Raw genomic sequence first — 279,962 nt, 5'->3', positions numbered from 1 at the left:
CTTGCCAACAAAGGTCTGTCTAATCAAAGCTATGGTTTTCCCAGTAGTGATGTATGGCTGTGAGAGCTGGACTATAAGGAAGGCTGAGCGCCGGAGAATTGATGTTTTCGAACTGTGGTGCTGGAGAAGACTCTTACGAGTCCCCTGGACTGCAAGGAGGTCAAATCAGTCAATCCTAAAGGAAATCAACCCTGAGTGCTCATTGGAAGGACAGATACTGAAGCTGAAGCTCAAATATTTTGGCCATCTAATGCAAAGAGAAAACTCTCTGGAAAAGACCCTGATGCTGGGAAAGACTGAAGGCAAAAGGAGAAGGGGACGACAGAGGATGAGATGGCTAGATAGCATCACCGATGCAATGAATATGAACCTGAGCACACTCCGGGAGAGAGCGGAGGACAGGAAGGCCTGGCGTGCTATGGTACATGGGGTCACCAAGAGTCGGACACGACTGAACGACTGAACAACAACAACAACAACCTCCCTTGTGGACTGTGAGAATGCTGTGGACATAATATACCTTGAGTTCAGCAAAGCTTTCGACAAAGAGCCCCATGATATCCTGATGAGCAAACTAGCTCAAAGTGGGCTAGATGAAACAACGATCCGGTGGATCCACAGTTGGCTACAGAATCGGACTCAAAGAGTGCTTCTCAATGGGACCTTCTCAAACTGGGGAGAGGTAACGAGTGGGGTACCGCAGGGCTCAGTCCTGGGCCCAGTGCTCTTCAACATTTTTATTAATGACTTGGAGGAGGAGGTGCAGGGAATGCTGATCAGATTTGCAGATGACACAGAATTGGGCGGGAAAGCTAATACCTTGGAAGACAGAAACAATATTCAAATGGATCTTGATAGACTGGAGCACTGGGCAGAAAACAACAGAATGACATTTAATAGGGATAAATGCCAAGTTCTGCACCTAGGGAAAAGAAACCAAATGCACAGTCACAACATGGGGGAGACTTGGCTCAACAATACTTCAAGCAAGAAGGATCTTGGAATTGTTGTAGATCACAAGCTGAATATGAGCCAACAATGTGATGTGGCTGCCAAAAAGGCAAATGCTATTTGGGGCTATGCATTAATGCTATGCATTAATATGCTAATGCATAGCATATTAATGCTATGCATTAAGAGAAGCATAGCTTCCAAATCACGGGAAGTACTAGTTCTCCTCTACTCAGTACTGGTTAGGCCTCATCTGGAATACCGTGTCTAGTTCTGGGTGCCACACTTTAAGAAGGATGCAGACAAACTGGAGAGGGTTCAGAGGAGGGCAACAAAGATGATCGGGGGACTGGAAACCAAGCCCTATGAGGAGAGACTGAAAGAACTGGACATGTTTAGCCTTGAGAAGAGAAGCCTGAGGGGAGATATGATAGCACTCTTCAAGTACTTGGAAGGTCGTCACATAGAGGAAGGCCAGGATCTCTTCTTGATCATCCCAGAGTACAGGACACGGAATAATGGGCTCAAGTGACAGGAAGCCAGATTCTGGCTGAACATCAGGAAAAACTTCCTGACTGTTAGAGCAATACGGCAATGGAACCAATGACCTGGGGAGGTGGTGGGCTCTCCCACACTGGAGGCGTTCAAGACGAGGCTGGACAGCCACCTTTCAGGGATGCTTTGACTTGGATTCCTGCACTGAGCAAGGGGTTGGACTCAGTGGTCTTCTAGGCCCCTTCCAACCCTACCATTCTATGATTCTATGACATGATAAGCTATAGTGGATTGTGAGCCTTGTTTCTGTCAGCATGGTTTATCATGACATCCGAACCTGGCATGGACAATTCAGCATGGTTTGTTAACCATGTACAAGCCACCCTGAGAACCCATGGTTTGTTGTTGGGCTGTTGAGGGTGGCTTGTTCTCAGGTGACATGTGACTCCAGTAGCATGGCTTGTCAGCAGCTTCTTGGCATGGGCTACAGAGCCTCCTGGCAAGAGAGATGAAAACCCTGGCTGCTCCTCACAATCTCGCTAGTCAGTGATGTCCACCCCTCCTCCCATACAGAAATGACACTTGGGAATGTCCTGAATGTGTTTGCTGCCTTTTTTCAGTGCTTCAGAAATATGCAAATATGTTTGTAAGTTTTTTCTGTTGTTTTTCCTGCCCATCCTTCACAAATGCACAGATTTGTCTGTCCATTATGTGCAGTCTGCAGTAGCACATTCACCTTGCCAATTTTCTCATAAATGTCCTTATAAATTACTTACTCCACTTAAATTACTTACTCCATTGACAGTGACCTTAAAAAGCTTAACTTGACATTTACAAGGCAACGTACTACTACACACTGTACTTAGCGGAGAGGCGAATCTGTACATTTGTGAAAGGACCAGTGGAATTAAAAAAAAATTACGAACATATTTGTGCACTTGAGAAGCACCCAAAAAGAAAAAGAAATAAACACGTGTGAACAAGTTAATTGCGCCAAAAATGGTCGAATTGGGGGAGGGGGATAAACTCCCATTTGTCAATTTAATCCTCTCACTGTAGTGATTCCTTGACCCAGAACTCCGAAAGCAATGGCTGAACAGGACAGAACTGTTGGGGTGGCCGGGTCTAATGACTCCGGAGTATGAGTGTATGTACTTACTGTGAAAATGGGTTGTTTAATTTAATTTAATTTTTCTGTTGTTTGTGAGTGAACAGCATCTGGGACCAGCGCCAGCATTTGCCTGCCCCTCACCGAGCCCACCGGCTTGATTCCTATACAGATCCTGCCCTCGCAGACATTCCCACCCTTTATGCAGGAGCCCAGAGAAAGGCTGGGGGCTCATGTCCCTGAGCTGGTGGATCTTGGCAAGACCCTCCGGGAAGCCCTATGGCTCTTGCCTCAGGTATGCCAGGTACACAGGGGGTGGGAGAGGAGAATTCCAACCAGCATAAGAGGGGAAAACACTCCTCCTCCCCCAGGCCTTTCAGGGTAGGGACCACAGTGTGCATTGCATAACACATCGACATTCACCGTGGAGCACACATGCAGGGGCCAGGGAACTGAGCCATGGCTGATACTGCTCCCCAGAAAGCGTACTTGTGCGAACATGTGCTGGTCGTGTTCATGTGTGACAGGACCACATAACCCATAACAGATGGACATAGTTGTAACTGCCCCAGGCTCACCTCTCCACTTGCCTCTACCAATCAGCTTCTGGCCATGACCCAAAGGTGAAGGTGAAGCACTCCACGTGGCCTGTTTGCGTTGCCCCAGCCCCACTCACAATGTATAGCCATGTGGGTTTGCATCGGCCCATGACCCCGTTGGCTTTGGGATCAACTTCAGGCCTGGAATCACCCACCCAGCCTCCAGTCCAGGTTGAGCCTGATGGTTCCCTCTTGGGACCAAGGGTCCTGCTTACATCCTGAGTCTCTCTGCCCCCTCTCCCGATTAGGGATACCTTGCTCATTTATCCTGGAAGACTCAAAAACTGGCAGCAAGGAGCTCTCGTTGCGCCGGAGGGCAGTCCTGAGCTCCTGGTTCTCCCGCAGCAGCTGCACCAGTTGCTTAAGCTCCTCGTTCTCTGCGACTAGTGCCTCGATCTCCTTCCGCAGTTCATGGTAGCGAGCAACAACGGCCATCCCCAGAAAGTTGTCGTGGAGGGGGGAGACTGTGCTGCCTGCGGGTGCCCCAGAGGAGTGTCATTCAGAGGGCCATGCAAGGGCTGATGCTGCCATGTGCTCCCCTCTCCTTTCCACTGCTGGGCTGGCTGGCTGGCCAGCTGGCCAGGTGAGTGGGTGGGTGGGTGCCAGTGACACAGCTGGCCATTGTGATGCAGGCTGCTTCTGGAACCTTTGGGGCTGTGTGATGTGAGGCTGGAAAGGACAAAGCCACATGGAGACTGGAGCGCAGCAAGGCTGCCCTGGAAGAGGAGCCACCGCCACCCCACCCCCAGCAACAGAGAGGGGCTGCCTTGGCAGCGGGAAATCCCGTGGGGCCTGATGGGGAGGGCACCGCTGGGGCACTATGGGCCGCTCCTGGGCCGCCCTCATTTGCAAGCCCTAAGCAGAAGGGAACGGCCACATGGCCTCGCTCGCTCTGGGGGCGTTCACAACCACTGTGGTGCGAGGAGATTCCACAGCCTCTCTGGCCCTGCCCAGTTGTGGTCATTTTGGCTGCAGTTGTTGTTGGGTTCGTGGTGTATGGCAGCACAGCTGCAGGGAAGTCATGTCCTCCCAGCAACAAAGTGCAATATTTCTTAATTGGGAAAACGTTATCCCCTCTCCCACCCATAAATACACACAGAGCTAGTGTTGCTGTTTGGAGTACTGGTTATACTGGGGCTGTGAGAGTTTCTCAGGCTTCTATTGGCTAATACCCATGTCATCAATGGGCAGTAGGCAGAGAGGATGGTGACCCTCTCCTTTTGCATTGCTCTGTTGGGCTACTCTGGAGGTGCCGGCATAAGTTGGCTGTCTCTCTTGCAGAGGCCCACTTGTCGGGCACACAGGAAAGGGTTTTCACCTGTGTTGTTCCCAAACTCTAGAATGCACTCCCTTTGGAGGTGGGACTGGTCCCCACTCTTGCCGCGTTCAGGAAGTGGGTCAAGACACATCTTTTTTACTTGTTATGGTTTTTAGTATTGTTTAACATTTTACTATGTTAAAGTTTTCATTTGACTATGGTTTTTATTTAGTTAAGTTTCAGAAAGGCAGCATATTATGTTTATATACTACTCAGATTTATACATTGCTTTCCACACAGTTATAAAAGTGGTGAACATACATTGCCATTACTCTCAAAACAACAATACAACATAGCAATAAAACTATACATTAATAAATAAAAGCTAATCGGCAGTAAAACTTCATGCTGTACTGTGCACTACAGACCACAGCTGGCTCAGCTACCCTCCAGGGAAAGCCTGTGTGAAGAGATGGGTCCCACGAAGACGACTGAATGTCAGAAATGTGGGGGCCTGTCTAAAGGCAGCTGCCGTTGTGCTCCAGAGTGTAATAGAAATACAGTAGTAATATAGTGTGTAAACAGGCGCTGTCCACTGTCCCATAACAGCTCTCCTATTCCACCTCTCCTGCTGCTGCTGCTGCTACAGCTGCCAAACCTCCTGCAGCTCTAGCCCAGACCCTGGGCTTTCTCCGGCTGCCTTTAGTTTGCACCACCCAATGCCTAAGGGTTCTCTCTTGCCAAGACAGGCCAGTTACTGCCTATCACCCAAGGCCCCGACTGGCCCTTTCTGAGCTTCAAGAAAGCTGCGTCTGATGAAGTGAGCTGTAGTCCACGAACGCTTGTGCCAGAATAAATGTGTTACGTCTTTAAGGTCCCGCCAGACTCTTCTGTGCTTTTTGCTGCAGTAGACAAACATGGCTGCCCCTCTGGAAAATCTGTGTTGCGGTGTGCCTTGTACTGTGCCGGAGGCCCCCTGCGCTGCCTGCTCTCCCTGGACACCTCATGCAGCACAGAGGCAAAGCAGCTCTCTCAGCAGGCCTGGCCCTTCATGCTCACCACTGATGGCTCACTAAGCTCGCCATCCGCTATTCCAAGCACCTGGTACACATGCACACCTCTCTCCTACTCTCGGGGCGAGATCAGAGACCAGTTGCCAAGGCTGGAGAGCAACTCTTCAACCTGAGCAGAGGGAGGCGGAACTTCTTGTGCTGGCCGGGGAGGAGGGGCTGTGAGGAGGACAACTGTTACTTACAGGGGCTGGATGCTGCTGCAGGACATGCCTCATCTCCTGGGCTGCTCTGCTTGCTTCCTGCTTCTACACTGGTCAGGACAAAGGTATTTTTTAAATTTCACCACCCCAGTCAGCTGGGGCATTCACTGAAATAATCTCATGAGGGTGGGGAAGGCTAAAATGGCAAATGCAGTATTGTTTTGTTGCAGTTTGAAATGCACATATTCCATACATTGGTCCTCTCTCTGTGCCCACTGCAAGACAAACAGCTCCTGCTCATTTAGAAATGTGAATGAGCCCGGCTAGAGAGCTGGGCCATGTTTGCTACACCCCAGCCCTCTCACCATGCTGCTCAGAAGTGATGGGAGGATGCATTCTCAGTAGGGTTGACTGAGTACTAGACTCACCTGTGTGGTGAAGATCCTAATAGACCCAAGAGTCTATTGCTTCACTTAAGGAATAGAGTTATTGGTTGACATACACAACGTGACAGAGATTTGCAAGTGAATAGAGAAATAGGGAAAAGTTTGCTTCTACGTGATGAAAAGGTCTGCAGTGAGATCAGAGATTATGATGCTGTTGCAAACAGGCTCTGCTCATCTGGCATGAATCATAGAATAGTAGGGTTGGAAGAGGCCTGCAAGGCCATCGAGTCCAACCCCCTGCTCAGTGCAGGAATCCAAGTCAGAGCATCCCTGACAGGTGGCTGTCCAGCCTCGTCTTGAACGCCTCCAGTGTGGGAGAGCCCACCACCTCCCTAGGGAATGGATTCCATTGTCCTAGTGCTCTAACAGTCAGGAAGTTGTTCCTGATGTTCAGCCGGAATCTGGCTTCCTGTCACTTGAGCCCATTATTCTGTGTCCTGCACTCTGGGATGATCGAGAAGAGAACCTGACCTTCCTCTCTGGGACAACCTTTCAGGTACTTGAAGAGTTCTATCGTATCTCCTCTCAGTCTTCTCTTCTCAAGGCTAAACATGCCCAGTTCTTTCTGTCTCTCTTCATAGGGCTTTGTTTCCAGTCCCCTGATCATCTTTGTTGCCCTCCTCTGAACACTCTCCAGTTTGTCTGCATCCTTCTTAAAGTGTGGTGCCCAGAACTGGACACAGTACTCCAGATGAGGCCTAACCAGTACTGAGTAGAGGGGAACTAGTACTTCCTGGGATTTGGAAGCTATGCTTCTATTAATGCAGCCCTAAATAGCATTTGCCTTTTTTGCAGCCATATCACATTGTTGGCTCATATTCAGCTTGTGATCAACAACAATTCCAAGATCCTTCTCGCTTGTAGTGTTGTTGAGCCACGTATCCCCCATCTTGTACCTGTGCATTTGGTTTCTTTTTCCTAGGTGCAGAACTTGGCATTTGTCCCTATTAAATGTCATTCTGTTTTTTTCTGCCTAGCACTCCAGCCTGTCAAGATCACTTTGAATTTTGTTTCTGTCTTCCAAGGTGTTAGCTATCCTGCCCAATTTTGTGTCATCTGCAAATCTGATCAGCATCCCCTGCACCTCCTCCTCCAAGTCATTAATACAAATGTTGGAGAGCACTGGGCCCAGGACTGAGCCCTGCGGTACCCCACTCATTACCTCTCCCCAGTTTGAGAAGGTCCCATTGATAAGAACTCCTTGAGTCCGATTCTATAGCCAACTGTGGATCCACCGGATCGTTGTTTCATCTAGCCCACTTTGAGCTAGTTTGCTCATCAGGATATCATGGGGCACTTTGTCGAAAGCTTTGCTGAAGTCGAGGTCTATTATGTCTACAGCATTCCCACAGTCCACAAGGGAGATGACTTGATCAAAAAATGAGATCAGATTCGTCTGGCAGAACTTGTTTTTGACAAATCCATGTTGGCTTTCAGTCATCACTGCATTGTTTTCAAGGTGCTTAAAGATGGATTGCTTTATCATCTGCTCCAGAATTTTCCCTGGGATTGATGTCAGACTGACTGGTCTGTAGTTCCCAGGTTCCTCCTTTTTACCCTTTTTGAAGATAGGGACCACATTCGCCCTCTTCCAGTCATCTGGCACTTCCTCCATCCTCCATGATTTCTCAAAGAGAATAGACAGCGGTTCTGAGAGTTCTTCTGCCAGTTCCTTTATGACTCTAGGATGCAGCTCATCTGGCCCTGGAGATTTGGACTCATTCAAAGTAATTAGGTGCTCTTTGACCATATGCCTATCGATCTCAAGCTGCAATCCTGCTCCTTCAGCCTGTACTTCGCCTTTGCCAGGGGGGTCATAGACCCTCTTTTGGGAGAAGACTGAGCCAAAGTAGGAAAGTTTTAAAAGTTTTTCTGGAATTCTCTTGCTTTCTCCATGATGCAGCGAATGTTGGCGATTTGATCTCTAGTTCCTCTGCCTCTTCTAAACCCAGCTTGTACTTCCGGTAGTTCTCGGTTCACATACTGCTGAAGCCTAGCTTGTAGGATTTTGAGCATCACCTTGCTGGCATGTGAAATGAGCGCAATTGTGCGGTAGTTTGAACACTCTTTGGCGTTGCCCTTCTTTGGAATTGGAATGTAAACTGACCTTTTCCAGTCTTGTGGCCACTGTTGAGTGTTCCAGATTTGTTGGCATATTGAATGCAGAGGTATTCCTTGATCCCAGTATATAATATCAAGCTGCAATCCTGCCCCTTCAGCCTGTACTTCACCTTTGCCAGGGATATCATAGACCCTCTTTTGGGAGAAGATTGAGCCAAAGTAGGAATTGAGCACCTCTGCCTTTTCTTTGTCATCTGTTATCGTTTTGCCATCCTTATTTAATAGCTGAAGAACCATTGCTTTCCTCTGCTTTTTACTATGCACGTAGCTGAAGAAAGCCTTTTTGTTGTTTTTAGCATCCCTTGCTAACCTCAGCTCGTTCTCAGCTTTAGCCTTCCTGACGCCATCCCTGCAATTCTGTGCTACCTGCCTGTACTCTTCCTTTGTTGCTTGACCTTCTTTCCACTTCCTATATGTGTCCTTTTTTGTTTTCAGGTCATCCCTAAGCTTTTTGTGAAGCCACATTGGCTTCTTCTGTTGTCTTCCACCTTTTCTTCTTGTTGGAATTGCTTGTGATTGTGCCTTGAGAATTTCCCTTTTTTAAAAGCTCCCACCCATCTTGGACTCCTTTTCTCGCTAGCATCGCTTGCCATGGGACCGTACTGATCGTTCTGAGTTTATTAAAATCAGCTTTCCTAAAATCCAGGGTACGCGTTTGACTACACTCGTCTTTTGCTTCCCTTAGAACCAAGAACTCAAGTACAACATGGTCGCTCTCCCCCAGAGTTCCTGTAACTGCTACTTTATCCACTAAGATGAAGAGATATGAGAAATGTCAAAACCATGAAAGAGCCGTAAGAAGTAGGGGGAATAACACATGCTGCCCTGCCCCTCGTTGATGGGTCCCATTGAGTTCCAGCCAGCAGAAACTTCATGCCAGGTGTCCTCACCCAGACTAACTCATGGGACATGGTTCTCTCTGGATACAAACTGTATATAGTAAGGACAAGGATGGGCATACTGGGGACAGTGCTGCTGTTCTGCATGTCAAAGAGGGCATACAGGCAAACAAAATGGAAATCTCCAAGAGGGGAGACTCTGCCTGGAGCAGGGGGTTGGACTCGATGGTCTTGGAGGCCCCTTCCAACCCTGCTATTCTAGGATTCTGTGATCCTTCACAGAATCCTTGTCTGTGGGAATCACAGGTCCCCAAAGTAATTTATTAACTGGAAAGATGTCATCCCATGGACCAAAATGGACAGGATGACCTTTCATTATTAGGGATGGCTAAAAATGAAATCAGAGAGGCATCCAAATGGAAAAGCATTGTAGTAACCAGTGTCTTCAATTACCCTCACATAGACTGGATAAATGTATGCTCTGGTCATGAAAAAGAGGTTCAAAGTCCTGTCTCACTAACCATTTAGAGTTTTTTTAGTGTGTCAATAAACATGTAGACGGGGGGGGGGGGATCCAGTGGACATTGTTTACTTGGACTTCCAGAAGGCTTTTGACAAAGTCCCTCACCAAAGATTCCTGAGCAAACTTAGCAGCCATGGAATAAGAGGAGAGGTCCTCTTATGGATCAGTAACTGGTTAATGGTCAGAAAGCACAGATAGGAATAAATGGTACATTTGGATCATTTTAAAAGGGTCTTGGACAAATTCATGGAGGTTAGGGCTACCAATGGCTACTAGTCCTGATAACTATTTGCTACCTCCAGTATCAGAGGCCTATGCACACTTGTTGCTGAGGAACATGGATGGGAAGGCGCTATTATACTCATGCCCTACTTGTGGGTTTCCCACATGGCTGCTATGTGAACAGAATGCTGAACTAGATAGACCTTGGTCTGATTCAGCACAACTCTTATGTTCAGTCATCTGTAGGGCACCAAGTGGGGGAAAGCTCCTCTAAGGGAAAGCCAATATTAAAAATTATTTTGGGAAAAACAGAAAAAAATATAAATTCTTGAAAACATTGGTCCACAAGATCCTATTGGTCCTGAAGACAATAAATTTTAATGAAAAATATATTACACACTTTACATTCCTATGCACTGTTTTTGGGGAGAGGCCAGCTTGAGCCCTGCCTGATCAGTATTTTTCCCATCCTGTAGATGGGTGGACTGCGGCTGATTGTCAGTGGCTGGCCTAAAGCTGCCTACTGAGTTCATAGTAGAGGCAAAATCTGAACCAGCCCCTTCCTGGGCCCCAGCTCCAACCCCTTTAGCCATTATGCTGCACTGGGGGGGGGGGGTCCTTGTCCCTAAGCTCCTGACTGTCTCTCCAGCCCAGGATTACTTCCTGTTCTGTGAGATCCTGCTGCAGCGGCCAATCAGCATGGCAGAGCTGGCGCTGTCCAATGTGCTGACGCGAGAGGAGATGGCTTACGTGCAAGACATGGCCAAGGGCCGCTTTGATCGCATCATGCGAGTGCTAAAGGACCTCCCCCATTCCATGCTGCTCGTCTTCCGCAACATCAACACCGTCCGGGGCATCAACGTGGCCTTGGGGACCCCGGTGGACCGCTACTACATCATGGCCAAAAGGTGGGCAGGGCACCCCGGAGGCTGCAGAACGAGGTCCGGGAAGGGCCTTTCCCTGACCGATGGTGGCAGCGCTGGTCCACCAAGTAGCCGCTCCTGTGGCAGTTAAAGCCTAAGCGCTGCTTGGGAGGGATGCGTGTTGTGGCGCTTTCTGTTGCATGGTGCAGCTCAGCTCGCTCACTCGAGCTACCTGTTCTCTGTAGTACCTGCTCTCTGGGTGATCTAGAGTGAAGTGTGGGAGTCCTGCTCTTTGGAGGAGACTGGAGCTGGCAACTGCCTGCTTCCCTCTAGATCTGGGCTTCTTGTGATGATTCTGATTTGTAACAGGCAGCTGGCAATAGCAAATACCATGTTGCGTGCACTCTCCAGTGGTTTGGGGTGAGGCAGCCTATAAGTTTGGAAGCACCTCCTCCTGGTTTGCAGTCATGGCTGCAGCAAGAACAACACCAAGGAGAAGAGCTTCCCCTCCACTCCCAGACTAAGCCCTGGCTGGCATGGCTCGTAGCAGAGCCCTTGCAACACCGCTTGAAATGTACTTGAGCAACATTAATTTGTGGGAGAGAGCCAGCCTTTGAGGCAGGGGCTTGGGCCATGCTTTGTTGTGCTCTGACCCCCAAAGTCTGAGGAAAAGAGTGTCCTGAGGGAAGTGTTCCTGCGGAAATGGCCTCCCACTCCTAGCACAGCTTCCTCCGCTTGGCTTCTCCTCCTCTCGCACAGAGCAGGAGAGTGGCTCGTGCCAAACCAAAAATGGCTGGTGAGCACCACTATTTGGGCTGCATATTTCTGTCCCGTCCCCACCACATTATCTGGCCAGTAGTGTGGCAAGGTGGTCACTTGGCCACAGTGACCCACCATGCCATGTGTCATGTGATGCCCCATGGCATTCCACAGTGCCTCGCAGCAGGCGGATGCCAAATTGGATGTTGCAGAGGAGTCCGGGGGGTGGTGTCGCTCTCTTCTTCACAGTTTTGGGGGCCAGCATTCCACCTCTAGTTCATTGGCTTGCCACAGCCCTAAAATGGCATCCAGCAGCAGCTACAGCCCATAGATGCCATGAAAACGTTGGGAATATTGCAGCCTCATCTGCAAGTTACAGGAAGGGGCCAGTGCTGCAGTCAGAATCATAGAATCCTAGAATAGTAGGGTTGCAAGGGGCCTCTAAGGCCATCAAGTCCAACCCCCTGCTCAGTGCAGGAATCCAAGTCACAGCATCCCCGACAGATGGCTGTCCAGCCTCCTCTTGAATGCCTCCAGTGTGGGAGAGGCCACCACCTCCCTAGGGAATTGGTTCCATTGTCGTATTGCTCTTACTTAGTTAGTTAGTTACTTAATGCATGGGAATTTAGATCACAGCTAGCCTTACAGTCTCTATAGTTTACAGTGTGGTTTCCTGTGGTTTGCTCCTCCCCCTTCCCCCAATACAGCGAATGCTTCTTTTAAACATATGTTTTGGCCTTGTCCAGTAGTTGCTTCTTTTTGTGGGGAGGTTATAACACATAAAAATTTTGTACTGGAACATCTGTAATATTCACTGATGTACATGCTCTTTTAAATTATTTACCTGCTTCATAGTGTAGCAGCCATATCAGGGGTCAGACTAAGTAGCCTCATGCAGTCTCATGCTTCATGTTCTTGCTGAGCTCTTTCTCCCTTGAATATATTGTTGTAAGCTGATGAGACACAGGAATTCCTTATCTTGTCAAAGGTCATACAATTGTATATCTTATTCTCTGCTGTTCTCTTCTGTTCTCTGCTTATGTGTGTGTCATTGGGACTAGTGTAAGGCAGAAAGGTTTAAGTAAGTGAGTTTAACTTGAAAAAGACAAATAAAGAGACAAGGCTGGTGCATGGAGCAGAAAGTTTTGTATAAAAAGTTTGAAACATGATCTGCAATACAGGCAGATCAGCAAAGAAAAAGAAAGCAAAAGAAAGAGAAAAAAAATTGTCTTCCCCTAATAAATAAAACTGTTATCAAGCACTTTGGGAAGCGAAGTTGTTTACAGGAAGCTGTGCCTGAGAACCAAACACCTCTAGCCTATGCTGAAAATGCTTGCTATTATTGTGCTGCCTCATGGGTAACATGTATGGTATAAAACCCATTTAGCCCAATAGCTCGTGGTTCAGAGAAGCTGTCTGATCCAACCATTAAGTACGCCTGTGTGCTGTAAGTTATCCAATAAAGTCTCCTTGTAAGTACCCCCCCCCCCGCTGGAATCCCAAAACACAAGTGGGGCTAGAACGCCTCACCCAGTATCAAACCCTGCTGTTAAAAGCCGTAAAGGAAGGTATGAAGAAGTCAGTTAATATGACCAAAGTGTCTAAAGTGCTGCAAGGTGCCACCGAGGCCCCAGAGCGTACTTGGAGCGTCTTTCAGATGCCTATCGCCAGTATACCCCCCTCAACCCAGAGGCCCAAGAAGATGTGGATGAAAAAAGAAAAGAAGAAGACCCGGCAGAGGCAGAAGATTCTTAAAAAAGAACCAGTGTGCCCAGTGTGAACAAAATGGACATTAGTGGCATGAATGCCCAAATAAAATAAATCAAATACAAAGGAGAAAACCAAAGGGGCCAGAATGGGCGAAGAGGGAGACAGCTTGAGAGGGGCCGTGACATTGACTTCATGATTGACACTGGAGCGGCATCAAAAGCAAGCAAACGTTAGCCTTAAACAAGAAGTCCAAACACTGAGCAAAGTTCTTCAAGCCCAGCCTCGCTTTGTCTTAGAAAATAAGCCATTCCCATCACAGAAGTTCATCCTTTCCAACCAAGAGTTAAAGTATGAGTTAAAGAGGGAAAAATAACCCTTTGACTCCCAGATGGAGAGGACTGAGAACTGTCATACTTTCCACTCCCACAGCTATGAAAGCAGCTGGAGTTAAACCCTGGATACATTGGACACGAGTCAAGAGAGCGAGAGGGGGAGAGTAGACTGTAAACAGAAATCCTGAAAATCCTTTAAAAATCATTCTGAAAAAGCAGTAAAAAGACTCAGGCTAGACCTTACTGTGGACACACCGGGAGACTGTCCCCCTGCGTACGGTCAGACCTGCAACTGGAGAATTGAAGAAGGGGACTAGACCCTACTGCAGCTTGCCAGGTGAATAGCTGCCCGGCGTACGGTCAGATCCCAAAGAAGATCAAACATGCGTGTTGTAGTGTTAGTAGTGTTGCATTGCGTTTCCTTAATAAGGTGCAAAAAGTGGGGTCTGCCCCTGGAAGGAGAAGTTTGTCCCAGTGATTTGCTGATAATTACTGGCTTCACCTGGCTAACATCACGAGAGTAAAACATTTTTGTTTGCCAAGAGGTATACCTGCAAACAGGCTTATTAGCTCTTGCCTAATACCTGTCTGTAGACATCCTGGGAAAATTCAAAAAGATACCATGTTAAGAGTTTATGGTGTAAGTTTAACTTATTCCCAAAATGCTAATTGGGGCGTGGTTGCAAAGATCCTACCCCCTACAGAGTTCACTCTACGCACCCCCATCGTTGCTGAAACAAATGCTATGTGTGCACGAATGCTTAATTGTCAAAAATTTTCCAGAAAATATAAAGCTATCCCTGGCCCCCTTCCACTGTAATAAAATTCAAAACATATCTTTTAATGATGCCCACATGCTTTTGCCTCATGGATGGGTTTAGACATGTAGTTCCCGCACTTGGTCATTCATTCCTGCCAACTTGTCTAATAACCACCCATGTTGCCTCAGCCGCCAATTGAACTGGTGCCAATTCTTCCCCTGTGGCCCGAGAAAATCCGTCGACGGCAGCCTCAAGCACTCCAACTAACTAAAAATATGGTTATCAGATATGCTATAATTGTAATGAAATTATGCATTTAAGGGGGGAATGTAGCAGCCATATCGTGGGTCAGACTAAGTAGCCTCATGCAGTCTCATGCTTCATGTTCTTGCTGAGCTCTTTCTCCCTTGAATATATTGTTGTAAGCTGACGAGACACAGGAATTCCTTATCTTGTCAAAGGTCATACAATTGTATATCTTGTTCTCTGCTGTTCTCTTCTGTTCTCTGCTTATCATGGCTACCCTATAACCCAGTTCTTGTATTATAAACAATGGTGCTAGGAGAAGAAATGTTGAGGACTGCAACCCCACGCGGGAGGGGGAGGAGGAGCCGTTTCATATGTGTCACAATGTCTATAAAAACAATGTGCTGATGTATTTCGGGGCTTCTGGCTCTTTGGAAATGATTCCAGCCTTAAGCCCGCGTGTTAAATAAAGAATCTCTTTTTCCTTCACTCCGTGGTCTCTCTGACTCTGGGTTCTGCAACATAAATGGGTTCTGCAACAATAGAAATTAACAAATGGCTGGCGTAAATGGATTCTCTGCACCTCTTTGACAGCTAAAAGACTAATATTACAACACTGGAAGGATAAACACTCACCTTCTATAATGCAATGGATTCAGGACCATACAACACTTTCAATATTTGAAAGGCTGGCATATAGAGAGCTTCGGCTATTGGGCAGTATAGAAATGAAATGAAATAAATGAAATAAAATAAAATAAAATAAATATAGACATTCAAATACTTCAAATACTCCTGTTTCCCACCTCCTAGCTGAGCAGAGCAGAGCAGAGCAGAGGAAGCTGCTCTAGCTAGTCTAGGGGCTATAGAAGCAAGCAAGCTCCCAGACAGCGAGCGATCAGAGAGAGCAAACAGGGAGAGCAAACAGGAGTTGGCAAGGCGAGTTCAAGGGGGAAGTCCCTAACTTTTTAAAAAACTTTTAAAAACTTTAAAAAAAAATCTTTTTCTTGTAACACACACTTCCATACCAGTGGGAGTCTGCTGTTAACCTCCAGTGAATAGAGGACAAATCACAGGCTATTCCAGTACAATCAGAAAGCTAGAAACATAAAGGGAATAGAGACTATGGAAGGAAAAGACTCTCCAGTGGTGGTGACCTGCAAGGTGTGTGCAGTGTTTGTTTTCTTGCCTGAGATCAACATGGCCTACACGTGCAACAAGTGCAAGTCGATTATGCTGTTGGAAGAAAAAATAGGGGGACTGGAGTGGCGAGTGTCGACCCTCCAGGGAATAAGAGAACACGAAGAGTTCTTGGACAGAACAGTGGAACTGCAGCAGCAAAATGAAGAACAGAAGCTGGAAGAGCAACAGCAAGCTGAGGCAGAAGAGGAAAATGCTGAGGTGAGGAAAAATGAAGTAGAGGATACTCCTTGGAAAAGGGTGACAGGAGCAGAAGAACTAGAAGCCACTCTACACCAGTGGAAACAGTGGAGCTATGGAACCGTTTCCAGGTAGAATCATAGAATCATAGACTAGTAAGGTTGGAAGGGGCCTATAAGACCATCGAGTCCAATCCCCTGCTCAATGCAGGATTCTAAGCCAAAGCATCCGTGACAGATGGCTGTCTAGATTCATCCTGAATCCAAGATCGTTGTTTCATCTAGCCCACTTTGAGCTAGTTTGCTCATCAGGATATCATGGGGCACTTTGTCGAAAGCTTTGCTGAAGTCGAGGTATATGATGTCTACAGCATTCCCACGGTCTACAAGGGAGGTTACTTGATCAAAAAATGAGATCAGATTCATCTGGCAGGACTTGTTTTTGACAAATCCATGTTGGCTTGGAGTAATCACGGCGTTGTTTTCAAGGTGCTTCCAGATGGATTGCTTTATCATCTGCTCCAGAATTTTCCCAGGGATTGATGTCAGACTGACTGGTCTGTAGTGCCCAGGTTCCTCCTTTTTACCCTTTTTGAAGAAAGGGACAACATGAGCCCTCCTCCAGTCATCTGGCACTTCCCCCGTCCTCCATGATTTCTCAAAGAGACCCTCTTTTGGGAGAAGACTGAGCCAAAGTAGGAATTGAGCACCTCTGCCTTTTCTTTGTCATCTGTTATCGTTTTGCCATCCTTATTTAATAGCTGAACCACCATTTCTTTCCTCTGCCTTTTACTATGCACGTAGCTGAAGAAAGCCTTTTTGTTCTTAGCATCCCTCGCTAACCTCAGCTCGTTCTCAGCTTTAGCCTTCCTGACGCCATCCCTGCAATTCTGTGCTACCTGCCTGTACTCTTCCTTTGTTGCTTGGCCTTCTTTCCACTTCTGATATGTGTCCTTTTTTGTTTTCAGCTCATCCCTAAGCTTTTTGTGAAGCCACATTGGCTTCTTCTGTTGTCTTCCACCTTTTCTTGTTGGAATTGTAATGTAAATGTTCTTTTAAATTATTTACCGGCTTCTTGGAATGTAACATGTGGTCAATGTAAACAGATTTTTTGCACCCTTTTGGTTGCTAAGACTGATAATATGATACCGGAGGGATAAAAGCTCACCACCTATCACGTAATGGACTGAAGACCTAACAACACTAGCAACATTTGAAAGAGCGGTATATAGGTTAACTTGCAGATGGACTTATATATGGATATTTGGTCTGCTTTTAACACTCAACAATGGCCGCAAGACTGGAAAAGGGTCAGTTTACATTCCAATTCCAAAGAAGGGCAACGCCAAAGAGTGTTCAAACTACCGCACAATTGCGCTCATTTCACATGCCAGCAAGGTGATGCTCAAAATCCTACAAGCTAGGCTTCAGCAGAGAATAGCAAGGAGAGACAAGAAGGCCTTCTGAAATGAACAATGCAAAGAAATTGAGGAAAACAACAGAATAGGAAAGACTAGAGATCTCTTCAAGAAAACTGGAGATCTCAAGGGAACGTTTTGTGCAAAGACGGGCATGATAAAGGACAAAGAAGGCAGGGACCTAACAGAAGCAGATGAGATAAAGAAGAGGTGGCAAGAATACACAGAAGAACTATACAGGAAAGATCTGAATGTCCCTGATAGCCATGATAGTGCGGTCACTGAAGTTGAGCCAGACATCCTAGAGAGTGAAGTCAAGTGGGCCTTAGGAAGCATTAGTAACAACAAAGCTAGCGGAGATGACAGTATTCCAGCCGAGCTATTTAAAATCCTAAAAGATGATGCTGTTAAAGTGCTGCATTCAATGTGCCAACAAATCTGGAACACTCAACAGTGGCCACAAGACTGGAAAAGGTCAGTTTACATTCCAATTCCAAAGAAGGGCAACGCCAAAGAGTGTTCAAACTACCGCACCATTGCGCTCATTTCACATGCCAGCAAGGTGATGCTCAAAATCCTACAAGCTAGGCTTCAGCAGTATGCGAACCGAGAACTACCGGAAGTACAAGCTGGGTTTCGAAGAGGCAGAGGAACTAGAGATCAAATCGCCAACATTCGCTGCATCATGGAGAAAGCAAGAGAATTCCAGAAAAACGTCTATTTCTGCTTCATTGACTACGCTAAAGCCTTTGATTGTGTGGATCACAACAAACTGTGGCAAATTCTTAAAGTGATGGGAGTACCAGACCACCTTACCTGTCTCCTGAGAAACCTGTACGAGGGTCAAGAAGCAACAGTAAGAACCAGAGATGGAACAACCGATTGGTTCAAAATTGGGAAAGGAGTACGACAAGGCTGCATATTGTCACCCTGCTTATTTAACTTATATGCAGAGTACATCATGAGAAACGCCGGGTTGGATGAATCACAGGTCGGAATTAAGATTGCCGGGAGAATTATCAATAACCTCCGATATGCAGACGATACCACCCTAATGGCAGAAAGTGAAGAGGATCTAAAGAGCCTCTTGTTGAGGGTGAAAGTGGAGAGTGCAAAAGCTGGTTTGAAACTCAACATTAAAAAAACTAAGATCATGTCATCTGGCCCCATCACTTCCTGGCATATAGAAGGGGAAGAAATGGAAGCAGTGACAAAATCTGTCTTGGGCTTGGGCTCCAAGATCACCGCAGATGGTGACTGTAGCCATGAAATTAGAAGATGCTTGCTCCTCAGGAAGAAAGCTATGGCAAACCTAGACAGCATAGTAAGAAGGAGAGACATCACCTTGCTGACAAAGGTCCATCTAATCAAAGCGATGGTTTTCCCAGTAGTGATGTATGGCTGTGAGAGCTGGACTATAAGGAAGGCTGAGCGCCGAAGAATCAATGCTTTCTAACTGTGGTGCTGGAGAAGACTCTTACGAGTCCCCTGGACTGCAAGGAGGTCAGATCAGTCAATCCTAAAGGAAATCAACCCTGAGTGCTCATTGGAAGGACAGATACTGAAGCTGAAGCTGAAATATTTTGGCCACCTAATGCGAAGAGAAAACTCCCTGGAAAAGACCCTGATGCTGGGAAAGACTGAAGGCAAAAGGAGAATAGCATCACCGATAGCATCACCGATGCAATGAATATGAACTTGAGCACGCTCTGGGAGAGAGCGCAGGACAGGAAGGCCTGGCGTGCTATGGTCCATGGGGTCACGAAGGGTCGGACATGACTGAACAACATGTGTAGCCCATTCCCCCCCCTTTTAAATTTTCTTTCTCGAATATTACAATATTTGAAACTGAGGATTTTAGAATATGTTGCTGTATTTTTATTTTGTTCTCTTTTTTTGGTTTTGTTGTGTTTTCAGTTTGTTTTGTTAAAATCCGCAATAAAAACTGGGGGGCTGCCCCCAAAGGCCCTGGGGCCTCCTGCTTTCCTCACCCCTTCCCCGTCAGGCGTGGCACCTGCAGGGCTGCTCTGGGCCTTTTCCGCGCGCAGAGAGGCGCCCGGGGGGAGGCTGGCTGCTCCTGGCGCTTCCTCCCGCGTAGGGCACCGCTCGCAAGCGCAGGAGCGCCTCAGCGCAGCCCGAGGCCGGCGAGCGAGGCAGAAGCAGTGAGGGGGAGGAATTTGGGGGAGCGGCATTTGGGGGAGGACCCTGCGGACCGCCTCTGCCAGCCCCTTCCTGCGGTGTGACTCTCTCGCTCTCCGATTCCCCTGGGAGGAAGCGACTGCTGCCTGCCACGCCCGGAAGCAGGGCGGCAAAAGGCGAGGCTCGGCCTGCAGCCCGGCCACTCGGGCAAGACGGTGTTGCGCAAAAGGCGGGTGTCGCCCCCTGGAGGCCAGTCCGGTCTGCCCCAGAGGGGAGAGTCAACTTCAGGCCAGGTCCAGCTCGATTGTATTGTTTGCCAACAGTTGGACAGAGGAGCTCACGCTCGGAAGCAGGGTCGGCCCTGGGCAACCCCCGCGCCACAGGTGCATCGCCTGGCTTGCATTCCTCAGCCAGCCTGCCTGGTTGCCATCGGTTTGCCTGGCTGCCTTATCTGAGGGTCACCGCACACTCATTCCAGGCATGCGCAGCTCTCACGATACTGCGTGCTGCTTAAGGCACATACAGTGGCATTTAGGTTACATTTTTACTACAACAGGAAGGGCACTGTGTCCCCCCCTCCTGAGAAAGCAGGTCCCGCTGCCCTCCCCCCATGAAGTGCTGGGCTGGAGTGCCAGCAGGGAGGGGGGCTTCCAGGCTCTCTTCCCCTCAGCGGCCCTCCACCCTCTGGGAGAGCAGCCCTGCGCTGCCACCCGGGAGCCGAAGTGCCTCCTGGAAACGGGCGCCTTTTGTGGGGGCATTTGTCTATAGCTCAGCCTCCCAACAGGGCTGGGCAGTGTCTTCCTTCCCTGAAGATGGGCCTCTTCCGCATTAATCCATTGGGAAACAGTGGACAATTCAAGGGCCTAGAGAATTCCAGAATTTTAGAGCAAATACAGTTCCGACAAAAAGCAAGTTGGCGAGGCAGGCTCTGAGAACCCTTCTGCCCAGTTCTCCTCAGAAAATGGCAGGCTCGCAAGCCCAGGAGTTGTTCCCGAGGAAACGAGTTTGAGAGGATTTGGAGTAACTCTAGTAAAACTTAGAACTAGAATTACAGGAACTAGTCATCATTCCCAGCCGTTTAGCGTTACTACCATCTCCACCACCCACGTCACATCACAACAACAACAAAAACTCCTGGTTGAGAAACGGATTTTTGGTGTACTGGCAGCTCCCCACTGTACTCCCCAGTGGCACGTCTAGCCTTCTCACAGAGTATGAACGTAGCGGGTAGTGATGATAAGAATTCATTGTATTTCATAGGAGTGCTGTTCCTAATTATTGCAGACATTGGTCTCGTTTCAGCGCCTAGTAAAAACATGATTTTTACCAAAGCCTTTGAGGGCTAAATGCATTCCCTAGCACATTGTTTTAACTGTTTTATTGGTTTAGATTTTAACTGGTTTTAGCTTGTTTAAAATGTTTTTAGGTGTTTAAATTATTTATTGTTTTATACTGTTTACACTGATTTTATCTGTATGCTACCCTGAGATCTTAATGATATAGGGTGGGATAGAAATGTTTTAAATAAAATAAATAAATAAATAAAATAATTATCTGTGAATGCTGACTGTAAGTGATGAGTAACAGATGCGATTAGTTCTGTTTGTTGTGAGATAACGGTGAATAATGGAATGTATGACAAATCTTGATAAAATAGGTAAGAGCAGAGACATCACACTGACAACAAAGGTCCGCATAGTTAAAGCAACGCTATTCCCCGTAGTAACCTATGGCTGCGAGAGCTGGACCATACGGAAGGCTGAGCGAAGGAAGATAGATGCTTTTGAACTGTGGTGCTGGAGGAAAATTCTGAGAGTGCCTTGGACTGCAAGAAGATCAAACCAGTCCATACTCCAGGAAATCAAGCCAGACTGCTCACTTGAGGGAATGATCTTAAAGGCAAAACCGCAGTACTTTCGCCACATCACGAGAAGACAGGACACCCTGGAGAAGATGCTGATGCTAGGGAAAGTAGAAGGCAAAAGGAAGAGGGGCTGACCAAGGGCAAGACGGAGGGATGCTATTCTGGAGGTGACGGACTCGACCTTGGGGGAGCTGGGGGTGGCGACGGCCGACAGGAAGCTCTGGCGTGGGCTGGTCCATGCAGTCACGAAGACTCGGAAGCGACTGATGAATAAACAACAAAAAACAAAAAAAATCCTTGGAAATAAGGGAGAACATTCTTGGAAATGGAGCAAGGCTGCCACAAGTGGGTAAGTCGAGTTCTGGAACCAGAGAGCTGCTTAGCGTAGCAGAGATGCTCTCTTCTGGGTGCTACTGGCGTCAGTGGCAAACCTGGCTCCATTGAGAGAAATGGGAGCAGTGGTGTGACCGGGTCTGAAGTTTAGGGTGAGTTGTAGCTCATCCACAAAAGAGCTATAAAAGCAAGAGTCTGATCTGATGGCCCAGGGAGATCCTGGGAGAACGAGAAGCCTACCAAACATCCGACCCAAGCTCTGCAAACCATGCTTGCCAGATGGGTCGCTGTAAGATCTTTATAACGCCCACTTTGTTAGTTGAGAAGAATAGAACTTTAATGGTAGCCACAGTGTGTATTATGCTTCTGACCATCTGTAGTGCATTCTATGTAGTGATGTGTTTTGCTTGTTTCATCATTTCAGAGATTTGTTATTCTACAATACTGCTTGAGCAATACACGTATATTTTGTGGTACCACTTTGTGTCATTTGGCCTGAGAGGGATTTCAGGGACCACAGCCCGTATCAGTTAATCCTTGAAGCTGAAACACTCAGCTGGCTCCATAAATCTGCTGCTGAGTGGGGTCAGTCCATGCAGCCACAGTTTTCTCTCTTGCCCAAGTGAGTCACAGACACACTTGTCCAAGTTTAGAAAGTGGGCTAGTCGGATGGAGGGGAAGAAGTTACCCATCTCAATGCTTGGCTCAAATAAAGGGGGATTTTAAAATATAATTCAAAGGGCAGCCCATATAAATTAATCCTTGAAGCCCAAAACACTTAGCTGGGCTTCATGGATCTGTTGCCGAGTGGGGTCTGTCCATAAAGCCGTTGTATTCTCTCTTGATCTGGTGAATCTCAGATTCCCCTGTTTAAGTTTGGGAAACAAGCTAGTTGGATAGAGTGGGAAGAAGTTACCTGTCTCTGCCTGACACTGCTTTCCTGCAGAGAGGACATGTGATGTGGTGGATGGCAATACACATATATTTTGCAGTTGCATTTTTACTGGAGAGAATTGGGTACACATCCCTACTTGACCATGGGGCATTCTGAGTGGTTTTGAGACTTTTTTTCTGCTAGCCTAATTAACCTCTAAATAGCAAAGGACACAAATATGTTAAATAACATAATTCTCAAAATAATGGTCTTTTGTTCTTAAGACGGACATTGCAGAGGATGCATTTGCTAGGGGTATAGCTTCCTCATGGGGAAAAGTTTCAAAAATACTGTAAAGCTAGATATTTCCCTTACAGGCTTTAGCCATATCACGAATGTTTTCTTGGATGTCTTATTTTATTCCCTTTTTGCCAGGGCTATGCTGAACTAAATTAAAAGCCTTCTGGAAACTAAGCAGGGAAAGCATTTTCCTGTGCAAGAAAGCTGTATACACCTGTATACTACCCACATAGTTGTGTATGTCTCCTCATCCATGGAGAAAACAAGAAATAACAGGGGTTTATGAAATCACTCAGATATTCAATGTGATGATTCCTGACCTCAAAATGGTAACTACTCAGCACCTTGCATGGGAGTAACTTCAGGCAATAGCTGGTCCAGTGGTACAGAAAACTGCCTCCAAGGACTATGCCTTGCTGTTGCCAAATTACAAAGGCAATTTTGCAGCATTTTCCAAGAACTAGGTTTTTGTCCCCAACACTATCAGATCTCTGCTGGATTTCAAGGCATGTCCCTGCAGAACTTGGACTTGCCGATGGAGTCCCAGAGACATGGAACCCCTAAGAATGGCAGTACCTCTTCAAGCCTAAGGTAGTTCATCACTGCATAAGAAATTAATGATGGCAGAGTTCTCATCCTGGAGCAACAGTAGTGATGCCAGGATTCAGATCTCTGTGGCAAATCCCTCAAAAGCAGTCTCCACAAAGCTTTCCAAAACAGAAGGTTCCAGTTATCTCTTTTCACCCCCAAGTGACTTTATATAAACTTGTAGAATCTATGGGGATCCTTGTTCTGCAAGAGGTGATTTTTTTTCCTACTCAGGCAATATCCTTCTTTGGTCTTGTGCAGGGAAGGACAGTGGGCTATGCAAGCCTATCTTGTCTGAGACACTACTGCTCCCCTTTTAATACAGCTGAGAGCTTTCTTTCTCTGATGCAACCATTTAAATGCTGCACTCACAACAAAATTAAATTGTAGATGGCAACATCCAGCATTAGGACATCACCCAAGTCTTTCGGTACATGAGGAGTTTGTAATGCCAGGTCAGCCAATAGGCATGATGGTCTTCTGTCAAAAGGGATTAGTCTGGATTCCACATGGTTGTTTTCAGAGGGTTTTCTGCCATTCAGCTTGAAATTTCAGAGCAAGCATGCCTGAAGAGTTAGGTGACAGAAGACGCTTGGGTTTTACTACCGGGTTGCCTGTTCCCAATCAGACTCAACATATTCATTCATTCATTCATTCATTCATAAGAAAGCTGCAGAGTGTCCTCCTTAGGCTTGATATCTACTGTTTTTGCAAAGTTCAGGGGCCAGGATGGCCTGGCATATCCAAGATAGCGTCACCTAGCTGGCTGTTAAGGCTCCCAAGTTAATGTTCTGGGCCTTTTAGGATAATAGCAAGGGACTTATGGTTCTCACCCATTTGGGCAGTGGAATTGCAAGGGCTATATTCACTATGGAGACATGAAATCTTTCATTCCTCAACAGGAAGTCTGCAAGGTCATCAACAAAGTGGTGGTACATTTTACAACCCTTCCAGGCATTCTGCAGTAATGAAATAACTGCAGCAGACTGTTTTATCCTATATGCTTTCAGTGAGCCAGGTGAGTTGAGCTTTAGCTGGCCAAATACACACACACACACACACACACACTTTGGCATCCACATATTTCCCTTGGTGCATGTACATACACACCCTACCTGCAAAGCCACCTGGTTCAGAAATTCCCACTCAGAGGGTGGTATCAATATGAGTGGTGCATGTGAGCCCAGCCCTGTCAGTCCAGGTCCATGCACGGCCATGATATATCAATTCTAGGGGCAAGCCCTGATGTGGGTGAAAATGCTGGTTTCTGGAAGGCACAGGTTGTGCCTCTTCCAGAAAAAAGTGTTTTCACGTTTGTCGGGGTTTGCCCCCGGACCGGGGCCAGCAAGGCTGGCCTTGCACACACTGCTCTTGTTAGATACTATCCAGAATCCACAGTGTGATTATCCATTCAGTTGAGATTGATGTTATGGGTAAAGTATGTATCCAAGAACTGAACCCATTCAGTCATTACTAAGTTAATAAATATAAGCTCTGCACAGATACCTCAACGTGCTGGATGTCAGCCTTGGCTGCTATCCTGCAATTCAACAGGGAGAGTTAATTTCATATATCCTCCACATAGGATGCATTTTTAATTCCACTATTCATTTGTTCTATAGGTCTGAGGAGAAGTTCTTGCCTTCCTTCTGCTTAAATCCCTCTTTCAAAGGAGAGAGAATGGCACCATGTGGATGTTTCAAGAGCCATTAGTTTCCTCAGGGTTCTAGAAAGTCTCAAACTTGTTCATATCTACTGGACAATATTCTGAGGGTTCTGGGGTTTCTATGGCTACTTGGATAAGAGACTTTAGTCTGACTTACCTACCCCAGAGTAATTTCCCACTGAAAAGCACTATAGTTAATTCCTTGAAAAGTTCTGCACCTTCCACAGAATATAGGAACTTGTATTCAGTTGAATTAGCATATAGGGCAGAAATCTGCAGACCTGCCCATACAGTAGGCATATTGCATCAATACGTTTGCCTTCTCTGATGCAGCCTTTGGTCAATGTGTCTTCTGAAAGGTTGTATCTTGCATATGAGAGAATATAATCCAACCCTGGGATGTACTGCTTTTCTACATCCCAAATGTATAGACTATCGCACCACAGAACCACTGGAGAAAGGGAAATGGGAACTTACCCTAAATTTTCATTCTCAGGGGTTCTGGGGTGGGGCAGTCTTCCCAGCCATTTAAAGAGAGAGAGAGAAAATATGAACATGACAATGAGAGGCAGGAGCATGAGTCAGGAGCCTCTGGCTTGTTCCTTTTGGATGTCTGAATCATCACTGTCCAACTTAGTGATTCTGTGTCCAGTGGGATATCCTAATGTTCCCCTTTTGTTAGTGTGTATCAATTAGTGCACTTATACTGTTGAATGGTCTTCTTGATGTTTTATATGTACTTTTCACTTGTTGGGGGTTAAGGAGTTTTCTTCCAACCTCTGGCCTTGGTCTGGGGGTGGAGGGGAAGCCTCTCCCCTTGGCGCTGTTTCTTGCTGGAGCCCTGTCTGCCCATCAGGAGGGGGTGTTTCCCAAATGTATAGAGTGCCCCACCTCAGAATCCCTGAGAATGCAAATTTTCCTTTCTGATGCCCGTTCTCCCAGTTTCAAGAGATCTTTTTGGAGCTCTTTGCAATCCCTTTTTGTTTTATCAACATCAGCAGACTTGGCCACCTCACTGCTTACTCCTATTTCTAAATAATTTATGAACAATTTGAAAAGCATTGGTCTCAATACAGATTCCTGTGGGACCCCACTGTTCAATTGCTTTCACATTCTGTGAGCATCTTATATATTTCCAAGGAAACATTTTTAATGCACATTTTAAAAACTTGTATTTGTTCTACAAACTTTTGCCTGTTTTCATAATAGGATCCCAAAGATATCAAATGTCTTCTAATAAATGTTTTGCTTGCATCCCAGATTGTTGCCCTGTTGATATTTCTCCTGTGTATGTGTATATATATATATATATATATATATATATTATATATGGAAAAATTCTTGAGTTCATCAAAACATTTGTTAATCACTTCTGGGTTTTTAAGTAAAAGCTCATTCAGTTTCCATTATGATAGTCCTTCTATTTTCTTATTATTTTCTTATTAGAGAATATTAACATGACAGGATTATAGTCAGCATGTAGTGCTGATTCAACTGATGTACAGTGAACTCTTTGAGTAAAGCCAGAACAGCCCAAATCATATCAAGCATGGTATATTTACATCCCCTCCCCACCTCTGTACACCAAAACTCCCCCTTCCCCCGGGAGATGCCAGGCAGAAAAGCCCTTTTCTTTCAGGAATTTGACACTCCCCCCCACAACCCCGGTGTGTGGCAGGCAGGCAAAAGAATGCCTTCCCTGTGGGGGTGGCCCATTTGCTATCCTGAATTGCTTCTCTGTGTGTAGCCTTCCCCAGAAAAGCACAAGTCAGGGAGTATGAGAGAAGGAGAACTCAATCCCAAGGATTGGGCAGGAACCCAAACAAATGAAAGGGAAAACAAAAGAACCCGCAGTGTCTCAGGGGCAAAAAGCATAACCATGATGACACGAGACGACGGGGCTTGTGAGGGAGGAACTCCATGCTGAAGGGGCCAGTGGGCTGCCTATTCCCTGCCATTGCCAGAGAGGGCCAAGATGTAAAGGAAGATGTTAATAATGTCTGTGTACAGGTTGAGGGCTGCAAAGATGTACTCCTCTGCACTGATGGCGAGCTGCTTGTTTCCCAGGATCATCTGGGTGTCCATGGCTAGGAACTGTAATGGAAAAGATGGGTGTGGGGAGAACATTCGTTGGCTCACAGAACCCCTCTCTGAATGGCCTGAGGTAAGGCAACATAAGAACATAAGGAGAGCTATGCTGACCCAGGCCAAGGGTCCATCTAGCCCAGCATTCTGATCTCACAGTGGCCAACCAGCTGCCCATGGAAAATCTACAAGTAGGATGTGAGTGCAACAGCACCCTCCCACCCACGTTCCCCAGCAACTGTTGTACATAGGCTTACTGCTGCTGATACTGGAGGTGGCATAGAGGCATCAGGACTAATAGCCATTGATAGCCTTCCCCTCCAGCCCCCTTTTGAAGCCATCCAAATTGGCGGCTATTACTACATCCTGTGGTAGCAAATTCCATAGCTTGACTATGTGCTGTGTGAAGAAGTACTTCCTTTTATCTGTCCTGATCTCTCACCAATCAGCTTCATGGGATGACCCCGGCCGGGGTTCCAGTATTATGAGAGAAGGAGAAAAACGTCTCCCTATCCACATTCTCCACACCATGCATCATTTTGTACACCTCCATCATGTCTCCCCTTACTTGACTTTTTTCCAAGTTAAACAGTCCCAGCTGTTGTAATCATCCCTCAGTGGGGAGTTTCTCCAGCCCTTTGATCATTTTAGTTGCCCTTTTTGGAAAGAGGAAAGAGGGCAGCTGGTGGGCCATACATGGGCAAATACAGGAGAGACAGAACAGCTCAGGGGGTTGGCCCAGAGCACCACCAAAACACTGTCCCCATCCATCCCACAAACCTCCCACAGGGGCCAACACCTTGAAATGGAAGACGTTCCACTAACGGCATCAGGCAAGGCTGTCTCTTTCCCTCTGTGTCGCTCAATCCCCATCCACCCACAACATCCTGCCCATGGGATGCTCGCTTTGCTGCTCGCACCCCAGCCCCAGCCCCCTTCAGATCCTCGACATGCCAGTCAGGAAGCACAAGAGCCAGGCAGCTCCAGTGAGGGGATGTTGGCAGAGGGCTAGTGGATGAGGCTCAGCAGTGGCTCCAACTACACTCCTACTCTGCAGGGAGGTGAGCAACAGTGCAAGCATCACCGCAACACTCACGCAGGTGAAGAGGAGGGCACCAAGGGACGCATAGATAATCTCCATCAGACGGTTCTGGATGAAGATACAAAGGATGGCAAAGATGAACAGGACCATCAGGCAGACGATCAGCACCCCCCGGCACGAGGTGAAGTCATACTTGGTCTGCAGGAGAAGAGCCCCAAGACAGAACTCAGGGAGTGCCCCAGAAGCATCCCAGCCACCTTCCCTCCCTGTTCTCTCCCCATGCCAGGGCCATTAACACCCCCCACCCTTGGTTTTCTTCCAACAGCCTGGTGGGTGACGGTGGGCAAGCTGTGAGGGATTGCACCAATTACAAACACACACACACCATCCCCAGTGGGATACCAACTGCTCGACCTGTATGTAGCACATCTGTTTGTGTTTCATGGTTGGTTTTATTGTGCGTCAAAGAGGCAGTTTGTTAAAGGACATGGAAAATATGAATGTGGGAGACAGAAGCAAAGAACCCCAAGGTACAGGATGCTGGTACACACACAGACCTAGGACTAAGTCATGGAGTCTGCTCCATTTGGACTGCCCCTCCACCCCCGGGAGATGAGAGGAGAAGCAGGGAGCCCTGCTGAACATGTATTTAATGTTTTCCCTTTTCCCTCCCCATTCTCTTTCCCTTGTGTCTCATGCCTTTTTAAGTTGTAAGCCTGCGGGAAGGGAGCCATGTTTTGGGTACAGACTGCAGTAACGCTACCAGCAATAAAGAAGCAGCGCTGTGCAGCAGGCTCCGATCCCAAAGGCCCTGCAGGCGCTGTGTCTGGCCAGTCAGGGAGAGCGACAGCCCCAAGTCCCCCACCAGGCCAGAGCTGTTGCCTGCCATGGTCTGGTGGGTGCAGGAAGTGGATCGCCCAGCCCAAGTCACGCTTCTGGGTGATCGACGTGCACTCGCATGGTGAGATCAGCTAATCGGCTTGCACCCAACGGACACAGGAAAGCAACAGAACAAGCCCCCTCCTCAAACTGTCCAGCACTTCTCAATTGGAAGAGGGACAGGCAGCACACCCACCCACCTGCATGGAGAAGAGGACGACCGTGAAGCAGACAACGGTCGTGATGCCCACAGCCATGATGACGGTGTCCGTGTTATAGAAGCTGGCAATCATGCCCACCATGTAGGAGAGGCTCAGGGTCAGGATGGACTGGGGAGGAGAAACAGCTCTAATTAATAGGAGGAACTTCAGATTGCACCGTCATGCCCCATTGGAGGGATCCTCCTCCTCCAAGGAGCTAGAACATCCAGAGACAGATGATGTCTTGGAGCTACTCTTGGGCCCTCAGAGGAGATGGCCATGGGTCCACCCCCACAGGAGGGGAGCTCTCTGCCTTTGAGGCAGAGGCTGGCTGACCACTTAGTCCCCAAGAGCGTTGCCGCCTCAAGAGGCAGACCAGTAGGGCTCCTTTAAGAAGAAGTGATCAATAACAAGATCAAGAGGAAAGGACTCCTTGAGAACAAGGCTTGTAACAAAATGTAGCTGAGCCCTGGGTAGGGCTCAGGAGGCTCTGTCAATATAAGCCTTCAGTACAAGTCTAGCCATTGCTGGAAGCAATGTTGTATTTTGGCTCTAGTCTCACCTTGGCTTCTGTTTGGACTTTCATGCTATTGACCCCTGGACTCCTGACTGCTATTTTTGGACAGTGTTTCTACTTGATTGATCTCCCAGATGTTGACCTTGGCTGTGCCTCAGACATTTCTCTCTGGAAAACCCCTACCTGCCTGGTAAAACTGTGCTTGACCATTTGCCTGCTAAGTTGACATCCCTATTGTATTCATCCCTGTATTTGCTAAGCAACAAGCTGGACCCAGTTAGAGCAGGACATGCCCTCCTTCCCACCAGGCCTCGGAGTGGGCTATGGGACACCCACCTGGCCAAGCCACAACACACCTGCCTAACTTGATGCCCTCAAGACCACCATTAGCTGTTGCCATCCCCCACCCCCTATGACAGAATACCAGGGCAATGAGGTTCCAGGGGTGCTTGCGCCGGAACTCCCCACAGCAGCTGAGCACGATGAGGGAGATGAAGAAGACAGCGTACGAGACATAGTAGGTCCAGACATGTTTCCGCACGAAGCCCTTCACACCCTTCACGAAGGTGAAGATGGCCACAAAGGCAAAAGTCACGGAGAGCTGGAGGGTCAGCACCAGGAACACCTGCAGGCACAAGGCAGTGGCTCAGCAGGCGTCATGGAGACCACAAGCCGCGCATGTGAGGCCATGGGCTGCTCTTTTCCAAGGAGGGGTCTCCCAGGAGGGGAGGAGGCATGAGTGGCAGACATCACCCAGGCAGGGCCCATAGGAGGATCTTAGAAGCGCCCAGGCAGCAAACACAGGACATGTCCTTTCAAGGAGGAGGGGCTCCCCCTGCTGCGGCTGCTGTTTTCATGCCCTTTTTGTGGGCCGGTTGGCCACTGTGAGAGACAGGATGATGCTGGACAGGTTGGCCTGATCCAGCTCCAGGTCTTCTGAGGCTAAAGAGGTTCTACGCATACACACCATCAGCTCTTTGCTTCAGCAGCTTTTCAAGCCCTCATGCGAAGTCTTCCCCAGGCATGCTGCCTCCAACAGTTGACGCTGGAGACTCCAGCGACTGAATCGGGGGCATCTGGCATGCAAAGCAGGGGCTCTACTCCGGTCTGGCTTCACCTCAGTATGGGAGGGTTGGAGTTGAACTCGGAACCTCATGGTCACAATCACCCTTACTAAAACACAGTCCCAGATCCAGCACAGCCCTTCTCACAGAGAAGAATCCCCCTCCACCCACAATCATCTCTCCTCTACACAACTCACCTTGCGGATGAAGGCCTGTCGGATTCTCTTGTCATCCCAGTCAGTGGAGGGGGAAATGGTAGTTGTTGTAGGATGGTGGTCCATCCTTGTGCTAGTTGTAGGCAAGCTATGTTTTCCCAGCAATAAACTGCAGCATCTTTTTAATTGGCAACATGTGATTCCTCCCCACAGCTAACACATTGTTGCTGTTTGGACTACTGGTTATACTGGGGCTGTGAGAGTTTCTCAGGCTTCTATTGGCTAATACCCATGTCATCAATGGGCAGTAGGCAGAGAGGATGGTGACCCTCTCCTTTTGCATTGCCCTGTTGGGCTACTCTGGAGGTGCTGGCTTAAGTTGGTTGTCTCTCTTGCAGAGGCCCACTTGTCGGGCACACAGGAAAGGGCTTTCGCCTGTGTTGTTCCCAAACTCTAGAATGCACTCCCTTTGGAGGTGGGACTGGTCCCCACTCTTGCCGCGTTCAGGAAGCAGGTCAAGACACATCTTTTTTACTTGTTATGGTTTGTATTATTATTTAACATTTTAAACATATTTTAAATATTTTACTATATTTTCATTTGACTTAAGTTTTTATTTTCTGACACTTTTGTAAATTACCTCTTTGCTTCAGCAAGGGGATATATTTATTTTTACATTTTTTTCTACATTGGTTATGACAAAGATATTTTTAAAATCTCACCACACCAATATGATTTGACTTAGAGAGACTGGCTTGATTTAGATTCCAGCACTGAGGAGGGGAGTAGACTCGATGGTCTTATAGGCCCCTTCCAACCCTTCTATTCTATGATTCTATGAATCAGGTGAGGCATGCACTGCACACTGCATTTAAGAACAGAAGAGCCCTGCTGGATCAGGCCAAGGTCTATCTAGTCCAGCATTTCGTTCCCAGAGTGGCTAAACAGTTGCCTTTGAGAAGCCCACAAGTAGGACATGAGTGCAACGGTGCCATCCAGCAACTGGTGCACATCGGCATACTGCCTCTGATACTGGAGGTGGCATAGAGGCATCAGGACTAGTAGCCATCGATAGCCTTTTCCTCCAGGAATTTGTCTAGCCCCCTTTAAAGCCATCACCCAAGTTGGTGGCCGTCATAGAATCATAGAATAGTAGGGTTGGAAGGGGCCTACAAGGCCATCAAGTCCAACTCCCTGCTCAGTGCAGGAATCCAAGTCAGAGCATCCCTGACAGATGGCTGTCCAGCCTCGTCTTGAATGCCTCCAGTGTGGGAGAGCCCACCATCTCCCTAAGGAATGGGTTCCATTGTCCTAGTGCTCTAACAGGAAGTTTCTCCTGATGTTCAGCTGGAATCTGGCTTTCTGTCACTTGAGCCCAGAGTTCCTGTAACTGCTACTTTATCCACTAAGTCATCTCTGTTGGTTAGGATCAAGTCAAGGTAGCCGATCCTCTAGTTCCTTCCTCTACTTTCTGTAGGAGGAAGTTATCCGCCACACAAGTCAGGAATTTCCTGGTGGGGCCATGTTTTGCAGAATTTGTCTCCCAACAAATATCGGGGAAATTGAAGTCCCCCATTACTACTGCATCATGCTTCCTTGAAACATTGGCTATTTGCTTTTCAAAAGTTTCATCCTCATCTTCTCCTTGATTGGGTGGCCGGGAGTAGACTCGGACCACCAGGTTCCTTTTATTCTTTGCTCCATTTTTTTGATCCAGAGGCTCTCGATGGGGCTACAAAGCTCCTCCTCCTGTATTTCTGTGCAGAGATATGCATTTTTCACATACAGTGCAACCCCACCTCCCTTTCTGTTCTTCCTGTTCTTTTTGAACAAGTTATATCCTTCAAGTGCTGTATTCCAGTCATGGGAGTCATCCCACCAAGTCTCAGTTATACCTATCAGGTCATAATTTCCCTCTTGTATTAAGAGTTCAAGTTCGTTCTGTTTGTTTACCATACTCTGGGCATTAGTATATAGTCATCAAAGACCATGTGCTTCATAGTCTGGCTTTCTTCCTACATGTGTCTGAAGACTATTATTGGGCGCTATCAGAGCTGTTCTGATAGTGATTGTTCACTATCAGAGCTGTTCAGTGCATGCGCCTACATCCATTGTTACCCCTAACATTACATCTCCATTCCCCGTAGGATTCAGTTTAAAGCCCTCCTGATGAAGTTCTTCATGCTGTGGCCAAACACATTCTTCCCATCCTTTGTGAGGTGCAACCCGTCCCTTGCCAACAGCCCATCTTCCAGGAAGTATCTTTATCATGTCTCCCCTTAATATTATAGTATAACCCTGTTCGCCTTCTGTTTACAATTTCAAGGGTTGTTTAGCACTCATATAGACTAACTACTTTAGTTGTTCAAACGTAATAAATTAACATGAGCTTTAACTTCATCAGATGCCATAAGTGGAACTGGAGGCTTTGAGAAAAGACAGTTAAACAGGTAGATCTGCAGCAAGCATTCCATCATCTTAAAGTGACAGTTACAAACCACAAAGTGCACTATAAATTGCACATAGTCCCTCCTGTGTCCCTGATGAACACAATCAAATTTCCTTTATCGTCTCTTGTCCTGCAATCTCATGTTCCAAGTGAGCCCCTGATTTCAATTCCTTTAGAAGTGTCACCCTGAGGTCCTTGATGGTATGTCCAGGGATGTTAAAGTGTTCATTGACAGGCTTATTGGTGTTCTTATGCTTCAAGTCTGATGTGTGTACATTTAATCTTTTTCTTAAAACTTGTCCTGTTTGGCCAATGTAAGTGTCTTTTGGGCATTTGATGCAGGAGATCAAATACACAACATTTGATGATGTGCAGGTATTTTTGTCCTGGATGCAGTGGATAGCCCCATTGGTTCTGCTTACATTATCACTGGTATTTATTAATGGGTAAAGTTGGCATTTAGATTTATTGCAAGGTCTAGTATCTTGCTCTGAGTACAGTGATGAGGTTTGTCCCTGACAAACAATTGCTTCAGGTTAGGCAGCTGCCTATAAACTAGCACGCAAGTGCTTCCTATTATGTCTCTGAGATGGGCTGTAGATCTCTGATAATGTGTTGCAATACCCCTAACTCATAGAATCATAGAATAGTAGGGTTGGAAGGGGCCTGTATGACCATCAAGTCCAACCCCCTGCTCAGTGCAGGAATCCAAGTCAAAGCATCCCTGACAGATGGCTGTCCAGCTTTATCTTGAATGCCTCCAGTGTGAGAGAGCCCACTACCTCCCTAGGGAATTGGTTCCATTGTCGTATTGCTCTAACGGTCAGGAAGTTTTCCCTGATGTTAAGCCGGAATCTGGCTTCCTGTAACTTGAGCCCATTATTCCATGTCCTGCATTCTGGGATGATCAAGAAGAGATCCTGGCCTTCCTTTCTGTGACAACCTTTCAAGTACTTGAAGAGCGCTTCTGAACTATAAAAACGTAAAGGTGTCCCCAACCAGTCGTGTCTGACTCTAGGGTGCGGTGCTCATCCCCGTTTCTAAGCCGAAGAGCCAGCGCTGTCCGAAGACGCTTCCGTGGTCATGTGGCCAGCATGACTGAACACCGAGGTGCACGGAACGCTGTTACCTTTCCCACCGAGGCGGTACCTATACTTGCAATTTCTTTTGCTTTCGAACTGCTAGGTTGGCAGGAGCTGGGACTGAAGACGGGAGCTCACTAAAGGTGTTCTCTTAAGGTTTTTATCTTGCTCTCCAAGTGTGATGAGCCCCAGTGCCAAAGCGTCAGCAAACAAGTGAGTTAAGCACCTGTGTGAGGTGGATCTAGATAATCTGTAGCCATCTGGTTGGCCACCATGTGAACGGAATGCCGGTCTAGATAGCCCCCCGGTCCAATCCAGCGTGACTATGTTCCTAGGTTCCTAAAAGTCTGTATTAGAAAGAAAAGCAAGTGGCTTTATCTAATACAGGTAAAGACATGGAATATAGTGTTTTTAGTGGTACTGATTAAAGTCTTCCTGCTATTGTTGGACAAAGATCAAACAGTCTTCTATTCCTCCTCTTCCTGAAACTCTTAGTAGCAATATTTAAAACTGCTGAACAATTTATCACTGTTCTTTCTGGCACAATTCAGGATAATATTCAAAAAGAATTTAAATCTATCCATGATGGTACCAACGATGTGGGGAAGTGTAGTCGTGAGGTCCTGGAAGCCAACTTTAGCTTGCTCAGCAGGAGGTTGAAATTCAGGACCACCAAGGTGGCTTTCTCGGAAATGCTACCTGTTCCACATGCAGGGCCATCTAGACAGGTGAAGCTGAGAAGTCTCAATGTGCGGATGAGATGGTGGTGCAGGAAGGAGGGTTCAGATTAGTTAGGCACTGGGGAACATTTTGGGACAAGCTGGGCCTGTACAAGGGGGGTGGGCTCCACTTAAATTAAAATGGAACCAGTCTGCTGGTGATAAACATAAAAAAGGTGGCAGGGCAGCTTTTAAACTAATCCCTGGGGGAAAGCCAAAAGGAGCTAGGAAGCACCCGGTTTAGGTTAAATCATCCCAAAGGGATGAAGATGGACTCAATGGTCTTATAGGCCCCTTCCGACCCTACTATTCTATGATTCTATGTTTCTGATTGCCAAGATGTAGAAGGGGAGGAAGTAGGCCAGGAGTACATGGTCGAACATAATAGCCAAAGAGGCCAAAGTCCCATAGCAAAAGATGCACATGCCAGAGGCATCTGCGACAGGGCACCATGTTTGTTTGTTTGTTTGTTACATATATTACATTTCCAGTCATCCGGCCACTCTGGGTGATGTACAACAGTACAAACAGTTTAAAACAGTAAAATTACACATCAAAACGTCGTATTTCTAAAAATACCCTAACCCTTACCCACCCCAAATGCCTGCCTGAACAACCAAGTTTTCAATGTATGGTGGAAGCTCATTAAAGAGGGGGCATGGCAGAGTTCCCGAGGGAGGGAGTTCCACAGAGTGGGGCCACCACAGAGAAATAGGTGTTTCTAGGTGTTTCTATGCAAATGCTAGAAGCCTCCAAGCCAAAATAGGAGAGTTGGAGTGCTTGGTTTTAAAGGAGAACCTGGATATAGTGGACATTACAGAAACCTGGTAGAGCGGAGAGAGCCAGTAGGATACGGTATGTTGCCCCGGCCGTGGGCGTTCAACTCTTAGGTTAGAAGTGCCAAGACAGTGATACATCAGACTCAAAGGTTTGCTTACAAGGAGTACTTTATTGAGTAACTTACAGCACACAGGCATACACAATGGTTGGATCAGACAGCTTCTCTGAACCCGAGCCATTGGGTCTAATGGGTCTTATACTCTACAGGTTAGCAATAAGCGTTTCAGCAGCACGCGCTCCTAGCGTTCATTCTCAGCAGAGGCCAGAAGTGTTTGGTTCTCAGGCACAGCCACCTGTAAACAGACTTTGCTTCCCAGGCACATCAGAGATACAGACTCTCCTCATTAGCAAGGAATGCACCGAGAAGGCTGTTATCAGCCTTTTGACTCATCTGCACATGCTCAGAGGCTTACTAGCATGGGAATTGCAGCAATAATGAACTTAAGCAAGCATTATGGATCTCTAGGCCCCTCTAACACTATAAATTACTTGGCTATGCTCCTGGGGCCAATACATTCGGTCATCTCTGGATATAAACTCTACAGGAAGAACAGGGAAGGGCATACTGGGGGAGGTGCTGCCCTGTACGTCAAAGAGGGCATAGGATCATTGAATAGTAGGGTTGGAAGGGGCCTACAAGACCATCGAGTCCAACCCCCTGCTCAATGCAGGGATCCAGGTCAGAGCATCCCTGACAGATGGCTGTCCAGCCTCCTCTTGAACGCCTCCAGTGTGGGAGACCCTCCACCTCCCTAGGGAATTGGTTCCATTGTCGTATTGCTCTAACAGTCAGGATGTTTTTCCTGATGTTCAGCCGGAATCTGGCTTCCTGTCACTTGAGCCCATTCTTCCGTGTCCTGCATTCTGGGATGATGGAGGAGAGATCCTGGCCTTCCTCTCTGTGACAACCTTTCAAGTACTTGAAGAGCGCTATCCTATCTCCCCTCAGTCTTCTCTTCTCTTCTCTTCTCTTCTCTTCTCTTCTCTTCTCTTCTCTTCTCTTCTCTTCTCTTCTCTTCTCTTCTCTTGGCTAAATGTGCCCAGCTCTTTCCAACTTTCTTCATAGGGCTTTGTTTCCAGTCCCTTGATCATCTTTGTTGCCCTCCTCTGACCCCTCTCCAGCTTGTCTGCATCCTTCTTAAAGTGCGGTGCCCAGAACTGGGCACAGTACTCCAGATGAGGCCTAACCAGTGCTGAGTAGAGGGGAGCTAGTACTTCCCGGGATTTGGAAGCTATGCTTCTATTAATGTAGCCCAAAATAGCATTTGCCTTTTTTGCAGCCACATCACATGGTTGGCTCATATTCATCTACAATTCCAAGATCCTTCTTGCTTGTAGTGTTGTGGAGCCACGTATCCCCCATCTTGTAATTGTGCATTTGGTTTCTTTTTCCTAGGTGCAGAACTTGGCATTTATCCCTATGAAATGTCATCCTGTTGTTTTCTGCCCAGCGCTCCAGTCTATCAAGATCACTTTGAATTTTGTTTCTGTCTTCCAAGGTATTAGCTATCTTGGCATGGTGCTGAGCAGACTACAACACCTAAAAGAGACAGACTCTTCCACAGAATGCTATGGGTGACAATACCAAGCTCCAAAACTAATTTAGTGCTAGGAGCATGCTATCGTCCCCCAGATCAGAATGCTCAGAGTGACCTTGAGATGGAAAACAGGATCAGGAGGCCTACAAATGAGGAAGTGTTGTAATAATGGTTGACTTCAGTTACCTCCACATTGACTAGATAAATGCATTTTCCAGTCACGACAAAGAGGTTAAATCTCTTGATGCCCTAAGTGACTGTACTCTAGAACAGTTGGTCATGGAACCAACCAGAAGGGAGGCAACCCTGGATTTAATCCTAAGTGGTATCGCCCAGGACCTAGCATAGGATGTAAATGTTGTTGGACCAATTGGAAACAGTGACCACAGTGCTATCAGCTTTTATATATGTGTGTGGAAAATTGCCCAGGAAGTCCAACACAGTCACATTTGACTTCAAAAGAGGAAACTTCTCTAAAATGAGGGAACTGGTGAAAAGGAACTTGAAAGGGGGTGTCAAGAGGGTTAAATCCCTTCAAAATGCTTGGAGGTTACTCAAAACCACAATAATAGCTCAGCTAAAATGTATATCACAGGTTAAGAAAGGTAGCAGGAAGTCCAAGAGGTCACCGGCATGGTTAACAAGCAGTGTTAAGGGAGCTATTAGAGAAAAGAAGGCTTCATTCAGAAAATAGAAGTCTTGCCCAAGTGAGGAAAATGGAAGCTTGCACAAAGGCGATGCAAGCAGACAATGAGATGCAAAAAAGCATTTTGAAGAGCATATCGCTCACAACATCAAGGCCAACAATAAAGAATACTTTAAATATATCAGAAGCAGGAAGCCAGCTAGGGAGGCAGTTGGACTGTTGGATGACAATGGAGTTAAAGGAGTACTAAAGGAGGACAAGGAGATTGCAGAGAAGTTGAATGAATTCTTTTCATCCGTTGTCACTGCAGAAAATATAGGTCATATGCCTGTGTCTGAACGGATGTTTTCAGGAAGGGAGTTTGAAGAACTGAGGCAAATAGTGGTGACAAAAGATGAAGTTCTCAACCTCATCAACAAATTGAAGGGAAATAAATTATCAGGCCCAGATGGTATCCATCCTAGAGTTCTTAAAGAACTCAAATATGAAATTGCTGATCTTCTAAACAAAATATGCAACTTGTCCCTAAGATCAGCCTCTGTACCAGAGGACTGGAAGATGGCCAATGGAACACCAATTTTTAAGCAGGGATCCAGGGGGGATCTGGGAAATTACAGGCTGATTAGCTTAACGTCTGTTCTGGGTAAATTGTTTGAAAGCATTATTAAAGATAAAATTAGTAAGCATATAGAAGGACAAGCCCTGCTGAAAAGGAATCAACCTTTCGCAAAGTAAGTCCTGTCTCACGAACCTTTTAGAGTTCTTTGAGAGTGTCAGTAAACATGTAGACAGGGGTGATCCGGTAGACATTGTTTACTTGGACTTCCAAAAAGCTTTTGACAAAATCCCTCACCAAAGACTTCTGAGCAAACTTAGCAGTCATGGAGTAAGAGAAGAGGTTCCACAAGGGAACGTGCTCCTCCTAGCACGCCGGCAGGTGCCAGTGATAAGCCATACAAGCAAGTGTCCAGGCAGGCCACAAGAAGGAATGTAGTTAGCCCAGAAGAGTACAAATGTAGCACCTTTGATCTAGGACAGGCCTCTTCAGTCAGAGAAAATGAGTGAATGTGGCAAACAGCAACTTGTAAATCAAATGTCTTATGGAAATGGATAGCTGAGGTGCCAGAAGTAAGAGTAACTTCAGAGAACTCTCAAAGTGATGAAGCAGATGTGGTTTGGAGGAGGAGGCTGACAAAGAGAACATGCTGGAACGTGAGGAATTTATTTATTTATTTATTTATTTATTTCATTTCTATACCGCCCAATAGCCGAAGCTCTCTGGGCGGTTCACAAAAATTAAATCCAAGCAACACACAATAAAACAATTTAAAATATACAGAACATTAAAACCACAATATACCAATACAACCACAATAAAACCTAGCAGCAGTGCAGGAGTTTAAAATACAGATTTAAAACAGCAAAGATAAAAATGTAGAAAGCTAAAATGCTAAAATGCCTGGGAAAATAAAAAGGTCTTCACCTGGCGCCGAAAGGAATACAATGTAGGTGCCAGGCGAACCTCACTAGGGAGCTCATTCCAGAGCCGGGGTGCTACAACAGAAAAAGCCCCCCTCCTAGTAGCCACCCACCTCACTTCCTTTGGCAGGGGCTCACGGAGAAGGGCCGCTGATGATGATCTTAAGGTCCGGGCAGGCACATATGGGAGGAGGCGATCCTTCAGGTAACCTGGCCCCAAGCCGTTAAGGGCTTTGAATGTTAACACCAGCACTTTGAATCGGGCCCGGAAGTGGACTGGCAGCCAGTGCAGCTGGAAAAGTACTGGCGTAATATGAGCTCGCAGGCCAGTCCCTGTTAACAATCTTGCTGCCCTATTTTGGACCAGCTGAAGTTTCCGGACCGTTTTCAAAGGCAGCCCCACGTATAACGCATTGCAGTAATCCAGACGAGAAGTTATCAGAGCATGGATAACTGTAGCTAGGCTATCTCTGTCCAGATAAGGGCGTAGTTGGTATACCAGCCTAAGCTGATAAAAAGTGCTCCGTGCCACTGAGTTCACCTGTGCCTCAAGTGACAGTTCTGGATCCAAGAGCACCCCCAAACTACGAACGTGGTCCTTTAGGGGGAGTGCAACCCCCTCCAGAACAGGTTGAATATCACCTAGCCGGGCAGATGAACCACCCACTAACAGTACCTCCGTCTTGTCTGGATTGAGTTTCAGTTTATTAGCCCTCATCCAGTCCATTACCGTGCCCAGGCACTGATTCAGAACAGTCACTGCCTCACCTGGTTTTGATGTAAAAGAGAGGTAGAGCTGGGTGTCATCTGCATATTGATGGCACCTCAGCCCACACCTCCGGATAACCTCCCCCAGCGGTTTCATGTAGATGTTAAACAGCATGGGGGATAAAATAGAGCCCTGTGGAACCCCATGGCACAATTGCTATGGCACAGAGCAGTAATCCCCCAGCACCACCTTCTGGAATCGGCCATCCAAGTAGGAGCGGAACCACTGTAGTGCAGTGCCTCCTACTCCCAACCCAACTTGATGGATGTGGTTCCTGGAAGAATAATGCAGAGCATGCTCAGTTGCCCCCAAAGGAAGCAGCAGCAATAAAGCCTGCCCACTTTACACATATAAACCTCTTTGAAGATGTTTGAACTGCCACTGATTCCTCCAAGGAATGCTAGGAATTGTAGTTTTGTTGTCAGAAATACTTGGCTCTTTTAGAGAAGTATAACACCCAGGCACAGCTTTGACCTTCACTCACCTTTTAAACGTGGATGCTCCCAAGCATGCTGTGTTTGCTTTCACCAGGCCCTTAAGCAGCTTCCAATGCCTGTCAACAAACCTGCCCCTTTGGTAGTGGAGTGTGTGCATACCAGTCTGCACACAGCCAATGAAGTACGGTGCTAGCAAGGTCTTGCCTGGGAGCTTTAGCAACAAGCCAGACCAAGTATTCTAGAGGTTTCTCACACTCATCCTGTAAGAACGGGGTAAAGCTTGTGAAGTCTGCAGGCATCTTTGTACCCCTTGCAACATTCCTGCAGGGGTTTGCTGGCCATGCATTAACCATCATCTCTGGAAAGAACCCTTCCTCCCCTCCCAGCCTATTAGCCACAGAGAAAGATAAAATGGAGGACAGGATATTTGGTACATTCTCACTTTTATTAGGATACTCTATTTATACAGCTTAGTGCGGAGGCTGGCCTGGGGGTGCAGTAGTGGCTGCTCAGCATGCAGTAGTGCAGGGCACCCCTAAAGCCAGCCACATGGGCGAGGGGGGGGGGGGAAGGATGGGTGCAGTGCCCCTGGAGGACATCACAGGACAGCGAACTTCACATCTCACTATAAAAGGCCTCAGCAGAGCAAAGTGCTGGAGGCCCACAGCAAGGAAGGCTCCACCTCACATGCCCCATGCAAGCCTGCAAAACGTGGCTGAGTCACCCCTTGCCCACTACTAAGAGGAGAGGAGCTGTCCCTAGTGTTCTAGACGGCGCTCATAAAATGGAGGTGGGTGTACAACACAGCCTTCACAATGGCTGGAACATAAAGTCCAGGAAGGTGGAAGGCAAGGTTGGGTGGGGAGGGAGACAGCAACCGCCTAGTATTTGGGGTGGGGGGACAGAGAGGCAAGAAGGAGTGTGTGGGGAAGTTCATTCCACCCAGCAGGGGGAAAAAAGTCTGCATGTGACCAGTGCCCCAGAACAAATTTGGCACCCATGTGCATGGGGGGTGAGGAGGGAAGAGGAATAGTGCTGTGTGGCTGGTATGCCAGGAATAAGGACATTACTCAACATTACAGATCAAAATACAAAAGAGAGAGGGACAGACTCAAGCATGGTGTATTTACATCCCCTCCCCACCTCTGTACACCAAACCCCCCCCCCCTTCCCCTGGGAGATGCCAGGCAGAAAAGCCCTTTTCTTTCAGGAATTTGACACTCCCCCCCACAACCCCGGTGTGTGGCAGGCAGGCAAAAGAATGCCTTCCCTGTGGGGGTGGCCCATTTGCTATCCTGAATTGCTTCTCTGTGTGTAGCCTTCCCCAGAAAAGCACAAGTCAGGGAGTATGAGAGAAGGAGAACTCAATCCCAAGGATTGGGCAGGAACCCAAACAAATGAAAGGGAAAACAAAAGAACCCGGGGTGTCTCAGGAGCAAAAAGGGGAGCATAACCATGATGACACGAGACGACGGGGCTTGTGAGGGAGGAACTCCATGCTGAAGGGGCCAGTGGGCTGCCTAATCCTTGGCACGGCCAATGATAGCCAAGATGTAAAGGAAGATGTTAATAATGTCTGTGTACAGGTTGAGGGCTGCAAAGATGTACTCCTCTGCACTGATGGCGAGCTGCTTGTTTCCCAGGATCATCTGGGTGTCCACAGCCAGGAACTGTAAAGGAAATGAGTGCGGGGGTCATTAGTTGGCTCACAGAACCCCTCCCTGAATAGCCTGAGAATGTCCCTGAGAGAAGGTAGCAACAGGGAAGAGGCCAGCTGGTGGGCCATACATGGGCAAATACAGGAGAGACAGAACAGCTCAGGGGGTTGGCTCAGAGCACCACCAAAACACTGTCCCCATCCATCCCGCAAACCTCCCACAGGGGCCAACACCTTGAAATGGAAGACGTTCCACTAACGGCATCAGGCAAGGCTGTCTCTTTCCCTCTGTGTCGCTCAATCCCCATCCACCCACAACATCCTGCCCATGGGATGCTCGCTTTGCTGCTCGCACCCCAGCCCCAGCCACCTTCAGATCCTCGACATGCCAGTCAGGAAGCACAAGAGCCAGGCAGCTCCAGTGAGGGGATGTTGGCAGAGGGCTAGTGGATGAGGCTCAGCAGTGGCTCCAACTACACTCCTACTCTGCAGGGAGGTGAGCAACAGTGCAAGCATCACCGCAACACTCACGCAGGTGAAGAGGAGGGCGCCAAGGGACGCATAGACGATTTCCAGGATACGGTTCCGGATGAAGATACAAAGGATGGCAAAGATGAACAGGACCATCAGGCAGACGATCAGCACCCCCCGGCACGAGGTGAAGTCATACTTGGTCTGCAGGAGAAGAGCCCCAAGACAGAACTCAGGGAGTGCCCCAGAAGCATCCCAGCCACCTTCCCTCCCTGTTCTCCCCCCAGGCCAGGGCCATTAACACCCCCACCCTTGGTTTTCTTCCAACAGCCTGGTGGGTGACGGTGGGCAAGCTGTGAGGGATTGCACCAATTACAAACACACACACACCATCCCCAGTGGGATACCAACTGCTCGACCTGTATGTAGCACATCTGTTTGTGCTTCATGGTTGGTTTTATTGTGCATCAAAGAGGCAGTTTGTTAAAGGACATGGAAAACATGAATGTGGGAGACTGAAGCAAAGAACCCCAAGGTACAGGATGCTGGTACACACACAGACCTAGGACTAAGTCATGGAGTCTGCTCCATTTGGACTGCCCCTCCACCCCCGGGAGATGAGAGGAGAAGCAGGGAGCCCTGCTGAACATGTATTTAATGTTTTCCCTTTTCCCTCCCCATTCTCTTTCCCTTGTGTCTCATGCCTTTTTAAGTTGTAAGCCTGCGGGAAGGGAGCCATGTTTTGGGTACAGACTGCAGTAACGCTACTAGCAATAAAGAAGCAGCGCTGTGCAGCAGGCTCCGATCCCAAAGGCCCTGCAGGCGCTGCGTCTGGCCAGTCAGGGAGAGCGACAGCCCCAAGTCCCCCACCAGGCCAGAGCTGCTGCCTGCCATGGTCTGGTGGGTGCAGGAAGTGGATCGCCCAGCCCAAGTCACGCTTCTGGGTGATCGACGTGCACTCGCATGGTGAGATCAGCTAATCGGCTTGCACCCAACGGACACAGGAAAGCAACAGAACAAGCCCCCTCCTCAAACTGTCCAGCACTTCTCAATTGGAAGAGGGACAGGCAGCACACCCACCCACCTGCATGGAGAAGAGGACGACCGTGAAGCAGACAACGGTCGTGATGCCCACAGCCATGATGACGGCGTCCGTGTCATAGAAGCTGGCAATCATGCCCACCATGTAGGAGAGGCTCAGGGTCAGGATGGACTGGGGAGGAGAAACAGCTGCAATTTATAGGGGAACTTCAGATTGTGCCCTCTACCCTACCAGGCCTCAGAATGACCCACAGGACACCCACCTTTATCATAGGTCATGGCCTCTCCTGGCCAAGCCATGACACACCTTCCCAGCTTGATGCCCTCAAGACCATCATTAGCCATTCCCCATCCTCCCCCCGCCAATGCCATGTCAGGACCTGGCCCCTACCAGGGCAATGAGGTTCCAGGGGTGCTTGCGCCGGAACTCCCCACAGCAGCTGAGCACGATGAGGGAGATGAAGAAGACAGCGTACGAGACATAGTAGGTCCAGACATGTTTCCGCACGAAGCCCTTCACACCCTTCACGAAGGTGAAGATGGCCACAAAGGCAAAAGTCACGGAGAGCTGGAGGGTCAGCACCAGGAACACCTGCAGGCACAAGGCAGTGGCTCAGCAGGCGTCATGGAGACCACAAGCCGCGCATGTGAGGCCATGGGCTGCTCTTTTCCAAGGAGGGGTCTCCCAGGAGGGGAGGAGGCATGAGTGGCAGACATCACCCAGGCAGGGCCCATAGGAGGATCTTAGAAGCGCCCAGGCAGCAAACACAGGACATGTCCTTTCAAGGAGGAGGGGCTCCCCCTGCTGCGGCTGCTGTTTTCATGCCCTTTTTGTGGGCCGGTTGGCCACTGTGAGAGACAGGATGATGCTGGACAGGTTGGCCTGATCCAGCTCCAGGTCTTCTGAGGCTAAAGAGGTTCTACGCATACACACCATCAGCTCTTTGCTTCAGCAGCTTTTCAAGCCCTCATGCGAAGTCTTCCCCAGGCATGCTGCCTCCAACAGTTGACGCTGGAGACTCCAGCGACTGAATCGGGGGCATCTGGCATGCAAAGCAGGGGCTCTACCGTTGTCCAGTACCAAAGGCAGAGGGCATGGCTCAGCATGGGGAAGGGTGGGATTTTATTGATTGATTGATTACATTTCTATACCGCCCCATAGCCAAAGCTCTCTGGGTGGTTGACAGAAGTGAAAACACGAAATACAATATAAAAAGATTGAAAGCCATTTACAACAAAGCTCACAAAAGCACACAGACACACACACATTTGACCTCGCAGCCCCATGGTCACAATACCATTACAAAATCACTGCCCTGCCCCCAATCATCTCTCTTTGGAGACACTCTGCACAGCGCACCTTGCGGATGAAGGCCTGCCGGATTTTCTTGTCATCCCAGTCAGTGGGGGAGAAATCTGGGTTGTCGTAGTAGGAGGGTGGCCCATCCTCGTGGTAGTTGCTGTGCAGTGGTGCTGGGGACAAGCAGGAGCAGCATACAAGGTCAAAGCAAAGCTCCCTCCACACTTGCCCAGCACGTTGTCCCTACAGATGCCAGAAGAAGCAGATGCCATTGACGGCCTCCTATGTCCACCCCACCCAGGCTCCTGCCTCCCTCAGTCCAGCCCCGGTGGTGGCAATGATCTGGGGTGCTCATGAATTCTACAGGCTATAGAGCCTGGTCTCCATGTCACATGGACAGGGTGTCTGGTTCCAACCTGGGGTTGGAATGCAGCTAGAGAAGAGAGGAAACTGGGGGGGGGGGGCAATGCCTCATGGGAAGGCTGTGCCTGCAAGCCACTCACCTGACACACCTTGGGGCAGACCTGTTCCCTACAGAAGTGGCTGGAAGATTGAGAGCACTAACTGGAGCACAACTCAGGCCACCATTAAGGAACCCCAGAGACTCACAGGCACAGCAGCCCTACAGCCAACCTAGAGAGCTGTGCAAAGGACATGGATCCAGCCCCCACCCCCAGGAGGCAGGCTACTTACAGCCTTGGTCCACAGGAACTCCAGGGTGTGGCTGGGCATAGGGGTCCTGTGGGTGTGGCCCTTGCAGGTATGGTGCCGGAGGGTATGGTGCCGGAGGATAGGGTCCTTGCGGGTAGGGCCCCTGCGGGTAGGGCCCCTGCGGGTAGGCTGCTGAAGCTGGATATGGGCCCTGGGAGTAGGGCCCCTGAGGCTGGCCAGGCTGGCCGTAGACCACAGGCTGAAACTGCGGCTGTGGATAGGGGGCCACTGGGTAGGGAGGCTGGGCGTAGCCGGGCGGGGCGGGAGGTTGCTGGCCCGGAAATGGATCGCCTGACACGAGGAAGCTCTTCTCATGCAGCATGGCTGTGGGGCTCACACGTTTGCCACCACCTCAGAGCTGTGGAAAGACCATGAGAGAGGAGGAGGTTAGAAGCTGCCTCATGAGTGCTGCAGAAATGCGCCCTCCCCAGCAGCCACCCCTGCCCACAGGTGCAAGGAATGATTTGCGTAGTCTCAGGAGGATACACATACACTGTTGCCAAAGGGAATTATGCTTGTGCTATCAAAAACGCCTTGGTGGGATGCCTTGCATGCTTGCTCACTCATTCACTTGGGCCCACTGGAACCAAAGCTGGGTGTTGTTTTGCCACTCCTCACCAATTCCAGTTCTTTACAGTCTCACATGCTGCAAACCAAATTATAAACGCTCACTTACATACAGTCTCACAATTTATTCTGCTTAAGGGGGTCAATTTTTTAAATAATTTGGTGGGATTTCTTTGTAAGGACTGGGGTGCAGGACAGCCAGAATAGGTGGATTGTAAGGATCTTGGGGAATCAAAACCATGACTGAAGAACAAGGATCTGTGAAGGCCCTGAAGACCCCACCCCTAACGGCAAAATCCCACTCAGAACTTTGACATTTTACCAGGCACCTTCTATTATTATTATTATTATTCATTTCTATACCGTCCCACAGCCAAAGCTCTCTGGTGGTTCACAACAATTCACAAGATAAAATATAGCATAGAAATTTAAATATACAAAATTTAAAAATAATTTAAACAGCAAACAATTTCAATAAGATACTGCACCTCATAAAGACAACTGACATAAATATCCCATCATATGCCATTGAGGCTGCTGTAAACGCGGAAAGGCTCCACAACTGGGGGACTACAGGTTTTTTCTTTAATGTAAAGGCAGTCTAGTAGCAGACCTGTGTAATTGAGCTTAACCAGCAGTTTTATGGTTAAGCAAGCAGGCCTTTTACACCAGGCCTTAACTGGTATTGCATATGCCTGGTTATCTCCCCCTTTTCTCATATACAGTGGTGTCTTATCTCTTCCATAAGCTGGGAGGCTTCCTCTCCCCCACTCTGTCTCTGGAAGGGCAACTAGTTTCCCAGGCCGGGAAGCCCCCCCCCCCCGATGTGTGCGCGCTGAGGGAGACTGGTGTCACCTGTCAGTTCATGAGCTGGGAGCACCTAGCAGGAAAGCTTGTAAGATCCAACCCACAGGCTTAGTGCTTTGGTCTTGCTTCAAGGGGCAATGTGCGCTCGACCAGCTTGGAGAAACTTGTGGCCCGAGGACATTGTGGCCTTAATGGCCTGAGGAACAGTTGGGGGTCCCAGAGTACAAACAGTGTGGCAGAGAATGACTTTGTCAGCTGAAGAGAGGTGCAAACTTTTAGGATCCCATAAATCAAGACACCAGCTTCTGAGCCTCCCTTGGAGGTGGCACTTGGAGGAAGGCTTCAGATCTACCCAGTTTTAGCTTCTTCATAGCGACAAGTGCCAGAAATACCCTTCAGCAGCCAAGAAGTGGAGGATCCCACCACATTCCACCCTGGCATCAAATCCACACTTGTGCAATTCTCCCAAAGACATGCAGACATTGTAGGAGCAGGGGATGCTTCCCTTGTATCGGCTTACTGGCTTCTGGTCCATTTCTGGGCTCAATTCATAATGCTCCTTATTATAACTTTTAAGATCATCCTCAGCAGTCCTTCTCTCTCTGAGCTCCTGCCAAAGGAAGTGACGAAGGTGGCTACCAGGAAGAGGGCCTTTTCTGCTGTGGCACCCTGGCTGTGGAATGAGCTCCCTAGAGAGATTCGCCTGGCACCTACATTGTATTCCTTCTGGCTCCTGGTGAAGACCTTTTTATTCTCCCAGGCATTTTAGCTTCCTAGTCTTTTAGCTTTGATGTTTTAAATCTGTATTTTAAATCTCTGCATTGCTGCTAGGTTTTATTCAGATTTTATTCTGGTTGTATTGTTATATTGTGGTTTTAATGCTTTTATATTTTATATTGCTTTATCCTGCGCTTTTTGGGTTTAATTTTTGTGAACTACCCAGAGAGCTTTGGCTATTGGGCGGTATAGAAATGAAATAAATAAATAAATAGTGACCTCTTCACTGCTTCAACACCTAACTTGATTATCCCCTTTATGAACTTTGGTTTGAGTTTCTGAGAACAACACAATTTACCTGCACCTTGCACAAAATTAATGGGCCAAACTGTCTGAGATTTGGCAGGTGAGATGCCCTCCAGGGGGGCTGAGAGAGGCCCAGATTTGAAGCACTTCTGTGGAAACAAGTGAAAAGTTATAGCTCTTTGCTTTGAGAGCTCTTGTGGAAAAAAAACAAATTTTACCCGTGCCTAGCACAAAAAAATAGTGCTAGGCGCAGGTAAACTCCAACTCATTATACAAGGGAAAATGGAAGGAAAAACATCAATAGGAAGAAGACGAACATCATGGTTAAAGAATCTGAGGGAATGGTTCAGCTGTACTTCTATACAACTATTCAGAGCAGGAGCATCTAAAACAAAAATAGCTGTTATGATAGCTAACCTCTGATAGGAAGGAGATGGCACCTTAAGAAGAAGCACAAAAAACACTGGGCCAAACTGCCTGACCTTTCACAGGTGGGATGCCCTTCGGGTGCTGAGAGGGGCCTGGATTTCAAGCACTTCTGTGGAAACAGTGAAAAGTTATAGCTCTTTGCTTTGAGATTTTTTGTGGAAAACATCAAATTTTAACTCCGCCTAGCGCAAAGACCACTGGGCCAAACTGCCGAAAATTTGGCAGGTGGAGTGAGAGAGTTCTCCAAATGTCATATATGTATCATAAAAACTGAAAAGGTTATGGCCGTTTATGTTTTCCCATGCAAGTCAGTGGGAAAATGCCCCAAACAAGTGATTCGGATATCCGAATCTCACTTCGGATTCAGATCTGAGTCGAAGTGGATGGGGTCCGAATTAGAGCAGGGCCGCTTCAGAAGATATGAAGCGGTATCTGAAGCAGAGTTGGGGGTCCGTGCATAGCCTAGTTTAGGGCTTTAACGGTTGCAACCAGCATTTTTAATTGAAGCCAGACACAAATGGGAAACCAGTGAGGCTGTTGCCATAAAGGAGTCACCTACTTCCCATACCCGACAACAGCCAGCAGGCTGGCTGCACCGTTCTGGACCAGCTGACATGTCCAGACACTTTTCAAGGGCAGGCCTGCAGTAATGCAGCTGAGATGGAACTGAAGCGTGCAACACTATGGGCTTTAGACATCTTGCTACCATCTCAGTTGCAGTTATGGGGGAAGACCTGAGTCAGCTTTTCCATTGCTGTGCCCATGGAACTCCCTATCATAAGGGAGATCTGCTTGACCCACTCCCCAAGGACAATCTGCCACCAGTTAATGACCTTTTTATTCAGGCAGGCCTGTTTCCATTTGAAACAGAAAGGAGTGGTCTTAAATGCCCTTCCCCAAAGCAGGCTGGCATAAGGGGAAAGGCTTGGCAATTTGGGGAACATGCTTGAAGTTACAACTGCTAACAATCTGTAGGCAGGCATCGAAAATTTATTTATTTATTTATTCATTCATTTCATTTCTATACCGCCCAATAGCCGAAGCTCTCTGGGCGGTTCACAGAAATTAAAATGAAGGAGCACACAATAAAACGATATAAAATATATATAAAACATTAAAACCACAGTATAACAATAGAACCAGAATAAAACCAGAATAAAACCTAGCAGCAGTGCAGGGATTTAAAATACAGATTTAAAACAGCAAAGCTAAAAGTCTAGAAAGCTAAAATGCTAAAATGCCTGGGAAAATAAAAAGGTCTTCACCTGGTGCCGAAAAGAATACAATGTAGGTGCCAGGCGAACCTCACTAGGGAGCTCATTCCACAGCCGGGGTGCCACAGCAGAAAAAGCCCTCCTCTTAGTAGCCACCCGCCTCACTTCCTTTGGCAGGGGCTCATGGAGAAGGGCCGCCGAGGATGATTTTAGGGACCGGGCAGGCACATATGCGAGGAGGCGATCCTTCAGATAACCTGGCCCCAAGCTGTTAAGGGCTTTGAATGTTAATACCAGCACTTTGAATTGGGCCCAGAAATGGACTGGCAGCCAGCACAACTGAAAAAGTACTGGCGTAATATGAGCTCGCTGGCCAGTCCCTGTTAACAATCTTGCTGCCCTATTTTGGACCAGCTGAAGTTTCCGGACCGTTTTCAAAGGCGGCCCCATGTATAACGCATTGCAGTAATCCAGACGAGAAGTTATCAGAGCATGGATGACTGTAGTAAGGCTCTCTCTGTCCAGATAAGGGCGTAGTTGGTATACCAGCCCAAGCTGATAAAAAGTGCTCTGTGCCACTGAGTTCACCTGTGCCTCAAGTGACTGTTCTGGATCCAAGAGCACCCTCAAACTATGAATGTGGTCCTTTGGGGGAGTGCAACCCCCTCCAGAACACGTTGAGAACTTCATCCTTTGTTACCACTATTTGCTTCATTTCTTCAAACTCCCTTCCTGAAAACATCAGTTCAGACACAGGTATCTGACCTATATTTTCTACAGTTAAGACGGATGAAAAGAATTAATTCAACTTCTCTGCAATCTCCTTGTCCTCCTTTAGTACTCCTTTAACTCCATTGTTATCCAACGGTCCAACTGCCTCCCTAGCTGGTTTCCTGCTTCTGATATATTTAAAGTATTCTTTATTGTTGGCCTTGATATTGTTTGCAATATGCTCTTCAAAATGCATTTTTGCATATCTCTAATTGTCTGCTTGCATCTCCTTTGTGCAAGCTTGTGCTCCCTTTTTCTCCATTCCCTGTAATGCAGACTCATAAAAATTTCTGGTCTGATTTGTGTAACCAACAAAGCCACCTAGTATGCATATAAGACAACCAGAAAAAATTGGGTAGACATTACCATAGTCTGGAACAGGTTTTCTAGACTCCATATTTCAAAATGGCTGCTGCCAAATTTTAACTGCACCTATGTCGGCTCCTGGAACACTTGCAGATGTCATTCTAGTGTCTAAATATATGTTTTGGGGGGTCAAGGAATTCAGTTATAAGGTAAATAGGTTTCATTTGTTTATTAAATAAAAATCGTAAATATTAACATAATTTTGCAAAACATTATTACACTGAAATACTAAAGTATACAACAGGAAGAATTTTGTCAGTATTACTCGAACAAAGGCATACATTTGGTATATGTAAACACTCATCATAACTTTTTACAAAAAAATATTATCAGGGTGGAGTGAATGTGAGTGTGACAGTGGTTGCTGCTTTTTATCTCTTCAACTACATTCCTTTACATTGCTCCACATTTACAGTACTCTGTGCAAGCCACATAGTTTAAATGACATCTGCATCTACTAGTAACACAAGCTGTGCATGCGCACTCTACAAGTACTTCAGAAGGCATCATGTTGAGACAGAGTTCAGGCTTTAGAATATCACTTAATGTTTTGTACCATCCAAATGTTTTGTTGGTTGTAGAGCTTCATAAATGAAGTATCCACCGGAAGGAGTTAAGCATGCCCAAAGAATGAAAAAGCATCTTCTCAGATGTCCATTTCTAATTGAGAAAGATGAAAGCAGAAGTTCTGATATGTGTCGGTGTGTCTGCACTGAATATCAAAGGTCATCAAATGTCTTACACTTTGTTGATGGATGTAAATCCTTAACAAGATATTCCTCCTCTCTGTCGAGTGTTTTCTTTTGCAAAACCAAGCAGAAACTTTTCTGGTAGTGCTTTCAAGGCCGATGGCTTTGTTCCTACCTTACTTGTGACATCACAGGCTGTAATGATATGTGCCTTAATTCGAATACTGCGTAGCTCTAAAATGTTTTGCAAGTTTGTGAAGAGGTCCGTAGCACACTTTGTCTCTCGCTCCTACATTTATCCACATTTCTTCCCAATTGTTTGTGAATAGTTCAAATATATATTGAAGGAGGAGTGCAACTACATTAGTGTCATTTGATGATACTGTGAGGCATCTAATTCCTGACTGAACAGTGTGGATCGGATGGATTATCATTCTAGCATCTGCTTCTTCAACAGAGATCTGAAGCTCAGAGCAGGTTTCAACCTCCTGCTTTCTAACTCTAAGTGCATCTCTGTTATGATCTCCTATCATGATTCCACTTAACACCATAATCATTGTTGTCACTTTTGGATTGTCAATGAAACTACTGGCAGCCAATTGGAGCATCTTTTTGGTTTTGTTGGAAGACCAGAACCTGTCCATCTGAATGGGAATAGGAGTATCACACTCTTATCTTCATCAGTTCAATTGGATCAGCAGTCTTTCATCATTCTCTTTCTCTCTCTTTAAGGGACTGCAAAATGTAGCTATCAAACATGAAGTGTGCTCTATCTACTGTTTGGTACTGCATTCCACTTGCCCAAAGTTTGTCAAAAGCATTTTTAAATACTTTCATATCTCTTGTTCTCAGTTGGTGAATTTGTGACATAAAATCTGCAATAAAAACAGTTTCCAGGAAGCCACGTTGTTGAAAGCAGTAAGCTAACAGCTCCAGTTGCTTCTCAAGCTCAGCCAACAGAAGATACTTTACTGGTTTAGTGGGAAAGCCATTGCCATCAAACAGCATATTTGTTGGCAATAGATCGTACTTTAAAATATCCTTCATACTCCTTTCTTTAGCTATATGTATGCTTCTTTCAGCAACAGCGATTTTGGATTTTGGGGGGGGTAACCTAGTGTAGACTTTGATTTTGGAATAGGCACTGTTCTTTTCCTCTCCATTGTTGGTAGCTTCACCTTTATAATGACATCCGAAAGTTTTTGAGTTTTCTTCACAAATCGTTCATTTCTAAATGTTAAGTAGCCTTCTTCACCATGTTCTTTTACTTTCATGAGACGGAGAGCAATCTCTCTAGGTACGCATTGTTAGGTGATGAAATTATGCAGTTGTGTCTGACTGGACATTTCATATGGATTGCCTGTGCTGATCATGAATTCACAGAGCATGGTAAAAGATAACATATTGGAAGATAAATTCCCAGACAATTCATGATGAACAGTTGCCTCCCTGTAGCTGGTACTGTTAGCACCAATTATTTCTCTGAAAGAATTGCTTATTGCCATTCAGTGATGTACATTTGTTGTCTTGCCTATCCAGTTATTCCTTTTGAGCTCTCTGTATAGTTTGTTCAAGTTTCATGTCAGGTGACACAGCTCTGCATAGCCGATTGCTTCATCTTATATATTCTTCAAGAATACAGAATCATAGATCATAGAATAGTAGGGTTGGAAGGGACCTATAAAACCACTGAGTCCAACTCCCTGCTCAATGCAGGAATCCGAGTCAAAGCATCCCTGACAGATGGCTGTCCAGCCTCGTCTTGAATGCCTCCAGTGTGGGAGAGCCCACCACCTCCCTAGGGAATTGGTTCCATTGTCATATTGCTCTGACAGTCAGGACTTTTTTCCTGATGTTCAGCTGGAATCTGGCTTCCTGTCACTTGAGCCCATTATTCCATGTCCTGCATTCTGGGATGATCGAGAAGAGATCCTGGCCTTGCTCTCTGTGACAACCTTTCAAGTACTTGAAGAGCGCTATCCTATCTCCCCTCAGTCTTCTCTTCACAGGGCTAAACATGCCCAGTTCTTTCAGTCTCTCTTCATAGGGCTTTGTTTCCAGTTCCCCGATCATCTTTGTTGCCCTCCTCTGAACCCTCTCCGGTTTGTCTGCATCCTTCTTAAAGTGCAGTGCCCAGAAGTGGACACAGTACTCCAGATGAGGCCTAACCAGTGCTGAGTAGAGGGGAACTAATATTTCCTGGGATTTGGAAGCTATGCTTCTGTTAATGTAGCCCAAAAGAGCATTTGCCTTTTTTGCAGCCACATCACATGGTTGGCTCGTATTCAGCTTGTGATCGACAATTCCAAGATCCTTCTCGCTTGTAGCGTTATTGAGCCAAGTATCCCTCATCTTGTAACTGTGCATTTGGTTTCTTTTTCCTAGGTGCAGAACTTGGCATTTATCCCTATGAAATTTCATTCTGTTGTTTTCTGCCCAGCACTCTAGTCTATCAAGATCATGTTGAATTTTGTTTCTGTCTTCCAAGGTATTAGCTTTCCCGCCCAATTTTGTGTCATCTGCAAATCTGATCAGCATTCCCCGCACCCCTCCTCCAGGTCATTAATACAAATGTTGAAGAGCACTGGGCCCAGGACTGAGCCCTGTGGGGACCCCACTCGTTACCTCTCCCAAGTCTGAGAAGATCCCATTGATAAGCAGTCTTTGAGTCCGATCCTGTAGGCAACTGTGGATCCACCTGAGAGTTGCTTCATCTAGCCCACTTTGAGCTAGTTTGCTCATCAGGATATCATGGGGCACTTTGTCGAAAGCTTTGCTGAAGTCAAGGTATATGATGTCCACAGCATTCCCACGGTCCACAAGGGAGGTGACTTGATCCAAAAATGAGATCAGATTCATCAGGCAGGATTTGTTCCTCACAAATCCATGTTGGCTTCGAGTCATCACTGCATTGTTTTCAAGGTGCTTACAGATGGATTGCTTTATCATCTCCTCCAGAATTTTCCTAGAGATTGATGTCAGATTAACTGGTCTGTAGTTCCCAGGTTCCCCCTTTTTGACGATAGGGACAACATTAGCCCTCCTCGACTCATCTGGCACTTCACCCGTCCTCCATGATTGCTCAAAGATAATCCACAGTGGTTCTGAGAGTTCTTCTGCCACTTCCTTTATTACTCTAGGATGCAGTTCATCTGGCCCTGGAGATTTGAACTCATTCAAAGTAATTAGGTGTTCCTTGACCATACACCTATCAATCTCAAGCTGTAATCCAGCCCCTGCAGCCTGTACTTCACCTTTGCCAGGGGGCTCATACCCCCTCTTTCTGGAGAAGGCTGAGCCAAAGTAGGAATTGAGCACTTCTGCCTTTTCCTTGTCATCTGTTATCATTTTGCCATCCTTATTTAATAGCTGAACCACCATTTCCTTCCTCTGTCTTTTGCTATGCACATATCTGAAGAAAGCCTTTTTGTTGTTTTTAGCATCCCTTGCTAACATCAGCTCGTTCTCAGCTTTAGCCTTTCTGACGCCATCCCTGCAATTCTGTGCTACCTGCCTGTACTCTTCCTTTGTTGCTTGGCCTTCCTTCCACTTCCTATATGTGTCCTTTTGTGTTTTCGGGTCATCTCTAAGCTTTTTGTGAAGCCACATTGGCTTCTTCTGTTGTCTTCCACCTTTTTTTCTTGTTGGAATTGTTTGTAATTGTGCCTTGAGAATTTCCATTTTTAAAAACTCCCACCCATCTTGGATTCCTTTTCTCGTTAGAGTCGCTTGCCATGGGACCTTACTGATCATTGTTCTGAGTTTATTAAAATTGGCTTTCCTAAAATCCAGGGTACGCGTTTGACTACACTCAGCCTTTGCTTCCTTTAGAACCAAGAACTCAAGTATAACATGGTCACTTTCCCCCAGAGTTCCTGTAACTGCTACTTTATCCACTAAGTCATCTCTGTTGGTTAGGATCAAGTCAAGGATAGCCCGATCCTCTTGTCCCTTCCTCTACTTTCTGTAGGAGGAAGTTATCAGCAACACAAGTCAGGAATCTCTTGGAGGGGCCATGTTTTGCAGAATTTGTCTCCCAACAAATATTGGGGAAATTGAAGTCCCCCATTACTACTACATCATGCTTCCTTGAAACACTGGCTATTTGCTTTTCAAAAGTTTCATCATCGTCTTCTCCTTGACGAGGATCCCTTAAGGGATCTGTAATAATGGCTCCCATTCATTACTGATTCTGAAGTCTTTATACCAAACACTTTGCACTCAACCAGCACATCCGCGCACCACTGCCACGGAGACACTTTCTAATAATATGCATGACAATTTTTGCACAACAGAAGTTTCCAAGCATTGGAATGATGTCAAGAAAATCTAATGAGTTACTCATTACGATATCAGCAGTGATATGGAACACACCCTCATCTGAGAATATTGTCTAAGCTGGCTGTTTTAGTTGTGAACGAACATACTGTAAGTTTCTCAAAGCTAAGAAAATTGTTGCATGATTTGTAACTGGTTTTGAAATGAATGGAAGGGATCCCACTTGCATGACAGGTAGTGTTGCCTTTGATACCAAAGAACAACATCCAGCCCATGTTGGAACAACTTCATTATTTATTTCTTCAGAAATTCCATGTTTAACCAAGCTGATTGCAAACTCAATTTCAGCATGTTGCTCTACTATGTGGTTCAGGGAAATCAGGTTGCCCTCAACAATGAAATTATCTGATAGATGGCTTACAAAGTAGGCCCTTGCAGTTTATAGCCCTTTGACATGGCAATTCTTTATGTAGGTAGTGACTTCATTGGTTTACAACAATTTTTATTGAATAAATAACATGAAATCTATTTTCTAACATCTATATGAATTTAAGAACCTTATCGTTGAATTCTTTGATCTCAAAAACAAATATTTAGACACCAGAACGACATCTGTAAGTGTTCCAGGAGCCGACATAGGTGCAGTTAAAATTTGGCAGCAGCCATTTTGAAAGATGGAGTCTAGAAAATCTGTTCCAGACTGTGGTAATGTCTACCCAATTTTTTCTGGTTGTCTTATATGCATACTAGGTGGTTTTGTTGGTTACACAAATCAGACCAGAAATTTTTAGAAGTCTGAATTTGGAGAAAAAGGGAGCACAAGCTTGCACAAAGGAGATGCAAGCAGACAATAAGAGATATGTAAAAAAGCATATAACTAACAACATCAAGGTCAACAATAAAGAATTGTTTAAATATATCAGAAACAGGAAACCAGCTAGGGAGGCAGTTGGACTATTGGATGACAATGGAGTTAAAGAAGCACTAAGGAAGACAAGGAGATTGCAGAGAACTTGAACGAATTCTTTGCCTCAGACTTCACTGCAGAAAATATAGGTCATATGCCTGTGTCTGAACTGGCAACCAAGACCATTTCTGTCCCATGCCCAGGCCTGAAGCCTGATTGAAATGGATCTAGATAATCGGCTTCTTCCAAGTGTGCCTTCAACTGCATCGTCACCACCCGCTCAATCACCTTGCCCCAAAATGGCAGATTCAAGATGGGGCGAAAGTTGTTCAAGACTTGGGGATCCAAGGAGGGCTTCTTTAAGAGCGGCCTTATCACTGCCTCCTTGAAGGCTGATGGCATCACTCCTTGCTCAAGGGAGGCATTCACCACCGCCCTGATCCCCTCACCCAGCCTCTCTTTGCAGCTCAGAATCAAGTAAGCAGGTGGTTGGCTTTACAGATGAAAGCACCTTGTCCACTTCATCAGAAGGAAGAAGCTGGAACCAATCCCACAAAACTGGTTTGCCACAGGCCGCCTCTTGCTCGCTAACTGTATCCATGGCGCATGGAATAACACTCCTGATCCGATCAATTTTATCTGCAAAGTGCCTTGCCAAGGCCTCACAGGAGGCCTTAGAATGCTCCAGTGGTTCCAGAGAAACTGGACCAAACAGGCTCCAGACCACTTGGAACAGCCTCCTGGGACAGCACTCTGCGGACACGATAGAGGCAGCATAATATTCCTTTTTTGCTGCCTTCGCCACCACATGATAGGCTGAAGATACAGCTCTAGCCCCTGTCTGATCGTCTTCGGAGCAAAACTTCCGCCACCGGTGTTCTAGCCGTCTCACCTCCTGTTTCAGAGCTCGTAACCACAGATTGAACCATGGTGCAGTTCAAACCCTGTTCAGGGGGAGAGGGCATTTCATCTGAAGCCACCCGATCTAATGCCCAGTGATTGTGGCATTCCAGCCACCCAACAGGGTCTCAACCTAGTGGCCATTTGCGTGCTCCAGAGAATCCCCAAGCGCGTTCAGGAATCCATTCGGATCCATAAGACGCCTGGGGCGGACCATTTTAATGGGTCCTCCACCCCTGCAGAGGGGTTGTGGAACCAATAAGTCCAACATCACCAGATAGTGATCTGACCATGACAAGGGGGTGGTGGATATACCCCCGACTTCCAGATCACTCCCCGCTTCTCCAGAAACAAACACAAGGTCTAGCGCATGACCAGCTACATGGGTGGGCCCAGTTAGAATAGGGTACAGCTCCCAGGAAGCCATGGTCTCCATGAAGTCCCGAGGTGCCCCTGTGAGGATGGCTTCTGAATATACATTGAAGTCCCCCAACGCCAATAAGTTAGGGGACTGCACACACACATCAGAGACCACCTCAGGCACCTCGGCTAGGGAGTCAGTCGTGCAGCGGGGTGGGCGGTACACGAGCAGAATCCCCAGACTGCCCTTTGGGCCCAACCTCCAGTACAGGTACTCAGCATCCTTGGTCTCCCAGAGAGGGGGTCTGGTGAAGACCAAGGACTCCTGGTAGATAACAGCCACTCCCCCGCCCCGATCCCCAGCCCTCGGCTGCTGTGCGTATGAAAATCCGGCTGGGCACATGGCCACAAGAGTTGGAGCAGCGGCCTCAGCCAGCCAGGTCTGCACCCTCATTCCGGATCATGTCATGGATGAGGGATGTTTTCTGGGTAACAGACCTGGCATTGCAGAGCAGCAAATGAAGGCCAGAAGGTGGAGTCACGCCTCCCCGAGCCATCCTTTGGCTCTGGACAGGCCCGGAACAGGGGACAGATATTACACATCTCTCCCTTGTTCCCCTTAGCTGGCATGGCCTGCCCCTAGCGCCCCGCCAGTGCCTGCCACCCAGCCTCTGTATAGTCTGGCCCCCAACACTCCCCCCACTGCCTCCGTCAGGTGGACACACGCCCCCTTGCTTCCGCCTATCAGGCAGGCTACCCACCCCTAAAGACACAACAGAATCCCCTCAAAACCACCCCCCACCAACAGTTAAACAAAAATCAACGGAAATATATCCCCTTTGCTAGACTTCTCGAGAGAGAGAAATAAAAGAGAGAAAGAGAGAGAGAGAATTACAGGTGAGAGAAAGAAAAGGAAAAATCAACCCCCTCCCAAGGTCCTCGCCCCACCACTCCTTAGCTGTCATTCGTCTTCTTGCACGGGGTGCGCACAGAGTTCTCAAGAAGGGGGTGGTGCCCTTGCCTTCGTCACTCCCCGAAGGAGTGACCCAAAGGTTTTATGCTGCACTCTGTGGTTTTAATTTTTGTGAACCACTCAGAGCTTCAGCTATTTGGCTATGAAATAAAGAAATAACCATTCCCAGCCTGGGAATTGCAGTCCAAAACCTCTGGAGGTGCCCCAGGTTGGGAAGGCTGGTCAGTATACACACACATCACTTCACATACATCTGCAGTTCCCAGCCTGACTCTCTCTGGGCTACCTTGCAAAGCAGCCTCTCTAAGCCCCCTGCTGGTAACTTTATAGCCGAGCATTTTTTTACCTGGGCCGAGGGGGGCTTTTGGTTCAGAGCCCATCCTCTGAACCATCGTGCAAAGGGCAGAAGTGCCCAGGCCTGGAGGGGCTCTTCTACCATCCCCTCTGCCCAGGTGCACAGAGCTCATGCTGTCCCCAGCCCACCCATGGCCTTGCCTAGGAAGCTGTGAGGGCTGCTGCAGCAAAGATCTCCTTCTGGCCAATGCAGAAAGCCCAGTGCAGATCAAGGCCAGGCCCTGGAGGCTTCCTTCCTTGGCCCAGCCTGCCTGCAGAAGCAGCTCTCCACTGCTGCCAGGAAACAACAAGAAGGCCAGCTTCTATTATCGCCTCTGTTGCCATAGTAACCAACGTACCACCACTATTCACCCTACGCAGGCTTCTTGGTGGCTGCAGGCCAAAGTGCTCTTGCAGACCTAAAGGAAATCTGGGAATCACCTGCCCCCCCTTCCTTCTTTGGGGCAACTCCCACAGAGAACACAGGAAGGGAAAACAAAGGAGAGGACAATGATCGTGCCAAACAGTATGTTAAAGTAATCAGCACACAAAAGCTGGAAGAAACTCTTCTCTTCTCACTCTTGGACTAGCATCATCTGATGGTGCTTCCTGGCTCCCAGTCCCATACCCAAACACAGTGGCGCAGGCGCAGCTGCCTCTCAAAACCAGCTTCAGGACACCCCAAGGCATGCACTCCTGACACCAGGATGCTCACTCCTGCAAGTTGCCCTGGCCTCCAGCCCAAAGCTGTTTTCACACAAGGCACCAACAGTCCTGGAGACCCCCAGCAATCTACTTCTGTCACTCAACTGCAAAGAAGAATCAAATTGTGCCCCACTTACCAACCTATGGGGCACTTCCCCATGCCCCTTCAGAAGGAAGAAATAATTAAGATTGGTGAGGGGTCAGTATGCTTAAGAGTGCCTTGTGCAAAATGCAGCTTTGGCCCACACAACGTTAGGACACCTAGAAGAGGACCACCTCCTGCTGCCTAGAGCCTGGGATGGCCAAAGCTTTCGGGCAGGCGGGGTGTGTTGGGTGCCTCTGCATTCCTGTGGAATGGACAACTAGGAAACAACTTAGGTGCCGTAATCTGAAAACTAAATCAGCCTTCTCCAACCTGGTGCCCTCCAGAAGTTTTGGATATCAACTCCAATTAGCCCCAGCCCACATGACTAATGGTCAGAAATGCTGGGAGTCATAGTCCAAAACATCTGGAGGGCACCAGCTTGAAGAAGACTACTGTAAGTGAAATGTCCTGCTTGCTTCCAGGAGCAGGACTTCACACAACCACCTTCCTTTTCACCACACAGGTGCACGCTGACAAGTACAGGTGAACACAGTTATTACAGAGGTTCAACAATATGTGGTGACACCCTCTGTAAAAATAATCATGACAATTCAACCACAGTGTCACCTCACCAACCACTCTGCTAAAATAGCGCACTTGTATTCTTGAAGCATCCACCCCCAACAGGACCAGTTCTCAACACCTATTTATTTGCTTTGCCACAGATGTCTGTACTTCATAACTCTTTTGCCTCCAGGTTGCAAACTGAAGAGACAGGTCACACCTCCTAAAGAGGCCTCCAGTTCCGACCCTTTTGTAAGGGTTACTTGCCTTTGATGAACACTGACCACAGTGCTATCAGATTTAATAAATATTTAAGTGGAGAATTGCCCAGGAAGCCCAACACAGTCACATTCGACTTCAGAAGAGGAAACTTCTCTAAAATGAGGGAACTGGTGAAAAGGAGCTTGAAAGGGGGTGTCAAGAGGGTTAAATCCCTTCAGAATGCTTGGAGGTTACTCAAAACCACAATAACAGAAACCCAGCTAAAATGTATACCACAGGTGAGGAAAGGAAGCACCAAGTTTAAGAGGTCACCAACATGGTTAACAAGCAGCATCAAGGAAGCTATTAAAGAAGGCTTTGTTCAGAAAATGGAGGTCTTGCCCAAGAGAGGAAAACAGAAGGGAGCACAAGCCTGAACAAAGGCAATGCAAGCAGACAGTAAGAGATACAAAGAAGAGCATATAGCGAACAGTATCAAGGCCAACAATAAAGAATCCTTTAAATATATCAGAAGCAGAAAACCAGCTAGGGAGGCAGTTGGGCCATTGGATGACAATGGAGTTAATGGAGTACTGAAAGAGGACAAGGAGACTGCAGAGCAGCTGAATGAATTATTTTCATCTGACTTCACTGCAGAAGATATAGGACAGATACCGGTGCCTGAAGTGATATTTTCCGGAAGGGAGTCTGAGGAACTGAGGCAAATAGTGGTGACAAACAATGAAGTTCTCAACCTTGTTGATGAACTGGAAGCAAATAAATCACGGGGCCCAGATGGTATCCATCCTAGAGTTCTGAAAGAACTCAAATATGAAATTGCTGATCTTCTAACCAAAATATGCAATGTGTCCTTAAGATCAGCCTCGGTACCAGGGGACTGGAAGATGGCCAACGTAACACCAATTTTTAAATAGGGATCCAGGGGGGATCCCCTGCTTGAGCCCCCGACAGCACACTAACAGGGGCTTCAGGAAAATCTTGGTTGGTAGCTTGATGACTGTTCTGAGTAAATTGGTGTAAAGCATTATTAAAGATAAAATGATCAAGCACGTAGAAGCACAGGTCTTGCTGATGGCTTCTACAAGGTAATTCCTGTCTCTCTAAACTTTTAGAGCCTTTGAGAGTCTCAACAACCATGTGGACAGGGGTGATCAAGTAGACAGTGTTTACCTGGACTTCCAAAAGGCTTTTGACCAAGTCCCTCACCAAAGACTCCTGAGCAAACTTAGCAGTCAGGGGATAAGAGGAGAGGTCTTCTTACGGATTGGTAACTAGTTAGAGAACAGAAAGCAGAGTGTAGGAATAAATGGTAAATTCTCCCAAAGGAGGGATGTAAAGAGCAGGGTCCCCCAAGGTTCTGTATTGGGACTAGAGCTTTTTGACTTGTTCATAAATAATCTGGAGTTAAGAGTGAGCAGTGAGATTAGAAAGTTTGCTGTTGATATTAAATTATTTAGGGTGATTAAAACAAAAAGGAACAGCAAAGCATTTCAAAAGAATCTCTCTAACCTGTGGAGAATGAATATCAAAATGGCAAATGTAAGCACATGTGAAATGATGCACATTCTAAAAAATCCTAACAGTGTAGGGTTTTTGTGAATCTGGCAGCTGACAGTGACTGACCAAGAAAGAGAACTTGGGGTTGTGGTAGAAGATGTTTACCAAGAGTGCAGCTGCTGTGAAAGGAACAAAGTCTATGTTGGGCATAATTAGAAAAGGAATCGAAAATAAAATGGCCAACATCATAATACCCTTATACAAATCTATGGTAAAACCACACTTGGAATACTCTTTCCCAGTGCATATCTGTACCTAGAAAATAATATTGTGGAACTGGAAAAGGTCCAAAAAATGTAATCAAAATGATCAAGGGGCTGGAGCAGCTCCCTTACAAGGAAAGGGAATGTTTGGGGCTCTTTAGATTAGAAAAAAGTAAGGAAAAGACAAGTTGGGAGTTGGGGGAACATGATAAAGATTTACAAAATTATGCATCCTGTGGAGAAAGTGGAGAGGGTTAGGGTTGTCCCTTTGTCATAATACTAGAACCCAGTGGGGTCATCCCATGAAGCTGAGAGTGTGTGCATGTGCGTGTGAAGATGCTGGACAGATAAAAGGATGAACTTCTTTGGACAGCACAATGGTAAACTAGTCTTAGATGGGATTGCACTCCCCCTGAAAGACCAAGCGCGCAGTCTGGGAGTCCTCCTGGACTCTGAGCTAGCTGGGGAAGCCCAGGTGGCTGCGGTGTCCAGGAGTGCTTTTTACCAGCTTAGGCTGGTACACCAGTGCAGCCCTATCTGGAGAGGACGGCCCTTGCTTCAGTTATCCACGCACTAGTCATGTCCAGGCTGGACTACTATAATGCGCTATACATGGGGCTGCCTTTGAAGACAGCTCAGAAACTCCAGCTTGTGCAGAATGTGGCTGCCCGAGTACTGTTGGGGGCAAGCTGATTCAATCACGTAACGCCTATACTGCACTAGTTGCGCTGGTTACCGATGCATTTCCGAGTCCAATTCAAAGTGCTGGTTTTGACCTTTAAAGCCTTAAACGGTTTGAGGCCAAGTTATTTGAAGGACCACCTTCACCCATATCAGCCTGCCCACACTTTAAGATCAGAAATCTTAAGAGGCCCTTCTCATTTGCCTACCCGTGAGAGCAGTCAGGTGGGTGATCAGATGTGAGAGGCGCTTCTCTGCCGTGGCCTCACACCTTTAGAACAAGTTGCCACTGGAGGTCCGCTGCGCTCCGTCATTGCACTTTTAAGAAGGCCTTGAAAACATATTATTTTACCTTGGCCTTCTCATGATATGACTGCTATTGTTGCTGGTACTACTGTTAACATTGTTGCTGATTGTATTGTTGGCTTTTAATGTTGCTTTTATTGTTTTTATGTTTTTATCACTTATAATTATTTTAACTGTTTTTATGTATTTCATTGCTGTAAGCCACCTTGGGAGGGCTTCTGCCCTGAAAGGTGGCCAAGAAATATTTTAAATAAATAAAAGCAGTTTTATTTATTTAAAAGCAGTTTAAAATAAATAAAACAACAGAATGAAATTCAATAGGGATAAATGCCAAGTTCTTGCACCTAGGAAAAAGAAACCAAATGCACAGTTACAAGATGGGCAATACTTGGCTCAACAATACAACAGGCGAGAAGGATCTTGGAATTGTTGTAGATTGCAAGCTAAATATGAGCCAATGATGTGATGTGGCTGCAAAAAGGGCAAATGCTATTTGGGGCTGCATTAATAGAAGTATCGCTTCCAAATCCCATGAAGTACTAGTTCCCCTCTACTCAGCACTGGTTAGGCTTCATCTGGAATACTGTGTCCAGTTCTGGGCACCACACTTTAAGAAGCATGCAGACAAGCTGGAGAGGGTTCAGAGGAGGGCAATGAAGATGGTCAGGGGGCTGGAAACAAAGTTCCATGAAGAGAGACTGAAAGAACTGGGCATCCGTCAGGGATGCTCTGACTTGGATTCCTGCATTGAGCAGGGGGTTGGACTCGATGGTCTTGTAGGCCACTTCCAACCCTACTATTCTATGATTCTACTTCCCACAGCCACCTGTGCCAATATTAATCTGTACACCAAGTCAAGATACAGCAGAGAGGAACTGCCTTGCCACACAACTCCTCTGCTCATTGCCCCAGAGGATTTGCCAAAGGCTCAGCGTATTTCAACAGCAGGACAGCAAGACCTTTCTTTTGGGGTCAGGTTGGAGATATTGAGGTTAGGCCAATGGGTTGGAAGGCATTTAAGCTGTTTAAGTAGAACCTAATGCTATTTTATTTGGGTGCTCTAATGTATCTATACATGCAGACAAATGAAGGACAGCATCTTGGCTGAGTTTCCATCCTCAGGTCCAGGATAGGCAGCAGAAATCTTTAAAATGTTTATATCCTTCCTATCAACTTTTTTAAAGGTTGAGGCAGCATAACAACCAGTATGCAAACACAATACAAGCAGAAGCAGCATTAATAAAATACAGTTAAGAATTCAGCAGCAGACAAGAAAGCAATGTAATTAAAAGCTCAAGAGAGCAACAGCCCTCCCCCCCTTACCCCCCTCCCCAGTGTCTCAAAGTCAAGATCAGCCTCCCCTGCCAACCTGGTGCTCTCCAGATGGTTTGGACTCCGGCTCCCATAAGTGCTAGCCAGCATGGCCAATGGGCAGGAATGCAGGAGCTGTAGTGCAGTACATCTGGATGGCATGAGACTAGGCACCCACCAAGGGTCCCCAAGCCACAGGGGGCTTGTCGGTCACAACCAGTGCCTTGCGTGTTGCCTGCAAACTAACTGCAAGCCAGGGAAAACTTGTGGTCATACAGGCAAGTTGTAGCCCCATCAGCTTGTTCCCGTGAATCATCTGGCCATTGTGTTCTGAAGCAGTTGCTGTCTACAAGCCGCTCTGAAGGGCCTCTGACTAGGAGGGACAGCAGCTGGCAGCGCAGCAGTCTCAGCTTCTGAAAGGTGCTTCACGCCACAGAGGCCTCTGGGGCCTCCGAACTGAGGGCTGACCCTGCCGCACCAAGCTGACTTGATCCTCCGGGGGATCAGGCCCCGCCTCCGTAGCCTGTGCATGAGGTGGGATCCCAGGGCAGCCCTTCCCCTGAGCACAAGGGCCAAGCCAGTCCCAGGCAGCAGCAGGAGCTGCAAGGGAGAAAGCTGGCTCAGACCGCAGAGCCCCCGGCCCGGCCCACCGCTCGGCCAGCCCCCTTTGCTGGTAAACCAGCAGCTGAGCGAAGCTGTGCTCACTGCCAAGGGGTGGTGGCGTGGCCCTCTAAGCTGACAGCCAGCCCCTCCCTGCCAGACACAGACACTTGCCCCCATTCAGCCCTGCCCGCCCGGAGGAGCTGACGAATGCGCTACGCCGGGTGGCAGGATGTCAACCCCTGGGCGACATGCACAGCAGCCAGGCACCCATCTCGGGGTGGGCGAGGAACACCCCCAGCCAGAACCACAGTGAGGCTGGCAGGCTTCTTCCAGCCACGGTGGGAGCAAGGGGGGAGCATTTTTTCCCATCCACTCATGGTGAGGAAGCCCTTCCTTCCTAGCGCTCAGGTTACACACGGGGACAAAGGAAAGGGGTGCCCAGACTCCAAGGAGAAAAGAAACCCACACCCAGCCTGGCCCCTGGTCCATCACCAGCCGCTGAACTCTGTGCCTCAGCTCAGCTGCTTAAACCGAACTCCCCCTCTACAAGAAGAGGTTGTTTCCCACCTCCCAGCTGAGCAGAGCAGAGCAAGCTGCTCCAGCTGGTCCAGGGACTACAGAAGCAAGCAAGCTCCCAGAGAGCGAGCGACCACAGTGAGCGAACAGGGGGAGCAAACAGGAGTTGGCCAGGGGAGGTTGGCAGGGGAGGTCAAGGGGGAGGCCCCTAACATTTTTTTTCTTTTTTTAACAAAGTTTTTTCCCCCATTTATTTGTCTTGTAACACACACTTTCACACCAGTGGGACTCTGCTTTTAACCTCTACTGAGTAGAGGAGCAGGCACAGGCTAGTCCAGAACAATCAGAAAGCTAGACACAAAATGGGAAAAGAGGCTATGGAAGGACAAGACTCTCCAGTGCTGGTGACCTGCAAGGTGTGTGCAATGTTTGTTTTCTTGCCTGAGAACAACATGGCCTACACCTGCAAAAAGTGGAAGTTGATCACGCTGCTGGAGGAAAAAGTAAGTGGACTGGAGCGGCGACTGTCGACCCTCCGGGGAATAAGAGAACCCGAAGAGTTCTTGGACAGAATGGGGGAACTACAGCAGCAAAGGGAAGACCAGAAGATTGAAGAGCAACGGCAAGATGAGGCAGAAGTGGGAAATGCTGAGGTGAGGAAAAATGGAGTAGAGGATACTCCTTGGAAAAGGGTGGCAGTTAGGAGAATCATAGAATCATAGAATAGTAGGGTTGGAAGGGGCCTACAAGGCCATCGAGTCCAACCCCCTGCTCAATGCAGGAATCCAAATCAGAGCATCCCTGACAGATGGCTGTCCAGCCTCGTCTTGAAGGCCTCCAGTGTGGGAGAGCCCACCACCTCCCCAGGTAATATGTTCCATTGTCGTATTGCTCTTACAGGAAGTTTTTCCTGATGTTCAGCCGGAATCTGGCTTCCTGTAACTTGAGCCCATGATTCCGTGTCCTGCACTCTGGGATGATCAAGAAGAGATCCTGGCCTTCTTCTCTGTGACAACCTTTCAAGTACTTGAAGAGTGCTATCATATCTCCCCTCAGTCTTCTCTTCTCAAGGCTAAACATGCCCAGTACTTTCAGTCTCTCTTCATAGGGTTTTGTTTCCAGTCCCCTGATCATCTTTGTTGCCCTCCTCTGAATCCTCTCCAGTTTGTCTGCATCCTTCTTAAAGTGTGGTGCCCAGAACTGGACACAGTACTCCAGATGAGGCCTAACCAGTGCTGAGTACAGGGGAACTAGTACTTCCCGGGATTTGGAAGCGATGCTTCTATGAATGCAGCCCAAAATAGCATTTGCTTTTGCAGCCACATCACATTGTTGGCTCATATTCAGCTTGTGATCAACAACAATTCCAAGATCCTACTCGCTTGTAGTGTGGTTGAGCCACGTATCCCCCATCTTGTAACTGTGCATTTGGTTTCTTTTTCCTAGGTGCAGAACTTGGCATTTGTCCCTATTAAATGTCATTCTGTTGTTTTCTGCCCAGTGCTCCAGTCTATCCAGATCACTTTGAATTTTGTTTCTGTCTTCCAAAGTATTAGCTATCCCTCCCAATTTTGTGTCATCTGCAAATTTGATCAGCATTCCCTGCACCTCCTCCTCCAAGTCATTAATACAAATGTTGAAGAGCACTGGGCCCAGGACTGAGCCCTGTGGTACCCCACTTATTACCTCTCCCCAGTTTGACAAGATCCCATTGATCCCATTCTGAGAAGTTTGTATTAAAAGACTCCTTGCTGCGTGGGATCGAGACCCAAGTATGTCGCAAAGACCTGTGGATTCGCCAGGTATGTTGTCTCCCGAGAGGACAGATTAGAGACGTGACTGAAAGGTTGCCTGCACTCATAAAGCCCACTGACAGATATTCCTTTCTTCTCATGCATGTGGGAACAAATGATACCGCCAAGCGGAGCTACAAAGAGATCATGTCAGACTTTGAAGCTTTGGGAAGGAAACTCAAGAACTTTGGGGCCCAGACAGTTTTCTCATCCATCCTTCCAGTAGTTAGAAGAGGGATAGAAAGGGAACGAAAAATACTGCGGGTGAATGACTGGCTACGAAGGTGGTGCTGACGAGAGAGATTTGGATTCTGGGACCACGGGCTATACTTCCTGGAAGATGGGCTGTTGGCAAGGGACGGGTTGCACCTCACAAAGGATGGGAAGAATGTGTTTGGCCACAGCATGAAGAACTTCATCAGGAGGGCTTTAAACTGAATCCTACGGGGAAGGGAGATGTAAAGTTGGGGGTAACAAGGGATGAAGGCTCATGCATCGCAATGGAGAGAACAGCTCTAAGAGCACCCAATAATAGTCTTCAGACACATATAGGAAGAAAGCCAGCCTATGAAGCACATGGTCTTCGATGTCTATATACTAATGCCCAGAGTACGGGAAACAAACAGAACGAACTTCAACTCTTAATACAAGAGGGAAATTATGACTTGATAGGTATAACTGAGACTTGGTGGGATGATTCTCATGACTGGAATACAGCACTTGAAGGATATAACTTGTTCAAAAAGAACAGGAAGAACAGAAAGGGAGGTGGGGTTGCACTGTATGTGAAAAATGCATATCTCTGCACAGAAATACAGGAGGATGAGCCTGGTAGCCCCATCGAGAGCATCTGGATCAAAATAAATGGAGCAAAGAATAAAAGGAATCTGGTGGTCGGAGTCTACTACCGGCCACCCAATCACGGAAAAGACAAGGATGAAACTTTTGAAAAGCAAATAGCCAATGTTTCAAGGAAGCATGATGCAGTAGTAATGGGGGACTTCAATTTCCCCGATATTTGTTGGGAGACAAATTCTGCAAAACATGGCCCCACCAGGAAATTCCTGACTTGTGTGGCGGATAACTTCCTCCTACAGAAAGTACAGGAAGGAACTAGAGGATCGGCTATCCTTGACTTGATCCTAACCAACGGAGATGACTTAGTGGATAAAGTAGCAGTTACAGGAACTCTGGGGGAAAGCGACCATGTTCTTGGTTCTAAGGGAAGCAAAAGCCGAGTGTAGTCAAACGCATACCCTGGATTTTAGAAAAGCCAATTTTAATAAACTCAGAACAATGATCAGTACGGTCTCATGGCAAGCGACTCTAACAAGAAAAGGAGTGCAAGATGGGTGGGAGCTTTTAAAAAAGGAAATTCTCAGGGCACAATTAAAAACAATTCCAACAAGAAGAAAAGGTGGAAGACAACAGAAGAAGCCAATGTGGCTTCACAAAAACCTTAGACATGACTTGAAAACACAAAAGGACACATATAGCAAGTGGAAAGAAGGCCAAGCAACAAAGGAAGAGTACAGGCAGATAGCACAGAATTGCAGGGATGGCGTCAGGAAGGCTAACGCTGAGAATGAGCTGAGGTTAGCGAGGGATGCTAAAAGCAACAAAAAGGCTTTCTTCAGCTACGTGCAAAGTAAAAGACAGAGGAAAGAAATTGGTTGTTCAGCTATTAAATAAGGATGGCAAAATGATAACAGATGACAAAGAAAAGGCAGAGGTGCTCAATTCCTACTTTGGCTCAGTCTTCTCCCAAAAGAAGATCTATGAGCCCCCTGGCAAAGACGAAGTAAGGGGCAGGATTACAGCTTGAGATCGATAGGCATATGGCCAAGGAACACCTAATTACTATGAATGAGTTCAAATCTCCAGGGCCAGATGAACTGCATCCTAGAGTCATAAAGGAAATGGCAGAAGGACTCTCAGAACCGCTGTCTATTCTCTTTGAGAAATCATGGAGGACGGCTGAAGTGCCATATGACTGGAGGAGAGCTAATGTGGTCCCTATCTTCAAAAAGGGTAAAAAGGAGGAACCTGGGAACTACAGACCAGTAAGTCAGACATCAATCCCTGGGAAAATTCTGGAGCAGATGATAAAGCAATCAGTCTGTAAGCACCTTGAAAACAATGCAGTGATTACTCGAAGCCAACAAGGATTTGTCAAGAACAAATCCTGCCACACAAACCTGATCTCATTTTTTTTATCCTTGTGGACTGCGGGAATGCTGTAGACATCATATACCTCGACCAGCAAAGCTTTCGACAAAGTGCCCCATGATATCCTGATGAGCAAACTAGCTCAAAGTGGGCTAGATGAAACAACGATCCGGTGGATCCACAGTTGGCTACAGAATCGGACTCAAGGAGTGCTTATCAATGGGACCTTCTCAAACTGGGGAGAGGTAACAAGCGGGGTACCGCAGGGCTCAGTCCTGGGCCCAGTGCTCTCCAACATTTGTATTAATGACTTGGAGGAGGAGGTGCAGGGGATGCCGATCACATTTGCAGATGACACAGAATTGGGCGGGAAAGCTAATACCTTGGAAGACAGAAACAATATTCAAATGGATCTTGATAGACTGGAGCACTGGGCAGAAAACAACAGAATGACATTGAATAGGGATAAATGCCAGGTTCTGCATCTGGAGCATACACGGCTCAACAACACAACAAGCGAGAAGGATCTTGGAATTGTTGTAGATCACAAACTGAATACGAGCCAACCATGTGATGTGGCTGCAAAACAGGCAAATGCTATTTGGGGCTGCATTCATAGAAGCATAGCTTCCAAATCCCGGGAAGTACTAGTTCCCCTCTACTCAGCACTGGTTAGGCCTCATCTGGAGAACTGTGTCCAGTTCTGGGCACCACATCTTAAGAAGGATGCAGACAACGTGGAGAGGGTTCAGAGGAGGGCAACAAAGATGATCAGGGGAGTGGAAACAAAGCCCTATGAAGAGAGACGGAAAGAACTGGGCATGTTTAGCCTTGAGAAGACTGAGGGGAGATAAGATAGTGCTCTTCAAGTACTTGAAAGGTTGCACAGAGAGGAAGGCCAGGATCTCTTCTCGATCATCCCAGAATGCAGGACATGGAATAATGGGCTCAAGTGACAGGAAGCCAGATTCCAGCTGAACATCAGGAAAAACGTCCTGACAGTCAGAGCAATACGACAATGGAACCAATTACCTAGGGAGGTGGTGGGCTCTCCCACACTGGAGGCGTTCAAGACGAGGCTGGACAGCCATCTGTCAGGGATGCTCTGACTTGGATTCCTGCATTGAGCTGGGGGTTGGACTCGATGGTCTTGTAGGCCACTTCCAACCCTATTCTTCTATGATTCTATGACCAACAGACAGAAAGGGCTAAATACAGACAGCCACCCCCACCCCCACACATTTGGACCTGAAATACTTGCAGCTAGGGATGGCGGAGAATTCCTCCATGGACCCCAAGGGCGGAGTCCATGGAGGAATGGAGTACTTACCTCCACCTCCCTGAGGAATCCTCTTCGGCTGAATCCTCCTCGCTGCTGGCTCCGGTGCGCCAGCGATACGGCTGCCATTGCCGTATTGCTGGCTGAGGCTGTCTCCGGATTTACGGCTGTATTCAGCTTAATCTAAGAGCTTTCCGCCCCTTCATGGATCACTGCCTTGTTGTGGCGAAGGGGCTTGCGTAACTCAGTGAAGCCATAAGCTATGCCGTGCAGGGCCACCCAAGACGGACAGGTCATGGCAGAGAGTTCTGACAAAATGTGGTCCACTGGAGAAGGAAATGGCAACCCACTCCAGTATTCTTGCCAAGAAAACCCCATGGAACATATCACAAGGCGAAAAGAGATGACGCCGGAAGATGAGCCCTTCAGGTCAGAAAGTGTCCCATATTCTACTGGGGAAGAGCAGAGGATATTTCCAAGTAGCGCCAGAAAGAGTGAAGCGGCTGGGCCAAAGCCAAAAGGACACTCAGCTGTGGATGTGTCTCGTGGTGAAAAGAAAATCCGATGCTGTAAAGAACAATATTGTTTAGGAACCTGGAATGTAAGAAAATGGATAAAAGCAGTACTGGGGTACAATCTTAAAAATGATAGAATGATCTCAGTACAAATCCAAGGCAAACCATTCAACATCACAGTAATTCAAGTCTATGCCCCAACCACTGATGCCAAAGAAGCTGAGGTTGATCGGTTCTATGAAGACTTACAACACCTTCTAGAACTAACACCAAAAAAAGATGTCCTCTTCATCATAGGGGATTGGAATGCTAAAGAAGGAAGTCAAGAAATAACCGGGATAACAGGCAAGCATGGCCATGGTGTACAAAACGAAGCAAAGGCTAATAGAGTTTTGTCAAGAGAACACACTGATCATAGCAAACACTCTTTTCCAACAGCACAGGAGGCGACTCTACACATGGACATCACCAGATGGTCACTATCGAAATCAGATTGATTATGTACTTTGCAGCCAAAGATGGAGAAGCTCTATACAGTCAGTAAAAACAAGAGCTGGAGCTGACTGTGGCTCAGATCATGAGCTGCTTCTTGCAAAATTTCAGCTTAAATTGAAGAACGTAGGGAAAACCACTAAACCATTCAGGTATGACCTAAATCATATCCCTTATGAATATACAGTGGAGGTGAGGAATAGATTTGAGGGATTAGACCTGATAGAGTGCCTGAGGAACTAGGTTGGGCCTTAGGAAGCATTACTAACAACAAAGCTAGCGGAGATGACAGTATTCCAGTTGAGCTTTTTAAAATCCTAAAAGATGATGCTGTTAAAGTGCTGCACGGAATATGCCAACAAATTTGGAACACTCAACAGTGGCCACAAGACTGGAAAAGGTCAGTTTACATTCCAGTTCCAAAGAAGGGCAATGCCAAAGAGTGTTCAAACTACCATACAATTGTGCTCATTTCACATGCCAGCAGGGTTATGCTCAAAATCCTACAAGCTGGCTTCAGCAGTATGCGAACCGAGAACTACTGGAAGTACAAGCTGGGTTTTGAAGAGGCAGAGGAACTAGAGATCAAATCACCAACATTCGCTGGATCATGGAGAAAGCAAGAGAATTCCAGAAAAACCTCTATTTCTGCTTCATTGACTATGCTAAAGCCTTTGATTGTGTGGATCAGAACAAACTGTGGCAAATTCTGAAAGAGATGGGAGTACCAGGCCACCTTACCTGTCTCCTGAGAAATCTGTACGAGGGTCAAGAAGCAACAGTAAGAACCGGACATGGAACAACCGATTGGTTCAAAATTGGGAAAGGAGTACGACAAGGCTGCATATTGTCGCCCTGCTTATTTAACTTAAACGCAGAGTACATCATGAGAAACGTCGGGTTGGATGAATCACAGGTCAGAATTAAGATTGCTGGGAGAATTATCAACAACCTCGGATACGCAGACGATACCACCCTAATGGCAGAAAGCAAGGAGGATCTAAAGAGCCTCTTGTTGAGGGTGAAAGTGGAGAGTGCAAAAGCTGGTTTGAAACTCAACATTAAAAAAATTAACATCATGGCATCCCGCCCCATCCCTTCCTGGAATATAGAAAGGGAAGAAATGGAAGCAGTGACAGTTTTTATATTCTTGGGCTCCAAGATCACCGCAGACGGTGACTGTAGCCATGAAATTAAAAGACGCTTGCTCCTTGGGAGGAAACCTATGGCAAACCTAGACAGCATAGTAAGAAGCAGAGACATCACCTTGCCGACAAAGGTCCGCATAATCAAAGCTATGGTTTTCCCAGTAGTAACGTATGGCTGTGAAGGCTGGACTATAAGGAGGCCGAGTGCCGAAGAATTGATGCTTTCGAGCTGTAGTGCTGGAGAAGACTCTTACGAGTCCCCTGGACTTCAAGGAGGTCAAATCAGTCCATCCTAAAGGAAATCAACCCTGAGTGCTCATTGGAACGACAGATACTGAAGCTGAAGCTCAAATATTTTGGCCACCTAATGCGAAGAGAAAAGTCACTGGAAAAGACCCTGATGCTGGGAAAGATTGAAGGCAAAAGGAGAAGGGGATGGCAGAGGATGAGATGGCTAGATAGCATCACCAATGCAATGAATATGAACTTGAACACACTCCGGGAGGGAGCGGAGGACAGGAAGGCCTGGCGTGCTGTGGTCCATGGGGTCACGAAGGGTTGGACATGACTTAATGACTGAACAACAACAAAGAGCTTTCCGGCCACAAATGGCATAGCGGATGCCATTTGCGTCCAGAGACAGTCAGCCTCAGCCAGCGATACGGCAATGGTGGCCATATCGCTGGCGTTCCGGAGCCAGCCAGCGGCTCTGCGGAATCGCCACAGAGCAGAGCTGGCCGGCGAGGATTCCGGGGGAGGGACGGATCGCCTCCCCCCCAGGGCGGATTCCCCGGAGGACTAGCAGGTAGGGAAGCCACCCATCCATACTTGCAGCAATATCCAGGCACAAACACCACTGCAAGATCCCTGCAACACGGGTGTGAGGACACTGCCCAGACTCTCAAGCATGTGTGAAGCAATTCTGAGGGGTTTCTATAGGAGTGCAATTCCAGGAAACAAGAGCAGGGGCCCAGCCTCAGGCATACCTTCCACGTAAGAAAATTCACAGTGAGGCAAGATACAATGAGGCATGGCAAACCCCACCTTTATCAGGAAGGGCAAACAGATAAGCTAATCAAGAATGCTGTGGGGAAGCAGATGCTCAAGGACTCAAGAGAGGAGGAGGAGGCACAGCCGCCGCCGCCGCCTCGTAAGTCCCACCAAATGGGGCCTCTCTTCTCCCAGGGGCTGTGCCAGGGGCAAAGAAATCCACTTTGCAGCTCATGGTAATGGGCACAGCCTGGCGCATTCAACCACAAGCTGTGCTGCTGGCTGGCATCTTGTAAGAAGGAAGGTAAGGAGCGGAGGTGATCTGGTGCCCAGAAGAAGCTGTACCACACTCAGATGACGTTTTGCACAGCCACCACCATCACTATGCTTTCATTCCGTACATGCAAAGGGCTTCTTTCTGTCTACACCCGGGGCCCAGTTCTCAAGGCCCTCCGGTCAGAGAGAGCAGAGCCAGCCAGACACGTGAAGCTAACACGCCTTCACCAGGAAATGAAGCTAGGCGAAGAGGGGGCAAATGAGCTGATGGTGGAGACAAGCCGAGAAGGGCTTCCCAGCCAGCTCTGGGCAAAGGCCGGCCCAAAGCAGCCTTCTGGACCAAGGCAGGGGCACCTGCCAACAAGCACTGTGCTGCCAGAGGGCTGGGCATCCGGCTCCCTTCCGCTGGAACAGGGGCTTCTGGGGCACGGTCCATGGGTCCTGCAGTGCCTCTGCATAAAAAGGCAAGGCGTCTCCTTGGGCCAGCCCTGAGGCAGGAAGGACCACCGGTGTGCATGCAACCCCCCCGCCCCCGCAGACCAGACCCACCAAAGGCGCCCTTGGTCAGCCCAGAATCCTGCTTGCTACTCTCCCCCAAATCCACCCTTGGATCTGTCCCGTGGTCCCGCAAAGAGGTCCAAGGGTCCTTCAGGCATTACGCGAGGGCTCCTGGGCCCCGCAGTCCAGTGGAGGCTGCAGTGTCACCCTCAGCACACCCGCTAGGATCAGGCCCACGGGAGCCAGACTGGAAACAAACAGGCCATTCCGGGCGACACTTCAGCAGCCCCACGGAACCACCGGCATGCCCCCTCCCCAAGCTATGCGTCGCACCCGAAGCGCCACCGCGGAGTGTGTGCGGCCGCCCTGCCCCGTCCCCCTCAAGCAGCGGGGGAGGGGAGCTTAAAAGTCAACCCCGCCCCGAGGGGCTGTCCATCCATTCTCCCCTGTGCCAGCCGGGCCTGGGGGCTGCTCAGCAGCTGGGGGAGAAGTGGCAACCTGGCCCCTTCCACGCTGGCTTGCCTTGCGGGCCAAGCGCCTGTGCTTGGGAGGAGCTGTGGCCACCGCGCACTTTGCCTCGGCAGAGTCCTCCTCCGGCACTGGCTGCCACCTCACCCTGAAGGGGCGCCAAGCCTCCCGGGCCGTGGCTGGAGCGATGTCACTGCTCGCCCTGCCCCCATACACACATCTGAGCAGGCCCCGACGTGGGCGAGTGAAGAGCCTCAGCGGCTTTGGCTCTCAGCCTTGCGCCGCCGCCACTGCCACCTCATCCCGGCCTATTTCTCCCCAGGTGCACCTGAGCCCCGCCCCGCCAGCCAGCGCAGCCAGAACGCGGGGGGGCAGGCAACCCGTGCTTGCGCTCCCGCCCAGTCAGGCAGTAGCATAGTGGCCAGTTCAGAAGCGCAGGGTCCCTTCGTGACAGTCACAGGTACGCCCCCTTCTAAGACTGTACAACCGTGTAAGATATACAGCCTTCAACTGGGATCCAAAACAGTGCAGCTGAGAGTAAGGCAGGGGTGTTTCAACTGGACGTCCGAGAAAAAATGCAGGGGTGTTAAAATCTTTTTCACCCAGTCATTCAAACACAAACATTTTAGGTTTTCAAAACATGATACTCCATGGAAGCCTCACCCTCTCAACTCAGCCCTCATGGACAGATCCTTTGTCACTTAAACAGCCCCCTTGCACACTCCCTTAGCGCCCCAACATTACCCACTAGGCTTCCCTAAGCTCCTTCATTGTATCTCCCAACTCCTGCTCCAACAGAAACGTCCACACACCCAGCTGGATTGAACTACACACACACACACACACACACACACACACATACACAGTGGTGTAGTGGTAAATTTGGACAGTCTCCAAGGGCAGTCCAACAATTTCAGGCCGCTGTGTCGATCCATATCAACAAACCAGTTCCAGGAGTTTTCATCTCCACCAGGAGCACGTCTTTGGTAAAGCGAATGGGTCTCAATTGCCCATTCCAGACCAAGTCATCCCAAAGACTTTGCATTCCAACATGGAACAATATATTGTTGCCTGGAAAACTCATTCCCCCCACAGCTACAGTGAGGATCGCAGCTAAGCTCAGAGGGAGCTGGGCATTCTGAGGGGGCTGGCAGATGACGTCAGAGTCCCTGCTCATGGAAAAGCGCCGGGGCTGCAGCCCTGCAAGCCTTGCCTCCATGACACCACTGCAGTTGGACCTTGGTCCAGCAGCTGCCCATGGCTGGGAAGCAAGCTCGCCTCGCCCCTCCCTCCAGGCTCCCGGCCAGCTGGGGTGGAGGTCTCCAGCTATGGATTCCCCACCATCCGTTCTGGTGGGGAATCTGCGGGTGGGGGGGAGGCGATCCGTTCTCTGAGGATTCCGCAGAGCCGAGGGCCGCCACTTACCTGCAACCGGAGCCCTTTGCCTCCGCGCCAATTGCCATTTAAAAAAGAAAAAGAAAAAGCGATCGGCGGATGTCCCCATAGGCTTATACACAAAACAGAGCCGTGAATCTTACGTATATGTCCTGAGGCCGGATTCTTTGGAATCCGGCCTCATTTAAATCTGCGGCGGATTTCTCCAACATCCCTATCTCCAGCAGGACCTCTGCTTCTCGCAGGGGGCTCCGCGTGGCTCGCCGGGCAGTGAAGAACAGCAGCGCTGATGGGACCCAGACCTTCCGGGTGGCCAAAAGCGTGCCGAATGGGAAGGGGCCAGGCGGCAAGCAAGTCCGCCGAAGGGGAAAGCGCACACAAGGCCTGCGGAAGGGATGCCTGAGCGCGGGTGGGGGCACGGGCACCGTGCCCTGCTCACTGAAGGGTGCCGCGCCAAGTGCAGTGCTGGAAAGAGAAGGCGAGGCAGCCCAGCATGCACCTTCCAGACCTGCCTGCCGCCCTCCAAGTGCCTGGGATCCAGCCCCACCGCACTCCAGGGAACGTGCGTCTGAGCAGACACGAATCGTATTGTGTTGGTAACCTCGGACTGCCATGGGTGCTGGTCTATTTTAAAAAGACCTGTATATTAAAGACATTCCCTCTATACGTAATACGTAAATAAGGAAAGCATGCAAAATATATACAATGAGACAAAGAGATGCAAAGCCTGTTTGTAAGAATGAAGCAGTATAAACACTATATGTAGCTGTAAATTAGCATGGTTTTAGTAGCCAGATTTGCACCACTGTTTGGGAAAAACATGAAAAAGTTTCAGTGCAGGATTTCATTTAAACCAGTGGTTTAAACTGACCTTTTTTCTTGTCAATTTAAATCACTGATTTAAAGTGCCTTGATTTAAATCAGTCTACTCTGTGGGCTCAAGTCACAGAAAGGTAGATTCTGAATGAACATTAGGAAAACCTTGATGGTAAGAGCAGTCTGACAATTGAACCAATTATTTTTCGGGGGTGAGGGAGGCTCTCCATCCTTTGAGGTCTGCAAGTAGAGGCTGGGCCGCCATCTCTTGGGGATGCGTGAGCTCTGAGTCTCCCACATCGAGCAGAGAGAAGGTGGACTGGATGGCCCCCCACTCCTCTCATGATTCCATGTCACAGCCCAGTGCCTGGGCATCTCTGCAAAGAATGGAATGTTGCCTCTCCTGGGAGTCTCCCTCATACTGTCCCCCCACCCCACCCCCACAAGCCTGACTCAGTCCCTGCTACTCCAGATAAGGATTTGCACGCAAAGACTACAGACTGGGTCCTTTACTTTGCTAACTTGTAAGCCCTACCAAAGAAGGGATACGTTTTTTCTTCTTCCCACTGCAGGATTACTGTCATGAGATCAATCAAGAGAAGTTATGACCAACAAAATTAGCCATCAACATTATGTGTTTCATGTTTTGTGTCTGTATGACTTGTATTGTAAGTCTATTATGTTATGTTGACATAGCCTTGTTTTATTTTGATATTTTCTGCCCTCAAATTAAGAAGCATTTTTGTTGTTTTACTGTTTTGCGTTCATAACGAAAGATTCACAAAGTTTTTTTTAAAGGATCCTGTTAAACAGACATATTGTTAGCATTGTCTTATATCAACGCATTCAATCAATCTAAAATTAGGTTTTGGGGTGATTTTGTGTTTTTATAATCAATAACTATGTGCACATGGATGAGGAAAGGGAAAAGTACGACGAGTCTAAATTTAAACACATTAATAGTCATTGACAAGATTCTGCTGAGTCCAGTAAAAGATCATGGGATTAACTCCTTTAAAGTGGATGAAGCAGATGCTTGGCTGACCACCTTTAAAAGAAAATTCAAGCCAGCTTTGCTGAAGTAACATGCGAGAACTGGGCAAAGCAAAGAAGTATGTTATATAAAAGATTTAAATCTGAGATGAAGAGCCCAAACCAAAATTTCAGAATGTGAGAATGTTGAATGAGCAGATCATTAGCAAAAAGCTCAGAGTGTGTGAATGTTGTCTCTGTGTGAGTGTCCGAAGTGCAAGCTAAGCATCTAGATACAGAAATACCTGCCAATCTAGCTGTTGTTAAAACCTGAAAAGGCTTAACATAATAACAAAGTATACATGAGAATATAGATACCTGGATTTTAGACTCCAGCTGAAGAATCCCATCCCAAAATTTGCAGAGAAAGCAGGCGAAAAGTTAAATGGCACCAAAAATTTAAGTGTGTATAATTAAAAAAAAAGAAAGTTTGAAGCCTGATCTCATAGAACCATAGAATAGTAGGGTTGGAAGGGGCCTCTGACCATCGAGTCCAACCCCCTGCTCAATGCAGGAATCCAAGTCAGAGCATCCCTCACAGATAGCTGTCCAGCCTCGTCTTGAACGCCTCCAGTGTGGGAGAGCCCACCACCTCCCTAGGTAATTGGTTCCACTGTCGTATTGCTCTAACAGTCAGGAAGTTTTTCCTGATGTTCATCTAGAATCTGGCTTCCTGTCACTTGAGCCCATTATTCCGTGTCCTGCATTCTGGGATGATCGAGAAGAGATCCTGGCCTTCCTCTCTGTGACAACCTAGAATCATGGAATCATAGAATAGTAGGGTTGGAAGGGGCCTATAAGACCATCGAGTCCAACCCCCTGCTCAATGAAGGAATCCAAGTCAGAGGATCCCTGACAGATGGCTCTCCAGCCTCATCTTTCAAATACTTGAAGAGCACTATCGTATCTCCCCTCATTCTCTTCTCAAGGCCAAACATTCCCAGTTCTTTCAGTGTCTCCTCATAGGGCTTTGGTTCCAGTCCCCTGATCATCTTTGTTGCCCTCCTCTGAACCCTCTCCAGTTTGTCTGCATCCTTCTTAAAGTGTGGTGCCGAGAACTGGCCACAGTACTCCAGATGAGGCCTAACCAGTGCTGAGTAGAGGGGAACTAGTACTGCACGGGATTTGGAAGCGATGCTTCTATGAATGCAGCCCAAAATAGCATTTGCCTTTTTTGCAGCCACATCACATTGTTGGCTCATATTCAGCTTGTTATCTACAATAATTCCAGGATCCTTCTCACTTGTAGTATTGTTGAGCCATGTATCGCCCATCTTGTACCTGTGCATTTGCTTTCTTTTTCCTACGTGCAGAACTGGGCATTTATCCCTTTAAATTTAGTTAAATTTCATTCTGTTGTTTTCAGCCCAGCACTCCAGCCTATCAAGATCACGTTGAATTTCGTTTCTGTCTTCCAGGGTATTTGCTATCCAGCCCAATTTTGTGTCATCTGCGAATTTCATCAGCATTCCCTGCACCTCCGCATCCAAGTCATTAATAAAAATGTTGGAGAGCACGGGGCCCAGGACTGAGCCCTGCAGTATCCACAAAGCAGGCAGAGGGGGAAGGGAGAAGCAGAAGAAAATGTGTTTAAAAAGGGGAACTCTGTGTGACGGTTCACTGAAAAAAACAGTGTATTTCCAAATTGTATAAACGATTGAAAAATATATGCCAGATCTTAAATAAATTGTTAGCGACCCTGTAAATTTTAATATTTTAAGTGAATTATAATAAGAACTGAATGCATTTTGTATGCTTTGGTCTAGTTTTCTCGTGTGTGTGTGTGCGCACGTGCACGTGTATGTGTGCTTAATCTATATTTTTCAGATGACAGAAAGATCCAGAGAGAGTGTTGATGTCTTGATTGAGAAAAGATTGGCAGAAATACTTTGTGCAAATACCAAGCATAAAAGTTAAGGACTAAGAATCTCTAACTTAAAAGAAAGAGATACAACTGTTCCAAATATCAAGAATTATATTAGTCACAAGAAAATAAAAATGGCCAGATCAAAACTTTTAAAGAGACCAACATACCAAAGAAACCAAAGACTATGTAACAGAGTCCATGGTGAAGATGTGACTCCATCAAGGTCATGTGCTAGCAACCCCTGGCCTTAGAATTGGAGCCCTCCATTTTACTGTTTGTCAGAAGATCCAGAACTGTTATTAACACATGCAATAATAATTGCTTTTTTCTTATGTATCAAATTTGTGTTACAAAAAGCAAACCTTCCACCATATATTGTAAGCTTGGCTGATAGGATGCTCATTAGTCCTTTCATGCGACTATTTTGTTTCACTTAATTAGAATGCACAGATTACAGAAACTTCAACCATCTAGAAGAGAGTAAGAAGCCCAAATGAATAGCAGATGATTGAATTCATATGTATTGCCATGTTCCTGTTGTTTCCCCTGAAGGTACATGATACTGTGATACCCTTAAGGTGAGCAAGAAGCATGCAGACAAAAACTTTTAAACACACAGCACACACAAAGTACACATATATAGACAGGAAGGCATGGCCTGCTGTGGTCCATGGGGTCACAAAGAGTCAGACACGACTTAACGACTGAACAACAACAACACATATATAACAAGAAGAATAAGATAGTTTAACAAATAAACATACATCCCCACTTTAGAAAAGGAATTGATCTAACACCAGTGACTCCACATTGCTCACCGACAAAGTGTTGCTGATAATGCTGTAAGAATAATCATTCACACACATACACACCCAGCTTATAGACTTTGTTCCTGAATACCTCTTTTCCCACATCATCAAAAAGAGGAAAAGAGACCACAAAGCAGAATCTCCTCACATTGTACAAGAACAGGCCTACAGAGAAGATAAAAGTGACTGTGTTCCTGCATGGTCACCAGAGAGATCAAATAAGAACTCGAAAAGATGGGCTACAGTTCTGACAATAAGAAGGAGAACTGATAAAAAAAGAACTTGTGGGATGGAGAGCTTGAAGAAGCTTCCATGGTGTTCATCTTTGCTGCAAATGAAAAATGGAATGTGAATCGGAGTTCCAATACAAGATCCATGTACCCAAAGGCCACAAGCAGTACTGGCCAGTTGTTTCTAAAAGGACATGATACCGCATGTGCTGAAGAATACAAGAACAGTGCACAGCAGACATTTTATTATGTTGTGGCTTTGAAACACCAGACGGTCATACCACATTGAATTTGAACCTGGCAGCAGATTTGGAATGAACTTCTCCTAGATGCAAGAAATTTATGACTGTTCCAGAAACAATCTAGAATGCTCCAGAACAAGAAGTTGATCCAGTACAAACTGAGAAAGAATGAAATTTCAAAGTTGAGCCATGTACAAAGAGATTTGGGGACTATTTTAAGGGGAGTAGGGACAAAGTTTGGGTCTTGACACCATGCAAATAGAAACAAACAAGTTAGCATACAAAAGTGAACAGTCAAAAACACTTAAACATTTAGATTCAGGAGCATTAAGAACTCAATTATTGCCAAAATAGACAGAAACATTTCATATGTAGAAATGCACCATTAGTTTATCCAATAAGACATTTCACTAAGTTTGTAGTAAAAGATTTTCAAGAAAACACAGATGTTTTAGGTTAGCTAGACATAATTTTGTCTGTGAACGCTTTGCATACATTTGGGATACATCGGGAACAAGGTAATCCATGCACCTGTGGTTCAAAAAAAGAGTATTAGTGAGATAAGATGGAGTGATACATCACCAAACCATATTTCTTGCATCATGTGGTTTTATGAGAATCAAGGGGGGACTGTAAAGATTTTCTTGGGCCTTGCAATTTACATTTGGGTACAGTATGGGGAATTTAGGGTTTAAAGGGTAAGAGATGGTACTTATGGGGAGGGAGTTAACAGGTAATGGAGAAAGTAGGGGAGCAAGATTTATTGTATTAGAAGCTTGCTAGATGCCATATCTGGGGGTGGCGACGGCTGACAGGAAGCTCTGGCATGGGCTGGTCCATGAAGGCACGAAGAGTCGGAAGCGACTGACCGGATAAACAACAACAACAAGATGCCATATATAAACTGATAAAAGATGTCTTGTCAGGTCAAAGGTTATCAACTGTCCCTTCCTTATAAGGAAACTGGGTAAAAGGTAAGGGGTCACAGAAAAGAACATGCTCTGGTTTGGGATTCCCCTGCCTGAAAATAAAGGGAAGAAAAAAGGAGCTGTTGACCACATAAAAGAAGAATGGAGTCAATACCTTACATCAAGGAGAGGTGATTTGGGGGACAAAAGCTTGGATTTTCTGGGAATAGGATGACTTATAATGTGACGTGAACCAATAGATGTAAGGATTTCAGAATATGTATTAGAAAGGTTATCAATTTGGGAGGGTATTTAAGTTGATACACAGAGGAGGTCTGGGTCTGTCTTTCTTCTTCTACCCTGAACTCGAGTCGTTTCTCCGAGCCTATCACTTAGGCCTCAGTGACTACAAGTCATGCTTGTAGAAGGAGAAAGTCCCTTTACCCTTGCTGGTAAAGTACAGGTGTGAGTGGCAGGCATACAGCTGCAGGATGTGTGAGAATGCCTTATCTTTGCTTTGTTGCTGAGTGGAAGGTTTGTGTGCTTGTTAAACTTTATCTTTCTTTCTCTTCTTTTAATAAATGAATTTAGTTTATGTCTTTGTTTTAGTCCTTATTTGTAGAATTTAAGTACATCTGAGTGAATGTGAACACTTTATCTCGGTCCCCAAAGAGACCTCACCTACAACATCAGGGCCAAGCTGAGGCTGTTTAAAGTAAGTGTGCCTAGGTATCCAATACCAGGGGCCCCGACATTTTAGCCTCCAGGTTTTCCCTTACACAATTGTGTTATTATGTTATCCTGTGTTATGCAAAACAGTTGTAGGCAATTTTAAAGGAGTACAGGAGCCAATGAGAGTACAGAAAGCAGTCGTAAGTGTGACACTACAAAAGTAAAGGGAAGATACTGGGTGGTGGGGTTGCTCCCGGCACAGAGTCATCTCTGTTAGCTGAAATCTGTATTGGTAACGTATGTACTATCCATTGTCTTGTTTTCCTGTTGTAACCTTTGTCAACAAATACCATGGTATCACTTCCTTCCAATAATTTTCTTAAATACACTTGCTTGGTGTTAACAAATGTTTAGAATATATAGTCTATGCACATCTATTTATAAAGTAACTCAAGATAAAAGTCATTGGAAAAGACCCTGATGCTGGGAAAGATTGAAGGCAAAAGGAGAAGGGGACGGCAGAGGATGAGATGGCTAGATAGCATCACCGATGCATTGAATATGAACCTGAGCACACTCCGGGAGAGAGCGCAGGACAGGAAGGCCTAGCGTGCTATGGTCCATGGGGTCATGAAGAGTCGGACAGGACTTAACAACTGAACAACAACAATTGAGTATAAATTGACTGAGTCCTTCTCAAGATCAGAAAAAACGCACCTCTGTGGAGCTAGATAGAGAAAGTAGGAGTCTGTCATGATAACAAGAGGTCTGCTTAATTAGAGTATCCATAAATTAATTTTCCTACACAGTCAGGAGACATTAAGGAACTAAGAGGATCCCCAAATCCACCCTGTCACTTAGAAAGAAAACTAGCTAAACTAACACATACGGGGCTTTGTTCATGGGTGGGCGGGCGGCGGGCAACGACATTAGTCTGGATGAGTCTCCCAGTGGATTCTCAGATTCACCATGCAAAGTGGCTGTCAGGGTGGAAACTGAGCCCAGAGAGCCTCAGGGCAGTTCAGATTCTGAGGAGGAACAGCAATCTGTGGGAGAGGGGCCAACTCATCCCTCACAGGCTCAGCACCTGGCACAGATTCCTCCTGCCAGCATTCCTGAGATAGATAGTGACCCTGGCGGTGAGGGAGTGCGGGAGGGGGGCTTCTTAAATGCTCGATGCAGACGCAAAGAGCGACGAGCGATGGAGGGCACGGAAAGGAGGCGTAGCGCCTGCTTGGTGCCCAAGCAACGGCCGCCTCCCATGGACCCAAGGGAAAGAGGGAGGATCTCTCCCTAGCCCATAAGTTCTGGGTCTTCAAGTGACTCTCTTTCAAATGGGCATCAACTGCCTACTTGAAGCTTAGGCCACTCTGCTGTTCCTTGCTTTAGTCGCTGGTCATTAGCATCTAAAAGAGTCATTAAGTTGTAAAAGGATTAAAGCTTTGAAAAGAAATCCTTTTGTCTGTGTCTTGAGTTGGCTATTGGAATCTACTGAGAGAGGCCGCCAAGGCGCTCCTGACAGTGGCATGATCCCTCCCCCACTCCTTCTGGATGGCACATTAGATGCCCATTTCCAGAAATGACACCCTGAGCTGTGCCCTCGAGATCTGTGCTGTGGGGGCTATCACTGACATGATGTCGGGGGAGAGGTAGCACCTAGCATAGCGAAGCGAGGACACGTGAATCCACCCATCTCTCATGCTATCTGCATAACCTTCATGCAGAGGGATGTATGCTTCCCTGCCCTCCTCCAGAAAGATCCTAAGTCAGTCCTGCCATGCAAGAATACCCCAGAATTCTCCTCTGCCTGCCATCCAAAGAGGAGCAGACATCCTCCTGTCTACGGCGGACAGAAGATTGCAGGCAAGGGATGCCTTCTGAAACGGCATCCCTACTTAAAAAGGTATCATTCTCTCTCCTCCTACACTTCACTTGCTTTAACTTCTCTGCAAATGGACATGAGAACAGAAGCATTATAACAAAACAACAGTTTGCCTGAATGTGGGTCATAAGAACACAAGAAGAGCCCTCAAGCTAGATCAGACCCAAGTAGGACTCTCTAGTTGAGCATCCTGTTCCTACACAGGCGCACCAGATGCCTCAGTGGGAAGCCCAGAAGCAGGACATGAGCACAATAGCGCATTTGCCACAGGAAACATCATAATTTCTTTATATCCTGCCCTCTGTTTAAACAAACACACACAAAATGGCTTCCAAGTATTAAAATCATGGAGGACGGGTGAAGTGTCCGAGGACTGGAGGAGGGCTAATGTTGTCCCCGTCTTCAAAAAGGAGGAGCCTGGGAACTACAGACCAGTCAATCTGACATCAATCCCTGGGAAAATTCTGGAGCAGATGATAAAGCAATCCATCTGGAAGCACCTTGAAAACAACGCAGTGATTACTTGAAGCCAACAAGGATTTGTCAAGAACAAATCCTGCCACACAAACCTGATCTCATTTTTTTGATCCTTGTGGACTGTGGGAAAGCTGTAGACATAATATACCTCGACCAGCAAAGCTTTCGACAAAGTGCCCCATGTTATCCTGATGAGCAAACTAGCTCAAAGTGGGCTAGATGAAACAACGATCCGGTGGATCCGGATTCAGTTGGCTACAGAATCGGACTCAAAGAGTGCTTATCAATGGGGCCTTCTCAAACTGGGGAGAGGTAACGAGTGGGGTACCGCAGGGCTCAGTCCTGGGCCCAGTGCTCTTCAACATTTGTATTAATGACTTGGAAGAGGAGGTGCAGGGAATGCTGATCACATTTGCAGATGACACCAAATTGGGCGGGATAGCTAATACTTTGGAAGACAGAGACAAAATTCAACATGATCTTGATAGGCTGGAGTGCTGGGCAGAAAACAACAGAATGACACTGAATAGGGATAAATGCCAAGTTCTGCACCTAGGAAAAAGAAACCAAATGCACAGTTACAAGATGGGGGATACGTGGCTCAACAACACTACAAGCGAGAAGGATCTTGGAAGTGTTGTCGATTACACGCTGAATATGAGCCAACCATGTGATGTGGCTGCAAAAAAGGCAAATGCTCTTTTCGGCTGCATTCATAGAAGCATAGCTTCCAAATCCCAGTCAGTCTGTTTCCCGCCTCCCAGCTGAGCAGAGCAGAGCAGAGCAAGCTGCTCCAGCTGGTCCAGGGACTACAGAAGCAGGCAAGCTCCCAGACAGTGAGCGAACAGAGCGAGCGAACAGGGGGAGCAAACAGGAGTTGGCCAGGGGAGTTGCAGTGGTTGAAGAGACAAAGGAGACAAAGGAGACAGAGGCTAAGAGGTAAGTGGGTTGCAGGAAGCCCAGGGCGCTGCCCTTTATCCTTCTGACTGGCTGTGAGCTCACCAGGAGCTTCTGAGAGCTCCAACTGAATTGGAGGGGTGTGGCCTGAGTACTCCCAGCAGCTGACTGGGCGGGAAGCTTCAGTCTGTTTCCCGCCTCCCAGCTGAGCAGAGCAGAGCAAGCTGCTCCAGCTGGTCCAGGGACTACAGAAGCAGGCAAGCTCCCAGAGAGCGAGCGAACAGAACGAGCGGACAGGGGGAGCAAACAGGAGTTGGCCAGGGGAGTTCGGCAGGGGAGGTCAAGGGGGAGGCCCCTAACATTTTTTTTTAACTAACTTTTTCCCATTTATTTGTCTTGTAACACACACTTCCACACCAGTGGGACTCTGCTTTTAACCTCTACTGAGTAGAGGAGCAGGCACAGGCTAGTCTAGAACAATCACAAAGCTAGACACAAAAAGGGAAAAGGGGCTATGGAAGGACAAGACTCTCCAGTGGTGGTGACCTGCAAGGTGTGTGCAATGTTTGTTTTCTTGCCTGAGAACAACATGGCCTACACCTGCAACAAGTGCAAGTTGATCACGCTGCTGGAGGAAAAAGTAAGTGGACTGGAGCGGCGACTGTCGACCCTCCGGGGAATAAGAGAACACGAAGAGTTCTTGGACAGAAGGGGGGAACTACAGCAGCAAAGGGCAGACCAGAAGCTTGAAGAGCAACAGCAAGATGAGGCAGAAGTGGGAAATGCTGAGGAGAAGAAAAATGGAGTAGAGGATACTCCTTGGAAAACGGTGACAGTTAGGAGAAGAAGAACTAGACGCCACTCTGCACCAGTGGAAGCGGTGGAGCTGTGGAACCGATTCCAGGTACTTGCAGATGAGACTGGAGGACAGCCTGCAGAGGAAGAATCACAGGGGAACCTGCATGAGAGTGAGCAAGAGGCTAAAGGTCAGTCAAACAGAGGCGATGAAACCCAGGCCTACAAGAAGAAGAAGAGAAGAGTGGTAGTAGTGGGAGACTCCTTGCTGCGTGGGATCGAGACCCAAGTATGTCGCGAAGACCCGTGGACTCGCCAGGTATGTTGTCTCCCGGGAGGACAGATTAGAGACGTGACTGAAAGGTTGCCTGCGCTCATAAAGCCCACTGACAGGTATCCCTTTCTTCTCATCCATGTGGGAACAAATGATACCGCCAAGCGGAGCTACGAAGAGATCACGTCAGACTTTGAAGCTTTGGGAAGGAAACTCAAGAACTTTGGGGCCCAGATAGTTTTCTCATCCATCCTTCCAGTAGTTAGAAGAGGGATAGAAAGGGAACGAAAAATACTCCGGGTGAATGACTGGCTACGAAGGTGGTGCCGACGAGAGAGATTTGGATTCTGGGACCACGGGCTATACTTCCTGGAAGATGGGCTGTTGGCTAGGGATGGGTTGCACCTCACAAAGGCTGGGAAGAATGTGTTTGGCCACAGCATGAAGAACTTCATCAGGAGGGCTTTAAACTGAATCCTACGGGGAAGGGAGATGTAATGTTGGGGGTAACAATGGACGTAGGCGCATGCACTGCAATGGAGAGAACAGCGCTGATAGCGCCCAATAATAGTCTTCAGACACATGTAGGAAGAAAGCCAGACTATGAAGCACATGGTCTTCGATGTCTATATACTAATGCCCAGAGTATGGGAAACAAACAGAACGAACTTGAACTCTTAATACAGGAGGGAAATTATGACTTGATAGGTATAACTGAGACTTGGTGGGATGAATCTCATGACTGGAATACAGCAGTTGAAGGATATAACTTGTTCAAAAAGAACAGGAGGAACAGAAAGGGAGGCGGGGTTGCACTGTATGTGAAAAATACATATCTCTGCACGGAAATACAGGAGGAGGAGCTTGGTAGCCCCATCGAGAGCATCTGGGTTGAAATAAATGGAGCAAAGAATAAAAGGAACCTGGTGGTCGGAGTCTACTACCGGCCACCCAATCAAGGAGAAGCCAAGGATGAAACTTTTGAAAAGCAAATAGCCAATGTTTTAAGGAAGCATGATGTAGTAGTAATGGGGGACTTCAATTTCCCCGATATTTGTTGGGAGACAAATTCTGCAAAACATGGCCCCTCCAGGAAATTCCTGACTTGTGTGGCGGATAACTTCCTCCTACAGAAAGTACAGGAAGGAACTAGAGGATCGGCTATCCTTGACTTGATCCTAACCAACAGAGATGACTTAGTGGATAAAGTAGCAGTTACAGGAACTCTGGGGGAAAGCGACCATGTTGTACTTGAGTTCTTGGTTCTAAGGGAAGCAAAAGCCGAGTGTACTCAAACGCGTACCCTGGATTTTAGGAAAGCTGATTTTCATAAACTCAGAACAATGATCAGTAAGGTCCCATGGCAAACAATGCTAGCGAGAAAAGGAGTCCAAGATGGGTGGGAACTTTTAAAAAAGGAAATTCTCAAGGCACAATCACAAACAATTCCAACAAGAAGAAAAGGTGGAAGACAACAGAAGAAGCCAATGTGGCTTCACAAAAAGCTTAGGGATGACCTGAAAACAAAAAAGGACACATATAAGAAGTGGAAAGAAGGCCAAGTAACAAAGGAAGAGTACAGGCAGGTAGCACAGAATTGCAGGGATGGCGTCAGGAAGGCTAAAGCTGAGAACGAGCTGAGGTTAGCGAGGGAGGCTAAAAGCAACAAAAAGGCTTTCTTCAGCTACGAGCATAGTAAAAGACAGAGGAAAGAAATGGTTGTTCAGCTATTAAATAAGGATGGCAAAATGATAACAGATGACAAAGAAAAGGCAGAGGTGCTCAATTCCTACTTTGGCTCAGTCTTCTCCCAAAAGAGGGTCTATGACCCCCCTGGCAAAGGCGAAGTACAGGCTGAAGGGGCAGGATTGCAGCTTGAGATCGACAGGCATATGGTCAAGGAACACCTCATTACTTTGAATGAGTTCAAATCTCCAGGGCCAGATGAACTGCATCCTAGAGTAATAAAGGAACTGGCAGAAGAACTCTCAGAACCGCTGTCTATTCTCTTTGAGAAATCATGGAGGACCGGGGAAGTGCCAGATGACTGGAGGAGGGCGAATGTTGTCCCTTTCTTCAAAAAGGGCCAAAAGGAGGAACCTGGGAACTACAGACCAGTCAGTCTGACATCAATCCCTGGGAAAATTCTGGAGCAGATCATAAAGCAATCCATCTGGAAGCACCTTGACAACAATGCCGTGATGACTCCAAGCCAACATGGATTTGTCAAAAACAAGTCCTGCCAGACAAATCTGATCTCATTTTTTGATCAAGTCACCTCCCTTGTAGACCGTGGGAATGCTGTAGACATCATATACCTCGACTTCAGCAAAGCTTTCGACAAAGTGCCCCATGATATCCTGATGAGCAAACTTGCTCGAAGTGGGCTAGATGAAACAACGATCATGTGGATCCACAGTTGGCTACAGAATCGGACTCAAAGAGTGCTTATCAATGGGACCTTCTCAAGCTGGGGAGAGGTAACGAGTGGGGTACCGCAGGGCTCAGTCCCAGGCCCAGTGCTCTTCAACATTTTTATTAATGACTTGGAGGAGGAGGTGCAGGGAATGCTGATCACATTTGCAGATGACACAAAATTGGGAGGGATAGCTAATACTTTGGAAGACAGAAACAAAATTCAAAGTGATCTGGATAGACTGGAGTGCTGGGCAGAAAACAACAGAATGGCATTTAATAGGGACAAATGCCAAGTTCTGCACCTAGGAAAAAGAAACCAAATGCACAGTTACAAGATGGGGGATACGTGGCTCAACCACACTACGAGCGAGAAGGATCTTGGAATTGTCGTCGATCACAAGCTGAATATGAGCCAACAATGTGATGTGGCTGCAAAAAAGGCAAATGCTATTTTGGGCTGCATTAATAGAAGCATCGCTTCCAAATCCCGGGAAGTACTAGTTCCCCTCTACTCAGCACTGGTTAGGCCTCATCTGGAGTACTGTGTCCAGTTCTGGGCACCACACTTTAAGAAGGATGCAGACAAGCTGGAGAGGGTTCAAAGGAGGGCAACAAAGATGATCAGGGGACTGGAAACAAAGCCCTATGAAGAGAGACTGAAAGAACTGGGCATGTTTAGCCTTGAGAAGAGAAGACTGAGGGGAGATATGATAGCACTCTTCAAGTACTTGAAAGGTTGTCACAGAGAAGAAGGCCAGGATCTCTTCTTGATCATCCCAGAGTGCAGGACACGGAATAATGGGCTCAAGTTACAGGAAGCCAGATTCCGGCTGAACATCAGGAAAAACTTCCTGAGTGTCAGAGCAATACGGCAATGGAACCAATTACCTGGGGAGGTGGTGGGCTCTCCCACACTGGAGGCCTTTAAGACGAGGCTGGACAGCCATTTGTCAGGGATGCTCTGACTTGGATTCCTGCATTGAGCAGGGGGTTGGACTCGATGGCCTTGTAGGCCCCTTCCAACCCTACTATTCTATGATTCTATGATCCCGGGAAGTAGTAGTTCCGCTCTACTCAGCACTGGTTAGGCCTCATCTGGAATACTGTGTCCAGTTCTGGGCACCACATTTTAAGAAGGATGCAGACAAACTGGAGACGGTTCAGAGGAGGGCAACAAAGATGATCAGGGGACTGGAAACAAAGCCCTATGAGGAGAAACTGAAAGAACTGGGTGTGTCTAGCCTTGAGAAGAGAAGACTGAGGGGAGATATGATAACGCTCTTCAAGGACTTGGAAGGTTGTCTCAGAGAGGAAGGCCAGCATCTCTTCTTGATCATCCCAGAATGCAGGACACGGAATAATGGGCTCAAGTGACAGGAAGCCAGATTCCAGCTGAACATCAGGAAAAACGTCCTGACTGTTAGAGCAATAAGACAATGGAACCAATTCCCTAGGGAGGTGGTGAGCTCTCCCACACTGGTGGCATTCAAGACGAGGCTGGACAGCCATCTGTCAGGGATGCTTTGACTTGGATTCCTGCATTGAGCAGGGGGTTGGACTTGATGGTCTTAGAGGCCCCTTGCAACTCTACTATTCTATGATTCTATGAAAATAAACAGTAGACCACAAGCAGATAATTAAAAGAGTGTGATCAACAAAACCATCCTATGGCACACTTACAGGTGAGTTCCCGCCCTTCCAAAGACAGCACTCATTTCATAAGACCACAGGTGCAAATCCTTTGTTGAATTGTTTTTAGAAGGATGCATAAGAACATCCATGCTGGATTAGACCAAGAGTCCATCTAGTCCAGCATTCTGATCACACAGTGGCCAACCAGCTGTTGACCAGGAAACCACAAGCAAGACACGAGTGCAACAGCACCCACCACCCACCCATGTTCACCAGTAATTGGTGTACACAGGCCCACTGCCACTGGTACTGGAGGGAGCACACAGCCATCAGAACCAGTAGCCACTGATAGCCTTTTCCTCCAGGATTTTGTCTAACCCCCTTTTAAAGCCATCCAAACTGGTGGCCATCATTACTTCCTGTGTAGTGAATTCCATAGTTTAACTATGCGCTGTGTGAAGAAGTACTTCCTTTTATCTTTCCTTAATGTCCCCACATTCAGCTTCATGGAATGGCCCTGGGTTCTAGAAAAATGTCTCCCTCTCCACATTCTCCACACCAGGCATAATTTTGTCTTCCCTTACCCTCTTTTTTTCCAAGCTAAACGATCCCAGCTGTTGGGGAGATGTTCCAGCCCGTTCATCATTTTAGTTGCTCTTTTCTGCACTTTTTCCAGCTCTACAAGAACTGGATGTGACCTCACCCACTGGTCCCCCCTCCTTGTTCCAGTAAGATACAGCAAGGGAAGCCCAAATTAGCCCCCCCCCCGTCGCTCTCCACCCATCCATGCCCCAGTGCCACCTTCCCACCTCCCTGGAGGAACATGCCCTATCCTGGCCACATCAGGATGCAGAGACAAGGCGTTCATCACCTCGCAAGGTGGGAGGCACCCTGCTTCTCATTTTGGGGCCAGACTAGCTTTCCATCCCTTAAGACAGTTGCAGAAACCCCTTCCTAGGAGGCTTGAGAACCTGGAACTACATATACGGATAATTAAAAGCTCTCCAAAACCCAGCTTGCCTGGCCAGTGCCTGCTGGTTCTCTTCCACCAGGCACTAATTAATTACGAGGCTGCCACTGCTGGACTTGGAGTCAACATCAGATCCCCTGCAGCTCCACTGGCCACTTAGGAGACCACGTGCTCCAACACCCGAGTGCAGCAGAGGCAGTGTGCCCGGGTTCTATTCTGGCCTGCCCCCGCTGGGAGGACTCAGCACCCCTGCCCAGCCCTTTGGGCTGCAAGGGGCAACCTCCTCATCTTTTCATAGGATGTATAATTTCTGTAGCGTTTAACATGCTTTACAGTTCTCATATTATTCTCACAGCAACCTTGTGAGGTAGGGGCAAGTTTCATCCAAGGCCAGCCAGTGAGCTGCAAGGCCAAGCAAAGGCCTGGGGACCGGGACTGGAGTCTTCCAACCCCCCCCCCCCATGTTCAAACTCCACACTTTGCCCAATACACCAGCCGGGGCTGCCATGGCGACTGCCTTCCCCCACTGCTGCCTCTCCAGGTCTCCTGCTCTCTATCCCTGCAGAGCCTCCCCCCTGCCCCCCCCCCGTGCCTGGGACTCCTTCCCGCACATCCCACCTGGTGCACCTCTCTTCCCCAACTCCCAAATCCTTTGCCCAAACCCACCTTTTTTGAAAAGGCCTTTCGGCCTGCTCCCATATTGATTATTTACCACCTTTCATCAAAGATTACCAAAGGCAGTACACAAAACTTAAAACACACACACTCCAAACAACCAGTGGATAAACGCACAACTAAGAAGCCAGAGAGTTTGAAATAATTAAGGCGGCCAACATGGCTGCCCTTGCATTATGACGACTGCCCCGAAGAGCTGCCCTGGACTCCCCCCCCGCAGTTTTCAGGGGGAGACAGGTGGCTTTTAGGGCCTTTCCTGTGGCCCCCCGACCTCTGGGACGCCTTCCCTGGGCAGGGGCCCACACAGCTCTCTGTCGGAGCTCAGCTCAACACGGCTGGCCGCGTGCACGCAAGGTCGGGGCGGCTCCTACTCATGATGTGCCTGGTGTTCGGTTCCTGTTGTGCTGCCCTCATTGCGACAGATGGTAGCCGGCAATCCCTCTTCAGGCCGCTTCGAGAGCCGCTAGCCGGGAAAAGGCCGGAGCCGCCGGCGGGCAAGAGAGGCACTCCTTTGCCCTCTCCCGCAGCGAGCCCGGCGAGCGCCTCAGCGCCCGCTCCTCCGCCCGCGGCCCCGGCGCTTCTCCTTCGTCGCCCGGCCCGGCCGCCTCCTCAGCTGCCAGCAACGAGACTGCCGGCCCCTCGGGGCAGGGAGCCACCCTCTCTGCCCCGCTCGGCCGAGCAGGGCTCGTACGCTGACAGCGCCGGAGCACCCGGGCAAGAGGAGAGGCGCTGGGGCGGGTGCGGCGCCCCCCCCCGAGAGACGCCCTCGGAGCGGGAAGCCCGCGGGCGGAGCCGGCCGGCCCGTCTCAGGGGGGCGGGGGGCGCAGCCGCCTGAGGCGTCCACCCCGTCCGACTGCCACGCAGGCCTGCGGGAGCCCCGGGGAGCCTGGCGGCGGCGGCGGGGGTCGGCTCAGCCCCGAGCTCCAAAGCCGAAGGGCCCACGGGCCTCGCGGGGCGCCCGCAGGGCCGACTAGGGCCGGGCCGGCTCGCCGGGCGGCGTCCCAACTGAGCGGGGCGCCCAGACGGCGCCCCGCGAAGCCGCCGGCCCTGCGTAGCCCGAGGGCAGTTGGCTCTGCCCGCCGCCGCCAGCAGGCTGCCGGCTGGGGAGGCAGCGCACCCGGCAGCCCCCGCCCAGCTAGCGCCGCTCTAGAGCGCGGCTGCCCGGACGCGGCCCGGCGTCGGCGCCCCCCGCCCGGCCCTTTGCGGGGCCCCGCCGCACGCGGGCATCGCCGCCCCTCGGCTCACCAGGCCGGGCTGGCGCAGCGCAGCTGATCGGTCGCCGGCCTCCGTCCTGCTCGCGAGCGCCGCGGCGATGGACGGCGGGGGCGGGCATGGGGGCGGCGTCGCCGCGGGTCCTCCGCTGGCGGGCGGGGCCCAGCCAGCCCCCGCCCCTCGCCGGCGAGCGCAGCCGCAGCGGAGCAGGCAGCGCGCGCCCGGCGCGGAAAGCGGCCCCGAGCTTGGAAGCGCTGCCGCGGCGGCGGCGGCGGGGAGGCTTGGCGAAGGTGCCCGAGATTATGGGAGGGGGCAGCTGCTCCTGCGCTCGCGCCCTCCCGCTCCTTTGCTGGCCCCGCCTCCGCCGGAGCGGATCCGAAGCGGGGCGCGCGCGCGCTGCCGAGGCACCGGAGGCGCGGGCCGCGGAGAGCCAGGCAGGGAATCGCCCTTGGGGGCCGGCGGAGGAGTCGCAGTCGCGCTCCGTCGAGGCCGTGGCCGAGCGGCCCCGCGGCCGGAGTAATGGTAAAGGGAAGACGCAACCAGGCTCACTATGAATTCTGAGTTAACTGGCACCCCCTGGTCCTTCATAGAATCATAGAATAGTAGGGTTGGAAGGGGCCTACAAGGCCATCGAGTCCAACCCCCTGCTCAGTGCAGGAATCCAAGTCAGAGCATCCCTGACAGATGGCTGTCCAGCCTCGTCCTGAAGGCCTCCAGTGTGGGAGAGCCCACCACCTCCCCAGGTAATTGGTTCCATTGCCGTATTGCTCTGACACTCAGGATGTTTTTCCTGATGTTCAGCCGGAATGTGGCTCCCTGTAACTTGAGCCCATTATTCCGTGTCCTGCACTCTGGGATGATCAAGAAGAGATCCTGGCCTTCTTCTCTGTGACAACCTTTCAAGTACTTGAAGAGTGCTATCATATCTCCCCTCAGTCTTCTCTTCTCAAGGCTAAACATGCCCAGTTCTTTCAGTCTCTCTTCATAGGGCAGTTTGTCTGCATCCTTCCTAAAGTGTGGTGCCCAGAACTGGACACAGTACTCCAGATGAGGCCTAACCAGTGCTGAGTAGAGGGGAACTAGTACTTCCCGGGATTTGGAAGCGATGCTTCTATGAATGCAGCCCAAAATAGCATTTGCCTTTTTTGCAGCCACATCACATGGTTGGCTCATATTCAGCTTGTGATCGACAACAATTCCAAGATCCTTCTTGCTTGTAGTGTGGTTGAGCCATGTATCCCCCATCTTGTAACTGTGCATTTGGTTTCTTTTTCCTAGGTGCAGAACTTGGCATTTATCCCTATTCAATGTCATTCTGTTGTTTTCTGCCCAGCGCTCCAGTCTATCCAGATCACTTTCAATTTTGTTTCTGTCTTCCAAAGTATTAGCTATCCCTCCCAATTTTGTGTCATCTGCAAATTTGATCAGCATTCCCTGCACCTCCTCCTCCACGTCATTAATACAAATGTGGAAGAGCACTGGGCCCAGGACTGAGCCCTGCGGTACCCCACTCGTTACCTCTCCCCAGCTTGAGAAGGTCCCATTGATAAGCACTCTTTGAGTCCGATTCTGTAGCCGACTGTGGATCCACCGGATCGTTGTTTCATCTAGCCCACTTCGAGCTAGTTTGCTCATCAGGATATCATGGGGCACTTTGTCGAAAGCTTTGCTGAAGTCGAGGTATATGATGTCTACAGCATTCCCACGGTCTACAAGGGAGTTTACTTGATCCAAAAATGAGATCAGATTTGTCTGGCAGGACTTGTTTTTGACAAATCCAAATTCAAGTGACAGGAAGCCAGATTCCGGCTGAACATCAGGAAAAACTTCCTGTTAGAGCAATACGACAATGGAACCGATTACCTAGGAAAGTGGTGGGCTCTCCCACACTGGAGGCCTTCAAGACGAGGCTGGACAGCCATCTGTCAGGGATGCTCTGACCTGGATTCCTGCACTGAGCAGGGGGTTGGACTCGATGGCCTTGTAGACCCCTTCCAACCCTACTATGATTCTAAGGCTTTTAACAAATTCCCTTACCAAAGACTCCTAAGCAAACTTAGCAGTCATGGAATAAGAGGAAAGGTCATGTTATGGAACAGTAACTGGTTAAAGAACAGAAAGCAGAGAGTAGGAATAAATGGCCAATTCTCCAAATGGGGGGATGTAAACAGTGGGGTCCCACAGGACTATGCATTTGGACCAACTTATTTTCAACTTACTCTTGACCTGGAATTAGGAGTGAACAGTGAAGTGGCCAAGTTTGCTGATGACACCAAATTATTTATGGTGGTTAAAACAAAAAGGGACTATGAGGAGTTCCAAAAGGATCTCTCCAAGCTGGGAGAATGGGCATCCAAATGGCAGATGTGGTTCAGTGTAAGGAAGTGTAAAGTGATGCACGTTGGGGCAAAGAATTCCAATTTTAAATATAACCTGATGGGATCTGAGTTAGCAATGACTGACCAAGAAAGAGATCTTGGGGTTATGGTGGACAGCTGAATGAAAATGTCAACCCAATGTGTGGCTGCTGTGAGAAACTGCCAAGATCATATTTCCCTTACACAAATTTATGGTCCGACCATACTTAGAATGCTGTGTACAATTCTGGTCACTGCACCTAAAAAAAGATATTATAGAGATGGATAAAGGGCAACTAAAATGATTAAGGGGCTGGAGCAACTCCCCTATGAGGGAAGTTTAGAACAGCTGGGACTGTTTAGCTTGGAGAAGAGGCAAGTAAGGGGAGACATGATAGAGATGTACAAAATTATGCATGGTGTGGAGAAAGTGGATAGGGAGACATTTTTCTCCCTCTCTCATAAGACCAGAACCCAAAAGAGTCATCGCATTAAGCTGACTGGTGGGAGATTCAGGATAAAAGGAAGGGCTTCTTCACACAGTGCATAGTCAGACTATGGAATTCACTTCCACAAGATGTAGTTATGGCCACCAATTTGGATGGCTTTAAAAGGGGATTGCAGAAATTCACGGAGGGGAAGGCTATCAATGGCTGCTAGTCCTGATGGCTCTATGCTACCTCCAGTACCAGAGGCCATGAGCCTTTGTACACCAGTTGCTGGGGAACGTGAGTGGGAGGGGGCTGTTGCACTCCTGTCCTACTTCTGGGCTTCCCATTGGGGCATTTAGTTGGCCATTGTGGGAAAAGAATGCTAGACCAGGTGGACCCTTGGTCTGACCCAGCATGGCTCTTATGTTATGACAGGCAGCATAGGACCTATTTGGTGTCTATCAAATGGTCTTTACATGTATAGTTTGATGAGAACATATATTGAGATTAAAATGAAGTTGGGATAGGCTAGATTTGTTAAGTACTTGGAATTTATTTCATGCCTGCTTCATAGCGCTTGTTCTGCCTCAGCTGGGCGTTGTGTTATATTGCCCTGTAACCTTTGCATCTAGAACCACTTTAATTTCCCCTATAGAGATCTGGCAGCAACTGATCAGCTGCTGTCACACGTTGGGTGGCTGTTCCGAGGAAGAACTCCTAATCCTGCTGGGACCAATTCTTCCTCAGAGCTGCTCTCCTGGGTTGCAGCCTAGAGGGCCTGGCCTGCCATTGGCTATCCAGAGGATTTCTCTTCTCTGGACCTGCTTCAACCTTTCATTCATTCCCCTTCTACACTTAAGCACTGATCTCCTGGGTTTATGAGTTGTTTGCTGTTCATGTTCTATTATCAATGAAGTCGAAGATCAATTTATAGGGAAGTGTGGATTGGATGCGAGTTCAGCTGCCTTGAGAAACACACAGCCCAATGGTGCTGAGGCTAGAGCAGCGCTTACTACCGATGCTTTGTTGCAAAGTTTTGAACCCATTTGCTTGCCCCACCCTACCGTTTAAATGGTCCTTATATTTATATTGAGCCTTATATGCTCCTTATATAAATATAAGGAGTTATGCTCCTTATATTTATATTGAGCCATGGGAGCCAGAACTGAAGTGGTTGGTATGTGTGCCGAACTGGGTCCAAACCTTTGTGCGCCTGAACTGGGACCAGATCAGAAGAACTTCAGTTGCAACTCAACCTGAAGTGGAACTGAGCCAAAACTCACAGCAGCGTGATTCCCTGGGACCAAAGGAAAGGGGGGCCGCCCAGCAGGCTTTCCAGAAGCAGGACACTGGGACAGACGGGCCTAACCCAGGTTCACAGCTCTTCGCTGGTTCTTCACAGTCCGCTTCCGCGGTGGGAGAAGCCTGGCCGGCCGAGCCGAGCCGAGCCGCAGCTGTTAGTCGCGGCACCGGCGGGCCGCCCGCGGGCAGCGTTCAGCCCCGATTTCTGCAAGCGCGCGGCCTGCGGAGCCCCGCCCGGGAGGCCGCTGGGCCCAGGCGCCGGGCCGGGGGCGCCTCGCCCGCCCGCCCGCAGCCACGACCCAACCGCGCTTGCCGCCGGCAGCGGGGCGTCTCTGTGTCCGGAGGGAGGACGGCGAGAGCGGCCTTCCCAACCTGGCGCCCTCCAGAAGGCCCCGCCGTTCGGGAGCAAGGAGCCCTGCCCGGAGGGAGAGCGGGCGGGCGAGCGGCCCCCCCAGGCGCGGGGCGGGCAAGAGCCCCGGGCCGCCGCCGCCCCTCCCGGCCGTGGAGGGCTTGGCCTCCCGCAAAGGCCTGTGGGCGCCGCAGTCCTCCGGCAGCAGCAGCAATGGGGGCGCCGCGGAAGGGCGCCCCCGCCGGGACGCAACGCGCGGCTCGCCGGTGCTCCCTGCGCCGCCCGCCCCGGCAGGGCGCGCCCCGCGGGCAGGCCGAGGGGCTCCGGCGGGCAGGCGGGCGCTCCAGCGCCGCCCCGCCCCGCCCCGCCCCTTCCTGCCCCCGCGGAGCCCGTTTCGCTTTCGCTCCCCGCGGAGCCCGTTTCGCTTTCGCTCCCCGCGGAGGAGCGGCGCAGGGCGGCGCGCGCCTCGCAGGATGGCGGAGGCGGCCGCGGCGGTGGAGGTGCGCGGGCTGCCCGCGGCCGTGGCGGACGAGCTGCTGGTGCTGTACTTCGAGAACCGCCGGCGCTCGGGCGGGGGGCCGGTGCAGAGCTGCCGGCGGAGGGGCAGCCGCGCCCTCCTGGCTTTCGAGAGCCCCGAAGGTGAGCGGCGGCGCGGGCGCGGGCGGGAGAGGAAGGCGGGCCCTGGGCGCAGCGGCGCCGTGCCGTGCCGTGCGGCGCGGCGCCCTCCTCGGCTGCCGGCGCTTCTGCCTGGGCTGGAGGGGCCCCCGGCGGCGGCTGGGGGGCTGCGGAGGAGCAGGTCGCGACCCGCCCTGAGGCCCGCAAGGCGCCCGAAGCGCGGGCCGAGGGCGCTGCCGGAGAGATTGGAGCGGGAGGAGGAGCGGGGCGCCCGCGCCTCGCCTGCCTTCCCTGCGGAAGATGCGGGGCGCGGACCTGTGCCTGAAGTGACGCGCTCAGGACGGCGCTCTCGGGCAAGCGGTGGTGACGAGAGTTGGGGGCCTGGGCCCGCTCGCGCGGGGGAATACGGCCCGCTTGGTGTGCGCCCTGGAGAACTCAAATGTGAAACTGCTGATCTTCTAACAAAAGCACGTAACGTGTCCCCGCGATCAGCCTCTGTACCATAGGACGGTGGGGATGGCTCGTGTGAGGGCAAAGGCATGGCTTGTGTTTTACAAAAGGATGGGGGGCAGCCGGGGCGGGGGATCTAGGCAGTCACAAGCCGGATAGCTCAACATTTGTTCCAAGCAAATTGATGGAAAGCGATACTAAAGACTGAAGCCACCAAGCCTGTAGAAGGACAAATCCTGCTGAAGGAGAATCATGTGGCTTCTGTAAAGGTAAGTTTCGTCTTACTGATCTTTCAGAGCTCTGTGAGAGTGTCACTAAACACGTGTTACAGTATACATTGTTGACTTAGGCTTTGGAAAGGATTTTTGAGAAAGCCATCACCAAAGACTCCTGAGCAAACTAGCAGTAGTGGGATAATTGGACCTTTGTGGATCTGTAACAAGTTAAAGAACAGAAAGCAGAGGGCAGCGTTAAGGCAGGTTAGGTTGAACAGTCAGAAATTTATTAAAGCACATCACGGCCATGGGAGAGACAGATGAAACTGTGTCTCTCTAAAAATAAAAGAAGGAAAGAAAACGGGATGCATTTCTACAAACTGAAAGTTGGAGAACAAAGAAAACACACTATGCACACTCAGAAACGAATTAGTACTCAGTAACAGTCTTATCAGCACAGCTGGATTATTAGTGTTCTTATCTTTAGGGATAAGCTTACTTTGGTGGATAGGAATTCCCTGCTTATGAGCAAGGTACAGTTACCTTCCCATGGTCAGACACACACAGCCTCTCTCAATCCCATCAGGCACCTTGGTTGGTTGCTTGATCCAAACTACTCAGTGGAGGGGTGTAAACTGTGGGGTCTCCCAGGGATCTGTATTAGGATTAGTGCTTCGTAATATGTTCATTAATGATCTGGAGTTGTGAGTAGGAAGTGAGGTGGCCAAGTTTGCTGATTACACCAAATTATTTAGTATGGTTAAAACACAAAGGGATCGCAGAGAGATTTATTTATTTGTTTTATTACATTTCTGTACCACCCAATAGCCAAAGCTCTCTGGTCTGTTCATAAAAATACAACATGATAAAATGTAATATATGAACATTAAGAGTTTAAAACAGCATAAAACTAGAGTAAAAATCAGCAGGGAAAGATCTAAAAACATAATACACATTTCAAAATTAAAACTGAAGAACTAAAAAGCCTGGGAAAATAAAAAAAAGTGTTCACCTTCTGCCAAAAAATACTACAATGCAGGCACCAGGCAAGCCTCTCTGGGGAGGGCATGCCACAGCTGGGGGGGGGGGGGCACCAAAAAGAACCTCTTCTACGAAGCCATTTGGCTCACCTCATTCAGTGGGGGAGATGTGGAAGAGGGCCTCCAAAGACGAATGTAGGGACCGGGCAGGTATATATGGGAGGAGATGATCCTTCTGGTAACCTGGTCGCAAGCCATTTAAAGCTTTAAAAGTTAATATCAGCGCTTTGAATTGGGCCTGGAAATGGACTGGAAGCCAGTGTAAATTGCAGAACACTGGTGTAATACTACCATATCAGCTAGTCTCCGTTAACAGTCTCGCTGCCCTGTTTGGATCAGCTGACGTTTCTGGACTTCTCAGAGGCGGCCTCACGCTAGTGCATTGCGATAAGCCAGTCGAGATTACCACAGCGTGGATAACTGTAGTCTCTCTCCAGGTAGGGTCGTAGTTGGTATATCCGCTTAAGCTGTTGAAAGGTGCTCCGCATCCCCGAGGCCACCAGTGTCAGTGCTGGATCCAAGAGCCCCCCCCCCCTTACAAACCTGATCCTTTAGGGGCAGCATAATTCCCTCCAGAACAGGTTGAACACCACCTAGGTGCAGGCTGAACCACCCACTAGCAGCACCTTCATCTTGTCTGGATTGGTCCTCAACCAATCCACCCACTGCTTCACTTGTATTAGATGAAAAGGAGAGGTAGAGCTGGGTGTCATCCACATATTGGTGGCACTGCAGTCCATATCTCTGGATGACCTCCCCTAGAGGATACATGTAGATGTTGAACAGCGTAGGGGATAGAATAGAGACCTGTGGCACCTCACGGCCAGAGCAAGAATTCCCTAGAGCTAATATTTAGCGCTTAACACTCCAAGGCTGCCCAGCCACCCTCACCCTGGAATCATGGAAAACCACGGTGGCGGCGGACGGGTGACCCACGCTTACTGCAGTGCTTAGGCGTCGTCCCAGAGCAGACTGCTCGATCGGCAGTCAGGGCCGGCCCGACCGTGAGGCAGAGTGAGGCAGTCGCCTCAGGCCGCAAATTCTGGGTGTCATAAAAGGGCAGCAGCTTATTATTTACCCCGTTACTGTATTTCTACTGCCATGGAGGGGGAGAGCTGCTTGCGGCGTTTTCTGCTGCGCATACCAAAATAGTTCAGCGAATTTGGGGCGCTGTGCACCTGGGGGTGCGGGCAGCATCTGCTGCTCTGCCTCAGGCTGCAGAATGTCTCGGGCCGGCGCTGGCGGCTCTGCAGCACCTGCGGTGGAGAACGGGCTTCCCGTCACGCGCTTCTCCCTGCCTTCAGCAGCAGGAGGGTGCTGTGGCACTCCAGCCCTGCTTGCGGGCTGCCCAGTGGCATCCGGTGGGCCCCTGTGGGAACAGAACGCTGCCCTTGGGCCTGACCCAGCTTCAGGGCTCTTCTGATCGGCTTAGCTGGAGCTGGCAGGGGTTGAACCTGGGGCCTTCTGCACGCCCAGCAGGCGCTCGGCTCCTGAGCTAGCTGAGGTCTTGCGTAACCACCCCCGCCCCAGGGAAGTGAGCAGAGACTCTTCTCAGTTAAGAACTTGGCTTAACAGAGGAACCAAGGAGTGAGAGTTAATGCACTGTAAGCCCTGTCGGAGGGTTACTTTCCAAGGGTCCAGAAATCCTGGCTGCTCACAGAATCGGAAGGGGCCACGGAGCCCGAGTCCCTGGTCAGCACAGGGCTCTTGTAATTGCAGCCTCCCTGACAGGTGGCCGTCCAGCTCTGCTTCAGCACCTCCGCGACGGAGAGCCCACCGCCTCCGGAGGCAGGCTGTTGCGCTGCTGAGCGACGTTCACTTTCAGGGTCGTTCTGCTCGTGTTTAGCCACACTGCCTGCCTGCAATTTCCACCCCTTGGTTCTAGTCCTGCCCTTGGGAGCAGCAGAGATCTACTCTGCTCCACCTCCCTTTCGGAGAGGTGAAGACTGCCAGCGCATCCCCATAGAAATCTCTTCCCCAGGCCAACCCTAGCCGGCTCTTTCAACGGTTCCGCATGGGGCCTGGTTTCCAGACCCTTCACCATCCGGGCCCCGCTCCTCTGGACAGGCTCGAGTTTGTGAATGAAATGTGGCTCCCTGCAGTTTCCGTTGGCATCGTGGAGGCCAGGGCTCCACAGCGGGTCAGACGTGGGCACAGACTTGGGCCTGGTCTCTGTGCAGAGCACTGGTGCTTTGACCCGCTCCCCTCCTCAGATTTTAAAGACCTCAAAAGCTGGCGTGCAGGACGGGGTGTCTGGACGACCCCAGAAGAGCCCTGCTGGATCAGACCCAGGGCCCATCTAGTCCAGCGTTCTGTTGACCCAGTGGCCGGCCAGCTGCCCACGGGAAACCCACGAGCAGCGGTTGAGCGCAAGAGCCCCCGCTCACGTTCCCAGCAACGGGTGCACATCGGCAGACCGCCTCCGGTACGGGGGGAGCGCAGAGCCATCCGGACTAGTAGCCATGGAGAGCTGCCTCCTCCGGGGATTTGTCTAGCCCCTTTTGGGGCCATAGAGGTTGGTCGCCATCGCTACACTGTGGCAACGCTTTCCATAGCTTGACTGCGCTGCTGAAGAACTCCCTGTTCTCTGCCCCGAATCCCACCGCTCAGTGTCCTATCGTGAGGTGGCCCGGCTTCTAGTACTTGAGAGAGGGAGAAGGAAGCCTCCCTCTCCTCGCCCTCCACGCCAGGCGTTCTGCGCACCTCCATCAAGTCTGCCCTTCCCCTCCTTTTTTCCAAGCTGAAGAACCCTGGGGGCCGGACTCCTGGTCTTATAGGCCCCTTCCAGCCCTGCTATTCCTTGGGTCTCAGAACCCCAGCCGTTGTAACCTCCTCTCATGGGGAGGAGCGCCAGCCCTGGGACCGGCCGCGGCCAGATCCCACTCAGGCTTGCCTAGAAATGAGGCCCACTGAATTCAGCGGGACGTCCCACTCCCAAGCGCGCCTGCCTGGGATTGCAGCCTGAGCTGCCTCCAGGAGCCAGACAGCCCTCAATAGGGCAGCGGTGGCCGGCCGGCAGGCCGGCAGGGAGGGCTCCTGGCAGGCGATTAGACGCCCCGCGGGAGGGGGGGGGTGTTTGCTGTGGACAGGCGGCATCGGGATTCTGACGGGGGGGCAACTCGGAGGAAGAGCGTGAGGCGGCCGGGGAGGCAGACGAGGAAGGCTCTGGGGGGGCCTGGCCCTCCCCGTCGGCAGCCGATGCTGGGGCGGGGGGCAGGGCGTGGCTGGGCGGTGCTGCGAGGCGGCTGGGCGTGCCCCCGCCGTGGCCTGCCCTGCGCCCCCGGGCGCCCCGGAGAACGCGGCCTGGTAGCGCGCATTCGAGCGAGGCTCGGCCGCTCGTCTGGCTGGCTTCCGTGCGTGGGACGTGGGAGGGCGGCCTTCGGCTCAAGGAGCGGGGCGCACTGGGCTGCCCTGGGAGGGGGGCGTGGCCGCGCCCTCCTGCCCCCTGCCGTGCTGCCCCCTGGAAGAGGGCAAAGACGCGCCGTCTGCTGCTCCGGAGGGCACGGCGACATCTACCGGGCCGGAGCTGCCGGGGGCACATCTGGGCTGAGCACGAGGCGAAAGGTCTCGGCGCTAACAGCAGTCCGACAATGGAACCAGTTATGGCGGCGGGGGGGGGGTGCTCTGCCAAGTAGCGGTCTGCTGGCCGCCCTTGGGTGGGGAGCTCTGGCTGGACTGGGCGGCCTACCAGCCTCCCCCGCAACTTTTATTGTTCCAAGTAGTTACGGCCGGGGGGGCTGCTCATCGCAGTCGTGGCCTCCCCCCGGCTCTTTTCCCCGAGCAGGCGAAGTTCAGACTTGGCTGCTCGATGGCTCCAGGTCCGGGCAGAGGCCTGTGCGTTCCCCTTCCATGCCAGAACCGCCTCCCTGCTTTTCTTGGGTCTCCGTGCTTGGCTCCCCGGTGGCCGCGCGTGTGCAGGCTGCTTGGGGGTGCCTGTCGAGCGCCAGCGGCCACATCGGGGGCCCCGGGACGTTTATGGCCTGCGTGGGCTGCCTGCGCTGCCCTCCCTTCGGGAAGGCGGCGACTCCTCGCCCTTGGCGGTTGTGTTGCCTGGGAAGCGGTTCCTGGGCCCCGCTGCGGGGGCGGGGGCTGCAGAAAACTGCCCCGCTGCCCCTTGGCACTTCTGGGGAACTGAGCATCACAGCAGCACCCTCCCACCTGTGTTCCCCAGGAATTAGTGTACATAGGCATGCTGCCTCTGATACTGACGGTAGCATAGAGCCGTCAGGACTAGTAGCTTAAAAAGGAGAGATCTCATTCTCAGTACCAAGTTTGCTGTTCAACACTGAATAGGCTATTCAGCTGACAGGTACACAGGCCTGGTGAGCTTCTAATAAGAACATTCTAAAATCAGCACATATGTGTACCTTTTTATATAGGAATTACCTTGTAGCTAATACTAGGGTTCACAGTCTTAATTATCTTGTTGATATTAAACATTCCTGAAAAATTAGAGCATACAAAAAAGGCTTAAATGTGCACCTTTCGGACTAGATACAATCAATTCTGAATTATACTTTTAAGAAGGTAACTTCTTAATCAAAATTTGCCAATTAAACCCAAGTCTATAATTTTTCTAGACGTCTGTATATCAAGTTTTTTTTTTGGTGAGTACACTTTATACAATATTTTTGCCCATTAATTGATAAGCAAAAACTCAAAAGTACGCTTTTGACTTGGAATAATACTTACACCTGTTCATAACTCAAATAATTCTTTGGCCCAAGCAGTAGGGCTTTAACTCCGCATTTTCTCTTTGGAAACCATCCGGGTCATCTTGACAATTGTTTTTTATGCCAGATACCCGGAATTCATTGTGAATCTCCTTGTGTTTCTGCATTGTCTTCCCTTTAATACAATTACTGCTTCTTTAGTTATTCACATTTTTGAACTCTTATCATTAAACATTTGGCATTTGCATTTTATAATGAGATAGTGATTTAAGAGAGGTGGGTTAGCGCTTTCTCAGTAGTCTTCCCAGCAAGTCCAATAAGGCAAAATCAGCCATTTCCTAAAAATCCAGGATGTGGCCACCCACATGGATGGCCTTAGAAGGGGTTTAGACAAATTTATGGAGGACCAGGCTTTCCATGGCTACTATTCGGGGTGGCTATATAAAGCGCTGCCTCCAGTGTTAGGTGCAGGCTGCCTCCGAGTGCCAGGGAGCATGAGCAGGAGGGCGCCTTTCTGCTCCCAGCCCTTGTGGGCTTCCCCTCTGGGGCATCTGGCTGGCCACCATGTGCACGGCATGCTGGGCTGGGAGAGCCGTCGGCCAGATAGCAGCGTGGAGGCTCTTCCATTTTCAGGCCCTTCCTTCTGTCCTCTCAGTTACCTCCTACTGTCAAGTCAGGAGGCTTTTGGGTGGGGTGGGGTGGGGTGGGGTGAGGACAAAACCAACGACACCTCTGTGGGTTCTTGGGCGCTCCTATGGCTTGTGGTGCCATCTGCCTCTTGCTGACGGCGGCCCTTCTCTGTGGGTGGAAGGTCTGGAAGGGGCTTGCTCAGGGCCATCAGGAAGGAAAGTTCCCTAAGCAAAACTGGCTTGGGAGCTGGGTGGGTTACTTGTTTTATTTATATCCTGCCTTTCAGCCACAAAATGGCTCTTAGGCAGCTAACAATAAATCCAGATGAAAAACAAAATCTTAATTCAAACACAACATAAAAACAAATTAAAATGCAACCATCAAAGTGTTAAAACAGCACCAACCAATTAAACCCCCCTTTAGTAAAACGTATTTGCCTGCTGGTGGAGGGGCCAAGCTAGTCCCCCTTGGGGAGGGAGGGGATTTCAGCGCCTGGGCTGGCCACTGAGAAGGCCCCCTCTTGCACCCCCCACCAAACATGCCTCCGATGGAGGTGGTGCCAAGAGAAGCCCCGCTGGCCCCGGACCTTAAAACCCAGGCAGGCCCTTGCAGGAGAAGGCAGCCTTTCCAGTTGATCACCTGGTGCCGAGCTGTATGGCGTTCTTTGAATTGCGTTCCTTTGCAGCATGTGCCGTGGCTTGGCTCGCTCACTAGGGCCTCATTGGGAGTTTATTTGCTTTGCAGGCGCCAGCAGTAGTATGCCCACGCCCTTCCTCTTAGGGCATACTGCTTCCAGGAGACCCTAGAGGGAGAGGGGCAGGTGAAGGAGCCTCAGAACCTGCTCTAGCTGGATACCCCCCCATGCGCCATCTTCCACCAACTGACCTGTAGGGAGGATCCTGATTATTTTAAATCTGTTTTAATTTTAATGTGTTAATATTGCTAGTTGTCATTTCATTCTTTTTCTTTTACTTGTAAGCTGCCTTGGTAGGATTTGTATCCTGAAGGGTGGCATATAAATCATTGTAATCATAAAGAATAACAAACAACCCTGTGGTCTGGCTTGCCTGTGTTGATTGAAAGAGGGCCCGCAGGCAGGGGTGGGCGGCAGCCCCGTGGGCCCCTGCACACAATCTCTCTGCACGGACATGTCCGGCTCCTGTCGCTGTCCTCAGTCGCACCAGTGTGGTGGTGTTGGGTGCCCGGTGATGGGCTGCGGGGCGCCAGAGCACTGGTGTGGGTGGGCAGTGGCCCTGGCTGGTGCTTTCGCAAGAGAAGGGCTGAGGCCTGGCGTGGCAGCCTCCCTCGCTGTGGGACCTTGGTTTATGGGTCATCCTCTGGTGTCCTTGCTCTCTCCCATCCAGACGCGCAGAGTGTCCTCTCCAGAGCTGACCATGTCCTGCAAGATGCCAAGCTGCTGGTCCAGCCCGCTGCTCCTCGGGATCATGGGAAGGTGGTCCTCCGGGGCCTGAGCCCCCAGACCAGCTTGGACCTGGTGGAGCTCTACGTGGAACATATGTTGGATTGTGAAAAGGGCGGCTTCTCCATCTACCGCAGCTGTTCCGGGGACCAGGCGCTGGTGCAGCTGCAGCAGCCACTCAGCAACGCAGGTACCTGGGAGGGCCGCCACTTCCTGGCATGTGGGCACGGCCTCCGGGCCAGGAGGGAGCGCCCTAGTTACCCGCCATGCTGGCGCAGAGCGCTTGCAGGGAGTTCTGTGTTTGCATGTGCGAATCCTCCCCAGTCCAGGGGCAGCTGCGCTGAGCTCCACGGTTGGGGCTGTGTCGGCAATGCTCCCCTCCAGACGTGTGCGCCTGACACTTCTGTTCCTCCTGTCTCCGAAGTGCTGCTGTTACCCAACCAAGGGTTCTAGGAACTCCTGTGCTCCTGGGCTGTTTTTTTCTTCTTCGGTTTTTCAGGCTATATACACGATAAGTGCATGTGTGTGTGTGTCCCCGGCATAGTCTGCCTCAAATGCTGAACGTCATGGGCCAGAGGGAAAGGGAGGGAATGTCTCACTGGGGCTTTCCTCGGAACACCTTCCACCCATCGCTCTTTGTCATTTCTGCACAATGTCGAACGTGTCGGCCAGCATGGAACTGGCTTCTCGCAAATCTCCGCTCTGCTTATACAACACTTTTCTCCTGCCCCTTCCGGATAATGAAGCTGGAGGCTGCTGAGGGAGATGCGTGTGAGCTTCCATGTGCTCTCCTGCCTCTCCTCCAGAATGCTGCAGACTCTATGCTAAATTGCATATACAGTCAGGGCCAGAAATATTGGAACAAGGATAACTGTTTTGGCAGTTGGCCTCCGTACACCACCACAATGAAGTTGAAAGGAAACACACTGGACTTCGCTCCCATCTGGGTGTGTGTCCTTTCAACTTCAATGTGGTGGTGTGCAGAGGCCAACTGCCACAACGGTTATCCTTGTTCCAATATTTCTGGCCCTGACTGTATCTCCGTTCATTAATTTAATTTCTAAATAGTTCATGTTTATATGACGATATTTGGTGGATGATTGCAGAGTTCACCCAGAACTGCCCCTTGGGGTGGGGCGCGCGCGTGTATATTGCAATGCCACAATCTAATCGGCTTTCTGTAGTGGTTTTTCCATGCACGTTTATTTTGTTGATTTTAGTTCAGTTTATCTTTAACATATTAGTCGAAGTATTTGGTGTGAGGCTGTTGGAGGTGCAAATCATGCAGGCAAGCCTTTCTCTGAGCAGCACCTCCCCGACCGGCCAGTGCCAAGTCCCTTGTGCTGTAGCTGCGGTTCACCACCAACACCCCCTTCCTCCAGGTTGGCAGTGGGGGGCGATGACAGGCCCCCCCTGCTACTCCTGAGCCTGCTGCTGACGCAGCTTCACGGGAAACCTGCTGCCAGGCCAGTCATTTTCTTGACTGCGTATTCTGTGGCTTGGCAGCACGTTGCGTGCTTGGCTTCCCACTTTCTGGATCGCCTGGACGCACTTCCCTGGGGGTGCAGTGGCCAAACCTGCTTGGATGCCTCAAGTGCCGCTTTCTGCCGGGGCAGCCCCTCCCCAGGGTTGGGCCCTGCCCAGGATGTGGTGGCAAAGACCCCGGACATCCATCACAGTGAGCCGCGGCCCAGCCCGCTTCCAGAGGCGTGGGTGGCATTCTGGTGCTGCAACTGCTGGGCAGGCCTTGGGGCATTCTCTTCAGGGCTGCAGGAGACCGCACCCGTTGCCCTAGGTGACCACCTTGCTGCCGCCCTCCTGGCAGCCACCGCTGCCGCAAGGACAGGCACGCGTGGGCCAGAGTGCTGATGCAGTGCTCAGCCTGCTTGCTCCATCTCCTGGGCAGCCTGGGAGAGGTCAGGTCGGCCGGCGAGTGATGCCCACCCCATCGCTTTGGCCCGGCTGCCTGTGTGTCCCTGAGTGCGCTCCCAGCCTGGCTTGGGCGGGGGGCCAGACCAGAGCTGTGCTCTCGGCCCTGGCGCCGTTGGCTGGCCAGGTGCTGTGCCTGTGTGTGGCCGGGGGAGGCGGGAAGGGCACGTGGGCTGTTCCAGTCGTGGGCCAAGACCCAGGGCCTTCAGCAGAGGTAGAAGTCAACTGGCAATGCTTTCGTGCATCTCAGGCCCTGGAACAGTTTCACTTGTCTCTTCTGTAACTCGCGCCCGGCTTTGGTCGCCCATTTGTCTCCCTCTGCTGTGGGCAAAGCAGCAGCGATGCTGCCGGGCTTCCCAGAGGCAGCTGGTTGGCCCGTGCTGGGAATCATGGATGCTGGAGCAAATGACCCCCTCCCCGCCCCCCAGCCTGGTCCAGCAAGGTCTCGCCTTTCCTTGTGTACTGGGGTCAGAGGCTCTCCTTCACTCAGGGAAAGGCCCCAGGTACTGCCGGTGGGGGCAGATGGGGGGGCTCCATCTTCCTTGCAGAGCTACTGGGGCCTCTTGACTCGGTTCCTCTCTGCTTGTCCTGGCAGGGTTCCGGGCCTTGGCGGAGCAGGTGCAGGGCCGGGCCCTGGAGGGGGCCAGCCTGGCACTGGACTGGGTGGAGCGGACAGATGGCCTGCTTGTCCGGAGCTGTGGTGGCAGCCAGCTGAGACAGGACCTGCTGGAGCTCTACTTTGAGAGCAAGCGGAGCGGCGGAGGGCCCGTGCGGGCAGTGAGGCTGTTCCCCAGGGCCATGTTGGCTGTGGTCTCCTTCGAAGACAGTGCAGGTATGTGCCAAAGCTTGGCTACCAGGCCCCTTGACCCATTCAGGGCAAGAGTGCCATTTGCGTGCAGGCCCTTGTTGCCATAGATCATGTCCCAGAGACTTTGGAAGTAGCTTGCAGCACAGAAACTCCCCGCGTTAAGCGGTGGGCTTCTTCGCAGCTAGAGCCCCTAGCTCAATTCTGGAAGTCCAAGCTGAAGCCAGAATCCCTTCGGCATCCTCCTTCCCATCATGAGATTGTCATACATGGACTAGCACACCAGGTTGTCATGAACAAGAGTTCATAGAGACCTCCCAAGGATTCAGGCCAGCGGTTACCCCTGCTTTACAGATGACGATCTCGGCGAGGTCTTGCCAGCTGCAGGCCTGTTAACGCCCCTCTGCTGACCTCTGCTCCCCGCCTGAGCCCGTGAACGCAGAGAGCGCTGAAGGCGGTGTCTGCTCCTCCCTGCTGCTTTGATGTCTCATCCTGGGTGCCACCCTGACCCCCTCCTCCTCTCTAAGGCCCGCAGTGTTGCCTGGGCCGGTCCCGACAGCGAGCGGGTGCTTGGCCTCCCTCGCCCCAGCTGCAGGGGGCCCCTTGCGGATATCCCTGCGAAGGCTCATGGCCCAGTTCTCCGAAAACGGGGATCCAGCTGCTTGGGGTGGTGCTTCGGTCCCGTTCCCTGCCCCCCACATAGAGCCCGTTTCCTGGGCAGCACAGACCTCTCTGGGCCAGTGTCTCTGCTGGGCATTGAGCCCTCCTGCTGCGTTGCCCCGCGCTTGGCTGAGCAGGGCTGGGCCTGCCACGTGCTGAGCACTGCCCCGCTGCGCCTGGCGTTTCCCAGCTGGTGCGGGTCTGCTGGGCCGGGGTGGCGAGGAGCCTTCTGCCCCGGTGAAGTGCCGCGTCCTGACGGGAGCGTGAAGGGCCACGATGCTGCAAGTGCTCTGTGAGTCTTCAGGGGCTCACACGCCCAGTGCCCAGCCCAATTGCTGGGTTCCGCCAAATAGAAACAGCGACTTCTGGCGGGTCGAGGCGGGATGTTGTGCCTCCCTGCACAGGGCTGGAGGTGAAGCGCAGATCCCAACCTTTCTCGGGCCCAGCTGCGTTTGCAGAGCAAACCGAGTGTTTCCCTATTGCTTTTACACATTTTCCTTAGTGCTGCTCTGAGAATTTCTCCCACATTCTCATTCAATTTCATAGGAAAGAAATTGCTTTCGAAAAGACAATTAAAGGAGAAGACATTTTGGAGAAATTCTCATGGGTGGGGTTCAGGTTCTTGTGCTCCCTTTTCTTAGAGGGTAACTGAGGACTGTGTAGGAGTGTCTTTCACTGGACAGTCATCTCTCTGTACCTGCACTAGAGATAAGATGCATCCACAATCACCCCTCAGAAATTTAACATTTGGACAACTAGAGCTGAGCCAACATTTCTCTGAAAAACATTTCTAATTTTTCTCAGAAAAGTCCTGAGATTTTTCTTTTTCTCCCCCCCTCAGAAATAAAAGGTCACTCTGCAGAATTTCCCCAAATTTCCTTCCCCATGTTTGGTGGGTTTTGCCTACCCCCCCATGCCCCGGAATGACGCTAGGGATGGGGTATTGTGAAGAACGCAAACAGGGCTACCAACACACTGGCCGCTGTTGCTGCTTGCAGTGGCCGTGCAAGAAAACAAGGCCCGCGGGGGGGGGGGGGGGAGAAGCTGTGCTATGGCCTTTGCCAGGCCATATTGTGAGAAATGGTTGCAGAGTTTCTCCTCCCACTGGAGAAATTAGGTGAAATTCTCCTCCCAATTTCCCTGCCCACAAATAGACTGAGAATGTCAAGAGGTCACTTGTGCATAGCTCTGATTTTCATAGCTCAGACCTGATTGTACCTCCCTTCTGCCACATGGGGGCAGCATTAAAAAACAATGCTGTCAACTCCGCCTGGGCGATCCGAACGTGGGGTCAGGTGGTTCCAGCATAATTAACAGAGTGTACGGGGATCTCGTGGCGGGGGGAAGTGTGGCTGCAGGAGAAGCCAGTTGGGTCTCCCCAGACAGACCTGTAGGCTGACGGTCACCCATGCGTTCTAGCTGGAGGAAGAGAGAGAGAGGGAGGTGCTTCCTGTCCCCTCCAGTGTGGGCCTTTTCTCTAGCCCTAGGGACACAAACTTCTGCTTTGAATGCATTCAGTTGAGCCAAAAGGCTATGTGCAATGCAGCAGTAGGGGGTCGCCTGAGATGCAAGCATCACCAAGGGGTCCTGAAATCAGTAATTAGGCACTGCAACAACTTTCTGCATTTTATTTCTAACAAAATTCAAACTGGTTTTGTTTTTTGCTGCAGCTGCTGCAAATTGAGCCGCTTTCTAGGTTACAAAGTCAACGTTTATCATTTAAAAATTTCTGATTACGTTTTGGATTAATAGGAATGTTAGGAAGCTCCAGCAAAGCCGTAAGCAGTTGTTATGCCTGGGGCTGTCATGAACAATGTGGAAGACCTTCCACAACAGAGAATAATGCTCAAATACAGGACCTTGTCTCCAAGAGGCCTCCGGGGGCCACGGCTCGCGTGCCCTGCAGGTCTGAAAGTGCAGACGCCTGTCTTAGCTTACACAGGATAGGAGGACCTGACACATCATCCTTGACACCAAGCGTCTGCTTTGTTACGGGGTATGCGTCGTAGTTACGTCTAACCGCTGATGAATGGGTTGACTCACAGCATCATGCTGCCTCGAAAGCTGCCACGCTTCCACTGAGTGTTGACTTTGCTGCGTAGTTCTCTTTTTTGCATACAGAGTGCTGTACTGTTCTGGTTTTATCCTGTGGGGTTAGCAGAAGCTGAAGGGGAGAGAAATGTGTCTGAGGCCTCGTGGCTGAGTAGGACATGAACCTGGGTTTTCCACATCCAGGCCCCGCACTTGATCTTCTCTGCCTCAAGATATATTCCCTGGCTGTGGCAGGAATGCTGGAGCAGGCAAAGCAGTTAGTATAGCTGCATCTTCCCGCTTGGGGTGTCCTCTTCACCCCCAAATCAGAGGGGTTGAATACTTTGCACTGGGAGAGCGATGCTTTTACTCAGGAAGCACAGCAGACCTTCTGTTGCAATGGCTCAGCCTCCCCCCGCCCCTGCCAAAGCAGCGGTCCAGGGAGGATTGCTCCCCGCAGGCCGCTCCTGGGCATTTTCCTTCTCCAGCCCCTCCTGTCGTCCTTGCTGTGCAGTCAGTTTGTCCTGTCCACCAGGGGTGACGTTTGGTTGCCAGCTGTTTGGGCAGCCAGTCTGGGATCAGGGGTGCGGGTTAGTTTATCAAGCAGCAAGACATGTCAGCTCTCTGTGGCATGTGGCTGTTTGCTGGACTCTGGAGAATTAGTCAAGGGCAAGTTCTCTCACCCTGCGTGGCTGCAGGGGCAATTGCCCCGGACCTCACACATGGGGGCAGGGGCACATCCGCACTGGCAAACAGTGCCATGTTCCGGGGTTTGACATGATTGGAACCTCTCCCTCTGGCCAGTGGAAATGTAACCCCAGGGGCAGGCGCAAATCTGAGCAAATTGGGGTTGTCCACGGAGGGCTCTCTGCTCTTAATGTTCCCTTCTTGGATCTGCAGGCTGAATCTAGATAGCTGTCAGTCTTCTGCCCGCCCCCCTCCCCAGGCCAGAGGGCTGGGCGACAGCTGTTATATTTTCCAAGAGAAGCTGATAGGCAGAGTGGGCAACAATGAGAAAATGGCGCCACTCCGAAATCGTTAGGAATATCACACAAAAAAACCCACCTTCTAATTAAAATCCATAAAATCACTAAACGGATCCCACGGTGCGTTGGTATGCTGTTCTGCCATGAATGCATGCATTTAAAACGCCCCTTGGAGATCGCTCTCGCAGTTTGCGGCCGGGCATGCCCAGGCGGGCCTCCTGCTCCGGAGGTGGAGCCCAGCTGCTCCCACGGCTGAGCAAGTGACACCCTTATTGCCCCCGGCCGCCTTTGCTGTCTGGGCCCTCGGGGAGCCTGCGAAACTTTTCACGATGGTCTCTGGCCTCAGCTGCTTCTGACGGACTCTGGTCTTGCTCATGTTCTTCTGGGCTGTCAGCTGGCTCCAGACAAGCTGGACAAACCCATCAGCACCTCTCAGAAAAACACCACTTTTCCAGCTGACTGGGAGACAGAGACCTGTCTCCCCAAAGGGACCAAGCCCCCCACATTTAATGGGATGATTGCAAAATCAGCAAAGATGTTGTTGACACGGTTGCTGTGAGACAGGAGGGGGCCTCAGGTGAGCCTTCCGCCCCTGAGCATATTGGGAGTCTTGACTATTTGGGTCTCAGCTGGTGGGGGGCAGAACTCGGGCACACAGGGCTGCTTTCGCCTTGGCTGCTCAGTCCTCCCCCAGCCCGGCCGTGGGACAGTGTCCCGCCAGCCTGGGGGTGGGGTGGGGCCTTTCAGCCCAGGTTGTGCCCAGGTCTCCTTCCATGCCTTCCGTGATTCCAGCTCCTCTCTCTGCAGTGGTGGAGCGGGTGCTGCAGAGACCCCATCGGCTCCCAGATTGTGACCTGGCTGTCTCCCCTCACTATGACTTCCTGGAGCCTGTGGAGGAAGAGGAGGAGGCAGTGGCAGGAGGAAGAGCCCCGCCAGAGGACAGTGGGAGCCTCCCGCTCTGCATTTCCCTCCCCGAAGCAACCATGCGGCAGCTGCTGCAGTCGGATCTTGTCTTGCAGGAGCTGGGGGCCTCCGTCCCAGAGTGCACGTTGCAGCTGGACGGAGCCGGCCTGAGCATCTTGGGCGGAGATCCGGCTTGCCGGCGGCAGCTGCAGGAGGGCATCAAGGTGGCCTTGCGGGGTGTGGTCCAGGAGCGCTTGCCCTTCTCCGCATGGGCCCTGGGCCTCCTGCAGCAGCAGGAAGTCCAGGGGCAGCTGGCAGAACGGCTGGCGGGGCGGGGGGTGGCTGCCTGCTACATCCCTGCTGCGGATGAGGTGCTGGTCGTGGCCCTGCAGCCTGCCGCTGCCCGCCTGGCCACGTCCCTCCTGGGCACGTTCCTGAGCCCCATCACCCTGCCTGTGTCAGAGCGGCACCTCCTGGCCCTGACCTCGCCCCGCTGGGCCCAGGTGCAGGCAGGGCTGCGGTGTTGCCTCGTGCGCCTGGCGGAGAGCGGGGAGCAGCTGGAGGGCCTGACCCTGTCGGGGCTGGAGCAGGAGAACATGGCGCAGCTGGAGACCTTCCTGCAGGACAGTGTGCCGGACGAGAGCCTGGTGGCCATGCAGGCTGCTGCCCTCCGGTACCTGCAGCTCTACCACCACGAGCTGCTGGCTGGCATTGCAGACGTCACGCTGCTGCCCCTGGAGGGGGCTGACATCACTGGCTTCCGGGTAAGGCGGCGGCAGCGGCTGGGCGCTCCCTTCCTCGGGCCCTCTGCCCCCCTCCCCTCGGAGCTATGCCCAGCGGCTGCTCTCCTTGCCCGCCTGCCTGCTCCTCCCTTCTCTGCACTCCTCTCTTTGCTTCTTCTCCCTCGGCTGTGCTTTGGGAAACCTTCGTCTGCTTATGATCTTGCGTGCCAACCCCGGAACCTCCTTACAGGGCTGAGACACAACCCTGGGGAGTTTGAAGTGTGACCCTGAGCATGGGCAGAGTGCTTTCCTTCCTCCAATTGGGTAGTTGCACCATCTGTGACCTCTCTGGCCCCCAGCCCCTCTGGGCTGGGCAATGACCTGCTGCTTGGGGTGCCCCCCCCCACGTGGCCCTGTGGAGCCTGTCCTGCTGCCTGGGCATGATTGGGGCTGGGGGACGCTTGTTTCCTGCTGGGAGGAGGCGTTGCCGCCCTGGCGTGCCATTCCATTGTGACAGACTGGCTGGGTCTAGGAGCGGCGACGTCTGCCAGTAGAGATGGCTGGGGTCAGATCCCACCTCTGTTGCTTCCCGAGTCATCGTCCTGTCAAGCAAAGCCAGGTTGGCCTGCTGACATGTGGGACACTGGCCAGGCCTTGCCGTGGAGTACAAGTGCTGACCAGCTGTGGCCTGGGGCCCCCTGACCCTCCGCCTCTCGCCCCGCCCCATGCAGCTGAGCGGCGAAGCCCGTGCCTGCCAGGTGGCGGCTGAGTTACTGGAGAGCCTGCTCAGCGCCATCCACACCCAGATAGTCCCGCTGCAGCTGCCCGGCATCCACCGCTTCCTGCTGGACGAGCGTGGCCAGGCCGTGGTCCGGGACGTGGAGAGGCGCTTCCATGGCATCATTGGGCTGGAGCGGGTCAGCTGGCATCCGCTGGAAGCCCAGGTGCGAGTCCTCCTCCCGGGGCCCCTCTGCAAGGCAGGCTGGGGGTGATGGAAGGGGGCGGGGCCTCCCTGGGGAACGTGCACGGGGGGGCTGCAAAGCCAGAGGCCATTGCAGTGGGGAGGGAGGTGGTGGTGGTTATCCTGAGGCTGAGGTCCTTAGCTGGGCAGGGCAGGGAGACGGAGCTGGTGTTTCCCCCAGCGAGGAGGCACTTCCCGTGTGTGCCTTGCTCTCTCCTGTGTGTGTGGGGGTCCGTCTCCAGTGCCCCTCTCTTTGGTCCCCAGCATGAGCTGGAAATGTCTCAGGAGCCGCTTTCTCTGAGCTGCCAACGGGATCCCCTGCCAGGATCGGAGCCACCGGGGCGCTCAGGCGGTGGGGCCAGCGAGCGGAGCGGAGCCAACATGGGTAATGTAGCACCCACCTGCCCTGCTGCCCTCCTGCAGAGGCGGGCGACAGGCTGATCTCCCTGCCCTTGGACAGGCTTTGAGGCTGCCCAGGCCAGGCCTTGAAGCCCCTGCCTCCCCCCCCGCTGCTGGCGGTTCTACGGACCTGGTGCAGCCCGCTTGGCCGAGGGTGCGGTGCTGCTGGGGATTTGGGACAGCTGCCAGAGTCGCCAGACACACCCTGTCCCCTGCCAGCCCAAGTGAGCCTGGCCTGGCTGTTTCTACAGCACCTCGGAGCAGCGCCTCTCCCTCCTCTTCCTCTGCAGAAGAGATCAAGGGCCTGCTGGCTGCCCTCCAGTCCTCCGGCGGGGGCACTGTTTCTGGAGCACAGGCGGGGGGATCGCCGGCAGTGGGGGGTGGCGAGGCGGTGGTGGCGGAGGACCTCTGCACAGCGCCTGAGCCAGTCGAGGCAGCTGCACCGCCAGCCGGCCTGGAGGGGGCAGGCGCCTTGGACCGCGTGGAGCCAATGGAGGACGGGCCCCTGTCCGGCCCTGGTGGCAGCGCGGAGGAGGAGGAGGAGGCCCAGCTGCTTCTGGCCATCCAGCAGTCCATGGACAGCGCGCGCCTGGAGGAGGAGGAGCTCCGGCGGGCCACGGAGCTCTCCCTGCGTTGCTGGCAGGAGGAGCAGCAGGCGCCCGACCCAGATGCCGCCCTCCTGTCTGCCCTGAGCGTCTCGCTGGAGGTGGCCGATGTGGCTCAGCTTGTGGTCTGCGTGCGTTTGGAGGAGGATGTGGCGCCCGTGGCCCAGGAACTGGAGATGGCGCTGAGGGCACAGCTGCGGGAAGAGACGCTGCACAACGAGGCCTTACGCTCTCTGCCCACCCTCTGCCGTGGCTACCTGGCCCATCTGGAGCGCAAACACGCAGTGCAAATCTCGCTGGCCGGAACGGTGGCCGTGGTGCGTGGCTTTGTGGACTACCCCGTGGCCGCCACCCGGGACCTTGCACTGCTGCTCACACGGTTGCTGCAGGGAGAGGCAGCGGCCACCGCCGGGAGCAATGGAGACATCTGCTGGGTCCGCTGGGAGTCGGTGGGGCGTGGCTCCCCCACCCCGTACTCAGCGCAGGCTAGCGCCCTTCTGGAGCAAGCATGGCGCCGTGGACACAAGCGCATGGACATCTTCTTTGACGGGCGGCCCTTCAGCATCGACTTCGAGCGCATGGAAGAGCATGACCTTGGCAATGCCTGCTCTCTGCCCATTGGCCGCACTGAGCCCCAGCCTGTCCCTGCCCCAGGTAGATGCCCCTGCCACGCCCCAGGTTGCTGACTTCTGCTTTGGCACGCTGGCCTCTTGGATGCAGGTGTTGGGGGTGGGCGAGTGGAGCCTGCTCCTGGTTTGGGGAGGGCTCCTGCCAGGCACGCTCCTCCTCTTCCTCATGGCAGCAGCCACCTTTGCAGGCCCTCCTGAGCTTCCAGCCCTGGCTGAGGAGGAGGTGACGCTGGTGCCTTTGACGGAGGGTTCGCAGGAGTTCCGGGAGACCGTCCGCCGCTTCTATGACACGCTGGAGGATTTCCACAACAAGATCCGCATTGTCAGGGTATGGCCAGGGTGGGGCGCTGTCTGTCTGTCCAGCCGGGGGTTTCTGCAGGGATGGCCACCCAGTCCTGACCCGGCGCGTGCCATTCTTGTCTGCTTGCGGGGTGCAGGGAGCTGAGTGTTGGGTCAGCTTCTTAGCAGGCGGAAGGCCTGGGGCCAGGGCCTGCCACAGGAGCCCTGCAGGCGGCTCCTTCCTGAGCCCACCTGACTCAGGGTTGTCTGTGCGGCGGGGTCCCAGGCAGGGTCCTCTCCCAGCCCTCCCTGGAGATGCTGGGGGCTGAACCTGGAACCCCGTGTGTGCCATGCAGGCCTGAGCCACCATCCCCACCTTGAGTTTCGGGGGGCTCTCTGGCTGGCAGCAGGGCAGGACAGGGCAGCTCAGGGGACTGGCCTGGAAGAGGCCGGCTCCCTGGGCAGGGGTTCCCTGATCAGCCCCGTCTCATGTAGGTGGAGAAGCTGCTGCACCCACTGCTTTACCAGCAGTACCGCCTGAAGAAAGGGGCCATGGAGAAGGCCTGCGGGCACCGGGAGGTGGAGCGGGTCCTGTACCATGGCACCACCGAGCAGTCCAGCCGCGAGATCTGCCAGCACGGCTTCAACCGCAGCTTCTGTGGCAGGAACGGTGAGCGGGGCCTCGGTGGTGGGCTGGGGAGGCCTTGGGGTGCGCCTTGGCGGGAGCAGCTGGGGCCATGCTTTCGGGGGGGCACCGTTCGTGTGCCTGGAGTGGCGGCCTTGCCCACGCTGCCCAGCAGGGAGCCAAAGCCCCGCACTTGGCGGTGGCCCTCAGCACCACCTCCCCCCAGGGCTCCTGCCACCCTGGCTGCACAGTGCACTGTGTTTGTGGGGGCCCGGTCTCCACGCTGGGGTGGGGATCCCCAGCACCATTTGAGCACAGCTCCTGCCTGGAAACAACCCCAGCTGCAGGCAAGCAGGGTTGGAAGGCTGGATGGGCTCCTTGACCGCCCATTTTCCTTTCCACTGCAAATATTTCCCATCCCTGCTGCTGTGAAGCTGCTCTGGAAGTGGCCAAGGGGAGCCACCAGCAGGAGACTCAAGGGTTTGCCAGGGGAGGGGTTTTTTCAGATGCTTTGTACCTCCTGAAGGTGCTCCGAGCCTCGCTGAAGAAGCCCAGCATCTGGGAAGGGAGGTGGCAGGGATGGTTGGCAGCCTTGGAGGAGAGGCGCCTTGGCCTTGGTGTGGCCAGGAGACGGGCTGCACCAACACTCCCGCTGCCGGGTGTCCACCTTCACACTGCAGGGGCCTCCTGGCCCTGCAGCCGGCGCTGACGGACGCGTCTCCTTCCCCTCCTTCTTGCCAGCCACGCGCTATGGCCATGGTGTCTACTTTGCCACCAAGGCCTACATCTCGGCGCAGGACCAGTACTCACCCTGCGGCAGTGACGGCAACAAATACATCTTCGTGACCCGGGCGCTGGTCGGGGACTACACAACAGGCACCCAGAGCATGCGAGTGCCCCCCGTGCGCAAAGGGGACACAGCACTCCGGCGGTATGATAGTGCGGTGGACAACTCCCGTGACCCCGCTGTCTTCGTCATCTTCAATGACACTCAGGCATATCCGCAGTACCTCATCACCTGCCGCTGGTCCAGGCCACGCTGAGGGGACTTGGGATGGAGGACGTGGGCTGCTCTTCCGCCCTGATCTCCCCTGCCGCGCTCCCCCAGAGCTGCTTCATTGGCCGTCTGATTCACAAGTGTCCTTTCTGCTGTGGGGTGAAAGGGAGTCTGTTGCCAGCTGGAAATGGGGGCAGGGTCTTGGCCCGACCGCCTGATCTTTGGCCCTTCTGAGTTGGGAAAACTGCGGCGAGTCCGGCACACATCTGGCTGGCCATGCAGCTGTGCAAAGGGCCTTGGTCACATGGGGATTGCAGCTGTCCCGCCTAAGGACTCTGTTGGCGGGGGGTGGGGGGGACACACCACAACAGCAGTGGGGGGCTGCTGCTGACCTCTTGGGGGGGGTTTAAAGGATGGGAAGTGCTGCATTCAATAAAAAGCCACACACAGCTTGTCTCGTGCAGTGGGTGTTTGTCCAGGGGTGGGGCAGGGGAGGCCCAAACCCTCCTTTGTTGTGTGACTCTGAAACGTCGGCAGAGTGCCAGGGCGTGGTTGGTGGAACCCAAGACGTCTGGGATCTTTGCAGAACTCCTGCCACCGCGAGCTTAACGCCCGAGTTGTGTTGGGTCTTGGTGCCTGCTCCTCGTGCTGCTCCCCAAAGCAGCGTGGCTCTTGATGACCAGCAGCGTGCAGCTCGGGCGTCTGTTTGGCTCCTTCAATGGGAATCACCTCTTCTAGCGGCGGAACCTGTCAAATTCTAGTTCTAACCTTCAGAACTGGCTGGCCTCCTCTCCCTCCCTCCCGCTGCTGAGTTGAATTGCCCATCAGGGGATCCGGTTCCCAGAACCTCGTGCTGCCTGGCCCCCTCCCCTTCTTGCAGCCATGTTCTTAGGGGATAGGAACATCGTTCGACCTGCAGCCTCCTCTTGGTCCGTCTAGCCCAGGGTTAGGCAACTGTTGGCCCTCCAGAGGTGTTGGAGTACAGCTCCCCTCACCAGGGGCGTTGCTAGGGTCTTAAAAGATCCAGGGCACAGGCTCAAATTTGCGCATATATATATATATACACACACACACACACGAGTCTAAGCGCACATCTAATATATGTGTGTGTGTATAGATTACATATATACATAAGTGTGCATTGACCCCCCCACCCCACTTCAACTCAAACCCCAATTCAGCATTTTGGAAAACATTCCACTTCTGCTGTGGCCAATTCGTAGTTGGACCATTTCAGCTCGGCGCCAAACCTGAGTCAAGATTTGGAAAAATGAGTATGCTTCCTGTTGACTAACATGGGAAATTAGAAAAAAAAACTAACTTTTTTCTCTTGGTCAGAACTGGATAATTTCAGGCTTAGTAGCCCCCTAGAAGGGGATCACATCTGCCCAATGTCAGAAAAATAGGTACAGGGTTTATATTTTCTTTTAAAGGGAACTGCCAATAACGTTTTTTTATTCCTTGGAAGAATTGGATAAAAATTTCAGGATTCATTGCGCCGTCAGAGAAGATCATGTCTGCCAAATTTCAGAATGATAGCCACAAGCGTTTTTGTGCAAGGGTGGCTTTGACATTTTGAGGTCTCCAAAAGAAGACATACTTACCTCCCTATGTTCCTTGTGGACCATTGTTCTGAAAATTACAGACAGCCTACAGTTGTCCCTAAGTAGGAAACCAGCAAAGTTTTAGAAGGATAGGTGCAGCAGTTCATGTGGAAGGATAGTTCTCCAGTTTCGGGGAGGGAGTGATTTGCTTTCCCTTCCATTCACCCCTTCCCCAATAGTTTTTGGGTAAATTTGTAAGAAAATGCACAGATCATTAGAGGTGTCCCCCGGGCAAGAAACCTGCAAAGTTTCTGAAGGATACACATGCATTCTAATTTAGAATTACTATAATTTATTTACATTTCACCAATGTTACCAGCAGGGGAACATGGGTGGGAAGGCGCTATTGCACTCATGTCAGGCTTGTGGGTTTCCAATGGGTATCTGGTTGGCCACTGTGTGAACAGAATGCCGGACTAGATAGACCTTGGTCTGATGCAGCACGGCTCTTCTTACGTTCTTAAATAGAGAGTGCCCCTGAGCATGTGCAGAATGTTTTTCTTTCACCACTGAACACTTACATTCTCCCCCTACCAATTCTATCCCCCTCCATGCAACCATCCCTCCTCCTCCTCCCATCCTCCAGCAACACTTAATAAAAATAGATGTCTTGTTTCGTGCAACTCCTCTACTTCCGCTTTGTTATGCACAAGCTCTCATTGTATCTTCCTCCCCATAACTTCCTTTGTGCCAAGACTCCGCCAGGATTCAGCTAATAAGTCATAGAATCATAGAATGGTAGGGTTGGAAGGGGCCTACTAGGCCATCGAGTCCAACCCCCTGCTCAATGCAGGAATCCAAGTCAGAGCATCCCTGAGAGGTGGCTGTCCAGCCTCGTCTTGAACGCCTCCAGTGTGGGAGAGCCCACCACCTCGCTAGGGAATCGGTTCCATTGTCGTATTGCTCTAACAGGAAATTTTTCCTGATGTTCAGCCGGAATCTGGCTTCCTGTCACTTGAGCCCATTATTCCGTGTCCTGCATTCTGGGATGATGGAGAGATGCTGGCCTTCCTCTCTGGGACAACCTTTCAAGTACTTGAAGAGTGCTATCATATCTCCCCTCAAGTCTTCTCTTCTCAAGGCTAAACAGGCCCAGTTCTTTCAGTCTCTCTTTATAGTGCTTTGTTTCCAGTCCCCTGATCATCCTTGCTGCCCTCCTCTGAACCCTCTCCAGTTTGTCTGCATCCTTCTTAAAGTGCGGTGCCCAGAACTGGACACAGATGAGGCCTAACCAGTGCTGAGTAGAGGGGAACTAGTACTTCCTGGGATTTGGAAGCCATGCTTCTATGAATGCAGCCCAAAAGAGCATTTGCCTGTCTTGCAGCCACATCACATGGTTGGCTCATATTCAGCTTGGAGATCTACAACCATTCCAAGGTCCTCGCTTGTAGTGTGGTTGAGCTACGTATCCCCCATCTTGTAACTGTGCATCTGATTTCTTTTTCCTAGGTGCAGAACTTGGCATTTATCCCTATTCAATGTCATTCTGTTGTTTTCTGTCCAGTGCTCCAGCCTATCCAGATCACTTTGAATTTTGTTTCTGTCTTCCAAAGTATTAGCTATCCCACTCAATTTTGTGTCATCTGCAAATTTGATCAGCATTCCCTGCACCTCCTCCTCTAAGTCATTAATAAAAATGTTGAAGAGCACTGGGCCCAGGACTGTTTTCAAAACTAGGGCTAAGTTATGTAGAAACTCTGAGCATGCACCAAGTGCCTTTCCCTCACCACTGAAGCTAGAGTTCACCACCCCAACCCACAAATGACAAAACATGCATAGGACTGAGCTGAAAGGGTAGTCAGTTCATTAGACAGAATTGGGTAGGCACTATATTAAGCCTGCAGTACCATGCTCACAACTCAGGACTTATTTCTGAGTAAACATGCAGAACATCACGGTGCAAACTTCCCTACAAAAGTAACTTGTGATGGAATCCTATGCACACTTTCCTGAGGGTAAGCCTCATTAAACATAATGGGACTTCTCAGTAGGCATACATAGGATTGCATAAATTAGCACTATTTATCTCCCCTCCACTTAAAAAACAAAGCAAAAACTACTATTTTCATTAAAGCTTTCTGTTCAGAGGAACATAGCTGCCTCGTACTGAGTCGGACCCTGGGCCCATCAAGCGCAGTATTGTTGACACTGACTAGCAGCAGCAGCTCTCCACAGTTTCAGGCAGGATTCTTTCCTCATCCTACCTGGGGATGCTGGGGATTGAACCTGGGACCTTCTGCCTGCCAAGCAGGGGCTCTGCCACTGAGCTACAGCCCTTCCTACTGCTGGATAATGGCAACTGACAACCAAACAGCTCCAGTTTTGTTTCTCTGCAACCACGTGAACCCACTTTTCTCAAAGGCTTGAGTGAGAAGGAGAAAAACCAGCCCTCTTGTCTGTTTGTATAAAGTCAAGTACAGTTCAGAACTTTTCTTGCCCACTTTAAGAATTCCCCAAGATATGCTCTGGGTGGAATAAAGAAGAGAAAGAAAGAAAGAACAGGATAGAGAAGGGAAGAAGAAAAGAAGAATGGCGATTGGAAATGTGTGCGGGGCTAGGGAGTAGAGACAATTCCCTAAGCCAAGTGGCTTCTTTCAGAGAGGTGGTACTTCAGAGGAATTTAGGAGGCTGTGCAGGGTTTGTAAGGATTGCATGTACTTAAACGAACTTTATGAGGTGAGGTGGCTGAGGGCTTTTTCTAGCTTTTTTAAAACTGTAGAACCTATTTAAAAGCCCCAGCAGTTTCTCCATCATGATGCCACATAGTCCTAGCCCTCCGTTTGGGATTATTTGAGCGATACAGCTATTTAGGAGAAATTAAAGTGGAGGGGGAGAAAGAAGTTTGTGGACATTGATTGGATCCTTACCTGTACTGAAGCTACTAAACTTCTGCAGAATCCAAAGGTTCCAGTTTGGGGCAGTAAAATCAGATGCTGTGAGAAATACCAGTATTTCACACGGGACTCTTTCTTCTCTTCCTTCCCCTCTTCAATATTTCATTGCAGGCAAGCTCACAACAGTGGACATGTAAGAACAGAAAAGTAGGGGAGAGAGGATTTTTGCACCTCAAAAAAACCTGTACACCAGAGATTAGGGATAGTGACCTCCTACTGGTCACCTTAAACACCTTCTGATTAGGATCTCTAATGCCCTGGGTGACTTGACAGTTTTTACTTTTTGTTTTAAGACTTTGAGAAAAGGAAAATTTATGCATGGCTAGTGCAAAAGCCACTGAACCCGTCTGAAATTTGGTAGGTTCAGTCAGCTCCATAGGGCTTACTAGGTCCCCAAATTCCATGAATTCATGTGGAAGCATAAAAAAATTATAGCTCTTTACTTTGACAGATTTTCTTGGAAAAAGCAAAGTTTATCTGCGACAAGCACAAAAGCCACTGGACCCAACTGCCTGACATTTGGCAGATTCAATCAGTTCCATGGGGGCTACCAAGCCTCCAAATTTCATGTATTCATCATACAAACTGAAAAAGTCATGGCCGTGTCTGTTTTCTAATGCAAGTCAATGGGAAAATGTTTTTAAACAGGGCAATTAGGACAGCCCCAAAGAGGCGGGGCCCGTGCGCCGCTGGGCCCCTCGCGGCGCCCCTGCCGCTCGCCACTGGCGCTGCATCTGGAGGCGCCGCCCACCGGGGCCAGGCCCCCGGCGCCTGCCGGCCGGGCCCCGCGGGAGAGGCCGGGGAGCGCGGCGCCGCCCGAGCGGGCCCCGCGGAGCGCGCAGAGGGCGGGGCGCCGCGCGACCGGGGGGCGGGGGCGCAGCTCAGGCGCGCTCCTGCCGGGCCGCGCGCCCCGCCGTCGGGAGCGCGGAGCGGGGCCGGCAGCTCGGAGCGAGAGGCGCTTCCGCGCCGGTCCCGGGCCGCGCTTCCCCGGCTGCCCGCTGCCGGGGCCGCGGGGGCCGCCAGGAAGCAGCGCCGCGGAGCGGGGCGTGCCTGGGGCAGAGGCGCGGGCCGCCCGCCGCGTGGGCCTGCGGCGCGCCGGGGGCGCGGCTCCGGGGCGGGGGCGCGGCCCGAGCGCTGGAGGCGTGCCGCGCAGAGGGGCGGGGCGGCGGCGGCGGCGTCCCCCGCCCCAGCGGGCGGCTGCTGCGGAGGCGTCTGCAGCGCGGGCCGCGCGCACGCCGTCCTCCGGGGGCGGCGCCGGGGAGGCTCCGGTGGGTTGAGCAGGCGCTGCCGAGCGGCGTCTTCTGCGCGGGCCGCCGCGCTCTGGGCGGCCCAGCCGCGTCCCCCGGGGGCGTGCGCGCCCCGCCTCGCCCCGGCCCGGCCCGGCCCGCACGGGATGGGGGGCTGCCGTGGCGCTGCCGGGCTGCGGCTCACGCCGCTTTCCCCGTCGGGAACGAGCGGCGCTGCTGCCGAGGCGGGCGTTCCTCTGGCCCGCAGGCTCAGCCTTAGCCCTCTGCGTGCGCAGCTTGGCCGCGGCGCGGGGCCGAGGGCCGTGGCGTGGCCGGGCAGCCGCCTCCCGCGGCTCTCCTGCCCTGGGCGCTGCCTGCTGGTGGCCTCTGGATCCAGCCTGGGCAGGGTTGGCTTCGGCCCTGCAGGGTGGGCTGCCCCAGAAGGCAGGCGCCAAGCCCCGGCACAGTGCAGCCCTCGCCAGACTTGTGGACAGGCTTGAGCAGAGCTCGGCCCAGACGGCCCGAGAACCAGATGCGGGGGAAGCCGGCAAGGGTTCCGGCTGTGCTGCTCTGAAACCACCACTGAAAGGGCCCTGCGTGTCTCAGAGAAGACAGCACCCAAACAGCTGCGGCTCTCGCTGTCCCAGGGGAGAGGGAGGAGGGTTTCCGATGGGAAACGGTGCTCCCTGAAATGGTCCCAGCCCAGATCAGGCCAAGGAGAGCTTCCAAAGTCGAAACCAGAACCTTGACTGGTGCCAGAAAGCAAACTGTTGACAGATGCAAAGACCATGTGATTTGCTCCTACCAATGCACTGCTGTCAAGAGATTGTGGCCTACTTTGTACCCGCTGAAGCGCCTGGGCTGCTCCTGTTCCCGCCAATCTGGGGGGCACGGCCTGGATGGCAGCGGCCAGCGGCGGCTGGCACAGCTGCAAGTGGAAAAGGCCCTCTGGGCCCCTCATGGCTGACCGTTCCGCAGCCAGGCTGCCAAGCCGCCTCTTCAGCCTCCTTGCTCCTGGGCTGAATTTTCTGCGCAGGGAAACGTCCACAGCCATTGAAGGCAACAGGGAGGTTCTTTGGGCCAAGGGCCCCCACCCCTTCCTGGCTGGAGTTGCTTTAGGCAAAAGGAGCAAAGGGTCCAACGGGGAGCAAGTTCTTCAGAGGCACAAGTGCCACCAGAGGTTCCCACCAAGGACAGAGGACTCGACCCCACCCCCACGCCGTGTCCCTACCATGTTGTCACTTTTACAGTGTATTTTCTCTGTCTTCATTAGTAGAGTGCGTGGGGATGTTATTTTTCTTTGTGTCTTGTCATGTGCCAAATGCCAGCGAGGCTTTGCACATGCCATGCAGAGACATCCACCCATTCCATACATCTTTTGCTTTTCTGTGGATTGCATTTCACGTGGCCCTTGGACGTGGTCTGCCTCCCTTGCCAGCCTGGCGCTGCCTCCACATCCTGGTCTCCTCTCAAAACCAGTGGCTGCCGCTCTTGCCAGGGAGCCAGAGACAGAAAATGTGTGCTTCCATGTTCATGCAAGTCTCCCTTTTTATGCAGCCAGGAACCTGGAGTGCCTTGCCCCTCTGAGATGAGGCACAGTAGCAGAGTCTTGGAAAACCAACCTAAAGCGGTGGTGGACCTTTGGCCTTCCAGGTGATGTTGAACTCCAGCCCCCATCAGCCACAATGGCCAGTGGTCAGGGTGATGGTAGTTGTAGTCCAGCACACAGCCCGCCTCCCTGCATCCCTGATTGGGGGCCATCCAGCCCCTGCTTAAAACCCTCCAGTGAAGGAGGTTCTTTAGAGGCAGTCTGCTGTGGGGGGAGGGCTCCCAAGCAGTGCCTCCTGCTGGTCCTGACCACCATCCCCTGCGCCCCTCCAGCACAGCTGTGACAAAAGAAGCCCCCTCCAGTGGTTTTTGGGAGAGGAGAGGCCTAGAGGCCAAAGAGCAGGGAGAGCAGAAGGGACGTTTCAGAGTGTTTCAGAGGCAGCAGCCTGCAGCCTGTGGATTGTGCCTTCGAAACAAACCTGCACATTTTATTTAAACTTGTATGAGAGGTTTGGCTATTGGGTGGTGTAGAAATGTAATAAAGCCTTTTCTACGGAGCTCCTTCAGGCTGTGGCCATGCTCTCCTCGGGCCAGAAGCAGTAAGTATTACCTTCAGCTACTTCCTGGCTCCTCCCTGGCAGCACACCCCACTCCAGCTGAATCCAGCAGTCCTTCCATTTTGTTACAGCGCGCACCTGGCAGGCGGTGGCCCAAATCTCCCAGGGAGAACGAAGGTGCCTGCGCGTCTCAAGCAGGGCCCATGAGGCCTGGGCGGGGGGCACGTGGGGGCTTCTGGCCAGGCCCAGAGGTGGCTTGGGAGGCGGCGGCTTTGTTCAGCCTTTCGTGCCAGGCCTTCTCTTCCACCGTGTCCAAGCAGTGCCCCTGGCATGAGGCAGTGCTGCTGCCACTCGTGGCCAGGGCTTGGCTGGGTGGGCGGCCCACTTCTTGGCTGGAAGGAGCCCTGCAGAGCTGCTGCCCGCCAGGCAAGGCGGCGTCCCTCAGCTGCAGCCCGTGGCAGTGACTGTCCTCCCGAGAAGCAGCCCGTGGCACCGCTGCGCCTGTCCGTGGGCTGCCACCCCACACCTGTGGCTGCTGCTTGCTCATCGCTTCTCTGGCATGAGGTGGCGTGTGGGTGATGATGCCTGCGCAGGCCTATGCCTGTGTCTACCAGCTGCTGGGGATCCTTGGCGGGAGGGTGCTGGGGCACTTGTGTCCTGCTTGTGGGTTTCCCATTGGGGCAGCTGGCTGGCCACTGTGTGCACAGGACCAGGGGCCAAGCTCTGGTCATGATGATTAATGTTCCTTCCTTGAATGGGGTGAATGCTCCTTCCTTGTTCTCCTCAACCTCTCAGCAGCTTTCGATACCGTTGACCACGGTATCCTCCTGGACCGCCTGGAGCCTGGAGGGGTTGGGCATTGGGGACACCGTATTGCGGTGGTTCCGGTCCTTCCTCTCCGGCAGGTACCAGGGGGTAGCACTGGGAGAGGAGGTTTCGGACCCGTGGCCACTTACTTGTGGGGTGCCACAGGGTTCCATCCTCTCCCCGATGCCATTTAACATCTGTGAAGCCGCTGGGGGCTATCATCAGGAGGTTTGGGGTGCAGTGTCATCAATACGCGGATGACACGCAGCTCTACCTCTCATTCAAATCTTCACCAAGGTTGGCCGTAGAATCCCTGTCCAAATGTCTGGAGACGGTGAGTGGCTGGATGGGGAGGAATAAGCTGAAGCTGAGCCCTGACAAGACCGAGGTACTTTTGGTGGGAGACAAGAGGAGGCTAGGGGATGTTGACCTGGTGTTGAATGGGGTGCGGCTACCCTTGAAAGTCCAGGTCCGCAGCCTGGGGGCCATTTTGGACTCCCAGCTGTCCATGGAGGCTCAGGTGTCAGCTGTGAGCCGGACAGCGCTGTATCAACTCCATCTGATACGGCGGCTGCGCCCCTTCCTTCCCGACCATCTGCTCCATCGGTAGTACATGCCCTGGTCTCCTCTCGTTTAGATTACTGTAATGCGCTCTACGTGGGGTTACCCTTGAAGACGGTTCGGAAACTGCAGCTGGTACAGAACGCGGCGGCTCGCCTGATTAAAGGCAGCCGCCGGCGAGATCACATCACTCCAGTGCTGAAGGAGTTGCACTGGTTACCAGTGGTTTTCCGGGCCAAATTCAAGGTGTTGGTTTGGACCTTTAAAACCCTATGTAGTTACGGCCCAGCCTATCTTAAGGAGCGCCTCCAGCAGCACCAGACAGGCCGCTTAACAAGATCAGCCTCGGATGGCCTTCTGTCTGTCCCATCAGCCAGGACAGCTAGACTGGTGGGGACGAGGGAGAGGGCCTTTTCTGTGGTGGCCCCCACTCTGTGGAACTCCCTCCCTAGGGAACTCCGTCATGCCCCCTCTTTAATGAGCTTCTGTCGTGCATTAAAAACACAGTTGTTCAGGTAGGCATTTGGAGTGGGTTAGGGTATTTTAGAAAATATTTTTATTGTAGAATTTTATTGTTTTAAACTGTTTTTATTGTATGTTGTACATCACCCAGAGTGGCTGGGTGACCAGCCAGATGGACGATTAATAAATTTAATAATAAATAAAAAATTAACGGTTACGTGGTGGGGCTGATGATGCACAGCTTTTCCTGCGTCCTCATCCCCTTCATCCAGCTGTTATCATGACCAGCGCTTGGCCCTGTTGCACACTGCTTTCCACCCCCAGCTGGCTCACCAGGAGCGCACAAGAGGCGTGGGCTGGGTGCCCCCACTGCTGCTGCTCTTGCAGTCGCCTGCGGGCCTCCGGGGCCAGGCTGCTGCTGCTGCTGGGCTTGTGTCCCCGCCTGCCCCTGCAGTGGCGCCTGAGCAAAGCAGGCCCCTTCTGCTCTGGGGCAGCCCCAGGACAGCAGAAGGGCTCCTGGGCCAGTCCGGCTTGTGTTCCTGTGGTTCTGTCCGTGTGCTGCGGGGGGGTGCAGTGGCCAGCTGGGCCAGGTTGGCTGCACTGCTGCTTCCTGGGGCAGGCTCCATTTCTGAACTGGGAGCCAGGAAGGAGCGGAGGGGCCTCATTTATTTATATTAATTGTTACATCTATATCCCGTCTTTTTCTCCAAGGTGGTGTACTTGATCCTCCTTCTAGCCATTTTATCCTCACAACAGCCCTGTGAGGTAGGTTAGGCTGAGAGCTAGCGACTGGCCCAAAGTCCCCCAGTGAGCTTCGCAGCCGGGGTGGGGACTCGAACCCGGGTCTCCTCAATCCAGCGCCGCTGCACGGTGGCGCCGCCGCACGGCAGAAGCCAAAGGGGCTCGGGGCGCAGGCGGCTTCTCGGGGGCTCGCCTAGGTCTCCCCGCTGCGCTGCCCCTCGGGCCTCTCAGCAACAAAAGTGGCGTTCGCTGCGGGGGCGGAGCGCCCCCCCCCACGCTCCCTCGGTCTCCACTGGCTGCTGTGCGGATGCCCAGCGCCGCCGGGTCCTCGGACGCCCTTGGCGCCGGGGCAGCGGGGGGCGGGGGCGCCTCCCTTCCCTTCCCTGCTGCTGCTGCTGGCAGAAAGTCCAGGCAGGGGCGGCGTCGGGGGTCCAGGCTGGCGCCGCCCCTTCGTGCCCCTCCCGCACCGCCTCTGCTGCTCCGCGCCGCCCTGGGCTCCCCAGCCAGCGCCCGTTTTCCGCCCTGGAGGAAGTTGGGCCCCGAGGCAGGATCCGACCCCCGCTTTTCTTCTTTCACATCCCCTCCCGGCCGATTCTTGCTGCAGCTCCGCCCAGTGGGCCGATGGCCTGCTCAGCCCCCACCCGGGACGCGGAGGAGATCCTTCGCGCTGGGAACTGGCCCGTGAGGGAGAAGGGGCGGGCGAGCGTTCCCCCTGGCTTGCTGGCTTTCTCCATGCAGGGAGGTTTTTCTTTCCGTGGGAGAAAGCATTCAGATCTGCAAGTGCCCGTCACTTTGGAGTGAGGCCATCCCAGAAAAGCAGGAGCCCTTGATTATGCAGCAGGTAAGCAGCAGCCCCCCAACCCTTCTTGGGGGCAGGCGAGTGTCTGGAGTTTACAGCCAGTGGGGAACTACAGCGCGGAGGAGGAGACACGCTCAACCACAGAAACCTTCCAAAGTCACCTGCTGGGCAGTAGCTTTATTAGGACCAAACAACGTGTCACCTGATTGTGAGCGAGCTTCCAAGTTCGCCCGAAGCCACAGGCTCACAGGGCTGGAGGGGCCTGCCAGACCATCGAGTCCAACGCCCTGCTCAGGGCAGGAAGCCCGATTCCCAGGCCGACTCCCGTCCAAGTGCTAACCAGGGCTGACCCTGCTTGGCTTCCGAGATCGGGCGCATCCAGCCCTTTGATCACTTAAAGGGTGTGTTCACCCTTAATATCCAGGCTTCATCAGGCTGGATGTTAAGCAAAACTGGGTGTGGGGAGAGAAAAAAGCTATCTTGATGTTGTAGCCACAGAGGCTGCATTTAGACACAGTCTTAAAATTGTCCTCTCAAAGATATTACCCAATTGTGGATTTTGACACGTTTCTTAAGGGCTAACACAGCTTCCTTTGTTCTTTTCCTGTGACATGGAGAATACCATGTCCAGCCGTTCAGCAGTGGGATCCTAAAACTGGAGGAAGATGATTTTCCACCAACTTCTGGAGGGTTGCATTCCCTTCAGTCACTAGGAAATGCTGTCCAGTTTGCCTCCTATTAATTTTTCTTACCTACTACAACAGCTTAAATTAATCTCCACCTTTGCTAATATAAAGACTGCCATGTTTCTCCTTATGTTTATTCCCTACTGAGCAAGGAACCTGTGGGATCCAGTACCTGCTGTGTCTTGTGTTTTCAAAAGTGGGGATCAACCATCATATGTTTCATAATTCCTGCAGGCCCAGTGGCAGCCTGCACAGCACCTTGTAGGCTAGACTCTAATCCAGATTCCACGAACAGCACAAGGTGAGCCCCCCCCCCCCCCCCGGTAGATGAAGCATTCTGAGTAACTCAGAAGCCTGCTCGCTATTTTGTGACACTTTAGCTGGTCCTGATAAAGGTGCTGTCCAACTGTGGATCATAGAATCCTTGTTTTGTGAAGGTGGAATTCTGTGTTGGGACAAACCCCAGCCAGGCCTGCCCTCCGTTCTCAGAAATGTGGGTTGTTGATGTTTTAAAATCAATCTAGAGGCAGTTAAAAAAAGAAAAACAAGAAGGGGGCAAATAGAAAAAGAAATGCCAGGCCTCATGTGTTGCTTTTTTGATCCTGCCCACACTGAAGCCCACACCGCAAATGATAAGAACGGTGCAATCCTATACACATCTGCTTGGAAGTACAAATCTAATTAAGTTTCATGGGACTTACTCCCAGGAGAGTGTGTGCAGAATTGCCGCACAAGAGAATGTGACACCCTCAGCCCCTTTTTCTGCAGGGCTCCCAGCTGCAAGGGCGGGCAGGGAGGGGGGCCGACTGGCTCTAGAGCAGACAGGAGCTCCCTGCCGGGCAATGAGACACGTACACCTGTTTAAGCAGTTTGTGGCTGAGGTGGCAGCCCAGTGGGGCAAAGGCCCAGTTTCCCCTGCCTGAGACCTTTTTGCATAGACAGCACATCATCATCTCAAATGTATGCTATCCCCTACGTGCCAGCATTGAGGGCAGAAGAAGGGAATATAGGGAAAGAGAGAGAAGGGGGCTTTCTGCCCCAGCTCAGCCCACCCTCCTGCTGCCCCCTGGGCAGGCTTGGCCCCCACAGCTGGGCCATACCCACTGAGGGTTAAGGGCCTGGGCTGCCCGGTGACTCACAGGCAGAGGCCTGGCTGTGGGGAGGAGGAGGGGTTGTGCACATCTGGAAGCCATCTGGGCCCCATGGACAGGCCAGTGAGGGTTAACAGGGCCGGCCCACCACCCTCCTTCCTTCCCTCCCTCGCTTGCTCGGTGGCGTGGCGTGGCGTGGCACGGCACGGCCGGCTGGCTTGAGCATGGCCTCCCTGAGCCCGTGGGCACTGAGCGACCCTGCCTGGCTCCGTGTGGCCTGGGTGGCTGGCCTAGTGCTGGGCTCTCTGGGCGTCTGGGCTCTCTTTCTGCTCTGCTCCCTGCGTCAACGCCCACCCCCCAGTCTCTGGGCAGGTAGGTGTGGGGGGGGGGCATCGCTTCTGCCTCTGCCTCCACAGCCCTCAAGGACCAAGCCAAGCCTCCTCCTGGCAGAGGGGGCTGGCAGTGGAGCATGTGGGGGGGCCTCCTCTGCCGCCCCCTCTCTCCGGGCTCATTGTGTTGGGAGTGGTGGAGGGCTGCTGGTGAAGGGGGTAGGGAGGGAGCCCCACCTTGTGGGCAGACGCTGGGCAGGACACCCCTTTGGCCCCTTCCTTCCTTCCTTCCTTCCTTCCTACCATCCATCCATCCGTCTTTCCTTGCTTTGCTTTTTGTTGCAGCTCAGCTGGGATGGGGTGTGTGGGCAGGTACTGGAGCGTGCAGTGGGCATTTCTGGGTGCTGAGCCCTTCCTCCTACCTGGCACAAGCTCACCTCACCCTGCTAAGGGCTTGGAGCCAGGCCTCCCCTTGCAGATTCAGCGGGGGAGCTGCTCTTCTCCTCCCCCCTCAGGTCTGATGGGCAATTTGAAGCATGACCCCCGCCCCCTCGCTTCCTCTGCCCTCCAGGCATGTAAGCTCCTCACAGTGACTGGAGAGAAAGGTCCCATTTCTTGGACCACACCCTCCCTCCCTCTCTGTCCATTGTATAATGTCCCAGCTAAGGGTAGCAATCTCCTTCCTCTTCCCCATGTCCTTTTGACTAATATTGAGGTGGCTCATCAAGAATCAGGGAGGCCCCAACCTCAGCAAAGGCAGGCGGCTGGGGGCGGGGACAGCCAGGAGAAGAGGCAGCCCTAAAATGAGGAGGAGGGAGGCAAAATCCAGGGGGGGCACGCTTGGCTGACTACCTTTCCTTGTTCTGGGGATTCCTTCTGCCTCGCCTCGCCTGGCCTGGCTGGGCTGGGGGCCTCGCAAGTCAAGGAAGCCTGGACCCCTCCTCCAAGAACCAGTGGCGCACACATGTGCGCGAGCATTCTGAAAGGCTGGGGAGTGCCATGCCTGAGAGGCCCATCAGGGCTGAGGTCTCCCCCCACTTTCCCCACGCGGGCTTCCAGCCTGCCCAGCTGCTTTGCTCTCTGCCCCCCCCACTCTGCGTCTCCCTGTGTTCCTTTCTTCCAGGACAGCAGCTGGGTGCAGCCAAGTCCCAGGCCCCCTCAGAGGTAAGATGTGACTGTCTGCGCTGTGCAGCTCCCTTCTGGCAGCTCCTTGCTGGGGCTGGGTGCCCTGGCCCCCTTAGTGCCCGTCGCTCCCCAGCCACTGTTCCTCCTTTGCCTGTCTGCCCAGTGCCCTCCCCCACTTGCGGTTCTGCTCTGCTGCCTGTGGCCCCCCCCCAGAGCCCGGGCCGTTGGCAGTGTGGCCCTCCTGCCCATGCCAGCAAGGCAGGCAGGAAGCCATCAAAGCACTCTTTGTCCAGGCACTTGACGAGGGGAGTTGATTCTTCCCACAATTGCTATGAGCACAGAAGGCCCTTGGTGGGCGAGAGCGCCATCCATCAGAGACTGGCATGCTGCCACCCAAGTGCACTTCCAGCCTCTCCCACCTGGGGGCAGGGCAGGGCAGGGTGGGGGAAGCCTCCAGGATGGAGGGCAAAGGTGCTGGGGGACGGACAGCAGTTTAGCCGTGTGGTTCTGCGTTGCTTGCAGCCCGCAAGCCTCCCTTTTTCTTGCCTCCCCAGAAGCGACGGAAGAAGACTGCAAAAGTGAAGCTGCCCCCTAGCCGGAGGGACCAGGCGCTGCTCTCTGCCCATCTCACAGCAACAAAGCGGCAGGTACAGAGGGAGGCAGGGAGGGTGGCTCTGGCTGGAGGGGTTACGGAGTCCAGCTGGAAGTTCAGCTTCATGGCCGCCTGCCGCGGTGCTCAGGCCCAGCTCAGCCAGGAGGGGGCGTGTGGCAGGCGACGGAGGGCGTGAAGGCAGCCTCCTGCTCTCTGCCAGCACGTGGGCACAGTGCCACAATCTCTGCGCCCTCCTGGCATCTGCCAAAGGAGGCTCTTCCAGCAGAAGGCCGCTGCCTCGGAGGGCTCTCCAGAGGCACCTCTGGGCTCCTGCTGCCACAGGGTCAAGGGGGGGCCCCCGCCCAGCTTCTGCCACTCAGACGCTGAGGAGATTTCAGTTATTGACAAATGTTATCTGTCATCTGCTTTAAAACTTTGGGTTGAAAGTCACTTTATGAATATTGTAATGAGTAAGCATAAAACGAGTACTGCGCAGCATAGCCAAGTGAGCGATCCCTGCCCGAGGGAGCTTACAGCCCAAAGTTTGGCAAGGGGCAGGCATGGAAGAGGCAAGAGAGCAAGGGATGGAGGTGAGCAAGGGCTGCCACACCGGCATAGCTCCCTGCTGCCCCCCCGGGGGTGGCCAACAGGACTTTCTTACTAACCAGAGAAAACAGCTCTGCTTTTCTCCACCACTTACCTCAGGATGAAAGAGAGGAAGCCCCAATCCTGCCAGCCCTTTCCTCAGTTTGTGTGTGTTCTGGGGGTGGCCCTGGGGGTGCAGGATTAGTGGCTTGTGTATTCTTGTGGGGGCAGAACTTGGAACAAGAACCCTGCTAGAGGTTGTGGCACCACCAATCCCAGTATGAAGAACGTGGTTGTTGTTGCATGTAAGAAGAAGGCCTCGCTTTGGCAGAGCACGGTGGAGGGGGAGTTCACTTGAACTCCGGCTTGAAATGAGTTCCGGGGTTGTTAATGAGTTAGTTATGCTATTGGTTGTGTAATGGGGACTGGAAGGCAACCTCTGGGGCAGAGGTGTGGCAGCTCCAGGTTTGGGGGGCCCTTGGGCAAGACCCCCTCCCTCAGAGAGCCTGGCTTCTCACCACCATGGGTGGCCTCTAGTTGGCTGGCTGGCTGACGTGGACATGATCCATCATGAGCGTCTCCTGGGGCAACGTGCCATGTTGGCAGCCGAGCCTGCCCACCTGGCCCGCTCACGCCATTGGGAAAGGCAGCCGTGTGCCGGTTGCTGCTCTTTGGTCAGCTGCAGGGCTCGCAGGATGGCTGTCACCTTGCGGCGGGGAGTGCCACGGGGAACCCTCTCTGCCCCTTCTGGTTTGTACTGCTCTGTGGGTGCCGGAGAAAAGGAGAACTGGGTGGTCATTTCCCAACCGCCCGGCCTCCCCCCCGACCCCCGTTGCTGTCTCCCCCCCACTGCCATCCTGGCTCTTGGGCTAATTCCCTTTGCTGGCATCCTCCACTCCGCACAGCCCCAGCCGGGGACTGGCTCTGCGGGCAGTGTGCCAGCCGGTGCCGCCACGCAGCCCAGCCCTGGGGCTGTGGGTGAGGCTGCCGGACAGAGGCTGGCTCCTCACAGCTTGGCCTTGTTCTCGGTGCCAGAGCCACGCGCCCCACCCCGATTCTCCTCCCTGCCCCACTGCTCCACGGAGGCCAGGCCCTGCCCTGGAGCCAGGCTGTCTTCTCCGGCTTGGGAGGAGCTGCATCACTGGCGGCCCCTTTGGGCCCCTCTGGCCTTCCTGGGGGCGTGGGTCTGCGGCGCTTGGCCCGCCTCTGCTGGGCCCCTGCCACCGCTGCTTCAGGAGGCCTGTGGGGAACTGGCCGGGGGGCAGCTTCCGGGCAGCATCCCGCCCCTCTGTCCCTGAGCGGTGGGCGGCACGGCCTCTTCCTGCCTGGTGCGAGTGCTGCGCCAGGCACAGGAGCCCGCGCAGAAGCAGCCGGAGCTGGGCCTAGTTCTGGGGCAGTCTTTCCTGGGGCGGGGCGCGGTCTGATGCTGCAGCCTGCGGTGGGTGAGCAGAGGCCTCTGCTGCCTCTGGGCTTCAGAGGGCCTGGGAGGCCTGGGGGACACTGCATAAAAGGCTGCCTGGTGGTTTTGCTGCACCTGAAGGACGCCGACATGGGTGCCGGTACGATGGCGGGATGGAGGGTGTTGCTCCCCTCAGCCAGGTCCCCTCAGCCTTAGTGAGACCAACAGAGCACAAGCAGAGACTGAAGCAGAGACGGGGCTGCCTTCGCATCTGGCTCTGGGGGCGTCCCCTGGGAGGGGTCTCCCAGCACAGTTTGTCATGAGGCAGCAGCAGGGACACGCTCTGAGCTGAACAAGCTTCTGCCTCGATGCCAAGCTGACTGCACCTTGAGGGAGTGAGGCCACAGCCCACTCCCCCAGGGGTGGGCCGGCGCTGCTGCTGCAGGTTGCTGGGAGCACAGGTGTAACGGAGCCCCTTAAAGGACATCACAGCAGTTCTGCCCCCCAGCCTTTGCAGTGGAAATCCTGCCAATAAAGGTCTGGGGAGCTTTGGATTGGCGGTGTGTCTGGGGAGGGCTGTGGCTCAGTGTGAAAGAGCCCCTGCTCTGCATGCAGAAGGTCCCAGGCTCGATCCGCAACACCTCTAAGCAGGGCTGGATAAGTTCCTGCCTGAGATTCTGGAAAGCTACTGCTGCCAATCAGTGTTGACAATACTGGGCCAAAGGGACCCAGGCAGGTCTGACCTGGCGTCAGGTAGCTTCCTGCCCTATCCCAGAGGTTCAGGGCAGGTTGAAAGGCATGGACTCCTGACAAGCTCAGCATCCTGCACGTGTAAACTGAAGGGCAGCCTTTGCTCTCTGAGTAGAATCATAAAATGGTAGGGTTGGAAGGGGCCTGCAAGGCCATCGAGTCCAACCCCCTGCTCAGTGCAGGAATCCAAGTCAGAGCATCCCTGACAGGTGGCTGTCCAGCCTCATCTTGAACGCCTCCAGTGTGGGAGAGCCCGCCACCTCCCTAGGTCATCGGTTCCATTGTTGTACTGCTCTAACAGTTGGGATGATTTTCCTGATGTTCAGCCGGAATCTGGCTTCCTGTCACTTGAGCCCATTGTTCCGTGTCCTGCACTCTGGGATGATTGAGAAGAGATCTTGGCCTTCTTCTCTAGGACAACCTTTCAAGTACTTGAAGAGCGCTATCATATCTCCCCTCAGTCTTCTCTTCTCAAGGCTAAACAGGCCCAGTTCTTTCAGTCTGTCTTTATAGTGCTTTGTTTCCAGTCCCCTGATCATCTTTGTTGCCCTCCTCTGAATCCTCTCCAGTTTGTCTGCATCCTTCTTAAAGTGTGGTGCCCAGAACTGGACACAGTACTCCAGATGAGGCCTAACCAGTGCTGAGTAGAGGGGAACTAGTACTTCCCGGGATTTGGAAGCTATGCTTCTATTAATGCAGCCCTAAATAGCATTGGCCTTTTTTGCAGCCATATCACATGGTTGGCTCATTTTCAGCCTGTGATCGACAACACTTCCAAGATCCTTCTCGCTTGTAGTATTGTTGAGCCACGTATCCCCCATCTTGTAACTGTGCATTTGGTTTCTTTTTCCTAGGTGCAGAACTTGGCATTTATCCCTATTCAATGTCATTCTGTTGTTTTCTGCCCAGTGCTCCAGCCTATCACGATCACTTTCAATTCTGTTTCTGTCTTCCAGGGTATTAGCTATCCCACCCAATTTTGTGTCATCTGCAAATTTGATCAGCATTCCCTGCACCACCTCCTCTAAGTCATTAATAAAAATGTTGAAGAGCACTGGGCCCAGGACTGAGCCCTGCGGTACCCCACTCGTTACCTCTTCCCACTTTAAGAAGATCCCATTGATAAGCACTCTTTGAGTCCGATTCTGTAGCCAACTGTGGATCCACCTGAGAGTTGTTTCATCTAGCCCACCTTGAGGTAGTTTGCTCATCAGGAGATAATGGGGCTCTTTGTCAAAAGCTTTGCTGAAGTTGAGGTATATGATGTCCACAGCATTCCCACAGTCCACAAGGGAGGTGACCTGATCCAAAAATGAGATCAGGTTTGTCTGGCAGGATTTGTTCCTGACAGATCCATGCTGGCTTCGAGTCATCACGGCATTGTTTTCAAGGTGCTTACAGACTGATTGCTTTATAATCTCCAGAATTTTCCCTGGGAACTGATGTCAGACTGACTGGTCTGTAGTTCCCAGGTTCCTCCTTTTTACCCTTTTTGAAGATAGGGACGACATTAGCCCTCCTCCAGTCATCTGGCACTTCCCCCGTCCTCCATGATTTCTCAAAGAGAATAGACAGCGGTTCTGAGAGTTCTTCTGCCAGTTCCTTTATTACTCTAGATGCATTTCATCTGGCCCTGGAGATTTGAACTCATTCAAAGTAATTAGGTGTTCCTTGACCATATGCCTGTCGATCTCAAGCTGTGATCTTGCCCCTTCAGCCTGTACTTCGCCTTTGCCAGGGGGGTCATAGACCCTCTTTTGGGAGAAGACTGAGCCAAAGTAGGAATTGAGCACCTCTGCCTTTTCTTTGTCATCTGTTATCATTTTGCCATCCTTACTTAATAGCTGAACCACCATTTCTTTCCTCTGCCTTTTACTATGCACGTAGCTGAAGAAAGCCTTTTTGTTGTTTTTAGCATCCCTCACTAGCCTCAGCTCATTCTCAGCTTTAGCCTTCCTGACACCATCCCTGCAATTCTGTGCCACCTGCCTGTCCTCTCCCTTTGTCGCTTGGCCTTCTTTTCACTTCCTATATGTGTCCTTTTTTGTTTTCAGGTGATCTCTTAGCTTTTTGTGAAGCCACCCTGGTTTCTTCTGTTGTCTTCCACCTTTTCTTCTTGTTGGAATTGTTTGTGATTGTGCCTTGAGAATTTCCTTTTTGAAAAGCTCCCACCCACCTTGGACCCCTTTTCTCGTTAGAGTCGCTTGCCATGGACGTTTGGCTACACTCGGCTTTTGCTTCCGTTGGAACCAAGAGCTCAAGTGTAACATGGAGTAAACCAGTTTGGGTGGGTGGCTCGATGGGCAAGGGAGGCAGGTGGGCATTGCAGGCGGGGAAGGGCAGCCTCTGGTGATGGAGTTTGATGAACATCTGACACGTGACATCAGGCAGCCATGCGGGCTCCTCCCAGTGCACGGGCTCCTTCCACTCGGCTGCTGGGAAGTGGACGGGGCCCCGGCATCCAGAGGCCGCCCTGCCCACGGGCTGTGAGATCCCCTGTGTGAGGCAGGGGATCACAGGGGGGAGCAGGGGGATAAGTGGCTCTGGCCAGGCCAGGGGGGCAGGGAGGCGTGTGGGGCCCCCCCGTGGCCAGAGCTTCTGGGGCAGCTCAGCCAGAGCGGGAGGGGTGGGTGAGCTCTGGGTGGCTCCACCTGTTGCACAAGTCACAGTGGCGTGGCGTGGAGTGGCGTGGCTGGGCTGGCAGGGTGGGGTGGCACTGGGGGGAGAGGGGATAGTGCCCTCCATGGCCCACCTGGGGCATGGCCAGAACACATACTCTTTGGTGCCCTTCTGTCTGGCTGGGGGCTCTGTCTGGCTGGGGGCTGCTGAGCTTTCCTCTCCACTGCTTCACCTGGCAGGGGAGGCTGCAGCAGCTGAGTGCCTGACTGTTCATAGAATCATAGAATCGTGGAACAGTAGGGCTGGAAGGGGCCCACAAGGCCATCGAGCCCAACCCCCTGCTCAATGCAGGAATCCAAGTCAGAGCATCCCTGACAGGTGGCTGTCCAGCCTCGTCTTGAAGGCCTCCAGGGTGGGAGAGCCCACCGCCTCTCCAGGTCATTGGTTCCATTGTCTGTTGTGCAGTCGCTAGCAGCCCGGCCAGGACAGCGGTGCTGCCAGGGCAGGACTTCGGAGCAGCAGCACCGGGTGCTGCTCGGCAGCGTGAGCAGGAGGCCCCCCGCACACCACATCTTGAAGTGAGAGAAATAATGCACGCGGCCCCTGAACAGCTCCACCCGCCCCGGAAGGCCATGAAGCTCAGAGCCTAACGTGACCCAGCTGGCTGCCATGGGGCTGCTCAGTGGACCTCTCCACTAGGCCCTGCACGTGGAGGATTGGGCGGGCCTGGCTTGCTCCCCTCGCTGCGTTTCCTGCCATGCTCTGTCCCCCCAGGCCCCGGAAGGGAAGGGAAGGGAGCAGGAGCCCACTTGCGGGATGCCTCTGCAGCGAAGGCAGAGCAGCGGCCTTTGCCTTCCTGTATGGACTCCCCTGGAGGATTTCTCACCTGAGGAAGACGTGGAACCCGCAGAGCCAGGTGTGCCCAGGGAGCAGGCCGCTTCCGGGGACGCAGGCCGGCCAGGATGGTCCTGGGCCCTCGGCGAGATAGCTTGAGATCTGCCCCCTCGAGAGGCAAGGGCTCGGATTCAAGCAGGAGTGGGATGCTGAGCCACTGCCTGGCCCCTGAGAGTGCCAGTGCCTACGGTTGCAGATAGGAGCGTGGCCAGGCGAAGGTGTGCCTGCTTGCAGAGAAGAGTCTGCAAGAGTAAAGGCCTTCTTGTGAGCAAGACCCTCTTCTCAAGTAAGACTTCTGCCCGAGGGCCTGTAACGGCCTGCAGCGGAGTCCTGGGTGGGACTGTGGGAACCCGAGCTGATGAGCCCCAGTCCTAGGCAGGGGGAGCTGCGGGAACAGCACCTGTGCACCAGCTCTGGCCCCTGCTTGTATGCCTGCCGATTGCCTAGCCCTTGCCCCACCAGGCCCCGTGTGTTGGACGTTGGCTGCCTTGGGCCTCTGTGTTTGGGCTTGCCCACGCCTGGATATTCACTCTCTGATGGAGCTCTGCTTGATGGCTTTGCAAAGCTGCTCTTGGGACTTTCCCTGCCTGAAGCAGGGGACTTTCTGAAAACATACCGCCGCCCCGACACAGCCGCGCTCCTGCGCCGCTTGGCAAGGGCCAAGGCTCATGCCCCGTTTGCAGACAGGCCCCGGAGCCAGGGCGAGCCGGGGAGGGCCTGCTGGGCCTTTTCTCCGGAGCTCTGCTGCTGGCTCATCTCCGGCCGGCCCCCAGTCTTGAGGACTGCCAGTTCCCATCGGCTTTGAAGGGACGGAGCGTGGGGCTTGCAGGCAGCTGCAGCCTCCGCTCAGCCTGGCTGCGGGAGGTGGGGGGGGGGGTCCTGGGGCCGCCTCCGCCTTCCCATTAAGCAGCACAAGCCTGTGTAATAAATCCCACCCTTGGCTGGTACTGCCAGTGAAGAGGCCAGGGTCTCCAGGGGTGCATGGAGGGGCGGGCAGAGCAGGCGCACGGCCCTCAGCCCCTCGGGGAAAGAGGTGACTAATCAACTAGCAGTCTGAATCAGGCCTGCCTAGGGGCTCCAGCAGTTGCAGGGGTTGCTGGCATTGCTGGGGTGCTGCAGTATTTCGGGGGGGGTGCCAGAGAGGAGGCTGGATCATGACCTGTGCGCACACCCCAGGGGGCCCTTCTGCAACCTGCGCTTGTGGATCCCATACGGCCAGCCTCCTTTTATCCACTGGTGGCCTGCGTGGTTGAAGGCGGGGGGAGGCGATATTCCCCCCTCCCCGAGTCCTGGGAGTGTGGCCTGCGCGCCCAGGCTGAGGCTGTTCTGGATCAGTCAGTGCCAAAAGCAACCAGGTGGCCTTACATGGGTGAGGTGCAAGAGCCCCAACCCCCATTTTGGCTGTATCATGTACCTTCTTCCTGACGGTGCCACCCTGGGGGAAGGCATAGGTCTGTGGGGGTGTTATGGGCACACTTGTTGGCACTGTTGCCAGGCTCCTTGCCTGGGCTGGAGCAGGGCCCGAGTGGGCCTGGTGTGATCCTGGGCCTATGGTGGTGGGGGCTGGGCCAGGAGGGCCCCCCGTCCAGCCATCTGAGTGAGAGAGCGCCCCCCCCATGCCCTGGGAAGGCTGCCCACCTGCTCCGGCCGTTGGCGGTCTGGCTGCCAGGGCTGTGCGTGTGCGTGCAGGGGGCTAACGTGGTGGTGGCCGGATGGGCTCCCTCCATTGTCTGCGGCTGAATGGGAGCTATTTTGTTGCCAGCCTGCGCCCTGGTTAATAATTCATCAGGCCGTTCAGTGCTGGGCGGGTGGGGAGGCGAGATAGACACATGCTCGCTGTGTCGCACACTCACACACGCACGCACGCACACGCCCTGCAGGAGCTGCAGTGCTCATGGGGGGGAGGAGCCTCGGCTGCAAAGGAACCGCCGCTTGTTGCCAACACAAGCCCAGCTCTCTCGGCTGCTCCTGGGCACCTCCCGACGTCTGCCAGGTGCTGAGCTGCCCGGCAGGATTGTCCCCGCCCCACGCGGGCTGCCGTGTGGTGCCTGGCCTGACGGGGCTCCGTCTGCCGCCGCCTCCGTGAGGTAGGCAGACATGCTTCCTGGGACGGAGAGCGGCACAGCGCAGCCAGGCCCCGGCACACGGTGAGTGACCCTGGGAGGGGCCAAGCTGCCGCCAGCCGGTGAGGAGAAGGCCTGCCGGTGTCTGTCGTGGCCGCGGAGTGCCGGGATCAGGGTCCCTGGGCTGCTGCCGGGCTGGGGCTGGCCGCGAGATGGGGGCTCCTTTGGCCCTGCTGATGGCTCTGGCCTGCAGCAGCAGGTGCCTGCTAGGGAGAGCTGCCTCGGGCCCCTGCTGGTGGGGTGGCTTGGCGGGGCGTGTGCCGGGCATTCTGCAAAATGGCACCACATGGTGGCGGCGGCAGAGCTTTGCAGGGGTGCTGTTCTTGGCCTCGGAGCCTGGATCACCTCCTTGTGGATCATCCCAGGCCCCGGGGTTGAGGCCTGTGCAGGTGCGGGGGGGAGCAGAAGCTGGGCCGGCGAGAGGAGCCCGGCATGTGCTCCGGCCTGCCGGGCTGGTTCCTGCGCCCCGCCTGCGGCAGGCCAGTGCAGCCGGGGTCCAGAGCAATCCTGTTCCTGCCTGCCTGCCTTGGGGCTGGACAGGAGGCTCCTTGCAGCCCGGGTCCCTTTGAAGGGAGCGGGGCGAGCGAGGCCAAGGCAGGGGCGTGGGGTCACACCCACAGGTGTTGTCAGCTGTGCCCAGGGGGCCCTTTCCAAGGGGGCGCCGCCCTCCCCCATCAGCTGCTGGGGGGGGGCTGACGGCACCTGTGCTCGCCTCTCCCCTCCGCTGCCTGTTGGTGCCCCTGAAGCCGTGTCCATGGCGACTGCAAAGTGCCAAGCAGCAGGCAGAGCGGGAGCTGTCAGAACAGCCCCCCCCCCGCTCTTCCCGTGGGGCGCCGAATGCCTTCCCACACTTCCTGGGAGAGGTGCAGGAGGCATTCGGGGGTGGGCCTTGTGTGGGGAGGGGCACCGGGGAGGCAGGGAGGGCCTTCTGAGAGGGGGGCAGGCGGGCCTCGAGCAGCCCCCTTGACTGGCCGGGCACCTGGGAAAGGCTGCCGGGCCGGGCCGGAGGCGTGGTGTGATCTTGAAGAGACAGAGGCAGGCGGCACGGTGGGTGCCCCCCCCCGCCCCACTGGCTGGGTCCTCCTGGTGCCGGACCTGGACCTGGCTCGCCAGCCTCGTGCTGGAGGGAGGGAGGGAGGGAGGGAGGGAGGGAGGGAGGGAGGGAGGGGCTGAGGGGAGGTCAGGGTTCCCAGCATACATGGGGCGCTGCATGGAATCCTCTGCCCGTCTCTGCTGTGCTACCTCGGCTCTGTGGGTGTCAGTTTGGCCTTCCCAAAGGCCACCCAGCCAAGCCCCAGGCGGTGTGGCAGGGCCGTGCGCCCAGAGAGGGAGGGGTGTGCACAGAGCGAGGTGGCGTGCTGAAGTGGTGCGGTGGTGGTGGGAGGGAGAGCCTGGTGCGGTGGCCACTTGCCTCCCCCAGGAACAACTCGCCCAGAGGGAGGAGGACAGCAGCTCTGGGGCCCTTCTGTCCACCAGTTGCACCAGATGACGCCTGCTGGCGCCATCTTTGTAAGCCGCCCAGAGAGCTCTGGCCGTTGGCTGTTACAGAAATGTAATGGAGGAGGAGACTCTCCAGGCCAGGGGAGGATGGCGGTGGCGTGAAGTGCTGGCGGTGCAAGGCGCCCTGGCGCGCCCTCAAGGCTGAGTCCAGACGGGCCTGGCACCCCATGTGCTGGGGCCCACTGACTGGCGGGGTGGGGCTGGCCATGCATCTGCATGTGGGCCAGGTAGGAGCCCCTTCCTGGGCCTGGCCAGCTGCCACACCTGTAGCTGGGACAGGTAGTGCGAAGCGGGGTTCAAGCCCACCTCCATTTGTGGAGGGTCGGTGCTGGCAGCTCCTGCTGGGGGTCTGACGCAGATACTGTGGTTTGGACAAACGTTTTCCCCCCACAGCCAGCGGGTCCTGGTCCCGGGCTTGGTTTTGCTTCTCTTCCCCTGCAGCGACGGGTGTGGCTTGGCTGACATGGGTGGTTGGGTTCTGCTGGCTCTGTAGGCAGCACTTCTCCCAGTTGGTGGCATGCCTGGTCCGGGCTGCAGGGCGGGGGGCGGGCTGACACCGGGCCCTGCCTCCTAGCTGAGCCGCAGAGGAGGTAGCCCTCGGCCCTGTGACCCTCTGCTCACACCCGCTCAGCGCCTTGGCTGTGGCCACAGCCCTGCCTGCCCAGGTGAGGGACGCCGTTGGGGCAGGAGGGGAATGGTGGCTGCAGGCTGGGCAAGGAGGAGGTGCCCACAGGGCCCGCGTCAGCTCTGACGACATCCTCCCCCCTTGCAGGAGGTGATGTCTGCACGACAGAAGGAGAAGCCGAAGGTGGCTGAGGAGGATTCCAGCGGTGGTTCCCCCAGCCCTGGGGACACCCTGCCCTGGAACCTCCCCAAGCATCAGCGCACCAAGCGGACCAAAGCAGCTGCTGGCAACGGCACCGTGCTGGACCCCGCGGAGAGGGCTGTCATCCGCATCGCAGGTAGGGAGAGGCTGGTGGCATCCTGCGGGTGGGCGGGCAACCCCTGGAACGGCGAAGCTTACTGGGCGGGATTGGGGCCCACGATGGTCTTGGCTGTGACCCAGGCAAGGTCACCAGGACCCTGTGTCACAGGAGGCCGGGGGCCTGACTGGACCGCTGCAGCCAGCCCCCACTGCTTTTCTGCTGCCGCTGCTCTCCATTGTGGCACTCAAGAGCACCCCGGTTGCCTTTGTGTGGGGGAGTGGCGTTCGGGTGGTGCGAGCCCCGGGGTCTGTTGTCGCGGATTGAGACAGGCTGCGCCTTGCACGGAGCGCTTCCATGGCCAGCTGCAACCCAAGCAGGCTGGTGTGCCGAGATGCTTCCATGGGCCAGTGGCCCTGTGGCCCTAAACGGCCTCCATAAAGATGTTGATGCTGTAGAGCCAGCTGTGCTGAGGGCTGCTCATGTGAGTTCTGCCTGAGTGGGTGTTTCGCACTGAGCAGGTGTCCCTTTCTGGGACAGAGGGCCGGGGCCAGACCTTTGGCGCGGGACGGCTGCATTTGTGCCCCAGAAAAGCCTGGCTGGCCACTGCTGGGGACAAGAGCCACCTCTGGCCGGCTGCCTTTCTTCGGCTGTGATGGGGCTGGAGGACTGGGGGCTGCCAGGACCCTGATGCCCTAGCGTGTGGTGGGTGTCTTGTGCTGTCACGGCATTGGGCCTCGGATAGCACCGCTTGCATCAGCTGGTGCCCAGGGCTGCCTGTGCTTGGAGCGGTGAGGGGTTTGTGGACCTGGGTGGCAGCTCCTCTGTGCTTGGATGTGTGGCGGCTCTTAGCTGGGTCCGGGGTGTGCGCACGCATGCGCTTAGTCTGCTGAACTGCACTGCTGCCCTTTGCCTTGCCTTCCCACTCACCTGCCGACCATGGACCTTGCCGGTCCAGCGCTTCCTGGCCAGTGGCCGCATGCGTCACTATTTCGGTTCCAGGAAGGACAGAACAACAACAGTAAACCTGTCTCCAGAAGTTCAGTTTCCTCATATAAGGACATAGAGACATAAGAAGAGCCCTGAAGCTGGATCAGACCAAGGGGGCCTCTCTAGGCCAGCATTCTGTTCCCACAGTGGCCAGCCAGATGCGCCAAGCAGGACCGCTGCGCCACAGCACCCTCCCGCTCATGTTCCATCCTGCCTCCGACAGCAGGGGTAATATAAAACCATTAGGAGTAGTAAACATGGACAGGCCGATCCTTCATCAATTGGTCTAATCCCCTTTCAAAGTCATCTGATAATTTGGTGTCATCTTGGGCACTTCACTGCTCACTCGTAATTCCAGATAATTTATGAATAAGTTGAAAAGTATCGGTCCTCATACAGATAGATCCCTGTGAGATCCCACCCTTTACATCCCTCCATTACGAGAATGTACCATTTATTTCTTCTCTCTGCTTTCTGAACATTAACCAGTTACTGATCTGTAAGAGGACCTCTCCTCTTATCCCATGACTGTTCAGGGTCCTTTGATGAGGGACTTTGCTAAAAAGCCTTTTGGAAGTCCAAGTGAACAATGTCTACCAGCATACCCCTCTTCACATGCCTGTTGACATTCTCAAAGAATTCGAAAAAGTTAGTGAGACAGGACTTAGCTTTGTAGAAATAAATGAACAAAGTAGCTTCTACTGGGGCTGAGGGATGGTTTCCCCACCACCGCCGCCTTTGCCAAAGGTCAAATGTGATTGTGCTGGGCTTCCTAGGCAATTTTCCACTTACATGTACATTACATAGTCACTGTTTCCAGTTGGTTCACTAACACTTACAACTTGCACTAGGTCCTGGGCGCCACTTAGAATTAGGTCCAGACTCACGTTCCCTCTGTCAGTTCCATGACCGACCATCGAGTCCAACCCCCTGCTCAGTGCAGGAATCCAAGTCAGAGCACCCCCGACAGAGGGCTGTCCAGCCTCATCTTGATGCTTCCAGTGTGGAGGAGCCCACCCCCTCCCTAGGGAATCGGGTCCATTGTTGTATTGCTCTAACAGTCAGGAAGTTGTTCCTGATGTTCAGGCGGAATATGGCTTCCTGTCACGTCTGTCCTCCTTACCTGGCTCTCCATGGCTTCAGATGTCCTTTTAAAAAGCATAGCTACAATACTATAAACATTCTCAAACCAGTATTTCTCTCCGCCTGCCCCAGAGGCAGGACTGATCCAGCAGAGCCATAAACAGGTGCCAAACTGACGCCACGCCCATGCACTGCATTTTAACATTTAATGCAGTGATTTCCCAACCTCACATCTATCTACCTAAAGAAGAATATGCAAATAATGTAGACCCATGCAAGATGAAATGTGTGTGTGTGTCTAGGCCAGGTCTCTGAAATCTCTGATGCAAATGCAAGAACTTCCTTGAAGAAGTTTAATCATTCAGAAACAAATAGGACCCAACCCCAGCTAAGTAGGGAAAGAACTGAAACATCCAAGAATGCGTTCTAGTTTCTCTTCAGCTGATTTAGCTTTAGAGAGGAAAACAGACAAGATCAGAGCAGATGTTTGGATGTATAAGCAGTTACAGTGCTACCAAGACATGTTTGGATCCCAAAGCCCTTCCGAGAGAAAGAGATTCCATCATCCTGTCCCGCAGGGCCCGAGGACTCTCTTTTTGGCATTTGGGGCATGCAGCCATTCAGTGGCAGGAAGAAGACCTGCAAGTGGCCACACTCACCAGGCCAGTTCCTCCCTGCCCCAGATGTGCCCTAACAGCAGCGCTGAACGGATGTGGCATTTATTCAGCACTCCTGCAGGGAGGGCTGCTCTGATAGGCCAGAGGCACGAACATTTGGTCTGTTTTATTCAGTGCCAGCTCCCTGGCAGCCAACAATGTTGCCTTCAGCAGCAGGCCTGGTGTGACGTGGTGTGGTATCTTGCAGGATATTCCAACCATGTGTTTTTGGCTGGTGCCTTTCTGCTGAGCACCTGCTCTCTCCTGATTTTATTGGGTGGGTTTATAGCACTTTTGTCCCATGTTTCAGTTGCATAACTCTTCAAGGCGGCTTACAATTTAACAACAACTAAAGCAATATTAAAAGAATCTAAAAGACAAATAACCAATGAAACAGCAGAACAACTTGCAGATGAAAAATAATTAGTATATGGAACTAAAAGTCTAAAAAGCAAAAAAGCCTGGCAGATAAAATGCTCTTTACTTGGGGCCTAAAACTCATTACACTTGGCATCCACAGAGCTTGCCTGGGATGGAGAATGCCAAGGACGCGGTGCCACGATGGAGAAGCGGTCTCGGTGGGATGCACTTGTCTCTGGTGGGGTGGGGATGGTGGCAGAGACCTTTTGCCCCTTGTGAGCAACCAGCTTGTTTTTGGCCCATGATGTGTTGCCAGGGAATGTCCTGAGGGAGCAACAGCCGAGGGAGCGCCAAGGGCAGCCCGGCCTTTCTTCCCCGAGGAGCCAACAGCTGGTTTTGCACATCTCCCTGACACCGCTGTTTGCTGAGAGCCCCTTGGTGCAAGATGAGGCCAGGTTGGGAGGGAGGGTGGAGCATGCCTGGACGGGCCCCCAGAATTCTTCTGTCCACATTCACTGGTGCGTGTGCTTCCTGTTGGCGGGTATGTGTCTCATGCTGGGGGCAGAGGGTGTGCTCCGCTCCTTGCTTTTGGGGAGGGTGTGTGTGCATCTGCTGGAGCTCCCCCCAGGTTTCGCAGCTGCCCCACCGGTTGTGCCTCTGTGTGTGTGGAGGGGGGGAACCGGTCCAGAGAGCTGATGGAAGAAAGAGTTAGGTGGGGTCAAGCGCCTGCCACTTTTCTAGAGCCTGGCCGAGACTGTCCCCCGTGCTGAGTGCTCTTCCCTGTGACGCGCAGCGGGTGCTTTGGGCCCCTGTGTGTTGCCAGCAGTTCAGGGTTGACTCTCTTTCCACCCGGCCTCCTGGCCTCCAGCAGTCCTGGGAGCCGCTGGGCTCCCCTCTGTGGCCAGCGGAGCAATTAATGCAGCATCACCAGGGAATTAGGCATGAAGAGGGTCTCGGAGTCCACCAGGGGCCAGCCAGGGAGCATGTGGGGTGGGGACTGCAGGGGCGGATCGGACCCTCCTGCCCTTGGGTAGGTCTCCCTGCAGTGATAGCAGCCTCCAGCAGGGGGCCCTGGAGTGCAGTCCAGTTCAGGCCTCCAGCACCACCTTCTTGGCAATCGCGGGGGGGGGGGGGGGGGGATGGACCTGCCTCTAGATGTGTGTGTCCGTCCAGGAGCTATCTGCACAGAACAGGGCCAGGTCTCTCCCACTGACGCTGCCCCCAGGCCAGTAGCACTGCTGGCTGGGTCCCTGTCTCCCCTTCCTGCTCCCTGGTCTTTGGCCAGGCGCCGGTCCAGCCAGCCTGGGCCCCAACCCGGGAAGGATGCTCACTTCTCCCCAGCTCTGGGCAGAGGGCTGGGGGGGTGGCAGCGGCCTGGGACTGGTCCCAGCATGAGCCCATGGCCAGCGATGCGGGCCCTCTTTCTCGGGCTGGGCTGGCTGGAGACAGCAGTGGGTGCGTTCTCCTTCCACAGGTTCAGGGGGCTCTGTCCACAGGCTCCCTGGGGGCCCAGAGGGGCTCTTGCGCCTGTCTGATGCTCCGAGGTCTACCCTGTCTGGGGAGGAACTCCCTTGGTACACCTTGGCCGGGGTTGGTCGCTTGGGACAGCAGCCTGTGGCTTGGCTCCCTGGCTGGCTCTGTGCCTCCCGGGGCCTTTTCTGGAGAGCTCCATGGGCTGATTGGGTCCTTGGGGGGGGGGAGGGCTGTATGTGAATCAGGCCCCTTTTAATTTATTTATTTATTTATTGCATTTATACCCCGCCTTTTTTCCTCTCGCAAGGAACCCAAGGCGGCTTACATTATCCCCCTCCTCTCCATTTTATCCTCACAACAACAACCCTGTGAGGTGGGTTGGGCTGAGAGTCTGTGACTGGCCCAAGGTCACCCAGTGAGCTTCCATGGCCGAGTGGGGACTAGAACCCGGATCTCCCGGCTCCTAGTCCAACACTCTTGCCACTACACCACGCTGGCTCTCTGAGTTCTTTTAAAACTCTGGGGGACCCCCGTCCCCGCACGCACACCCCCAACTTCCTTCTGAGTGCACCGTGTGTGTTGGTGTCATTTTGCTCTCAGGTGGAAAAAAGAAACTGAATGCATGTAAAATCCTTTCAAGACACATCCATATTTGACAAAGTCTGCATGTTGAGATTTGTGTGGATTGCCTCTAAAGCCGTAAACATTTTACTGGCTCCACTGAGAAAGGTGGCCGAGCCCCCACCGGCATGCAGAAGGTCCAGGTTCAGTCCCTGGCAGCCTCTTCAAGCAGGGCAGGAAAAATTCCTGCCTGGAACGCTGCGGCTGCCTGCCAGTGCTGGCCATACTGGGCGAGATGGGCCTGGCTCGGCATGAGGTCGCTTCCGATGCCCCACCTGGAATGTCTTCGCTGCCCCTCCGCATAAGGGCGGCTCTTCCCATGGCTCAGCAACTCATGGATACACCAGTGAAGTTTACAGGGATGCTTGCAGATAGTGACAAACTAGATTCAGGTTACAGTGAAAGTGCTTTCATCTTTCTTCAACTCTCTTTTCAGCAAACTGAGGCAGGAGATTATCAAAAGATCCCATTCTAGAGAGGGAAAAGATCGTGACAACAGTCTGGACTGCAGTGTTGCTGACTGCAGTTCATTTTTAAAAACGGATCATTTGAAGAATGCTCTTTTCCTTCACAGACTTTGAAATGTGAAGAGTTGGATGAAGGTAGAATGCTATGGAAAACCTTTCAAACAACCAAAGCAACGATGAAGCCCGTAGCCATGCATGCCTGTATGAACTGCTGGGTGCAATCTGTCTGCCTAGCCATCACTACATGCCAACTCCTATACTCCCTTTTCTCACTATAATAGACCTTACAGAAGCCAATGCTACTTAACACTCTGGGGAGTGGGGCTGGGGGGCGGTAGCAGAAAAGCCTGTAAGAGCAGTTTTGCCAAACCATAGCAAATATGCACACACACACCCACGCTTAGTTATTGCAATAAAACAATCGGTTGTTCTTTAGATGTTAAGGATTTACAGTGCAGTCATAACCCCCGATATTGCCTGTTCGGGGGGGGGGGGGAGCCTCCAGAGTTGCAGAGGTGCCTGCCCAGAGCTCAGTGGGTAGACAGCTGTGCTGGCAGTGGTGAGTGTGAGGCCCCGAAACAGGGTGTTCCTGGGGTGGGAAGGAGCCAGCTTTCCATCTGCTAGATCCAAAGCTGTTAACATAGAAAGATCTGCCAGGTTTAATAGCCCAGGGGAACTTCCCCCCATCCCCACCCTTCCCTGGCTGGCAGAAGCCACTGGGGCTTGGGCTGAGGCTGCAGGCATGCCGCTCCACTGTTGCTGAGTTTGCCCCTGGAAAGGGTGGGTGCTTGAGCCTGTCTCCACATTCAGTGCCTGGTGAGGGGCTTGTCTCAGAGTGCCTTGGAAGGGAACTGAGAACTGGCAGCTTTGCAGCTCCAGTGTTCTCTCTGCCTTCACAGCTGCCCAGCCTGCCACCGACACAGGCTCTGGGCACCCTGCTCTTCAGGCAGAGAAAGGGCTGAGGACACAGAAGCCCACTCCTGGTGGGGAAAGTGCGCTGCCTGCAAGAAGCCACAGGGGCCCAGCAGCGGTGTGGGGAGGAGCACTTTCCCTCTCCCTGGGGAGCCACCCCAGAGGACGTGGGGTTCCCTCTGCCAAGGGCGGCAGGGCAATGCTGTCTCCAGCCCAAGACAGGCCCAATGCAGCATCGGCTCCTCCTGGCACACGCAGGCAGGCCTACTCAGGAAGAGCGACCCCTGGCTCGCCCGCTCCCCCACAATGCCTGTTCTGCTGGATGCAGACGGAGGATGATCTGCAGCTGCTCTGAGCACAGCTCACAGACACAAGCCCTTGCTGCCGCAGGGCAAGCAGATGCCCAGCCGGATCAGAGCAGTCAGGATCTAGTCTCGGTCCGGCTCGGCCACTCGACTCCACCCAGCCAGGAAGGAAGGTGGGGGGGGGGGTGCTTGGTCGTGAGCTTTCCTTGCACCATCGCCCTGCCTCAGTCACGCATTTCACCAGGTGTCCATGTCTGCTTCTGTCCAGATGTCTTTGTCCTCCCCTCAGAGCCCTCCCACGTTTTCTCACTGCTTCTTCCGTCTTCTCTCTTACCGTAGGATATCTGTTACAGAGAAAAAGATGGAAGAGCTGCTCAATGCCTTCCCAAGGGTGCCATACTCTATAGTAAAATTTGTTTTGTGATTTTTCCCTTTAGGCTCGTGGAGCTGGGATTCTGGGTGCATGTGTGTGTGCCTGCCTGTCACTGTTGATGCGCAGTTGCCCCCAGGGCCCCCCTTAAAAAGGACCTAGCGTCAGGGCCTGCAGTGTTCCTCCTGCCCCATTTCACAATCTAAATTGGCCTCCAAGTCTGCTGCTTGCTTTGCAGCAGAAAAAATGCAGGTACCTGTGTGTGGGGTGAGATCTAGGCACAGGGGTGGGGTGGGGTCTGGAACCTCCTTCCCCAGCGCCACTGCTCTGATCAGGTTTGTAGTTCCTGTGGCTGCTCTGAAGCATAGAGCCCAGTATCAAGAGCGCTGATCACAGGCCTCCCGCATGAGATGTCATTTGGCCCTTATGCAGCAGGAGGGGCAGAGGCCCCAGCTTGCTTTCTGCCAGAGACCTTGGAGAACCACTGCCAGGCAGAGGTGGCAGTCCTGGGCCAACCCATGGAGGGACTGAGGAGGCTGTGCCCTGGGGGCTGAATTGCCCTGTCCAGAAAAAGTGTTCCCCTTAGGCCACTGCTGCCGCTAACTACAGGTGGTGGCTGGGGAATCTCAGCAACAGGAGGTGGGAGGCTGGAGCCAGGCAGGACCACTTCCCATTTGGCTACTGGACAGCAGCTGTCCCAACGGGGAAGGAGGAGGGGCCAGCAAGGTGTCGGAGGTGGAAGGTCTCTGTCTGTAGCTTTGTGCCTCTGACCGTTTAGCACAACTGCTTTCGTGGCCAGAGTGACTGGGTCTTGGTGGACACATTGCTCATGTGAAAGGCGTCCCCAGGGCACAGTGGAGAAGAGGCTGGGCCAATGCAGAGCCAAGGCAGCCAGGAAGCAGTCCCCTTTCCTGGGTCTGGTCTGGCTGCAGCAGCTGTTGCAACGCCATTCGTGCAAAGGGGAGGCAGTCTGGCATCATTTTCCATCTTCCTCCAGGGTCAGGGTTGACTAGTGGGTTTGTTTTTATTTGTTTAGGTCTGTAAAATATTTACATGCCTTCCCTTCTCATTTCCAAGACACCCCAGCAGCCCAAATCTTTTACAGTGTGATGCTCACCAAACTTCTCCAAGTGGAGAGAAGTTCCAGGAGCGCAGAGGTGCCCCGGGGTTGGTTCCCTGTGGTCGCTGGCATCTTGCAATATTTGTATTCATTCACTCAGAACCATACAGACTGCGTATAGATGGAGGCACGTCTTCAGCACTCCAGGGGACAGCCAAGTCCCCTGCTCTCATATCAAATCTCCAGGGAGACAACCAGCACCCACCTCAAGATGCTTCCAGAGCCCAAACTCAGCTCTCTGGGTCTGGCGCTATTTTCCTATTCATGCACAACAGAGTCTTGTGGCACCTTAAAGACTAATACATTTATTTTGGCACATGCTTTTGTGGACTCTAGCTTTGTGGCCCCGGGTTTGGTTCCCTGTGGAAGGTTGTCACATGGCTGCTGGTCCACAAAGCTTATGTGATAATATATGTGCTGTGGCCTTCAAGGTGCCACAAGACTTGTTAGTTTTGCTGCTGCAGCAGACACTATGAAGGACTATTGGGCAATGGGGAGAGATCCTCTGAAACAATGATTCATGGCTCAGATAATTGTAAAATACCAACTCTTGAGACAGATGACAGTGCTGGAGTCCGTGTGGTAGACAAGGTTGGAGGGGATCCTGTCCCTTCAGGCTTGAAGGAAACTGACGCAATGTGTGTGTTGAAGGTGGGAGCGGTACTGTGCTTGATGCTCTTTTGGAACTTGTCTTGGACTTTGTGATAGCAATAGATGGGGAAACTGAGCATAATCAGACTTTAAGAAAGCCAATTTCAAAAAGCTCAAGGATACTTTGGTAGGATCCTATGGCTAGCAATTCTGAAGGAAAGAAGAATTCAAGAGGGCAGGGAGATCCTGAAAACTGAAATACTAAAGGCACAATGGCAAACTATTCCCAGAATGAGGAAAACTAGGGAACATCTAAACAAGCCCGTGTGGCAGCACATGGAAGCTCTCTGAGGAGCCAAGACTCAAGGAGAACCTGTGTAGGAGATGGAAGGAGGGCCATATAACCAAGGAGGTGCTCAACAGGGTTGCCTGAACCTGTAAGGATGGTGTCTGGAAGGCCCATTATGAACTGAGCCTTGTGTGGGATGCTAAAAATAACAAGGGCGTATTTGGCTATGCTAGGACATTATTTCAAAGCCGCTCTACTCTTGGAGAATGGATGAGGTGCTAGAAGACTGGCAAGATGGGCCTGTCAGCCCGACACTGGTACCAGGCAAAATTCTAGGAGAGATGATTAAGCGGTCAGCTTGTGAGCCTGCACTGATTGCGAGGAACGAGCATGGGCGCATCAAGAACAGGTCATGCCAGAGCAGCCTTGTCTGCTTTTTTGGATAGAGTTACTGGTTTGGTACATCATGGGGACACTGTGGACACAGTATGGCTTCATTTCAGCAAAACGCTTGATGAAGTCTGCCATGATGCCCTTGTTGACAAGGAGGGTAACATCACATGGACTTGGACAATACTACTTTCAGGTGGATCTGCAGCTGGCTGAGCAAATGTACCCACCGGGCGCCCGTTGATGGCTCTATGTATTTTGTTCACTGCTTTGCATGGACTTGGTCCAGAAAGGCGGCACTTCAATATTTAAATCAGTCAGTCCAGGAGGGATTCCTCGGGTGGAGGGCCACAGGGCTCCATCCTTGGCCCTGTGCTGTTCAATATTTTTATAACTGACTTGGACGAAGAAGTAGGGGGGATGCTTTCTGGATTTGCAGATGAGGTGGAACTGGGAGAGGTAGTGACTACCGTAGAAAACAGAATCAAGACTCAAAATTATCTTGACAGGCTGGAACACCAGGCCAAAACCAACAAGATGAAATGCAAAGATAAAAACATAAAGTCTTGTATTTAGGTACAAGAATCAAAGGCACAAATATGGGAAAGGAGGCATGTGAAAAGCATCTGGGATGGAGAAAGTGGCTAGGGAGAAGGTTTCCTTCACCTCTCATAATACTAGAACCCAATGGGGACAATCAATGAAGCTGAATGGTAGGACATTCCAGGCAGCCAAAAAGAAGCCTTTCTTCACACAGCACATAGTTAAATTATGGTATTTGCAACTGCAAGATACAGTGATTGCCAGCTTGGATAGCTCTAAAAGGAGATTAAAGAAATTCATGGAGGAGAAGGCTTATCCATGGCTATTTGTCTGGATGGCTACATAGGACCTTCAGTATTGGGAGCAGCATGTCCCTGCATACCAGCTGCTGGGGAACACGAGTGGGAGGATGCTCTTGCACTCGTGTCCTGGTTGTGGCCTTCCAGTTGGGGCATCTGTTTGACCACTATGGGAGCAGGGTGCTGGACTAGGAAGGCCTTTGGTCAGCACGACAGTTGTTATGTTCTTAAATGTCTCCATGGATCATGAACGGAACTGCCTAGAGAGATTTTATTTATTTATTTATAGATTTATTAGCTGCTTGTCTGGCCAGCTGCTATTTGGCTGTTGAGCTGTATAGAAACAGAAATGAAATAAAATCAGCAAGCAGCATGATGTGCCTGCTAAAGAGCTGAACGTGTTCTAGGCTGCACTGTGTCCAGATCATGGGAAAGAACAGTGACACTGCCTTCTGCGCTGCTCAAGCTGCCACTGAAGAACTGTGTCCAGTTCTTGGCAACGCATTTTCAGAAGGACATTGACAAACGAGCATGTCCAGAAGAGAGTGACCAGATGGCCTTCCAACTCCATGAATATTCTCTGCTCAGTCAGCCCCAGGGCTGGAGTAGCTGATTACCAAGCATCTGCCAGGAAGACAAGGCCTGCTCAGGGGATGCCCTTCCTCCAGTCTTTCCCAGGTGGTGAGGGAGGAACTCGGGCAGGAGCAGCCATGTTACCACGGAAATGGAAAGGGGTATTTGGCCCAGGTAATTTCCTCAGCATTAAATCCAGTGGTGTTATGGTGAAATACTGTCACGAGGGAGAGGTGGGTGAGGAGACATGCTGCAAAGTAGACAGGTGTCCAAGAGAAAAGAGAAGGCCTTGGGCCACCCCAGCAGTTCCACCAAGTGTTGGACGGGAGGAAGCGAGCCGAACGAATGGCAGGAAAGTACCTCAAGGGTAAACTTGAGCAAGAACTTCCTTAACAACTGGTCAGTGGTGGAGTTAAGCTGATAAGCTGGGACGGCTGTGGAATCTCTTCCTGTGGTGCAGATACAGAAATAGGTGGCGACTGAGGAATGTTCTGGATTTGCCTGCTGTGAACGGTGTTGCCTCCATGTTCACATCATTCCTTGCACCAACGGTTCAGAGGCAGTCATTGCTCTGGAAGGCACATAGGGCTTCATGCCTAAGCGCTTTGATCACTGGTCTGTTCAGTTCAGCGTTTCCTGGCAGGCAGAGCCCAGCATGATGGCTATCCAAGTCCCTGTCCTGTTGTTTCTCAGCCCTGGCTCAGAGCCAGTTCCGCATGGCAAGTTAAGTGTGCCTCCATTGTGACCCGTAGCTGAAATGCTCTGCAGTGGCTCTAAAAACCCCAGGGCTTGTGACGTCAGGAGGCCTCCGCTTTGGAAGGCCATGGCAACTGAACAGCTCTCCTTTCTTCTCTTCCTGTCCTGTGTCCAGGCTGGGCATAAAAAGTGGAAGGCCACAATCTGGGCATAGACAACCATTTTTAAGCCTCATTCCATCTAGCAAGAGAGATTAAGCCTACTGGAGAGATTTCTGCCAGGTGCAGCTTCTCCCCACCACTGCAGCACCGTGATGGGAAAAGTTGCCCCTTTGTGCAGTTCTGTCTTCTGTGCATTTCCTACAGGCACTGGAGCTCTTATGGCCTGGATGGACTTGGCAACCCTACTTTTAATAAATAAGAAAGGGCTGTGATTAACCAGGCTATTTTGCACTGATCTATCTCATCCCCATTGCTTATTATTTATAGAAGCACCTAAAATATTCTAGGAGCTCTCCATGAACTAAAATACACAGGATTGTGCTTGCAAACTCACCATCTGGATACATGATTTATCATACGCCTTACACAGAATCATAGAATAGTAGGGTTGGAAGGGGCCTACAAGGCCATCGAGTCCAACCCCCTGCTCAATGCAGGAATCCAAGTCAGAGCATCCCTGAGAGGTGGCTGTCCAGCCTCGTCTTGAACGCCTCCAGTGTGGGAGAGCCCACCACCTCCCTAGGTAATTGGTTCCACTGTCGTATTGCTCTAACAGTCAGGAAGTTGTTCCTGATGTTCAGCCGGAATCTGGCTTCCTGTAACTTCAGCCCATGATTCCGTGTCCTGCACTCTGGGATGATCGAGAAGAGATCTCTGGGACAACCTTTCAAGTACTTGAAGAGTGCTATCATATCTCCCCTCAGTCTTCTCAAGGCTAAACATCCCGAGTTCTTTGTGTCTCTCTTCATAGGGCTTTGTTTCCAGTCCCCTGATCATCTTTGTTGCCCTCTCTGAACCCTCTCCAGTTTGTCTGCATCCTTCTTAAAGTGTGGTGCCCAGAACTGGACACAGTACTCCAGATGAGGCCTAACCAGTGCTGAGTAGAGGGGAACTAGTACTTCCTGGGATTTGGAAGCTTTGCTTCTATGAATGCAGCCCAAAATAGCATTTGCCTTTTTTGCAGCCACATCACATTGTTGGCTCATATTCAGCTTGTGATCGACAACACTTCCAAGATCCTTCTCGCTTGTCATGTTGTTGAGCCACGTATCCCTCTCTTATAACTGTGCATTTGGTTTCTTTTTCCTAGGTGCAGAACTTGGCATTTATCCCTATTCAATGTCATTCTGTTGTTTTCTGCCCAGCGCTCCAGTCTATCCAGATCACTTTCAATTTTGTTTCTCTTCCAGGGTATTGGCTCTCCCGCCCAATTTTGTGTCATCTGCAAATCTGATCAGCATTCCCTGCACCTCCTTCTCCAAGTCATTCATAAAAATGTTGACGAGCACTGGGCCCAGGACTGAGCTCTGCGGTACCCCGCTCGTTACCTCCCCCCAGTTTGAGAAGGTCCCATTGATAAGCACTCTTTGAGTCCAATCCTGTAGCCAACTGTGGATCCACCGGATCGTTGTTTCATCTAGCCCACCTTGAGGTAGTTTGCTCATCAGGAGATCATGGGGCACTTTGTCAAAAGCTTTGCTGAAGTCGAGGTATATGATGTCTACAGCATTCCCATGGTCCACAAGGGAGGTGACTTGATCAAAAAATGAGATCAGATTCGTCTGGCAGGACTTGTTTTTGACAAATCCATGTTGGCTTCGGGTCATCGCTGCATTGTTGTCAAGGTGCTCATGTGGCACCTTGTGTTTTTCCCTAAATAAGGTTTTGTTTAACAATATTCTTGACATTGCCTTGGTAATTCAGCATACCTGGCAGAAGCCCACCTCACGATCGTACCGCTTGGCTATATGCTCCTTGATGGAATAGTCTGTCTGGATCGACTGGGAAGCTGGGCCGCCTTTGATCATCGAGGGCAGAAGGTGGGGCAGGCGGCGGGGGGGCTTGCTGGACAAAGGCACCACATGGTCTGTGCTCCCCCTTGGTCTTAACTATGCGTGCTATGAACTCCCTTGTTTTTGTAATTAGGGCAACACCAAGTGATCCCCCCCTCCCCCTTTCGCTGATTTCAAAGCATCCTTGGGAGCAAATTGGAGATTCCAGTCTCAGTTTGTGATTTGTGCTCTGGATTAATACAGAATATAGAGGCGTGATCTCGTGTAGGTAGCCCAAGAGATCAGGGAGACAGCGTGTATGGCTGACTCACTGTGCTCCCGTACTCCAGCACTGGCACGGTGAGTCTGCCAAATCCCCTTTTCAGACAACAGCACCTCCAACCTCTGCGCATGTGGCCTGGCTTACTTGCATAAGCCACCTGTGCAGAGGCCTCTGGGGCGCGCTCCACCCCTTGCTGCTTACGGAGGCCGCTGGAGGCGGCGCTCCAAGCCCCGAACCCAGGCTGCTGCGGTTGGAAGGGGCTTCCGCATGCTGACCTTTTGCCAGCGCCGGCGGCTTCCATTGTGCCAAGCAGCCTTTCCTGGTGGCACTTAGGCGCCGACTCTTTTGCGTGGGAAGCACTGGGTCTGAGGGAAGGGATGTGCAAATCCCACAACACCGTCTTGAGCCCAGGGCCTGGGCTAGGCGGCCTCGGCGCCATCTGCCCCGAGATGCTTCCTTCGGGCATCGTGGGGGGAAAGGGCTGGGGGCTGCCGGAGGCTGCGTTGGCTGGCTGCAAAGTGCCTGCGTGCGGGGCCGCGCGAGCCCGTGCCGTGCTGGGTAGCCCTAGTGGGCTGCCCTGGGAGACCTGCTGGGGTGCAGCAGGTGCCTGCCACCGGGAACTCTGCAGGCCTGCGGCTCCCACAGAAGGCTGGTGCTCAGCCTGGTCTGACCACCACTTGCTTGGAGGCCACGTGGCGCAGCTCCCTTCTGCCCCAGGAGTGAGCCGCTGAAGCTCCTAGAACATGGCAGGTGCATCTCCCCCCCTCTTCCCCCTGCGGGGCGCTTGGGAGCTAGACCGAGCCTGAGGCCCGCAGTGCCCATGCCTGCCTGGCTGTGCTTGCCTTGGCAGACCTCAAGATGCACTAGCAGGTGTTCAGGGAGGGGCCTGCAGAAGGCCGAGGAGCCCTGCTGGGCCTGCCTGTCTTCCCCAGCACTGCTTGCCCCCACCTGAGTCAGTGCCCCGGGGAGCATCTTGCTTGCCGTTCCCAGCACGGCTGTGCTCTTGGTTGTGCTCTGTGCTGCCACAGCCACGTCTGTCCCCAAGGATTGGGAACTTCATGTGACTGTTGCAGCCTGTCAGGCAGGGCACCTTCACTGGGCAGCGCATACCTGGGCAATGAGGGGCACTTGCTTTTTGCACACTGATGCGGCAGCACAATAATCCCGCGGGCACGCTTGCTCCTGCCCCTCCCTGGCCCGTGCATGCCTGCGGGATTCTTCCCAGGGCGCCTGGCTTGTGGTGCAGCGCCGGGGCTATTTTGTTGCTGCTTGTGTCAGCACTGGGGCAGCCGTGCCAACTGGGGGAGGGGGAAGAATGTGGTGGCGGGGAGGGGGGGATTCTGCTGGAAACTTCCCTGGAAATTGAGAGAGGGGGCTTTATAAATACCTGTTGGTCTCGCTGCTTTCAGGGGATTGGAGGTGGTGGTGGGGAGCTGCTTGGCACACTGAAACCCCGCATGTCCCCATCTCTCTCTGGCCTGCTGGGAACAGCTCATGTCATCTTTGTGGGAGGGGGAGCGAGCCCCCCCCACGCTCAGATTACAGTCAGGCTACTAGAGCAGATGGGTGTTGGGCTGGAGGCTGAACTGTGGGCCCAGGAGGGCGTTTGCATGGGGCCTGGAGGGCAAGACCGCCAGGGGCCTATTGGCCTGGAAAGCGCTGCAGAGGACATCCTTCAGTGTCCAGCCAGAGAGCGGCGTCCTTGGGGTCTCTCGGGCCGGGCACCTGGCCCGTGGGGCTTCGGGATCCTCAGGAACAGCCCGACGTGCCATGGTGGGGAAGGACATGCTGAGGCCACGTGCGGCCCGGCCCGCGTGCGCCGCACAGTCTGGCAGCGGCAGTGACCTTGGTGCTATTCAGAGGAGCCCCGCGTCAGGAGGCGTCCATCGCCCGCACGGCCTGTGCCCGACCAGGCACCGGGGGGAGGGTGCCGCGGGCCGGCCTGGCTGTGCCCTTGCCGCTGCTCTCCGTGTGGACCTGTTCCTGCCCTTGGGCAGGTCGGTTGTGCTCTCGAGCGCGGGGCCCCTCCGATGGCAGGTCTGAGGGCCGGGCCCTGCCCCCAGCATCAAGGCGCAGTCCGAGCCAAGGGAGACCCTCTAGGCGCGTGAAGGGGGCTCGCGCCCCGCTTCTGGGGCAGGGGAAATGCAGGCCTCGCCCTTCCCCCGCCGCTGCCCCCCGCCCTTTCTCACGCACCGTTTCTTTCTGCGGGGGGGGGGCGCTCTGCATCAGCTGCCCTGCGTGAGCCAGCCCCCTTCCTTACGTCCGCCAGTCAGCTGCGGCGCTCCGAGGCCGGGAATTGCCCCGCTGAGGCGGAAGGCCGGCCTGGCGCCCGCGGGCACCCGCAGTCGCGTGCTGCGGGGGGGGGGGGGCAGGCCGGCCGGCCGGCCTTTCTCTGGCGCCCGCGTGCGTAGGGCACCTCTGGAGAAGGCTGGCCGCTGGCAGGCCGGCCAACTCCTGGGGCAAGAGCTACAAAGCCCCGAGTGGCGGCAGACGAGGAGGAAGAACGGGAGCGGCCGCCGGCAGCTGCCCGAGGGTGCCTTGGGCCGGCAACGGCAGCGCCACCCGCTCCTCCTGGGTCGGCTCCCCAGTGGGCGCGGCGCAGCGGCTCAACTCCGACCCACCTCTGAAAGGGCTCAGCGGCGTGCAGCCCTAATCAGGGCCCGGTGAGGCGGGCAAGGCGCTGCGCTGCGCTGCGCTGCCCGGAGGGCACCCAAGAGGGCCCTGCCGAGGGGCGCTCCCCTGCGGCGGCCTCTCGGGGCCGCAGTGGCCCCGGGCTAGCTGGGGCAGCGTGGCGGAGCCCCGTCGCAGGCTCGACGACCGCGTCTTGGCGCGACCGGAGCGCCTCTTGCGCGCCCGCCTCGAGCCCCGAGGCGGCGGAGCAGCACCTAAAGGAGGCTCGGTCCTTCAGGCGCCAGGTCTTACCTGGGCGTAAGCATGATTGAACTCGGCGGGGCTGGCTTCTCAGCGGACATGTGCGCGCGCGCTGCCCCGCCAAGCGCCGAGGCCAGAAGCGGGGAGGCCAGCAGGTGCCCCCGCGGCGGGGAGAGCGCTCGAGACCGGGGCGGGCGGCGGGCTGTCCGTCGGTCCTCCTCCGCTGTGGGAGGCCCCTGGCCTGGGAGCCGGGGGCGGCGGGGGCGGCGCCTTTAAGAGGTAGGGCCAGGCATCGGCTGGAATGTCATTCCAGGGTTTGGCCCGGCCCGCGTGGCCGCCTCGCCTGCCTGCCTCCGCCCGCCCGCCGCCCCAGCCCAGCCCAGCCCAGCCCAGCCCAGCCCAGCCTCGCCTCGCCTCGCCCCCCTGAGAGGCACGCCGGGCGCGGCCCCCTCCCCAGCGCAGTCTGCCCGCGGCCGCGCCATGGCCACCTTCAACCTCAGCCTGCTGCCCCCCAACCCTGAGGAGAAGGACTTCATCCAAGCCTACGAGGATGTGCGCGAGAAATACAAAGGTGGGCGGGCGCGCGCACGTGGCGCCGGCGGGCGCGGGTCGCGCCGTGGAGGGGGCGCCCGGGGCCCGCCTCGCCGCTCGGGCGCCGGGCCGGGCCGGGCCGCGGAGCGCCTTCGCTGTGCTTTCCCTTAATAGGGCATGTCAGGCGCTGCCCGTTGCGGAGCTCCCGGGACGGGAAGGAGCCGGCAGGGCTGTTGCTCGGCGGGAGGCTGACTCCGTCGCTGCGCAAGGATCGGAAAGCGGGAGCCGGGGGCCCCTCGGGCGACGCCGGCGAGGAAGGGCGCTGCTGCCGCCTTGTCTGGTGGCGCGGGAGTGGCGCCGGTGTGCTGGTTCCGGCCCAGTCCCCCGCTGAGGGCTGGAAGGGAGGGGGCTTCGGCTCTCTGGCCCTGCCCCTTTGCGCTAAGAAAGGGGGTGTTTGACTTTTACTTGGCTCAGATGGTAGATTAATCAACAAGAGCGTTAGTTGATTAACTGGCATAGGTGGACTAAGGGTGCTGTGAACTCATGAATCCCTTAGAAGGTATTCTGCTCTTCTCTCTTTTTTAATCAGAAAAACCGCCCAGATAAAATCGTAAAACGCATTCGTTTTTTTCAAAAGAAAGAAAATTATGGCATGCTTGTCTCTGTTTGGGGAACTTTGCTGTTTCTGAGGACATAAATAGGGAATAAAAAAGGAAAGTGTTGAAAGGAAAAGCCATCTTTGACAAGGAGCAGCTGTTTTTGTCTGTAACTTACACTTTAGTATATCAAAAGGGAGCTTATGTTAAGGGATTGGTGATATGCAAAAACTGGTGATATGCAAAAACTGCAAGCTCCAGTTTTCTACTCTGTGGATCTAGGGGGCTAAGGGGGGCGGGGGCCAAGGTTAACGTTGGCGCTTTCTGAGCCTGTGCAGAGTTGCGGGGGTGGGCAAAGGCAGGTCTGGCTGTAACTAGCATTTGGAAGGTGGGACACATGGGGAGTCAGGTGCCAGGCTGTAGGGGCCAGGGGGATCCCACTGGGTTTCCGGGGTGCCTGTTTGTGCGTGGGGATTATTTGGGGCCCTTTCTGTGTCTGTTCTGCTCTCCCCCCTTTCGTTGCCCCACTGCAGATTTCAGCTAGTCCCCTGCTGGGACACACGTGCTGGGATGTGCATCTGAGGGGTGGTGGGTGAAGGAGCACCAGCCTCCATCTCGTGGGTGGGCCAAGGCAGGAGTAACACCTGGCTGGCTTCAAACTGGCTGGCCCATGTTTTTGGCCTCCTGAGAGTTACAGGAGCAGAAAGCCTTTTATCCTGAGTGGCCAATATCAAACTGCTTCCCACTGCCTAAGAGGCTTTTGCCCTCTGACCCCCCCGCCCACTCATCTTAGCAGTGTGGGTGAGGGGCTGGTTGTGGCCATTTAGGGAAAGGCACTCTGCCCATCTGTAATGCCATTGCCTCTTTATTTATTCATTACCCATAAGACCAGATTTTCTAATTCAAGCTCAGGTGTTGCCCACCCCAGGAACACTCTGGCTCCAAAGCCCCTGAACACTCTGGACCTGGGGGAGACCCTGCAGGGCGTCAGCTGGTTGGAGGCACTGGTGTCCCCTCACAGGGAAAGGGATGCCTGGAGTTTTTTCAAAGCCTTGCACTTCCTAGGGCACCGTCCCTCCCCACCCCCCGCCCCGCCCCGCCCTGCCCTAGGCTGGCCTTGTTGCTGGAGTCCTGCTTGCCTCTGCTCAGAGCTGGAGGTGGGCGCAAGACGCCCCCTGGCACTGCTGCCTCCTTCCCTCTCTCCTGGGCAGCCCCCGTTCCTGACGGATAGGGAGTGAGCAGGGGGTGGGGAGCGCCCAGTCCAGGCCTGGGGATGGGAACTGCAGGGGTCTTCTGGTGACCCCAGCACTTTGGGGCAGCCTGGCTCTGTAGGTGTGCATGGCTGCAGGAGTGGGCATTGTTCGTGGCTTGGAATGGCCCCAGAGCTAAGGGAGGTGGGGGACTCTCTTGATGGTTGGGGTGGGAGGATTGATAAGGGCCTGGATCCCCCTTGTGTGGCCTGAGGAGGAGGGACACCTCCTGGTTAGGCTCCACGACGTGGTGGTGCACTCACCGGCAAGCTGTGTTGGGCTGGTGTTCCAGGGGTGGGGGGGGGCACCCAGAGCATATGTCTGGTGGGGCTCTCCAGCTGCTCTCTCTCTCTTCCCACAGAGGTGTGCCAGGGGTCCTGGGCCTTTGGGGGTCTGAGTCTTGCTTGTTCCTGCTGCTCAGTGCTGAATTTCCAACATAGGAGCATGAGAGGGGCCTCGCGGCCTGTGGATACTGGGGCTACACAGCGAGCAGGAGAGTAGCTCGCCGTGCATGCGCAGGGACCCATGGCAGTGGGGGCATGTGTGCTTTGTACCAGATGTTCCAGACCTGAACCCACAATGAAACGGGCTCTGGGACTGAGCCTTGTCCCCCTCCCCGCTTAACCCTGCACCTTTCTCCAGAGCTCAGCCCTTCCATGTGTGAGGGGAGGCACCTGGCCTCCACAGGAGTTGCCAAGGGCTGGGCTGGGCCGGCTCTCCTGAGGCAGGCTTGGGCGGCTGTGTTCTGGGGCTGGGGTCAGGCCAAGGGTGGGTGGGGTGGCAGAGGTGACCCGGCAAGGCCAGGCCCAGACTCAGCAGAGCAGGTGGTGTGGGTGTGCGCGTGTGCTCGCGGAGCAGGTGGCAGGTGGGATGGGGATGCTGAACGCTTCTTCACCCCCATGATTCCCCCTCCCCAACTGCTTTTCTCTGCAAGCTGTATTTCTAGCATGGAAGCTCCCTTTAAGTGGATGGGGGAGGGCTTGGGGGAAATGGCAGGCAGAGTTCACAAGCGCACCCTGCTTATTTATATTTATTTATTTATTATTAAATTTATTAATCGCCCATCTGGCTGGTTACCCAGCCACTCTGGGCAATGTACAACATACAATAAAAACAGTTTAAAACAATAAAATTCTACAATAAAAACATTTTCTAAAATACCCTAACCCACCCCAAATGCCTGCCTGAACAGCCACTTCTCCGCTTGCAGTGGCTCCCCGCCCTCTGTTCACAAGTGCCTGGCAGGTGCCTGTGGTGGTGTGGCGGTGCTGAGATTGGGGTGCTGGGTCTTGCTGGGTCAAAGTGAGAGGCTGCGCTGCCAGGTGGCCCTGAGAGGGAGCCTTGCTCTGCAGACAGCTCCAGAGCCCCTTCCCCGTGCACAGGTGGGGTGCTGCATGTCTTGCCTCTGGAGAAATCCCCCCCCCCAAGCACTGGAAAGCCTTTCCTTTCACAGGTGGAACTGGTGCTGGGGGAGGGCGTTGCTTAGTATCCTGCACAGCAGAAGCAGAATACGTGCGGCTCCCAAAGCAAGCACACATTTGCTTTCTTGACAAAGGGTCTTCATGTCAGAGAGTTTGGCTTTTCTTGGGCAAATCCTGCAAACGTGCACTTGCCAGCCTCCTGCCCTCCTCATTTTGGGACACGTGTCTCTGACCCCTACCCCCGCCCTGAGTCTGGGCTTCTGTGGGGGAGCCTGCCTGTGTTGAGGAAGCGGAAAGAGGGCTGTTGGCCTGCTCCCAAGAGGGTGGGCCATCTGCCAGGAAACTGTGGGCCAGGCCTCGAGCACTGAGCCACTAACCCAGGCCAAGACTGGGAAGCTGCCGGTGGGAAGGCGTGCAGGCAGGCAAGCAAGTGGAGCTGCCCAGTTTTCTGGTGCGCTGTGAGTGACGGCCCTGCATGGCTGCAGTGCGGCTCTGGCTGCTTGCGATGGCAGGAGGTGGCCTGGCACATGACCCTGTGGAAGGACGGCTGGGGGCACAAGGGACGGGCACTCTCGACTCAGGGCTCCTTTGTGTTTCACTGGTTCTAACCTGTGTGGGGAGAGAGCAAGGGCAGCAGGGCGCTTCTGCGTGGCCAAGAGCTCCCAAAGGCCACAGGAACCGACCCCCCTGCCCTGGGCTTTGCTGTCAGGGGGCTCTTGCAAGCAAAGACCTCCCCTCCCAAGGACTCCTGGCCAAGGAACAGCTGTGTGTGTGTGTGTGTGGGGGGGAGACAGACAATAAGCAAGACAGTAGGAACTTTGTACTGCATAGGATAAATATCCAACGCAGTTAAAATAATGCACCAAATTCTGTGCCCTACTTTCATAGAATAGTAGAATAGTAGGGTTGGAAGGGGCCTACAAGACCATCAAGTCCAACCCCAAATGATAAATCATCCAAATGAAGCTTCTCTAACTGTATTATTTATTTTTCATGCTTATTGTTTATTTGTTTCATATTTCTACAGGAAAATTCCCCAAATGGGTTGTGGGGAGTAGCTGGCTGGATGGGGGGACATAATTCTGCACTTTTGCTTAATCTTGCTTTGGCTAGCTCTGGGGAATGGCAAGGAGCCCAGCGGGTGACCCTGGAGCCCTGTCCCAGGCATTGCTTGCAGAAGGCCTCAGGCTCAGTCCCCCAGTATCTCCAGTCAAAAAAAGAGCCATGGGAAAGAGATGCCGCTCTCTGCCTGAGCCCCTGGGGAGACCACGCTGGGCTAGCTTGACCAAGGGCCTGAGTCAGTTTGAGGCAGCTTTCTTGGGTCCTATCCCCAAGGCCTCTGGAAACCATAGCCAGCTCCCTCTCCCCCTAATCTGGCTTCTGGGATGTAAGCAGTTATTTCCCGCACATTGAAAGCCTGCCCTCTTAGCCATAAGGCCTAGAAACCACATGTCTTAAAAAAAAAAAAAAGCTGTGATTTTTGGGAAGCCAAAATCTGCCTCCCCCAGTGTCACCATTTTTTGCTTTTTCTCTGCCAGTACTCAGATGGGGCATTGGGGCACTGTCGTGGAGGGCATGATGGGTGGACTGCATATGTTCATGGTATGATGGGGGGGGCAGTGTACTGCAGCATGTAGGAAGGGGAGAGCTAACCCTTTCCTACCCAGCTGCAATCCCCCCAGAAATGTGCCCCCTGCATGGGAATTAAGCTGAGAAAAAGACCTCCCGTTGGTACCGGAGGACATTCAGGGCACTGTGGAGTATGGCCGGAGCCCTGGAAATAGATTAAGGGCTGGGGCCCCATGCACCCAGGCTTAGCAACGTGCCAGCAGTGGACTATTCTCCCTGTCTCCCCCATCACAGCCCTGCTGTTGTTGACTGGGACAGTTTAAGCCCTGGGCGAGTGGGGTGAACCTGCTTCCTGGCGGGTGGGCAGTCAGGTGCCCTCCACACGTGTGGCACTGCAACTCCCATGATCCTTTACCATTGCTCAGCCTCCCCCAACTTGGTGCCCTCCAGATGTTTTGAACTCCAAGTTCCATCAGGCCCAGCCAGCATCACCAATGGCCAGCAATCTTGGGAGTTGTAGGGGACCCAGTAGGGAAAGGCTGATTGGCTTTGCTGGCTGGGGCTGATGGGAGTTGTACTCCAAAACATCTGGAGGCCACCAGGGTGCCTGCCCCTTTTCCAGTTCAGTCTCCTCTGCCCTGAATCAGCATAACAGAGTTCAAGGGGCTCCTGAGAGTCCTCTAGTCTGTGCCCCCAAACGGGATGGGGTTCCTCCACTTAATTAGCCCACATTTGTCTTCCTTGGGAGCCACTCCCTGCCTTGCCTCCCCCTGTCCCGGTTCAAGGCCTGCATCTGCGTGGGCATGGCTCCCCGGCTCCCCTTTGCGCCTGCCCATTACTGCCTCTGCTGCTGAACTGCTCTCCAGCCACTGAACTTGTCCCCCAGGCTTGTGGGTCACTGCTGCTCAGAGGCCTGCCTTGCACAGAGAGCATGGCCCAGCTGTCCTTGCAGAACCACTGCAGAAAATTCCCCTGGTTGTGGCCTGTCTGGCACTAGGACCCTGTGCTGGCTGCTAGGCCTGGTGAGGGCCTGGGAAGGCAGGCTGGCTGCCCGCCCTGGCTGCTGCATCACTTCCTCTCCTTTCCCCAGCAGCCAGCCCAGCCCCTGCCCCAAGCGCCTGGAGGCATTTGCAAGGCAGTGGGAGTCTTGCGCCTTTGGCACAGAGGCAGGTGCCCTGGCTTGGCAAGGGGTGTGAGCATCTGCATGGGCTTTTCTGTGGGGCATTCTGGGATTTGTAGGTCGGTTCTGGCCAGGACTGTGAGGGGCCTGTGAGGCTGCAGAGAGCCCAGGCCAGCTTCTGCAGCCCAGCTGCTTGTGCCCACTGGGCAGAGTCTGGTGCCAGGCAAAGTGGGCCAAGGGGCTGAGGTAGTCTGAAACAGGAATGTGTGAAGGGGCAGCGATGGGCTGTGTGGCCTCCCCTGTGGCAGGCCTTCAGCTTGGACTGTCCCTGCTCTCCTGAGCCTGCTCTTCTGGTGGCTGTCCTTGCAGCCCCTTTTGGCTGTAAAGCGCCCCTTCTCTGTGAACAGGCTTGCTGATGTCTGCTTGGTCCCAGTTCCACCTGCTGATTTTGACCTTTAAAGCCTTCAGGTAACTTGGTCCCAAACTGTTTAAGGACTACTTCCACCCAGACCAGCCTGCCTGCACTTTGAGATCAGCGACAGTTGCTCTCACTTGCCCTCCTCTGACGTGGGGCATGTACACAAGATGGGGCTTTTTCTGCAGTGGCCCTGCACCTCTGGAATGGGTTGCCCCATCACTGCAGGCAGTTTAGGAAGGCCCTGAACACTTGTTTACTTTGGCCTTCCTGGGAATATGTTTTATTGGGCTGTTCTGGGTTGCGGTTGCAATTATGCTGCAGGTTTCTGTATTAAGGTGGTATTCGTTGATGTTACGAGTGTCTCCGCTTTTACCACTGTATCAGTTTTTATTGTATGGATATTATTGTGAGCCGCCTTGGGTGGGCACCTGCTCTGAAAAGCCGCCTAGAAATCTTTTACAGAAGACATACTGCAGCGGCAGCAGGGATTTCCAGCAGTAGGTCATCCCCGGTATGCAGCACCAGCTGGCCTGTGGGGAGCCCGTTGCATCCATGGTGAGCCCCGCTCCCCTGCAGCCCAGAGCCCTCAGCACTTGAAAGCAAGATGCTGGGGCTCCCCCCCACACACACACACCGTTTCTGGGCTGCTCTCGCACACGCTCCTTGCTTGCTTGCGCAAGGGCTGCTCTCCCACTCCTGCTGCCCTGCCGGCGCTGCCGGGCCTCTTCTCCAGGCCTTGCCGGGGCAGCGCCAGCACAGCGGCGGGCCACCCTGGAGGCGTGCGCGGAAGCCCTTGCAACGCCGCCCCTGGCGTGCGCCTTTGGGGTCTGGCCAGGCCGCACCTCTCTCTGCTGGGGGGATTGCGACCTCACTGCCCCAAGAGATCTGCGTGTTCCCACGACCGGGTCTGGCGATTTAGCGCCAGCGCCATGTGAGGGAACCGCGAGGCAGGGCGGCAAGTGGAACCTCTCCGGCCCGAGGCAGGAGGCCAGGCTGGGTCTGCGTCGATGGCCTGCGTCGGAGCCCCGCCCGGGCCTTCCTCTGGCCGGAAGGACGCCCCCGCTTGCCCTGGTGCGGCGGGGGCGGGGGCGCTCTTCTTAGCCGGCCCATTCCTCCCTTGCGCCGTCAACACCAGAGCGCTGCTTTCGGCCGGGGGGGGGGGGACCCGCCGCCGCCGCCGCCGCCCCCGCCCCCGCCCCGGGAAGTGCCCTGCAGGACGTGGACCAGAGACGTACGTGCCAAGCGGGGTCCTGCGCCGCCCCCCCCGAAGTGCCGCAGTGGCCACGCGCAGGGCCGAGCCACTTCCAACGCGATGAAAGACCGGCCGGACCCCCGCGCGCGGATTGGCTGCGTCGCTGCCGGGGGCGGAGTCGGGCCCACCCCGCCGACGGAGCGGACGGACGGAGCCCGGCGGCGGGAGGACGATGCGCCGCGCCGCGCCGCGCCCCCAGCCGCCCGCCATGGACTCGGCGCGCTCCATCCAGCACGAGATCAGCTCTCTCAAAGGTACCGAGCGGGGGAGGGCAGGCGCCGCGGCGGTCTCGGCCGTGATGCAGAGGGAGCGCTCGCCCGAGGCAGGTGTGCGGGCGCCGCCGCAGAGCCTGCAGGGCTCCTCCCGCCCCACCGGCGCCGCTACGGGCGCGATCGCCCCGTCCCGTGCCAGGCCTTGGGCTGCCCGCCCGCGGGCCCTGGAGCAGCGGCGCACCTCGCGGGCAGCCCCCTCAGCTCGTGTGGGCCTGCGGCTTGCGACGATGGTCTTCGAGGCGCCCCTGCGGCTGCTCGGAGGGGAGCCCCCTTCCGCCCCGCGGGGCTGTTTCTCGCCTCCCCCCCCGCGGTCCTGCAGAGCCTGAGCTGAGGCGGGAGGGGCCTTGCTCCTTCGAGCGGCGGAGCTCTGGGTGAAGCTGAGGCCGGCGCTCTGCGGCGGGGCGGGCTGTGGATGGCTCCGCGTGCAGGTTTGGGGGCCGGCGGCACCTCCGGGAAAGGCCTGGAAGTACTCTCGCCTGGGACCATGGTCAGCGAGGAGAGCGGCTGTCTGTGCGGGCCTGAGGAATCGCCCTCGGGCCCTGGCACAGTTGGTCCGGTTTTTAGCAGCAGCAGGGCAGCGAGTCTAGCATAAAGGAACTGCAAGAAGACAAGCCCCTGCCCCCAGGAGCCTGCAGTCTAAAACAACGCCTGGGGTGGGGGAGGGGCGCTGGGGCAGGAGAGGGCTGAGCCACGACTTGCTCAGTTCCCATACTTCCTCTGGGGGTGGAGGGCTTGGCCAGAGGCCCCACGGGAGAGGTGGGCTCATGATCCCTCCAGGGGCGAGGGGCAGGGAGGGTGGGGTGGATGCAGCTGTCTGAGGGCACAGGAGACCGTTGGGCAGCTGAGGGTGGGGGAGCTGCAGGAGCAAGGGTCATGGCTGAGGTGCATGTGGCTGGGAGGGAAAGACAAGGGAGGCAAAGCCTGGGAGGCCAGTGTGGTTTGCGCTGGGGATGGGAGGTCAAAGGTTGTGGGGGGAAGAGCGCTGGAACCAGCAGCTGAGGGCTGGATCCCACCCGTGGCCTCTGGTTGGCTTTGGGGTGGGTTTGGTGGTTGGGCAGTGTGTTGTCACTTGCACGGAGGAGAAGCCTGGCAAAAGCAGGCAGCCCTGACCACTTGTAGAGCCTCCATGTTGAGGGGCAGCAGATCACGGGGGGGGGGGGCTGTGGCCTTCCTGCTCTGCCTGTGGCAAGCTTCTGTGTGGAGGCGTCTCTTGCAGGCAGGATGCTGGGCTAGGCAGGCCCAGCCAAGTGCTTCAGGTGTTTCCGTGGGGCTCTGTCCTGGCCTGTGCCAGCCACGGTGGTGGTGGTGTGGCTCTGTCTGCCCATTCCCGGCAAGCACCTTCTGAGCCGCAGGGCCTGGTGGTGTGTGGGGCTCCTGCTGTGGGTGCTGGCTGTGGGATCGCTTGAAGGGCTCTGTGGAGTTGGCGGCTTAATCTGCTGGGCCTGGTGGAGGAGGGCATCCAGCTTTCCCAGGGGTGTGCGGCATCAGGAGTCCTGCACAGCTGCTGGTTTGCTGGGTGAGGATGTGGAGGGCTGCTGCCCGTGCTGGGGAGGAGGGAGTGAAGGGCGCCGCCCTGGTCAGCCCTTTCTCACTCCTCCACTAGGCCTGAGATGGGGGCCTCTGCCCTGTGTGGAGGGCACGGAGCGTCTGGATGCTGCTCTCTGCATGTGGGTTGTGCAGAACTCCTTTCTTGGAGAGGCCCTGTTGGCGAGCCCTCCTCACATGTCAGGGTGGCCAGGCTGTGTGTGTGTGGGGGGCACTTGGCCTGGCAGGAGCTGTGGAGGGGTGTTCATGCCAGCTGGGCTGATTTACTGTGAGAACAAGCCCCCCCCCCCTGCTCCATGGCCTGATTAGTAATCCGGCCTCTGCCCCCTCCAGGCCCTGTTTGGCGCTGGCTGCCAGGCTCCCCTCTCAGACAGCTGCCTCTTTGTTCCCAGCTCAGGGTGGAAATCCCTGGGCAGCCCCCTTTGGGCAGTGATGGGGGAGTCAGAGCCTCTGTCCATCCTCTGCAGGGGCTTTGCGCAGGGGTGGGGTATTGGGAGCAGGAGGACAGAAGGGCCTGCCCCCAGGGCCACCTTAGTTTTCAAGAAAGCAGCGGGGAGGGGTGGGGGAAGCTATTGAGGGCAGAGAAGCAGTGGAGTGGGCCAGCCTGCCATTCCCCCACTCCAAATTGTGCTCCTGCCAGCTGCTTCCCCCCAGGGACATGATTTGGGGCAGGGAAAGGGCAGGTAGGAGAAGGAGAAGGCACCCCCTGGCTTCCTGGCTTCCATTCGCCCCCCTCCAAAGCTGCTTTGGGTTCAAGTGCTCATATTTGTGCAGTTGGCTGCTAGCTCTCTGTGCGAATTGTACCCAGTGGAAGCAGCAGCATCTCCTCTGGCCGAGGTTCAGGGTGACGGGGCCTGGGTGGCTCCATGCCCCCTGCAGACCAGGAGGGAAGAAGGGCTGTGCATCTGTCTGTCTCCAGGGCAGCTGATGGGGTGGGAGATCATGGGCTGGGTGGGTGGGAAAGCAACCATGTGGGGGACCGACTTCCCCGGATTCTAAGAGGGCCATTTCCTTGCCCTGAGAAAGGGTAGATGGGGGTGGGGAGGAGGGGTGGCAGAGGTGGCATATTTTGGGGAGGGGGTTCAACCGGACCGGGGCAGACACTCTTCTGAGTCCTGGCAAGGTCGGAAGCCCCAGGGCGTGGCCTCCTGTTCTCTCATCAGGGAGCTCATGAAGCAGGTGGGGGCCCGGTGGCGCTGGCTTTGTGGGGTGTGCCGGGGGCCCTGGCTGGCTGGCACGCAGGGCTGGCGCGGAGGCGGATCCGGGTGCCTGCCTGGCGCTGCTTGACTTGGCCTCAGCTGCACTGCCAGGCTGACTGTGCTTTTCTGTGGCTGCTGTAGTGACACATTTTGGTGCATGTGTAGAGATGTGCCAGTGGCATGGGCTGGCCAGACGCATCCGGGGGAAGGGCAGTGGAGGGGGAGTGCACGGCCTCCGCAAGGGGGCCCACTGCCTCTTTGGACAGGCCCTATTCCCTGCAGGTGGGTCTCAGATTGCTGGGGGTGGGGGGAAGGAGCCAGCTGGTGCTGGGGAGGCACACTCTCCTGGGGGAGCTCAGGGCAGGAGGTCGAGCAGCCCCTCCCTCCCTCCGGGGAGGCTGAGGAGGGGAGCCCGGACCAAGATGCGGCTGTGCTGCCTTTGCGCCCTCGTGCTGACTGGGCCGTCCTGCGTGGGGCTCCCCGGAGCCTGGTGCTTTTGTGTGTGTGGAGATGCTGCTGGGCAGCCTGCTCTCCGTGGCGGGGTGGGCTGGAGTGGGGGTGAGAGGGGAGGCTTTGCCGCTTCAGCCCAGGGGATCCTGTTCTGTTCTGTCCCGTACCCACTCCCCTGCGCACAGGCTGATGGGGACCCCCGAACCTTGCAGCAGCAGGTAGCGCTTCGTCCCTCTGTAGCAGAAGAGTGGTGGAGAAAGAGCAGTCGGGGAGGGGGGAGCACGCTGCAACAGGGACCCCCGGCAGGGTTGCTCTGGTTCCCTCTGGGGGGAGGGGGCTCATGTTGCTGTGCCTGCCCAAGCATCTGTCTGGGGGGCCCTGCCCTCCCACTGACAGAGGCAACGGGGCTGTAGTTCCTTCCCCTGGGAAAACCTGCTTCAGTATTCTCTCGCCCCCCCCCCCCAACAAACACACATCTTGTCCCGCTGTGTGGGTCCTGCCACACACCTTTGCTGTTTGATAGGCAAGCCCTGGGCCGTCCTATAAGTTAACAGCCATGCTGATGTGCTGGGGGAGAGGGGGGTTGTCACCAGAGAGGCAGAGAATGTAGGCGCAACTGGATGAAATGACAGGAGATCCATGACCGGTTCTCCCCTGTTTCTTAAAGTGCAATACAGTGGCAGCCCCTGATTTTGACTGAGGTTGCAGCATTGTTGGAGGGTCACCCTTTCCCCTGCACCGTTTTTCTGCTTCCAGTTTCCCCCAGCAGCTCTTTGTCACACATGGGGGGGTGGTGGTCTGGGAGTGGAATGAAGCTGGAATGAGCCAGAGTAGTCTGTCCTGGGCGTTGGCTTGTTCCCTGTGCCCCAGGACCTTGGCAGAGGGCAGAGCGCAGGGGCTGAGCACCTACCTGCCTTGTGCCTCTTCCCCAGGGGGATCTCAGGTAGAGCAGGCGGGGAAAGTCCCTTCCCTCTCTTGCTGAGGGGGACCCCCAAACCACTGCCAGTCAGGGCAGATGGACCAGCCTGTGGTTTTCCTTTAGGCCTCAAGACAAGGAGAGCCCTCAAGCTGGGTAAGGCCAAAGCCCTCTCTATCCCAGTGTCCTGTTCCCATCAGTGGACAGGGAAGCTCATCAGCCGGCTGTGAAAGCAGTAGCCCAGCTGTGCTCTTCCCCACCCCCCGCCAGTGACTTTCCAGAAGCCCACTGCCTGCTTCCATCTGTGGAAGTACCATTGAGCTCTTGTGGCCAGTGGCTACTGATGGAACCCCTCCTCCGTTTAGAGCCATCTAAGGCCGTGCCTGGCATTATGTCTTCTTGCAGCAGATTCCATATGGGGCTTTGCATGAAGGACTCCTTCGTTTTTTGTGTCCAGAACCTGCCACCCCTCAGTTTACAGGGGGAGTCACGTTTGTTATTTCCTCAGCACCAGAGCTTGCAGGGAAGGTGTGCCAACCCCAGATCATTTCGCCTGCCCTTCTTCCTTGTTTGTGGGTTAAACAAGGCCACATTAAGCCATGGTTTGTTTTTAGCCCACGGATTGCTGCTGAATGCTGCCATTATGTCTGAACAGCGCCAGTGGTTTCATTGAGCAATCCTGTATATATTTTGCTAGAGCTACTTTTCCCTCGTGCCCGCCAGGTGTTTTGGACTACAATTCCCAACATTGCTGACCATTGACCATGCTGGCTGGGGCTGCTGGTAGTTGAAGTCCAAAACATCTAGAGGACACCAAGTTGGGGAAGGTTGCTCTGCTGCCATGGAAAACTTAATGGGTGGGCTTTGCTGACATTCATTGCCTGACTGATTGCTCTCTCTGAGCATAAAGGGATCTTCCATAGTAATACATTCTGCCTTCTGTTGCAGCAAACAGCTTGGCTCACTTGCTGGAGCCATCTGGAGCCATTTGCACTACAAGCATTTTCTGCATTGCGCATGCTCTGTTTTGGCTCACGGTGATGTCGTTTGTGCAGTGTGGATTATACACATGGGTGATGTGGTTTGTGCAGTGTGGATTATACACATGGGCGGGGGCAAGGAGTTGGTCCAGGCACATTGTAATCTGATGCTGTAGTTAACTACTTACAATCACTAAAACAGAACAGGTTGAAGGAAAATATAAACAATCAGTTACAGCCCTTACTGAACCAACATTAACATGATGGTTGGATTCCTACATGGAACCTGTAAAGCAGAACACACAAGCTTAGAGATACCTGAGATAATATGCCAAGATCAGCTATTGGGCGGTATAGAAATGAAATGAAATGAAATAAATAAATACCCAAATAATCAGATAAATATAGACTAATTAAAAAATCAGTTTACCAGTATTTGTTATACGCACACACACATGCATATAAAACAATTACAGGTAAATTGATTTTACCAGTAATTTAGCCTTATTTATTATTTAGCCTTATTTAGCCTTGTATTTGAAATCAGTATTGTGACTATGTACAACCTATATGTGTGAGGTATTGATGGGCATTTTTGACTGCTAATTATTTGTTTTAATTTTGTGTGAAATACTAATATTTATATCCACATTTTGTTATATTTTTGGATGCACATCGTTTTCCTTCAGCCTGTTCTTTTTTGGTTATCTGATGTTGTAGCCCAGAGTCTTGGAGGTGTTCCCCCCCCCCAACCTTCTGCAGGACTGGACTGATCCTGGTTTCATAGCGTCTGCCTCTGGCCCCTTGGACGTTGAAATGTCTTCCTTGCCCGAGAGCTCCAGCTTTGCCCCTTCCTCTCCCATGCTGTCGTAGTTGGGTGTGCATTTCTGTGTCTGCCTTGCCTGCTCGCAGGCTGGTCTGAGGAGTTTCTGGCTAAAGATTAGTGCATCTGAACAATGCTGTTTCCTGCACGCCGCTGGGCCAGGGGCCACCGGCTGTGCAGGAGGGAGGGTGGGAACCTTTTTGGTGCCCAGCCTGAACTGCTAGGCCCCCCTGGAGAGATCTGCTGCTGGTGCTGAGCTCTGGCTCCCACGTGGAGGCTGCCTGGAGGTGCTGGAGCCAGTCCCCAGAGTATGGGGCAGTTTGGGGTGGGGGCTTCCAGTACCAGACCTGTTCTTCTGGGGGCATGGGGGGGAGTGGCACTCCTCACCCATGGGGGCTTAACAATCTGCTGGTTTCAGCAGAACCACCAACCTCTTTGTAAGCCCGATGCCCTTCTCAGTTTGACCCGTTTCTGCTTTCCTTGTGCTCATGGGAGTGGCTGTGCTCCCTCTGCATTCTGTGCATCCCCACCCCCTGCCACCTTGCACACCCCAGCTGTGGCCGGTGGCCCTGAATGGCTGCTGTGTCTCAGGAGCAGAGGAGCCCTCTCCCTCCCTGTGCCGTGCTTCTGCCTGTGGTGCTGAGTTGTAGGAGAGCTTAGGCCAGGCCTCGGCCCCAGAGTCTGTTCCCAGAGCCAGAGGCCACCCCTGCTATATTGCAGTTAATAACATAGAAGAGCGCCCAGATCATGTGCAGAATGCCTTTACAGCTAGTCCCCATGCACTGGGTTTAAGGGCCAGGAGGGCTGCTGGAGGCTTTGCCTTGGCACCATCTCTCCTGTTTGAAACCAAAGACCTGTGAGCTGAAGGGGGCAGCAGCTGTTCGTATTGCATGTGGCTAGGTGGGGCAGTGTCAGTATTGTGTGTGTGTGGGGGGGGGGGAATCCAGGAGCAGCAGCCAGAGGCAAATCCTGGACAAATATTGATGTTGGCTGTCAGCTCAGGAACCTGCCCTTGTTCCATGGGAGCAGGAGAGCCTGAGAAAGGAGAGGGCCCTTTCCCCCGCCCAATGCCCTCTAGTTGAAGGGGGGCACATGTTGGCTGGTGGGCGGGATTTGGGCGTGGGGGGGCACGGGATGTGGGCTCATGAGAAGGACAGCGTGCCTCTGTGTGTGCATGGAAACTAGTTCCAAGGCTGTGGCAAGGCAGGGCCTGTGTTCCAGTCCCACTTCAGCCGTGCATTCCACCTGTGGCCCCGAGCAAATGGTGCTCAGCCTCATTGTCCTGTATGTAAAATGGGGGCGGGAAGGGCCTGCCTGGCAGGGCCACTCTCAGGAGGAGCACAAGAAAGGCAATGGTGAAGCGCATTCCAGACCGAGATGCACTGAAGATCGCGCAGGCTCCATGCTGGGCGTTTCCCGGTGGCCCTGAGGCTGCCTTGCCTCTCGCGTTCCTGGAAGGGTGGTGGAGGCCCCTTGACCCTCTGGGGGACGTGTGCATGCAACCTGCCTGTGCCACTCCGGGCTCTTTAGTGGAGGGTCTGTCAAGAGCCCTCCCTGGTCAGCTGAGTTCCTTCAGGCTGAGGCCTCGAGCACAGATGGAGCTCGCCCCGGGGCTTGCCCTCGGTGAACCAAGCAGTCCCCTCATGAGTGTGTATCTGTTGTGGGGTGGCTAGATGCATCCGGTCTGGATGCTATAACTGGAGACACCCCTGGGGGGCACTGCAGCCCCTGTCCAGCCACCGAAACAACTTGCACGTCCCCTACCAGGAATAGCTCTGGAAGAGACTGCAAAGTGGGCAGCTGGGGTGGGGTGGGGGAGAGCAGGGATGTGCGGCTTATGGGGGAGGCCATTCTGCCCAGCTACAGCCTGGCGGGGTGCTGAGCCTTGTGGGGCAGGGCAGGGCAGGAGCTGTGCCAGGAGGAGCCCCTTTCGCAATGGCTTCGCTTTGTGCGTCTGCTGGGGGGGGGGGGGGCTTGCCCTGTGCACTTGGGCGGGGAGCGCAATTGCACAGTGTGGTCTTCTGCCTTTGTTGAGCCAGGCAGCAGGCCCCTCTGGCTTTCCTGCGCCTCAGTTTCCCTCATGGGAATAGGGCACATACGGGCCAAGCAGAAGACCGCAGGCCCAGGCATGCTGGCTGGCTGGCTGGCTGGCTGGTGCCTCTTCTCGCCCAGTCCATGCTGGTGTGCCAAGGGTTAACCACAGTCTGTTCCCTCCGAGGCAAGGCTCTTGCTCTGGGCACTGTGCCACACACAGCAAGGATGTGGGGCAGACCAGAGCCGGATGCCTCCTGCAGCCCTCTGCTCCTGGCCTGCCTCGCCAGCTGTTCTGCCCCCTTCCCTGGCCCCACAGCTGCCCGGCCCCAATCCAGTCGAAGCAGTATCTGCTTCCCCAGTGGGATGAAGCTGCCAAGCCCTGCGGGCAGAGAGTCCCCCCGCCCCCCCGGTCGCCACCAAGTTGAAGGAAACTTTGAGAACTCCGGCATGTGCACAGAGGCGCCTCCTCCTGGGGTGGTGGGCCCCCTCCCTCCCTCCCTCGCTGAGTCAGGTCTGGCAGTGCCCTGCTCCAGCGGTAGGAGAGGGGGAGCTCCAAGACTGAGCAGAAATCACAGAGTCGTGGAGAGGGAGGGAGTGGGCAGGCCTGTGCACTCCCCACCTCCCACTCCAGGCTGGCTGCTGGGGGAGGAGTTGGAGTGGTCGGAGCCACAGCCGCGTTCTGGGAGCCACCAGGCTGAGGCTCCTTGGGGTGGGCGGATCCTGCCCTTCCTTCCTGTTGCAGCCGGCCAGCCGGCCGGCCTCCACTCCTCTGCCCCCATTTACACGCAGGCTCGTCCTGTACCTTCTCTGCTGGTGGTCATGGTGGCTGGCATGCTGATGCCCCTGGGGCAGCTGCGCTCCATCTACGAGCTCCTCTTCCGTGATGGAGTCCTGGTGGCCCAGAAAGACCAGCGCCCCCACAGCTACCACCCACAGCTGCCCGGGGTCACCCACCTGCAAGTCCGGCGGGCCCTGGGGTCGCTGTGCTCCCGGGGCCTGGTCCGGGAGAGCTTCGCCTGGCGTCACTGCTACTGGTACCTGACAGACGAGGGAATTGCCCACCTGCGCCAGTACCTGCACCTGCCGCCTGAGATCGTGCCCGCCACCCTGCAGCGGGTCCGCAGCCCCGCGGCCCTGGCGAGGTCCGCCTCGCGCCCGCCTCACGTGCAAACGGTGCCGGGCCCGCTGGCCTGCCCTGCCAAGCCACAGGAGGCTTCGCGGCAGGCGTATCGCCGAAAGGAGGACTCCGCTGCCGGGCACGTGGAGCCGGTCGCCAGGAGGGCGGTGCCACAGGTGGCATCTGATGGCAGCGCCACTGAAGGTCAGGCCTGGGAACAGCTGGGCAGATGCTGCTTTGGGGCAGAGGGAGGGGCACGGGCTGGAGGGGGTGGGGGAGGCTGTCTCCAAGGGAGGTGTGCCCGATCGCTGGGCACCACGTCGGAACTGCCTGCCTGGGCTGAGTGGCCGTGGAGGGATGTGCTCCTGCTTGGCACTTTGTGGGACTTGTCCCTCCAGGTGTCTGTGGCTGTCCCCATGCCTGCTTTGGTTCCCGTCCTCCTCGACTGAGTATTCATAGGGGGTGGGGAGTGATTGTTCCAGATTCACTGCCAGGGAGTTTAAGGGCATGGAATCGGCTTGTGTTGCCGTGCTGCCATCTCAGCCTGGGGCGACAGTGCTCTTTTCTCCTCCGTTCATTCATTCCCTCCGTGATACTGGTAGAGCACCTCGCAGCTTCCTCATGCCCCCCCCCCCCGGCCTTTCCAGGTACAGGCAAGTAGCTGGCAGAGAAGTCAGCAGGCAACAAAGGGGGGCATGGCGAGTGCCAAGGGGGGCTGTAGGCAGCCCTTTGGCCTCCGGCTTTCTCTGCCACATGGGTTGCAGCTGAGGGCAGGCACCCCCGCAGGTTAGGAGGGGGCAGGCCCCAAGATCTGGCGTGCCTTGGCCAGAGGGGAGGGGGAGGCGTTGCTGGCAGGTGGCAGCAGCTGCTGCAGGGCTATCCTTAGCGGCCTTCCCCAGCCACTCCCCTCCCTGCCCCGCCTCGTCTTTCTGCCCGCCAAGGTCAGTGGTGGCTGGGCTGCTAATGGAGCCTGCTGGAGTGGGTTCCGGTCCCTGAGAGCCCCGGAAGAGGCGGCACGGGGGGCACAGGCAGAAGGGGGGCCAGCCCGAGGAAGGTACCTTGGCTGCTGAGAGGGGGCCCTCCTGCCTGCCCCCGGGGCCAGCTAGCTCTGACCTGAGGGGCAGGCGGGCTGCAGAGGGCTCTCCGCCTCCGAGCCAGCTGAAAGCGGTGCTGGGGATGTGGGGCCCTCCTGGAGCGGGGCTTGCCCTGCTCTGGGGCTTCCTGTTTCAGTGCCCTGTTTGGCCCAGAGTAGGGAAGGCAGCTGCTCTTTCCTGGGGTCCTGGCTGGCCATTTGATTGGTATCCCTCCCTTCTTCTCAGTAGCTCTGGAGCCATGCCTGTGGGGCTGTCCTGCCCATCACCCTGGTGCCTGGGCTGGTGGTGGGCAGGGCTGTGCTGCTTTCTGCCCCCTGGGCAGAGGGGCTGGGGTTTTCTCTAGCAGGATCCTGCAGCCCGGGGAGCTTCAGACCGCTCTTTAGCGCGAGTCCATGGAGCCCCTCTGGGATGACCTCCCCTGGCAAGAGAGGAGGTTGTGCCATGCCCCGGGGGGAGGGGAGCTCAGGAGCCAGTGCCCCACATCCAGGGGCAGGGAGGATCGAGCCCTGAGCCCCTCCGCCAGCCAGCCGGGCCCTTGCTTTCTGGGAAGGGTGGCCGCGTGTGGTGGCACTTAAAAACATTGGTTCTGGCGGGAGGGCTGGTGGCCCGGGGCCCGCCTCTTCAGATGCAGCCGCCCTCGGATCTGCATCAGTTGGCGGTTTTCTTCCCGCTCTGCCATGGCCTTCTGGGAGGCGGAGAGGCTGGGCGGCAGCTGCCCCTGTCCTGTCCTGTGGGGGCGCCAAGTTTCCGAAGGGAAAGGAAATGCGTCCGCAGCAGCCCCGCTGGGCTGGGCTGGGCTGGGCTGGGCTCGTATTCCAGGGGCGTGAGTCAGCAGCCGGCAGCCGTTCCTCCCCCTCCCCCTCCGGGCTCTCAGAACCCCCGCCGGCGGGGGGGTGGGGGGGTTGCAGGGCGGTTGGAGGAGAGAGTGAGTCTCAGCTCTGCCACACCCTGTTCTACCAAAGCAGCTGTTTTCCTGGCGGTGGGTGGCAGTGGTGGCAGGGGAGGCTGCGTGTCAGGGGGTGGTTGCCTCCAGGTGTAGCCTGGGGTGGATTTCTGAGAATGCCAGAGAAATTGTTGACTCCCCCAATGCACCTCAGTCCCAGCCTGCAGCTCTCCCCCAGCCCCACCCTGCAGCAATGTTTTGGATTGAATCTTTCTCTGAGCTGGGTGGCCTCCTCTGGGATTCCCCCCCCCGGGGGGGGGATCTGCTTTGCAGGGGGTGGGAGAGGCTGGCTTGTGGGGGGGGGCTGGGTGGCACCTGCGTGGCACCTGCGTGGTCTGTTTGAGGCTTCCAAACTCCTGCGTTGGGGAGGTGCAGGGGCCAGAGCTGCCCCCAGGGACCACTGTTGCCAAAATTAATAGGACGGAAGAATCCGGGGGGGGGGCAGGGAGCTGGTGTGCAGCCCCACTGTTCTGAGCACAACGCTGGGGCCCCTCCTGCAGGAGCAGACTCTGTGCTCCCTGCAGCTGGGGGGGAGCATGTTCTGTGGGGTGCCACTGAGGAGGCAGCCCACAGGCAGGACCGGTGTCTCTTCTGGGTGCTGCACCTGGCAAAGGCTGAGTGGTGGTGGCGGAGGGAGAACCTCCTCTGGGTTCTCGGTGGGGCCAGGCTGCCCCCGCCCCCTGTCTTTTTGAGACACTCTCTAGGGCAGCCCTCCCCAGCCTGGTGCCCTCCAGATGTTTTGGAGTCCCAGCTTTGCTGACCATTGGTCCCGCTGGCTGGGGCTGCTGGGAGCTGCAGTGGAAAGCATCTGGACGGCGCCAGGGTTGGGCAGGCTGGCCTAGAGTGTGCAGAGAGGGCCGTGGGGGGCCCTGCAAGAAAGATTTCACCCCCCTCCCTGGCTTCCTGGTGAGTCCCGCCATCTGACTCCTTCCCTCAATTTTCCAGGCACAGGCAGCTGGAGAAAGGCCCTTTTGCAGCAGATCCCACAGGAATCCTGGCTGCTCCCGGATGGCAGCTGGAGTGAATTTGGGGCTGCTGGAATGGGAGGGAGGGAGCGAGCGAGGCCTCCGGGGTGTGGCGGCTGGTGGGGGTGGGAGAAGAGGGGCTCGCAGGGCTCCTGTGCGCTGCACGGGCTTGCCCTGGCTGAGGCAGGCTTGCGAGTGAGCGCGTTCTGGCGGGAAGGTATGTGCGCTTGCTGGCAGCAGGAGCCCGGAATGGCCGCTCCAGCCTTGGACTGGGAGGATGGCCGCTACTTCATGGAAGACCTGATCCAGCAGGGGCAAGGTAGGGGGGCACCCCAGGGAAGGGGGGTTGCCTTCCTTTGAGGGCCGGGAGCCTTTTGTTTGGGAGGTAGGAGGTGCACCAGGACTGGGCGCCAGGCAGCCCAGGGAAAGGAGAGCCAGGAGGGAGATATGGGTGACAGCAGGCCTTGGCTTAGTGGCCCGCCGGCCTCCTGGGAGGGCCTGGCAGCAGTGGCTTGCCCCCCTCCCAGGACAGGCCTTTTCTGCTCAGGGTCTGGTCTGGGGGGACTGGACCTGCCAGGGGCCTTCCTGATACAGGGCCAGGGTGGGGGGCTGTGCACCCAGGTGGCCACGCTGGAGGGGATCTCTGGCCAGGCGGTGTTCACTTGAGGTCCAGAGTCTGCTCCACTGCCTCGTGCAAGGCCGGTTGTTCGGGAAGGGGTGGGCTGCACGGGGGCCCTGGGCAGGACTGGTGGAGCTGGGGTGCCTGCCGGAGCAGCTCTCCCCTGTCTGCGCCTAGTGCCCAGAGGGCCAGCCCACAGCCTGCCTGCTGATGATAACCATCTGCTCCCAGGAGCCAGGATTTCCGGCCTATCAGTAGCTATAATTGATTTATCTTGCAGACTACTTTGCTTTGCGGTGGCTGCTGGCAGCTGCCTAGGGCTGGGAACAGGAGTGGGGGGCACAAAATGTGTGCAGCGCAGGAACCAAAGGGGGTGATGCCTTGTGCCTCCCCTAGGAGGGGCAGGCGTATGCATCGAAGGGCTTCAGGTGGGGCTGCCTCCCAGGAGGAGGAGGTCCAGGGACAGGGTGCAGGTCCACCCTTGCTGGCTGGTCCTGCGTGGGGCAGGCTGAGGGGGTGATGCATTTGAGCTCTGCAGCTACAGAGGGGTGCAAATCCAGCTGTCCAGTGAGGGTGTAAGTGGGGCAGGGATCTCTTGTCCTGTACTTTGGCTGGGGTCTTTGTAGCCCTTGGAGTAGGTCACCCTACCCCCCCAGCCCAGCTTCCTTCTGCAGCTGCTTCCAAGTGGGGTCCTGCATGGCTGGGGGTCCCGCTGCTTTCTCTCTCCAGGCCCTGCAGGGGAGAGAAGATGTACCAGCTCCCCACCTGCCATTCGTCTTCTGGAGATGGGTTTCAGGTGCCTCAGCTTGTGGATGTGAGAGCAGAAACATGCCCCCCGCCCATGGATGCAAGAACCAGACCTTGACGGGGGGCATTCAAGGTCCCACTGCTTTCCCTTTCCTTTTCTGGATGAGTCCATTCATGTTCGAGGGAGGCCAGAGAAGGCAGAGAACAGCCTTCCCCAGTCTCGTGCCCTCCAGATGTTGGACTGCAACTCCCATCATTCCCAGCCAGCACATGCAGTCCAGTACATCTGGGGGGGCATGTTGGGGCAGGCTGGCCTGGAACACCTCTGCCTGCCTGATGAACCTGGGATGCACAATGGACCTGCACAGGCTGTCCACCCACCCGCTGCGCCTTTGAGCGGCCCGGGCACCTGGCACACGGCAGCCCCGCTGAAGCTCTGGGGCTTGGGCCAGAGGCGGCACCTCCTCTCCGGGGTGCAAGGTGCGTGTGTGTGCGGTGTTGTGCGATCATGGCTCTGGCTCCCTTTCTCTGCCAAGGTGGAGAGCTGCCCCGGTCGCGGAATCCCTCCCCAGTCTGCTTCCCCCTGTGCAGCTAGCTTTGGCCCTCTTATTCCAAGAGAACCGGGGCTTGGGGCTGCCAAAGCTGAGGGAGAGCTGCCCCAGAGCAAGGGCAGGAGGAGGGGAGCCCAGCCAGGGCCAACTCGGGGCCAGCAGCCACTCCCCGCTGGCATTCTGCCAGCCTTTCTCCTGGCTGACCCTGGCTGCATTCCCTGTTTGCGCTTGTTTCACATAGGCCTGCGGATGTGGTCTCCCTGCCTAAGACACTGGCGCCACACTTGGGCTTTGTAGGGTTTCTTGTGTAGACCCTCGGAGCCTCTTCCTCCCAGGTCAGTGTGTCAGGCTGCTGTGGCGACTGCCATCCTATGAGTTAACAAGAAAGGTGGTCTGCTAATATCTGTGTGTGTAGGGGTGAGTGGGTGGGCAACTGTGGGGCAGTGGGCGTTTGGTCCGTGAGCCCTTGTGCTGGCCACCTGGGCAAGTCCATGGAGGTGGAGCGGATGGATGGATGGATGGATGGATGGATGGATGGATGGACAGCCCCCCCCCCCGGATCCCTCTGTTGGGGCTGCAGTAAGGCAGTGAGGGGACACCAGGGCTGGGTGGGGCAGCTCAGCAGGGGTGCAATGTGCATGGGCCACATGTCAAAGGAATGACTCTTTTGTTGGTGCAACATTGGTACAACATATCTTGGCTGTTTCTGTCCCGTCCCGTCCCCCAATTCAGCTAGCACAACAGGGAAGGAGGCAGTGAGGATTTTGGTACTTCGGCCTGTGGAACTCACTGCAGTGGGATTATTGGCATTATTACTGCTAGAGCGTTTAGCCAGCTCTTTTGGCCTGCAGAATGTTTCGGAGCCGCTTTCTAACCCTGTAGCCAGGAGCGCATACTCTGATTAGCAGCTTGGCCGGGGGGAGGGGGGGCTCTTTCTCAGGCTTGTAGCTGGAGTCCCTTTTAATGGCTGCAGGGGGCAGGGGCTGGTCTGGGTTTGGACTCAAATTCCTGGTTACCTTGATTCCACGTTTCCTCACAGCCACCCTGTAAAGTTCAGAAGTCGCCAACATTCCCACGTTGCGGGTGAGAAACAGAGGCCAAGAGACTGGCCTGCCAGATCTCAAAGACCCAAGTCCAGAGTGACTTGCTAAGCCTCAGTGCGCCCTCCGGCGCCCTGGGAGGGTGTGAATTCTGCCTGGGATCCAGCCTCCAAGAGTGCTGGGGGAGGCCAGCCTGCCCTGGTGACGCAGCCGGGCAAGGCCTCCTCCCTCCTGCCCATCCAAGCCCCGGGAGCAGCCTGAGCAGGAGCAGGCTGCCTCCCCAGGCAACTTGGCCACCGTCCGCTGCGGAGTCTTTGGGGCAAGCGTGGCCTGAGAGGAGGGCGTCTCCATCTCTCTCTCCCCTTCAAACTCGAACCCCAAGTGGGACAGGTTGCTGAAAACGCTGAAGGGCATGTAAAGCTGTGCTGGGCTCCACGGTCTTGCCACAGCCCAGTGACATGGTTTGAATGCACAAAGCAGCAAGAGAACATGGCACGGCATCTCTGTCCCAGGCCTGAGGGCAGTGGGGATGCACACACATGCACACCAAGGGCCAAGCCTGGCAACCCTGGGGCCCCAATCTGGCCCTTCGGGTTCTGCCAACAGCCATGCCCCTCCCTCAGCCGCCCTCCTCTGCCCCAGGAACCGATTGGTGGCCTCCCAGTTTTTGCACAGTCCCCCCCCTTCTAAAAGGTCAAAATGCCTCTCCTGAGGCTTAGTTGCTGGCAGGAAGACCCTTAAGCAGCACTCTGCAGGTATTTTTTTTTATATCTTTGGCCCCTGCCCACCACTGGCATGTGGCCCCGCAAGCATTTCTCCAGAATTGAATTCAGCTCTCAGGAGGAAAGCGGTGCCGTCCCCATCCCCCCCCCCCCATGAAGGCATAACTGATCTGTGTGAAGTAGACTCCTGAGTTTGTGGTCTTGCTTCAGAAGAGTCTCGCTGGCTCAGGCCCCTGTGCGGGTCTGGTGTTCCTTGCAAAGATCCCAGAAACCGGCAGGCACTCGGTGGTCCCCCAGAAACTGCCACCGGTCTATTGGCGTCTCCCTTCCACTAATCTGGCCCCCTTGGACTTCCTATAAAAATGGAGGAAAACACAGTGAAACTGTCCTCATTGTTTCTAACTGGAAATCTAGAGCTAATATTTAGCGCTTAACACTCCAAGGCTGCCCAGCCACCCTCACCCTGGAATCATGGAAAACCACGGTGGCGGCGGACGGGTGACCCACGCTTACTGCAGTGCTTAGGCGTCGTCCCAGAGCAGACTGCTCGATCGGCAGTCAGGGCCGGCCCGACCGTGAGGCAGAGTGAGGCAGTCGCCTCAGGCCGCAAATTCTGGGTGTCATAAAAGGGCAGCAGCTTATTATTTACCCCGTTATTGTATTTCTACTGCCATGGAGGGGGAGAGCTGCTTGCGGCGTTTTCTGCTGCACATACCAAAATAGTTCAGCAAATTTGGGGCGCTGTGCACCTGGGGGTGCGGGCAGCATCTGCTGCTCTTCCTCAGGCTGCAGAATGTCTCGGGCTGGCGCTGGCGGCTCTGCAGCACCTGCGGTGGAGAACGGGCTTCCCGTCACGCGCTTCTCCCTGCCTTCAGCAGCAGGAGGGTGCTGTGGCACTCCAGCCCTGCTTGCGGGCTGCCCAGTGGCATCCGGTAGGCCCCTGTGGGAACAGAACGCTGCCCTTGGGCCTGACCCAGCTTCAGGGCTCTTCTGATCGGCTTAGCTGGAGCTGGCAGGGGTTGAACCTGGGGCCTTCTGCACGCCCAGCAGGCGCTCGGCTCCTGAGCTAGCTGAGGTCTTGCGTAACCACCCCCGCCCCAGGGAAGTGAGCAGAGACTCTTCTCAGTTAAGAACTTGGCTTAACAGAGGAACCAAGGAGTGAGAGTTAATGCACTGTAAGCCCTGTCGGAGGGTTACTTTCCAAGGGTCCAGAAATCCTGGCTGCTCACAGAATCGGAAGGGGCCACGGAGCCCGAGTCCCTGGTCAGCACAGGGCTCTTGTAATTGCAGCCTCCCTGACAGGTGGCCGTCCAGCTCTGCTTCAGCACCTCCGCGACGGAGAGCCCACCGCCTCCGGAGGCAGGCTGTTGCGCTGCTGAGCGACGTTCACTTTCAGGGACGTTCTGCTCGTGTTTAGCCTCACTGCTTGCCTGCAATTTCCACCCCTTGGTTCTAGTCCTGCCCTTGGGAGCAGCAGAGATCTACTCTGCTCCACCTCCCTTTCGGAGAGGTGAAGACTGCCAGCGCATCCCCATAGAAATCTCTTCCCCAGGCCAACCCTAGCCGGCTCTTTCAACAGTTCCGCATGGGGCCTGGTTTCCAGACCCTTCACCATCCGGGCCCCGCTCCTCTGGACAGGCTCGAGTTTGTGAATGGCTTCCTGAAATGTGGCTCCCTGCAGTTTCCGTTGGCATCGTGGAGGCCAGGGCTCCACAGCGGGTCAGACGTGGGCACGGACTTGGGCCTGGTCTCTGTGCAGAGCACTGGTGCTTTGACCCGCTCCCCTGCTCAGATTTTAAAGACCTCAAAAGCTGGCGTGCAGGACGGGGTGTCCGGACGACCCCAGAAGAGCCCTGCTGGATCAGACCCAGGGCCCATCTAGTCCAGCGTTCTGTTGACCCAGTGGCCGGCCAGCTGCCCACGGGAAACCCACGAGCAGCGGTTGAGCGCAAGAGCCCCCACTCACGTTCCCAGCAACGGGTGCACATCGGCAGACCGCCTCCGGTACGGGGGGAGCGCAGAGCCATCCGGACTAGTAGCCATGGAGAGCTGCCTCCTCCGGGGATTTGTCTAGCCCCTTTTGGGGCCATAGAGGTTGGTCGCCATCGCTACACTGTGGCAACGCTTTCCATAGCTTGACTGCGCTGCTGAAGAACTCCCTGTTCTCTGCCCCGAATCCCACCGCTCAGTGTCCTATCGTGAGGTGGCCCGGCTTCTAGTACTTGAGAGAGGGAGAAGGAAGCCTCCCTCTCCTCGCCCTCCACGCCAGGCGTTCTGCGCACCTCCATCAAGTCTGCCCTTCCCCTCCTTTTTTCCAAGCTGAAGAACCCTGGGGGCCGGACTCCTGGTCTTATAGGCCCCTTCCAGCCCTGCTATTCCTCGGGTCTCAGAACCCCAGCCGTTGTAACCTCCTCTCATGGGGAGGAGCGCCAGCCCTGGGACCGGCCGCGGCCAGATCCCACTCAGGCTTGCCTAGAAATGAGGCCCACTGAATTCAGCGGGACGTCCCACTCCCAAGCGCGCCTGCCTGGGATTGCAGCCTGAGCTGCCTCCAGGAGCCAGACAGCCCTCAATAGGGCAGCGGTGGCCGGCCGGCCGGCCGGCAGGGAGGGCTCCTGGCAGGCGATTAGACGCCCCCGCGGGAGGGGGGGGGTGTTTGCTGTGGACAGGCGGCATCGGGATTCTGACGGGGGGGCAACTCGGAGGAAGAGCGTGAGGCGGCCGGGGAGGCAGACGAGGAAGGCTCTGGGGGGGCCTGGCCCTCCCCGTCGGCAGCCGATGCTGGGGCGGGGGGCAGGGCGTGGCTGGGCGGTGCTGCGAGGCGGCTGGGCGTGCCCCCGCCGTGGCCTGCCCTGCGCCCCCGGGCGCCCCGGAGAACGCGGCCTGGTAGCGCGCATTCGAGCGAGGCTCAGCCGCTCGTCTGGCTGGCTTCCGTGCGTGGGACGTGGGAGGGCGGCCTTCGGCTCAAGGAGCGGGGCGCACTGGGCTGCCCTGGGAGGGGGGCGTGGCCGCGCCCTCCTGCCCCCTGCCGTGCTGCCCCCTGGAAGAGGGCAAAGACGCGCCGTCTGCTGCTCCGGAGGGCACGGCGACATCTACCGGGCCGGAGCTGCCGGGGGCACATCTGGGCTGAGCACGAGGCGAAAGGTCTCGGCGCTAACAGCAGTCCGACAATGGAACCAGTTATGGCGGCGGGGGGGGGGTGCTCTGCCAAGTAGCGGTCTGCTGGCCGCCCTTGGGTGGGGAGCTCTGGCTGGACTGGGCGGCCTACCAGCCTCCCCCGCAACTTTTATTGTTCCAAGTAGTTACGGCCGGGGGGGGCTGCTCATCGCAGTCGTGGCCTCCCCCCGGCTCTTTTCCCCGAGCAGGCGAAGTTCAGACTTGGCTGCTCGATGGCTCCAGTTCCGGGCAGAGGCCTGTGCGTTCCCCTTCCGTGCCAGAACCGCCTCCCTGCTTTTCTTGGGTCTCCGTGCTTGGCTCCCCGGTGGCCGCGCGTGTGCAGGCTGCTTGGGGGTGCCTGTCGAGCGCCAGCGGCCACATCGGGGGCCCCGGGACGTTTATGGCCTGCGTGGGCTGCCTGCGCTGCCCTCCCTTCGGGAAGGCGGCGACTCCTCGCCCTTGGCGGTTGTGTTGCCTGGGAAGCGGTTCCTGGGCCCCGCTGCGGGGGCGGGGGCTGCAGAAAACTGCCCCGCTGCCCCTTGGCACTTCTGGGGAACTGAGCATCCCTCCCCACCTGATTTCCCGTGCAGCGCCCGGCCCCTCGTGGTGTCGCTTTTCTTTGGGAAGGGGCCGGTCCTTGGGGTGGGTGGCGCCTTCTGACCACGGGCACCTTCAGGCTCTGGAAAAGGCGAGCGCCGTCGCAGGGCCTCTGCCGTGCTCGACAGACGACTCGAGGAGTCCTCTGGTGCTGTCCAGAGAAGGCGCTCCGGGGTGCGGACGAGCAGGAGCGGGGCGTCCAGGAGCCGAGGCGCGCGTTCCGGGGCTTTGTCCGAGGGGCGGCTGCTGCTGGGGCCCCTGCCCGGGAGGGGGCTCCGCCAGGCTCCTCCTCGCCCTCCTCTTGTGCCGCGTAATGTTCTAACTAGAGCCATGACCAGGCTGGGCCCGGCGGGGCGAGCTATTTATAGACCGGCTTGTCCCCCTCCCCCCTCCCCAATGGCCACGGGGGGCCCGCGGGGGCTGGCGCTGTTGTGGAGACAGCCGCTCCCGACCCTCAATCGGGGGCAGCCTCTGCTGTGTGGTGCTGCTTAGGGCCGGGGGCTGCCTGCTCGAACGCGGCCTCCTCATGAAGATCGTGCCGGGTAGGTGCGCCCCCCCAATGGGCACAACACGGGTCGGGGGAAGGCTTTGGCGCCGTCTTGGCGAGTTCCTGGCAGTTATAAAAAGCCTGTCGGCTGCCGACCGGGGTGGGGTGGGGGCTGTCAGCTCTGCACTCCGGGCAGCCCCCCCCCCCCGGGCAGCGCCAAGTGAGCAGAGTCGCGATCACTCGCCCTCTTGGCTCTGAGGCTTGGGGAAGGTGTCCGTCCCCCCCCCCCTTTGACGGGTTGAGCATTGGGGGGGAGGCACCTGCTCTCTCGCCCACTCACGTGCGGGAGGCCCTTGTGGGCCAGGCCGGTGTGCGCGGGGGGGCGCCTTGGCCGGGCACTGGCTTGGCGCGGGCGAAGAAGGGAGTGGTCAAGGAGAGCGCGCGGGTAACCTTGAGCGCCCTGCGCGCCGGGCCGGGCGGCGCGTTTGGCTGGCCGCTCGAGGGTGCGCTGCTCGGCTTGGCAGGCCAGGACGGCCCCGCATTGCGGGCGGCGAGCCGAAGGGGCGGGCCTGCGGGCTGCCCCGGGAGGAGGGCCTTGGGGTGGCGGCTCGGGCGGGGCCGCGGCTCGCGCACTCGGCGTAGCGGCTGCTGGTGCAGTGGGACCGCCTCGCCGAGTCCCGGCTGCCTCCCCGCCTGCGGCCGCCATGGACCCTGGCGGCGGCCTCTTCCCGTCGCTGGTGGTGGCCGGCCACGCGCTCACGCTGGCGCTCGTGTGGTACTGGCGCCGCGCGGGGAGCCCCGGCGAGGACGGCGACGGTGAGTGGGAGATGGCGGCGCTAGGGCCCCGTGGGGCGGGCAGGGGGCGGGGCGCAGTTGGCAGGTCCCCCTCCCCGCCCAAACAGTGACACGTGGCCGGGGCGCCCGTTAACCCGTGGCGCGCCGCGCTTGGCAGGACGGCGCGCGGCCGGCCTCGACTGCAAAGCGGCGTGGAGTGCTGCCGGCCGGCCCCTTGCTGCCGAAGCGGCGGCCTGACTTGGCGGCGCTTTGCTCTGTTTGGCCAGCCAAGCCCCCCCAGCCAGTTCGGCGCTCACAGGGTGGGGTCGCTCCCGCCCAGCTGGCGACAGCCGAAGTTGCTCCCGCCAGCCGGCCACGGGGGCGGGGCGGGTCGCAGTCCCTGCCAGCGGCTGCGCCGTCCAGCTGCGCGGTGTCCTCGGCCGGCCCTCCGCCCGACCCACCCCGCAGGGCCGCTGTGAGGGCGGAGCCCGTGGGCGCCGCCCTGCGTCCAGGTGCCGTTGGGCTTTCCCAGCCTTGCGGCGCGTCCAGGGAGCGCCTCCTGCCGAGGCGGCCTGGCCGTGGGCCGGTACTTCTGCGCCGTGTCCGCAGCTTGCACGGGGCCCGGTCTCCCCGCTGCCAGACGCGCCGCCCTCCCCGGCAACTGGCGCTGCGCGGGCCATGGCGGCGCAGGCTGCCCGCAGGAAGGCCCGGCTGGCCGCCGCGGCCTCCGTTTTTTATCGGCGGCAGCAAAGCTGGGCCGAAAGATCCGTTGGATTGAATTTCTGCCGGAGGGAGGGACGGGGGGCGCAGGCGGAGCTTAGCCCTCGATGCTGAAAGCGAGGGGGGAGCCGGGGCCCCGCTGACGTCTCTCCGGGCCTGGTGCTCTCGCCCTGGAATATCTTCCGCTCCCAGCTGCTGCTGCCGGCTGCGGCCCGGCCCGGCAGGACCCCGATGTGGGCTTCTGGCGACGAAGCCCCTGGGCGAAAGGGGCCTGCGTTGCTTTTCCGCCTGCGGCGCTGCGCGGCCCCTCCCTCACGCGCGCCCGGGCGGGCCTCCAGCAACCTCCTTCCCGCCCTGGGGGCGCCGAGCACGGGTTTCGGCGGGCTGTCCCGGGCGCCGGCGCTGGGCTTTGCCAGGCTGCCGGGGCGGGATGCTGCCCGCCCTCGCTTGGAGTGCCTGTGGCCGGCCCTGGAGTAGAGAATGTGGCCTTTTCTCAGCGCTCCGTTGGTCCCACGCAGCAGATTGTGCGTTGCTCTGGCGTGGCTGTTGGAGGCTAGCGGCCGACCTGTGCGTCACCCCCGGGGATCGTGTCTGATCCCCAGCAGTTGCGTCTGGGGGCGGCGTGAGGGCGGAGCCACTTTCAGCGGAGAAGCGGCGGGGGGGAGGCTCCCCCCTTTCGGCGCTAAACCCGGGCCCCACCCCCGCTCCATCATCTTGCATGGGGCTCCAAATGTGTGTTTGCCCCCAAACGTTTCCTTCTGCCATGGTCTAGGCCAGCCTTCTCCGACCTCCAGATGATTGGGATTTCAGCTCCCAGTAGTCAGGAATGCTGGGAGTTGTAGTCCAGAACATTTGGAGGGCACCAGGATGGGGCAGGCGGCTCTAGAGGCGCAGGCATTCCCTGTGCCTGCTCCGCTGGGGCCCATCATTCTGTGCTCTGCTCAGACCTCAGGGATGGATCCAGCTCTGTCTGTGCCTGTGCCATGCGATCGCCAGGGCTGTGGAGGGAGACTGGGATGTGAGGGCTCAGTCCAAGAACTTTGCTTGCTAGTGGCTTCGTTTTGGATAGCTGAGCATGTGCAGAGTGCATTCCCCCCCACTGCAGCGTGAGCACAGTCCAGCCCTGCCCCTGGGCTTAAGGTGCAGAGGGTTCAGCTCAGAAAAGGAGCATCCCGCAAACCTGAGGCCCCAGCGCTGCTCCTTTTCAGAACGGCCTGCTGTGGCTGGCTCCCTCGCGTGCGCCATGCCCACGGTGCTGCGGGTGGCATCCTCTGTCAGGCGTTTGAGGAGGCGCTGTGGCTGGCCTCACTGCCTGCTTCTCCTCCCCCGCCCAGCTGTTTCCACACAGACCTTGGGCCTGCAGTGTTCTCAGAATCACTGCCACACATTCCCAGCATCGGTGTGGATGGGCCTCCCCCGGTTGCCATGACAGCAGCTAGGGCTCCACCCTCCCCAGCAGAAGTATCACAAAACGACCATCTGGTGCTGCACAGCAGAGCGGCTGGTGGTGATTTGAGACCACCGGGGTGAGGAGGGACAGGGCTGAGGAACCCACGTGTGTGAGAGGCTGGGGGGGCAGGGGCCACACTCCTTCCTTTTAATGGGTGATCATGAAGCCCTGGGGGTGGTTCCCTATTAGAATTGGAGGCAGCGTGCTGGGGAGCAGGAGCAGGAGAGGGCTATTCCACAGTTGCCCTCATGTCCCGTTTGTGGTCCTCCTGGAGGGATTGGCTCCCCGCCGTGGGAAACCAGGGGCCTGATCCTGGGCTGTGCAGAAAGGCACAGATCATGCCCAGGGTATTTGTCGCTCCCCTGTTGGGGGCGGGGAAGAGCTAGGCAGAGGTAAGCACTTTTAGCTACGGCCACTGTCAGCCGGGGGTGCCGGCTCCACCCTTGCAGCTGGTAATCCCGGCTGGGCCTCCGCCTGTTCCAAGGCAGAATGCTGCATCAGTCTGTCTGTCTGTCCGTCCCAGGCTCCTTGCCAGGTTTGCTCCCAGGGTGGGCTGCTGCTGCTGCGCCAAGGTCACACCTGCCAGCATATGTCAGCTGCCAGGGCGTGTCCAGGTTCTTGGCCAGCTTGGAGGTCACCCCTGTGTTCAGGGCCTCTGGCCACCCCCACTGGCTTCCCTGGATGCCTAGCCCCAGCCCTCTAGCATGCTGCGGGGGCTCTGTTATCTGCCCAGGTCTGCCTGCAGGGGGCTGCAGGAGGCAGTGTGGGAGGGGCAGCCCCACCCAGTACTGTCTGGCTTGGAATATTTTTAGCCTCTGCTTATGGCCGCAGGCAGTGTGGAGATGGGAGGGAGGAGGAGGAGGCTGTTTATCCTGGATACCAAATAACAGGCCTGGTTACTGGGATGGTGGCGGCAGCTGCTGCTGCTTTTGGGGCCACCACATCCTCTTCTCCTTCGCTTGTTGGGACCAGACCGCAAATGTGTCTTGTGGTGAAGGGTGGGGGTTGGGGGGGGGAGAAGGACAGCATCTTTCTTCCTCCTCTCATGCATGCATTATGCCAGGCAGTAATTTAGCTCCACGCCCTCTGGACGTGCAATTTGGAGGGGGCACTACTTTGAGTAGGGTGCAACAATCACTGCAATGCGTTGTACATGGGGCTGCCTTTGTAGTCCCTCCGGAACCTGCAGCTGGTACAGAAGATGGCTGCAAGGGCAGTAACCGGGACCAGACATTACCGTTCTATCATGCCAATACTGTATGTACATGCCAGAACAGCCAGTACTCCACTGACTCCTAGTTTGTGTCCAGGCCCAATTCAAGGGTGCTGGTTTGGATCCTTCATGGCTTGGGTTCACAGTGTCTTTCCACATGTACCCACCCCAGCCCTGAGATCATTGGCAGAGGCCCTCCTTCTGGGAAGTGCCTGGGAAGCTGGGTGGCCTTTTCAGCAGTGGCCCCTTGCTACTGGATGCCCTTATGAATGAGAAGTTGGCCTGGCACCCTGTGCAACATCTTATTGATGTCAAACAAAGCCCCTCTCATTTCCTCAGGTTTTGAAACTCAATGCTTTGGTATGAGGTTGTGTTGGAATGTGGAACTTGTTAGGCTTGTATTAATTGCTGCTTGTTGTGACTTTTAGACTACCTCTCTGATTTAAAATGATCTGTTAGTGTTGGTCCTGCTGTACAGAATTTTATTCATGTGGGTTTTGTGATTTTTAAACTGTCTCCATCAATTTTTGTACTTCACCCAGGCAACGATTCTTGTTGGGGAAATTGACAAATATATAATAGGATAAATTAATAAAATCCTGCTATCCCCCAAGAGGTGCTGGGTTTGTGGGTGGGGCTCGGCTGGCCTGTGCTCCTTAGGCCCTCAGTGGGGAGCCACCCTGCTGCCCATGGGTGGGTGTGCAGGTGCTGGGCAGGAGGATGGGGATCATGCCCAGGGGGCTTGTAGCTTCCCGAGTGGGGGAGGGAAACTGGGGCAAGTGCTCTTCACTGCTCACTGCTGGCTGCTCTCACTTGCCAGAATCAATCTCCCGGTGGAATGATGGCACTTAACTTGGTCTGGGCGGCTTTGCTGGAAGGGGCACAGGGCCTCCCAGTGGCCACCTAGGGCATGACCTGCCCCAGGGCGTGGCTGTGTCTTGCCTGGAGAGCCTTCTTTCCCAAGCCCCTTTCCTGAGTGGGGCTGCCCACGCAGTGCTTCCATGGGGGCCATTCTGCCTCTGGCTTGCAGAGGGGGTGGTTCCATTTTCCTCACCAATTTCAGTGGTGCAGCATCCATCTCCCCCCCCCCTTGCCACCTAGTCTTTTTACTGAGTTCAGTGGTATTGGACAAAGGGGGGGGGGCTGCGCTTATCAGACCTCAAGCCTGGAACACGTGCAATGTGTTGGCAGGACAAGGGCTATGAGTCATAGAATAGTAGGGTTGGAAGGGGACTATAAGACTATCGAGTCCAACCCCCTGCTCAGTGCAGGAGTCCAAGTCAGAGCATCCCCGACATGCCTCCAGTGTGGGAGAGCCCACCACCTCCCTAGGTCATTGGTTCCATTCTCGTATTGCTCTAACCTGCAGGAGGTTTCTCCTGATGTTCAGCCGGAATCTGGCTTCCTGTAACTTGAGCCCACTTAACCTGAACTTGAAGGGTTAATATGTACCTGAGTGAGGTGGGAGGGGATCTCTGGGAAGTCCTTTTCCTTGTCTCCTCCCTCTACTGTCCTATCTTCCTCCTTTCTCCTGCAAGTGATGCTGACCATGGGGCTGACCTCTGCCAACTTACCTAGAGATGTAAGTTTGTTATAGGTCCAGTAAAAGTCTCTTCTTAACCCACCACTTGAGCATGTTTTGTCTACACCCGTGGCAGCTCACTGGGGGCTGATTCAGACTTCACAACATGAGAGGATGCATCTGAGCATGTGCAGAGAACATCCCTATGCATCATCACAACCACCCCCACAAACTTGTGGTTTTAATTTTTGTGAACCATCCAGAGAGTTTTGGCTGCTGGGCTGTATAGAAATGAAATAAATAAATAGAAATAAAATCTGGGGACATCTGAGAGTCTTTTGCCCCAGCACCTCTTGGTTGAGGTGAGCTGGCCGGGCAGCACATGTGAGACAAGAGGGCTGTTTGCAGAGCATAGGGGAGCTGGGAGGGAAGGATGTGCAGCAGAAAGAGCACCATGCAGCCCCCCCCCCCATGCACCCTGCAGGAGAATCCTTGCCCTCTCCTTTTTTCAGCTTCCCTCCCATCATGCCGAGTTCTGCCCCATGAGGGTCCAGCCAGGTGGAGGTGGGGCTGTACTGGTACAGGAAGCCAGTCCTGATTGGGCCATGCCTCACTCATCCCTCGATGGGAGGAAATGTCGATGGGAGGAAATGTCGGGGCTGTGGTTTGGGCCTGCTAGCCCACCCGCCCCCCCACCCGCCCCCACTGAGAGAGGCAAGAGCTCAGCAGGGGCCAGGGTGGATCCTTCTCCTGCCAGCTGGCCTCCAGAGCTTCCCAGGCGCCTGGCCCAGCTGAGGCAGAGGGCTCAGGAGCAAAGTGGGAGGGGGGTGTAGCTGACCCTTCCAGGATGCCGGCATTGGAGGCCGCCTCCTCGTCCAGCAACCCTGTGTGTGAAGAAGGGCCCTTGGTGGCCTTAGAGCAGTTGCCGCTGCCACGTCTGGCCCCTCCCGGTCGTGGCCTTATCTGTGCTGTGCAGGCAGCGCTTGGGAGCCCTGGGTCATGTGGGGCCCAGCAAGTTGGGAAGGAGTCCAGATACCCTGTCAGCCAGCTGCCTCCTTCCCTGCCCCAATCCCTGGCATGGGGGGCTAGAATCAAAGCCCCAGGCCAGCATCCCCAGAGGCCTGTGCAGAAGCAAGAAGGGCCTCACAGGGATGTGGGGCTGCCAACCACAGCCAGCCTTTTGCTCTCCTTGCGCCTGCATGTGGACAGCTTCTGCACACTGGCCCGCTCTGGATGCTGGGTTGCTCATCGGGGTCAACAAGGACCCTTGCTTGCTAGCCAGCCTGCTTCTGAGCCCTTGGCAGCTGCCTCACAAGTGGCCTTTGGCTTCCTTGCTCATTGCCTTGGGGCATTCCCTGCCCCTACTGGTGGTTCCCTCTCGTAAAGCAGCCAAAGCAGGAAGGGCCGCGTTGGGCAGCAGAAAGATACAAAGGGCAGATACCAGCCAATATTTCCTGCACCTGGCACTCTTCTGCTTGCTCCTTCCTGGAGCCAGGGCCTAGAGCACCAGGTGGAGGGAGGGGGCCTAGCGGTTATGGGGGTGGTGGTGGATGTCTTGGTGTGATTGCTGGAGCTGCATCCAGCAGGGCTCTGGAGGCCTCTATGAAGGGCAGGAAGGTACTTCAGGCTGCTGCCTCCCACTGGCACAGTTGGCTCGGTGCCTCTGGGCAGGTCTGCACTTGGGGCAGCATTGTGGGTCCCCAGCAGCTGTAGGCTGGCTCTCAACATGGAGGCTGCCCTGCTGCTGGAGCCACCCTCCTCTTCTGGAAGTCCGTGTGTCTCTACATGCTGCCCTGGGCACGTCTGCTATAAGAGTGGGATAGAAATAAAGTATTGGTGTATTTAGGGCCTGACCTGAACCCTTGGTTCCAAAGTGGGAGAGTAGTAAGGCAGACGCCCCTCCTAGGGAGCAAGCCCCCTTGCACACAGTGGGATTTACTTCTGGGCAAGCATGCATCATGTTGTGCTTGAAATTGTCATCGCCAGCATCAGTGTTTTAGACACGGAAGGGGAAATGCAACCTGAGAAGCACCCCTGCAGCTGATCTTCGGGAGGGGAGAGGAACAAGCGGTTCACTTGCAGCCGCTCCGGCCAGGGGGCCTTTGCTCCCCCGCCCCCAGGGCTTCCGGGCCGCGTCAAGAGGCCGAGGAGGTTTCCCTGGCGGCGTTGCCAAGGCCTGTCCGTGTCGGCGCGCGGGTGTCTCACAGATGCTGCTGTCGCCGCCGCCGCCAGCTCCCCCCGGGGCGCCTGGCCAGGTTGCTCTTGTCAGCCTTTTGCTCTCTGCTGGTGTGACCCGCCTGCCTGCCAGGGGCTTCCCCTCCGCCGCCTGCCTGGGCTGGACGATGGGAGACCTGGCTCGCTTCCCGCAGCACCCCAGCCGGTGTCTCCCCGCCCAGGGATTCCTCCCTGGCCAGCTGGAATGGCACCGAGGAAGTGGAGAGGAGGCTTTCAGGGCTACCAGCCCCGGCCAGGGAGGAGGTGGCTAGCTGAGGCGGGCGACCGCACGTGGCGGCTCTGACAGGCTCCCTCCCTGCCCCGCCGGTGGGGGGGGGGCAAGCTTGCACGGACACCCTTCGGACTGGGTGGTTTGGAAGGCGGCCTTGGCACGCGCATGCTGAAGGCGCCTTTCTGGAATGTCCTGTCCGGGCGGAGAAAGTGGCTCAGCCGTTCAGCTGCCCGAGGGGCGAGAGCGCCGCCTGTGTAGGGCTTGCACCTGCGGCGAAGCGGTCCGACAGAAGGCCTTCTTGGCTGGGGGCGGCGGCGGCTTTGGCCGTGTGCGCAGCAGTCCTTTGTATCGGGCGTGGGTGGGCTAGACGAGCCCTGGGCTTCCCCGTCAGTTCTGAGATCCCCCTCCTACGCCCCCACCGCCCTTCTGTGCCTGGAAGAGAAGCCCCCTTCAGCCCCCCACAGGCCGCTTTGGGGTCCTGGCGCGGCGGGTGTCCCTGGCGCTCGGGGCGAGCTTCGACGCCGGGCGGGCGCATAGGCCGGGAAGGGAGGCGGGCGGGCGCGTCTTCGAGCGGGCGCCCTGCCCGGCGCGCAGCTCCAGCAGCCCGGCCTGTGGCGAGGGGCGGGCGCGGCGCGGCGCGGGGCGGGGCGGCTGGCTTCCTGCAGCCGGAGCGGCTCGCCTTCGCGCCGAGCAGACAGCAGCGGCGGCGGGCGGCTGCGTTGCCATGGCCGGCGGCGGCGCGGCGATGGCGGAACCGTCGTCGGTGGCCGCCTACTTCGCCTACAAGCGGGCAGTGCTGCTGGACGGCTCGGAGTGGCTGAGCGCGCCCGAGCGCCACCGCCAGCGCCGCCTCTACGGCCAGCTCTGCTGTGTAGGTACGGAGGGAGGGAGGGAGGGAGGGAAGGAGGCCGGGCGCGACGCAGCCGCCCACCTGGCGCGTCCCTCCCGCCGCGAGGGTCGGTCGGCCGAGGGCAGCCGGGGTGAAGGGGGCGGTGCCCGGACCGTCTCTGGGGCAACCGCGCCTCGATCGCGGCCGGCCCCGAAGGGTTTGACAGCCGCGCATGCGCACTCGCTCGGCCTCAGGGAGCCGCTACCCCGAGGGGCCGGCCCTGCTCTTGTTCCGGGCCCGCCCCGCCTTTGCCGCGGGCTGTCCGAGCGGGGGAGGGCCGGCCCGGTTGGCCCGCACGAAGGCTCCCTCTCCGCGCCCGGAGGCGCCCTGAGGCGTGCCCTGGGCAGAGCTGGGCTCCCCAGCCGAGGCTTGCAGGCAGCCAACCCGGGAAGGAGAACAGCGCTCCGTTCGTTCGTTTTCTACACCGTCCAATAGCTGAAGCTCCCTGAGCGGTTGGCGGTTCACAAGGGGGACTTGGGGGCAAGGAGCCGTGGCCCCACTGCGCTCCTCCCGCGCAAATGGCCGGAGCCACGCTGGAGCCAGCCTCGCGGTGCAGCGCACACGCGCTGCCCGGTTTCCTTGCCCAGGCCGCGGGGGGGGGAGCAGCACCCCACCCGCACGAGAGGCGGGGGGAGCGGCGTTGCAGGCACGTCCTGGGAGGAGAGCGCGGGGCCTCCTCTCCTCCTTCCATCGCAAGGCTGCACTAGAAGGACGCCGCAGGGAGGCGCCCCTTCTGCCGCTTGGATCTGGTTGGCAAAACACCCAAAAGAGGAGGAGGCCTCGCTGGCCTGGCATCCGGGGAATGTTTGCGCTGCGGCTTTGTCCCGGAGGGGAGTTCTGCAGGTGAGGGTCTGCCCTGCCCTCACCTGGCAGTAAAGGCAAGGGAGGGAGGACGCCATCATGTCTGTGCTTTGTTGTTGTTTATTCGGTCAGTCGCTTCCGACTCTTCCTGACTGCATGGACCAGCCCACGCCAGAGCTCCCTGTCGGCCGTGGCCACCCCCAGCTCCCCCAAGCTCGAGTCCGTCACCTCCAGAATATCATCCAACCGCCTTGCCCTTGGTCAGCCCCTCTTCCTTTTGCCTTCCACTTTCCCTAGCATCAGCGTCTTCTCCAGGGTATCCTGTCTTCTCATGATGTGGCCAAAGTACTTCAGTTTTGCCTTTAATATCCTTCCCTCAAGTGAGCAGTCTGGCTTGATTTCCTGGAGTATGGACTGGTTTGATCTTCTTGCAGTCCAAGGCACTCTCAGAATTTTCCTCCAGCATGTCTGTGCTAAGGGAGGGGAAAGGGCCAGGGTCAGCCGAAGCCTGTGGCCAGTTTGCTAGCTTCCTCTGTTTCTGGTCACCATTGCAGGGAACGGTGAGGACTTACTCACTGAAGGCCCTAAGCCCCCCCCCCCCTCCCTGCACACACACTCCTGGGAAGCATCTTCATTGTCTGAAATTTCACCCAAGCATTTTGCCTGTATACTTCTGATCCTCTCTTTGTAGCCATGAGGGCTAGAATCCTGCTTTAAGGAGAAAATGAAGCTGATACCCCTCCCACCCACTTTCTATTTATATAGAACAATTGGTGGACATGCTTCTTTACAAAGACCAAGAAGGCAGGTCTCAGCCCCGAAGAGCTTACACTGCAGAATTTGATACATGGGAGGCAACAGAGGAAGGAAAGAAAGTGGTAAACTGGGATGGGGGTGGCAAGAGTCATACTCTCCCCACTGTTGCACTTTAAATGCAACATTTCTTGGGGTGAGGGTCTTTCTCTGTACATTCATGGTGCTGTGTATAACCAAACTGTCGTCCACTCATTATTGAAATCAGATTTTTTTAAAACCAGAATTTCAGTCTACTTGCACTAATGCAAATTTATGAATCCCAGCCCTCACCCCAAGTGAAAACCTGTCTGTGAGTCCATAGAATCTGTGCAGCTCGGGAAAAGCTGCTACACTGCGGAATCCGCAGGCCAGATCCACAGAAATCCAAACTCCTTTGAATCTGTTGTGGATTTCTCTGACATCCCTCCTTGGGCCTGATTCGGGGTCAGGGCTCGTCTTATGAGGTGATTCCATAGAATTTATCTGGAAAGCCCCTTCCTTTTCTCCATTCTGGGCCCAAAATGCAAAGACCTTGGGCCAAAGGGGCCCTGAGCCCCTGCACTGATTCCGGTTTGCCCTGTCTGGTTCTGGAGGGGGGGGGGGCTACATTGCATGGCTTGTAAGAGAAAGGGGACAGAAGGTGATTTTCTCTGGCTAAGAGAGGGCGCTGCAGTGGGGCAGCGTTGCCTGAGGCGTGCTCCTTGCCTGCCTGCTGGAGGCCTTGTTTGTTCCGCTGTTCACTGTGAATCCTGGAGTTTGCCCAGGGAGGGCCAGCCTGTGGGGTGGAGCAAATGGAGGAACCACAGTGAGTGCAAACAGCCATGTCCCCCCTCATCCCAGAAGCTGCCCGCCCTCAGATTTGGCCAAAGGTGTCCCGTCTTGTCCAACAAAGGGGTGCTTTCTCCCCCCCCACCTTCCTGAGTCAAGAAACCGCCCCAGAGATACTACATCCTGGTGGGGATGTGACTCAGCGTGGGCTTTGGCCCCAGGGAGGGCTTCTGGCAGGATGTGAGTGCTGCCCCACCTCGCTGATGTGCTCTGGCGTCAGCCTGCTGCTCCTTGGCCCAGATGTCTCAGTGGCAGGAACGGCTCTGTGGCTTTGAAACTGTTGTGCTGCGCATTCCTTTGGTGTGCTGGGACCCAGCCCAGTTCTGCTTCTGGGCAGCCAGGCGGGGCCTGGGCCTGGCTGCGCTGGAATGCACAGCTGGGGGAGGGGTGGCACCAGCAGCATGCCGCTGCCTCCCAGGTATGCTTTGTGTGCTGGGGGAGGGGCAACCCAGTGCTCTGTCCCCACTCCCCAAAGCACTCTGCGGCCCTTCAAGCCTCTGCCTTAGGGGTGGGGGGGGGAGCTGAGGAGCAACTAGGCAAATCAGAGGAACAGGCTTGTGTTCAGGTGTGGTTCTGTCCCTCTTTTCCAGTTTCCGCTGCAAGGTTAGCTATGCCCCACCTCCACACCTGGCAGTGTGCCTCCAGTGCAAGATGGGAGGCCACTGGTGGGCTGGAGCATGAACTCTCCCACCTGCTCGTGGCCGTTCGCTGGGTGTGTCCACAGAGTGCATGAGTCACAGGCCTGCCTCGCACCACCGCAGCACTTTCCCCCGCCCGTGCAAGGTCCAAGCCGCTCCTCCGCCTGCGGGCGAGGTCTTTGTGCCTGTCCCAGTGGTACCCGCTGTCCCCCTGCTCAGCATGCTGGGCTGAGGGTGTGGAGCCAGCCCCATGAAGGTGGGCTGGGCAGGACCTGCAGTGCCAAATCGGTGTCTCCTGGGCTGCTGCAGCGGAGCTGCTGCTGGCAGCAACGGGTTTGGCGTGTGTTGGCGTGTGGTCTGAGGCCGCGGCTGCACCGCAGGCTCTGCCCTGCCCACACGCTGCCCTTCCTGCAAGGCGCGGGTGGGGCAGGCTGCCCCTTGCATCCTCGCAGCAACCCGTGCGGCAGGCTAGGCCCAGAGGAGGTTGCTTCACCAGGGGTCCTGGGGCAGTTCGTGGCCGAGTGGCGGTTTGAGCCCAGGGCTCCTTGGCCAAGAGCGACGCTGCCTCCCCTCCAGCATGCTCCTGTGCAGGGGGTGGGCTGCCCTCCTCCGTCCTCACCAGGAAAGGATCCCGGGCCGGGCCGGGCCGGGCCGAGGTGCTGATGAGCTGCCTACTTCGCACCAGGGAAGGTCATGGAAGGCGCGGAGCGGGCCTCTTTCGCGCGCTCGGCCCCGGGTGGGGCGGTCCGGCGTCCTCCGTGAGGCCCGTGCAGGACTGGCGGCGTGGGCGGCGCAGCAGGTCGGGCCCCCCCGGGCGTGCCTTCCGCCTCCTGGCTGAGCTGCGGGGCTGGTCTCGGGCCTGGCGCTTCGCCGGGACGCAGAAGCGCACCTGCGGCGGGGCGGGGCTGGCGCCTCGCCGCCGCAGCGTGCCGAGGCTTCCGTTTCTTCCCGCTCTCCGCCCAGGCCCCGGGAGGGCTGGCGGGAAGCGGTTAAGCGGCCAGGAAGCCTCCCGGGCGGAGCTGAGGCTTCCTGCCTGGCTGGAGGGCGGCGAGGCGAGGCGAGGCGAGGCGAAGCGGGGGGAGCCCAGGCCCCGCCCCGCCCCGCCCCAGGAGGGAGGGCCGGGGAGGAGGCGAAAGCCTGGCCTGGGTTGCGCAGGGCAGGGCGCGCTCGGGCAGCGGCGGCGGCATCCGGTGTGCGAGAGGGGCGGCGGCGGCAGCAGCAGCAGCAGCAGGGAGTGCTGGGCTTGGCCGAGCGAGCGCCGTCCAGCAGCCCGGAGCGCTTGCCAGAGCCTGTGCCGGGGAGGGCGCCCCATGTCGCGGCAGAGGCTGCGCAGCCGGGAGGCGGCTGGCGGGCCCCCCGCGGCGGGGATGCGGGAGGAGAGGGCCAGCTCGGAAGACAGCCTGTACAAAGCCGTCCTGCGCGCTTCCGAGGGCAAGAAAGGTACGGGGGGCGTGTGTCCGCTCGGGAGCCGCCGCTTCTCCGCGAGGGCGACGGGGGTTGTGCTCCCGCCTGCGTCGCCGTCTCCTGGGCTGTGGAGGGGGCCGATGCCCTTTTCCCGGCGGGCGCCGGGCGCCTCCCGTGCGAGCGGACGCGGGGCGAGGGCAGCCGGTGCTCCTTGAGGGCCTTCCTCACACGCCCCCGAGGCTGCTGGGGCGTTGGCGGAGCCCGGGGTTTGGGGCCTGCTTGTGGGAGCTGGAGTGCTGCATGCTGCTCGGGGCGGGGACTCTTCCGAGAGGCCGCGCGCGCGCGCCTGGGCTCCGCTCCCAGGGAGGAGGCGTCTGGCCGCCGCGGCGGCGGCAGCTTCTCACTCCAGCTGCTCCCCCCAGACCTCAGTGGAAGGGCTGCTTTCGCCTGCCCCCGTCCGCACCGGCAGGCCTCACGTTGGGCCCCAAGCGCAACGCGGCTGAGTCTCTCGCAGGAGCTGTGCAAGGCGCTGCGCGGTTCCCCCTGCGCCAGGAGACTCTGGTTGCTTCGTTCCTGTGTCTGCTGTGTGCCAGGCAGAAATTCCAGGGGCCTTGCCCTTCACCCCACCGCGGCATTGCACTTGTTGGATTTTCCTCTGTTAGCATGGCCATTCTTTGGGCCGCTGGGCCTGGCATGTGTGGCTGAGGCATCCCCGTCTCCCGAAAATGTGTGGAAGAGCCCCTGCGCCCCGCCTGCAGGGCACTTTCTCGCCTGGGCTCCATGCAGTGTCGTGGGGCAAAGGCTGTGGCGAGAAAGGGAGGCAAGGGAGGCCCTTCTGGCGGCAAGCGCCCCCCCATGGCCCAGAGGCGAGGGCTGGGTGGGCGCTCCCAGAACATTCCCGGGTGAGGAGCGGCAGGCCTGCGTGTGGGGCTGCGGCTGCTGCTGCTGGGCAAATCCCAGCGTGTAGCCCTAGCAGGGGCCAGACAAAACAAGCCAAGCCCCTCCCGCCCAGGCCTGCCGCACTCAGCTGTGGCAACCAGCCACGTGGGGACTGAGCGGGTGCACCAGGCCTGGGGAAGGGGCCCCTGCCTCACAGTGGCCCCTCAGCGTGGTCCGTGGCCTTGGGGAGGGGCAGATGTTCCCCATGGTCATGGGAACAGTCCGATCCTCCTTGGCCTATCTAGCCCAGCACTGCTGACACAGGGTGGCAGCCGTGGTCCTCCCTTCCAGGCGCCAGGCAGGATCCCTTCCGACCCCATCTGGAGATGCTGCTGGGGATCGAACTTGGGACCTCGTGCCTGCAGAGCGGGGTTCTGCTACTGAGCCAGGGCCCTGCCCTGTCTGACCACCAGGCCCACTCCCTGCGCAGCCCCTGGTCAGGGCTGCTGCCTGTTTCCTTGTAGAGACCCCCTCCCGCCACACATGCACCTCCCTGGGCCATCCCTCCCTCCTCCACCCCCCCCCCCGCCCCTCTGCCCACTGAGGAGTCACTGTCAGAGGGGTGGTGAAGGTTGCGGAGGCTGGGGGGGGCAGAGAAGTCAGGCCTGGCTGTGCCCCACCCCTTCCAGCTTCTGCTTGCAGGGGTTCAGATCAAGGCTGTCCCTCACCCTGTCTTCCCACAAATCTTTAGCATTAATGTAGTTGAAGTATTTTAACCCACCTTTACTCTAAGATGACAGAGCAGTATGGGAGAGGCAGAAACCCCAGACTATGGTGCCATAAAACCACATCTCAGTGCAGCCCATACAGCCCTGCTTGGCCAGCCACCCTCGAGAGGCAGGGGTGGGGCGTCCTTTCTGACTACAGGGTGTCAGGCGCACTCTTCTGACTCTGTCCGTCTGCCCCACAAATGGCTTGGGCCAGAAGCTCGGGGTGGGGGGCTACTGGGCTCCTCCCCAGGAAGGTAAGGCCAGCCTTTTGGTAGTTCCCCTTGCTGAGCAGTGGCTTTTCGACGCGGTTGTCCTGGTGGCTCTTCTTGCCCTTGAGGCCCTTGTGGCTGCCTGGGGTGCCCATGGCATCCATCAGGGGTTTGCAGCAGCAGGGCTGTGCTGTGCTGTTCTGACTGCTGTGCTCTCAGGCCTCACGGATGGTCTTGGCCCTTGGCTGAGATGGGGCCTGTCAGTGGCCATGATAGCCAAACATGGCTGTTTCCCTCATGCCCTTGCTGGCAAGCTTCCTGGGGCTCTCCTTAGGGTCTGCACAAGAGGGGGGCCTTGCTCCGATCCTGGATGGCAGGTCTCGGGCCCGGGCCCCCTTGCTCACAGCTGGACAGAGTAGGTGTGGCTGGAGATGAGGAGGCCTGGGGGGAAACAGGAAGATTAGCGGGGTGGGGGGAGGCACCCATTTTGTCCCAAGGCCTTTTTTGACCTTGGAAAAAAACAGGGAAATGGTTTTCTTTGTTTGTTGAGCCGCCTTGTGTTTTGGGCGCTATCCTCCCTAGGTGTGGCATTGATGGTTGGGGCAGTGTGAGGAAGGCCGTGCCCACAGGGCATGTGCCCCATTTCCCCCCGTTGGGATTCCCCTGCCCCATCACGGGACGGACCATCCTGCCGGCTTGTGCCAGGCCCCCTAACGGGCTGTGTGGTGGTGCAAGAGGCTGGCACCGGGTCTGAGTCACACAAGCACTTCCTTCCTCCTGTCCCACCGGATGAATCACCCGAGGCTCTCCTGGGCCTGGCTGCGGCTGCTCCTGCCGCCTTCCGTCCTTCCTGGTGAGGGGAGACCCGTGCCCCCCTCTTTGACCCTGCTTATGCGTGCCTCTCCTCTCTTGCAGATGAGCGGGACCGGGTCCAGAAGAAAACCTTCACCAAATGGGTCAACAAGCACCTCATCAAGGTAAGCCCAGCACTTAGCCCCTTTGGGTGGGGGGGGGGCTCCATGCAGCCCTGGGGTGCCTGCTGGGGGAAGACAGCCCCAGCGTGTCCCGGGGCCTCCTGTGCTCCCTGAAGACAGCACCCTCCCCCGTCCCTCCCCGCTTTCCTGCGGCAAGCAAGCCTCCCCCCCTGAGCCAACACACCCCACTTCCTTTCCTTGCTGGCGAGAGAGCCCCCGCCGCCTCCATTCCCATGGGCTGATTGTGCCCCGCCCTGGGGGCAGGAGCTTGCAGGGGGGCTGTGCCTGGCAGAGCTCTTGGACATGGGCCGCTCCCCCACTCCTGCTTTGTGATGCCTGTGGTCGGAGGCGCCTGCAGCCACAGGGAGGCCCCCCACCCACTGCCTTGGGGCTGCAGCGTCCCTCCCACCCCACCTTGCTCCGGCGTGGGCACAGTTCCCCTGGGTGCATGGAGGCGGTGTGGCTAGAGCCCCTGTGGCCTGCCCCTGGACCCTGCCAGGCCTTCCCCCGGGTGCTTCTCCTTGGCTGCATCCACCCACCAACATGTTTCGCTGCAAGCCTCGGAGCCGATTCCTCTGCCTGGAACGCCCCATGCTCCACGCTCCCCACTGGCCCCACAGGGGGCACAGATGAGGTGCATAGTTGATTTAGGGCACCGTTGATCTTGAGTCTCAGGCACGCAGCCTGTGTGCTGCTTCTTGGAGACTGGGAATTGTATGTTGCGGTGGGGGGAGACGCTGCAGATTGCAGGAGGGGAGGGGAGATTGGGGAGGGCCCCTGGCATTTGGGGGGCAATGGCAAGCAGGACGTGGCTTGTGAGTGATGGGAGAATCCCTCGGTGCCTCCCGGCTGCTGCCCTTCTCAGTAGCGCTTGGCCCACCCCCGTGGGGCTGGCCACACTGAGTACAGCCCGGCTTCCCCAGCCTCCCCTGGTCTTTTTGCCCGCAACGGCCACTGCCCTCCTGAGAGCCAGGAACTGCCAGGCCTCTGACTGGTGCCCTGCCCATGCTGTATGTCTGTCCAGTGACTGGGGGGGTGGGGCTGGCAGGGCTGTGCTCTGAACCCCAGAACTCCCCCTTCCTCAAATGGGCCATCTTTTGCCCATGATGCTGGGGCTCTCCTTCTGCAGACAGGCCCCCCAGGTGAGGGGGCCAAGCCCCTCCAGAAGGCATCAGAGCAGCTTCTGCCTGGTTCCAGAGAGGCCTCCCGAGGGTTAGAACTGCCAGCCTCAGCAGTGGTGGCACATGGAGCTGGTTGGTGCCAGCCATCCCATGGGCATGCCCGTTGGTTGCCCCTCTGTGCCCAGGGCATGCCGGGGGTGTGTGTTTTCTCTTCCTAACCTCTCTCTGTCTCTCTTCTTGCCCTCTCTCTCTCTCCCCCCTCCCCGCCTGGCATCAGCACTGGCGTGCAGAGGTATGTGCCAAGGCATTCCGAGCGCCCCTCTCCTGTCTTCTCTCGCTGCTCCTTCTGCTCTGGGCGTCAGACAGACATGCACAGCTTAGCCATCAGGGGCTCTTTGGGGTCCCCGAGGCCTTCCCTTCACCACTCCACTCTGGAGCTGCTGTGCTGGGTGGGAGGGGGTCTGCAGGGGGCCGCCAGGGAGCTGTGGCCCTGTCTGAGGCCCTGGCCATTCCCCAGGCAGGGGGCCGGGGTAGAGGGTGGAAGGGCGCCGGCTAAGCCCCCTGAGCTCCAGGGAGTGGCAGCCTCTGCCAGGCCCAGATGGGGCTCTTTTCGGGGGGGGGGGGGCGTCCTGTAAGGGGGGCGAAGGGCCTCTCTCTTTGCTGGTGACAGCTTGCTAGTGATGGCTGGCTCCGTTCTCCATCCCTCCTGGCAGTCCTGACGCTCTCCTTGCACCCTGCAGGCCCAGCGCCACGTGAACGACCTCTACGAGGACCTGCGCGATGGGCACAACCTCATCTCCCTCCTGGAGGTGCTCTCAGGAGACACCCTGGTACGTAGCACCTCGGCACCTGCCCTGGCATGTTCTGTGGGGCGGTGTCTGCTCCCCTCGCCCCTGGCTGTCCTTTGGGCAGCTCCAGAGCCCCGTGCCTGCGTGAGGCCTCCTTGGTAAGGCTGGTTTCAGCTGACCCTCTTCACCCCTGCCCCCAAGCCGCCTTGCTTCCTGCTCTTGGGAGTGCTTCCGAGCCTCTGCCTGCTCCTTGCGCCTTGCCGTCTCCTGCCCTCTGCCCCATGACCCTTGCCTTCTTGCTTGGGGGAAGCCCTTCTCACACGCTCCGGGCTCCTCCTTCACCCTTCGCTGCCGGTGCGCCTCAATCCCACCCCTGGCCTGGTCGTGCTGGGCCCGGAGCAGCCAGCCTCCCTTGGCCTTGGTCCCCCGGGGCACCAGGGGCATTGCTGGGGAGGGGCCTGTCTGCTGTGCTGCTGCCCCACTCCACGAGCAGGAGTGCTGCCCTCCACTGTGTATAACCTGCATGTGGCTGGGTGGCCAGGGCCTGTGCCACAGAAGTTGCAGCCTGTCCTCTGCTGTGGTCCTGGTGTATGTGCTGCCCGCTGCCCCAGGCTGGCACAGCACACTTGCCTTTGCAACGCCTCCAAACCACCCGGAAGCTGGAGCTGGAACAGGACGGCCACGGGGCCCAGGGCTCAGCAACTCCGAGGACCAGAGAACTGGCTTTGGGAGGCGCTGCAAAAGCAGAGCACCCAACCCCGTTCTGCCATTTCCACAGTGTGGTGCGCCGAGTCCGCCCAGTCTAGCCTCGGAAGGCTGCTGCCACTTTGCTCTGGGGTTTCTTGCCCCCCTTTCCCACGGCCTTCTTTGGGCTCTGCGTGCCCGTGCGCTCTAACACAATAACTCTTCTCTGCTGCACCGGACTTTCTTTTCCTCTCTCTCACGCTCTCTCTGTCCGTCCGTCCGTCTGCTGCTCGCTCGCTCTGTCTGTCTCTCCTGTTTGCCGGACTCTGCCTCCTGACCTCTGCCCTTTGACCTCTGCTTCCCTCTTTGCTCGGCTCTCGCCTGCCGTATAGCCCAGGGAGCGCGATGTGATCCGGAATTTGCGGCTGGTGAGTGGTTCTGCCCGTTTGCTTTCTGCATGGCATTGCTGCACCCTTCCGCTGTTGGCCGAGGCTCCTGCCGTGGGAGGAGGAGAGCCAGCGAGGCGCACTCTGGCTTGAGCAGAAGTGCCACCACGCCCACCTCTGCCCACGAGAGCTCGCAGCTTGCCCTCTGCGGCTGGCCAGGCTGGCGAACAGCAGCATCCGGCGTGCCCCGCGCGGCCCCATGGCCTCCCACGCCCTCCCCATCCGGGCCAGGGGCCCTTCCACCTGCGACACTGAAGGCGCCCGGCTGGTCTCCTTTCCTCCCCGTTCATCCTGTGCAAGGAGCCCGTCGGATTCTGGGCGCATGTGCAGCTGGCTCAGGGCACCAAGCTGGGCGGCGCTCTTGCTTGGAGGGCCCAGGAGGGGGCAAGGTAGCACCCAAAACCTCTGGGGAAGCAGCTTCTCCTCCGGATGTGGGCTGGGCACCTGCCCTCACACAGCACTGCCGCTTGGCTGCTTGTGCTTGGATCCGGCCCGCTCCGGAATGTAGCTGACTTCAGGGGCTGGGCGTGGAAGCGGGTGGGCCTGGTAGCCCTTGCGGCCCGCTCTGGCGCTGATCACACTGTGCTGGAGGGCGAGCGCCAGATGGAGACGGAGACGGAGCAAGCATGTGGCAGCCGAGCGGGCGGGGGAGGCGGGGGCGATGGTCTGCAGCCCAGCTGCCTGGAGGTGTCTGGCGGGGGGCGTTTCCTGGTTGTTGTTCTCTGGCTCCTGTCTGGTGGGACAGAATTCCGGGCTGGCCCACTTTTCCTTCTGCTCTGCTTGGATCCCGCCCTGTGCGTTGAGGGGCGGGGGGAGGGAGGCGTGCGGATGTGGGGTGGGGCACTGACCAGCCCTCCCCCTCCCGCAGCCCCGCGAGAAGGGCCGGATGCGCTTCCACAAGCTGCAGAACGTGCAGATCGCCCTGGACTACCTGAAGCACCGGCAGGTGAGCGGACTAGAGGGAGGGGGCAGGGAGGCCGCCTTCTGCGCACAGAGGTGCTGGGGGGGTGTCCAGCTCCCCCCGTAACCACCCTCGGGACGTGCCGTTGCCAGGTGAAGCTGGTCAACATTCGGAACGATGACATCGCTGACGGCAACCCCAAGCTCACGCTGGGCCTCATCTGGACCATCATCCTCCACTTCCAGGTGAGGGGGGCAGGGACTGCCTCGGAACTCGCCCGGGTCAGGGCTGGGCCTGCTGCTCAGTGGCAAAACAGCCTCCGCAGCTCCCAGTCAGGATGGCTCGAGTCGCCCCCGAGGCCAGCACCAGGAGGCTCTGGATGCTGGTTGCGGGGGGCATGGGAGACGGCGGGGCTGCTGCGCTCCCATCCTGCTCGGGACTCCCGGTGGGGCCCTGGCTGGCCACTGCCCAGAGAGGCTGCCTTGGGCCCGATCCAGCGCGCCTGATGCTGGGGCTTCAGGCACCATCTTCTCTGGAGCGGCGCCCTGGCCTTGGGGATGAGCAGGGTGGGCCCTGCTGCCCCACCGGCCTGGCTCCCGGGCCCCCTGCAATGGGTGGGGCTGCCTGAGGCACACAGGCCCACGGCCAGCAGCCTTGAGGGCAGGGGGCGGCTCCTGCCCAGGGGGTTCTGGGTGTTTCCAATCTGCCCCTCTTCCCTGGGCGCTCCATGGGGGGGCGCACAGGCATGGACTCCCCTCACCCCCCTCCAGCTTTCAAGGTCATGCAGAGTGGGGGGTGCCAGGCTTCCACACACCTAGGGGAGCAGGAGATCCCTCCTCCCTCCCTCATTCGTCTTGCCCCATCTAGCTGCCGCTTTCTCTCCCCTCCCATTCTTTGACGGTGAAGTGTGGAGGAAGGGGTCCTTCTCAGAGCGCAAAAGTGGCTTTCTCCATTCCATGAGAAAGAAGCAGACTTGCTTGCTTGTCGCCCCCATAGGACCCCGCCCTGTGCGAGTGGGGCCTGGAGGGGGGGCACAGCCTGAGGCCTAAGTGCCTGTGCTGCTAGTGAGGAGGACTCAGGGTGTGGCTGGTGCAGCCCAGAACGGGGGGTGGGGGGAGGAATGTGGGCTGTGGCTGCACATGCAGTGCTGAGAGCAGAGCATGATTCTGGGGTTTCCTGGCGCTGACTCACCCGTTGCTCTGGGCCACCAAGAATTTCCATGGCCGGATGCCGATGCCACTCCTTCGGCTTGTGCCCCAGAGAGAGAGGACTGGCGCAGGGTGGGGGAGGGAGCACATGCCCTTTTAAGGCCCCATAGGCCCGCTCCCCGGGGGCCTCCGGGGGATTAGGACGGTCTGCTGGCCCCTGGGCAGCACTGCCCACACATGTACGCACCCCCGCCCGGCGCAGAGCACTTTGCCGTCTTGCCCCCTCAGCCCTGCAAAGGAGGGCGCGGAGGGCAGGGGTGTTAGAGATGGACTTCGCAGCGGCGCGCAGCCGGCTGGCTGGCTTTGGCGCTGGGCTCCCAGCATCACGCAGGCCCCATTTCTCTTCCTCGCCCGAAGATCTCCGACATCCAGGTGAGTGGACAGTCGGAGGACATGACGGCCAAGGAGAAGCTGCTGCTCTGGTCCCAGCGCATGGTGGAGGGCTACCAGGGCCTGCGCTGCGACAACTTCACCACCAGCTGGCGCGATGGGCGCCTCTTCAATGCCATCATCCACCGGCACAAGTAAGGAGGGGCGGGGAGAGCCTGGTGTGAGCTGCAGGCGGGCTCGGAGGGGGGAAGGGGCCCTGGGGGAGCGGGAGGGGAGGGGAGGCAGCTGCCCTGTGGGGAGGGGGGAGCACCCAGCGGGGGCTGGCCAGGGAAGCTTCCTCCCCGCAAAGTGGTGTCCCATTCCTCCCCCCGCCATGCCTTTTGTTGTGCTTCCCGTATTCTCTGGAACTGGCCACGCTTGGGATTTTCCTAGCGGGGCACACGATGTGGCTTGGTTTGGCGCGGACATGACGAGCGAGGCATGTGTGCTGCTGCAGAGCACCGCCTGGGCCCTGAACTCCCCCCCCCCGAGCCGCCTGCCCTGTCCTTGACGCAGCGAGCCACCGAGCGAGAGCCCGGCCGGCCCCTTCTCCTGTCTTGGCTGGGCCCTTCAGAGGCCAAGCCGCCACAGGGCAGGGCGAGGGCAGCCTTGGCGGAGCTTCCAGGGGCCACGCTGGAGTGCTGAGCGGGAGGGGGTCTTCCGGTGCCAAGACTGTGGCCTGTAGTCCCCTCGAAGGAGGACAGAGCAGCACTGAAGAACCACAGCCTGGAGTGGAGGGCCAGCTCTGGGCTCCTCCCCCCAGCCCCAGGTTTATGTGTGTTCCCCCACCCCTCAGCCAAATTGTGCCCCCCCTAGACGGCTACATGGTACAGCCAGAATAAAGCCTGCAAGTTCAGCAGCATTCTGCAGCTGCTGCTTCCCTCTGATGCCCCCCAGATCCTCCAGGGCTGTGGCATGCAGGAGGCGGGGGCTTGGCGGACGTTCCGGGCCTCTTCCCTGCTGGGTGGGGCCTCCTCTGCCCAGCCCTGCGGGGGGCACAGTGGAGAGGCTGCGCCACCCCTCCAGGGATCCCAGGAGCCCCCTCCCGAGTCCAGCCCAGAGGGCCGAGCTAGCGGCCATAGGCCTCCAGGAGTCATCAGTGTGCCGGGAGGCCGCAGCAGCTGGTTGGCCAGCCGGCCAGAGCGCCTGGCTGCTGTTCCGTCATCCCAGGGTCGGTCCCAGTGCTAGCAGACGAATGCTGCTTGCTGGTGAGCTGCTGCCACGTGCGAGCCGCTCTTCTCTGCTCAAGGGATGGCTGCCATGAGGACGTCTCCCCTGACAGGCAGCGACGGTGGGCAGGTGGGCCGCAGCGCACGGGGCTGTGGCCACAGTTCCCCCAATCCTGGGGGCAGCGAACAGGCCCGGCCCTGCTGGGCTGGACCCCTTGATGCTGACTGCTTTGACTGCTTGTCTGGCCGGGCTGAGGCAGCCCGCTCCTTTTGCGCCCCCAGGCGATACGCGGCCCAGCTCTGGGGCTGGCAGAGCACTCAGAGCCCTGGGATAGGGCAGGTGGGCCGGCCACTGCCTGCCTCCCCCGCCCCACGGGGGTCGCTGCCCTCCCCCCAGCTCCTGCCCCTCCCTCACCGCTTCCTCTGGGCTGCATCTCCCGCCAGCTGGGCTGGGCCTGTCTCCAGGAGTGTTGGTGTGAGGGAACCAAGAGTGTGTCAGGCCTGCCGGCACCTGTCAGTCACGTGGGCTCATTCTGCTTCGCCCCACACGCAGGGCTCAGCCCCCGCCATGCACCCTCCCCCGCATTCTCTTGCCCTCCTCAGTTGGCAGAGTCCCATCTCTCCTCCTCCCCTCCCCATGTGGGAAAGGAAGAGGGTGCCATGCCTGTCCAAGGAGGGGGGCAGGAGGGGCGCCTTCTCCCTCCCTGGCACGGTAAAACTCTGAACACGCGCAAGCAGGAGCCAGCCTGCCCGCCCCGCCCTTCACCCCGCACGCGGCCAGGGAAGGGCTCGGTTGCTCCCTCCTGGCGCACGCCACTTGGCGCACGGAGCGCAGCACAGCAGGAGTCTCCGGGTTGCCTGCTCTCCGTGGCTTGCGGCAAGCCTGGTCTGGCGTGGGCATGAGTGGGCGTCCGCGGGGCAGGCGGAAGGCCAGGCGGCCCGGCCTGGGGCGGCCAGCCAGATCCCCACAAACCTCTGGCGAGCGGGTTGTGCTGCTGTGTGAGGACGTCCCTGGCGGCAGGGCTCCTGGGATGCTGCAGGCCAGCGGGCGGGATGGCTGGGCACCGACGGAAGGCCAGAACCTCAGCGGCTCGCTGTACTCGGTTCGGTCCACGCTGCGCCTCCGACAAATGTAGGCCACCCCCTTCTCTGTGCTCTGCTGCAGCATCTCCCCCCACCCTGCCCAGAGGAGGCTTCTCGGGGCTACTGCTAAGGAATTGGTCCGGGTGCAAGTTGCTTGCTGCTGAAGGGTGGGTGGAGGGGGCGAGGCAGGTTTGCGCTTGCTTGTCTTCTTGCTGTGGCCCACACGGCCCTTTCCTCTGGGTCCTCAGAACTGTGGTTTTTCTTCTTGTGGGACTTGGTGGCTGGGCTGTACAATGCTCATACTTGGAGGGGTCCCTGTATGGATGCCCCCCTCCCCTGCCTGGGGCTTGGCTCCTGTTCCTGAGCCACTGTGAGCTCCTTGCTGTGTTCTTTAGCCATTTTCCTCCTTGTGGTCTGGAGGGCATCACGGGGGGTTGCCTAAACAGGGAGGACCTGCCTTGGCGGGGGGCTCAGCCTGTACTTCCCAGCTCCGGCCTTCCAGTACTTGCCCTGAGCGAGGCGAGGCTACAGTAGTGTCCCTGACACACAGCTCCTCTTTGTTTCCCTGACTCGGTATGAAGCAGCTTCCAAACGCAGGACCCGGGAAGCAGCCTCATCCTGAGCCAGGCCCTTGGTCCATCTTGCCCAGCGCTGCTGACACTGGCTGGCAGCAGCAGCTCCCTGGGGTTCCAGGCAGGACCCTTCCCCAGCCCCACCTGGAGATGCTGCTGGGGATCAAACCTGGGTGCATCTGCCAGCAAGTGCTCCATCACTGAGCCACGGCCGACCCACGCCCAGGGGAGATCTCTTTGGACACGGCGGAGGCATTGTGGGCTTCCTCCACAGACGCCACTCCCACAGAAGGCATGGGGCAAACTCGGGAGCCCCGTCGCAAGTCTGCCTTGCCTGAAACCCCCAGAACCCCCAGCCCCATCCTGGGCCCTGCAGGGGCTTCCGACTCTCCTGGTGCTCTCCAGAGCACTGGTGGCAGCAGGCCTGGTGGGCACTCAGAACCGTCGTCGGAGTGCCCCACTGGCCGCCCGAAGACCCTTCTCCCAGGGTTTTCTCGGGAGGAAAGGTCTGCAGAGGAGGGGAAAGACACAGCTGCAACTGGTGAATCAGGACAGCCCAGCTCTACACCCCCCACCCTCAGCCAGCACTTTTCTGCGTCAACGGCTCTCCTTGCGCCTTCTGCTCCTGCTGTGCGCTCAGCACCCCCGTCCCGTTTGGCAACCCCTGGCTGTCCTCGACAACCGGCTGATGCACAGCAGCCAGGATCTGGGTGCGGCCCAGGATGGAGAGCTGGGGCCCCACTAGGGGCTGGTAGCCGTCATGCCCTGGTCTCTGGGCCCGACCATTCCTGGGCCCAGCCCCGGCCTCTGCTGCGCGGGGTGCGGACGCCCCCTCTCTCCCAGCCCTTCACCATGGCAGCTCTGAGCTCCACCCCAATCTCCCCCCAGGCCGCCTCCCGCTCATCTGCCGCCTCCCAGCCACATCCAGGTGTGTCGGGGTGGGGGCTGAATTTGGGCCCCCCATACCTGTGCGAAGCAGCTCAGAGCCAGTGCGGTGGTGTGCCTCAGAGCACTGGGCTTTGTGGTGTGTTCAGAGCTGGAAGCCTCTCCTCCTCTCATGCAGGGCGGAGGGATCAGGACCGTGTGTCGGCCTAGCTGCATGTTCACACTTTGCTGTTGCCAGTCATGGGGTGGGAGGTTCTGGAATGTCGCACAGGAAGGTCTTCTCTTGCCCCTTCCCGCTGGTGCCTCTGAGATTCCAGCAGACTTTGTGCCACATGCTTTCTAGCCCATGAGAGCTAGAAACGCAAGTCCTTAAAAATGAAAGTGGGGATGCTTCTCGGGAAGCCGAACGCTGCCTCCATTTCCGCACTCTGGATTTCATGCCCTGAGGGGGAACACAGGCAGCCTTGCTGGCTGCTGCTGCCAGATGGTTCCCGCCCATCAGAGGACTTCCACACATGCTGAGGGGTCCGGGGGGGGGGGGTTACACCTGGGGATGCTGATGGAACCCAGGTCTCTGGCTGCCCTTCTTCCTGCCGGGCTGATGATGGGAGTCACAGCTGCTGCCCAGTCTCCTGCAGAGTGGCCACCACCAGCAGAACGCAGAGAGGCATGGCAGGATGTGGCCACCAGACCAAGGCTGTGGGGCTGTGGCATGGGGGCTGCCTGCAAAGGCAGCTCTCGAGGCTTCCCAGCTCCCCCTTCTCGGGCACGCCTCTGAGGGGGAAGGGCGTTGGTGGGCCGTTGGCCGGCGGTGGGCTCTGCTGCCAGGAGGCGCCCCACATGGTGGCCTCTCCCCTCACCTGGCCTCTCCCCTCACCTAGGCCAATGCTGATAGACATGAACAAGGTGTATCGCCAGACCAGCGTGGAAAACCTGGAGCAGGCCTTCTCCGTGGCTGACCGCGACTTGGGGGTGACGCGGCTGCTGGACCCCGAAGGTACCCATGTCCCCGGGGGGGGCAGGGGTGCTGTCTTGGAGGAGGCGGGGGCGAATCACCCTTTTCCTCTCTGCTCCCCGCAGATGTGGACGTGCCCCAGCCGGACGAGAAGTCCATCATCACCTACGTCTCCTCCCTGTACGACGCAATGCCACGGGTGCCTGACGTGCAGGACGGGGTCAAGGCCAACGTGAGTGCACGCACGGATCCTGGCCCGCTCCAGGCGGCACTGGGGGGGCTAGGCAGGGTGTGTGTGGGGGGTCTCACTGGACCCACATGTCCCATCATCCCCTCCACCCAGGAGTTGCAGCTGCGCTGGCAGGAGTACTGTGAGGTGGTGGCGCTGCTTCTGCAATGGATCCGGCACCACACCGTTGTCTTTGAGGAGCGGAGGGTCCCGGCCAGCTATGAGGAGATCGAGGTGAGAGCTCGTGGGGGCCACCCCCCAGCCCGGATTGTGGCCCTCTGTTGCCTGGCCTGCTTGCCCTGCTTCCTTCCCATGGCCCGCCCCACTCTAGCAGGCATCCTCACACTGCCTCTGCAGTTTGGGAGCTCCTCTAGTGGGGGCTTGGGGAGAAGGCCTGCTGGAGGCCCCCATTGGTCTAGCCCCTCCCCCACCGCCCAGGAGGCCCTTCCCCCTCCACTCTGCCCCACCCCCTCCACTCTGCCCCACCCTTCTTCTCCCTCCCCCCTCCCTCCCCCACAGCATAGCCCCTTCGCCCACCTCCCAGCTTCCTTGAGCAGAGGGCGGGCAGGGGTCTCTGGGGCAGGGGGGAGCCGCCCAGACCAGGGCTGCCTCCGCTCGCCACCTTCCTCCGAGCCACGGGGTGCCAGGGCCGCAGCAGCCACTCCACCCAGGGGGCCCTCCTGCGTGCCAGCTCCGGATGCCAGGGCCTCTCCTCCGCCAGTCTCCGCCCACTGCAGGGTTGTCTTCAGCCTTGGGGCTGGCGTGCCCAGACAGGTGCCCAGGAGGGGCCTGGGGACGGGAGTCATGCTGGCTGCTCTGGCAGGGAGCCAGGGAGACACGTCCTAGGGGCATGAGCGCTCCTGCCTGGCCAGGCGCCTCATGCGGCTCCTGTCTCAGCGACAGGAGGGAAGTGGGCGAGGATGCCAGCCTGGGGGGATTTGCCCCCGGGGCCTCCTTGTGCCAGGTCTCCTGGCTCCAGAAGGCTTCTGGACCCCTGTCCTACCCTCATCCCATTGACTGTGCCAGGGAGGGAGGGAGGATTTGCCTGAGCCCTAGAGAGCAAAGACCCCCACTCCCCGCCCTCCCCCACTCCCCCCTCGTCTAAGACCCTGACCCACCCAGTACCCACCCACCCCCATACCACCATCAGATCCTCTGGCATCAGTTCCTGAAATTCAAGGAGATGGAGCTGCCTGCCAAGGAGGCCGACAAGAACCGCTCCAAGGCCATCTACCAGTCCCTGGAGGTGAGCATGCCCCCACCCCCCCGCAGAGCAGACTCTGAAGCCGCCCGCCCGGGGGCACTTGGGCCGGCTCCTCTGCTGGGCAGATGTCACACAGTGGCTGTTCAACCCTCAGAGGGGCTGTCTTTTATAAAGCAGGGGGGGGGCTTCGGAGGCCGCTCCCAGGCCCTCCTCCCTTCTGCCCAAGCATTGTCCCCTGAGCTGCCTTGTCTCCTGGAGAAGGGCCGTTGCTTGGGGCAGAGTCCCTGCAGAGCAGCAGCGAGGGCCAGGTTGGTGAAGAGGCGACTGTCAGGCCGGCTGGCGAAAGGCCACTCTGTTTAGGGTGGGGGAGGCACTGCTGGGCTCGGGGGACCGGCCGGCTGGCCCTGGGGAAGCCACCTGGGGCCCAAATGGAGACAAGCCCTGTAGCTGCCACGCTGTCGCTCCCAACCATGGGCATGAAAAGCGAGCCGAGGCTCTGGGACTGTCCTGGCCAGCATGCTGCCTTTGCGCCCTGGAGCCTTTGTCCACCCTTGAAGACATCCTGAGCCCACCTGTCTCTGCCCGGCCCCCGGCTGCCTGGCATGCCCTTGTGTTGATGGCACCCCTCGCTTCCCTTCTCCTCGCCCTCTCTGTGGCCGGCTGGCACAGGCTGCGGTGCAGTCCGGGCAACTGAAAGTGCTCCCTGGCTACCACCCGCTGGACGTGGAGAAGGAGTGGGGCAAGCTGCACGTCGCCATCTTGGAGCGCGAGAAGCTTCTGCGCTCTGAGTTTGAGAGGTGAATGAAACAGGGCCACTGCTGGGGCGGGCCAGTGGCGGGAGCCGTGGGGAGCGGGGCCCCTCAGCAGGCAGCATGTGCTTCCAGCCTCAGCAGCCGCACTGGCTGCTCCTTCCTGCTGGGGAGGGAGCGCCGGAGTCCGGTGGGCCCCTCCCCGCCCGCCCAGCCCCACGCTAATGGGAAACACACGGTTGGTGACTCACCCCTGCTGGCCCGGGCTTACCAGGAAACAGCCCAGCCTGGACCGCAGAGTGAGGCCAAAGCAGCCTTGGAGCGGCTGCTGAGCCCGAGGCGCTGCTTCCTCTGCCAGATCCAGGAGGGAGGCTGTCTGGGGCTCCCTGCCCCGGGGGCCGGGGGGAATGCAGAGGATGGCTGGAGAGCTGGGCCAGGGCAAGGGCACCAGCAGGGCAGGTGGGAGGCATCTGCAGTAACCCCGCTCTCCCTCCAGGTTGGAGCAGCTGCAGCGCATTGTCAGCAAACTCCAGATGGAGTCAGGGCTCTGCGAGGAGCAGCTCAACCAGGCCGACACCCTCCTCCAGTCGGTGAGTCCCTCGCCTGCCTGGGCGCAGGGCCAGGGGGCGGGGGCCGTGCCGCGCGGGCTGGCTCTGGGGCGGGGCTGAGCCTCCTGGCACGCTTCCCTTCCTCCCCCAGGACATCAGGCTGCTGAATGCAGGCAAGGCGCCTCAGAAGGCGGCAGAGATCGAGCGGGACCTGGACAAAGCCGACGCCATGATCCGCTTGCTCTTCAACGACGTGCAGGCCCTCAAGGATGGGCGCCACCCACAAGGCGAGCAGATGTACCGCAGGTCAGCCATGCCCCCTGCCTCTCCCCCAGCGGCTCGGCTGCTCCCCCCACGTGCCGCCTGCCTGGGCGGCTCTTTGCGCTGGCCTGCAGCGCCCCCCTTGCCTGACAGCAGCAGAGCTACTGCAGGGCCAGTGCTGCTCCGGGAAGCGGCGGGTGGCCATGTGAGCCAAGCCCAGGGCCCCTCCCCAGCAGGGCCTCCGTGCAGCCCGGCAGCTGCGTGTGGAGGGGATGCTGGGAGCCCCCTTGTGGCGACCGCCTCTGCCCAGCTTTGCCCTCTGTTCTTGTCCCCATGGCGAAGCGTCAGTTGCTGTCCCCAGGTGCCCCCCATTTCCAAGCCCAGACAGCTGCCTCCTCTCACCGCCCTGCCTCTCCTCCCCCCCCCGCAGGGTTTACCGCTTGCACGAGCGCCTCGTGGCCATCCGCACAGAGTTCAACCTGCGCCTGACGTCGGGGTCGGCCCCCGTCACCCAGGTCTCCCTGCCCCTCTCCCAGCGCCCACGGCAGGAGCTGGACGACGTCACGCTGCGCTACCTGCAGGATCTGCTGGCCTGGGTGGGAGAGAATCAGCACCGGATCAGTGCAGCTGAGTGGGGCGTCGACCTCCCTACCGTGGAGTCACAGCTGGGCAGCCACCGTGGGCTGCACCAGTCGGTCGAGGAGTTCCGCACCAAAATTGAGCGCGCCCGTGCCGACGAGGTGAGCTGAGGCTGCCAGGCGTTGCCTGCACCTGGCGCGCTCTGCTGCGGCCTGGCCCTGCCCTGTACCCTTCAGCACTTCCCAGGCATGGAGCACTAGGGCTGGAAGAGGCCCCATGGGAGGAGGCTCCTTCTCCCTGCACCTGAGCTGGCCCCCATTTTGCTTCCATGCACAGTGCACAGTGGAGGGGGATTGATAGTGCCATGCTGGTCTCTGCCTGCCCCCTGTGCTGGGACAGACTTGTCCTGCGTGCACTGCCCGCCCTGAGGCTCACGGCTTGCTTCCTTCCTTCCTTCCTTCCTTCCTTCCTACCACCATGTTGAGCCACGTTGGGGGATACGTGGCTCAACAGCACTACAAGCGAGAAGGATCTTGGAATTGTTGTCGATCACAAGCTGAATATGAGCCAACAATGTGGTGTGGCTGCAAAAAAGGCCAATGCTCTTTTGGGCTGCATTCATAGAAGCATAGCTTCCAAATCCCGGGAAGTACTAGTTCCCCTCTACTCAGCACTGGTTAGGCCTCATCTGGAGTACTGTGTCCAGTTCTGGGCACCACACTTTAAGAAGGATGCAGACAAACTGGAGAGGGTTCAGAGGAGGGCAACAAAGATGATCAGGGGACTGGAATCAAAGCCCTCTGAGGAGAGACTGAAAGAACTGGGCATGTTTAGCCTTGAGAAGAGAAGACTGAGGGGAGATAGGATAGCACTCTTCAAGTACCTGAAAGGTTGTCCCAGAGAGGAAGGCCAGGATCTCTTCTCGATCATCCCAGAGTGCAGGACACGGAACAATGGGCTCAAGTGACAGGAAGCCAGATTCCGGCTGAACATCAGGAACAACTTCCTGACTGTTAGAGCAATATGACAATGGAACCAGTTACCTAGGGAGGTGGTGGGCTCTCCCACACTGGAGGCGTTCAAGACGAGGCTGGACAGCCATCTGTCAGGGATGCTCTGACCTGGATGCCTGCATTGAGCAGGGGGTTGGACTCGATGGCCTTGTAGGCCCCTTCCAACCCTACTATTCTATGATTCTATGATTCCTTCCTTCCTCCCTCCTCTGTAGGCCCAGCTCTCCCCCGGCCCACGGAGCGCCTACCGGGACTGCCTGAGCAAGCTGGACCTGCAGTATGCCAAACTGCTGGTGAGCAGGGCAAGGGCTGGACGTGGGCTTCTCCAGGCTGTCTTCCATGGGTCTGGGCTGCAGAATGTGGGATTTGAAACATGGTCCTGGAGCTGGGAGGGAAAGTAGAATGGGGTGGGGGGCGAGGTGAGGTAGGCAGCATTGGCTAGAGGTCCTGGGAAGGAAAGATTGCTTTGTGAGGAGAGAAACCCTTCCCTTGACCACCAGAAGCCTGCTCAGCCCAGCTTCCCTCCAGGCTCCTCCCAACTCCTCTCTAAGCATGAGGTCTAGAAACATTCCAGTTTTAAAACAAGATCCAAAATCACTAGCCGTGAGGGCAGCCATTCGTAATTCGACAGCCCCCTTGACCGAAGGAGGCGGCTCCAGGCAGGGAGACCGGCCCGTCACCATGGCTGTGTCGTTGCAGAATTCGTCCAAGGGCCGGCTCCGGCACCTGGAAAGCCTCCAGGCATTTGTGGCTGCTGCCACCAAGGAGCTGATGTGGCTGAACGAGAAGGAGGAGGAGGAAGTGAACTACGACTGGAGCGAGCGCAACAGCAACATGGCCGCCAAGAAGGAGAGCTACTCGGTAGGAGCCCCCAAGCCCTACACTGAGGGATGGGGCTGGAGAGGCTGCTGGAACCTGCACTGACATGCAGGCGCGTTCCCGCCCCACTCCCTTCTCCTCCAGGGCCTGATGAGGGAACTGGAGCAGCGAGAGCGGAAGGTCAAAGACATCCAGAACACGGGCGACCGGCTGCTGCGTGAGGAGCACCCGGGCAAGCAGACTGTGGAGGTGGGGCTGGGGCAGCGCGCTGTGCCAGGCGGGATCAGGGCCCCGGAAGGCGGGTTGCGTGCCAGTTGGTCTCCTGACTCCAGGGCTGCGCCGAGCCCCAGCAGTCATGGGAGCATCACGAGCCCTCGTCAGATGCCCCGTCCTGCTGCCCTTGTCGCGACAGAAGGGCGGGGGCGCTGGGCGCTCCCCCCCCCCCCCCCGGCTCTTCAGCTGAGCTAGGGCTCCACATCTCCCAAGCGGGTGGCTTTCTGTCCAGAGCCGGGGCCGTTGCCGGGGCCACCCCAACTCTGCTGGATGGTCTGTGCAGATGTGCCTGAGCTCGTCTGATCTTGGGAGCTTAGCAGGGTCAGCCCTGGTTAGCACTTGGACGGGAGACAGCCTGGGAATCGGGCTTCCTGCCCTGAGCAGGGGGTTGGACTCGATGGTCTGGCAGGCCCCTCCAGCCCTGTGAGTCTATGTCTGTGTCTGTGCTCCCCTGCTGAACGTCCCTCCCTCCCCCGCGCCCCTCCACCCCTGCAGGCTTTCCAGGCTGCCCTGCAGACCCAGTGGAGCTGGATGCTCCAGCTGTGCTGCTGCATCGAGGCCCACCTGAAGGAGAACGCTGCCTACTTCCAGGTAACCTGAAGGGGAGGGGCTGGCAGGGCTCTGGGGCTGCTGCCCCTGGGCCGGCATCCGCCTCAGGCCTTGGCTGGCCACTGGGAGGCCCCCGGCTGGTCTGGGCAACTGCCCTCCAGGCAAATCCACCTTGGCCGTGGCGGGAGCCTCCACGGAGCGCCTCACCCGCCTCTCCCCCGCCCCAGTTCTTCTCTGACGTGAAGGAGGCCGAGGAGTTCCTGCACAAGACCCAGGAGGCCATGAGGAAGAAGTTTGTCTGCGACCGGTCCATCACAGTGACGCGCCTGGAGGACTTGCTGAAAGACTCCTTGGTGAGTCGAGGGCCTGCCCTGCCCACCCCCTGCCAGGCCCCGCCCTGAGTGTGCTGTCCTCAGCCACCCAGCCACCCACCCCTCTCTGTCTCCCCCCCAGGATGAGAAGGAGCACCTTGCTGAGTACCAGGGGCACCTGGCAGGGCTGGCCAAGCGCGCCAAGGCCATCATCCAACTGAAGCCACGGAGTCCAAGCGCCCTGGTCAAGGGCCGGCTGCCCCTCCAGGCAGTCTGTGACTACAAGCAGGTGGAGGTGAGGGGCATGGAGCTCCCGTCTCCAGAAAGTGGCAGGGGGGAGCGCTGGGTCTTGCTTGGGTCATCTAAGGCTGCCTGTTCCGGTTTCTCCTCCTCGCCCCATCCAGATCACAGTGCGCAAGGGAGATTCCTGCACCCTCCTCAGCAATGCCCAGCCCTACAAGTGGAAGGTGCTGAACACTGCAGGCAGCGAGTCTGTTGTGCCGTCCATCTGCTTCCTGGTGCCCCCGCCCAACAAGGATGCCCTGGAGGCCATCAGCAGGTCTGCACAGCGCCCGTCACCTGCTCGCTTTGGGGCGGAAGCGGGACAGCCACCCTCCAGTCCCTGATCGGCTCAGGCTAAGCCATGCCCGTGCCAGGCTGCCGGCACCCTTGAGCTGCACTGCTCCCGAAAGAGGCTTGGTTGGGGCCTTGGCTGGTCTCCGCAGGCACTGGACGGTGCTGCCAGCGCGGGGCCTCCCAGCCCCAGCCCCTCTGGTATGCGCCCCTGCCCTGGCAAGGGGCCTCTCCCTGCCCCAGACCCCGTGCTGAAGCCGTGCTCTCTCTCCAGGTTGGAGGCCGCCCAGCAGAGGCTGATGGCTTTCTGGCACCAGCTGCACGTCGACCTGAAGAGCCTCCTCTCCTGGCAGTGCCTGCAGCGAGACATCCAGCGGATCCAGTCGTGGTCTCTCCTCATTGTGAGCCTCAGAGCCCCCCCCCCCCCCCAGCCGGCAGTCCCTCCAAAGCAGTGCTCGTGGCCCCCAGTGCTGGGGCAGAGGGACGTTGCCTTCTGAGGTTGGCCAGAGACTGGAATGAACCCTAAGGGCTCTGGAAATGCTGTTGTGCTGTAAGCCGAGAGTAGCCAGAGGGGAGACAAGGTGCTGTGTGAAGCGCCCCCCTCCCACGGATCTGGATGCTTCCAGATGAGGCTTTTGTCATGCAGTCGCCCTGCCTCATTCACAGAATCTTCTGGAGCAGCAGTCCCCAACCTTTTTGGGACCAGGGACCGGTCTGTGGAAGACAATTTTCCCACGGACCCGGGGGGGGGGATGGGACCGGGCTGCAGTAGGGGTGTGGGAATCCCCCTTACCTTGGGTCCGCGGGGGGGGCTATCTCCCCCCCCCCCCGAATCCTCGCTGGCCCTGGCCGGCTCTGCTCTGCTCCAAGTCCGCGGAGTTGCTGGCCGGGTCCGGCCAGGGGAGGACTTCCAGCCACTGGGACGCAAATGGCGTCCACATAGTGGATGCCATTTATGTCCCTGTTCTTTGTAGTAATAGGCTATTACTGCAAAGAACAGCATCTCCGCGGACTCACCACGGAGCGGAGCCGGCCAGGGCCAGCGAGGATTCTGGGACGGGGGGGAGGGACAGATCGCCTCCCCTGCCCCCCGCGGACCTAAGGTAAGGGGGCTTCCCACACCTCTACTGCGGCCCGGCCCCTAACAGGCCACGGACCGGTACCGGTCTGCGGCCCGGGGGTTGGGGACCCCTGAGGGTCCGGGCAGCATCTGAAACCTTGTGATTTCCCACCACTGTTTCCATCTTCTTTTTCCTTTTCACAAAATATCTGCCAAAGAAGAAAAGACGTAAGGGCTGCACAGGGCCTCCTGACTGGCAGTGCCTGGGCCCCCCTCCATCTGGAACCCCTCCCCCTTTGGCTTCTGAGGGGCCGCCAAGAAGGGCTTTGGTGGGGTTTGTTTGAGTGCCTTGAGTGCTAGAGACTCGCTTTATTTTTAAAGGAAAGCTGTGAATTCTGCAGATGTCCAAAAATTGCGAAGCCCGGTGGGTTTAGGGTAGGTGAACTCTGGGAGCTCTTGCAGCAGAGTGGGGGCTGAGCCAGGTGGCCCGGGAGTGATCGAGAAGGCAGCCCTTCCAAGGCACCTGGCACTTCTGGCCTCAGCCAGGACTCACCGGCCTGCAAGGCGCTGCGCCCTGGCCGCCCTGGCCCTCGTCCTGGGCTGGGGGAAGCATGGGGCTGTGCAGAGGCAGGCTTTGAGCGGGGACCGGGCCGCCTCCCTCCGGGCCCTGGGAACTTGCTCAGTTCTTTGGGTGATCCCCGTCTTCCTCACGTTTGAATTCGCCTCCTCCCACCACCCGTGCTTTGGGACTTTATTCACACCGTGTGCACAGCACCATGACGCTGCACGACTTTGTGTCCCCTGCCGAAGGGCCTCGCCCAACAGCACAGCGCACTGGGCGCGTCTTCCGGTTTTCTAGCCACCTCTGGAAGGGCTCCGCGCAGGGAAGGGAGGGGAGCCCCTCTGACCAGGCGGCCTGTCTCCTGCAGTTCCGGACCATGGCCCCAGAGGATTACCGGCAGACCCTGCACAGCCTGGAGACCCACTACCAGGAGTTCCTGCGGATCAGTCAGGACTCCCAGAGCTTCCTGCCGGACGACCGCCTGCACGCGGAGCGCGAGTATACTGCCTGCACCCAGCAGTACGAGCGCTTGCTGCGCAGCCTGGAGAAAGGTAACGCCCGGCCCAGACACCGCCTGCATGGCCGCCCGCGTGGCGTGGGAGGACCCCTCCGCGCCTGGCAGGAGCCTGTCGAGCAAGGGCGGGCAGCCTTCTTCGCTGCCCGTGAGCTGCTCCTGGGGTGGAGGCTGGGCTGGGCTGGGCTGGGCTCAGCGGGGTGGCTGGCCAGCGAGGGCCCAGGGGAGGCCAACGGCCTTCTGTGCACATGGCCAGCTCCTCCTCCTCCTCTCGGTCCTCGTTGCTTGCACTTGCATTAGCATGCTCCTCCTGAGTAGACCCCTGGTGATGAGAGCCTTCTGGCAGCCAGACAGGAGATCCACCAGCAAGTCTGAGTTTCCCGCCTTTGCGCTGGAGGCCCAGCAGGGAGGAAGAAGAGGCAGAGAGAGTGGCAGGGCTGGACATAGGGTGGAAGGGGTTATTGGGCACCCCTGGTGGGGGATCCTCAGGCTGCCTTTGGCCTGCTGCGGGTTTCCCTCCAGCTCTTCTGTGGGAGCGGGGCTTCAGCAGAATCCCAATCCTCCTCCTCAGAAGAGGTCTCCTTCATGCAGGTCGATGCTAGCACAGATGCTAACACAGCCAAGGGCGTCTCCTGCAGGGCCCCCACTTGCTCCCTGGCCAGCTTCCCACGAGGCCGGAACACGGCCTTGTGCGCTGTGCGCCCCCTCTGCTCAAGAGCCCAGGCTGGGGCCCAGACGCCATGCCTCTGCCCCCGGGGCTGAGCGGCGCCTTCACCTGCTTCTCGCCCAAGCCATCCTCCTCCCTGCTGCGGCTACATCGACAGCCAGCTCCACGTCTTTGCCCACAGGGGCTTGCTGGAGGCCTCATTCCCCCACCCCAGTTCCCCGGCCCCCTGCAGCAGACATGGTCACCTGCTCTGCGCGCTGACTGGGGGCGTGGTGTGTGGTTGGCCCCAGGGGAGCAAGAGGAGTCCCTGTGCAGAAACTTCATCTCCCAGCTGGAGGACATCCGGCTGCAGCTGGAAGGCTGTGAGTCCCGCACCATCCACAAAATCCGCTGTCCACTCGACAAAGACCCTGCAGAGCAGTGCGCCCAGCGCATCAGCGACCAGCAGGTACTGCTCCCTGTTCCTATCCCAGGCAGGAATGCTGCCACAGCACACTTCTGCCGGGGAGCTCTCTGAGGGGAGGGGCCGCCGCCGCCCAGGGGAGGGGCCCCTGCTTTGCATGCCGAAGGCCCCGGCTCCATCCCGGCAGCATCTCCAGGTCTGGGAAGGAATCCTGCCTGGAACCCCGGGAGCCCTGCTGAGCTGGGTGGGCCACTGGGATGACTTGGTGTCGGCCGGCTTCCAAATGCGGAAACGTCGGGAACTGCCTTACACTGGTCAGACTGTCGTACGCTCTAGCCCAGTATTGCCAGCACTGACGGGCAGCCTCTGGGATTCCAGGTAGGACCCTTTCCTGGGCCCACCTGGAGATGGTGCTGGGGACGGAACCTGGGAGCTTCTGCTTGCTGAGCAGGGGCTCTGCTGCGGAGCCCTGGCTGCTCCCCCGCCTCCCCGCGGGAGGGTTCTGCCCGGCTCCTGGCACAGATACTGCATCTCTGCAGATGTGGCTGGAGTGGCGGGACTCATTGCCCGCTCTTCTTTCTCTCTTCTTTAGCAAATCCACCTGGAGCTGGAAGGCATCAAGAAGAGCCTGGGCAAAGTGAGCTCAAAGACAGAGCAAGTGCTGGCTCAGCCAGAGCAGGCTGGCTCAGCCCCCACGCTGCGCTCGGAGCTGGACATCACGCTGCAGAAGATGGACCAGGTGCACAGCCTCTCCAGCATCTACCTGGAGAAGTAAGTGCCCCTCAGCCCTGCCGGCTGTCCAGGTGGTCTTGTGCTGTGGCCCTTTTGCTGGCCACCAGGGCCGAGGGGCTTGCCTCTTCTTCCTGAGACGTTCCCTGTCCTCCTTCCCTTGCCTCTGGCTGCAAGAGCCAAGTGAGCACTCCGGAGGAACCCCTGCCTGCTCTTCCACCCTCCTTGGGGCTCCTTGCAGCTTCGCCTCTGCCTCATCATTGATGCTCTGACTTGGATTCCTGCATTGAGCAGGGGGTTGGACTCGACGTTCTTATAGGCCCCTTCCAACCCCGCTATTCTATGACTCTACGATTCACCAACGGTATCGTTGCTCCTGCTCCAGTTTTGCCATGCTTCCAACTTACTTAGGAAAGAACAGGAATGTGGTGGGAGGTTCCCCCCTTGAGGGCCAGGGACCCAGGCCAGGGCGTGGCTAATTGTGGGTGGATTCGCAAGAGATGCATTGCTCCGCTTCTGGGGTCCCACATTCCCCCACCAAGCGGCAGTGGGTGCCTGAAAGGCCCCGGTTGTGCAGTGCCCTCCCTGGAGAAGCCCACTTGGCTTCATGTCACTTTGGTGCCAGGCAAAGGCCTTTTTATTTTCCCAGATGCTTGAAATTATGTTGTGGAATTGCACTGTTTTAGCTCAGTGGATTTTATTCCTCTGCTCCCTGTTCTAAAATGTGTATTTTTATTCCTCCTCTCTTTGTTTTTACATGATGCATTTTGATATATTGTTCTGTGTTACTTGTATTGTAATTGTGATTTTTCACTTTTGCTCAGCATTGTAAGCCGAGAGGCCTTGTTATTAGGTGGCCCAAAAATACCCGGAGGGAGCAATCCTATGGCCACTACAATCATAGAATCATAGAATAGTAGGGTTGGAAGGGGCCTACAAGGCCATCAAGCCCAACCACCTGCTCAGTGCAGGAATCCAAGTCAGAGCATCCCTGAGAGGTGGTTGTCCAGCCTCATCTTGAATGCCTCCAGCAGCTAGACAGCCATAGGATATCACGTTATCCAGGAACCAACCTCGGAGCCCGCATTCCAAGGCTGGTTCCCAGAGGACTGACCTCCCCCCACTTCCACGCTGCCTTGGAGACAGCGCAGAACAGTCCCGTCCTCCATGCTCGCAAGGGGAGCATGGAGCAGCCAAAAACGGGTGTGGCAGGGGGCATTCCTGGGCGGGGAGGACGGAAATGCCTGTACAACACATCCAATGTGTTGCACAGCAGCCTCCTTCTCCGCTCCGTCCTCCCATGGCTAGACAGCTGCAATTGGCTGTCTAGCCAAAAATGCAGGACAGGAGAAGCGCAGAGGGCACGATCCCCTCCACGCTTCTCCTGCCCTGCTTTGGATAGGCAGCCGCCTCCCAAGTTCAGAGGAGGCCGCCTATCTGGGTAGGATTGCGCCCTGAATAAATGCATTAAATGTGGGCACACTCCCTGCCGTTCCAGGGAGGAGAAGCCCACCCACGGCTACTCATCAGGATGGCTGCAAGTGACCCCCAGGGGTATCGGAGGCACGATTCCTCTCAGCAGCACTGTCTGGGGAGCGGGCTGCATGTGTGTGTGCGGTCGTGGCACTCGTGTACTGCTTGTAGGCTTCCCGTGGGGGCATCTGATTGGCCACTCCGGGAAGCAGGACAGTGCTGCTCTAGAGAGGCCTCGTGGGTCTGGTCCCGCTCCAGGGCTCTTCCGATGCCAAGCGGCGTCTCCTGTATTCCAACGCAGGCTGAAGACCATCAGCCTGGTGATCCGCAGCACACAAGGGGCCGAGGAGCTGGTCCGGAACTATGAGGAGCAGCTGAAGGACGTGCAGGCAGTTCCCTCCGACCTCAAGGCCCTCGAGGCGACGAAGGCAGAGCTGAAGGTGGCTAGCGGGGCCTGGGGATGCCAGCAGATAGGCAGGGACAAGGAGGCAGGGGAGAGGCTGGCTGGGGCGGCTGCTGGCGAGGGCCGTGCCGAGGCTGGCGGGGCTGGCGCCCCCTCCCCGTGACCCGCTCCCCTTGTGCCGCAGAGGCTGCGTGGGCAGGTGGAAGGCCACCAGCCCCTCTTCAGCACCCTGGAGGCGGACCTGGGCAGGGCCAGCGAGGTGAATGAGCGGATGGTGAGGGGTCACAGCGAGAGGGACCTGGACCTGGACCGGTACCGCGAGCGGGTGCAGCACCTCCTGGAGCGCTGGCAGGCCATCCTGGCCCAGATCGACCTGCGCCAGCGGGAGCTGGATCAGCTGGGCCGCCAGCTACGCTACTACCGCGAGAGCTACGACTGGCTCATCCGCTGGATCCGGGACGCCCGGCAGCGCCAGGAGAGCCTCCAGGCTGTGCCCATCGCCAGCAGCAGGAGTGTGCGTGAGCAGCTGCTGCAGGAGAAGGTGATGCTCAGCCCGCGGGGCCAGTGCTGGGGTGGGTGCTCAGCCGGGGTGGAGCAGGGCAGCTGGCCAGGCGGCGCTCTGTCCATGCTCCGCCCGCAGCCCTGGCTGGCGGTGCTCTGAGCCTGCAGCTCCAGCCACCGGGCTTGAGAACGGCAGCTGAGCCCTGGCCTTGAATCAGGGCCCCTTGCCCACGGCGGCTGGCTGGCCGGCCGGCCAGATGCCTCTGGGAAGCCCCGCAGCTCTGTCTCCCACGGGTTCTCAGAGGCAGGCCTCATGGGGAGAGGGGGAGGCCTGGGGGGGGACTTGTGGCCCTCCAGATGTTCTGGCCCACGACTCCCAGGATCCTTCACCACTGGCTCTGCCGGCTAGAGCAGAGTGGAGTTGCAAGCCGACACATCTGAGGGCTACCGGTTGCACACCCCTGAGGTAGAGGGGGGCTTGCTGACCCCCAGGACTGGGTCTCAGGAGCAGGAGGCGCTTTGCCCACATGGGCTTACGGAGAGATGCAGGCCTGGCGAAGCCGCTGGTGCCCGTGCGTCGGCCGTCGGCCTGGGCAGGCACCTCAGGCGGCCCTCGCACTCAGCGCTCCATGTGGCAGGTAGGAATGGGAGTCTTCCACTTCACACGTTGTCACAAGGTGAAAAGTACCTCCATGCGTACGAGGACTTCTCCGTGTTATTTTTTCAAAGGGCAGGTATACCTTTGATTTAAATGGACATGAACATTTCCAAATGGTGCTGGCTCCATCATACTGGGAAGAGCAGAAGGTTTAAGCTGCTGTTATAAACGTGGGGGGACGTGGCAGGCCTCTGGAAAGGGCCTCCGGTGGGCCCCTTTGGATCTGTGCAGATCCCAGCACGACCCCAGGGGGCCGTTCTCACTGCTAACCCTGCCCGGCCTTTCCTGACCGGAGCAGTGCAGCACGAGGGCTCTGAGCAGGGCTGGCTGGCTTGCTGGCTCCTGCACGAGGTTGCCTGGAGCTGCTTGCTTCTCCTTGGGGATCTGGTTGGCCGCTGTGGCAAACCGGACACGGGCCAGATAGGTTGGTGGTCCGACCCGGTGTCAGGTGTCAGGGCGCCTGTGAGGTCCTCCTGAGTCTGGTCCGTCCCTCCTCCGGGCGCAGCGCCACCGTGGCGTCAGGTCTTCGGCTGTCCCATCCCTGCCCCTCGCGTCAGGTTCACTGCAGGCTCAGAGTGCTACAAACGTACTTCAGAAAGGGAGGCTGCACAGAGGCTGCGTTTTTACTCTTATTCACCTCCTGCCCTGCTGTGTCATTTACCACGGTGTGTGCTTCCCCAGAAACTCCTGGAGGAATGCGACCAGAATCGGGAGAAGGTGGAGGAGTGCCAGCACTTTGCCAAGCAGTACATCGATGCCATCAAGGTGAGGCAGGGATGTGGGGCAGAGTGCCTTGGGCCCCGCGAGGAGGGCGGCTCCTCAGTGAACAGATGGCGGCAGTGGCCTCTGCATGCAGGCCTGCGGGGGCCTGGCTGCGGCTCTGCCGGGCAGGATGCCTCCTCCTGTGCCGAGGGGCGCTGGGCTCTGAATCCAGGCTCGGGTGCTGTTCCTGCCCTCAGCCCCTTTTCCTTCTTAAGGATTACGAACTTCAGTTGGTGACATACAAGGCCCAGGTGGAGCCAGTGGTGTCTCCTGCCAAGAAGCCCAAGGTTCAGTCTGCATCTGACAGCATCATCCAAGAGGTGAGGGGGCTCCTTGGCTGGGCTGGCGGATCAGCATGTTCCGTGTGTGCGTGCAGGGGTGGGGGGCTGGAGTCCTGGGCTTTGGGCGCGTGCACAGCAGAGAGATTAGCATTCCAGATGAAACGCATTTTGCTGCTCTCTCATTTTTGGTGGCTGGACAAAGGGTTCTGACCGTGAGCTGGTCAGAATGCTAATTTATTAATAATACTTTAACAATCGTTTATTAATAATAATTTAACCATCATTTATTATTATTATTTAATAATAATATTATTGCTGTTACCATTCTTATCATTGTCATCATCGTTGTTATTGCCGTTCGGAAAGGTTTTGCTGCTCGTAATCTTAGAGCTTGGGGTCACCCAGTGGTGTTAATTGGCAGGTGATCCAGGACAGGCAAAAGGCTGTCCTCCCTCTCACAGCACCGAGCTAAAGACGGGGCTCAGCACTGCAGGATGTGGAGATGCCGCCCAGCCTGGGCAAACGGGGAGGGCCAGACGGCGTTCCTCTCCTGCCTGTTGGGCCATCGGGGTGGCCACTCTGGGAAAGAGGATGATGCTGGGCTGGAGAGGCCTCTTGGGTCTGATCCAGCTTCAGGGCTCTTCTGAGGAAGCGGGGGCAGGGCTGGCTCTCGGGCTCAGGGTGGGCCGCCATGCCTTTGAGACCGGCCTTCCCCCTGCCTGGAATGCCAGGGCAGTGACACTCCTGCTTTGGTCTTGCAGTATGTGGACCTGCGGACTCAGTACAGCGAGCTGACCACTCTGACCAGCCAATACATCAGGTTCATTACGGAGACCCTTCGGCGGCTAGAGGAGGAGGAGGTAAGCTGGCGGCCCCTGGCGGAGGGGCTGCGGGCCCAGCATGACTTGGCTGCACCCTTCTCCCCTTCCTTGGCCCATAGCCCCTCAGAGTCTTGCCCACTGTGGACTGCCTGTCCCACCTCACTAACGCTGGCCCTGGAGCTGCCCTAACCCTGCAAGTCCCCCTGCTCGGAGGTGCTCTCTGTGGGCACAGCCCTCCTGTGGGACCCGCGCCAGAGCACTGCCGCCAGGCCCAGGGCCAGCGAGGGCTCTGTTTGGTCTGGCAGGAGGGGGCGCTTCCCAGATACACGCTTCGCGCTGCTGCGTCCGGACTCGCCCTTTGCTCTGTTTTTTTCTGTTCTTCTGATATGCTCTGGTCTGGTAACCTTTCTAACTCTTGGTTTCTGCCCTTTGGAAGTCAAGCTGCTTTGCCAATGCTTTGTCTTGGGGAATGTTTGTGTTGGTGGGGATCTAATGGAGGGTTAAAACCAGGAGGACTCGGGCGTTTCTGCACCAGGTACTCCTCCACTCTGCGCATGCTCTTTACCCACCCCTTCCATCTCTCCTCACAGTAGCCTGCTTCCCTCCCCCAATTCCCTGTGCACGTTCTAGGCCAAGGGAGGGGCAGTTTATAACAGCCAGCAGGCTGAAGCAGGGAGGCCAGAAATTGGTTGCAACAGAGGCATCTGAGGGGAGGAGGGTCCTCTTCGAGCCCCGTAGCTAGAGGCAGCCCAGAGGAAGTCAGCCCTTCCCTGTCACGAGCGCCCGCTGTTTCTGCCACCCATGTTGTCCGGCCTGGAACTGCCCGCCCCTGGCGCTTTCCGAGCCCAGCTTCCATTGGTGTGTGGTGTGCTCCATGCATGCTTCCCGTCCTCCTGCAGAGGCGCCTCCCGGACCTTCCTGGAGGCGCCTCTCTCCCTCCCTGCCGCCCCCTGCAGCGCTCCATGACAGGCCAGCGGGCAGGTCTGGGGCTGCGCTCAGCCTTCCCGCAAAAGGGACTAAGCTGAGCAGCTCGGCCTGAGCAAAAGACCCGGGGCGTTTGTGAGCCAGTCAGGGCATGCCGCCTTCGCACCGTCCGGGGCTTCTTCCATCTCTCCTTCCCGTTGCTGCTTTCTTTCCCTCACTTTGCATCCCCCATTGGGCCAGACCCTTCTCCCGTTTGTCGGAGAGGACGGGTCTGTGCCGCCGCCACAGTTTAGCTGGTGATGGTTCTGCTCGTGTTGCCTTGAGCTCGGTGGAGGTGTGCCAGCCACTGCCGTCCTGTGGCCCTTTGTCTGAGATTCCGCTTGTCGTCATCTTGCGTCCGTCCATCCGTCTGTCCGTCCGTCCATCCATCCATCCTCCGCTCCTGGTTTGTGGGTCTTCCTGCTTCCTCGCCTGCCATACTGCGTGAGAGACACGAGTGCCGTGTCCCTTCTCAGATCGCCACACGTCTTCCTGGAGCCTCCTGGGAAGAGCCACGGCCGTGCCACGCCACGCCCCCTGTGCCCACCCCACTGGCTCCAGTCTCTCTCTGGTGATCTCACTCTCTCTCCCTTTCTCCCCTTGTCTTTGTCCCTCCCCCGCAGAAAGCGGCCGAGAAGCTGAAGGAGGAGGAGCAGAGGCGCTTGGCTGAGGTGGAGGCGCAGCTGGAGAAACAGAAGCAGCTGGCCGAGGCCCATGCCAGGGCCAAGGCTCAGGCAGAGCAGGAGGCCCTGGAGCTGCAGCAGCGCATGCAGGAGGAGGTCAGCAAGCGGCAGCTGGTGGCCATGGATGCCGAGCAGCAGAAGCAGAACATCCAGCAGGAGCTGACGCAAATGAAGCTCAGCTCGGACGTGCAGATCCAGTCCAAGCTCAAGCTGATTGAGGAGGCCGAGCTCAGCCGCAGGAAGGTGGAGGAGGAGATCCACCTTGTCCGCCTGCAGCTGGAGGCCACGCAGAAGCAGAAGGCCAGCGCCGAGGGTGAGCTGCAGGCCCTGCGGGCCCGTGCGGAAGAGGCCGAGCGCCAGAAGAGGCTGGCCCAGGAGGAGGCCGAGCGCCTGCGCAAGCAGGTCAAGGACGAGACGCAGAAGAAGAGGGAGGCCGAGGACGAGCTGCAGCGCAAAGTGCAGGCAGAGCAGCAGGCGGCCCGCGAGAAGCAGGCGGCCCTGGAGGACCTGCAGAAGCTGCGCCTGCAGGCTGAGGAAGCGGAGCGCAGGATGAAGCAGGCCGAGCTGGAGAAAGAGCGGCAGCTGCAAGTGGCCCAGGAGATGGCCCAGAAGAGCGCCGCCGCAGACCTGCAGAGCCGGCGCCAGTCCTTTGCCGAGAAGACGGCCCAGCTGGAGATGTCTCTCCAACAGGAGCACCTCACTGTCACCCATCTCCAGGAGGAGGCCGAGCGCCTGAAGCGGCAGCAGCTGGAGGCCGAGCACTCCCGGGAGGAGGCTGAGAAGGAGGTGGAGAAGTGGCGGCAGAAGGCCAACGAGGCCCTGCGCCTGAGGCTGCAGGCCGAGGAGGTGGCCCACAAGAAGGCCCTGGCGCAAGAGGATGCTGAGAAGCAGAAGGAGGATGCCGAGCGGGAGGCGAGGAAGCGGGCCAAGGCCGAGGAGTCTGCCCTGCGCCAGAAGGAGCTGGCCGAGGAGGAGCTGGAGAAGCAGCGGAAGCTGGCCGAGGGTACGGCCCAGCAGAAGTTCCTGGCTGAACAGGAGCTGATCCGCCTGAAGGCTGAGACAGAGAACGGGGAGCAGCAGCGCCTGCTGCTGGAGGAGGAGCTCTTCCGCCTGAAGAACGAGGTGAGCGGCGCCATCCAGAAGCGGAAGGAGCTGGAGGAGGAGCTGGCCAAGCTGCGGGCCGAGATGGAGCTCCTGCTGCGAAGCAAGGCCAAGGCGGAGGAGGAGTCCCGCTCCACCAGTGAGAAGTCCAAGCAGATCCTGGAGGCCGAGGCTGGCAAGCTGCGGGAGCTGGCCGAGGAGGCAGCGCGGTTGCGGGCCCTCTCAGAGGAAGCCAAGCGGCAACGGCAGGTGGCAGAAGAGGAGGCCTCCCGGCAGCGGGCGGAGGCGGAGAGGATCCTCAAGGAGAAGCTGGCAGCCGTCAACGAGGCCTCGCGGCTGAAGGCGGAATCCGAGATCGCCCTCAAGGAGAAGGAGGCAGAGAACGAGCGGCTGCGGCGGCTGGCCGAGGACGAGGCCTACCAGCGGCGGCTGCTGGAGGAGCAGGCGGCCCAGCACAAGCAGGACATCGAGGAGAAGATTGCTCTGCTCAGGACGTCCTCGGAAAAGGAGCTGGAGAGGCAGAAGGGCATCGTGGACGACACGCTGAAGCAGCGGCGCCTCATCGAGGAGGAGATCCGCATCCTCAGGGTCAAGTTTGAGACGGCCTCTGTGGGCAAGACGGACCTGGAGCTGGAGCTCAGCAAGATCAAGCGGAACGCTGAGGAGACCCAGTGCAGCAAGGAGCAGGCGGAGCGCGAGGCGGAGATGCTGCGGCAGGTGGCCTTGGAGGAGGAGGGCCGCCGCAAGGAGGCCGAAGCCAAGGTCAAGAAGATATTCGCGGCTGAGCAGGAGGCTGCCCGGCAGCGCAAGGCAGCCCTGGAGGAGGTGGAGCGCTTGAAGGCCAAGGTGGAGGAGGCCAAGCGGCAGAAGGAGCTGGCGGAGGGCGAGTCTGAGAGGCAGATCCAGCTAGCCCAGGAGGCGGCCCAGAAGAGGCTTGCCGCAGAAGAGAAGGCCCACTTGGCTGCTGTGCAGCAGAAGGAGCAGGAGCTGCTGCAGACCCGGCAGCAGGAGCAGAGCATCCTGGACAAGCTGCGAGGGGAGGCGGAGAAGGCCAAGAGGGCCGCTGAGGAGGCCGAGCTGGCCCGTGTCAAGGCAGAGCAGGAGGCCGCCTTGTCCCGGCAGCTGGTGGAGGAAGCCGAGCGCATGAAGCAGCGAGCAGAGGAGGAGGCTCAGGTCCAGGCCAAGGCGCAGGAAGATGCAGAGAAGCTCCGGAAGGAGGCGGAGCTGGAGGCGGCCAAGAGGGCCCAGGCAGAGCAGGCTGCCCTCAGGCAGAAGCAGCTTGCGGACGCGGAGATGGAGAAGCACAAGAGGTTTGCTGAGCAGACGCTGAGGCAGAAGGCCCAGGTGGAGCAGGAGCTGACCAAGGTCAAGCTGCAGCTGGAGCAGACAGACCACCAGAAGGGCATCTTGGAGGAGGAGCAGCAACGGCTGAAGGAGCAGGTGACCGAGGCCATGAAGCAGAAGGTCCAGGTGGAGGAGGAGCTGCTCAAGGTGAAGATCCAGATGGAGGAGCTGATCAGGCTGAAGACCCGCATTGAAGAAGAGAACAAGATGCTGATCCTGAAGGACCAGGACAACGTACAGAGGTTCCTGGCTGAGGAGGCCGAGAAGATGAAGCAAGTGGCAGAGGAAGCCGCGCGGCTGAGCGTGGAGGCCCAGGAGGCTGCCCGCATGCGGACACTGGCCGAGGAGGACCTGGCCCAGCAGCGGGCGCTGGCGGAGAAGATCCTGAAGGAGAAGATGCAAGCGGTCCAGGAAGCCACCCGGCTGAAGGCCGAGGCAGAGGTGCTGCAGAAGCAGAAAGATCTGGCCCAGGAGCATGCCAAGCAGCTCCAGGAAGACAAGGAGCAGATGCAGCTGCGGCTGGTGGAGGAGACTGAGGGCTTCCAGAAGACCCTGGAGGCGGAGCGCAAGCGGCAGCTGGACATCAGCGCAGATGCCGAGCGCCTCAAGCTGCGGGTGACTGAGCTGAGCCTGGCCCAGGCCAAGGCTGAAGAGGAGGCCAAGCGGTTCAAGAAGCAGGCTGAGGAGATCAGCCAGAAGCTGCACCAGACAGAGCTGTCCACCCAAGAGAAGATGACGCTGGTGCAGACGCTGGAGATCCAGAGGCAGCAGAGCGACCAGGATGCGGAGAAGCTGAGGAGAGCCATTGCGGAGCTGGAGCAGGAGAAGGAGAAGCTGACGCGGGAGGCCCTGCTGCTGCAGCAGAAGGCGGAAGAGGTACCCATGGCAGCGGGTCCCCACCCAGCCTGCCCGGGGCCTTCTCAGAACTTGGGGGGCCCATCCAGTCAGCATGCTACTCGCCCCTGGCCCCTCCTGGGGGCAGTGATGGTGTAAGGCAGTGAGGCGGGGGGAGGGGCCTGTGGTGTGGGGTCGCAGCGGGCGGCCCCTTCCCACCCTGTGCGCGTGCCATCCTCCTCAGGGGCTGGGCTGTGTTGCCCTGCCAGTCAGCGAGGGGCATCTCCCGCTCCCCTGGATCTCTGAGCAGATGCAGGCGGGTGGGGAGGGTCTCCTCAGCACCTGGCAGGCCCGTACAGGTGGCCAGCATGCCACAGGCTCATAACGTGTGTGCTGTGGTGAGTTATGGCTTGGGACTATCCACCCACCGTTGGGGGCCGCTTGTCATTTGAACTGAAGAGCCCCAATGCAACGCTTACACAGCATGTGCGTGCAACGAAGCTCATGAAAACGTTGCATGAGTGTGCAGTTGATGGCTGCCCACGGGCCCACTCGACCCTGAAACCGTGATAGGAAGTCCCAGTGACCCAGACACGCCCGCATCCATGCCGAGCAGGAGACCCCCGTGAATCTGCCGACCAAAGTGACTGCTTCGCTTCTCGTGGCGCCAGGGTGGGTGGGCCCTGACGCTGGTACTGGGGCTCCTGCAGAACTGGGAACGGCCACCAATGACCATCTCTGTGTCAGTAGAAGAGGGCCAGGAGTCAGGGAAGGGCCAGGGAGGGGATGTGCGGAGGGAGCTGGCACCAGAAACTGTGAGCCAGGGAGCTCCAGGGGGTCTGCTCCTGCGGCAGGAGGGCCTTTCCACCCAGCCTGCTTTTATTGGGTGGTGAGCGATGGGGAGAAAGCCAGAATCCCCTGGACAATTGTGTGCCTGTGGAATAATGCTGGTGGGCAGTGTTGAGCCTGAGGCCGCTAGCCCACAGGAGCAGCTCCCAAGGTTTGCCACGGGGGTAACATTTCTGCTAGGGCACTCTTTGGCTTCCTGGAGTCACGATGCCTCTGAAGGAGTCAGCTCCCGCTTCCCAAGGCCCACGGCCAGAGGCTTCTTTAAGGCTGCAGGGGCTCCCTTGCGCGTCTGTCTCCCTTCTGGGGCCAAGCCCTGGAATGCCACAGAAAGCTGCCTTGGGCAGGGCTGGGTGAAGGTCCCTCCATCCACTCAGAGCTCTTGTCCAGAGCCTAGAAGCCAAGATCCGGAGCAACCCAGGTGCCTGCCAGGTGGGGGGCGGGGCTGGAGCTGCTTTCTTGGGAAGGAAGGCCATTGAGAAGGCTGGGTCTACACCTGCAGCAGAAGGTAGTGCTAATGAGGTGAATGGGTGGACTGTACCTCTTCAGACAGCAGGTGAGACCACAGTTTTGAATGCTCCCTGTGAAAGATCTCCTTGCCAGTAGAACACTAGCACAGCAGGGAGCAGGCAGGGATCAACCCTTTCTCCCTGCTTGCTAGTTTGTTTTTGTTCTCAGGGAGTCTTCACATAGAGGAGCACTCCAAGATGTGGTTCCTCCACCTGCAGTCTGACATGGTCCAGTCTGTTACATGTACAGATTGGTCCAGGGGGTGGAACCTCTGTAGTTTAGAAAAGAGATGAATAACGGGGGGGGGGGGGTAGTTGTTGGCCAAATGGGGGGTGGGTTTGACTCTCCGAACTCTCAAACTCACATGGATTGGTGGGATGCTCAAGAAAAAGAGAATGCAGCTCTTGTACCCTTTTCCTCTTGGAAATCTGACTTCACCAAGTCCATCCAGAGAGGGCCCCTTGACTCCAGCACCCGGCCTCACTCTTCGAAGAGGGATGTGATGACTCTGTATTGAGCCAAACGGAAGTCCCTCTGAGCGTCCCCCCCACCGCTGCTTATTTTACTCATGTGCAGTTTGCAGTAATCCCTAACTGCTCCTTTCCTTTTGTGATGGCCAGCCAGGATGACCCCTTGACCTTTTAATGGGACTCGCTGTATCTCCCCCATGAACTGAATTGCTCAGCCACCCCACCTCAGCCTCCCTGCGCCTCCATTCTGCATAAGCTGAGTGGTGTTCCTTTTGTTTTCCTCACCCAGATGCAGACTGCTCAGAAGGAGCAGTTACGTCAGGAGACCCAGATGCTCCAGCAGACGTTCCTGTCGGAGAAGGATACCCTCCTGCAGAAGGAGAGGTTTGTGGAGGAGGAGAAGGCCAAGCTGGAGAAACTTTTCCAGGATGAGGTCAAGAAAGCACAAGGCCTGAAGGCAGAGCAGGAACATCAGCAGAAGCAGATGGAGCAGGAGAAGCAGCAGCTGCAGGGCATCCTGGAAGATGCCAGGAAGAAGCAGGCCGAAGCCGAGGAGAACGTCCGTCATAAGCAGGAGGAGCTGCAGCGGCTGGAGAAGCAGCGGCAACAGCAGGAGAAGCTGCTTGCAGAGGAAAACCAGAAGCTCAGGGAGAAACTGGAGCGACTGCAAGAGGAGCAGAGGGCGGCCCTAGCTCAGACCCGGGAAATCATGATCCAGACCGACGACCTTCCCCAGGAGGAGGCCATCCCTGCCGCACAAGTGCCTCCATTGAAAGCTGTGCCCAATGGCCAAGACGTGATGGATGGCATTTCTCAGAATGGCGAGCCAGAGTTGGCATTTGATGGCATCCGGCAGAAAGTGCCTGCCCAGAAGCTGGCAGAGGCTGGCGTCTTGAGCCGAGAGCACTGGGAGAAGCTGACCAAGGGCGTGCTGACTGTGCAGGAGCTCTCTCGGAGGGCAGACATCAGGAGGTACCTGCAAGGCACCAGCAGCATCGCCGGCCTGCTGATTAAGCCAGCCAATGAGAAAATGAGCATCTACAAGGCAATGAAGCAGCAGCTGCTCAGCCCAGGCACAGCACTCATCCTGCTTGAGGCACAGGCTGCCTCTGGTTTCATCATCGACCCCGTGAGAAACAAGAAGATCTCCGTCAGTGAGGCAGTGAAAGAGGGAGTGGTGGGGCCTGAACTGCACAATAAATTGCTGTCTGCTGAGCGGGCAGTGACTGGATATAAAGATCCCTACACTGGGGAGAAGATCTCCCTGTTCCAAGCCATGAGCAAAGACCTCATTGTGAAAGACCATGGCATTCGGCTCCTGGAGGCTCAGATAGCTACAGGGGGCATCGTTGATCCTGTCAACAGCCACCGCCTGCCTGTGGAAGCGGCCTTCAAGCGCGGCTACTTCGACAAAGAGATGCAGCAGATCCTCTCTGACCCCACTGATGACACCAAGGGTTTCTTTGACCCCACTACCCAGGAGAACCTGACATACCTACAGCTGATGGAGAGATGTGTGACTGACCCCGAGACTGGCCTCTCCCTCCTGCCACTGACAGACAAAGCAGCCAAGGGGAGGGAGCTGGTCTACACTGATCAGGAGGTCAAAGACGTCTTCAAGAAAGCCACTGTGTCCGCTCCCTTTGGCAAATTTAAGGGGAAGACTGTGACCATCTGGGAAATCATCAACTCTGAGTACTTCACTGAGGAGCAGAAGCGGGACCTTCTGCGCCAGTACAAGACAGGGAAGATTACTGTGGAGAAGATCATCAAAGTCATAATCACCGTGGTGGAGGAGAGCGAGAAGAAGAGCCAGCTCTGCTTTGACGGGCTCCGCGCTCCTGTTCCAGCTGCCGAACTGCTGGAGAGCACAGTCATCGACAAGGACCTCTACAGCCAGCTGCAGCAGGGGAAGAAGACGGTGAAGGACATCGCCAACATGGATCCCATCAAGAGGTCCCTGACAGGCACCAGCGCCATCGCAGGCATCTTGGTGGAGGCAACTGGGCAGAAGGTGTCGCTCAGTGAGGCCTGGCAGAAAAACCTCCTGAAGCCAGAGGTAGCCCTGGCCCTTCTGGAGGCCCAGGCCGGGTCAGGATACATCATTGACCCACTGAGGAATGACCTGCTCCCTGTGGATGAAGCTGTCAGAGCTGGAGTTGTGGGACCTGAGCTGCATGAGAAACTGCTGTCTGCAGAGAAGGCTGTGACTGGCTACCGGGATCCCTACACAGGGCAGGTGGTCTCCCTCTCCCAAGCCCTACAAAAAGGCCTCATCCCAAAGGACACCGGGATCCGTCTGCTGGACGCTCAGCTTGCCACTGGGGGCATCATTGACCCTGTGCACAGCTACCGTCTTCCACTTGACATTGCCTGCAAACGGGGCTACTTCAGTGAAGAGATGAACAAGGCCTTGTCTGTTCCAGTGGATGATGTCAAACTGTACTATGACCCCAATGCCCAAGAAAGGCTCACCTATGCTCAGCTGCAGAGGAAATGCCAAGTAGACCAGCAGACAGGCCTCCACTTGCTCCCCCTCTCCGACCAGGCCATCCAGCGTCAACAGGAGGAGATCTACTCAGATAGCCAGGCCAAGGAATCCTTTGACAAAGCAACTGTAGAAGTCTCAGCTGGCAGCTTAAAGGGCAGGACCGTCACAATCTGGGAGCTGATTCACTCGGAATATTTGACAGAAGAGCAGAGGCGAGAGCTAATCCGGCAGTATAAGTCTGGCAAGGTCACCATCGAGAGAGTCATCAAAATAATCATCACCATCATTGAAGAGACAGAGACCAAGAAGCAGGAGAAGCTGACCTTCAGGGGCCTGCGAGCCCCTGTGCCTGCCAGCGAGCTACTGGAGTCTACGATCATTAGCAAGGCCCAGTACGAACAACTCAAGGATGGCAAGAAGTCTGTGAAAGACCTCTCTGAAGTGGGTGCTGTGAAGAGGTTCCTGCAGGGGAGCGACTGCATTGCTGGGGTGTACGTGGAAGAAACCAAGGAGAAGCTGAACTTCTATGAGGCCATGAGGCGGAACCTACTCCTGCCCAGCACAGCCACCGTCCTCCTGGAGGCCCAGGCAGCCACCGGGTTCCTGGTTGACCCAGTAAGGAACCAGAAGCTGTATGTCAATGAAGCCGTGAAAGCTGGCATTGTGGGACCAGAGCTGCATGAGAAGCTGCTGTCTGCCGAGAAAGCCGTCACTGGGTACAAAGACCCTTACTCTGGGAACGCCATCTCCCTCTTTGAGGCTATGAAGAAGGGCCTCATCCTCAAGGAGCATGCCACCCGCCTGCTGGAGGCCCAGATTGCCACAGGAGGCATCGTTGACCCTGTACACAGTCACCGTCTCCCCATGGAGGTGGCTTACAAGCGTGGCTACTTTGATGAAGAGATGAACCGAACCCTCTCAGACCCCACCGATGACAGCAAGGGCTTCTCTGACCCCAATACCAAGGAGAATCTAACCTACTTGCAGCTGAAGGAGAGGTGTATTGAGGATCCTGAGACTGGCCTCTATCTCCTGCCCTTGAAGCAGGCTGAGAGACCCACAGTGGTGGAGACAACCCAGGTGTATACAGAGGCAGAGACTAAGAAGGTGTTTGAAGAGACCCAGATTGACATTCCAGCAGGGGATATGGCTGGCTCCTCCATGTCCCTGTGGGAGATCATGCACTCCGACCTTATCCCCGAGGAGCAGCGCAAGAGGCTGATGGAGGAGTTCCGCTCAGGCAGCGTGACGAAGGAGCGCATGATCATCATCATCATTGAGATCATAGAGAAAACCGAGATCATCCGGCAGCGAGACCTCACCTCTTATGACTATGTCCGACGGCGCATCACTGCTGACGACCTCTATGAGGCCAGGATCATCTCCCTGGAGTTATACAATGCACTGAAGCAGGGCACCAAGACCATCCGCGAGCTTCTAGAGGTGGAGACTGTTTGGATGTACCTCTATGGTGCCGGCTGTGTTGCTGGCATCTACATTCCGTCCAGCAAACAGAAGCTCAGTGTCTACCAGTCCCTGAAAAAAGGGCTGCTCAGTCCTGAAGTGGCTCGGACCTTGCTGGAAGCCCAAGCTGCCACTGGCTTCATTGTGGACCCCACCAAGAATGAGATGCTAACTGTAGACGAGGCCGTCAGGAAAGGGGTTGTGGGCCCAGAAATGCATGACCGACTCCTGTCTGCCGAGAGAGCAGTGACTGGCTACCGTGACCCTTACAGCGAACAGAAAATCTCTCTCTTCCAGGCCATGAAGAAGGATCTCATCCCCCCTGAAGAAGCCCTCAGACTGCTAGATGCCCAATTGGCCACGGGAGGCATAATAGACCCACACCTGGGCTTCCACCTGCCCTTAGAAATTGCCTATCAGCGTGGCTACTTCAACAGGGAGACATATGACAGGCTGTCTGAGCCCAGTGAAGTCCGCAGCTATGTAGACCCCTCCACGGATGAGCAGCTCAGCTATGCACAGATCCTCAAGCGATGCAAGAAGGATGAAAACACTGGCTGCCTCCTGCTACCCCTCTGTGACACTCGGAAGCTGACCTTCAGAGGCCTGAGGAAGCAAATCACAGTTGAGGAGCTGGTTCGGTCTAAAGTCATGGATGAAGCCACTGCCCAGCGCCTCCAAGAGGGCTTAACCTCTGTTGAGGAAGTCACTAAGAACTTGCAGAAATTCTTGGAGGGCACCAGCTGCATTGCTGGTGTGTATGTGGACTCTAGCAAGGAGAGGCTGTCTGTGTACCAGGCCATGAAGAAGGGCATCATCCGCCCTGGCACAGCCTTTGAGCTGCTGGAAGCCCAGGCAGCCACTGGGTATGTCATTGACCCCATCAAGGGCCTCAAGTTGACTGTGGAGGAGGCCGTGCGCATGGGCATCGTAGGCCCAGAGTTCAAGGACAAGCTGCTCTCAGCTGAGAGGGCAGTGACAGGTTACAAGGACCCCTACTCGGGCAAGCTGATCTCCCTCTTCCAAGCCATGAAGAAAGGACTGATCCTGAAAGATCATGGGATCCGTTTGCTGGAAGCCCAGATTGCCACAGGAGGCATTATTGACCCAGAGGAGAGCCATCGCCTGCCCGTCGAAATGGCATACAAGAGAGGCCTGTTTGATGAGGAAATGAATGAGATACTACTGGACCCTAGCGACGACACCAAGGGGTTTTTTGACCCAAACACAGAGGAGAACCTGACTTATCTGCAGCTGATGGAGAGGTGCATCACCGACCCAGAGACGAGCCTTTGCCTCCTGCCGCTGAAGGAGAGGAAGCGGGAGAGGAAGACCTCCTCCAAGTCCTCTGTCCGCAAGCGCAGGGTGGTGATTGTTGATCCAGAGACTGGGAAAGAGATGTCTGTGTACGAAGCCTACCGCAAAGGCCTCATTGACCACCAGACCTACCTGGAGCTCTCTGAGCAGGAGTGTGAATGGGAAGAGATCACCATCTCCTCCTCAGATGGAGTAGTCAAGTCCATGATAATTGACCGGCGGTCAGGGCGACAGTATGATATTGATGATGCCATTGCAAAGGGGCTGATAGACCAGTCTGCCCTGGACCAGTACCGCTCAGGCACCTTGTCCATTACAGAGTTTGCAGATATGCTGTCTGGCAATGTGAGTGGATTCCGATCCAGGTCTTCCTCTGTTGGCTCCTCTTCTTCCTATCCTGTAAGTCCAGCCCATGCAAGAGCTCAGTTGACCTCTTGGAGCGACCCTACTGAAGAGACTGGTCCAGTGGCTGGCATCCTGGACACAGATACCCTAGAAAAAGTGTCCATTACAGAGGCCATGCATCGCAACCTAGTAGACAACATTACTGGCCAGAGGCTGCTGGAGGCTCAGGCTTGCACTGGTGGCATCATTGACCCAAGTTCTGGGGAGAAGTTCTCAGTTGCTGATGCTGTTAACAAGGGTCTGGTTGACAAAATCATGGTGGATAGGATCAACCTTGCCCAGAAGGCTTTCCATGGCTTTGAGGATCCTAGAACCAAGACCAAGATGTCTGCTGCACAGGCCTTAAAGAAGGGCTGGCTGTACTATGAGGCGGGCCAGCGTTTCCTGGAAGTGCAGTACCTGACAGGTGGGCTGATCGAGCCAGATGTGACCGGCCGGGTCTTGCTAGATGAGGCCTTGCAGAAGGGCACCATTGATGCACGTACAGCACAGAAGCTCCGGGATGTCAACACCTATTCCAAGTACTTGACCTGCCCCAAAACCAAGCTCAAGATCTCCTACAAGGATGCTATGGACAGGAGTATGACCGAGGAGGGGACTGGCCTGCGCCTCTTGGAAGCTTCCTCTCAGTCCAGCAAAGGCTATTACAGCCCATACAACGTCAGCGGCTCCGGCTCCACCTCCGGCTCTCGATCCGGCTCACGAACAGGCTCTCGACCAGGCTCAAGACGAGGGAGCTTTGACGCGACAGGGTCTGGCTTCTCCATGTCCTTCTCTTCCTCTTCCTACAGCTCTTCAAATTATGGCCGCAGATATACATCTGGTCCAAACAGCAACACAGATGCAGGCGACCTCAGTTGCGCCTTGACCCATCCAAATGGGACCTGCGCGCAGGAAGAAAGCTGGCAGTTCCTTGAACTGCATGGGAAACAGCTGTCTGTGGCATAAGCCCCCCCACCCCGCCTCCATACGCCTGAGATAACCTTTGCATTTATGCTGCTCTGCATGTGGTAAAGCTACTGGCTAATCCTATCATTACTATTATTCTTGTTATTATTTTCTAAAGTTTAAAACACAGTTTCCTTCCAAAGCAGTGCCTAAAGTTTAACCAAAAAGACTAGACTAATATATTAATATATATGATTCTCTGACAGTATTTGTATATTGAGAGCGCGCGCATGCATCCACTTCCCCCCTCCGTTTACCCATCCCAGGAGCCTGTTTCGTCTGTACCATCTGCAGAGTAGAATAACTCCAGCGGCGACGTGCCGACGCCACCCTCAGGCAGACCTTGCACGCTCTTGTCCTTCCTTCTCCCGCCCAGCTAGCCACTCTTCTCTGTGAGCTCTGCCAGCTCCGCCCCCCAGGAGATGGCCGGTGTGCCAAGCCTCTAGTCGTCCCGCCTGTGCAAACCATCCTCTCCGCTTCCAGTGAGGGAGGGAGGGGAGGAAGATCCCCCGGCAGACGGGCCTGTGCTCCACGACGCCCCCGGCCCCCTTCGCGGCAGCCGGCGAGCTTCCCGCACGGTTGCCTGGACCACTTTTTCTCACTGGCCCTCAGCAGGATGACCCGGGAAAACTGCTCTCTGCCCCACGGCTGCTTCTTGGCCAGCCTCCCCTCAACCGCGTGGAGCGGCTGCGCTCAGACCGTAAGTGCACAATGGGGCTGCCTTCCTGCTGACCTGGAAGCCGCTGCCGCGTGGATGGGCCACCTGCCTGCCTGCCTGCCTGCCTGCCTTTCTGCCTGCCTCTCTCCATGCCTTCCTGCTACGGCTCCCCCCACCCCCACCCCAGTCACTCCCATTGCACTGGGCTCGGCTGATTCCTCCAACCTGCACCTGCCTTCCTTCACTTCCCATGGTGCTCTGCTTTTCTTGCTCAGCTCTCTGGGAAGCTTTACATTGCTGTGGGCTTCTGTTAGCTGGCAGTGCTCTCTGCAAGTCTGTCTGTCTGTCCCTTTATGTGTATCTGGGAAGTGCCCTGTGCGAGGTTGGCATTGTAGGGTGTCACGATGAAGCACTGGCAGGCAAATGTTCAAACGAGGTTCTGTCTCTCAATGTCACAGCAAAGAGAGTTTTGTTCACAGGCCCCTGGCTTAAGAACACAAGAAGTCTGGGATATACGTGGGCCTCTCTCCTTTGGGCGGGGATGCTTGCTGATGGTGTTACTGCCCAGGCTGTGTGGTTTCTGTCAGGTGCCACATCTGAGGGCACCTTGCACACTGAGGCAGTCTTGTGGAAGCAACTGCAGTCTAAACCTGGACTTGCCCTCACACCTTTGCTTTCCCTCTGGTTTGTGTTCCTTTGTAATAACGTGTGCTTTTTCTCTCAGACATCTCTTCCTAGTCCCACCAAAGAAGTCCCCTTGTCACTGGGAGAACTCCTTAGCTGGTTTTCTGAAGTGAGCAAGTCTTGGATCAGTTCGAGAGGAGACCTGGGTGCAGCATCTCCTCATCTGCACTCACCCACAAAGGTAACTCCAGGGCTTCTAAGCTCCTGCTTGGGCTTTTAGCTTCTTCGTTTGCTTCTGATTGCTGAAGTGGTGCCAGAATGCGAGCTGGAGATGAGGTTCTCCAGATGCTGCAGAGAGAGGCTGGGGACATCGGGGGGGGGTGGTGCAGCCAACAGAGTGCTCCCTCTGATCTTAGAGCAAGGACAGTGTTACACTCTTCTTTGTGGGAAAGACCAGTCCACTTTCCGAATGCAAGTGGCCCTTTTGAACCTTCGCACTTCTTGGTGACCGCACAGTGCTGCCTCCTTCACTGGTCTTTGGCCTGCAGCTTCAGTCCCCTTTCCTCCCTGCTAGGAAATGTTCCAGGACCCTGAGTCTGTTGGGCGGGGTGGGGGCAGGCAGGCATCAGAGGAACCAGTTGGGCAGTGGCATCATTGGCTTGATTTGATGGCATCATTTCATGTGTGAATTCTTCTGTCTCATCCCATCCTGTTTTTTTTTCCACTTTGTTTTAGCGTTGCTGGATGTCCATTTCAACTTCCTTCCCAGTTGCCGTGGATCTCGTGCCCCAGTGTGGGGGCAAGTGGGACAGCACTGAGGACCCAGTCAGACCCTTCCCCCTCCCTTTGCAACCACCATGGAGCATTTAGCAGTTGCCGTGGCAAGCAGTTTGGGCTGGGCCAGTGATGCTGGGGCGGGAGGCTGTGTGGTGGCAGCACTGGCCGTCCCCTCCCAGGTGGCCAGTGATCAGCCGCTTGGAGCCCTTGGAGGTGTCCCCTGCTCAGCGCCAGTTAGCTAATCCTCTGTCCTTTGGAGGCTGAATCCTCACAGCAACTCCTTGAAAGCCACTCTATCCCAGGAGGACTGCTGTGGAAAAGTGCAGCATCCCAGACATTTCCAGATGTTGTCGTTGGGATGTTTCAGACAGGGGAGCAGGCACTGAAGGCCCCACTGGAAATGCTGGAGGCCCGGCTGTGTTGCAGCCTGCATGCCAAAGCTCAGGCGTTGCTCTTGAGTCCGGCCTCTCCTCCCTACGTAGGCACCAGACCACATCTTCCTCTGTCTCAGGGGTGCAGGTGCTTCCCTCTCCTTTTGAAGCAATAAGAGACGTGAAGGCAGCAAAAGGCCTGTGTTACCCTTGAGGTGGGACTGTGCTGAGCAGGGACCTTTCAGAGGACCCTTGGGCCAACTTCTGTGGGGTCCTTATGCTCTGTGCACTGGTGTGTCCTTCCTGTCTCCTTCTCCCTCTTCCACCCTGTGTAAGCAAAGATGCCCCTGCAGCAACCTTTCCCCTGCTCCGAACTCCTTCCTGGCATTTTAGGGCCTTTCTCCTCTAGCCCCTTCGTCGTTGTCGTCCTCTTCTTTGCTCCATTTGGATCTAGCCATCCCATTCCTCCCTGGCATTTGTCGTTATCTTATTCTCTCATTATCCAGTTGTTGTTGTTTTGCTTTCGCATGATGTATTAACTCAAGGAAGCCTGTATTCATACTCCGTGTGAACCAGCACAGCCTGCTGTGTGTCCTTCCCGTTCTCTCAGGTGCCCGGAGCTTACGTGGCTTCCTTCTGCCTGTTTCTGCTTAGAAACAGAAGAGGCAGCAGGTAGAGGCTGCCTGAGTTGTTTTCAGACTAAACTGCCTGGAATCATCTCTTGTTTTTTTGGGAGGCAAAACACTAAACCACGACTTGTAAATACCACGAAGTGTTTGTAAAAACGTGCCGTATGGAACCGTGGCCTCTCCGCCAGGAGAGGGCAGTAAAGGAGATTCTATTAAATGGCTGTGTGTGATTTGTTCTAAACAAACCCTTCAGGAGCATCGAATGTGACAAGCAAAGGTGCGCTTCCCCACAGGCGCCTCGTCTCGGTCTTACTGGGTTTCGTGCCCACAGCATCGATTGTGACAGGCAAAGTGGTAGGAAGACAACGTCCCTGTGTCAGCGCCTCACGGTGGGTGTGTTCCCCCGAGTTGCAGAGGGAGCATTTTAAACTAGCATGGGGATTTCTGCTGTGGTTTTAACAGGGCTGGAGAACCTGTGTCCTGGGCGACAGAGAGAGAGAATTATAGGGATAAATGGAGGGGGGAGCGTGAGAGAAAGAGGGGTGGCGCTGGCCCTGCCCTCCCTCTGCATGTGGCCCCTGGATGGTTTCCCATGAAGGAAGGTGGCCCATGGACTGAGAAGGTTCCCCACCCCTGGTTTAAAACTTCCAGTGAGTAATTAACCACAGGATATCTGAATGGACCTGAAGTAAGGACATCTCCTGCAACAATTACTGCATTAGAGGAGTAATTACTAGCATGACTGTACCCCTACGTAGGCTGAGCGGGGTGAGGAGAGGATGCTCTGATAAATTCCATGAGTTACTACTCTTAAGGAAATATCCAAGGCGGGTTAGGTTGAACAGTCAGAAATTTATTAAAGCACATCACAGCTCAGGGAGAGACAGTCGACCCTGTGCCTCTCCAAATAAAAAGAAACAGAATGCATTTATACAGGCTGAAAGTTGGAGAACAAAGAAAAAACACTATGCATGCTCAAGAGCTAATTTAACTCGGTAACAGTCTTATCAGCAGCCTCCTTGTCTTTAGGGATGAGCTTGCTTTGGTGGATAGGAATTTCTTGCTTATAATGAGCAAGTTACAATTACCTTCTCATGGTCACACACACACACACTCTCTCTCTCTCTCCATCCCATCAGGCACCTTGGTTGGTTGCTTGAACCAAACTACTCAAGAGGCCTAGTCAGGCCTACCTTCACAAGCCCCCCTTTGAGCCTTTCAGGCTCGCTATCTATGCTTGTATTGTTATCAGTTGTTCAATCTTTTTATCTCTTATTTTCACCTTTCTCTTTGCATTCTATTGACCATCTGGTGCAGTTCAGCTTTATGTGTAGTTTTAGTAAGGAATTTGATTCAACATTTCATCAAAGCAATGATCACATGGAACAAAACACTACAAACACCAATCATGCTTATTACATTGCACATCTCGCTAGGTGGCTGTTTCTGGTAGATCTAGGTAATGGGGTTTAATCATTTTAGCCTGATTTAGTGGGATTTGGATCATTGGTGTGCCTCTATGGGCATGGACTGGCACATGGCTGCAGATGTAGCAGTCGGATACATTCGAGTCTACTCGAATCTGGTTCGCTACTTTCAGGAGAGAGTCCTCTGCTTTCATGCAGCTGAAGATGTCGAGCAGGATGCAGGTGGGCCACATTGTGAGAATGTGCCTCTGGTGGATGCCGAGACAACTCTTTCTTCACTAACAGGAGCTGGGCTGACTGCCAGGCTTATGCTCCCCTCGCCAGCAAGCGCTTGGCTCGCTACTGGTCCTTTAGAGGTGGCTATTTTGTAATCCAGAGGAGACCAAAGTGCCAAAAGTCTAAGAAGATCTCACACAATAGCAGGAAAAGGGGCAACAAGCCAGTACCACAATGGCAACCAGAGATATTCTTCTCTTTTGGGCCCAAAATGACTCAAAGGGCTGCTGACCTCAGTGTTAGGGCATGTCCAGCGTTGTCTGGTTCTGGGGCCCGTCATCTCCACAGGGCAACACATTCTTGCAGTGGGATGCGGGGATCCAGGTAGGCTGTCTGCAGCTTCACGGCGGTGTGGGTGCTCAACAGCACCTGATGGGATCTTTTCCCCTGAGGCCCAAGGGAAGACTTCTTCGGATGGACTTTGATGTAGATCCAATCTCTAGGCTACAGGTTGTGACACTGTCGTAGGAATGTCTAGAAGCACTTTTTTACCTGTGAATGAAAAGCCTTGACACACACCATTAATGCCTGGCAATCGTTCAACACTGTCTCATCACTTAAATGCAAGTTAGATGTTCTTTAATAGGTGCTGAAGACAGGAGTCTCATGGGTCTTCCCATAAGGATCTCATGGGGAGTTGAGTCCAGACTGTCGGTGCAAAGTGGCATGCACACTCAGCAGGGTCAAAGTTAGAGCATCAGGCCATTTAAGTCCAGTTTCAGCACAGATTTTGGCTAAGTTGTTCTTTAAGACTCCATTCCTTTTTCTTTCTTTTTTCCTACCAGCCCTGCTGGCTGGGGATGGTAGGGGCACTGGAAATGCTGAAGAATTTGCAGAGCTTTGTACACACAACTACTAATACATATTTAAAAGAACATTTCTTCATCTGGAAATCTATTTGTATGTTAAAAGAAAGCGTACACATCTCTTAACTCTCTGTTCAGTCACTCTGGTTTCCAGGGGAGTGACAGGGCGCCGTACTTCAGGGATGGTTATCTGCACCTTTTCCCTCTCTCAGAGGAGAACAGGTAACGGGCCAATTCATTCAGGATTCTATAGAGCAAGTCTCCCTAAGTTAGAAAACTGTCAGAAAGTACACACACTGCTCCCTCCCCCCTTCACCAAGGCCTTTCTCTTTTGGCAGCAAAATCAGTTTTCTCACAGTACAGAAAGAAGCATCCCTTGTCGGTTAGAAGGCACACAGTGTGAAGAGCAATTACAGTGCCTTGTTTTAGCTTCTGTTGGTAGCAAAAAGAGTGGCTCTCACTGTATGTGAATACAGCTATGAGAACAAACTCTAAAATCATGAAAACTGCCAACTTCCTAGTAAATCAGAGTACTTGTGCTATTGCTTACTGTATTGCTGCTGCATATGATTCTGGGCAAATTCACACCTGACTGCTTGCCATTCTTCTGAAACTCAGTCTAATACACTCCCCTTGATTTCTCACAGATTCTATATGCAGTTGTTATTAAACAATTCAAATCATATCATTAAGCTTGCTAGGCTACATACAAAGCAAAACAACAACAACTTAACAGTGGGACAGTGTGCAACACATAGGATTTCCAATCCACTGTTACTTCAGTGTACAAATATATCTCGCCAGTGACTTTCAATAAAAGTTTACCCTTTCGTAGACCCCTTTAAAATCTCATGCTCATCTTGACAGCATCATTCTAGTACATGCAGCATCTTCAACAAACATTCAGTTTAGCTTGCATTTTCTTCTTTGTGAAGTAACACTTACTGGTACACACAGAAGATTGAGCTTGAGCTACAATACATGTTCAGACACATTAGCTAATACCTGACCATACAGATGATCCTCGGCCAACACTCTCTATTCCCAGTCACACACAGTCATTGCATCTTGATTTTTACACGGGAGAAGCTGCTGCTATTGTAGGTTTCAGGTGGCATATAGGGCAATCTATCTAGCAGACCCAAAGGACAGGCATTTGATGGCTAAGAGGAGTAAAAAGCTCACACTCCCACATGGCAGGAACAATAGGCACAAATACAGATATAAAGACATTTTCTCTAAAAGCCAAAGCAAAAACAAAGTTACTGAGTACATTAAACACATTATTCACATTTATGCAACTTGCTTGATCTAAGTCATTGTGGCACCTTCACCCCTTAGGGGAATTACTCAATCGATTCTACCCTTCTTATCTGCTACTACAAGGTGGGGAAGAAGGACCCTGGCTGCTACCAGGCGGCCGTCCGGGGAGCGCCACAAATGGTCAGTGTACTGAGGACAACCAGTTAGTCCCCACTTTTCTTTTTCAACGTTTGGCCCTGATTTTGGAATTGTGCAACATTCAAAAGTTACCATGGGAGACTGGCTTATTGCTGAGAGGAATAAGGCAGTGGCCCTAGAGAGGGCAAAAAGTTCTGCTACTTAAGCAGAAGTACAATTAGGCAAAATATTTTGTTCTATTACAGTGTGGGAAGTACAGACAGCATATCTCTTCAGCATTTCTTTGACAAGACCCATCCACAAAATACACACAATCTATCTTAGTCATTGGTCCAAGTCTGGACGTGGCTTTGCTAGGTGCTCAACCACTTCTAAACAATCATAAGGGACACTTTCAGAAGTATCAGGCAGCAAAGAAGCAGGATTTAGAGCGGAACAACGTTGCACTGTAATATGGCTGCTAGAGAGAAGCAAAATGTCATACCTGAAGAGGGGTGATTGAGAGAGGTGCTGAGTCTTTGCTTTAAGTAGAAGAGCTGCCGCTGAGTGAGGTACACAAAGAGTTAAAGGAGAACTTAACACAATATTGTCAGAGGCTTGGACAAGGAGGGCAGCGGCTGCAGAATCAAGGAAAGTACTGTAATATGTTACTGATCAGTTCTCATCTCTATGCTTTTAGGTAAGCATACTAAGAGCACAATATTTTTTTTTCTCATAACAAGAGAGGGCAGAATAATTAGGAAGTCCAAGTTGTTTTGGAGCAGTGGAAGCAGATTCAGCTTCAGAAGACTAGGAAAGTGGCTCAGGAATATCTGAATATACTCTGTCAAGGAACAAAGATAGTGCAACCACGTTTACAGAAAAGGTCTCTGGTCAATAGAAACAGGTGTTGATGAAGTTGCAAACCTCTCAGCTGTCTTAGAAGTTCTGAGGAGGAGCAGGGGCAGCGGCTGGGAGGTGTGAAGTGTTTCCATCAGCTGGCCAGGCTGGTGGGGACACTTATTTTTCTGCTGCTCAACTTGGCTACAAAAAAGTGGCAACAATGCTAGAATTGAGTGGCTGGGTGACCGGCCAGATGGGCGATTAATAAATTTAATTAATACATTTAATTAATAAATAAATAGAATGTTTTTTTCAAAAACGTCTTTAAACGATCGATATAGTCTACTGTTCTCTCACTTTTGTTTTGTTTACCACTGATGACTTGGCCAATTTGCTTGTTCCTTTAATCTAGTGCGCACATCTTGGGGCAAAATAACTCACATGAGTTGGTTCATGCTAGCCCAATTAGGATTTTAACAAGTGAACACTGTTTGCAATTCTTCTCTAAATTTCTGTGGCTCTTTTCTGATATTTCAAAATGTGACCTGGCCTTTCAGTTTATCTTGGGAGTTCTTAAGACTTCACTCCCCGGGACTTAGGTGCCTTTTTTGACATCTCAACATACCATTCAAAGAATGCATTCCCATTGACCCTGTGTCACATTGGACCCTGAGATTCCGAGGCTCCCTTTAAATGCACAATTCTGTCCAAATCAAAGGTCCCAACCAAGGGAAATTGTTTTGGTCAGGTTCCATTTCTCCAAAACTTGCAAGTCTTAGGTCCTTAATTCCTGTACATGTACATTGAAGGCATCCCTTTTGGGGCTGTGGAATTTCTTTGGAAGAATCTGACCCCAATTCACAAAGAAGCACACAGGAAAACCATCAGGAGGTCTCCACAGGTTGCGAGAAACAAAAGGCACTGCCAAATTCCAAGGTATAGTCAGAGACCCACTCCCACTCAATTGGAGGCACCATCACTCACTCATGGTCTAGGGAGCTCGTAACATGGCAGGGAGGGAAGGAACGGTAGGGTCACTCACTGCAATCTCCATTCATTTGGGAATGATTTACTCAGGAGGTCCATGCCTTGCCTGATGGCTCATACCATGGAGGGAAGGAGGAAAACTCACACAAAGTTCCAAAGACTATAATTTGCCCTGGTCTTTTTTACCTCAATTCATACCAGGCATTTGGTATGATACCAGGCAACTCTCATTCAATTCTTTTCCTCAATTCACACAAGGCAACTCTCATTCACGTGATGCCATATCCCATGGACCTCTGTAACCCCCCTCCCACCCCCAAAAAACTTACCAAGTGCTTAAATTACACTTGGTAAATTTGACTTGGACTCCTGCATTGAGCAGGGGGTTGGACTCGATGGACTTATAGGCCCCTTCCAACCCTACTATTCTATGAATCTACAAAATTACTGACTGTCTCTTTAAAAGCGGTATCTCATCAGCCAAGGCAGAATCGTCCCATGGACAGCCCCACACTGAGTCCCAGATTTAGAGATTTCAAAAGGTCTCTTGCCTTAGTGCATGCTTCTGGGCTGTTCAGTGAATGGTGGTCCAAATTGGTTCGGTTCCCCTCAGTATTTGGGATCCAAGTCACGGCACCAAATTGTTAAGGAAATATTCAAGGCAGGTTAGGTTGAACAGTCAGAAATTTATTAAAGCACATCACAGCTGTGGGAGAGCAACAGTCTTATCAGCACAGCGGCCTTCTTGTCTTTAGGGATGAGCTTACTTTGGTGGATAGGAATTTCTTGCTTATAATGAGCAAGTTACAATTACCTTCTCATGGTCACACACACACACTCTGTCTCAATCCCACCAGGCACCTTGGTTGGGTGATTGAACCAAACTACTCAATAGGCCTAGTCAAGCCTACCTTCACATTATGCATGATGCATCTTCATATCCTATGCGTTGGAGTAAACCTTTTCCCTGTCAGAGTAGTGCCACAGTTGGGGTAGAGCAAATAAAGAAAATGAATTGTGGCCCACATAGAATAGTAGGGTTGGAAGGGGCCTACAAGACCATCGAGCCCAAACCCCTGTTCAATGCAGGAATCCAAGTCAGAGCATCCCCAGCAGATGTCTGTCCAGCCTTGTCTTGAATGCCTCCAGTGTGGGAGAGCCCACCACCTCCCTAGGGAATTGGTTCCATTCTCGTATTGCTCTAACAGTCAGGAAGTTTTTCTTGATGTTCAGCCGGAATCTGGCTTCCTGTCACTTGAGCCCATGATTCCGTGTTCTGCACTCTGGGATGATCGAGAAGAGATCCTGGCCTTCCTCTGTGGGACAACCTTTCAAGTCCTTGAAGAGCGCTATCCTCTCTCCCCTCAGTCTTCTCTTCTCAAGGCTAAACATGCCCAGTTCTTTCAGTCTCTCTTCATAGGGCTTTGTTTCCAGTCCCCTGATCATCTTTGTTGCCCTCCTCTGAACCCTCTCCAGTTTGTCTGCATCCTTCTTAAAGTGCGGTGCCCAGAACTGGACACAGTACTCCAGATGAGGCCTAACCAGTGCTGAGTAGAGGGGAACTAGTACTTCCCGGGATTTGGAAGCTATGCGTCTATGAATGCAGCCCAAAAGAGCATTTGCCTTTTTTGCAGCCACATCACATGGTTGGTTCATATTCAGCATGTGATCTACAACAATTCCAAGATCCTTCTCGCTTGTAGTGTTGTTGAGCCAAGTATCCCCCATCTTGTAATTGTGCATGGGGTTTCTTCTTCCTAGGTGCAGAACTTGGCATTCATCCCCATGAACTGTCATTCTGTTGTTTTCAGCCCAGCGCTCCAGTCTATCGAGGTCACTTTGAACGTTGTTTCTGTCTTCCAAGGTATTAGCTATCCCGCCCAATATTGCGTCATCTGCAAATCTGATCAGCATTCCCTGCACCTCCTCCTCCAAGTCATTAATACAAATGTTGAAGAGCACTGGGCCCAGGACTGAGCCTTGCGGTACCCTGCACGTTCCCTCTCCCCAGTTTCATGGCCAAGGCCCATTTGCCAGAGGCCCCGACTGTGTCTGTAGCACACAAGCCTGAAGCAATGCAACTGCCATTTTCCCAGCGCCTCTAGTTAACCATGTCCTGGAGAGCTGGGACCCATCCTCTGGTATCAGGACAAGCACATGAATATGTATCAAGCATCCCTGCATTAAAAATGCTGAAATCCTGCAATTCCCGCCTTGCAAAACACACACACACACTCACACACACACACATACCTCTAATTCAGAAGGGGAATTATTTCCAGCTGGTAGCAGCTGTTTGGATTCAGTGACATTCTGAGAACCCGGGATGGTTTTGGGTTACTTGTAAGAATTCTGTGAACTTTTCTGTAGTTGCAACTCCTGGAATCAGCAGGCCTGCCTGAGCCCTGTTCCCCATTGTGTCTCTCCTTGCTTTGGTCTCCGTCCCTGTGCGTATCCAGCCTCTCTTGAGCTGGGACCTAGGCAGGGGGCAGCAGCCCAAGCGCCTGCTGATTGCACAGCTCATTTCCCCAGAGAAGGCCACCTTTGTCCTTCCCTCAGGCAAATGAACTGATGCCGCTGCTGTGACGCTCCACCTAGCCTATTCGACGGACAGAGGAATCCGTTGGGATGCCCTCAGTACAGCTGGCAGCCCCTGGGCACAGGCTGGCGTCCAGTCTGGGACTTGGGCCTCCTGGAAGTTTGCCTACACCTCAGGGTGGGTGGTGTGCTCAAGGCTTGCACGAACATTTCCGTTAGAGAAGGCCCATCAGCCTGCCATCACTGTTCTTCAACGGGTGGGTTCTGGCGCCACACTCACTTTTAAGAGGCGAGGAATGGTGGGAGGAAAGGGGACATCGGCCTTCAGCTCTTAGAAGGGGGCCCCGTGTACCAGGCGAGTCCCAAGTCTGCAGCGACGCAGGCCCTGTTGTTACCTTGCCGGAGAACACCGAATTCCAAGGGCCAAAGAGCAAGTGACCTCTGCCCCCAGCTCCAGTTCACTTGCAGCACCCTCTGCTTTATTTAGCAACTCCTGAGCCCAGGGCGCACATCTCCTAGCCAACATTAAAAGGTGCAATGCATTTTGTCACCTCAGTGTTCCATTTTCTGCTTTCTTCACAAGAAGGAAGAAATTCAGCCATTTTGGGAAAGGAGTTTCGTTTCAGTTCACCATTTAAGAAATAAAGAGCTTTGCATAAGTTACGCGTGGAACTAAGCAAAAACTGCATTAATCTGCTGCCATTCAGAAAGGCTCTGTTGGGGCTCCTGCTGGGGGCAGGAGGAGAAGCGATGTGGGCCAGGCCCTCCCAGGGACCTGCCTGTGGAGTGTCCTCCTCCCTAAATTGTGCCGAGGTGGAGCATGAATCATAGAATAGTAGGGTTGGAAGGGGCCTACAAGGCCATCGCTTCCAGTCTGAAGATGCCCTGCTGCCAGTCTGCTGCAGAATAAGCAGGGGTAGGGGGTTATTCTCTACAGGAGACCAATGGCCGCCCCCCCCCCCAGCTCTTTCCCAACTTCTCAGGTGTCCTCCAATTTAAGGGCAGACTCTTATTCCAGAGAATCACACTTGCATAGAAAACAGTGCGTGCTCCTTTTCCCAAACATAATCTCCCCCCCTTTTATTTTTTAAAGTAGCCTGATGTTCAGCCAGCTTTATCATTACCCCTCTTTTCTGCCACCCACCCCAGTCATTTTTGTTCCACACAGTTCCTGAAGGACCAAGGATCGAACAATTTTCCCTCTTCGTGGAAGCAAAATGATCAAGGGGCTGGAGCAACACTCCTATGAGGAAAAGTTACATTTGGGGCTTTTTAATTCAGAAAACAAAATTCAGGGGAGACATGATGGAGGTGTACAGAACTATGCACGATGTGGAGAACGTGGAGAGGGAGACCTTTTTCTCCCCCTCTCAGAACACTGGAGCCCAGTGGGGTCCTCCCCTGAAGCTGACTGGTGGGCTGCATTAATAGAAGCATCGCTTCCAAATCCCGGGAAGTACTAGTTCCCCTCTACTCAGCACTGGTTAGGCCTCATCTGGAGTACTGTGTCCAGTTCTGGGCACCACACTTTAAGAAGGATGCAGACAAGCTGGAGAGGGTTCAGAGGAGGGCAACAAAGATGATCAGGGGACTGGAAACAAAGCCCTATGAAGAGAGACTGAAAGAACTGGGCATGTTTAGCCTTGAGAAGAGAAGACTGAGGGGAGATATGATAGCACTCTTCAAGTACTTGAAAGGTTGTCACAGAGAAGAAGGCCAGGATCTCTTCTTGATCATCCCAGAGTGCAGGACACGGAATAATGGGCTCAAGTTACAGGAAGCCAGATTCCGGCTGAACATCAGGAAAAACTTCCTGAGTGTCAGAGCAATACGGCAATGGAACCAATTACCTGGGGAGGTGGTTGGCTCTCCCACACTGGAGGCCTTTAAGACGAGGCTGGACAGCCATTTGTCAGGGATGCTCTGACTTGGATTCCTGCACTGAGCAGGGGGTTGGGCTCGATGGCCTTGTAGGCCCCTTCCAACCCTACTATTCTATGATTCTATGATTCTATGAGATTCGGGACAGATAGAAGGAAGGGCTTCTTCACACGCGCAGAGTTGAACTGGAATTGGCTGATGGCTCCATGCTCCCTCCAGTATCTGAGGCAGGAGCCCTCTGAATGCCAGTTGCTGGGGGACATGGGGGGGGGGGCTCCTGTCCCGCTTGCAGGCTTCCCAGCAGGGCATCTGGTTGGCCCCTGTGGGAACAGAAAGCAGGGCTAAGGGGGCTTTGGTCTGATCCAGCACAGCTCCTCTTATGCTGCGTGTGTTTCTCCTCTAAAGTCTGAACCTCCCTGTGGCTGTCCTTTTGAGGAAAACGGCTGTCTCCACAGACCCTGCAGGTCCAAATTGTTATTCAGTGCCTAGCTTCTGAATGTTAGGAAGAGTTGGTGCTGGGGCTAACCCTTTCCTGCAGTATCTAGGCCTAGCCCTGCCTTGCAGGGGTCCTGTGGAGGAAAGCGGGTCTGTACACTGCCCTGGGCTTCTTGGAGGGAGATGGGGTTATAAATGTGGTAGATACAATGCTGAAGGAAAAGCACTCTGTTGTTGTTGTTGTTGTTATTAAACATTTCTATACGGCCCCATAGCCAAAGCTCTCTGGGCAGTTTACAGAAGTCTGCACCCCAGGGTGTTGTCTTCCTTGCCACGTCACATATTCCCCCTTGGTAGGTAGGTCTTCTTTCAAGCCTGCTGCAGCTATAACCCTCCTCAGTTTCCTCTCCACTTCGAAGCCTTCAGGGTTGAGCTAATTTACTTCACGCTCCCTCAAATGGATCCTCTCATCTCTTCCCACCCTCCGCTGAACCACTGTTGTCCTAGACATGAGGCCCTGACACAATGCCTGCCTGCCTCGGCAGCCATTTTTTCCTACTCCTCATGTGGTGAAGCCCCTTGAGCCAGAGTTGCCTTTTTCTCCCACCTCTGTCTCCTCAAACCGGCACCCTCCTCCCCACGCCCACCTGCTGCCACCGTCCGTGTTTTCTCAGAGCTGAGCAAACATTTTCTGAGGCCTAGGTGAAGGTGGCCTACGCCACTAAGCCCCCGGTGCCTGGGGCTTTCGGTGCTCCTGCATTTCCCCCAGGCTGGCTGGGCAGCAATTAAAAGTGCTCAGGGTCCAAGCTCGCACACACACGCTGCACTAGACTATTCACACGGCCTCATTCTGCCCCAGTGGGCCTGGGCTAAGGGCAGCCCCTCTGGCTGCATCACGGCACTCCCTAACCTGGCAGGATGACTGCTGCCTCCACACTTAAGCAGGCGCGGCAAGAGTGGGCCCAGGCGGTGCCTCCACCACGCTTTCGTCCTCGGAAGCATGGGGGCAGAAGCCAGCGTTGCCTGACTGCCCGAGTAACCCAGGCAGCCCCTTGGGATGGTGTGAGAGATACGGTGCCATCCAAGAGCTGTTCCTCAGGATCCCTGAGGAATCCTGCGGGGGAATTCTGCTCATGAACTGTGGCTGTTTAGCAGGGTGCTGCAAAAGAGGAAGCTCAAATTCCGCTGAGGGGTAACTCAGCCCAGTGGAGGAAGTTTGGAAACTGCCTCTTTCCCTACCCCAAATCCCATGGTTTTTCTGACCTGCCATTTCCTCTCTCCCTCACCCAAACTAGCACCCTTTCCAGGAAGGGCCAGGGGTGCAGTGGGGGAGGTTCTGCCCTCACTAGCCTCAAGACAGCCATGCTGGAGATCACCTAACAGGGGCTGCTTACCCCTTAACACACTTTAAAGTGGTGATCAAAGGAGGACTTTAACCAAGGCTTCAAAGCATACTCGTAAGTGACGTGGAGATGCTGTGAGGACAGAACTAGGGGGTGGGAATGCCTCTGGATAAGCTAGATGGGAGAGCAGTGTTGAATTTAGTGTCACCTCTTCACACGCATGCACGCACGCATTTGCCCAATGCCATGTGGGCCAAGTCACCTGTGACTTTGATAACAGCATAAAGGGGAGAATTTTTCCATCCTGCTGTGAAGTTAAAAGAGGCTGTGAGAATCTGAAGATCATAACATTGCAGGAATATGGTAAAGGGAATGGGGGAACAAGTGAGTGAAGAAGCATTAGGGATATTGGCTGACATTCTCACTCCAAGGCTAGCTGCAGGGTGATGATATCAAATAGGATGGCTGACGATACACCAGCAAAAAGGTGTCCTGTTGCATCTTGGAATGCTGTTTTATTGTTTTTATTGCATTTTATGGTTATTTTTGTTATATTTATGGTTTACCACTCTGATATATTTTGACAAAGGGCAGTTTAAAATTATCTTAAATATATGTGTGCATGCATATATACATACTCTGTAGGTCAGGAAGCGAAGCTGGGTTTGGGCTTGCTAGGTGAGAGAGATTCACCAAGGGATCCGATATGCCAGCTCCAACCAGCTGACTGAAGAGCTAGGAGAAGGGGGAGATGAAGGAGATTTCACCTTTTGATATGCTTTCCTAGAGAACAAAATAATCCAAACACTTGTTAACCTTGTTAAAAACTGGCGGAGAGAGTTGAGGTGCTAGATGTGAATGCAAGGCCTAATATATAACCTAAACACTTCCAGACTATTGAAGTAGAAATTCAGGGCATCACTGGCTGTGCCTCTAATGGGCGCCTGCTCTGTCTTCCACTGCACCTCAACCCACATGTGTGTGTGTATGTAGAAATCCATTGGGATACACCAATCATAGCATTCAGAGCCTTCATTCTATACTTGTTTGATGCTCTGTCTTCAATCCTCCCAGCCACTGAAGAGCAAAATATTGATAGATTTGTTTAAGTTCAGAGCTAAGAGAGTTGGCTAAAGTCAGTTATTCACATGACCTGAAATTCATTGGGAATCACTACAAATGTGAATGTATAAAAACATCCTCTTCAAAAGGAATTTTTCAACAGAAAGGTTAGAATATAAAATGTTTTGAATATGATGATGACTGGCATGTTCCAGTTGCTTTCTAAAGGCATTGCTGACCTCTCCTTGTCCATTCTTTTATGAAGCCTGACTTGAGAAACACTCTCTGACCTAGATTGCATTATTACCATGGTCCACCGTAACTTATTTAAGCCATGATCTTAAGAGAGCTTTGGCTATTGGGCGGTATAGAAATTGAATGAATGAATGAATGAATGAATGAATGATGGGTTGTGGCACCCCTGGGCACCGGGCTGCTGCACCACAGCTTCTTGTGTTGTCCGAATTGTGTGGGAGGGGCTTGTTGGGATGCTCAGCCATACGTTAACCACCAAGCAGGCCACGGGTTCTGAATGGTTTGTTAATCACCCCAGCAAGCTACCCATGCCAGGTTCAGAGAACACGAGAAGCCGTGCCCAGTGAGGGTAATTTTGTAAATTGGGCTGGCACACAACTGGCATGTGTGGGGGTGGTTAGCAAGCCACTGTGGCTTATTAACCACCCTCATATCGTGTGAACCGGCCCTCTGTGGAAGCGTGGCTGGAGGTGGTAGTCCAAGGTAGTGATATGTGACAGAGCAGCAAACCCAGGAGACGGAGCCAAGCCAGCCCCCCCCCCCCCAATTACGTTGGCTCCCGTCAGACTCAAACCTAGCTGAATCCTTCTCTGGGACTCACACCCTGCACCACAGGTGTCTGGTTGGCTTGATCTTTGCCTCAAACCCTTCTTGGCTTCAGGTTCATTCACCTGACAGTATCAATGTCCCCACTCCCTGTGATGTTTGTTTCCCCTGCAGAAGTCTTTCACAGTGGACCCTGCTGACCTCTCCAGAAAGAGCTTGGATACCTCAACTCCTAACACAGAGCAGGGATTGGCAAGGTATGAAGGGATCCACAAGGCGCACACTGAGACCGGTGCAGAGACGGGCAGATCCGGCTGGCAGGTTCCATGCCACTTGAGACCTTGTCCTAGGCAGACTGGGCTTAAATAAAGCAGTGCCTCTGCATGCCTCAGGGTGCGCATAGCACTTTGCAGAGTCCAAGAGGACATGTCTCTGTCCCCAGGAGCTTACAATCTAACAGGAGACACAGGGAAGGGAAGCAACAGAGGAAGGGGAGCCAAGTGGGGGCAGACAGGAGGGAACAGGGAAACAAGAAGTGGTTGTTCCAGTTGCACATACTTAAGCTTGGCTCCAGGCTCATTTCCAGTAGGGCTTGGGAACTGGGAGGTTGTGCCAAAGGCTTCCTGGGAAACATGGGATTTGAGGAGTGATTGGGAGGAAATCAGGTGCACGTGTTCCAGGAGGGGAGGAGATGGTGTCCACACAGAAGCACAGTTCCCTTGCCTGCCCCAATTGGGTAGCTTGGAAAATTAACCCACAAAGCTCCTTTCCCGCCTTTTCCCCTGCCCCAGAACCACTGGAGCAGTTCTCCTGTCCTCTCAACTATTAAGTTATTGGAGCATAGGAACCTGTGTGGATTTTGCAGGCCCTCAGATATCTAAACACTGTGGGATGTCACCAGTTTTGTGAATCCTCTTCGGAGTGTTCATCGGACACATCACTTTTTAGCATTTCTGATTAAGCATCACAATGCCTTGGAAAGGCAGAAAACTCCTATGGGAGCGGGGGGTCCTCATGCATAGGGGGAGAGGGGGAACCACACCTCCCTGCTATAGCAAAGTTCCTGAGAAAAGCACTCATATCCATTATTTAGTTTCTTTTTAATTTGGATTTTTATTCCATCCTCTCGGGGGGGGGGGGGCATTTGGATGTACCACAGATCAGAGGTGAGCACAAGGTAGATCAGGTTCTATGGTAGATCTCTGGGAAATTTGCAGGAGATCTGCAAGCATTTCTGGCTCCCACTGGTTTAACAGCAGCAACAACAACAAAAGGCTTTCAGGCTGCTGTAACAGAGAAAGGTTTGCAGGAGAGGGGAAGTCATCAGGATTGGGTTTTGTGTGTGAAAGGACCGGGAACTCCCTCGTGGTCCTGAAGACAAATTCCCTGAGCCAGGACCGAGAGGCAGCCCTGTTCCTTGATTCTACTACCAGAATCGTCGTACAGCCTGCTGACCCCTCTGGAATGAGCTTGGCTACCTCAGCTCCAAACACAGGACAGGGAAGTTGGGGGCTGGACTCGGTGACCTTGCAGGCCCCTTCCAACCCTGCTGTTCTGTGGTTCTGTGATCAGTTCCATCTCCTGGCAGGACAAAGAAAGGGCCCTGCCTGGCTCCCTGGAGAGCCACTGCTGCCACTCAGTGTTGACAGTCCTGGTCGGGATGGAGGGCGGGGCCTGACTTACCATAAGGAGGCTCCCTTGTTCCTAGGCATCTGTCTGCCCTGGGCCACCATTTTGCACCTGACTCCCGCTGGTGGACCTGAAGTTCTAGTACAAAAACAAAGGAGATCCTGGAAGCCCGAGTTTCCCCCACTGCTGCCAGAGAGACGTTGTATCCCTGTAGAGTTAGCTGTGGAAATGCAAGTGTGGCAGCAGCTGTGAATAGACGTATATATTATTTATTATTACATGTATATCCTGCCTCATTTCCTTTTGCAAGGGAACCCAAGGCAGCTTACATGGTCCTCCTCCTCTCCATTTTATCCTCACAACGACCCTGCCAGGTAGGTTAAGCTGAGGGTCAGAGACTGGCCCAAAGTCACCCAGTGAGCTTCACGCCCAAGTGGGGACTAGAACCTGCATCGCCCGGATCCCAGCCCAACACTCTCACCACAACACCACACTGGCTCTCCTTCATTTTTTTCATTTCTAATATGTATATCACCTTCCTACATTATTGTACTCAAGGCAGTTTGACTTGCTGCCTGGACACTTTGCATGGGATGACATTTTGTTGGGGCGCGGGGGCGGAGGTTGGCCCAACTGTGGTTTGTTTGTTTGTTTGTTTTTGTGAGCATCAATACTATGCAATTTTAAATTTCCATACACTCAAATTTCTTTGTGCAAATGAGTGGGCATGGCTGTTTTTTCCCTCTCCAGAAGAGAGATGGCAGCCTTCACCAACATGAGCCCATTCCAGCAGGACTTGGGGTTTCAATAGAGAGAGGATGATTTACCTGCTAGGGAAAGGATCTGCAGGAAACTGAAGCCAAGTTGGCACTGCATTCATCACAGGCTGGCAGCAAGAGATTCTGGGATGTACAGCATTCCCTTCACTTCCATGACGAGGCTGGCCTGGGCCTCGGACAGGGAGGCCATGCTTTGGACATCACGTGCCTCATGTGTTGAAGGCTGGGACTGACTGCATCAGGAACAACCCTGGAATGTGAGAGCTTGTCTAGAGGTGAAAAGTCACACTAGGATTCCGTGCACTGGCATCTATTGGCCTTCTCTAGCGTTTGTGTGCCTCTGAGAGAGCGCACCGGGGCACAGCTGAGATCCTTCTAGTGGGAAATTGTGGAAATCAGGCCTGGGACCTTCTGTGTGCAAAGTGCGTGCTCCATTATGGCCCTTCCCTCCTGCCGACACTACCAGCCACTTTTCAAGTTTCAAGTGTTCACAGCCAGAGAAGGAAGGAAGGAAGGAAGGAAGGAAGGAAGGAGGTCCCAATATCAAGATGGTCCCAATCTTGCTAGAATTTACAGACACAAATCTACAGGAAGATTTCTTGGCCAGCCTCCTACCTCTGGATCAGGGCCCCAAAGAACCTGGAAGCAGGAGAGAGACACTCCTTGCTCGGCAAGAGCAGACATCTACTGGAGGAAGAGGGCCTTCCACAGAGTGACTGGCTGCTGCAGCTGCTATGGAGCCCTTGGCATCTGGCAAGGGGAGCTCCAGTCTGCTCCTAGAATGCATCCAGTGAAGTGGAAGCTGCCCTTTACATCAGACTCAACCCATGCCAGCTTGCCCTTGGCCTCCTTCCATGCCAAACAGCCCCAGAGGAAGGGGCTCCACCCAGCTCCTTTCATTCCAGCCTCAAAAGCAGAACAAACTTTGTCCATAAGAGGTGACATGGTCCTGTTGCAAGCTTCCACCTGACACCCCCCCTTGACCAACTCTACAAGCCCCAAGGGGGCACTGAGGGTTCCCCACACCCATCTCCTCTCCAGCTGACAGCCTCACTTGATCAAATGTGTGTGTGTGTGTGGGGGGGGGCTCTTCCTGGCAAGAGGGGCTGCTGCCAGCCCGAATATACTTTGGCTGCTCTTGGTGTGCTCACTGTGGCCCTGAAGCAGCATCCTGCATAGCCAAGAGGACTGCCATCCTTGGGCCAAACTGCAAAAGAAATTCAGTGCATATGCAGCAAATATTCAGGTGCTCGAAGATGCACATTGTACCAGCTGTGGGGTGGGCTGAGAGCGAATAGGACTGAGCAGGCATGGAGGGGGGATTTAATGCTTTCCTCCCTGCTGCAGACCTGAGGGAAGTCCCTCTTTTCCAGTTAGAATTTGCAGTGGTGGTCGTGAAAATTGGCCCACAGAAAGCTGGGCAGCCTGGTTCAGAATAGGCAAAGAGTCTTTTAGCGGGGGCATTTTAAATTCTGAACAAATTCCAATACCCAAAAGACCAGAGGACAGGCCAGGAAAGGGAAGGTAGGTAAGTTGTTAAGTTGCAGTAGGTAAGTTGTTAAGAGCATCTACTTTCTTAATGGCAGGAAGGGAAAAGTGGATTTTGGAGACAGTGGAGAGAAAGGAGGGTTGTTATCTAATTCCTCAGTAGAAAGGAGTTTGAGGCCACCAAAGCCACGCAAGCATGTGCATGCACACACATGCACGATTCCTGCTTTGGCACTTCAGAAATTAAAGCCACGGCCTACCAAAGCTGCTTCAGATTTTGACTTGCTGCCTGGCTTGCCTCAGCAGGGCAGGAGATCCAACCCAAAACAGATGTTGCCAGTGCACCAAGAAGAAGGAGAGGAAGCACTGGGACCAGCACAGGAAGTCCAGGGGAAAGTGGGGAGAGCCAAGGATCCCCAGAGAAAACCATGGCTTCAGACTCTGTCACCTGGGGCAGACAGGCAGTATGGTGCGGGGGATGGGGGGAGCAGGGAGCTTGAGTTCACATATGATCTCTACATCTGAGTTCCAAACATGCAGGTAAGCTTTCATTCCAAGGCATCGCATTGCAATATCTTTAGCATCCTTCTCCCCCAGCCCTGCTCTGCCCTTGAATCTGGGCACAGCAGTCAAATAGGTGTTTGCTCCCCCATGCAAGATCAACGAGCGTCTCCAAGTTGCACCATCGTCACAACACAAACAGTGTATAGGACAGATATAGGACAGATACCTGTGACTGAACAGATGTTTTCAGGAAGGGAGCTTGCGGAAGTGAGGCAAATAGTGGTGACAAAAGATGAAGTTTTCAACCTTACTGATAAACTGAAAGTTAATAAATCACCAGGCCCAGATGGTATCCATCCAAGAGTTCTCAAAAACTCAAATATGAAATTGCTGATCTAGCAAAAAATGTGCAACATGTCGCTAAGATCAGCCTCTGATGGCTTTAAAAGGGGCTTAGACAAATACCTGGAGGAGAAAGCTATCAATGGCTACTAGTCCTGATGGCTCTATGCTACCTCCAGTATCAGAGGCAGTAAGTACACTAGTGGCTAGGAAACATGGGTAGATGGGTGCTGCTGCAGTCATGTCCTGCATGTGGGTTTTCCGTGGGCAGCTGCTTGGCCACTGTGTAAAACGAATGCTGGACTGCATGGACCCTTGGTCTGATCCAGCATGGCTCTTATAATGTAGCAAATTTCTAGTCCTTATAGCTGTGAAGGGAGGGGCAAAAGTGTGGAATAGCTAACGCCCAATCACATTTCTCAGGCCAGACATGAGCTCAGTAGGACTTTAGTTGCCATCAGGAGGGGGACTTCACACTAGCAGAGGTGAAAGAAACTAAGCCACAAGAAAACTGACTATATGTTAAAAAACTATATGTTAAAAATACATGCATCTGCACAGAAATACAGGAGGAAGAGCTTGGTAGCCCACCAAGAGCATCTGGGTTAAAATAAATGGAGCAAAGAATAAAAGGAACCTGGTGGTTAGAGTCTACTAACCTACTACCGGCCACCCAGCCAAGGAGAAAATGAGGATTAAAGTTTTGAAAAGCCAATTGCCAAGGTTTCAAGGAAGCATGATGCAGTAGTAATGGGGGATTTCAATTTCCCCGATATTAGTTGGAAGATAAATTCTGCAAAACATGGCCCCTCCAAGAGATTCCTGACTTGTGTTGCTGATAAATTTCCTCCTACAGAAAGTGGAGGAAGGAACTAGAGGATTGGCTATCCTTGAGTTGATCCTAACCAACAGAGATGACTTAGTGGATAAAGTAGCAGTTATGGGAACTCTGGGGGAAAGTGACTGTGTTATACTTGAGTTCTTAGTTCTAAAGGAAGCAAAAGCCAAGTGTAGCCAAATGCATACCCTGGATTTTAGGAAAGCCGATTTTAATAAACTCAGAACAATGATAAGTAAGGTCCCATGGCAAGCGACTCTAAAGAGAAAAGGAGTCCAAGATGGGCGGGAGTTTAAAAAAAAAGGAAATTCTGAAGGCACAATTACAAACAATTCCAACAAGAAAAAAAGCTAATGTCAACAAGACAACAGAAGAAGCTAATGTGGCTTCACAAAAAGCTTAGAGATGATCTGAAAACAAAAAAGCACACATATAGGAAGTGGAAGGAAGGCCAAGCTACAAATGAAGTAGGTAGCACAGAATTGCAGGGATGGTGCCAGGAAGGCTAAAAACTGAGAACGAGCTGAGGTTAGTGATGGATGCTAAAAGCAACAAAAAGGCTTTCTTCAGCTACGTGCATAGTAAAAGACAGAGGAAAGAAATGGTGGTTCAGCTATTCATTGAGGATGGCAAAATGATAACAGATGATAAAGAAAAGGCAGAAGTGCTCAAATCCTACTTTGGCTCAGTCTTCTCCCAAAAGAGGGTCTATGACCACCACCCCCAGCAAACGCGACGTACAGGCTGAAGGGGCAGGATTGCAGCTTGAGATCAATAGGCATATGGTCAAGGAACACATAATCACTTTGAATGAGTTCAAATCTCCAGGGCCAGATGAGCTGCATCCTAGAGTAATAAAGGAACTGGCAGAAGAACTCTCAGAACCGCTGTCTATTCTCTTTGAGAAATAGTGGAGGACGGGGGAAGTGCCAGATGACTGGAGGAGGGCGAATGTTGTCCCTTTCTTCAAAAAGGGCCAAAAGGAGGAACTTGGGCACTACAGATCAGTCAGTCTGACATCAATCCCTGGGAAAATTCTGGAGCAGATGATAAAGCAATCCATCTGTAAGCACCTTGGAAACAATGCAGTAACTACCTGAAGCCAAAGTGGATTTGTCGAGAACAAATCCTGCCAGACAAATCTGATCTCATTTTTTGATCAGGTAACCTCCCTTGTGGACTGTGAGAATGCTGTAGACATCATATACCTCAACTTCAGCAAAGCTTTCGACAAAGAGCCCCATGATATCCTGATCAACAAACTAGCTCAAAGTGGACTAGATAAAAGAACTCTCAGGTGGATCCACAGTTCGCTACAGAATTGGACTCAAAGAGTGTTTCTCAATGGGAGCTTCTCAAACTGGGGAGAGGTAACGAGTGGGGTACAGCAGGGCTCAGTCCTGGGCCCAGTGCTCTTCAACATTTTTATTAATGACTTGGAGGAGGAGGTGCACGGAATGCTGATCAAACTTGCAGATGACACAAAATTGGGTGGGATAGCTAATACCCCGGAAGATAGAAACAGAATTCAAAGTGATCTTGATAGGCTGGAGTGCTGGGCACAACAGAATGACATTTCATAGGGATAAATGCCAAGTTCTGCACCTAGCAAAAGAAACCAAATACACAGTTACAAGATGAGTGATACTTGGCTCAACAACACTACGAGTGAGAAGGATCTTGGAGTTGTTGTAGATCACAAGCTGAATATGAGCCAACAATGGGATGTGGCTGCAAAATGGCAAATGCTATTTTGGGCTGCATTAATGGAAGTATCGCTTCCAAATCCTGGGAAGTACTAGTTCCCTCTACTCAGCACTGGTTAGGCCTCATCTGGAGTACTGTGTCCAGTTCTGGGTGCCACACTTTAAGAAGGATGCAGACAAGCTGGAGAGGATTCAGAGGAGGGCAGTGAAGATGATCAGGGGACTGGAAACCCAAGCCCTATGAGGAGAGACTGAAAGAACTGGGCATGTTTAGCCTTGAGAAGAGAAGACTGAGGGGAGATATGATAGCACTCTTCAAGTACTTGAAAGGTTGTCACAGAGAGGAAGGCCAGGATCTCTTCTTGATCATCCCAGAGTGCAGGACACGGAATCATAGGCTCAAGTGACAGAAAGCCAGATTCCAGCTGAACATCAGGAAAAGCTTTCTGACTGTTAGAGCAATATGACAATGGAACCAATGACCTAGGGAGGTGGTGGGCTCTCCCACACTGGAGGCATTCAAGATGAGGCTGGACAGCCATCTGCTGGGGATGCTCTGACTTGGACTCCTGCATTGAGCCGGGGGTTGGACTTGATGGTCTTACAGGCCCCTTCCAACCCTACTATTCTGTGATTCTCTGTTCTGATGCTTTCCCCACCTCTGGCTCTCTGTGCCTGTGCCTGTTTGGCCATGCTGGCAACCTTTATTTTAGAATGCAGGGAAATTCTGCTAGCCCTGTGCCAGTTGGGGGCAAAGCTCACTCACTTGGCTTTCTTGCAAACATCACAACAAGCCAGCCAGTCTCCACCCCCACCACCATGCCTTCCTTCCCTAAAGAGGAGGGGAGGGCTCAGAAGACAAGGCCTGCCAAGCTCTCCTCTGGGTCCTGGAGAGCCCCAGTGCTGCCTCACCCAGGGGAGGCTGTGCAGAATGCCTTCGCCTTCATTGCAGCACCCCTCTACAGCATCAGCCTTTCTTCCTCCCCGGGCTACGAGGCTCCCTTTCCATTGTCTCCAGCATTCCTGTAGCCAAGACCACAGCACTCTCTCTGGGCTCCCCACAGGTACACAGTCCTAAAATAAGCTGTTCGAGCTACAGCCCCAAATCAGGAGCCTCTAATGGAAGGAAGGAAGCCCCCAGTTGCTGCCCCTTGAAGCTGCTCTTGCACCATCTCTCTCAAGGAGGCCTCTTTAGGCACAGTTGCCTTCGCTCAGAGAGATCACAGACAAGGATCTGGGCGAGCAGGGCTACCATACTTGGCCTGTTGCCCAAATGCATGCAAAGGTAGGAGGGTGCCTGAATCTGGCTCAGACCTGGGGTCCATCTAGCTCTGTGTTGTCTACACTGATTGGCAGCAGCTCTTTGGGGTTTCAGACAGGGAGCTTCCCCAGCCCTACATGGAGATGGGGGAGAGGTCAATGATGGGAAATTTTGAAGTGCAGATGCTCATCATAACCATCCCCATAGCAACACCACCAAGGAGAAGCAACAAATGCAACAACATCCAATCATATTTGGGATGTTTTGCATTCAGCACTACTGAATTCAGCTCCTTTGTGATCAATGCACACTTTGGTTCTATCAGCTGAGAACAATGGAAAAGGAAGGGGACATTGGGGTAACCATGAGCAAGCAACTGGCCACAAGATGACGATGAGAGGCTCGTGCATTGTGGCTGCAAAGGGGATCCTTGTGGTTTGGGTGAGGAATTTCCGGCAAGAAAATTGCTGCGATGATCAAGCATGAGGGGGCCCCAGATTGCTGCCGAAGGAGGGAAGGAAATAAGCCTCATACAGGAGGCTGGGGAAGTGCAGCGGCCATGGCACTCACAGCATTTCCATGCGCACCTCTGCAAGTTACCCCCACCCCCCCGTACTCAGCCCCTGGGGCAAGGCAACCACCTTGGAGAGCTTCCTTGGTGCTGGCACTGCCTGGCTGCAAAGCTGTCCTCTCCTCAGAGGCAGGTGGGGCCTGTCCTGCTTAGCCTTGACAGCTTGCCTCTGGTCTTCCAAGGCCCTTGGATCCTTGGATGCCCCTTGCCGGAGGAACTCCGAGGAGCCCGACGCACGTCCTGGGCAGTTGGGAGGGGCAGGCCAAGCCCTGCAGCCCCCCCCCCCACTGCAGGAGGAGTGGGAGAGAGCCCATTGGTGGGGTGACCATCTCCCCTTCCCAGAAGAAAGACACAGACCTGAACAGCTCTCACTGACACGAGCTCCTTTATTCAAATCAGGCGCAGGCTGAAAACTTCCCATTGGCACTACTGGGGAGGGCTGGGGCAGGTTTTCGCCACCCCGTGGCAATTCTAATCCTGCTTTTGCTCTCAGGGACTGGCCAAGGGGTGAGTGGAAGGACTGCAGCCCAGATGTGCGTAAGCAGCTGCTCTCTCTGCGCCATTGGCTGGACACCCTGGAGAAGAGGCTGCCCAGCAGCCTGGACAAGCAAGACTCTGCCACTACAGAGGTAAAGGGGTTGGAGGGCATTACCAAACTGGTCTGTTCTGCCATTTTGAGCAGGAGCAGCCTCATTTCGAGACTAATCTCCCAGGTTACCTGAGTAATGCAGTTTCCTCTTTCTTGAGAGCTCCTAATTAGGATTAATTAAGCTTCCCAAGAGCTGAGCTTGCTAGATCACAGCAAAGCACCTTGCCAAAGGAGTTGGCTCTCCTGTAACCTGAGCGAGAGATCAGCTTGTCTGGAATGAGGGGGATTTGATACCCTAAGGCTAAGCTACCCAGCAGCACAAGCTCAAGCATTCTTCACCTCTGCCACATGCTTCTTCATCTCCCCAAGCCGAGGTGAAACCCCCTACTCCTCAAACTGGCGCACTTGCCCTCCTCTGGGCATCAGGACTCCTGAACCCAGCCACTCCACGGACCAAACAAGCTCCTCTAACCACCTGGCTTTGACCCCCTGACCGTAACACCACAGCAGTGCTTGCCCCAAGCTCTTCAGGGTGTGTGAGAATTAGGAAAGGAATGGCACCTCAGCTCCAAGTGAGACCTTCCACCCCATAGCACAGCAGCAGCAGCTGTATGACACTGAATGAACGTTTCCCTTGAAAGAAAAGTGACACATCTTGAGAGGATCAAGGTGCAAGGGAACATGACCCAGCAACTGCACTCCTACACTTGCCTGGACACAAGACTAGAGGCACGAGGCAGCTTCCTTCCATCCTGACTGCACACCCGCCTGCTACTGGACTCTCAGGTGAACGGAAACATCAGGGCAGAACCAGGAGCCTGGCGGCAAGACTGAAGGCGCACCAGGAGCCATGAAGACCCTGTTGCTGGAGCACGGCCGGCGGGAAGAGGCGGCTCTGGATGCGCCTGCCTGCCCTGGAGGACCCAGTGGCCAGTCTGGGTGGGCACTGTCGGTCTGTCCAGGGCCGGAGGGGGCTCCACGGGGAAGGCTGGACCCGCAGCTCAGGGGTTCACAAGCCCGCCATCTCCTGAGAAAACCTGGGCTCTTTTCTTCTCCCCCGTCTCCCTCATGGCTCCTCCGTTCAGTGGCATCTCTGTTCCCTGGTGAATCTCTGGCCTGGCCTCTCTGCCCACTGGCGTGCCCACCCCACCCGCGTTGGCCAGGAGAAGCCGCGCCTCCGAGATCCGGCTCGCGGGAATGGGCCGGACAGCGGCGGCCTGGCTGTGGCCTCAGCTCGGAGGGAGGGGGGCGACCGGGGGGGCGGTCTCTGGCCCGCTGAGTGTTTCTGGAGAGAGCGGGAAGCGAGGAGGCCCCTGAGGCCAAGGCCTCCCAGCCTCCCGTGGAATGGCTGCTTTGCCAGCCAGCAGCACCGCGCCTCCTTCACAGCGCGTGAACCGAATGGGCGGCTCACGATTTCAGAGGAGGGCGTGCGCGGGCGTGCAAACGCCACGTTCCTGCCTCCTGGTCTTCCTGGCCTCACCGTCCCCCCGGGGTGGAGTTGATTTGGGGTTCCTGCTGTGACCCGGCCTGGGTGTCCACGTGGAGCGCGGCTCTGTCGTCTATCCAGCATGAAAGTGCCCCCTGGAGCCGCGCTCAGCCAGGGGCTCCCCCCGCCCCCGCCCCCGCCCGCCTTGCGCGGTGGCTTCGCGACTCCTCCCGTTCCTGCGGCCCCGCTCTCGGTAGCCAGATGCGGGCAGAGGGCCTTGCTGCAGTGTAGCATCAAAGGGGTTAGTGTGGCCGCCATCTCCCCCGCCCCTCTGCGCGAGGCGCCCCGCCCCGAGCCCCTGCCAGGCTGCTGAAAGGGTTCCCTCCCCAGCTGCCTTTTGTTCCCGGCCTGCTCGGCACACGGGCTCCCTCCGCACCGCTGACGGCACAAACTGAAAGGCTCATTCATGCTGAACAAAGGGCGGGCTCGGAGAGAGCCAGGATGCGCGGCGGGGCCGGGCTGGCATGGGAGCGGCAGGCGCAAGCGCCCCCAGCCCGCCCTCCGGCGCCCCAGCCACCCGCGCCGATGGCTAGCGGGCTCCGGGGCGGAAGGGGCCACCGGCGTCCGGCCTCCCTGCTCAGCCGCTGCCTTCTGGCCGTGGCGGCTGCACGCGCGCGGGGCCCGCTTTGCTCAGGGCCGGCCCGCCTCGCTTGGCGCAGCAGCCCTCCCGTGCAGCCGGGCGCGGTGGCCCCAGAGGATTCCTGGCCCTCACGGGAGGATCCTGGGCAGGTCTCCTGGGCTGGGCTGCCTCGGTGGTCCTGGGCCGGCCCTGTTCAGAAGCCCCCTCTCTTTCTGGTTCCTTGTCCTGCAGGGGGCGGGGGAGCAGCCGCTGAGCCTCGGCATCTAAACGGGTTTTGCAGTCCCTGAGCCAGCCCGCTTCAAAGGCAGGCGTGCGCCCGTGAGCGGGCAGTCTTCTTCCGGAGGGCAAGAGAGGCAGAGGGTGGGGAAGCCGCCGCCGGAGCAGAGCAGACTAAGCGCCCAGCCCCGTTCTGTTCTCCCAGCCCCTGTGATGGGCCTCGCGCAGGGCAGCAAGGGAGGGAGCCCCCAGGGAGTGCTGGCAGAAGCCTCTGCTGGATCAGGTGCCTTTCTTGGGGCTGTGACCAGGAGACCTGTGTGGCCACCTGTCCAGTCTGCTGTTCAGGGGCTAACAGTGGGTGGGCAAAAGTTCTGCTCTTTAAACTAGAATTGGACAGGACAGCCCTTCAAGCAGAGGACTGTGAAAGAGGACACATGGCCACCCTACTCCTTGTCGAGCGTGTGTGGACTGAGCTGTGACCCTCCACTTTGGCCAGCCAATGACACCTGGGGCGCAACACCCCCCCCCCGCTCTCCCCTGCTCAGGAGGAGGGGGCCCCCATTTGTCATACAGCCACTCTACATTCAGTAAACTGGCCTTTGTGGCAGCCATAAACTCATGCCAAGGGGGAGCAAGGCAGGAGGACAGCTGAGAGAGTGTCCCTGTGTGCCGCTGGGGGAGGGTTAGCCTGCAGCTCTGCATGGGCAAGAGATGGCAGCCGCACCAAGGCTTGCACACACAGGCTACCTGCCTGCCCCTCCTGCAGAGGCCTGTCCAGACATTGCTTGGGGCTGGGCTGGGCAGACTCTGCTCTGACTGCTGGTGCTGAGGACTCTCTGCAGGAGCACCAGTTTGCCATTTTCTGTCAGGGGACTGTACAGTTTCACCTGAAGGACTAGCAACATGAGGTCTGTTTCTTGGGTGATGTTATGCTGCTGATTGCAATAAGCAAACATAGCTTTGCGGTTCCCATGGGAGAGCTGAGCTCCTCTGCAGGTCAAATAGTACTATGTCTGCAAGATACACCTTGTAAAATAGGTCATTTGAGCTGGGAAAGGCAGCAGGAGCAGTGAGAGAGGTGTGTGTACTCTACAGTTTTTTAAAAGCCTTGTTTAACTGGAGGAGTGTTGAATGGTTTCTCTAATGTGGATTCCGCCTTTACACACCTGAGCATTGGGCAACCTCTGTGTGTGTGCACGCATGGGTGGAGCAGCGGAATAAAGGCCTGCCAACTTTGCTCCTGTTTTGCAGGGTGTTTGCACGTTGATCTGCTTCATTCCAAGGGCTCTTTGCTTCCGCTCCTTGTGGGTGTGAGCAGATGTGAGCCACAGCACGGCCCAAAAGGCCTTGCAGCGGAGCCCCATAAGTCCCATCTGTGACCCTCCCTCCCTTATTCTCTGCCCCACCCCCCCGGGACTGGGCACCCAACAGGGCCGGCTCCTGGACTGAGGGAGCAATGGCAATGCCCTCTTGGGGGGCCTCCCCTGCCAGTGGGCAGCCCTTGGTGGGGGCAGGCAGCACCAGGGGCTGGTGTAGCCGCCATTTAAATTCCCCACAATGCCCCCAACATAGTGGTGCTCAACAGTACTGGGAAATTGAAATGGCGGCTAGGCCCTGGCATCACCCAGGCTGGGTGGGGGGACTGACAGGCAGTCCAGCGCAGGAATCGGCAGTGGGGCCCTGGCAGCTGCGCAGGGATGCTAGGAAGGGAGGCCTGCTCTGGCATCTGGCAAGGGCCAGCCCTGCCTGAGGCCTTCCGGAGGCCTGCCCCTGCTGGGCATGCGGAGATGGGACTTCCCATCCAAGAGGGGGTCCCCGACGGGGGAGACTTGCAGCCCGGGGAGAAGCAGAGTCTGGATGCAACCCGTGTCCCCAGGCAGGCAGGCGAGAGCCACAGCCCTCCCTCTTGAGCGCAGAAGCAGCGCTCCCCGCGCCGCCTCCCGCTCAGCTGGGCTGGCGGCCCTTGCCTTCCAACGGAGCGTCTGTGTTTGCTGGCACCAGAGTCAACCCAGCGACGGCTTCTGGGGGTGATTCTTCTGGGGGATCAGGCGGCTTCTTTCCCCCGCCGCGCGCCTCCCCCGGCCTCGCCGCCCAGGGAAGAGACGTGTCTTCGGCGCAGAAGCCACGAGCGCTGCCGGCGGCACAGGCGTCCAGCCAGGGCAGGCCCGGGCCACTGCGCGCCTCCTGAGGGCAGCGCCGCCCGAGGGGGAAGGGTCCCCCGAAGGCTGTTCCTCCGGGAAAGTTGCCGGGCGTCAGGAGGGGGCCCTGGTGGCCGAGGCGTCTTCTCCCCGCCCCCAGCCTCTCCCGGGATAGTTGGGAGCTCCCTCGTGTTTCCCCAGTAACGGCAATTGTGCTCTAGCGAGCAAAGAGTTAATGCGAGCCGCGCTTATTGTATTAGTCTGAGTGTGCTGAGGGGGTCAGCGGGGCAGGGACGGAGGGAGGGTCTCTGCGGCAGGCAGGCAGGCAGGCAGCGCGCTCTGCTCCCTTTCCCCAGGGCCACCTGCTGCTGGGCCCGGGTCCGCGGAGCTTCCTTGGGAGAGCGGGCCTTCCTGCCTTCGCCCGCGGGCCTCGCCGGTGCCTCTTCCTCCGGTCTCTGGCGCCAGCGACCAGGAGAGCATCTGGACCGCGGAGCGGGGCGGGCCCAGCAGACCCGACGCCAGCCGAGCCCTCCTGGGCTCAGCGAGGGTCTCTCGAACGCCTCCCCCGGCAGGCCAGGCCCTTGAGAGAAGAGAAGCGCCGGCACTCTCCTCTCGCCAGCCGGCCTGGCCTGGCGGAGAAATGGCTCCTCTGCCGGCGCATCAGCCACAGGCACGCCTGGACCGTGCGCGGCGGCGGCTGCTTCGGCCCCGACCCTCGTCCGCCTGGGGGGAGCGGACTACGAGCCGCTGAAGGGAGAGCAGGCCTCCGT

At 54.9% G+C, this 279,962-nt stretch overlaps 5 protein-coding genes and 1 pseudogene across 31 annotated transcripts; 4 read left to right on the top strand and 2 right to left on the bottom strand.

Annotated features, from left to right (window-relative positions):
* Positions 1-10,369: 10,369 nt before the first annotated feature.
* Positions 10,370-10,789, top strand: LOC146346436 (putative aarF domain-containing protein kinase 5 pseudogene; annotated as a pseudogene).
* Positions 10,790-26,951: 16,162 nt separating this feature from the next.
* LOC146346435 (protein lifeguard 1-like) lies at positions 26,952-31,475 on the bottom strand. Its single transcript, XM_084848452.1, is given in 7 exon segments — positions 26,952-27,101; positions 28,189-28,332; positions 29,214-29,342; positions 30,155-30,355; positions 30,992-31,042; positions 31,044-31,082; positions 31,356-31,475. Coding segments are annotated over 7 exon segments (834 nt in total).
* An 8,197-nt stretch (positions 31,476-39,672) lies between these two features.
* LOC146346433 (protein lifeguard 1-like) lies at positions 39,673-125,810 on the bottom strand. 6 transcript variants are annotated; one of them, XM_084854690.1, is made up of 7 exons: positions 125,774-125,810; positions 46,071-46,446; positions 45,438-45,550; positions 44,469-44,669; positions 44,121-44,249; positions 43,097-43,240; positions 39,673-42,578 (listed from the first exon to the last, which is right to left on the bottom strand). In XM_084854690.1, the coding sequence occupies exons 2-7, from the start codon at positions 46,408-46,410 to the stop codon at positions 42,429-42,431; spliced, it is 1,077 nt and encodes a 358-aa protein (XP_084710816.1). In that variant the 5' UTR covers positions 46,411-46,446; positions 125,774-125,810; the 3' UTR covers positions 39,673-42,428. The 6 variants fall into 6 exon arrangements, with proteins under 6 accessions (XP_084710816.1, XP_084710811.1, XP_084710812.1 ...); XM_084854685.1 differs by lacking the exon at positions 125,774-125,810 and adding an exon at positions 95,323-95,391; XM_084854686.1 differs by lacking the exon at positions 125,774-125,810 and adding an exon at positions 94,449-94,868.
* Positions 100,140-121,755, top strand: PARP10 (poly(ADP-ribose) polymerase family member 10). Of its 6 annotated transcripts, none has more exons than XM_084854662.1 (10): positions 100,140-100,367; positions 108,716-108,961; positions 111,296-111,532; positions 115,990-116,849; positions 117,539-117,751; positions 118,033-118,153; positions 118,458-119,426; positions 119,590-119,729; positions 120,176-120,350; positions 121,047-121,755. In XM_084854662.1, the coding sequence occupies exons 1-10, from the start codon at positions 100,202-100,204 to the stop codon at positions 121,346-121,348; spliced, it is 3,429 nt and encodes a 1,142-aa protein (XP_084710788.1). In that variant the 5' UTR covers positions 100,140-100,201; the 3' UTR covers positions 121,349-121,755. The 6 variants fall into 6 exon arrangements, with proteins under 6 accessions (XP_084710788.1, XP_084710786.1, XP_084710787.1 ...); XM_084854660.1 differs by having other exon boundaries at positions 118,419-119,426; XM_084854661.1 differs by having other exon boundaries at positions 119,578-119,729; positions 121,047-121,754.
* A 624-nt stretch (positions 125,811-126,434) lies between the features above and the next one.
* LOC146346432 (uncharacterized) lies at positions 126,435-130,274 on the top strand. The gene is made up of 2 exons (XM_084848451.1): positions 126,435-130,036; positions 130,236-130,274. Exon 1 carries the CDS (start codon positions 126,435-126,437, stop codon positions 127,524-127,526), a length of 1,092 nt encoding a protein of 363 aa, XP_084704577.1. The 3' UTR covers positions 127,527-130,036; positions 130,236-130,274.
* Positions 130,275-136,359: 6,085 nt separating this feature from the next.
* On the top strand, positions 136,360-257,393 carry PLEC (plectin). Of its 17 annotated transcripts, none has more exons than XM_084848468.1 (36): positions 136,360-136,379; positions 146,967-147,156; positions 208,670-208,731; positions 210,127-210,141; positions 210,590-210,679; positions 212,636-212,713; positions 212,821-212,913; positions 214,234-214,400; positions 218,836-218,951; positions 219,035-219,141; positions 219,253-219,372; positions 220,289-220,384; positions 221,012-221,139; positions 221,588-221,681; positions 221,791-221,945; positions 222,331-222,640; positions 223,708-223,785; positions 224,192-224,353; positions 224,456-224,560; positions 225,080-225,175; positions 225,361-225,486; positions 225,587-225,739; positions 225,849-226,003; positions 226,292-226,418; positions 228,007-228,190; positions 229,111-229,268; positions 229,816-229,994; positions 231,727-231,865; positions 232,013-232,369; positions 233,669-233,752; positions 233,965-234,069; positions 234,792-234,890; positions 236,438-239,818; positions 241,892-248,927; positions 249,610-249,750; positions 250,245-257,391. In XM_084848468.1, the coding sequence occupies exons 2-34, from the start codon at positions 146,973-146,975 to the stop codon at positions 248,225-248,227; spliced, it is 13,839 nt and encodes a 4,612-aa protein (XP_084704594.1). In that variant the 5' UTR covers positions 136,360-136,379; positions 146,967-146,972; the 3' UTR covers positions 248,228-248,927; positions 249,610-249,750; positions 250,245-257,391. The 17 variants fall into 17 exon arrangements, with proteins under 17 accessions (XP_084704594.1, XP_084704590.1, XP_084704592.1 ...); XM_084848466.1 differs by lacking the exon at positions 136,360-136,379 and adding an exon at positions 144,373-144,718; XM_084848467.1 differs by lacking the exon at positions 136,360-136,379 and adding an exon at positions 144,462-144,658.
* Positions 257,394-279,962: the final 22,569 nt, after the last annotated feature.

Source organism: Heloderma suspectum, chromosome 4 (assembly GCF_057233095.1).
Source record: "Heloderma suspectum isolate Gila_16-S chromosome 4, 16-S_ref, whole genome shotgun sequence".
Taxonomy (NCBI): domain Eukaryota; kingdom Metazoa; phylum Chordata; class Lepidosauria; order Squamata; family Helodermatidae; genus Heloderma; species Heloderma suspectum.
Note: the sequence above shows the minus strand (reverse complement) of the source record. Positions and strands in the feature narration are given on the sequence as shown.

Excerpts from the sequence above, each read along its gene's own strand:
- LOC146346433 (XM_084854690.1), bottom strand. The coding sequence starts at position 46,410 with ATGCTGCATGAGAAGAGCTTCCTCGTGTCAGGCGATCCATTTCCGGGC. Across the intron at positions 44,670-45,437 it reads GGCAGGCCTTCATCCGCAAG|GTGTTCCTGGTGCTGACCCT; the intron begins GTGCGCTGTGCA and ends TTGTGCCTGCAG. Across the intron at positions 42,579-43,096 it reads GCGCCCTCCTCTTCACCTGC|TTCCTGGCTGTGGACACCCA; the intron begins GTGAGTGTTGCG and ends TTTCCTTTACAG.
- PARP10 (XM_084854658.1), top strand. The coding sequence starts at position 100,202 with ATGGCGGAGGCGGCCGCGGCGGTGGAGGTGCGCGGGCTGCCCGCGGCC. Across the intron at positions 116,850-117,538 it reads CTGACATCACTGGCTTCCGG|CTGAGCGGCGAAGCCCGTGC; the intron begins GTAAGGCGGCGG and ends CGCCCCATGCAG. Across the intron at positions 119,427-119,577 it reads CCAGCCTGTCCCTGCCCCAG|CCACCTTTGCAGGCCCTCCT; the intron begins GTAGATGCCCCT and ends TCATGGCAGCAG.
- LOC146346432 (XM_084848451.1), top strand. The coding sequence starts at position 126,435 with ATGTTTTTAAACAGGGCAATTAGGACAGCCCCAAAGAGGCGGGGCCCG.
- PLEC (XM_084848478.1), top strand. The coding sequence starts at position 180,520 with ATGCTGGTGTGCCAAGGGTTAACCACAGTCTGTTCCCTCCGAGGCAAG. Across the intron at positions 219,142-219,252 it reads AGGACGGGGTCAAGGCCAAC|GAGTTGCAGCTGCGCTGGCA; the intron begins GTGAGTGCACGC and ends CCCTCCACCCAG. Across the intron at positions 221,140-221,587 it reads CTGCGCTCTGAGTTTGAGAG|GTTGGAGCAGCTGCAGCGCA; the intron begins GTGAATGAAACA and ends CTCTCCCTCCAG.